At 38.1% G+C, this 288,358-nt stretch overlaps 2 protein-coding genes across 15 annotated transcripts; both read right to left on the minus strand.

The window, feature by feature from the left end:
* Positions 1-21,227: 21,227 nt before the first annotated feature.
* NEK10 (NIMA related kinase 10) lies at positions 21,228-137,334 on the minus strand. 7 transcript variants are annotated; one of them, XM_055806953.1, is made up of 36 exons: positions 137,145-137,334; positions 131,369-131,480; positions 130,982-131,042; positions 129,761-129,891; positions 129,145-129,243; positions 126,312-126,396; positions 125,504-125,545; positions 123,309-123,387; positions 122,894-122,961; positions 120,894-120,973; positions 119,646-119,732; positions 117,937-118,161; positions 117,349-117,488; positions 115,658-115,719; positions 113,449-113,526; positions 110,472-110,536; positions 108,968-109,070; positions 108,733-108,861; positions 108,053-108,190; positions 106,657-106,702; positions 105,905-106,026; positions 105,611-105,713; positions 96,197-96,272; positions 74,720-74,849; positions 74,045-74,115; positions 68,508-68,721; positions 58,191-58,374; positions 58,016-58,102; positions 50,593-50,641; positions 47,984-48,021; positions 42,637-42,737; positions 39,500-39,610; positions 36,877-36,979; positions 35,452-35,504; positions 35,312-35,367; positions 21,228-23,439 (listed from the first exon to the last, which is right to left on the minus strand). In XM_055806953.1, exons 2-36 carry the CDS (start codon positions 131,440-131,442, stop codon positions 23,382-23,384), a joined length of 3,348 nt encoding a protein of 1,115 aa, XP_055662928.1. In that variant the 5' UTR covers positions 131,443-131,480; positions 137,145-137,334; the 3' UTR covers positions 21,228-23,381. The 7 variants fall into 7 exon arrangements, 6 of the variants coding, with proteins under 6 accessions (XP_055662928.1, XP_055662923.1, XP_055662924.1 ...); XM_055806948.1 differs by lacking the exons at positions 47,984-48,021; positions 50,593-50,641 and having other exon boundaries at positions 137,145-137,333; XM_055806949.1 differs by lacking the exons at positions 47,984-48,021; positions 50,593-50,641; positions 119,646-119,732.
* Positions 137,335-137,409: 75 nt separating this feature from the next.
* Positions 137,410-235,027, minus strand: SLC4A7 (solute carrier family 4 member 7). Of its 8 annotated transcripts, none has more exons than XM_055806943.1 (26): positions 234,827-235,017; positions 199,263-199,344; positions 185,240-185,383; positions 182,890-183,025; positions 181,729-181,889; positions 179,407-179,595; positions 170,685-170,800; positions 169,830-169,889; positions 169,079-169,236; positions 167,279-167,366; positions 165,611-165,757; positions 164,231-164,334; positions 162,513-162,687; positions 160,035-160,168; positions 159,234-159,479; positions 155,222-155,327; positions 153,162-153,323; positions 152,151-152,264; positions 151,524-151,685; positions 151,021-151,272; positions 148,778-148,846; positions 148,183-148,356; positions 147,702-147,833; positions 146,854-146,951; positions 144,967-145,074; positions 137,410-141,885 (listed from the first exon to the last, which is right to left on the minus strand). In XM_055806943.1, the coding sequence occupies exons 1-26, from the start codon at positions 234,872-234,874 to the stop codon at positions 141,804-141,806; spliced, it is 3,447 nt and encodes a 1,148-aa protein (XP_055662918.1). In that variant the 5' UTR covers positions 234,875-235,017; the 3' UTR covers positions 137,410-141,803. The 8 variants fall into 8 exon arrangements, with proteins under 8 accessions (XP_055662918.1, XP_027638544.1, XP_027638540.1 ...); XM_027782743.2 differs by lacking the exons at positions 169,830-169,889; positions 234,827-235,017 and adding exons at positions 176,220-176,588; positions 208,671-208,870; XM_027782739.2 differs by lacking the exon at positions 234,827-235,017 and adding an exon at positions 208,671-208,868.
* Between the last annotated feature and the right edge of the window lie 53,331 nt (positions 235,028-288,358).

The following is a 288,358-nucleotide window of genomic DNA, read 5'->3' on the forward strand; positions in this document are numbered from 1 at the left end:
ACTATTGACAGAAGCAGCTTCCAGCTTACCCTGAGCAGCAGTTATATAACAGGGACAGAAACGTTAGTGAAATGCAAATCAAAGCAGGAAGAATATACATTACCAAAACAAGAAATAAAGCAACACAGGGAAAACAATTTTTCTGACAAGATGATTCCCTGTATTCTCTCAAAGAGATGACCAGTCTTTCTCCTCTTTCAAGTATGCGTCAAACCCTTCATATCTTTAAAAAACAGCCACAAGTTTTGAACATAAAAGTGTCTCAGACCCAAAGACTGACTTTCTCAGCCAGCTTGGAAATATTATCTCTTCTGCCTTCCCTGCTTCCACAGCCACAGACCTAACTTTATTCCAAGAACTCCATGCCAGCCCCGCCTTCTTCTGTTTGCATGATATAAACCTGGAACCAGAGGCCACATGCAGCTAAAAATCCAGCCTGGCCGTCTCTGTATTAGAGCTAAAGAAAATTTCAAATACAGTTTTCAAGTCATGCATCTGAACCAACATTCAGTTTGACACTCCTGAAGTATGCAAAAATGATAGATCTAGACCTTCAGTAATGTTGCAGACTTTTACTTAAAAGTATTTTTAATGAAAAATAAATACTAGCTTTTCTAATTTATCCTTCTGCTTCCTGGCACATTTGCTTCACATTTGCAGGCTTTGTTCCACAACGAGGTCTAGATGGACAAAGAAAGCAAGCAAGGTAAGACCTACAGTAAACTGAAATTGGGCAATTCTATACATTCTAGACCAGTGACTGACTTATCTGAGACAGTGACTAAACTCTGACTTTCGTAGATGAGCCCATCAGACTGCTGGGGATCAGATCATACAAAAATCCACCCTCTCATACTTTCTAAAGAGCCCAAAAGAGAGGTGAGAGAAATACTGATTTCTTAGTTTTAGAATTTAAGTGCAGAAGAGAACAAACATTGGGAAACTACCCAACATCTCAAAGGTCCTAGCTGTGCAAATTCGCCCACATGCCTGTACTTACAGTATGTTTCTGCTGGCAGACAAAGGCATTAGGTAAGAAGAGAATGTTGTTTCATGTCTTAAACAAAATTCCGATTTCTTTGAAAGAACATTTTAGGAAAGAAGAATTAAAAGCAGAGTTTGTGCTTCTGATCCATGTCCAGCAGTCTTCTACAACTGAAGTCTGTAACAGGAAAATAGGAGATAGCTGGGTTACACCGGGCACTCTTTCTGTTATGCTGTATGAAATACAGCACACAGAAGACTACACACAGATATAGAAGACCGGTAGGTCTTCTAGGTAACTGCGGGATTTCAGAAATTCTTCCCACCACAAAACAAGCAGTTGACACGTTCCTCTGTCCAGCATGGCTATTTTCCAACCCTTGCAGATTTATTTTTTTTCCCTAGTTTTGCCTCTGTTGTGCACAGATACACAAGCATACACATACTGAAAATCCACACAATAAGTCACTCTTTTTTTCCATTCATATCCTAAACAGACATCCATGAAGGACATTATGTAATCATGTGCATAACATTCTTCCACTTCTTTGGGAAGAAAATATTAAAATATCCTTAACAATCCATTTGATAAGAACAATTAGCTTTAAGAAATGTCAAAGCATGGGTACTGGCTAGTCTTTTCCTCTCTTGGAAGCTGTGCTAAAGCATTAACAAGCTTCTCTTTTTCAGACAAAGAGAGAGCATCTCTTTCTCACTGGCTTAGGTACAAGATTAATGCAAAGCAGTAATCATTCCATACTCATCAAAACTCTTGAATCATTCACATCTCAGAAACAAAGCATAATTTGTCTGCTTTCCTTCAACAAATATCCAGCCTGCAGCTTCAGTCGGGATACTGGTCATGCAAATAACTAGACATTAGTTCTTCAGCTGTCTTTGTTCCATATATTAAACATCCTAGTGCGTCTGATCACTGCCTTAAATGGCATCTCCCTCTCAAAGCCTGGGGAATCTTTTCATCGTTGCCTCCAAAAAAGCAAGATGTAAATATATATATGAAATAAATCAACATATAATACATATAGTATATATATAGTATATAGTATTTTATATCTATGCATATATAAAAATGATATAAAAGCAAAGAAAAAAATCAGACATATTTTCTACACAAACTGTATTCGCATTTTTTCCTTACAAAAATATATACTCAGTTCTCAGGATGAAAAAAAGTATGAAAGCAGGAAAAACTCACTCCTGTCTGAGACTATTCACACATGTTAATATGTTGCTGGAAGTTATTTAGGTACTATGGTGACAGCTGAAGTAACAATACCTGTAGAATTCAAAATAGTAAAAAGAATACATTTGCTGTCAAGAATCTTATTTTTCACTCCTTTGCTATCTTTGTACATACTATTTTTGGTTATTTCTCAAACTGGTGGAATGTCTACAGAAGTTTTTAAACTGATACCCCAGAGAAGCTCCTTTCACCCACAGAAGAACTGCAAAAATTTCCAAGTTCCCATCTCCCCAGTGCTCTACAAACTCTGATCAGCAGCGAATATGACACATCTTTGCAACCACTCTTAGCCCTCTGGAGCTAATTTGAAGGTGGCATGTCTACAATCACAGGCTAATCTATGGACCCTGCAAGTGTTTCAAAACTGAGGTTCAGCATTCCAGTTGTTCCACTACACAGCCCTGGGTGCACCATCCCACCTTATGTCCCAGTTTCCATGCAAGATTTTCATGCCAGTTTCTAAAGATGAATAATGAAGATTTTGTGGAGTAAACTGCAGAATGTATCCACTCCAGATATTGCCGGAGATTCAATTCACAGAAATCACCTAACTAATCTGTAAGCAAAAATTACTTTCAGATTGGGGCTTAAAGATTCTGTATTCCTGTTAATAATGCCTCAATCTATCCTCTTATTACATCTAATTAATATTGAATTATATCAATTTTAAAAGGCTACGTTGCGATTAATTTCACTAGTAGCTATTCACATTTCTAAAATGAAAAATAATTAGCAGTTGCTATAAAAGCTTACTTGTGGGTCTTGACAAGTTGATGCCAAGGACACATGAAATGTTAACCATATTAATGATGTGCTTTATGTTAACAGTAATAATGAAAGAACTGAGAAACAAACGAAACTCAAGCGTTTTGAGTCCTAAGGCAGTACGAAGAGTGCTTCTCACTTTCAGGGTTTTGCTTGTGCAGGCGGAAAAATCCCTTACACCCTGCAGAGCTCCTCAACCCTGCCAGAGACACAGCTATTACAGTACATGGTTGTCACAGCTCATCCGAGCACTCTGATCACTCATGGCCTGCTAGGCTCGACATTTCCCCAATGCATAGGCGACAGATATCTGTCTATGTTACCAGTTTCACAAGCACAGATCTCTTGGCAGCAGCAGAAGTTCAACAACTAGCTCACAACAAAACATTCAGAAGCAACGCATCAGAGGCATTGACAAACGGCAGCAATGTTCTGACAGTGGTCGACAAGGTCACACATGCAAGTGAAGCTTTGCTGTGAGCAAACTGCTCACAAGCCTGTTACAGTCAGGGGCTCGCAGAAGAAAAACCAGGCAAATGAACCATCGACCCTTACTTCTCCTGAAGAAACGTAAATATCTCCAGCTATTGTGGGGGTCAATGCATGTAAAATAGAGATAGGTTCAAGCTTCCAGACTGAGATGCAATCTGGATTACAATTTAGAATCATCCCTTTTTTCCTGCTGAACAAATTGCCTTTTCAGGCTTGTTCAGGAGTGCAGGGCTGGGCTTATCTCTATTGCACAGGCCTCACAATGCAAGAAAACGCTATCTGAAGCACACTGTAAAAAACACAAACCATGTGTCAGAGAAATTTCAACTGACCATGCATTGATTGCCTCCTGGCAAACAAAACTTGCAGGTTCAGAGGTTGTGTTTTCAGGGAGCTGGTTATGAGTGTTTTTACTGTACAGAGGCCTTCTGAAGCAGCACTGCAAGTAAAATTCAATACATGCAACAAGGTACTGATATCCTGAATGTTCTTCCTGGGTGTGCAAAAGACGAGATACTTTCCCCTTCTTTCTTGTACACACAAGTGAAAAACATCCACTCCCCGCCTCGAGCACTGACTCAGTTGTTGCATAAGGCTTATTCGTTCCAATTGCAGTTAAATCTCTTCAACACAGACTTTGGGCTGTTGCCAAGGCTTTAATGGAAGCTTCACTAAAGCAGCCATAAAAAATATGTATTTCATTTGTGCCAAGATGCACCCTGAACCTGAGCATGCCTACCTGGCTTGACTCTGTACCAGCTGACTCTTGGGTGTCAGACCTCAATTGCTACAATCTTCCAGTGCTTTCCCACACTCCCCCAAAGATTTTCTGGTCTTCCCATCTATTTACTTTCTATATGTTTCCATCTTCCTGGTGAACTACGTTCACTTAGTTGGCAACTGACCTAGAAGAGAACAAACGTGTAATCAAGGAATTATTATGGGAGTAATAAATACAATCAAGTTAAGGGATGATACCTCTATTATTGGCTCCCATCCCAAGTTGGGCAGCCAGCAAAATATCCCTGCTGGGTGAAACTCATAGGTGGAAAACACACAGCTACAAGCTTTTCGACCCATGTATATTATGTTAAGATCATACAGGCACAGGCTAAAAGTAAGGCAGCCAATGTGGGAATGCCAGTCAGGGGAAAGGACAATAAAATTCTAACTCCTTGGGCCATGGGAAGGAACCAGAGTGCAGTGAGAAGGAAGGGGGTTGGAAAGAGTTGCTGAAGACAAAAACAGAGCTACTATGAGGCAGTTCAAGGCTTAGATCTCTGTGACAGCATTTTTCTGAAGTGCTTATTGTACCTAGACTAGGACCAGAGAGAGAGGTCCTGTTGAGTTATCTCAAGGCATAGTTCAGAAAACAATAATGGACAGAGTGGGTTTATTATGACTTGGGAAAGCTTGGGATAGATGGAGCCTACAAAGAAATGCCTCTGTATAACACAAGAGAAATGATCTGTTCACTTTGAAAATAAAAACAATAAAGTTTTAAAGTTAAGACTTCAGAAAGTCAACAGGTGTGAAGAACAACATGGCTTAACAGATATTTGAGGGATTAAGTCATTAAACTAGAGATCATATTTTCAAATAAAGTTTAAGATAAGAGTTGACAAAATTCTAACAGGAAATAGTGAATTAGTTTGAAACAAATAAAACTTGTTATGGTAGGTCAGTCAAAACAGGTGCTCAGCTCAAGATCACCCTTTCAAATACTTTGCAAGAACCTAAAAATAAGATGGTGGACTGAAATGCTTGGCTGCATGTGATAATGATATCTCGAAAATTCAGTGAAAGGTATGATCTGTGGTGCATGATAAACCTGAGGGTGAACTAATTATATAGGAATGACATAGTTGGGACATCTTTGAAGGAGTATTTACATGTTAAAGAAAGCTGAGAGTCAAGCAGAACACAAATATTTACAATGTCAGTAAGAAGCACTGAATCCATACAGACTGAATTTTCCATGCCCAAACTGAAAAGGAATAATATTATTGCACATCCAGAGGAGTGGCTGAGAAAAAGAGTGCAAGTACAGAAGACTAATAAGGAAGGGGTTCTATCTCCCTACATACTGGGGTAAACGTCACAATGGAGTATAAGAAACAATTTTACACCATTCAAACTACATTTTCTTGGGACAACTAAATTCCAGAAGAGAAGAAGCAATACTTGACTGTTTCCCGAGTACACTACTGGGTTTGGACCAAAATGATACTGATATAGTGACCTTGATTATTTAAAAAAAGACAACCTAAAAGAAAAAAAAAAGCAAGTCACATCCATGCCAAAACCCAGCACTTAGTCTTGGCATGTCAGAAGTATATAACATGACAGAACTGCAGCAACCTGCTACTGGCTAATAACATCTTTCTCAAAGGCATGAGAAGCAGGGAGCTTCTGGGTCATGGGCTCTGCGGGGCTGATGGATGATGGTGGCTGTAACAGAGCACGCTTGTAGGGGTACAGATGAACAAACTCTGTACTGGTGTTGGTTACAGAGGAGCTTAGTTAGGTTTTTTCACTCACACAGTGATTTGCAGGGACAGTTAGGAGGAGTTGTCTCAAACTGAAGAGCCAGTAGAAGCAGTAGTGAAAAACGTTCAAAACCAGTTATCCCTGAAGAGTTCTAAAGGAATTCAAATACAGAGTAGCTGAGCTATTAACTGGGAGATGTAAACCCGCACTTAAATCAGTGTATTATTTGAAGAATGGAGGACAGGAAATCTGCTGACAATTTCTTGAAGGATTTCCAGGACCAAGACCAATAAATCTAACTTCCTTCCAAGGAATCAGCAAGAACTATAATAGAAACAGATCCCTTCAAATCACATGTAATCTAGTCCTCTGAGGCTTGAGTTGTGGCACTTTGAAGATGTAAAAGGACAGGACCCACATTACTTCATATTCTGCAGTATGAAGTCTTGCATTTTCTAACATAAGCAAACAATTTTATGCTCAGTCAGTGTGGTCTAGATCACCAAAACCAACCAACCAAAAAAATCCACCAAAAAAACAACCTTCTTAGACTTAACTGATGAAGTACAGTAAATAGTAAAACCAACTGACAACCTATGTATTTACATTGATTATGTAATGCCAAGGAACATACATTGATGATATATGATTAGCTTCCTCAGTTTACAATCCCATGCCATGTTTCATGTTGTTGCTTTTTGCTACATTCCCATTTACTCTGGCTTAGTTTGTTCTTCTCCTTCCTCTGACTGATTTTTCTATTCTCATCTATCATTTATCTCAAGCTCCTGTGCTGACAACCTGTTCTCTGGCCTAGGCCATTCCCTGTAACATCTAATGGTTTTCCCATTCTTGCTGCTCAGGTAGTTTTCAGTATGTTTTCTCTACTAAATACAAAGGTTTTCATATATTTTTGCTATACCTTTGATCAACTTCTTGTCTCATCAGTGTTTAAGTGTGTGGAGTACTCCCTGTATTAACCATAGCTCTAGTCGAACCTTGTGACAGCAAGATATTTTCCCATGACTATTCAAAACTGATTTTGTCTGATGAATTCTACCTCTGACCTTATTATTTCATCAATAATCATTTGGCATAAGAGTTCTCAAATATTTAACATGGCACATTGCATTTCATCTTGCTTTTCATATGCCTTTAGTTTCCTGAGCTTTGATCTTCATTCAGATTCCTGGGTTGCAGAGAGCACTGATCATATGTTAAAGCGCTTTTTCTTGAAATGACCACGCAATTTAAAGATGATTTGTACCCAACAGTCCATCAGTTCAACAGGTTCTATAGCTGCACGAGCTGCCTGAGAACTATGTACCAGTTTACTACAAAACAAAACCAGCACTGAACACATTATTTGATGTTAAAAACTATCCTGTGTTAGAATTCATGTACAAAATTGTTAAACAATTTTTACCTTAATGAAAGTTATTTAGGAGTTTCTAGAATCATTATTACAGGTTGTGAGCAACTCAACCATGCCAGAACAAGAAGTGCAAGGCCAACATATTGCTGTAGCTACTGTAATTACAACACAGCTGCTTTACCTAAAGTCACAGACTTACTCGTGCTGAAACGATGCTTGTGAAACTGTGTCAGGCTAGCTGGGAAGAGGCAATCTGCAAAGGACAGGAGACGAGTGCACCAGTTAGATACAACACAGTGTGTATGGTTGACTCACCATGTCATTGCAGCAGATTACAACCCTGAAAGCAAAATCTAGCCTGTAAGGTGAGTGAAATAGGCAAAGATTATTTTAGAAGTTGAAGATTATTGGCCACTAACTTTCTCTTGATTTTTAACTACATACCAGATACTTAGGTCTCTATCTCATACATGACAATCTCTATATGAACATGTAAGAAGAGAGGGCTTTTTTTTTAAGCAACTGTTTAATGTTAAAATCAATTTCAAGTGCTCATTAATATCCAAAATATAACAATTTGGCAGTGAGGTTCCATACTTTTTTCCAGAAAAATCAGTGGCAAAACTGCTATTGAAAGGAAGGCTTTAAATGCGTTAATATTCTCAGACAGTGGGTTCTAATAAAAAAATTGAGGCAAATTTCTCAGCCTAAAGATGACTGAGAAGAACACAGAAATAGATTTCAAGAATATAAAAAGTTTTTGCAAAGAGAAAAATAACAATATTCAACGAGAAAAAGATAACAAATAAGGAATTTAAACTGGACTTTAAAGTGAGAAAGCTCAGCTTAGACAACAAGAATAACTTCCTAATATTAACAGTTGTGAAACAGCGGGCTAGGGCACCCGGAGAGATTTCAAAGTCTTAAAATATGAGCATTTCTCAGTAGCATGACCTCCTCAGGGGTTTTGACAGAGTCCAGCATAATAGCAAATATTGTACAGCAACAGTCTGCAGCATCTTAGTAACCCCCAACAGCAGCAGCCTCAGTCTTCCTAACTTCTGAGTGAGCACAGAGCATAACTGCTGGCTGTCAAGTACATTACCAGCACCATTAGTCAGTGAACTACCAACAGCAGTTGGTAGGACTAGAGCAAGAGAGTGAATACAAATTATCAGTTTTCTAAAATGTTGGGAGAACACCAGCTGCCGAGATCAAGAATGGATCCTTCAGAACTTTATGTTTAAACTCCTTTATTTTGTTCCAGGTTTTCAAGAGTCTGCTTTTTTGTTACCACATTCAAAAACTTACCTGGATAATAATCATGGCCATTTGCCATCACTACTTTCAGAAAATTCTCTTAATTTTAGGAAGCTCTTTACTGGACTCCAACACTCTCAGTCTGATTGCCTCAGAAATGTTCAGTTCTCCTGCATTCCCTGAACTGATGCCTTCCTAAGGTGAAATAAATATTACAAACACCTCCTCCTGCACTTATGATCTATGTGCTTAGATAAAGATTGTCATGTAGTTCCTGCAATTAGCATTTCCTCTTGAGTTTGCTGTCTCTCTGTAACTCCTCCCAGCATTTTTGCAATGCATCTAGAGTTTAAAAGTATGTGGTCATGCAAATGTCCATTCCAGTAATTGCCTATGGGCCTTAAGGCTGAATTGAATTCCATTCATAAAGCAAGCTGTAAGTCATTAATGTTAAGAGCACGACTGCCAAATCTGTGTCATTTCTGAGAACAGAAACAAATGAAACTCCAAATTAGTTTTCTAGCTATGCTCAGCAGCAGTTTTAATATTTTGAGCCATTTAAAACACTTCCTTTAAGAATGTTTCCTTAGTATCTAATTCTTTTTTTCTCTCAGATCACTCTAGTTTAATCAACAGTCACCTAATTTACTGCAAGAATTAGCTTCACATATGGATATTAACATAGATGAACCTGAAAGGGCTACAAAGCCTTAAAGTAATTCAAGGAACATTTTTTTTCTGTAGGGATACTGGTCCTTCCAGCATACTAGAATGGACTACTGGATGATAACTGAAGCCCAGGATTGGAGTCTGAATGTGACTGTGACTGGAGGCAGAAGTGGCCTCAGAAAAACACATCATTCAGGTCTGCTGCTCTGGCCTCTGATTCTCCCAGGTAGCTCCTACTGTAGCAGCTAAAAGCAAATATAATGCTCTTTGTCCACCACCCTGGAGGATGGGAATTCTTTCTTTTTTCATGGTGTCTGAACAGCAGAAAATCCTTCTTTTGTCACCTCCAAATCAAGCATTCAGCTTCCATGTACCACTGACATTTCTGCTCTGGTCTCAGCGTGTGTACAGCATAATGGTGCTTTCTCAGTAAATCAGACAGGCTCCCATTCGGATAAGTTGCCATGATTTCTATGTAAGCTTTAAAAATAGAGTCGATAAATAAATTGAATAGCATGAAACTAGGGTGGGAATCTTAAACAAAGCCCAAAGGTAAAACATAGCAGAACATCTAGAGAAAACACTCTGACACTGAAATAACACTGTGACACTTCCTCTCCTGTCCCCACCTATCAGTGTGCAAGACTACTGTCAGGCAAGTGGTAGTACAATTGGCAACTGGTGATCTAATTGCCCTCATATTAGGGCAAGAAAGTAAAATAAAGTCAGTGTGGAGGTATGCATATTTTGGGCCAAAAGACCCTGGCTGATTCTTTAGTTTAATGTAAACGTATAAAACCGGCTTTAAAATTGTCGTTATCAAACAAGGGGAAAGTTCCTTGGAAATGCTTGAGTCCATCAATATCACCCGACTTGGAAACAGCCCTACCCCTTAGTCCTTAAGGTGAGAAAGAGCTGGTTTGTGAGAAGGCTCTACAGAGCATGTGGCTTTCACAAGAGATCTGAGCAGCCAGTCCGCTTTTGGTGAAAATTATTACAAGCTCACTAAAACAGATAGTGTTAGAGGGCAACAGAAACAAAATATAAAATAGACAGGGGAAACAGAGTAAAAGGCACCTAGGAGCCACTGCAGAAAGGAAGAAAAGATGTTACATGATCACAAGCAGGATTCAAACATATAAACAGTAAATTATAGTCTCTGAATTGCCTGGATAGTAAACTCAGGAAGTTTAGCTGTATGCCAAAAAAACCCAAAGCCTAAAGGCACTTGTGACTTGCAGAGCTAGAAATGAAACAGCTGTTGAGCTTGTGATGATCATCTAGCTAGATGATTAGTCCATAGCTTTTCAATGACCTATGATCTGTTAATGATTAGATATGTCCAGCTTCCATGAAGCAATTGCTTTTGAGTTCAAAGAAATTGCTCCTCACTGATAGATATCGTATCAAAATCTACCATCAGAACTGATGCAAAGCTGCCCTTCTTGGTAGTTGCATCAGACAAACCAAGGACTGAACATAAATAAAATTCTACTTGTGCAAAAGATTAAATGCCCACTGCATCTGCCTGCTCCTTGTCACTTTTTAGGCCTATTGTCCAATGCAGACTGACAACCTTCCATTTCAAGTTTCACCCCTTCTTAGCAGAAACATTTTTAAAAATTCTTTATCAACATGGAATTAGGTCCTGGGTTTGCTGTTTTTCTTAAGTGCTTGGGGAAGATGACAGCATTTCACACAGGGGTCAGAGAAAGATCTGGGAATATTAGATTCCTTCACTTAACAGAAATCTCAAAAAAGACAATCAGAAACCCTGGGAAACCATAAACTGCAAATGATTCTCCCTTCTGATTTTCAGCCGCACTCAAGCTCCAGCTACGAAAAGCACTTTCTTCTTGATGCTACACTGAGTTTAAATCTATTCTTACCTAAGTGACCAGCTGAAGCCAATGTAGTCTCAGCAGGTAGAGATTGAAAACTAGCCAATTCTCTTGGTTTTCTGAGGCCCCACATGGGACAGGAGTCCCTCCATCAGTTCATATAGATAACAGCCTTGGATGCAGAACTCTTTATCAGACCATGTTTTGCAAACATTACCTTCACTTAAGTCGCATTTGTATCTGGTATTCCTGTAGCAATTATCCTTCTGGCTGTACTTTAAAATACTTAATTCAATTAGACAGCTGAAGACATCAGGTTGTATAAATGCATGCTGCAAAAGAAGTGTGCTAGAGGACCTCTGCATCTTTGGATATGGTTTTGGCAGATGTCCTGATTGCAAACACAATCTCTTTAATGTTCAAATTATGTTCTCTTAATGGCGTTTGCCCTCAGTACATTGGCTGTAATTTACAAGATGTAAAGCTACAAATCCGGTTTGTGCCTGCTACTGCAGGTATTATTGCTCTATTAATACCTATTAAGTCTCTGAAATACATTAAAATTCACATTCAACACATTTTTCATGGAATGTTTTGGGCTAATGCATATTAAATAAAAAGTCTAACAGTCAGGAAGCAAATGACACTGTCCAGAATCAAAAAGGAAAAACAAAAATCTAAATGTGTTTAAAAGACATTATTATATTTGCACCTGAGGCACAGGCTAACAAGCTAACAGGAATTTGTAGAAAACCAATACTTAAAAAGACATTGTTGTCAGTATTAGTGAGTAAAATAAAATCCAAAACAATTGGAGGGCAAGCATTTGTATACTTTACATTTCTAGAAGGCATAAATAAAATTTCATGCCTCATTGAGTGCTAAAAAAACATAGTTATGTCCCTAAATTCTGTGAATAAAAACTCTGACATTTTCATGAGTATTGCTGCCAGCAGTTCTTTTGAGTCCATCTGATGGCACTTTGGAACACCTGCAGCTTTCCAGCTAACAGAAAACAAAATAAGCAGCTTTTGAATCACCACCTTATCTACTATAAGTAAAGAAATTAACAAATAAACAACATCCCAAACATTTACAAAGAAGAATTACATGGAAAGATTTTTACTACACAGATCCGAAATTAATAATTGTATAAGGAGCTTGAATGGACAAAGTACAGCCAAATGAGGAGGGAAAGGCGTGTGTGAGAAAGGCAGCACACTGCAGTAGTTGTGAATTTCCAAGAGATGGAAACACAGAGATCAGATTTTACTTGTCTGTTTCATGCATCATGTAAAATACATGGTTTCACTGAATAATAACAAAAGAATACCTGACATGACTTGTGATCTCAAGTTTACATGGAGACTGATCAAATACCATACAATTCATCAAGAAAGGAGTCATGGAGTGCTGCGTACCAATGGATGATACTTTCCAAGCAGCTCGGTTGGAACACGGGAAGCCTGTACTCTGTGTGCATTCCAGCACTCACTGCAGGGAGCACATTTCTACAGGATCACTAGAGCTGAATGTTCCTAAATACCCCTAATGCCATCTCTGAGATTCTAAGAAATATACCAAAAAAAGAAGAAAAACAGTGAAGTCATGAAAGCATTACAAAAGGAAGCAACATAAATACAAAAGCTGTTATTAATACATTGAAATTTTTTTATTCAACACAGAGATACAGCTTGCTTTGTCATACTGCCACTATCAAATAAAGTTGAGTAGGAGAAAAGCATTCATATTGTGGTCATTGCTTTAGCAGGTTATGGGCAATCTTTCCCTCTCAGCTCTCTGAAATGCTACCAGTTCCATGCCCCCTTATTTGTGGGTTATTTTCCGTTTCATGAAAATACATTACCAGCAATAAAAGAACAAATTGTGCCGGAATTCTATATTTTATCTTTTGTAGGTTGGTGCTGGGTTTTTTTTCCTCACAATCCTAACATCATTTGCAGAAAGGTTTTTTAGGATATAACAAGCTAAGGAAAAAAGACAGATTTAATGACTATTGTAAGGCAGTGCTATTTAAATAGCACATTTCATGATTCATATAAATTTTATCTGTTTGTTTCAATGGTGCATTGTACCACTTCCCCTTTACCACAAAGTAACTAAAAAAGAAAGTCATTCCGTGTCTAGTCAGTAACCATCTAGAAAAGACTATCACACAGGAGCAGTTAGAATTCTCACAATCAAAAAAATTGCCATAATATCAGCCTGCAGGGTTGGCTCACATTCATTCCTGACTGTTGTATATAGAACACTTTGTGACTGTAACTGGAAACGCTGACATCCACAGCAGCGATTAAAAACTGAGTTTTGCAGACCAGTTCTAAAACTCTGGGTTTTTCAGATCAGCTATAAGCTCATAGAAGAAGTTCACAGAACCACAGAATAGTTGGGGTTTGAAGGGACTCTGGACTCATCCAGTCCAACAACCCTGATGAAGCAGGACCACCTAGAGCTGTTGACCAGGACTGTGTCTAAAGAGCTTCTGAATAGCTCCAAGCACGGAAAGACCACAATCTCCATCACTCTCACAGTACAAAAAAGTGATTCCTGATTTTTAGAGAGAACCTCCTGTGTTTCAGTTTGTGCCTGTTACCTCTTGTTCTGTCACTGGGCACCACTGAAGAGAACCTGGCTCCATCTTCTCTGCACCCTCCCTTCAGGTATGTACAAACATCGATGAGATCCCCATCATCCTTTGGTACTCCAGACTGCACAGTCCCAGCTCTCTCAGCCATTCCTTGTGGTAGAGACGCTCCTGTCCTTTCATCATCTTCGTGGCAGTTTGTTGGACTCTCTCCAGAATGTTGATGTCTCTCTTGTACTGAGGAGCTCAGAACTGGACACAGTAGTCCAGGTGAGACCTCACCGGCGCTGAGCAGAGAGGAAGGATCACCTTCCTCGACCTGCTGGCAAAACTCATAATGCAGCCCAGGATGCCATTTGCCTCCTTTGCTGCAAGGGCACATTGCTGGCTTATGTGCAACTTGCTGCCCACCAGGACCCCCAGGCCCTTTTCTGCAAACCTGCATCTGCCCACCACCATCCATCACTCTAGTTTTTTGTCCTTTTTTCTTTTTCCAGTTTGCTAGTGGCAGTACTAGGACATCTGTGCAATCAGCTGCATCAACAACAGCTAGGAATGATGGCAAAACACAGCTTTCTATCACTACTACATTTCTGCTTATGGATTTTATTTTTTAAATAAATGATTATCTGTGGCATGAGTAACAGGACTGGAAAGTATGTCAAGCTTATAGAAACTAAATTTTATCTCCTCTTCAGGAACACATAGAAAAGCTTCTTTTTTCAAACAAGCAAAACAGTATAAGAATAATCTTAGGTGCAAGATTGCCATTTTGAGAGAAGAAAGAGGGTGTAATTGCTAAAATACAACTCAAAGAATCGAGTCTTTGAACTTACAGCTTGAAGTGAAATAGGTCCACAACAAATTATCAAGAACTTGCTGTTCTTATCCATAATATGAGATGTTTCACTCAACAAAAACTTCCACCAGAGTTCTGGTCCGTGGGTGAAAGAGCTAGGCTATTGCAGGCCCCTCTGTCTCTTTGTACAGCTTTTTCATCTGCAAGATGAGGATCTTACTATTTACCTTGCTTGGGTGCTAAGAGATTTAGTTCATTAATGTTTGTAAAACACTACAGAGCCTTAGATGGAAAGTTCTACGGGAATGCAAACTACTATTAATTTCTCCCATATTCATCACTCCTAGTCTTCTTCCCTCTTCCCCCATCTACTTCAACCCAGCAACACACAGTAATAATCTTCACCTGCCTCTAAAACCAAATCAAAAAAATTGCAAAAATCTTCCTCAAATATGAAAGAATAATATTAAGACAGTCAACAAATCTGAAGGCTTTTTACAAACATACAAATAAATCAAAATTACAGGATGTTAGTCCCTACCATTAAGGATATTTAAGCCTTAATATTTTACTTGGCAATGAAGCAAACATGTAGGATAATTACTGTCAAGCAATTAACGCATTTTAGTGAAGAGGAAATATATCATTTGCTTTAGAAAACAAAAGCAGTATGTGCTACAGTGATGACTACAGAAATTCAGTCCAAAATCCACCGTGTTTTCTTTTACAGACTATGGTGAAACATGTTTTAGGATACCCTTCAATATTTTTTTTAAGTTTGTTTGAATGCAATGCATTGGGCTTGTCTCTTTGAAGCAGTAAGCAGCGAACACTTGCAACGTGCAGTCTTGATAAATAGGAATGAGACCAGACAGGGGAAACAAGTACACATTCAAAAAAAATGGGTAACCTCTTTTCATTAAACCAAAGATCCAGCTTGTTACCAAGGATGTCTGGCTGAAAAACTAAGGATATCCTCTAGATCTGTCTGAGGTGTACAAAAGAACAGTGCAGCTACAGAGGAATACACAAAATCAAAGAAAAAATCTTGGAAAATAGCCTGAGGAAATTAATCTCTCGCCTACAAATAGGTATGCTATCTTCTCTTCATAGGCTGACAAAACCAAGCCAGGAATACATGAAGCAATTGAAACAGAAGGTGACAGAAGGTTAGGTTAAGAATTGATTTAAAATTAAAGCTTGGATACAAAAATGGTTGGGAATAGTTTGGGTTTATATGGACATTACCTGCTTCCACTACTAATAACTAAGAAAACTCCTTTTAATTGGAAGCTAGACATACTTTCCAGGCATCCTGCAAAGGGGACACAGTCAGCTTCCAAAATGCCTTTATGGTGGCAACTTCAATAAAGTCAGTCTCCCCCCGCACTCATCAGGATAGCCTCATTGTGCTGGGTGTTTGCTCGCTGCTCTAGCTCCATATTGCAGCCGTATTACATGTTTTACTATGTTACACTGGTAAGAAAAAGCTACAAGAATTCCTCCCTTGTAGGAATTCTTCGGTCTCCAGATTCCAGAGCAATGTACCCTGATCTTCTGTGTGTGAGCTCAGTGCCAGATGAACCAATGCAAAGGTCACAAGGCTCAGAAAATGCATGTAGACTAATGGAGTATCATTCTTGGAAATACTTACAGTAAGAATTTAGTGAGCATGGGAAGTCTCATGTCTCAACAAATGAAATTGTAGAGAAGTAGACTGATCAGATATTTAAAATGTTCCACAATATACAGTGATTTCAGCAGAACAATGCTCAGTTATTACTGTTGAGCTTTGCATTTGCTGGACCTTTTCAGCAGTTTTCCCACAATTCTGCTGTCAAGCAGATTCAGTTTTACCTAGTGAAATCCAAATACAAAGTGAGTTTTCCTACTGGTAAAAAAGGTTTGCGCCCACCAATTTCCATTAGCATTTCTCACAGCAGTAACCTCTAACTGAGAACAGGCCTATGAGAAACAAGTTCGTTGTTGATTAACCTGTTCAGGAACACTGTATCTTTCACTGTTCATTACTCCTTCATGGCAGAAACATCTATTTCCATCCATTCTACATTTTTCAATTTAAAAAAAATCGCTATTAGTGCACCATTATTTAATAATAAACTCTAAGGAAAAACTCTGAGAGACAGCAGGCAGGTCACTCAAGGCAAAGCTCTAATTGACTGCCAGGTTTCCTTATTCAGGGAGGGTGTTCAAACTATATGTAAAGGAGCTTGGGAAATGTCTGTCTCAAAGGGAAGATGACAAATAGGTCAACATTAATATAGACCTCACTGAAGACATCTTTAAAAATAGCTGTCTGCAGTTACAGAGTGCTACACCTCCCTCGTTTATTTAATGCCTACTCTCCACAATATAAACCCAATTGCAGAGATGATCCGTTCAGCACAACATAATTTAAGACTAACAGATTGCATTGTAGAACTTTACAAAAGTCTCTGGGGTTTACTGTGCCGCTGCTGGCTCCTACAGGTCTTCAGAGGAGGACCGTTTGTACCAACACTACAAACGAGTGAAAAATTGGTCAGTCCTGCTTCTGCTGGGCACACTGATGCCTCCAGTTTATTTTCATTGGCTGCATTTAGACTACAAACAAATCACGAACAGATACTAGATACATAACCCCTCAGGCATATGCCATGTCATCAGCTGTGGGCCACAGCATCAGACCCACTACACCAACCTGAGATGTTCTGCCAACATTCATCATTTTGTGTAATTCCATTGTATCACAACCTGTCTGAGAAAAGGTAAGGATTGTCATAATCAAGCTAAAGAAAAGTAACCTTTTGATTCCAGATACTCCCAATTAAAACAATTTTTTTTAAAACCCTTCTAAATGAAGTCAATAAACATGACTGTATTTATTGTTTCAATTGTTTCATGTCTGTATTTGTAGAACATATATATATATATATATTACACTGCAGAGGAAACTCAGGAAGGTAGTCTATGGGACAATTCCATCCCTATGTTGCCTGAGGACTTGGTAGAAAAGATGAGAAAACCCTAAGTAGGCTCAGAGTGCATACAGGTATCTGACCTACCACTAGGAGTATCTCATAGTCAACATGATCTTTTCAATAGCTAGAATCAGTAACACTCGAACCATTACCAGAGGGCCGGCACACCTTTCCGGTTGGGGTTGTTCAGCCTGCAGAAGAGAAGGCTCTGGGGACACCTTAGAGCAGCCTTCCAGTGCTTAAAGGGGACTTGAAAGATGTGGACAGACTTTTTAGCGGGGTCTGTTGTGATAGGACAAGGGGTAATGGTTTTAATTAAACTAAAAGAGGAAATTTAGATTAGATATTAGGAAGGAACTCTTTATTGTGAGGGTGATGAGACACTGGAGCAGGTTTCCCAGAGAAGGTGTGGATGCCCCATCCCTGGAAGTGTTCCAGGCCAGGCTGGATGGGGCTTTGAGCAACCTGGTCTAGTGGAAGGGGTCCCTGCCCATGGCAGGGGGGCTGGAACTGGGTGATCTTTAAGGTCCCTTCCAGCTCAAACCATTGTATGATTCTGTTCCTCATGGAGCCCTGCTATCAAGGATCCACTGCACGGTGGAAATGAGCATGTTCTGCTCATTTCACAAAGCCAGCGCTCTCTTCCCATCCATCAGCACTGCACATGTTGCACCAGCTGTGCAGGCAGTGAGCCCCAAGTATTCAGACCACATCTTTAGCAAGGAGACTCGTTTTCTGTCTTGTGCAGTGGCTCTCCTGTTTTCATCTTTTCCTTTTTATCCTACTGTGGCACTGTTTGCTGCTTTGAAAGACACTTATCTGACCACTTCTTCAGCCATGTGATCACAGACTCAGCAACTGCAATTCACCATTTTGGCAAGCTCTGAAACACTCTCTTTTCAAATGTATATTGGTGATCACACATCAGCCAGACCGTAGTGACCACACTTCAGCAACAAGGTTTTCCTTCTTTACAGACACATGGGAAAATTTCCAATGTCTTAATAACTGGTACATTTTTGAGTGCGTTAAGAGCAGCACACAGGCTACAGGAGCAAGATACAGTGCATTTTTAAAGTTCTGAAAGCGGTAGTCATGTAGCTCTGCAATACAGCAGTACTATTGCTAGCAACTGGCCATAAGCTTCGCACTGAATTTGCAAGGCTTCAGGCCTGAGGCTTGTCAGCTGTGCTCTGTCTGAATATGTCTTTGTTTTATTAGGTGTAGCTGCATTTATGATTCTTCTAACTGAGCAGTTGTGTAACTTTAAATTGGTTTACTTTTGTTTATCTTTGTACAACCATAGTTTTATATAGATAGCAGTAAAAAGCCATTACTATGTGTAGAATAAGATACTTACAACTCTGTCATAACAATGTAGTATGAAGAGAGGGAGGCCTGGTCCAATAGCAGAGGCTTTAAGAAGTGGAGACACAGGATGCAGTATAGAGGAGTATAAATATGGGATGAGGTACAAACTTATATGTGACTATAAACAACTCAATCATGATCAGTAACAAAATGTAGACAGGGACAAAACTGGGTTTAGAGGTAGGTAAGAGAACAAAACGCAGTGTTCCATACACATAAAATTCACCACACATCATAAATCCAGACGTAACATGGAGCTGCAGACCAATAATGAAATGGCAAAGCTGTAACAGTGTGTTAGCAAATGTGTGAAAATGATCCCAAGGGGTGTATCCTAGAGTGAGGAAGAGGGAACCATTGACATGAACATCTTACTCCTCTCGGCACAGGACTCTAGCTGCTGGTAATTCTTGTTAACATCCCCACCAGAACAAAACCACTGATCTTGGGACGCAGAGGAGCAGTGAAAGGGTGAGCATAACCCCCTAAAATAGGGAGAATCTAAGTGTTTGTAAAGCATTTTTAACTGCATTATTATTCTTTCTTTTTCTGCAACAGACCTAGAGACTAATAATGATTCTTGAATTAGGCTGCTAAGATTTCAATTATACTAACAAAAATATCATGGAGATATATATTTTTATATATATATACACACACACATACATATATAAAAAGGTGTTCTTGCTCTTTGTAAACAGGATTTTGCATGTAGCAGACTACTGATTCCATTGCTGAAGCTAACTCCCAGCACTATCTATATTTGCTTACATTGGACCACAGAGATGGAGGCAGACAAAAGACAGTAGTGAAGCTATGGTAAGTCTACATTTTGAGCAAAACTGAGTAAATCTAGTTACAGTTTAAGTCAGGGAACATGTCCCGATTGGTGGAAATTACAAACATAGGTCAAAATACAACAGTGGACAATTACTTCAATTATGGAAGCAAAGCCTTAACAGATGTATGTTTTTAGTTTGGTAGGAAATTTAAGGACTCAGATGTAAAATATTTTAAAATTACTAGTTTTCTTGTTATCATTCTCACCATCTCCAGTTCAGAACAGTTGAACACAGGGCATTCATACAAGTCAGCTTCCTGCAAGTCAAGCAACGAAATTCATTAGAAAACCTTTCTTTCCAATTGCTGTTGTCTATCTAACCAAATTGAACAATTAAACTTTCAGCTGAGAAGTTTTTAAATTCAAATGCATGGTGAATTCATACATTCAAAACCAAATATTCTCAAATGGTTCCCTCTTTTCAAATCTCCTGAAATGCACTCATTCAGAATTGCCAGTTCTTCCTAAAAGCTGGAGAGAATTCATACACACTAAAATGGTGTGCATTATTCAGTTCGGGGAAGTCAGTGCTAGAACCATTCTTGGTTTTTAGCCAGAAATGTTGTTGGCCTCTCTTCTTTAATTAGCATAATTCTATAAGTTCATGAACTAGCTGTCAAATGTCTTGATATGAAATACCAATAATCAGGCAGTAATCCTACATGTTACAATGACTGTAAGAAATAGTCTTTAAATATTCTGTGACTGTAAACGGGAATTCCCTTATGGAATAAAACTAATGATTTGATCCACTGTCAACATCTGGTTGTTCAGGGATATGACAGGAGACTGGGAAATTATTCAGACAGAGGAAAATATGTGTAAATCAGGCTAGAGAATATACACACAATGCATTCTCCTGAGAAATTACTTGTAATCAGATGACTGTAGAAAGTAGGTGCAGGTATGAGTAACAGGAGGCAGTACACTACACAATCTTGGGTACTTCACCGCAGACAAGTAAACTGAAGGAAAGGCCTACATCAGTCACAGTTCAGGTTAACTCACAATTAATCAAAAGTTAGCTGTAGCTCAGTCAATGTTTCAAATTTTTTAGTACCACACTTTGCAGAATCTTTTTCAATTTGCTAAATAATAAGTAGAGCTATGCCTGTTTCTCTGATTTTTGCACAAGTTACATTAAAATTACAAGCCTACAAGAAACAAAAAAAATGATACGCACCTTGAAGGACATCAGTTATGCACTGGACTGGAATTCAGGAGATGTAGGTCCCATTCTCAAGTTTGCTGATGATTTCTTGAATGATATTGGGCAACTTGTTTTTGGTTTCTGTGTTTCCCTAAATATGCTTTGTGCCTATTGTCTATACAGAGTTTAACCATATAGAAATTATTCATGGCAGAACTGGCTCTTGTTACCTTTCATACAACGGGAAACACAATGGACACTAATCTCAGTGGAGAGCATCTATGTACTAATGCCATAGTACTTCAATAATGAATCTTCTATGGCAGTTAATTGCTTTACATGTAAAATGGATCAACTCTTTCCTAGATTGACAGTCAGTATGTCAGTTCAGTTGCAGCCAGGCAGGAGGGAAAAAAGAGAAATTCTAGTGAACATTAGGAAAGAAACAGAAGACCACTGATTTCCTGCTTTGATTTGCCTTGGGGGTTGCAGCTGTAAGTGCCACCAATCCACCTCTTATCTCCTAGCTACGGGAGAGAAGTCTCTGGCCACCAGCCAATATTTCACTTTTCACAGTCACAAAAACAAGCGCAAAATTTGCTTCAAAGTTAACAGCACAAAAATACATTAAGAGAAACACAGTAGGAGTAATTAATTATACTCTATTTCTCAACAAAAATGCCATCAAGTATTAACGAACACCACACAAATCCATACAAAATATAAACAATAATTCAAAACACACTTGAAATAAAGTCCAAATTATTTCTAAGGCATTCAATGCAAGTTGTAAGGCATTTCTGCAAAAAGATATTAAAATAAGTTACTTTAAGTGTAGATTGGTTTTACACTATTTTAATGGAAAATGATTATGAGAATTCATATGCAATTTGAGTAGAGCAACCATGTCAAGGTTGAACATAAACTAAGTCTTTTTGGATAAAATATCAATGTAATCAGTTCCATTGGCAGCCATATATAGCATACATTTACTTTATATTCCATCAGATTTAACTGTAATGCATTCCCTTCCTCCATTCTAGCAAAGCAATACTAACACTCTGAACTAGAATAGGAATTTATTTTTAGTGGTAACATTGCAGGAAATGCATCACCTATGATGATTCATGGCAGAAACTGCAGCTACCTGCTGGTGGTACTTTAAGAACCATATGTCTTTACCCTTAACAGACCTTTGCTATCACTACTGTACCATTGTATAGATGCAAAGCTAGCACCTAACGACTTTCTACATTGCATACACATGAAAAGAGGATAGATATTTATTTATTTATTACCCTGCTTATTGAGCCCTTTTTCACTGCTTCACGATTCAGGATGTTGAAGTCACACATTATAGGTGAAACATTACACTTAAATTGTTAGAAAACGAATGCCAGTTAGTTATTTACAGTTACAAACCACTGGGAGAAAGAAAAAAACCAAACCTTTGCCAGCCTATGAAGAGTATACAACATACATCTGTATCAAATTACTTATGAGTGATGTGATGGCCATAATGTTAAAAATTTTCAACAGAGACAGTAAAGCTGTATCGCCAAGTGCATTCTGGTTATTTTCAATAGTTATGATTGCCACAGTATCAAGTGTAGAGAAAAGCCTTTGTAATTAATAAGTATTCCTTACTAAACTGTGGACCAAAAATAGCTTCTCTGCTACTGCAGTAAGACATTTTTATCTATGTTTAATACAGAGTAAATAAATATTGAAATTCTGAAAGTGCTACAGTTATGAGTAGTAGCAAAACATGTATTTAATTTAATGTTAAACAGTAAATGAACGTGTATAGAAAATGTGTATAAAAGTCTGACACATTTTATATACACAGATCTATAAAATTTGTGCTTAAAGATAGACATATACAGACATTTTGAAATAGCAGTAAAACCAGCTGGTTTTAAAATAATCATTTCAGAAGCTATGCCAGTTGCAAATAATCACTACTAAAATTCATACCTACATTAACATTTGCTACTATCCAAACATAAGTATCTAAATATTAAAATCATACTGATAGTGTTTAATCCATTTCTAATTCTGGTAGTGAACCTACATATATTTTCTGTCTGGTCATATTACAAAGATCATTTTCTTCCCATAGAAGACATACATGGACACAAATAAGGTTACAGGCTTTGAATTATCAATCCAGAAAACATGACTAAGCAACAATTCTTTAAAAAGAAATGATAAAAATAGAAGATATGTACTGTTGGGAATGGTGTTTTCCTCCTACTGCATAAACCTGGAAGCATCTTTCCCGATGTTCCTTGTAAAGTGCTCATGCTGTAAACAAAGCTAAAGTTAACAGCATCATCCTGAAATATCACACGAGGTCTCTTGAAGCTGTCCCACATTGGTATTCCACCTGGATGCTATTTAATGAGCAAAGCTTGCCCCTTTGGTAATCAGACAGCCTCGGCTGAAGGCAGATTGACCTCATTAGGAACAATTCTGAAGTGTTTGTTCAGAATTACAAGTTCTCTTCTTTTGCTGGATGGTTCTTTGTTCCCCTCAGACAGTAGAGATACCTGGAGGGTGGGGAAAAATGGTAGTTAGTATGTGTTGGAAGTAAGAATCCTCTGCTATTCAGTCACCAGGTATGGGATCAGTCTTTGTGCTATCATCAGAAAGCTAATGTACGTGCATGATGTAGAAGCCAAGGAACCTCAGAAGTCTGTCAAAAGAGATGTTTTAGTCCAGGGTTTACAAGAGAGTTTGATGCAAAAATCACTGGGTGAAATTCTATCATTTATGCTACACACAGGGAATTAGTTCATCTAATGATCCTCTGACTTAAAATTTATGAACTAGTCTACACTGCACACAAATAGAATTAGAGCAGCGTGATGCAAAGGTCTCCCACAGCTAATCAATGAGGCCTGAATGTAACGTAATATATTTGTGGGCCAGTTTTGACTTATGTTGCTGATGCAACATCTCCAGAGACTTCAGCACTATGGAGAACTAATTGAAAGAAAGTCTTTAACTTCACCTCTTTCTCCTTTTCTAATTCCTCTTTAGCCTGCTGCATAGAAAATTAGCCCAGAAAGTGATGGAGCTGCTTTTGACAGCTTTACATAAGTGATAATTGCCTCATAATCAAGTTGCATTACATTGTTACAATTATTCTATGAAAATATGATGGAAAGACTACTTTTCATAATCAGTGCTGTGAGAAAGTAAAGCAGGTATCTCTTTTTTGTCTCAAAACTCCTCCAGTCTCCATTCCAAGAGTAAGACCTCTTCTGATATTTCCCCTGACTACTTGTATAAAATATGTATAACCCAGGTATCCAAAGCCCTTTCATACATTAGTCTATACAATGATCCCTCAGGAAGCAGAGTGTTATTCTGATTACTGAAGTGCTGAAAGATATGGAAGTATTCCAGTAATAAGGAAAGATATGAAAAAAAAAAGATATGAAAAATTTATAGTTTTGCATACACACTTCAACACATGTAGATAGAAATCCCTAAGCTGAATGATCGTTATTAAAGTTTTAAAGTCAAGTGCAGTGCACAAAAGAAAAAAAAAAAAAAAAAAACAATGGACAGACAGAAGGCTGACAGCAAATTTTAATTCAGCCCCCTATGTGGATAACAAAAACCTTACTGGGGCACTGTATCTGTGCAAAAAATAGAATCATAGGATGGTTTGGGTTGGAAGGGACCTTAAAGATCAGCTAATTCCAATCCCCTGCCATGGGCAGGGACACCTTCCACTAGACCAGGTTGCTCCAAGCCCCATCCAGCCTGGTCTTGAACACTTCCAGGGATGGGGCATCCACAGCTTCTCTGGGCAACCTGTTCCAGTGCCTTACAAACCTCATTAAAAAAAAATCTTCTTCCTTATGTTCAGCCTAAATCTACCCTCTTTAAGTTTAGAGCCATTGCCCCTTGTGCTGCCAGTACAGGCCATGGTAAAAAAAAAAAAAAGAAAAAAGTCTCGATCTTTCTTGTAAGCCCCCTTCAAGTATTGAAAGGCTGCAATACCATCTCCCCAGCGCCTTTTCTTCAGGTTGAACAACCCCAGCTCCCTCAGCCTTTCTTCGTAACAGAGATGTTTCAGGCCTCTGATCACTTTTTGTGGCCCTCCTCCAGACCCCCACTCTAACAGGTCCATGTCTTTCTTGTAGTTTCTGGGACCTCAAAGCTGGATGCAGTACTCCAGCTGTGGTCCCATGAGAGTGGAGCACTGGGGGAGAATCACCTTCCTTGACCTACCAGCCATGCTGCTTCTTTCTGCAGCCCCGGGTACAATTGGCTTTCTAGGCTGCAAGCGCTGGCCTAGACACTGGACATTGTTGGCTCATGCCAATTTTTCATCCACCAGTATCACCTAGTCCTTCTCGGCTGGGCTGCCCTCAATCCCTTCATCTCCCAGTATGTATTGATATTGGCAATTGCCCTGACCCAGGTGCAGGACCTTACACTTGGCCTTGTTGAACTTGCATTGGCCCAGTCCTCAAGCCTGTCAAGGTCCCTCTGGATGGCATCCCTTCCCTCAAGCAAATCAACTGCATCACTCAGCTTGGTGTCAGCTGCATACTTGCTGAGGGTGCACTCAATCCCACTCTCTATGTCACAGATGAAGGTATTAAATAGTGTTATTCCCAGTATGGACCCATGAGTGATACCACTTGTTACTGGTTTCCACTTGGACATTGAGCCATTGACTATAACTCTTTGGATGTGGCCACCCACCCAACTTCTCATTCTAACAGTCTATCCATCAAAACCATCTCTCTCCAATTTAGAGGTAAGAATGTTGTCAGGACTGTATCAAAGGCTTTACAGAAGTCCAGGTAGATGGCATCCATAGTACTTCCTTTGTCCACTGATGCAGTCACTCAATCATAGAAGGCTGCTAGATTAGTCAGGCGTGATTTGTCCTTGGTGAAGCCATGCTGGCTGTAGTCACACAACTGAAATATTTACCTTGATTCATATTAAGAGTATTTCCTATGCCTTTCTTGAATCACAACCTTTGCAATATAGTTAAGAATAGTTAATGTAAAGCTTTGTGTATGTTATTCCTAATTTTTACATCATAAACTCATAAAATCTCAAGGAATTGCATTATGTGATATCACCAACTCAGTTTATTGAAACCATTATCTGCACTGTACAGATGCTGCTATATAAGTTAATAAATAGCTTGTAGCAGATATGAGTAGCTACCCTGTGAAGACCAGCACCAGATGATTATGACATACACATTTTTCTCACAATATAAAAAAGAATAGCGTGCTCTCAAGTGCTCCAGATGTCAAAAGATCCCCTTCTGTCTGAGCTTTTGAGTTTGATTCCCATTCTGTGCGCCTACCCTTCCTACCATCTGCTCTTACCACACACCATTCCCTTCACCTGGTCAGTCCCAGCTACAGGGGGTTCTTCCTTCTCCTCCTACCAGCCTCCTTTCCAGGATTCCTACATTCTGCCTCCTGCTGTCCTTGAGTCTGCATTAGATGTATGTATCTACTGATCGCTTGCTAGCCTCTACCTCATCAGTTGCTATTTATCATTTCTTTGCCCAGGCATTACCTTAAGGTGATCAGACAAACTCACTTTCTGTTCTGATGTCTAGACATGATCTGACAATATTTCAGTGCTCTATTAAAGCTACTGTTAAGCATATACCTACTATGATTTTTAAAAATTATAACTTGGTTACATTGGCGCAAATTGCTAAGAGAAGGGTGAAAGTCATATCTGTGACACAAAAAAAAAAAAAAAAAAGAGTACTTTCTTGGCCAAATTTGAAATCCTTGCTCAACACACAAGTTAATAAAGAAAACATCACTAGAATTTTTTTACTATAGGCAAACAACATAGGGCAAAGCTTCATATTTTCAACACCTTCATCCAGTGCTGTCAAGGCTAAAATCTTTCAGCTCCTTCCATGGCAGTTTTCTAGAGCTACAGGACTCCATGGAAGCATGGAAAACTCAGGTGATCAAGGCGTTTTATAGATAAAAAAGTCCCAGTAAGACAGTTACTCCTTCTTTTTACATAATTCAGACAATTTGTCTTAAGTAAAAGGTTTCAAATTAACTTTCAAAACTGAGGCTGGTACTTTGATGAGGCCTAAGAGTTATCTTTATGGAGTGCCATGTCAGAAACATGAAGATCTGACTTGCCCTTACTGGCAAGCAGAAGTTCTGCTAGTAAAAAGGCAGTCTTCAAGGGATAAGGGACACAACTACATTATCTAGAGGAACACTGTGCCTATTAGTACTATACTGACATCCTAGAATAGCTTTTGTTGTATCTTACACTGCTATATCAAAACAACTACCTATGTAACAACGTGCAATTCCACCTCTAACCTCAGTCATGAAGAATATCTCAAGATAGTTAAAAAGAATTTATCCTCGTATGGCTCTGATTTCTGAACATTGAGGCCAATCTTGCCTTTCATTTCTTCGAAAATTCTCAGATTGTCTTCACTTACTTCAAGAGTTCCCAAAACTCCTTTCAACAGCATCTTGCTGTGACATGGAAAGGTATTACATTCTTCTCAGCTAAACTGCCCTAGCTGGACCAAGCCATTAAAGCCTCAAACAAAAAGAAAAATTCCTCTTTACTTTAACTCAAAGTGTTTAGTTCAGAGCAGTTGTGTAAGATACAGGTCTGCTAGCACAAGAATGACTCCAGACTACAGTGAGCTTTCTGAACCACCTTGAGTAGGAAGGTGCCTTCTTATTTGACAGACTTTATCTATGCTCTGTACAAGAACTCTGCCAAGCAGACACCTCAGACACACAGAAGTCAGTCTCAAAGTAAATCTTTTCCTCAAACTGGTAGAAAGACAAGCTTCAGAATTGCAAGAGCAAACCCATTTTATCTCAGCCAAACAAGTCTGTGACAACAGATGCTTCTACTCAAAGATGGGAAGCTCATATAGAATGTCTGAGAGCTCAGGGCATGTGATCTCTGCAAGGGATCAGAGCCATTTGCCTAGTGTTGAAAACAGTCATTCCCACAGTCCAAATGCTGACAGACAGCTTCGTAAACATGCACTTCTTCTACAAATAGTATGGACTTCAGACACTTCCCCTGTCAGAAGACCACTTCATTTTGTGTATTCATCACTGAACTGTATCAATGACTTGGTACCTACCAGTCAGCCAAAATTCAGGCCAGACGCTCCTTCATTTTTTTCCAACAAGAGGCAAAATGCAGCTTTCCACACATCTCATTGCTAACAAGAATCTTCAGCTGAGTGAGGGGAGAGGTTCTGTGTCAATGACAGTCCTACCACATGATCAGATTATTTTGGTACTTGCACCAGATGGATTCCTGGATTACTTCTTTATTCTGCACAATGCAATGTCATGAATTACAGCCGGGTTCTACCTCTAAGTCTTTTATACCTAGCAGCCCTGATACTAGCCAAATCCAGTGGTCTTGTTGCTGACTAACTGCTAGAGCAATAAACAGTTTCTGCTACAGTCCCTATCATTCTGATTCACGGCAGGGGGAGGGGATGCCTAAAATAGACTGACTTACTAACCAAAGTGGGGAAAGTATTTTGTTGTGGTATTGTAATATCAGAAATATGCTAATCTCTTTTACCGTGTCATTAGATTACTGGCCATCCCAGAACTGACCAGAACTTTCCTGCAGTTCTCTAAAAATCCAGTTATCAGTAAGTTTTTCACACCTGGCCATCTGATTTTAACATGCACAGCTGCTAATACCCATTTAGAATCCAAGGCATACATTTTTCCTAGTTTATAAGTCATTATTTCTCTAAAGCTCCACTGTACTACAAACAGTAAGTCTGGCACACATATCTTCTGAGTACAGCCAATATCGGGGCAGCTGTAACAACTTGGTAAAAATTATGTCTCTAGCAAGCATGAAAAGGTTCAGTGTGACTATCTCCACGTGCAGGGGTGAACCCTATCCATCAAGTGTCTTTTAACCCATCTCTTGGCCAAATGTTTCATTGTCATTGGAACACTCTATACTCATCAATGTGACAAGGATTACTCACTGCCTTACCCTAGGAGTTGGATGAAATTGAAGCTAGGATCAATTGCTACTTCATGTTTTCATGTTGCTTCTCGTTTTTCTGATTTCTGTAGAATCTGTGACTCGGGAAAGGTAGGCCAGGCCAATACTGCCTCGTAGGGGAAGGAGAGCTGACTCAAAAGATGTAGCGAATGCTGGTCTGTGGGAATAGGATGGCATACTTACAGTGCCACACAGACCTTCAGCTGATAGCCGTCATAACTGCAGGTGGGTAGATCAAAGACTCTTGCAGCCATGGATGTTTAGAAGAAAAAAAAAGAAGAAAAAAAAAAAAGGGGGGGGGGGGGTTCAGGGAGGGGAGGCGAAAACACTGCTAAGCTTTGGCAGACTTTTTTACCTCCCTGGGAAGTACAAATCAACAGAAAGTTGGTATGACTCTAATAAGGACTGGTGGCCAAAACAATCTTTTGTATGTGTGAGACATAAGAAGCAAGAATCAACTTGGACAACCATTTGAAAGAAGTAAACAATTAACAGAAAATCCCGGGTAACATTAGTTAGCAGGAAGTGGTGCTTTCTGAATGGAGTAAAAGTAGCAGAGTGTCTTAAATCACCTAGATAACACTAAGTTTAAAAATCCACTTTAGATTCCAGAAGCCTTGGAGCTGTGTACTTTCATCTACTGTCTAGTTTGGTATATTCTAGAACATTCAAAAACATTAACTAAGCTAAATACAAATTTGAATCCATTAGTCATGTAACACAATAAAAGAGGTACATTAATGCTGAAGAATACATAGATAACATGGTCAGAATTTGCAGACTGAAAAAGCTCCGTTAATGCATTTCTATTTTTGAATGATGTACCCATGGACCATAGACCCAATACAAATGAGGGCTCCCTCAAACAGGCAAAATTCAGAATTTTCTGTCATTCTTGAGCTATATTATCCTCCTGTGAATAATACCTTGAGCTATTCTTTGAGTAGTTAAAAATGTATAGCTATCATTAGAGCCAGACTAGACAGTTTTCCTTTTCATGAAATAGCTCTAACTATGTTAGTGGTTGCTTCTCTAATTCTAAAATTTCAATAATGATGGGAAAAATTGCACTGAACAGAGTTACGAAAATTGTAAGTAACAACAAATCAGTATATGCATTTGATTATGAAGCCTGTTTCCTTCTATTCCTACTTGTATGGCAACATTTTTTTTTTTTTCCTACAAAACAAATGTTGAGACAACATTTCTCTCAGACAGACCTGTGGTCACATGAGCTTGTGCTGGTTTTGGCTGGGATAGAGTTAACTTTCTTCATAGTTTGGATTTGTGATGAATACACTGTTGATAACACACTAGTGTTTTAGTTATTGCTGAGAACAATGCTTATACAGCACCAAGGCCTTTTTTGGGGTCTTGCACTCCCCCACCAGCGAGTAGGCTGGAGGCATGCAAGAAGCTGGGAGGGGACACAGCTGGGACAGCTGACCCCAACTGACCAAAGGAATATTCAATACCATACGACATCATGCTCAGCATATAAAGCTGGGGGAAAGAAAGAAGGGTGGCGGGGGAGATGTTCAGAATTATAGCACTTGCCTTCCCAAATAACCATTAGGTGTGATGAAGGTCTGCTTTCCTGGAAGTGGCTAAGCATCTGCCTGCTGATGAGAAGTAGCAAACGTATTCCTCACTTTGCTTTGCTTGCACACACAGATTTTGCTTTACCTATTAAACTGTTTTTTACTCAAGCCATGAGCTTTCTGACCCTTCCAATTCTCTCCCCCATCCCACTACAGGGGAGTGAGCGAGCGGCTGTGTGGCGCTGAGCTGCCTGCTGGGGTTAAACTGTGACAGAGCTACAGTGCTCAGCTGAACACAGCTCCTGTCTCTGACCATTGCCTATTTTTGTTTGTTTTTAATGAATCCTTTTTAATATCAGTGAGTTCTTGCTTGGATTAAGCCTCTTAATGCAATTTATTAAAAATAGATTTCTGCATCAATTTGGGTATTACATGTCTACTTCAATAGGAAAAAAGCATGATGAAACCAGTATTCACTGTCCTATTCATAAACAGGCTCACGAACCAGGAACTTGCCTCTTGTGTAGTATAATATTAAATCAAAAGGAGAAAAAAAGAAAGTGGTACAATGGATGTGAATAGAATAATTTTGAAATATACAGGGGGCTATTTATGCATGTTTACCAAATTTCTGTATATGTAAGTAATACAATTGGAGTGCTGAGTAATTTCAGGAGATTAGTGATAAATGGGTGCAAGTTGATTATTCAAGATAAAACTGAGGGTCATTATCCTCAGCTGGTCATTAATCCCCATGAAATGACTGGTATTGAGATAGTAATTACTATTATAATGAAAATGGGAAAAAAACCCATGACATTTTTCTTATGAAGCTGTCTCAGCCTCTAAAGAATTCATGTTTCTCTCATCACCCAATCAAGCTGCTTGAATCATTTTTAACCCTTTATACAGTTTATTAATCCTACTATAAGTTTCGCGTCATTGACTCACTTAAGCTTTGGTTTCCCATCATATATTCCTGGAATTTTACAGGGCACAGCAAGGGGCAACAGTAATGGGAAAGACAGACAATGCATAGAAATCCCCCAAAACCATAAAATAAATGAAAATATATTTTCAGAATGTTTTCTTTATGAAGTGTGCTCCACAATGAGGTAGAAGACTGCATTATTATGCTATGTGCTATCTAGCTGTTTATTTTGCATTTAATAGTGCTTTTAGCAATAGCACACATGTTCCATGTCATTGCATAGCAGCTGTAAATTCTTTTTTCCAAAACAGAATTTACTTTGCAGCCTTACAACACATGGAACTGATACTGTCAAGTCAACTCGGTCAGAAAGCATGAAGAAATTTGGCCCTAAAATGAAAAAAAAAAAAACCTCTTCAAGAATTTGCAACTTCAAAAATTAAGTTTGTGGTGTTCTGATATGACTTCAGAGGACTTTTGAGCCTTGGAGTTCTTCCCCCAGCCCAACCCCCCCCCCCCCACACACACACACATTTCTATTAGAAAAACTAGAAACTTACTATGGGCAGAAGGGAAAGCAATTCGTTTCCTGCTAGAAACACCATCATTCTGTTTCCACTGTGAAAGACCCACACATGCTGCAGTATTACAACTTCACATCTTAGAAACTGAAAAACTCAAATGAAACTAAAAGCTTTTACAATAAGCTAAGGAAGTTAAAAAATAGGTGTATTGTTGTAATAAATTTGTTGTTAAAGCAAACCAAATACAGATATTTAATTGCTCCTAGTACTTTTTCCGAAAGCTTTTCTGTGAACACTTTTCTAAGCAGGGGATGCCAGGAAAGATACCAGATGTACCGAGTTTCTGCTGGAAAATTTGCAGTTGCTTCTGAAATGTTTCACTGTGTATAAAAGAGATGAAGTAGAGCAAGGCTCAAAATATTCTTAGGCAAGAATGGCTGACAGAAAGTTGCTCTGAGGGCTGCAAAGCAAATTCTGCGTGGTGGAATAAACAAAATAGTGACAGACAATGATAAGCGACTCACAATGCAGTCTGGGAGACTGATTTGTCTTTCTAGCTTGCTTAAGCTGTTTGGAGAATTTCAGGCAAAACCTAATGATGCATGTCTGCTAACCAAATGAATCATTCAATACTGGACAGCTATTGAAACTGGACTGTTTGGCTATTTGAGGAGAGTGTGAGAAGAAATAAAAATTGTTTCAGTTCTGAATGGCATTGTGCACAGCATACTTTAGAAAACATTTGAAACAGAGACATGTTTTTGACAGCCAAGGCCAAAGCATGGTTTGTCAATTTTCTGGGAGAGAAGGAAAAATAGTAAATTACTTGGGAGTAGAACCCTGTCTGGAAAAGAAGTATCATAACAGTGACACAGGAACCAAACATAATTATGTATCACAGCAGGTAATAAGATTCAAAAGCATAGTGAAAAATCAAGTTGCTGGTGACAGGCCAACAACCGGGTTGCAGTATGGCTATTTTGTACCTGGCCAGCTAAAGCCAGGACATGCTCCAGTGACACATGCAGTAGAGTGGGTCAAAGTCTACAACAGCTGTTACGTGCACACATTAACAATTTTCAGCAAGAAGAAAAAAAAAATCAAATCTAAACAACATACATTTAAATTTCTAAGGAGATTCATATCTATAAAGAGATTTCACTCCAGCACTCCAGTTCTTTCAGCCACTCTAAAACCAGTTTTGTCGTTGCTACAAGTCCCAAGAGCAAAGCACAAATCAGCACTGACTGTGGATAACATCAGTGCTGCTGAAGAAGCTTCATGACTCAGGGGAAACACAATGTGACTTCCAATTTCCCTGTGCTCCTGGGAAAATCAAATACATACCACATCCACCAATGTGAAGAAGGATGCTGAGCATCCACTAGCCTTCTCCAGACTTTATGTGTGGAAATGCACTGCTTGCACTTCCCCTGTTTCCTTCTGCAGGATAAACATAGCACAGAGAAGAACACTTTATACTACACTGTCATCCCGTGTGGCTCTGAAGAATATTCCCTTATCTCTCCTTTAAAATAGAATTTAAAAAAATGTAGAAAAATAGCTTCAGAGTCTATAGAACTACTCTAGGGAATTCCAGCACAGCAGAAAAATAAGTAGTCCTGAATAAATCAGGAAAACCAGAATGTTAATTACTTTATTGTTGTTAGTCTCATGTATTTCTGTGACATTCCTATATTACTCATTGAAAGTACTAGCCTATCTGCCTGCAAACCTTAAATATCCTTTACATTACAGCAATTATATTTACAGCAATAGGACACAAGGAAATGGAATGAAACTGCACTAGGGGAAGTTCAGACTGGACATTAGGAAAAGGCTCTTCACTGAGAGAGTGGTCAGTCACTGGAACAGACCCCCCAGGGAAGTGGTCACAGCATCAGGCTTGTCAGAGTTCAAGGGGCATCTGGACAATGCTCTTAGTCACATAGTTTAGTTTTAAGTAGTCCTGTGAGGAGCAGGGAATTGGACTCGATGATCCTCATGGGTCCCTTCAACTTGAGGTATTCTATGACTCTATGATTTCCATTAATAGAGACCTTATTTTTATAGCAGTTTGTGTACTCAAGTCCATATTCAGCACACACCTGCTTCGCTACAGTTAGTTGCAGTAAGATTGCCAGTCTTTTTGTGAGATAAATGCCTATACATTTCTAATAAGCCTTGCTAGAACTTGATGTTGAAAATGAAAGCTTTTTTTCTTTTTCTTATTTTTTTCATAAATTGTGTGGTGATGTACAAAAAATATAAAATCTTGGGAGCTTGTGATTAGGACAAAAATTAAAATACTTAAACCCACTTATAAACAAATTTGTTAGACCTCATGGTTGCACAAGGGATCTATAAACATGATTCAAGTAGACCCCGAAGGCTTAAAGAGTGAATTCTTATTTTACTTTGGGAGTGCTGAATCATGATTTTTCGATACTTACAGCTGGCAGCTGCAAGACATTTGTAAGCTGGAATTCCATTTTAATGAGTAGCCTATAAAAATATTCAGACTAACATTTGAAATGTTTCAAGCTAGAGTCAAGCCATATCAAAAGGTCTGCACAGCTAATAAATAACTGAAAAATACTACTGAGGCACCAGGAACTATAAATTCTGAAAACCTCTTAGTATCTTTATTAGGGGGAGTCAGGGTGGGTGTATGTTTCTTCATTTGGTTTGGAAAACCTAACTGCAGTCTCCTAGGCTTTTAAATGTTGATTAATGCAAAGACAAGGAACAGACTTAGTTGATGGAAGTAGTGAACTTTTTTTGCACTTTAGAATATCTGAGATGATAAATAACAGGCTAGCAGGTAAAAAGAATGAGAAATGTTAAGCTTATATTTTTCATGTATTTTCTTTCTTGTGTTCCTCAAAGGTTTCCTGCAGGAATGATACACTACCTCCAGTACAAGGCATTTGCCTAGTTTCAAAGACCATTAATTTTTTTTTTCATCCCCTGCACTTCTGGGCTAGCAACCATTTATTCTGCTTGTTGTGTAGTACTCAAAATATTTTAATAAATACGTCAGTTTCATCCTTTCAACCCTGTAATGGTAGAGCATTATATTAAAATACACTTCTATTTAACAGAAACTTCTGTTCAGCTGTGGTTTTATATGGGAAAAAAGTGAGGATATTGCTGCCAAACTTGTACCACTCTTATCGTCTGAGTGAATAGATGTGGTCAAAAAAATCTGATTAGATTATATGTCCCACGTACATTTCTTCCAGTCCATGCAACCACGTATTATAATAAACCATGTATTGCACTAAGTTTAAAGTGAAATTGCAATCATATAAACAGGCAGATGATACATTTGGTTTTAGCACATCATAATTAACTTTTTCTTTTTAAATTGAAGACTCACCCGTTAGACAAGAAATTGTAATAACCACTTTCCTCCAGAACGTCTTCAATTAGAGTCTACAAGATACAAGAAATTCATTTCAGCAAATTATCTTTATTAAAAGTAATAAATTAATACATATAGGTATATTTACAGCTTACCTGCAACTGTTCATACGTCATCCCTTCTGCTATGTCAGAAGTGCCAACAATACCTGAAAGTAAAGGCAAGCAATGTTATCCTACTGGATTTTAGGTTTATGCTTATCAGTTTCTTAGTAATTCCACTACATATATAATGACAAGATAGATGCTTGATTATCAGCAGCTTATTCCATTGACCACAATGACCACCTGCAAAGGTGAGGGGGCATCTTATGGCATGCTGTGATGTTATCACATTATGGAAGAGATCTACCTGATGGAAAATATTTTAAATACTTAATGTAACAGAACACAGCAATGCAACTTTCTTATTCTTCGCCACTTTCCACTATAAATTGTAAGGACACACAGCCAGCAGCAATCTGTGAGGACAAACGTATTCTTTGCAGGTGAAGAGATGCAAAAATTGCAGATATTTAGCATACAAAAAAATTGCATTGTTGACTCCAGGATCAAAATAAAGCTCATATTTAAATTATTTGTTAGGGACTCATTTCCTACTCAAATCACACTTGACACCTAGTGTTATTTTTGGTTTTTGCAATAAGCTGTGGAACTGATACGCTAGTTTCAGCAAAAAGGCCAGCAAAACCAAAGTCTCTCACCCTACTTTCTGCCACCACAGTTTTTAATGTAACTATGTCTTCTAGTCCATGGATTGTGACATAGCTTTTCTTGTATTTTGAAGAATGGAAATGGCATAAATGCCAAAATACAGGCTGTACACTTCCCTTAAGTCCATTGCACAGAGGGGCACACGATGAAATAAGTCTCTGAACGAGGAATTTGGTTCCTCACCCTGGATGATGCCAGTGATGGTAGCTTTGATTAAAGATGGAGTTCATTATTTGTCATACTGAGTGTATCACTAGTCCAAAGTATTTATATATTTACATCACATAGATGTGGTATAGCACAGAGCATTTCTCTCCTCAGGTTTGTAGGACTTGATCTAGCCAGGTAATTAAATCATCCCAGTATAACTGTTTCAAATATGACAGAAGAACAACATAGGGTTTAAATAGAGTTTGCTTAAAAAATCACATTGAAGGACAGGTAAATCCTAAATTTGACATTTTCAGTTACAAACACTTCTATTGATTTGCATGGATGAACCCATGTGTTATTTACGTCTCTGATATTTCTTTATAATGCCAAAGTATACTCTCTTAAATTAGCAGAATGTTCCATCAGCAGAAAACTGCTTATCTTACCCAGAATTAAACAAAAAGAAACAAACCAGCAAAAAAAAAACCCTGATAATGAAAATCAGTATAGTCAACATTACTGTCTTTAAAGACAGATTTTAGAGCAGCAATTCCTTCTGCTTTGTTAACATTAGAAATATATATAGACATATATGTAGAAATAACATTATTAGAAATATATATGCCGCTACAGAGTTTTTGTTGCTTTCTTTACCTTTTCTGTCATCCAGAAGCAACATATTTCCACCTGAAGAGAGAAGTGGCCAATCTGCTGTGAAGAAGGTGGGCTCAATCAATTCAGGAGAACCTTGCAGCAGCTGGAGAAGAACAGAAATAAAGGGCAGGGGGTGTGGGGAGCAAAGGACACCTGAAACCTCCATCCTTCCCATATTCCAAAAATTCAGACTTCCGTGAGGCATTTTACCCTTTCCTATGTTTCCCAGAACAATCAGAAGTCAGAGGATATTTCAATACTTTTTAGATTAATGAAAATGTGAACACAATTATGAATGTCCTACCTTCTTCTCTCTAGAAACACTGTCTGAACATTGAAAGCTGTCAATCTGCACTTAGTATAAAGCAATGAGTTCTTTAGATTATCTGAATAAAACATCATAAACTATACATTTGTGTGAAGATAAACAGGGAAGTGTATTCCCTTGAACATAGGACAGAAACAGCTGCTGACTCCGGTTTTCAAAACTGGGGCTTCAAGTGAAATTGTTAGTCCATATTCAAGTGATATAATTCACATTAGAGGGATCTCAGCACTTCTGAAACCTGAAATAAGTTCAGCTACTTGATTATGTGAACAAGGATACTAACATAAAACTTAAAAACACATAGTTTTGGAAGTATCTACTGGTAACAACTCTGACATGAAAATTTCTTTATGGGTAGGAGAGAAATTCCAATTATGCATTCCTGCAGCATGTTAACACTTTTAAAGTCACAGAAACTGAAGAATATCTGTTCTTGGAAGACCTTTACCCCCATCACTGAGCAGTGGAGGAATCTTTCTGCCTGTTATTCTAATTAGCTTTTCTAATTCAGGGTAGTTAAAAACCCATGATTTTTAAACTTCGCAGAAATTGCACAACCTTATATCAACACTTGCTGGAAGAATTGCTGTAGAACATAATTCTTTTCTCTGTTTAGGTATTTCCTATTACCTCCATATGATATCCATGTTTACCCAGCATACTTATGGTGATGATTTTGGTAAAATATGTACCATTTATTCACTGATGCTTATCAATTTTCCATTCTTTATAACTGCACTTTTTGTTGTTGCTTTCTTTTAATAGTTTCTATAACCATTTCCTTCAAGGTAGAAATGCCCAGAATTCCATTCAGCATTTCAAACATCTTCAATTTACTACCATTTACTTTTTAAATACTGTATTTATTCCATCTTCTTTGGGTTTAAATCCAATAGTTTTGAAGCTAACTGAATTTTACAGTTGATAACTTATATAAATTTATAAATAAATATGTTACTTTATTTCTGGGCATTTGAAAATTAGGTTAATTTTATAACAAACACTGCCTTTTTCTTAGCATAGTTTTGGGCATCCTTTTCTGAAAACATCAGCTTAATACACAATTAGCAAATATTTCCTTAGATTTAATGTTATAGCTGAAATACAGGAATTGTTTAATGTAAATGCCAGCTTGATTTATAGGACAGCAAACTGATAAGAAACCAATGGCTCAGAGAGATGCATCTTTAACTATCTTTCAAATCTACTACCACTGTAAACACTAAGTAGCCACCTTCCATAGACCTCAAGCATCTCAGACTATTACAGAAGTACAGGAAGGATTTAGTATTTGGGGTCAGTTCATTCCATAGCAAACAATGGCTTAGAAGATTCCACAATCCGTGCAAGCAGGTGACAATCGAATTAGGTTACACATGAATTTGTATGATAATCATCTTTGATTATGATTCATATATGATAAGAATCATATATCAATGATTCTTAATGATAAGAAATCATCTTTGTCATCAGATTTTAGATACAGTAACATACCTAGTAAGTGCTTTGTCGTCAATTCAAAAATTAAATATCTTAGCTTCACAGTCTCCCACAGTACACAGATGCTGGGGATATAATTTTCAGATCCTCTGCTGACTACAGTTTTCTCAGGAGATTTTGAAGGAACTTTTAGAAATTCTGACATTAGTTGTTAGCTCTTTGTTGGAGACTATCCAGCATGTAATTGGAAAACATGCAGGCATGGTTCTTTAGTCATGTCATTCTTGCAAATCTGCAGTATTTTTAAACTGGTGACACTAAACTGTTGCTGACATACTATGCAACAACATGACAAGGTATGCTATATTCAAGACACTCTGGGACAGTGCTTTCTTAAAATTCATAGTTTCAGTAGGAATACATTCCAAAACATAAATAATATTGGGAAACTAATAACAAATTAAGAAGTACTTACATAAATTAGGAGCTTACATAACATCTATGAGCCTTTGCCACAAAAAAGTTACATTTTCCTTCCTCTTCTGTTTTTGAGCTATGATAACATGAAGTCTGGTTTTGCATATTAGCAGCTAGCAGGTCCTTTCTATTTACAAAAAAAACATTCTAATAATCTGACACCAACTTGACACCAATCTGTAGAAAATGCTTACTTAAGAAGCCTCCATATTTTTGAAGGAAAGAATAGCTAGACAATAGCTAAATTCTATTTTAGCTATATTCTAAATATTTCCTTTTAAGAATGGAATCTTACAGCCATATTTGTGTTATATTACTATAGCTTAGTTCAAATAGAAGAAGAGACAAAGTCGACCACAGGTAATTGGAGTACTAAACCTTTTTCATTTCTGATTTCAGATTACAAGGGTTGCTCTGCTGACCGAAAAGTGACTTCTTGAATCTCTCAATGATTCTCCTTTTCAAGTTGCACTGCAAAGCTGGAGGAAGCTACATGAAACAAAGAAACAGACATTTTCACCACTCAGTTACACTGCCATAAAGATGACCTAATCAACAGTACTGTTACTGAAAAAAGTAGCTACGCTGCAAAAAGAAACAATTGTATTTAACCGCATGGTGACAAACAATGGTACTTGATTTAATGATGTATTATATGCTCCTTAGTTTGCCTGTTCTGTTAGGCTTGGCATATCATATAACTCAGTCCCTCTAGCCTTGAAGGTTAAAGGTCATTATAAGAAGCCTAATACAGGGAATAGTGCATTTGCCTCCCTGATCAAAGTGCCGGTACTTGGGACATTTTTCTACAGATTAAACCCATAGAACATGAGACTAGATTTCATGTCAGCTATCATGAGTCACACCAGCTGAAATTAATAGAACTTCAAGAAGCTTAGACCTTCATACAATATGTGTGTAACAGCTTCAACAGGCTCTTTCAGGGTCCTTATATACATCATCAATACAATTCAGAATGTCTCTTCTGCTAGCAGCTTCCTGTGGGAGGTAATTTACATTTCACTTCCCTAAAAGCAAACCAGATTTTGTATACTTTTTCTCCTGTATTTTTTTGGTTGAAAAAATACATATCTTTCCAGTATATTTACAAAAGAAAAGCACAAATCATACTTTATTGTGTTTTAAATTTTTCAGTAGAGGGTTCAAAGGAAGTCTCTTCCTTTGCTCTTTTAAGATTTTAAAATCATTTTTATGCTTTACCGGTAAATGTAAAACTTCAGCTGTTGGTCACAGCAATGACACCAACCCAGTCTGATGACAATTCTATGGTATGTACTACACTTTTGGATCTCCTATGCTGTTTCTGTACAGTAGCTTATACTCTCAGACAGTGTTGTAAAACTATGATTTTCTACCATTTAGTATACACTTCTAATTGCATCTTTGATGTAAATTCACAGTGCTGCTCCACTGAACTCAGGAAGCTTTTTGACTACTCGAGGAAGGTTTGCCCACTAATGATTCACATTCAAACACTGTCACAGAACACATTACAAAGACTTTTTTCCCACAGGAACAAATTCCTGCTCTTAGACAGCTATATGTCTGGAACAACTATACTGGTCTCACAGGAGTCCTGATTTGCTCTGACAAACCAGGGATCAAGGTTACATCCTAAGCATAAAAGACTTTATCAGACAGCTGCTTGCATGCAGGTTTTTGTTAGATAGATATCACTCCCTTTTCATGCAGACATTTTCATGTCAGATGTTGAATGTTCCTTAGCCTGTAAGTAAGTAAAAAAATGATGCCTTAGGAAAGGCCTGAAAGATATTCTATAGACTACACGTCACTGCAATGGACTCGGTGCAGTTAAAGTACCATGGGCATACTGGGATATTCTGAAGCAAAAGTGGTAAAGAGCAAGTCCACTGCTTGAGAAACTCAGAGTAGCCCTCAGGCCCTAGTGTTCAATTTTAGCTTTTGTTTTAATGAAATTGGATGTTGGATCAGGGTTAAAAAAAAAAAAAAAAAAAAAAAAAGCCCAAGGATTTACATAATGCTTTTTTAAACGCTTTCTCTTACATTGTTTTCCAAAGATTGCTCTGCTTTTGTTCCCATGGAAACTGGATTGGGAACAGCTGGCAGCCAAGAACTAACAGTCAAGAACTCTCCCATGTAAACCTCAGTTTAGAATTGTCAGCTGAAATATGTAACAGAGTTTTAGAAAACAGCTATGTAATACAAAAAATATTCTACCTTAGATTTGTAAGAACTAAACAAGCACAGGAGAAGCCCATAGCACACAGTGAACAAGTACAGGTGTGGATCCTGATTTCTCTGCCTTCCCATTCTGAAACCAACTGACACCAACAGCCATCAAAGCTGTTACTACTGCTTCAGTGGTCAGTTCTGACCAAGTCTTTCAGTTGCTGTTAGTTCTTAGTTATTGGGCATCCACGTGATGATAACTTGCATAAATTATTAGGCCACCTGAGAAAACCTTCAACACAGAGGACAGGTTCACTGTTCATCTTGGACATACTCCTAACACAGAACATAAAGATTGAACTGCCTCATTTCTGCTAGCAGGGGAAGGAGATAATTTCCAATTATTTTAAATAGCAATTATTTACTTTGTCTCTGATAATTTATTTCCTGTATTACCTGTTTGCAGAAGCTTGACAGTTAAAAAAAAAAACAAACATGTAAAGACATGTAAAACACACCCACATCCAGTTATACCATTCTGTTCTAAACAAAACCAAGTAAATTTGGTTCAGCAATCTCAAATCCCCCAAAGGTGATAAGACATCATTTTTCAAATATAAACACTTCATTTTGGAAAATAAAAATATGTTTATTTAATAATAACAAATTTTGCAAGTAACTGAATGGCAGCCATCTTTCTGGAGAATAAGTTTTCTGTCACATTTTTAGTTGAGAGTTCAATGCAGATTTATATGAGCTCCATTTTTGCTTTGGAAGCAGCATGAAATATCTTCAACTCTCTCTCACTATGAAACATTTGAACTTCATTGTAAAATACGTCTTAAGTTTGAAAAAGACCTGACATTTCAAAATATTTAACATATTCAGGATTTGAACTATTGCACTAGAAATCCCAAGAAATTATTACTATTTATTGATAATAAAAAATACTACTTAGACATTATTTAGAAATTATTGCTATAGAGGAAAGCATTTTATGTACTCTCAATGTCAGTGTACCATATTAAGTCACTTGAAATATTCATATTGCTGGCATGACAGAATGCTGTAAAAATAATTTACTGTACAATCCATTTGTCTGAGGTGAGTCAATGAATTTTTTTTCACATGACTCAATTATTGCCATCCTCCACATACTAATATTCAAGGTTAGTCTTTATTTAAATTATATATTTTTAAAGAATCCTGCCATCTGCAAAAATGTCAAGTTCTGTTGTTTTTAAAGAACAGTGACTAAATTAGCAGCACTTTGCAGTACCATCATTTTGACAACAGCAAATAACTAAAGAGTATAGAATGTCAGAAGCAACAGTAATGCATACTTGAGTGATGAATATAATTTTGTGCAGCTGAATAAGAATCTGCTGAACAGGGTCACTGATCTGACGCACCTTCCTTTGTGATACAGCAATTCCTGCTGATGCTGTAGATGACAAAAATAAAACCAAAAGGACAGTTCATTTGTTACCTTAATATATTAACAGCATAGACTGTTTAAAACCTGTAATTGTAATTATTAAGTTTTAATGACTTGTTTTTTCCAACAGTGTTGGGAACAAGAAAAAGATAATCTAAAAACTTAGAAGATCAGACAATGTAATTGATAACAGGTTTCAAAAGAAAATCCTTTCTCTGACTTACTTCTAAGTTATCCTAAGGGAAAAGAAGTATTAAAGTACCTCACTAATTGTAAAAGTTTTCCCACATTCATTCAAAAGGAAATTTAAAGATAAGCTAAACAAAATTTGCTTATTTTAACTGATTTTTTTTTTACATAGACTAACACTCATTATATTTATTTTTTATATATTTTGATGTTATGAAATTAATTTTCATCTTAGGTTAAGAATCACAACAAAATAGCTGATGTGGACCATTTGGAGAACAGATTTATTAAAATATATTGTCGTGTTGCCTTATAGTGATGTGTGGTGCTTTATCACAGCTACTTTTTGTTTCCAACATTTAGCAAGAGCATGTTCTCAGAGAAATCTCAAGAAAATGTGCAAGAAGCTATGTATCTCTTGGGTCTTCTTTACTTTGCATCAGAAAATTAATGGTTTCTGTTCTCTGTCATAAATTCCTCCTCACCAGAGATCACCCTATCTAAAGGATGTATTGATAGAGACTGTGGAAAGGAGCTTTCACTGGCATTCTCCATGATTGAAACTGACACCATCATAAAGTGTGTAAATGGCATTTTTCATTTTTGGAATAAAAGAACATCAATGCTAAACAAATAATAATGCTGTAAAAAAATTCTCTCTCCAAAAAGGAAAGAATACAGACAATTGCTCTGTATTACAGACTGTATATTGCTTTTGCTTGTAAATTCCATAAAAACAGTAGTGTTGACCTGTGAACATAAGGGAAAAGTGGGGGTTTAAAACTTTTAAACACAAAGCTAATTAAATATTGATAGAAAAACACATGAGGTTAAGCAAACTACAAAATGAGTTTGTGCCAACCAGAAAATACTAAAACAGATAACAGTTCCCATGTACTAGCATGTAATGATGAGCTACGCCCATACAGGAGTATATATACACTATATATAATGAAAATTTCACCTCCCTCACCCCTGCCATATTATACGGGATATAAAGTTGGCCTGTCTGAAGAAAAAGAAAACACTAAACAAATTTAGGAATTAAATATTTTATCAATTTTGAAAAGCATTGTGTCTCTTAATGTATCTCCACATTGTTTCTATAAGCATTAACATTTCAAGTAGACTTGTGCACTAGATAGAAGACAAAATGTTCACTGACAAATTACTAAGAGATGATGAAGTTGGAGATTCACAGGAAGAAAATATTGACGCTTTGAGAAAATAATGTTGCTATAAGTTGTTTCTAATATTTTCTTCTAAAACAGATATTCAAAACCCCTTTTTTTTAAAAAAAAAAAACACTATATTTCACCATTTCCTTTAGCTATTACCTAACAACAGGCACAACAGATATGCACACCCAAATCCACAAACAGTGCACACAGTTTTATATTTTAGTGCCCAACTATTTTATTTGGTATCCAAATGTGATCCTTGCTAAAAAGCAACCATCATGCCCGATGAGAACGACACTACATTTTGTAGCACAAACTCTGAAGTAAAGAGCAGAGTCAGTTTGGAATTAAAAGGAAAAACATTACTTTAGAATTAAGAATATTGCAGTACTTCAAACACTTAGGGTTCCTCATACAATTTTTGTTACATTCTTGTTGATTTTATTTAGATAAGTGTGAATTAATTACCATGACAAGGAGCAAGAAAGCTGAGGTTTTCTTATCTTATGAAAATAGTGACTAATTGTAAACCTGTTTCTCTTCCTCTAAAGCAAATCCATGTACATAACATACTTTTCATAGACAAAAGTACTGGAAAGGAAGTCATGCATGAATAGAAGCTGGGCTTTTCTGGCAGCAAAATAAACTTCACACAATAATTTTAACCTGTTCATTTACTTCTATGTGTAAAAATCAGATTTTAAAAAAAATAATCTCAGTGATGTGAAAGTGTTTAGTTCTTGGGATCAAGAATTGAAAACAAAAGCTGAAAGTGGAAGTTTATTTCCCCCACTGAACTACTGTTTGGGACTTAACTACAAACAGCCAATAAATCAGATATGGTCTTGGTAATCCAGAATTTGAAATAGATATACTTGTCCGCTGAGGTACATTTTTTTCTTGTAGTACAAGTAGCTTGGTGATTAAAAGACTGTCCTCTTTTCCTGAAGCAAAACTGCCCTAATTTACCAGCTAGTAATATCAAATATCTATGTGATTTGTTTCCTGCCATACTCAATGAGATACTTGAAAAACACTAGCCAAAGACAGCATGATAAAAAACAAAACCTAATTCACTTTACCTAAATGTTACTCATTACTTAATATTTACAAAGCACAGTAAACTCAGTACTAATTTGTGGACATCATACCTAAAACATTGACCATATTTTGTTGACTAAAAAGCATTATGAACTTAGCTATTGAACTAAAATAAAACACAATAGGTTTTTGGGGTTCCATGGAATAATTTTAATTCTAGCCATAAGAAACAATAAAGAAATAACTGCTGATCAAGCTTTAGGTAATTCAATAGAATTAAAACATAGCAGTAAATGTCATGTATTCTACAAACTTTGCGGATTTACAAAATATAATTCAGATCTTAAACATAACAATTAAACAGAACAGCTTGATTCTGATTTACCTAGTGCTTCTCTATCATGCTTTGCCTGCTGAGGAAGAGTATAGAGCCAAAAGCAGATTCTTGAATTTTTAGTCCTTAGTTATGATTTTTAAACCCTTCATCTAATTTAAGTCATACACACGGTCAGACTCAGAGATTAAATAAAAGTTTATCAGCAGACCACACTATAAAACACTTAAGTGTATCACTAAAGAACATAAGTTAACAAAATTAGCTTTCCAAGTTGAGTATTAGATCTGGAAGCTAAGCAAAGAGCACAGGTCCAAGTACTGAACTTTAGCCAGCAGTCCTGTATCTCTCAAATACAAATATTTCTAAACTACACTTCAGAAGCTAATTTAGATCCACATTCTAAAACTTCCTCATTCAAAAACACCTTGAGGATCATAACATCATATGTACATATTTACATCCACCTAAACTTTTTTTTTTCCCCCCAAAGCGATCTGGTATCAAGAATTAAAATTCTACCAAGAGGGAAGTGTAATCCAAATATCAAAATTAATTAACTCACAACTTAACTTTTATTTTTTTTTTCTTGTTGAATTTCTCTGACGGCTACTTTAACAAAAAGTAGAAGAGACATTCACAAACTGAAGTGCCTAGGGACCAACCAGATCTGGGCTGCACTCTCACAGAAAATGTCATTCTCTATCACAGAGACACAACTTGCTAATAGGATCAGGAAGATAATGACATCAATGCTGTTGTCAGATTTTTTTGTGACAATGCCTTTTGGCAGATGGGTTGAGAGGCAAGTGAAATTCAGTCCAACAGTTTTTCCCTAAGTCTCCTCTAAATAATCTATAAGAGGAAAAGAACTCTGGCATTTTCCCTGAGCCATTTAAGGAAGAATTTAGGTTGGTCTTTCTGCTCAAGTGGAAGCAACACTGCAGTAATCTAAAATATCATACACCACGAGAACAATGTTGATTTTGTCTCATTTTCACCTCTCCAACTGTTTCAACACTGCTATATTCAATCCCAAAACAAATAGTGTGGTCTTGCCATTACAACCTAGGAATCTTCAGGTTTTGCTAGGATGCTGATAAAAACTTTACATCCTTGACATGTTACCTTTCTCACTGCTCCCTGTTCTGTGGTATTTGACCTCTCCTTTGCTGTCAGTGGCTTGTATTATAACACAAAGGCAAAAAATGAGTGCCTTTTCTTTTGTAGGTCTTCTCAGAATATATTTTTTTCTTAATAAAAATATGCTTAAAATAATATCAGCAAACAGAAAGGACTGAGTAGGACATAGCATGGACTCCCCTGTTATTCAGTGTGTAAAGCTTTTTCTCTTTTCTAGTGTGACAGCAACAATATGACTCAGTAGTCTTGGAGGACCAGATGTAATGTCAGCTTGTAGTGTCTATGTGCTTCAAAGACAGCTAGACACCCAATATCCAGCCAGGAACTTTAGGAGTTCCCATAAAATCCACATACTCCAAACCACTCCACAATTACATTTTTTTTTAATACAGAAGTATAGCATTTTGAGGGGGATGAGGGCATGTGTGTGTGAATAGGCTGCTGAGGACTTGATCAAAACTTGTAAGAGTTTTACCCAAAAGGAAAACATTGCTGACAAAAGATACTGGATTTGCTCTAATTACCCACAGGAGTGAAAATATTGACGAAGGCTAAAGTGTTTGTCTGAAGATCACTATAGCTCTGACACATTATGGCTGGATAGTGGGTTTGAACTATTGGTATTAAGTGGACAGCAAATTTTGATTTGTATGCATAAGTAAAATTCCTAATACAATTTTTATATCAAAAAACTGTGAAACAGACATTTGTATAGATAAAACGTACTTTTTTTATGAAGATCAATATTTCAACAGCTCAAAATAATTTTCCTTTGAATATTATTTAATTCAGACAATATGCATTCTGAAATCACAGCAGATTACAGTATGTGAAGCTTCTCCGTAAGAAAGAAAAGTATCTCAAATAGAAAAATGTTTCATCAACGATACATTGGTATGTTCTTTTCATAGGAGAAATTGCCTTCAGCCATTGCATTCAGCAGAAGTTTAGACAGGATAATGACCATTAAAATGAGGTATTACCGATTTACTATTGGAATTTGTATTTTTAAAAAATTCCTTAAGGATATTTCAGATAACATATTTGCACCTGAAATGTAATTATCTTCTTTTATAACATTTAAAAATATAATTACTAGATAATACCAGGATTTTTCATATTGCAAAGAGCTACAGCTGGAAAACTATAAAACTGCCACCCTGTCATGAACGAATCCTCTGTTTTCTTAGTGTGGGTCCTGTGCATGAGTGGAGGCACTCTCAAGAGGATATCAACAGGCAGTAAAGCTGGAGAAATGTAAAAGGACGCACTCTATATGCATAAGGAGAATAAGTTTTACAAACTTGGAAATCATTAGGTTTAAGTGAAGTTAAAGTTTGATTTTGTTGCAAGCTCAATATTACCTGGTCGCAGTCTTGATCCTGGACCTTCAATATAATCTCTATTATTATTAAAAAACAAAACAGGTAGTTTTAATTGCATTTGGCATCAATAACTGTAGAGAAAATATCAGTACCACCTGACTCCTTCTTATGTTTCCTCTAAAGGAAATCTGTCCACAATTGCTAGTTTTTAACTGTGCATTTATAAGGCACATAAAGGCCTTACTCTATGTGTCCAAAATAGCATGACTTCTACTAAATAAAAGTTAGACTTCATTCCTTTCCCTGATCAGTTTTTAGCCTGGAAAGTACAAATACAGTAAACAGGATTTTAATATTTAAAATGCAATAATCCACTAGATTATATATTGGTTTGCATTTGTATATGTTTAAGGACATTTCAATTAACCCATTCTATGGATGGAACACATAAAAAAATTAAGTAATTATTGTCTAGTGCATAAAAAGAGGAGTAATAATGTATACAGTACTAGTAAAGTGGGGGAAAAAAATAATATTACATCACCAGGACAGGGATACCTCAATGTCAGAAATACAGATCCAGATGTTTCAATGCTAGCTTGTGCTCTAAACTCTATAGAAACACTGTCCCAGCCTGCAGATCCCACTAGCTGAGATAAGCAACAGCAAATGGATACAGACAGATGGGGAACTGAAGGAACCAATATGAAGTCCTGATGGCTGGCAGCCTCAACAGCCCTAGCATGGCAAGAACTTGCATAGATTTTTTAGGCAGTGGGGAAAACTACAGCTTCAAGGACTAGTTATAAAGAAAGATAAGGAAACAGTTTTACTAATTTTTATGTGAGGGACAGAGACAAACAAAAAAAAAGCATGCTTGCTTCAACCCTCAAGCTTCAGGAGGCTGCCATTACTGGCTGTAGCAGGAGAAAGCCAGTGAGTGACAAGTGACAGACTGGATGGTGATACGAAAGCAAAAATAAAGTCTTGTGTTTGAAGTGATAGAGAAAGTACAACCAGTAAAGAGACACACAGGGAAGGTGGCAACGTTGAAGGTAGGGCTGTAGAAATGTTCCTTGCAGCAGTGTTCTGAACAGGCATTTGAATGACTAGAATGCATGTACCAAAACAGAAAGGATGTTGCTCGCATAATAGCTTTATGAACCCAAGCAAGAGTTTTAGCAGCATACATTGATATGAAAGTTTATATATTAGAGGTGTCAGACAGAACACTAAAACCTATTCTGAATGCAAGGACTTTGAGAGATATGCAAGTTAAAGTGGATGCTCAGATGTCATTGGTGAGGATGGATGTTATTTCTGAGAATGATCAAAACCTGACTGAATGGATAGGACTTCAGGTACAGGCAAATTATGACATTCCTTTTAGTTATGTAGTACTCAACTGTAGAGCCACATGGCCATGAAAAGATCTTACAGAGATGAGCAAAGATTTAGCATAGACAGAAGGAAATACATCTGGTGTATACAGCTAAATTCATGAATTGAAGCATGATTTTGCAGGTAGATGAGTAAGTAGACATTTGCACATGCAAAGACAAGATGCGGAAGAAAAGACAAGAGAATCAGTTATAAAACCGTGTGTAACATTCACAGTGAATCAAATAGATAAACTAGTATCCTCAACGATCTTTAAGAATAGTTTCAAAAGATAGGGAGAGAATTAGAAAAGCATAGAGTCAGAAGAGTCAGAAAAGCATCATTTGAAGAAGACAAATATATCACCAATGGTAAATAGCAGATCAAGAAAATAAAGGAACTGTAACTTGGAAGAGGTCATTAAACAGCTTAGTTAAGAGTTGTTACAGCAATATTCCTTAAGTGAAAGTTGGATCAAACAGGGTCTGTAGAGAAACAAGGGACAGGAATCAATGCCATTATTATAAATACTTACCTAGTTAACTTAAAGGTAAGAGGATAAAATTGTTCAGGAGGCAGATAAAGCCAAGCGTGATTTTGAGGTTTTTGTCAGATGTGAAAGAAAAGCCGAAATGAAGAAACATAGAACAGAGTCTATGAATAAGAGTGGTGCCAAGGAGATCAGAAAAAATAATGGTTGGTCAAGAATGTGTTTAATGTATTTCTGAATAAATAACAAAAGAAAAAGCAAAGACCTTTAGAAGGAAAATGAGGATGGCCATGCCATATTCTGTTTCGGCTTGTTCCCTTTTTGAAAGAAATGAGGACTCCAGAATTCCAAAAATCTGTATCTACATTTATACAGAAGGTCTAGAAGAGTTCAAAGGGACAAGATATTACTCTACACCATCAAATGCACAAATACTTTTTTCTATGGAAAAAACAGCTGCTTAAACATGCAAACCAGAATTTGGCTAACCAACTAATGTCACTTTAAGCTAATGTAGCAAAAGTCCACTTTTAAAACTACCAGTTTAATGACAGCCCTTAAATTACTTACATAAAGCTTCTGCACGCAAACACCCTTTAACGATACCCTCAAGCAGACTGAGTGTCACAGGCAGAGATAAAATGAAGTTGCAATGATAAGTAAAGAAATGGTTCATGAGGGCAATCGTGCAACTGTTGCACTGTGAAATGACCAACTGGAATTGATCATAACAATGATCAATTATGTAATCTATATTAAAATCATAAACCATACCTACCTATTACAAGGTTGTCTTTCAGAAGGACTAAAACTTTGTTTAATTATACCTGAAACAAATGTATAATTATTCTCTCTGCATTAAAAGAACTACATACATACTTGTTAATATTTTCTATTTTCCAGACATGATGTCAAAATAACTTTTAAAAAGCAGTGTTAAACATACTCCTAACCTCCATTTGACTATGGACTTGCTGTTTGATGTATCAAAGATTTGCTTGCGTCAGAACTAAAATCTCAGCCCTGCATAGTATTTTAATAAATACTTTCAGAATTTCACAGAAAATAAAAACGCATGCTGACTAGATGTCCACAGAGGATGTATCTGGATTTGTATTAAATTACTACAGTTAACTGCTACCACTGTGGCCACAACATTGTGTCTAGTCTGGATAAAAAACTAGAATATTTACCCATTTTCTCAGAGGTCCTTTGATGGGTTGTCTAAACCTTGTTCTAACAGAGTTTTATTGCTGCTATTCTATTAGATAACTATTCAAACTACTGTACATGTAATACCTTACTCCTTAAATAATCCCACTGATTTTGAGACCTTGAGTATGACCAGTTATTGGTCAAACATCCAATTAGCACTAAAACTGAACCCAAACATTTATGCCATTTATTGCATAGTGCCAAAAAACATGAAGAGAGAGGGGTAATGCTTGATGATATTGATTAATGCACTTGGAAAGCATTGTCTTAAAGCAAGTATTTGTCATAAGCACCTGCCTTAAAACATTCCTGTAAATCATTCCCTGATGATAATTTTGACATGAGACCACTCTCTCCTACAAATGGTATTTCATTTTGAATGGGGAACAAGCGTATTTTTAAATCAAAAGATATTTCAGCTAACTGAAGGTCTGATTGGAAAGATTAGGAAATTCTACAACAATTTTCCTGTACAATTAATGCATTTTAATATAACACCCTGCCTTTGTCTACAGGAGATGGGTTTTCCACACTAGTAACATCACAAGCATTACCATAAAACAAGAGCAGTGGAGTGTAATCGCTCAAACAGTAATTAAGAAAAAAATAAAATATTTTATGCCAAACTTACATTAGTTTTCCCATTGTTGGTCCTGTTACAGCAGTTATATTAGTTCTAGAGCAACAGTAGGGGGCTTTCAGAGAGCAAACATATTTCTGAGAGTCTTAAATATTTTGTATTCAAACATATTTTCTGTCACGCTCTGAAATACAGCACCTCTGTTTTTCCTGCTTCTTTGAGACCCTCTAAATTAAAAAAAAATCCTGAAGGAGGCTTGCATCTGTCACACAGAATTCACTTTAAAACCTAAAGAAATGATACATCCTTTGGACAAATCTGTCTCCCTAAACAGAAGGCACACAGACTGAGAAAGAATTAAAGAAAAGGAAACAGGTTTTTATTCCTTGCTAATGCTTTGCTTAAGGAAACAGGTATTAAAACTCTGCAGTAGTTAGGCCAAAAGAATGTTTGGTAGGAGCTGTTGACTTCTGTAATAGCAAATAAACTAGGCTCTTATAGAAGCAAAGATACACTAAGACAGGAAAACAGATAGGAAAATGCAGCGTCCGCTGCCTAGAAAGTAAAGGTGGCCTTTGGAATTGAAAAAAATATGATTGTTCCTATTCAAGGAACAGGTATTTTACCTGCAGCCACAATAATACAAATATAAAAGCAGGAGCTCTGACTGAACCTGAATCATGTTGCTTGCTTGGGGTAAGGACAACCTCATACACTCCATTATAACAAAGACTATAATATATTATGGGAATATATTCGAGAAAATCTGTAACAGAAACTACTCGGCTAGAAAGCTAAGTTTGAAGACAGTGTTTGCTAGAATTTTAAAAACAGCACCCCTTCCAAAGTATTTATATACAAAATTGGATTTGAAATCCTATACATTTTGGCTGTTTCAAATAAACAGTCTCTTTATCAGTAAAGAGCTCATATTCAAATTTGCTTTATCAGTTTGATGACTCACCATATTTGACTTGCTAATCTGACAGCTTATAAGTGTATTTACAAGTGCATGATATTTCACACCAGAGTCTGTCTCACCACTCACTGTATATGGCAGAAATGCAGTATTTTCTAATCCATATGCTAAATTTAGGAAAATACTTATTAATGCTAAAAAAAAAAAACCCTAACCAGAAATCATGATGCAGAAAAATCACTAAACAATGGCCAACACCTTCAGCCCCATTTTTATTGCTTATTATGTTAGAGACTCACTGAGCAGCTACAACTGAGAGGAGTCTCTTTATGTTACACACTATGAAAACATATTGGAATAATTTCTTCAATAACTAAGCAAAAGGAGACTCAGACCATCTAAAAATCATCGTAACAAACATGTTCACATGTGTATACACACACTCATTGAATATTAATTACTTTAGTGATAATCCTTAGTCCTTTGTGTAAGAGTTATGGTAATCATACAAAGCCAAGCAGGGAGTAAGAAACAACACAGATGTGTAGGAAAGAGTTAACTAACCTAAGTCATGATGTGCATAGTGCATTCTGATGTCCAGCCCAAGGTGTTAGCTCAACCATATTTCCTGTGTTAACTCAACCATATTTCCTTTAATCATGGTTACTCCTTTGACATGGATGGGAAGAGCAAGGCAACATGTTTTGTTCAAATGCCTTGCAAGAGGCAATTTCTCAGTTCAAGATTATCTCAAGCAAAATGAAATATAAATCCTCTATCTCATTCCTGGTTTGTGCCCACCCTTATTGGAATGCAGAAGACACACAAAATCCAAAGCTTTTGATTCTTATCAGCCTCCCTATTCCGAATAGTTCTATGAAGATTCCTTGAGGACATTAAATTTTGTAAAAAATTTATATCAAATGAGGCATCAAGAATTTTTCTGATTGCTACTTTGGTCTTAAATAGTTGATGTAATTAAAAGCAATTTCTAAGGCTTTAACTTCATAACATGCATTGACATCAGTGCAAATCATACAAATACATTCTAATATGCAGTTTACTGTTTTTCTCTTGCAGGTACCTAACCACATAATTACAAGAAGAGCACTCATAACATGATACAAGATCAAAAAAAACTGGGAGGACAGTAACTTTTTCTTTGGATTTCACTTTCACTTCACTGATATCTAAAAAAACCCCTCTGAAAATCCTTTCAAGTTTGATCAGACTGATAGGAAAATTGAATTAAGATTTGATATTAGCACAAAACTTCAATACATCTCCTTGAATTAAATGGAAGCAATGGAAGTGGTTTTTTGAATGATTGCTTAATGATCTTTTCAGGAGAAAGGTCAAATTGCCTTTATTCATACAAAATATTCTTAGGAAGCTGCCCTTTAAATCACTGTACACTGAAACGGATGTTCTCAACCATGTTAATTAGCTGTTTTGCAGAGCAAAGAGAATTAAATTTTTTGCTCATTAGCAGTGACCACACGTACAGCAACAGAAGTTGCCATAATCATACTTAAAGCTTAACTCAAGCATCACACAGGAAAACTAGGTCTTGGCAGAACTTGTTCTAGCCGATGTCTTCAACAAAGTCCCATGAACCTGAGGTCTCAAGAGAAATCTGAACCTTAGACAAAGTCAAATGGGAAAAACAAGCCTACAAAACACTGTAAGATCTCAAAAATTCTTCAGAGACAGCCAATTGTGCAAATTAGTTTTCTTGATGCAATAATCGTTGTCAACAAAATCCCCAAGTTTTCCCCTCACAATTTAAAGAATCATATATAGCAGATGTGAGATGATCTTACCCCGAAGAACTTCCAAGCTATCTAAATGTCTTATGTAAAGAAAAAATATCTTCTCAAATCCTCACATCTTCCAAAAAATACAAGTGGTCTAAATTTAAAAAAAGAAAAAAAGAAAAAAAAAAAGGCAGTTCTATGACCACAAAACTTGCAAGATACAAGGTAGCTGCTGCCTTCAATTAAGCCCAAATTTTGAAAGACATTACTAGCTACAGACAGCAAGTGGCATTTAAGTAATCGATATTTATTTCCTGCTGTGTTTGCTGTTATTCTTAGAAACAGTTAAATTTGAACCTAAGTGATGACCTAAACCCAGAGACCAATCATTTGCTACATACAACGTGCAGAGTTCCTACTTTGAGAGTATCCTAGTTCTTGAAATCCTGTTATTCAGCTGGATACTTTTGACTGCTTTGAGCATTACCTGCACAAGGCTCAAGTCCTGCCAACTGTGTAAACAAGTTATTTTTCTAAAAGTTCAAAGAAGGATACAGGAGATCCTTCCAGAGCTACATCACTAGAATATTCTTCTGGCAGGTCTGTGGTCTCTTCATTACATGATAACTCTGCATACTATTGCATTGTAGAACTTTTGGCAAGGAAAGGAGTCCTGAATCAAAGCATCTTTGCTTCTTGGTCACAAGTTAGGTAAGTTCAGAGTTTCTTCCAAATACTGGAAACATATATTAAATTATGAGGTAACAGAAAAACTCCTAAGTAAGATACAGCACAACAACAGGACTGTGCATTGAGCCTTCTGAGTCTCATGGAAAGCTAGTAGCTGAGCAATCCTAAAAGGGACCTATTACATGCTTTTTATTGTGAGGAAGGTCAGAAGGCAAGTACATAAAACCCTAGGGACCAGGGTTTTCTAATAGCACCTTCTACATAGAACTCGTCTTTCAATGTGGTTAGGACATTGTCCTGATTACAGTGTAAACAAACATGATTAAAGGAAACAAAAAAAATATTGTCCAAAAACTGTTCCCAGTCACAGAGTAAACTTTTAAACTCCCTCTCACCCAACTGAAATACTAGCTCTACTGGACTACTATGCATTACGAGATACCACATATTTTCCTGCTATTTGGTATTACCAGCAGAAATCAGGTACAGTAAATCAAAACCAAGTAAAAATCCCTTAAATATGACTAAGCTAAGGTAAAGTTGGGAAGTTCCTTAATTTTAAAATAAGAAAAAATGCAACTAAAATGCTGTTATCATCCCATCACTCTTCATTGCTTTTTGACTCAATAAGTCCCTATGCTCTGTCAATCTTTGTAACTTCCAATTATAAGGACTTCAGGGGAAAAAAATACATCTCTCACTACTGCCTCTATGCTTCTGAAATGTGCAGAATCTTGCTCCTGTAGGATTAATCATTTTAAGTACCATGAACTATCCCAGAATCTACATACCCTCCATTTGGCAATCTTAGGAGTTGTTAAAGGAGCTGGTCCTGTAAAACTACATTGTCTAAACTAAAAACAATAATCCTTTCTTAAAGCATAATTGAAAAGCACAGGTTATGCAAAGTTATTAAAAATATTTTGACAATTGGTGGACTATAAAAAAGCTAACCACTATTACACTGTCTCTCACACACATACCAGCTCCGCATATCACACCTTTTTACAAAATACCACCACAGTTTTAAATTAGGGCAACATTTTTCTACATTTGCAGATCATGTTTTCTCTGAAAGTGATGTGATGGCAGCACGATAAGACAAACCCTTTCAAGACCCTGATCAATATACCTGTAACTGAAACATTTTCAGGTTAGTGGTTTCCAAGTTAGGTAGATGAAAGTTGGCCACATTTTCCCCTGTAATGCTGACATGCCTGACAAAACCATGGCTAATAATTCAAATGCTGTTAGCCACTTAATAGCAAGGAAATATGCTTGGAACATAACCCAACCAATACCCAAGTCTGCTGAATGTATTAATTTTTTTTAAAGCTGTATTTTCTTTTTTCCTGAAAACATGAAAAATTTGCCAGCATTAATTACAACTTATCTACAATGCTAACTTCAATATTAAGTAGAAACTACAGGTGATCTGAAAACATACGACTGCAGAATTATTTTTCTGAAAAAGCAGTCCTGAAGTATCTATATAACAATTAAATATTCTGGGAGGAAAATGGACAATGACTTCTAGAAATGCTGATTCAAGTCACTGGAATTAATAGGAACTGACTGATTCTTTCCACCCAAAGTAAGTCAATGAAATCAATTTAAATATTATAAAAAGTTGATGTTTTGTTAATGTCCAAATCTTAACAAAATAAAATTAACAAGAAGATCTTTATCCATAATGCTTTGGGTGTGGAAAATTATAAACTACACAAAGATTTCAAATGTCTGTGTACAATGCTGAACTAGCCAACAAACAATTACACTTCTGGGAGACACACAACGTGTTATTCTTCAGTATAAACAACAAAATAGAATATTGTCTCCACAGGCTGCTTTTCCTCAAGGGTTTCCTTCCATGCAGCCCCCTCCCACAGTCAGATTAGACTTCCCTGTACCCTGTAACCTCCTCTTTACTCCCTTAGCATAGGGAAGTAACACAGAAAAAGAGTTTTTCTGTAATTATTATTTTTTAAAAAAAACTTTGATAATAAACTCAGAGCTGGCTAGCCACTGGTCCTCCAGCCTTTAGAATGGCAGACTATCTGGTTACCATTACCAAATCATATTAATGGATTTAAAGTAGAATTATCAGATCATTTATTAACGGTTAGATGTTTCAGTTAAAAGCAGTTACATTTCTTCAATACCTGGGCCAAAATTTGAAGGAAATCCGGCTAGCAAATAGGACTACAAACATAAAGTAGTATAATTCCACATTTTTTGAAGGCTGGGACCTTGCAACAATAACATTTGTTAATCTTCAAACAACTACTATCAATCTTTTTCTTCTAGTATAAAATGCTCTTTGATTTTCCCTGACCAGAACTCCATCCTATTTAATAGGTAGATCATGGTAGCTCATAATTTAGCAAGTAGCTCACAGTGGTTACATGTCTTTTTTTTTTTTTCCTCTTTTTTTCAGATTTAGAATATAATCCAAAAACTATTACTTAAGATAACACCCAACACAGCTAGTGCTTTCCTATCTGATTACCATAAATAACTACAGGCAGAAATAACAGTTTTGTCACACAACCCCTTCCTAATTCAAGTCTAGTCATTAAGCATTCCTTCAATTCCATTCAGTCAAATCATGCAGACAGCTAAAGCTTACCTCTTTCAACATTCTTTTTTACACCCTCCAACAGGGCACTCCATTTCTTCATATGCATAGCATTATTATTACTGAGACAAAAGTTTTCATACTCTCTTCCATTTGTTTCTTACCAACACTACTTATCTTATGCTTCAAATATAGAAAAAGCCTTTGTCAAGTTGCCCAATAATATTCCAGTTTTCGTAGCCATTACTGCAAATATGGAGACAAGCTACACAAAGACTACGTGATGCAAAATGTATTATACTGGAATCAGCTGCCACAGGCACAATTATTTTATTTTTCTTTACTTAGGAACCACAACAGACAGTGAACTTGCAATAAACCATGAAATAGCGCAGTATTTTGGAATAGACAACTATTTTTCTGTTAGAAAGTAGCGCACACCTCATCCTTAAGGAATCTTACCAATAGCAGACTCTTTCAAGTGACTTGAACTGGAGCTGCTGGAGTTGTCCAGTATGTCCAGCTCATCATCAAATTCAGAGAACATATCTGCACATAAAAATGAAAGCAAAGTAGCTTTTTACCTACCTCTGACCAGCATAATAATACTCCTGATGCTTCTTTTTCTAATGACTACCTTTCTCAGAGTTGTGTAAAGTGCCATGATCCTCTATAAGGATTTCTTCATATTTTTTTTCCTCATCTCTTCCACATGCAGATTGACAGCTTCCAGATAGAAGGCCAGTATTTTCTGAAAACTCCCTTTTGCAGCTGGCTGCTTCACTGCTGCTGCTATGAAGACTCAATTTCTTGTAATTTTTCTGACAACAAAGAACAAAAAGGTGTTGACTGTCCTTATCCAGCACTCATCAGAAAATCTGCAAACGAAAAAGTGTCACTTGTGTATAGACACACATAAAAATAGTCCAGAACTATGTGAAACCTGGTTCAGTCACTGTTTCTAAATCTAGAGCAAAACTTTTAAAAATCTAATCAAATTATTTCTAGCCTTTACATAAAAGGCATCTTTGTTCTTGATGAAGGTCTTTTCACAACAAGCACCAAAAGTGAAAAAACTAAAACAAATACCAGTTCAGAAAGAAACACTGAACAACACAAAAAAACAAAAGACTGGACAAAGATAGCGGGTTCTCAGATACAAGCAATGGGAGATTTACTCTCTTCCAGCTTAGATAATACACAGCAGACCAGTTCTGGACAACGCAAAACCTGCACAATAGTCAAGATGGTAGCAAAATATGAAGTGAACTTGGTATGGTGTGATGCCAGAGAGACTCCCCAAGGCTGAACAGACCAAATGCTGAATGGCATTAACAAAGAAAATCAAAACATGGAATATAAATCATTTGCCTGTACCATTTCAGTACTGAATCTTGTCTGTAGCATGGGGTTCTTTAATGAGTATAAAATTCTGCCTTTGCTGCTGTCAATGTTTATAGCTTTTCTGGAAAGAAGAGATCCCTGATCCCTGTTGTTGATTCTATTTTAATGCAACATATTTTGAAGGCAGACTAGGGTTTTGATCTCATTATATATTGTTCCAAGTCTTCTCATATTATTTCTGTTGTGAGTGAATAATTTCATGCTTATTTTCACTCTATCTTGTCAGAGCAAAGTGCAATAAAGGAGAACAGGAGATATATAAATACATCCAATTTAACAAATCAGTGTCTTTAATGTTAAAGTAGTATCAGGAGATAATACATTCTTCACTACTTATATTCTTACCAAGCGTGTCCAAGACAATTTGGCCTGTATCTAAGACTGTTCTTCCAATTTTTTTCCCATGAAGTATTTTGATCTTATTGGGACACAGCAGAATGGGTGCACTAGAAACCTTTCCTCCTTCAGAAACCTAGCTGCACCCTGAGCACTGACTATACCACTGCCCGTGCAATGGTCTGCTTCAATCACCTCCCCATTTTTTGTTCCATTTCCAAAACTCTAACTTAACTTGTACAAGATGGTTTTTCAAGCTTTTCTCTTTAGATTTGGCTGGGAAAAGATCATTTTATACTTAAGTATTGGACTGAGCTTATGCCCAAGATGCCACGATAGCAGTGACTTCAGTGTAGCACAGCACGGCAACCACTAGCAATGACTCTCAAGCTCACTTACAGAGAGCAGCCTAGTCATGGCATATATATGCATGCTCACTGTGCCCTTGAAAAGAACCAATTCACCTGTTCCACATAAAAGAAAACAAAGTAAAGAGACAGAAGGGTCAAACCGCATGGAGATTTCAAACTTAAATCTCCTTTCGACATCGCCAGTACTGAGCCTTACACTCAAATGACCAATTGTTAACAATAACTTGTAAATCAGGTGGAGCTAAGGGGGAAGAAGATCAGAAAGTCATGCTGTTAGCAATTGGTGTCAGATCTAACTGCCACATCAAAAAAGGAAACCTGTTTGAAATGCATGAACTGAATTCTGTAGCTCTCATGACAAAAATAGTCATCAGACCTGCTACAGAAACTGTTCAGAGATCAGTGAAACATATCCTAAAGCCTTAAAGCAGTTCTATAAATTGTAAAGCTATAACCTGTCTATAAAATAAAATCTGGTTCATTTACATAATACCTGAACATACAGAACTACAGTATTTCATCACTGATCTGAGAGTAACAAATAAATTTCCTGTGATATATTTTGCCCTACCTAGACAATAGCTAATGATTTTCAAAAGTGAGATAATATACTGTTGTTTCTTTTTTGAGTAGGCCACCTGACTAATTTAGGAGGACAAAAGTATCCCAACTGGAGGAGCCTGGCATGTGAGTTCAATGCTACTTCTGCTCAGCATTGGAGTGGGACAGTAAGGACCTACATAAAGATATAAGGAGATAAAGAACATAATTTTGTGAGAAAAGCATGGAGAAAGTTTTCTCCAACACCTTGAAACAACCATTTCTATGCCTCAGAGTCTTGGAGAGACTTCGTTCAGATAAGCAGAAAGACAGATACTTAGCTTTTTAAGAAACCTGTGAAACAAGGGGATATTCAAAACATCACAAACACTCAAACATGAGTTAGGTTGATACACATTCATTTGAACTGTGCTCATACGTACACACTTGATTTTCGAGTCCAGTATTTTACAAATCTTTCTGGAGGCTTCATCAGTTGATCCATTATATTATTACATTTTCGTAATAAAATACTGCCTCAGTTTCCCCACGATCAGATTGTTTGCCACCTTCGTTGACAGAAAATCTGCCTTTAGTATAAACAAACACATTTCAAAAAGAAATCTAAGGGGAAAAGAGTTCCTGTGCAAAATATATTCAAATCCTGAACCAATTAAATTTTCTTCCAGGATTCATCTTCTTTTGTGACTGAGCAAAAGCGTCTCTAGAAACACTTGAAATCTGTGTCCCAGCCATAAAGAAAAACCTTTGTCTACAAGCTGAGACACTTCATCCACATCTGTATACTTGCACTATTCTCTCTCTTCACTGGTCAGCACTACCACTATAAAATCAGATACACTTCATTTTTGGAGAAGTGAAATTTAAACTGGTCTTTTTGAGCTCCAACAGGAATCTAATCTTTTATAAACAGGAATTAACACTGTCAAAATTAAAAAAAAAAAAAAAAAAAAAGATTTAGCTACTCTTAAAAATAATATTGCTCTTTTGTTTAGCTCCATTTTGCCATATTGCTATCCTGAAGAATCAACTTTTCTGCCTTCAAGAAATATAGAGCTCCTTAGTGGCATTTGCAAACAGTGTTTAATCTTCTTTATTAGAGACAAGTAATTACAGAATTATACTAGTCAATTTAATTTTTATTTCAGAAAAAAAATAGAACTACTTCCACTATAAAATTATTTGTAAAAACTACAAGATAGCAATAAAATGAGTAACAGGTAACATGAAATTGTCAGGAAGAAAAAACATACTAAACCAACATATTTATTTCTGTAACAAAGTAACAGCTTTTGTGCATTAGGAACAAGAAGGAACTGTCATTTATAATTGTTTTAGTAAGGCTTTTGACAATGTTTCTTATGATATCTTACAAGAAAGCTAGGGAAGTGTAACCTAGACAAAAATCACAATCAGTTGGCTGTATAATTGACCATAAAACTTGTTCTCAACTTGGTAACTACTTCGAGTGCTTTTTAAATTGAGACTGGGTAACAAGCATAGTTTTTCAGAATGGCTTCTCACCTTGCTCCAAAGTCATTCAATGTTTTCACTGAATTATAATGATAATCTGCATAATGGGATAGATAGAATGCCTATTAAATGTGCCTAGAGTGTGATACATTCACATCATCTATCATATTACAGCATATACATCATACACAGAGTTGTGTCAATGCAAGTGACGATAGGTGTCAAAGAAAGTTTTGAGAAACTGGAGAAACTTAAAGAACTGATGAAGTTTAAATATGGAGAATGCAAAGTTCTACGAGCAGAGAAAAACAACTGTACAAATGCACAGACTGGGGAAGGACTGGTCAGGTGGCAGCTCTGCAGGAAAAGATATGCGGGTTTTGGTGGCTTAGAAACAGAATATGACTCAATGATACCATGTTGTTAGGAAAAGGTAAACATCATAGTAGGATGTATACAGAAGGCAATCATCCCTAAGAGCACCGTAGCCTTTCTACTTGGTACCAATATGGTTCTTGGCTGGAGTAAATGAGTCCAGTTTTGAACACTATCCTTAAAAACGTAGAGAGGCAGGCAAGGGGAGAAATAAGAAAAATTAGAGGTCTACAAAACATGACTTACAATGTAAGACTGCTGAAATTTGATCATTCAGCCCAAAGGAAAAAATAATACAAAGGGGAGATACAATATATAAGATAAAAGAAATAACTCCTACCTATTTCAGCTGTGGGGAGGACAAAAAGTAAGCAGCACAAGCTGTAGCAAGTAAAATTCAGGTTAAATGTTAAGACCACCTAACAGTAATTAAGTGTCCAACTATTGCATCGATCTGGGATCGTGCAGAGAAATATAAGTGTTCATACGCTATGTACCAGGTTTGCATGTGCTCAGTAAATGCAGCATTCTGGAGATATTTTGGACTTAGTGCTCTCAGAGCACTTATATGACATCTAAGAGTGGGTCTGAAAATTTCAAGTGTCATTTACATCCCGTATGTGCACATGCATTTGTTCATCTAATATCTCCTGGAAACAAGACATATATAACACATCTACTCTGTCAGGCATACAAAGCATGACCAACATCTTCTGAAAGCATCAGACTAACTGCAGATACAGTATATAGCATCATGTATACGTGCTATGGGTATGCTCAGGATTTCCAATTATCTTCTGACAGTGCTTCAGGCATCCTCATGGTTTTCCAGATGTTATCTTCAGATGGAAAAAAACCAAGACTCATGCATACATGCAATTCTGACTGTAAAGACAGTTTTTGCATTTCTGCTGGTTCCAAACTGTTCCCTAATTTGGCATAGTTTGCCTGGGGAGAGACTTTCTATCACTTGACATTTTTATGACTGACTGGTCAAACACAAGGAGTGTCAGGAGTGACAGGTAGCTCTAAGGCTTGGAGGTGGACAAGTAATCTCTGACAACTCTTCCTGCCTTATATTCTCTAATTCTATTAGAGTACTATGATGTGCTAACAAATTGAAGCTGAATTCAATACATTATGGATTTGTCATTAATAGTTTGATCACCCATTTTCACAGGTATTAACTTGGCTGTGACTATTTCCTAATTCAGCAACTCTCAAAAATATTTTACCTGCAAAAGTTTTTGCATATTCTTTTATTCTCCAAGCATAAATAGTATCAATCTAAAAAGGCTAGTTCCTTCTTATCACACTAACATTTCTAACCCCTAAACTGTAATCCCAGTACCTGCTATATAAACACTGAAACAGAATGGCGTCAGAAGAAAATGAATGGAGTGAAGGGCAGAAGAAAGAAATTTGTGGAATGCTCAGCTTTCATGACATTCTGAGTCCTCACTCTTTTCCAAAGCAATGGGAATGGATTACAGCACTGTACAGACAGGCACTATCACCCAATTTTCAATAACATTTTTTAAAACTTTTTTAATAATAATTTTAATAAAAATAGGAATTTAATATTCTAACCTAATGTAAATTGCAATATTAATAACCTGTTGCATTCTAAGTGTTTTAGAACCAAACATACTCTTTGCTTCAACCAATACAAAAGCAATTCCTGCATTCACAGTTGTTTTAAGAAAAAAAAAGTTAGGCATTTATTGGCTGAATTGACCAAAACATATAGCTAAACAGAAAGAAGAAAATAAATTAAAATTAATATTAATCCAATCTTTATGTCTTGTTCTGAGTTAACAAAAAAAAATATATTAATTCCAATTGAATAGCTAATTAAGCAGTACTTTGTAATGCATGTGGTGATGCTCAGAAACTAACTGATTATAGTGAGACAACTGCCAATAGTGCAGAACTGACCTTGGGTATGGGGGAAATGACTCAGTGAAAACACAGTTAAATCATTTTGTGGGGTTTTTGCCTTTCAGATAGCTGTGACCCTGTCCTCATTTCTTCTAAAAACTTGGGTAAATTGATGGTAGCTTTTAATTACAAGAGTTGCTAGTAGCCTGCAGGGTGGTTACAAAAGTAAGGTTTCTTAAACCATAACGTTTAATCCTTCCCTTCTTGGCCACGCATCCCAGCGGATGAAGAAGATTGGGATAAAGAAAATCCATTCTTGTGGATAACGAAGAGTGGCAGCTGTATCATGCTCTGTATTTACAGGTATTCCTACAAAATGCTTCACAGTTATTTACATTAGGGACTTAGTGATAGAAGGGACATATAAAGACATCCCAGTGTTTCTCAAGACTTTAAATACAACATTAATGTTTCCAAACCAATTTAGAAAAGACATAATACAATCTACTTTTAATTATCTACAGGTAGATTATGAAGGTTTATGCCGCAGATGGAAGACAGGAAACTGCATCAGCTATTTCAGGTCTGGCCAGGCTCTTTAGCCCTGTCTGAAAACAGCTATACTGCTTCTTTCACTACTCTTAGCCAATAAATACTTGAACTGCTTCTGCAAGAGAGAGGCAGGCAAGTTTCTTAGCACAGGCTGTAACCAAGCTGCCTGTAAGCAGAATATGAATCAGAATATGTCTCCTAGCAGTAGCATCTTAGTCCACCAGAAGTGTAATACCTTGATACCTGCAGATCCAGGTCTGGGAGGGCCAGTATTGACCTGCAGCTAAAAGTCCTATCAAGATGGTCTCTATGCCATGCTTTTCAGCCTGCTGGGTTAGGAGAAGACTTACCAGTTCAAATGCAAAAACAGGAAGATGCAGAGAGCAACCTTGCTAATAAGCATTCTCATGCATTTGGACATTTAGGACAAAGCACGCAGCTAATGGTGACCTAAATGTACCAGCTGAGACCAAGCTGTGACTTGCTCAGACAGTTCAGACTGTTAATGACTTCTGACACCCTATTAGCCCTGAAAAACAGTGGATGTGGAGCCACTCCATAGAATTGCACTACACTCAGAAGCAAAAGTTGAACCTACTTTTCCATTATCTAAGCATCTTAGTCTCACATTACTCTGCATAATTGGGAACTACATTTGAATACATGGATTTGCATATATGGATTTAAAAATAAAATGTGTATTCTAGGGACATTATTAATACAAAAATTAAAATAAGCTTAAATTCACAAACACATTATTACAAAAACCTGGTGTAGAGAAAGAATGTGACAGAACACGTGCCATATGCACAGATCAGAACTTCAGGATTTGAGAAAAGGAAGTTATTCTGATCAGCCAGGTAGTCTTTCACATCTGCCCATTTTTAATACATTCTCTGAGAGCAGCAGGAGGTGCAAATGGCTCATATTTTCTTATATATTTTTAGCTGACAGACTCTGATTATAAAGCTCACAGTTTTCTCTCCCACATTCAAAATATAGACAGATCTCAATATTCATCATTCTATATTGTTTCAGGTATGGTGATATTTTACATTTAAAAATCTGGCAAGGAGAAAAACATTGTTCTATTTATATTTCAAACAGTATGTGAACATGCTGTCTTATCAAGGGCTTCAAAGCATTATTTCTGAGTTAAAATATATGCAGTAAATGAAACAATGGATGATGCCCACGTAATCAAACTTATGTTTCCTAAGTAATAGAAGTTACTTATTTTCAGCTTTTTGCAAACAGCCAAAATAATATCTAATTTTTTTCAAATCTATATACCTCAAAAAAGTAATCAAATTACTATTTGACTACTCATCTCTTTAAAGGAAAATATTCATTAAATAAACTACTGTTTTGACACTCGGATTTGGCTTGGAACACAAAAAACTCAGCCTTACCACTGGTCTGTTTGGTGACTTTACACAAACTACCTTCTTCCTCTCCACTTTTTCCTACCCAAAGCATGAAAATATAATGTTGACCACCTTGAAATGAAAGGTACTATGTGGGAGATACTTACCACTGTTGTTATTACTTGTTTGGGTCCTCTGTACCCTGTGTTACATCAGCAACCTTAACCTTTCAGAACTGAGCACACTAACTCTTATTAGAGACCTTTCATCTCTACATCTGCTTCTGTTCTTACATCAACAATTTCTATGCAAAACAAGGAAAGACAAAAATTTATGTGGGGAGCTGATAATGATTTTCTTTACTAACATTATTTTAAAGTATGGATTTTATGCTATACTTGCCAGACCAGGCAACTACACTTCTACATCATCTACAGACCTGCCTTTCAATTGCCTACTTATCAGCTTCCATACCGGTCAAACTACTTATAAAACAGATGCCACTCTGGCTCCAAAAAATCTCTGTGCTTAGTTCCATAAACCAGGACAGAAAGTACGTTCTTTATTTCAGAAACGTTCACAATACGACACAACCGGGATGAAAAAGAAGGCCATAAGTATATTTTAGCAGAGAGAAAACAAAGCATAAGATAGCTGGCTTCAACAAAACACTGAACTACGTGGCAGAAACACTGAATTCTCTGACACCATGAAAAAATGACAAATTACTTGGCTGTGGAATTGATGGGGCCTTGACTGAGATGAATTAGGTTGTCCATACCTCACATAGTTTTTATTTCATGAACAGCTGCTTGAAATTCTTCCCAGTACTTTTAGTCAGAATATTTCCTTTTTGTCAAAAGTCACACTTTTCAGGAATAATTATTCTCCTTATTAGAAATCTTCCAACTTCCTAAAATTTTCCTTCATTACCTCAACAAGCCATGTTATTGCTCCTTCTCTTTCTAAGCCTTGTAGCACTCCTCTGAAATTTGAAAGATCCTAGCCTGATTTGTTCTATCTTTTGTACAGCATGGACACACAATTAGGTCTTCCACATATCACTACCGAGCCATACTCCCCTCAGCTTCTGCAGTGTTCTGGATCTTTGTCAGATCCTCCTGTTGTTCTTTTAATATACATAATAAAATATCCATTGGAGTGGAACTAGAATTACAGTATTCCTTCCTTGAGAAGACCAGCCCTTATCCCCCCAAATACAGAGGAATTTTCCTTCTCGTTTGTTATGTAGGTGTATTTTCCAAGTATTTATACAAAACAGAAGTACTCTAACTTCAGTGTAAAACTATTAGTTCTAGCATACCTTACAAATGCCTGAATAGGTCACTTTTCTCTCAAAGATAGGATAACTGCATTGAAATCCCAAATCAAGCAGCTTTCCATCCGTAGTACATTTTTTTGCAAATTTCATCACAGTTATGCACTGTAACTATAGCTTTTAAGAACAACTATAGCAAGATACGAAAAAATAACAACATACAACAAGCTTCCAAATGTGTAGGGTAAGAAAACTCAAAAAACATGAAAAATAATTGCTCTTACTGTTTTAAGTTATAAATCCTATTCTGTATCTTTCCTTCATCTCAGTAGTGTTTACATTTCAAATTACAGCGGTTTGTTAAGGTTTATCTTGAAGGTTTTGGCATCCTTTTTATTGAAAAAAAATTGTATAAAACAGATAATGATCTTGGACTGATAGGTAAAAAAACTACTAAAAAAAATTATAAACAATTTCTACAAGTCATGTTTGGGCAGGAAGGTGATGAAGACAAACATATTTAAAAAAAAAAAAAAATCCCTGAGCGTGGGACCAGGTGTTCCTGAAAATCTTTTTCCTACACAGAGGTTCTCCAGTGCAAACTCCTGAGCCCTGACAAAAAGAATCTAAGAGAGATACAATAGCCGTGCAAATTATAACTGCTTCATAATTACCGTAAAAATAATTTTCACAGAGAGCTTTTACTACACAAAAACATTGTCCTTGTATTTTTTTAAGTAAATTCTCTGAGAGCATATACAAGTTTGGTTCATTATTTAAAATACCAATGTTCTTCATAAAGAGTGCTTAAAATACAGCCTGAAGCAAATGGAAGAATTTTAAGAAGTATTTCTGCAGAACTTTATCAGGCAGCAAGAAAGCATGAGCAAATACTTTAACAGCATCACTGTTCTTTATTTAGCAATCTATAATTAAAAATTATACCTGTGTAGGTTCCATTTTCTAGGTGTCATTGTTTGTGAAGCATACAGAAGATTATCCATTTGTTCCACCCTAGCCAAGTGTATATTCTCCTATTCACAAACGACTCACTAGAGTGCAGTAATAATTAAACATTATCAGATACTATCAAAACTGCAAGCACCTCCATAACAATGCCATTTTCCAACACAGAATGATATTGGCTTTTAAGATACTGTTATTTTTCCTGCATAAGCATGTCCACAAAAAATGAATTAATACCTTGTTAAAAATAAATTAAAGAGCCTGCATGGAAAAATGTCCTAAGAGGATGAGTCTTTTCATCTTTATTTATTTTCTGCTTTGTTGTACCTTATTTTCTTGGAAATGGCAAACAATGATAAGAAAAAATAAAGCCTAATACATATACTTACTTGTGATAAAACGGAAAGCTGATGGTGATAAGTTACTGCATTTCGATTAGCCTCCATGAAGTACCTCTGGGTTCGTCTCCTCTCCCGATCCAGTTTCTTCTCCAACATGAGATGGGAGGTGGATAAAGCATCCAGGTATTTCATCATCACATCAGACAGCAGCGAGCTGACCTCCACTATGTCTGGACGTGCTTCTGCATCAGGAGTCAAGCATCTACAGAAAGACCATTCTCTAATGAAAGCTAATTACTTCTTTCTAAAAAACTGTTTACTACCACTGCATTCCTCTGCTGGTATCTGGTATTTACCAAGTCATGGTGACCAGCCCTCTGCTCAGGCCTGCATGGGACAGTTTGACACTGTGCAGCCTTGGTGTTGCCACACCACAGAGCACAGTCTCTGGCATCAGCCGGAACAATTATCCTCAGCACTGACCCAGACAGAACTGCAGTGGGGGGCTGCTGCCTGACACACTAGGGAGTGCCTGGTGCCTCTTCCTGGGGTTGTAGGAGACATTGGTCTCCGTTGTGGGGACTGTGCTCTGTCATGGTGCTGCACCGCTGGACAAAGCAGCTGTGAAGGCGATGAGTGTACTGTCAGGAGGATTTGCAGGAGAATGACAAGATCTTTGCAGAGATGAGACCCCCAAACAATACAAAGGGGGGAAATCTAGAGATTACCCTCAAAGGAGCAGTGGATGGAGGCTACTAAGAGGAGGTAATCTGGAGACTTGTGACTTCTGCCAGTGGAAGGAAGGTTTTTCCTCTGACTACTGATAAACAATTACAGAACAGATATAGTAGCCTAGGAACCGGTGAGAAAGAACAAGACTAAGAGAGGACACATCAGAGCCAGGTGAATCGGATTCAAGTATTCACATCACAAATAAGAAGCAGCAGATGACAAGTCATTTGAGACTGAGGGAACAAGGCAACCACCTGATTTGGTGATTGTGAACCCTATTGCTTGTGAGGTGCTTGGATTCAGGACATTGTGGAGACACTACCAAGACTCACCTGGCCATTGGGCTATTATGCCTTACTGCTGATTCATACGGGTATGAGTGACTCTACCTGAACACACTGAAAGTGACTACAGAGCACTGGTCAAATGTGAAGGGCAGAGGGCTGAGGTGGTGTTCTCAATTCATCCAGTGCAGGGGAAAGGCTCAAGTCAGGGTGGATGCAACCTGCAGTCCAGCACCTGGCTGCGTGTAGTCAAGAGCTTAGGGGTAAAGATCATAGGAACACACCAACATGGTGACACTGTGGTACACGCCTGCTGCAAACCACTCAAAAACAAATAGGAAGTCAATGAAGCTTTTGTGGGACAGATGGAGGAAGCTTCATGATGGCACACACTCATACTCATGGCACCTATTAACCGCCCTGATATCTGCTGATGGAGTATACAGCTGAGTGCAGCAATCAGGAGATTTCTGGAATCTGTTGATGACAATTCCTTGGTGCAGCTGATTCAGAAGCTAACAAGCAAAGGTGATCTGCCAGACCTGTTCCTCACAAACAAGGATATGAAGGGATGTGAAGATCAAGAGCAGCCTCATCTACAGCAACCATCAAACTGGAGTTCAAAATCCTGAGAGAAGTGAGAAAGACAGATTGGATAGTTACAACACAGGACTTCAGAAGAGCAGAATTCACTCTGTTCAGGGATCTTCCTGGTAGAATCTCATGGAAGGCTGCCCTGGAAGGCAAAGGGAAAGCTTGGGAGAGCCTAACTAATCTTCAGGGACAACTCAAAGCACAAGAACTGCTGCATATAGGAAGCAGGGATGGAGTCAGGAAAGCCAAAGCTCAGCTGGAGCTGAAACCAGCAATGGATGTGGAAGGAAGAAGCAAGACCTTCTGACAACAAAAGAAAGGCTAAGGAAAATGTGGACCCACTATGCAACCTAGTAACAAAGTACATGGAAAAGGCTGGTGCACTCAATGCCTTTTTTGGTTCCGTTTCCACTGGGAAACTTTGGCCTTAGGTGTTTCAGATCTCTGTGCCTACCTGTAGAATCCATGAGAATGAAGCATTACCACACAGCAGAAAAAAATACAATGAAAGCATTTAAGCCAATTGGATATACACAAGCCCATGGGAGCAGATGAGATGAGCCTGAGGGTGCTGATGCAACTGGTCAATGCCACTATCCGTCATGTCTGAAAGGATCAGAGGGAGGTTCCCCAAGACTGGAAAAAGTTGAATATCACATGCATATCCAAGAAGAGCAAGAGGGAGAATCTAGGAAGGCACTAGCCAGTCAGCTTCACCTCAGTCCCTGGGAAAATAATAGAGCAAATTCCCCTGGAAGTAATTTCTAAGCACACAAAGGACAAGAAGGCAACTGGGAACAGCCAGGATGATTTACCAAACAGCAGTCATACCTGGCTAGCCTGATTGTTCTGTAAGAGACTACTGGCTCTGTGGACAAGAGGAGAGCAGTATATGCTGTGAGTAGCGTTATGTTAGCAATCCCTTTGACACAGTGTCTCCCAGTACCCACAGGCCTAAAAGGCAGGAGATAATTGGCTCAACTTCCTGTCTCAAAGAGATGTCATCAGCAGTACAAAGTCTAGCTGGTGGCTGAAAGTAGCACCTTCCAATGACTGATACTGTGCCAGTACTGTTTAATGTCTTTATTAATGACCTAGTTGATTGGATGACATGCATTCTCAAAAGGTTTGTGAACACCAGATTACAGGGATCAGCTGATATGTGGGGTAGGGCTGGTGTTAGGACCTGGGCCACCTACACAGAGATCTGACTGTTATCTACATAATGTGAGGGTACAGAAAAGATGGAACCAGATCCTTCTCAGAGGTGCACAGCGATAGGGCAAGAGGCAATAGACACAAGTTAGAACACAGGAAAGTCTGATTAAATATAAGGATTATTACTATTATTACTATTCCTGCTACTACTACTTTTAATCACAAGGGCAGACTAGCACTAAAGAGGGCCCAGAGAAGTTGTTGGATTTCTGTCTTCAAGACCAGAACTCTGTTAGACAAGACCCTGAGCAGTGAGCAATAAGATGTAATTGTATCTGTTTTGAGCAGATGGACTAGCTGACCTCCAGGGATGCCTTCCAACCTAAATTACTTTACAGTTCTATGGTTCTTCTTTCAGGCACCCTAGGTAGCTCTTTAGTAACAGTAATAATATACTGTCACATCTATTTTTAAGTCCTCAGAATATTTTGTACATAATGTAGGACATAAAAGCTGATAGGGACAGTTCTGCATGTCCCATAAACTGTCTTAAATCTGTTAAGTCCAGTGAACCTGATCATTTACTTTGCCCTGCAGAGTACTATTGACCAGCTGAAGATTAACCCAACGCTCTTCTTTAAAGAAAATGTCACAGAATGGTTTTATTATTTCTAAAACTGCAGCTTTCTAAATAAACATAACTGCATGTAAAGTAGCAGTTTTGAAAATATTTTATATTACTTGAACTTCTTGATTTTAATCTTTTTTGTTTAAATTTGCTCAAATCCTTTTATTTCTCCCATTAATTTTTATAACTTTGTTAATCTGTTTTATTCACAATTATATATTTCCTGTAAACACATGTAAGTTTTTCACCCTTAAGAAATGTTTTTTGCTTTTTAAGTTCTTATTTTAATCCACTGAAATTGGTCAAAATTTCCAAGAACAATGCGAGCTATAAAAGATTTCTGATAAGTCCTAAATCAATTTCCCATGCATCTAGAAATAAACGATTTATGACTAAACAACTCTTTGATGATTAAGATTCTAGATCTTTCTTTTATAGCTTAAGCCATTTTATTAAAATCCATGTATTTTAGTAATAACAATACTGAATAATGATAATACTAATGCAAATTTACAGTTGCAAAATGAAGCTTTTAACGTTTTCTCTAATCATTATCAATAAATATTTTTTGTGTTTATCACATTCATCTTTGAATATGTGTTATACTTCAGTCACTTGGAAATAACTTCTTCAATTCTGTTAATGTTTCCTCATCTATATTATAAGTAAAATCTCATTATTACTGTTTTTCTTTAATGTTCTTTTTTCTTTCTAAGTATCTCACAAAGCATAAGCAAAAACCCAAAAGTAGTATTTCATCTAAGGATTAACCCATAGTAAAAGAATGATTTTTAAAAAAACAATTTATGCTTCCAACTGCTATTAAAATAAGGAGAAATTTTCTTATGTGATAGAAAAACTGGAAAACTTAATATTTTCATGCAAATACCTATTTTAATGATCTAATCAAACCATTTAGCCTCCATAGCAGCCAGTCTCATGATAATATGGGACTTGCAATGAACCTGTTTAATTCAGCCACAAAACCTACACAACCACAAGTAACCCAATAGCTAGCCTTAGAAAAACCCTCAAAAACTTCCTATTACAGTTTCTCATCATTATCAGGAAGGAAAAGGACAAGACAGAGGGCCAGTGACCCAGATAACTTTAACAAAATCACCGAAAAAAATGTGTTTACAATTTTAAGAGAATGTAGTACATATCAACAGTGATCTGATGTGACTGGAAGATATTTTCTGGATGCATTTATTTGAGATTATTATTCTTAAATAGCATGCAATTAATTAATAAAGCCAGTTATTCTAACTACAAATATATGTAAGTATTTAACATACTAAATTCATTTCAGGACCTCTTAAATGTTAATTTTATTAGCTTTTATCCTCTCCATTGTTGTCCTTCATCTTGAAGGTCTTTAAATAACATAAACCTTTTTGTACAATAAAACACAGTATAACGAAGTTACAGTCTTTGTACAGTAAAGTGCTTTTTAGATGGAATTCAACAGCTGAGTGAGAAAGAAAAGGGGGGTTTGTGCTAAGTGGAGTTTTTCTAAAATGGAAAAATCAAGGGAGCTAAATCTCATAGAAGTGCACCAATTTACTCTCTATAATTTGTCTTACACATTATCACCGGGAAGATGTAACCATAGCTAAGAGAAATATGTGATGAGTGAGTGGAACAAATAGAGGCTCATCTTTTCCTCCATTACTGTATTATCTCTGCTATCCTGTTAACATGATTAGAAGGTAGTGGGAAACATATTTCTATCAGTCAAATAAACACATAAAACTATGAATGGGATCACACAGTGATCTACAAATAATATGTTGCAAAAGGGTTACTTCCTTGACCATAAACTGCACTTGAAAATTACTCAAAATGCTGTATTTTCATGAGGGGGAAAATTTACGTGTAGGCAATTAACTACAGCACTGCTATTCTTAAACTTCAGTACTGATTATAAAGCCTATAATGGCTTGGACAAATGTGCTGAGTATAGTGGCATAAGTTTTCCAGTTGCATGTATACAACTATATTGCATATATGATTAGCAGGGTAAAGAGATACCTCTGTTTTATTTTAAATCAGAACATACTTAATATTCAGGGACAAATACTGGCAGTTGCTAAAGTCAGCAAACTGTCAGATTACTACTGCTGGAAACATACAAAAACCCCCATCTTTTCAGCAGCTTGTCGAAATAAAACCAGATGAGTGATTACCTCTTAATAGTAAATGATACTTTTTCAGAGTACAGTCCTTCTGGCACAGGTTCATACGCAGCCCCTACTATCTGCAAAATAAATAATCTACAGTTAGCTGAAGAAAAATATTCCATTATTCATTTGAAGATCCCCTAGGATAAGTATTGTTCCTTGAAACAACCTGATGGGTATTACATCATCAGTTTTTAAGTTGCAAAACAACTTAGAACACATCTTCTAATGCAGAATATCACTTCTAATCAGGGATCTACATTAACGTACATAATCACTGTAGATCAAAGGGCTACAATACCTGGGTAAGGGAAACATTAAAAAACCCAACATCCAAACAATTATTTAGTTTTATTTATGATCACATCCTAAGGTGTAATACGCTATGCTATAAAAAAATCCAATATTATAGTACACCAAGAAATTTTGTATATCTAAAGGTCCTAACAACAAATAAAATGATAAAAATGTATTAGTCTGAGAGGTAATAATATATTAACACTTAGAAGCAATTTTTGTAATTACAGTGGCAAGGCAGCAATCCATACAACGATAAATGTGCTTATTCACACATCAGACCAGAGAGCACATTATGTTTCTATAACCTTAAAGAGAAATTCTCATGGATCTAGTGAACACATGCAGAAATAATTGGTAGGTTGATTTGGCAAATTCAGATACCTTAGCTGCCAAGGAGAGCATATTGGTGCTGTAAAACGGTGGGTTCAGAGTTGCCATCTGATAAAGGATGCATCCTGCAGCCCAGACATCAGCCTTCTCTCCATACGGCTCACTCTTTACAACTTCAGGGCTAAGTAAAAAGCAATGCAACCCACAAGTGTTTAATTAATCCACCTAGAAGTAGGCTTGCTTTTTTTTTTGTTAAACCACCCAATATTTAGTTAGTCACTACAACGTATTTTCAGAGCACACACAATTACATTCAAAAGGTTGCAATTACTTCCTTTACCACACAAATTCTTAAGTGGAAATACAATTAATAGCTTTTCCACTTCTACCACAGTTCTTCTCACAACACTGGAGGTTTATTTGTTCTTGTCCTTTCCACTAATTTCATGTTGTAATGTCTTTGGACTTAATGGATACAAATTAACTACAGCGTTCAGAACTTGTTTACAATAATGGCATTTCAATAAAATCAACTAGAGAACAGATTATTTTATCACACCCTCTAGTAACTCAGATACCAGAAAGAATTTAATAAGATTCCTATATTTAGAATGCTAATTGGTATGATTTTGCTATTAATGTGAGTAATCAAACTTTACTTATTGTATCATTTTCATCCTCTGAAAACTACTGTAATACATTCCCTATGAAGATGCCACATGGATACTCAACAGCCAGCCAATGACAATAAAAAAAAAAAAAAATCCATTGTAAAGATCCATTTAAAGCAAATGGAAGAAGGCAGTAATTTCAGTTTTGACTCAGCACAAAGCAGACTCCACTTCCTTCTGTTAATTTCCTCAGCACTTTTCATAAACCGGGATGATAATAATTTACTTTAATAGGGATATTCTGATGCTGGAGTTCAAGTCTTAGCAGTAAGTAAAGGTCATATCACATAATGTGGTTTTTTTTCACTTAGCATCTTCTCTCTGTAATTATTCAGAGATATAAAAAATACTTGACTCATCCATAAAATCAACTTGAAAACCCACCTGTTTTCCTTTCAGCTTAGAATTTGGAACCACTGTATGAACTTCATGATTATACTACAGATACCTTTGGTAAAATACCTTATTTTGGAACTGAGAGGCGCTGTATAAATTCAATTAATGATATAGTCTGGGTAAAGTATAGTGATAGAAAGTGTGCTGCTGATATGCACAAAGTGCAGAAAACAGATTTTTAAAATAAATGGGATGAGGTCCCTTAGACAAATTATTATGCTGAAGAGAAATTAAGTGATCTTAACAGAACAGAAAGTTAGAACAGATGTCACTGTGGGGAAGTGAGAGACACAGACAGGTCACACATTTCTGGTAAAATTAATCAAGCAAGATACAGATTCCTAGGTGAAAACTAATGAGCAATTTTCCTTGAGTTTTGCTGCTGCCAGTACATGCAACCATAGAGGGGAATACAGGATGTTGAATATCATGTTAGAACAAAACACTATTTCTGTAATTAGACTGCCTTTATTACTCACTGTGACACTAACTCATCAGTGGACTTCGTGGAAATTTCATTATTATGTATTAAATGTGTCTGTTAGAGCAAACACCAGTATTACAAATTACCATATAGATGGTGAGCTCAATAAGGCAAAGCCCCTGTCTTAGTATAAGTTCTAAGCATGCTCCTATTCAGAAAAACGAATCTGACTTGAATTTTACAATCTTTCATTCCAGTGATAAATTTCATGCATAAAGAGACATAAAGTTTTACAATATTATTTTGAAATAACTAAAGAATATTCAAATCCCATACTAAGATTATGCAAGCCAAAATCTGTATAAGTATGCAAAAAGTTGCATAGCAGTCACAGAAAGAATTAGCTGAATACAATCAGGAGAAAAGCAGAAACAACCATGATCTGGCCTGCAGAATCTTGTATTCATGAATAGCAGGGAAGAACCTAACTTGATGTCCAGAGCAAACAGCAGCCCATTAGGCTGATGAATAGGAAAAAATTATTTGTTACTACTATGATTTGGGAATCACAGGAAGAATACAGTGCTGACAGGATTGTAGTTTTAGCATGGTTTCACACAAATGCATAATAGCTGGAAGTTGATGAAAGACTTCATGTTCTAAACACATACCTAATCCTTTAGTCAGAAGTGTCCAATATTTAGATCATTAGGATGCACAATACCTTCAATACTGTCTCATGCTTAAGAAGTACTGCAAACTACTGAAGTTATACTTATCTAAGATGACCATGAAAGTTTTATATAAAATCCTATACTTATTCGATGCTATGCTTGCATGGCTAATTAATTCTGTAATTTAGATTTTAAAATAGAATTTTCAAATATTATTTATTTACTTTTCAGAGATGTAGTAAAATCCCTCACCATGTTCTACAGGCTTGCCTCACCATCTGCTAGTTAGAAATGTGGGTGGGGTACAGTACTTGTTGACTAGCAAAACAGTTCTGCAGCCGAGTTGCATCTTTTGGATCCACACTGTTGAGGGATGCCAAGCAGAGAAAGTACCCAGTTCTGCTCCTGTACACTGGCACCCACAAACAGGAGGGTGGTGGGAGTACATATGGTTTGTCTAAGTGAGTTGACAACTGTGTATAAACTGTCACTGTCTGGTCAAGACCAGAAAGAATTACTAGAACCAGACTCTGCATTTTATTCCATAAAACCCCTATAAAATAAGTCTTAGCCACAAACACTGAAAATAAATTTTAAAACGTAGCATTGGTATCACCTTTTTCTGGTATATTCGTAAAGGCAGGATTCTTCGTTTCTTAGATTAAGAGATCTCAATTGACTAAAATAGGACGGTGGCACTAATTGAATTTTTAGCAAACAGATGTCCACATCATAAAATGCATTCAGTGTCAAAATAAAATACATAAAGGGAGAAACTCTAAGAGCTGATAAATTGCATTTCCATTGCTCCAAGGGCTGATCATACTGCAGCGAAGCAGCAGTACTGATGCTATACTCTACGATATCCAGAGTCTTCGATATTAAAAGAGGCAGCAGATACTTATACAATTAGTCATTTAATTCTTGCAGCTAACATATTCAAGATAATCACCACAGTATTCCTCTAGGTCTACAAATCACTGCTTATTTCCAAATTACATATTCAAGCTGAAAAAGCTTACTTCAGCAGCATTATGTTTACTATAGGAAAGTCCTTCACTAAACAAACATCCATAGCAAAAGCAAGGCTAAATTCTTCTAAATGGAAGACACATAAATGTATCCACAGAATAATATTCCAAATTCTCAGCATCCTCAAACAGTCAGTTTTATAAGTATTTCTCAGAAAGGTCACTCTTGCTCAACATATCAGTGTTGCCTTTATATTTAATAAGTCTTCCATGCCAACAGCCTTAACATGAGTCTTGAATTTAAGCCATTGCTTAATCCCAAGAGTTATCTGGGTTTTTTTCCTTCTGAACTACTTCTACAAAATTAATCAGGTATTTTAAATAAAGATAGCTTTCCATGCTATCCCACATGTTTAATTAGGAATTTAAAAAGAGAAAAAAAGAAAAAAAATCAGATTTTGTCAATATCTGTGCTACTTGTAAAACACTGAACACATTTCACCAAATCATCTCTACATGGTCTTGGAGATATTTTTGCAATCAAGCGTTCATTTATAATTTTGCTCATTTATGTTATTTTGTCATGTCACTTATGAATACTTTTTACAGAAATTTACTGTCTCAGTCTGAATCTGCTAGCACATACTTATATGAAAGATTACTATCCTCACTGGATTAGCTCATGTTCACAATAGTTATTAGCGGCTAGAAGTTCCAAAATGAAGGAAGAAGTCCTGAATTTGGAGGGGGAGGAAGGGAGGAGCTGAAAGAAAGCCATTTTTCAAAACAGCGTTAATTTTCTAGATCTTCTAAAGCTTCTAAGAAGTATTGTCAATACTATCAGGCTGAATTTACATGGGATTTCCCAAGCTGCACAGAACTTCGGTAAATCACTCGTGAGTTGTCTTAGTACAGTGTTATCTGGTTTATCCACATGCTTCTGACAGGTCTAAGAACAAGGTTGTATATGTCACCTTACAGTATGAGGAGTATTGTCAAATGAGACATGAATTCAACTAGACAGTTATGTATTAATTAAAATAAGAGTGATTCTTCAAGACTAACTCCCAGAAGAGGTGATGGTTATAAACAAATAGTAAAATAATAAGAAGCATAAACTACTGCAGAAGATTTTAACTATAACAGAGTTATTGCTTTTAGTCTTTATCATTCCTCCAACTAATTATTTAAAGTTTGATGGAGATTCCTGCAGTTGGTGGTGGTTATACAAACACTCACGCCTAGAAACCATACCTAGTTCAGGACGCAACCCAAGCTGGAAATATTTGTAGGCTAGCAAAGTATCTAATATGCTTATCCCACTCTTTCTTCCCTTCGATATTGATTTCTTGCCACTGTTGGAGACAGGACAGTAGGAAAGTTTGCTATATACTGATAAACTTTTTTTATTATTATTTTTTGTGCCAAATACTAAAAGACTCTGTGCAGCTTCTATTAGCTTCAGGCATCTTTGTGAAGATACCTATAAAATAATACTTGCTGGCAATGGATAGCCTTTTTAGTTGCTGGCAGAACTTACACACACCAGAGGATGGGATTTACATCATCTCTCCACTGATGCCACTATATAGATACCACTGTATATACATTTATGTCAAACTATTCTCTTAAGAGAAGGTTGCTGGCTCATCAAAAGACTTTAACCTTTTGATATGTTCAGGATTATGCTGAAAGACTTCTGCTATATAAGGAACAAAATGTCTAAACTCCCAAATTACCAAACCCTGCTTTAGTGTTTAGCTCTGTGTTAAACAAATCTCTGCACAAAGTTTAGGTCAAGCTGACTCTCATGTCATCAGAACTGATGAATGAAAGGACTTCTAATCAAGGGAACCAACCTTGGGAAACAAAGAGCAGATAATTATATGAACACCATTATCTAAATTATGCAGAAAAAAGCCTCCAAATGAGAAAGTTCTGGCCGCAAGAGGAGGCAAGCTGATAAGGTGTTGCAACCCACAGAAAATTGGTTGAAAGTAGGACAAAGGTAATTGTGGCAGTGGGAGATTGTGACCTCTGACGCAAATAGCACCCACCACCACCTTCCTGATAGAGGGCAAACCCATGCTTGGGGGGTATGCATACTTAATAAAAACTTCAGTAGTGCTATCTGAGGGTGCACACTTGTTTGCATTAGAAGTGAGAAAGTTGTAACCAATCCTGTACGTGAATGAAAATGTATATGTAATACACTACGAATGTGCAAGTATTCTGCTGTATACAATGTGTACCCTCGAGTAACTTGGTGAGCACACTCGGAGGAAACATTCCCCCATGCTCCCAGTGCTGTAATAAAGAATGCCTACCTTCTAAAACTTCAAATCGAGTCTTAGAGGGTTTTTCTCTGTGACCGATTTTATGGTATCATTTTCCAGCAACCCAAGTGGGACACTGCTATTGAGCATCAGTGGATCTGTGGGATCGCAGGAATTCCAGCCAGCACAGAGGGATTCTCAGGGTAAGACCTCCAATCCCCAGACTGAAGGCTCCAAAGCAAAGTTCCCCTGGAAAGATGTAAGGCATTCTTCCTGGTCTGGGATACCTGCCCAGAAGTCAAGGTCAAAGTTGTGCTGGGTTGGGTTATTGAGGGCTCTCCTGAAAACAATCTGTTTGGTAAAATTTCTGCTTGACATACTAGAGTAGATATGTATATTTCTGTCTGGTATAGCGTACTCTGAACATCTGAATATATTTATATACATGTATATTGTTACAAAATTTTAAGCATGCTAAAAGAAAATTGGCATTAGTCAGTCTAAAGCAGGTATTTTAAAGAAAACAAATAGGGGGTGATTCTGGGGAAAATGTAACTAAAAGCATCCTAATTAAATACTGTAATCAGTGGTGGCCATTGTATAAACTGGATGACAGGGGGAAATGGCCAATGAACGGCACTTTGAATTATGTTACAGTTGATGTTGTTTTTAAGACAAGAAAAGAAATGGGATGAAGTTTTACATGCTGATATGTTTTTCACTTTAAAGAACCATTCTGAATGGCAAAAAGAGTGTGATATTAATTTACCTCCCAGTGATTCTTCAGGTCTTGGCTTTGGAAAAGGATAAGAACAGGCCTTTGAAAAGGTGCTGCTCTGCTTGTAGTATAGGACAGAGATGTTTAAAATTATGTGAACAAAAGGAGGAGGAGGATATTGAATCAGTGACTGCTCCTGAGAGACATTTGAGACCTAGAGACAATGGGCCTGGGGAAGCAGGGGAAGCAGTAATGGGTAATCATCAGGAGAGCGGACTAGGACTGGGAGCAGAAGTTTTTAGCCCAACAGCAGGTTGATGCAGGCCAAACAAGGGGAAGTTGTACATGCTCCCCTCCACCAGGTTGTGGGAAATGAAGGACGCATTACAGCGAGGGTCCTGTTTTCAATAACAGACTTGAATAATTGGAAAGCAACCACTGGAAATTACAGGGATAATCCCAAGAAGGTCGGTAGTGCTTTTGAAATTATGGTTAAAACACAGGATCCAGACTGGAAAGATACAGAGGCAATAATGCAGGTTTTGTCTGACAGTACTGAGGAGGAGATGACTTGTCAAGCAGCTAGAATACATGTGGAAGCTCAGGTTAACGCATGAACTTTACGAGGAACTGTGGAGCATCATTTCCCCTCCGTTGATCTGAACTGGGACACGAATATTAACAGACCCAAGCAACTTTTGACTCAGTATCAGGAATGGATTTTGTTAGGAATTAGAAATGCTATGCCTTAAAGCAATAAACATGTCTAAATCGTATGAGGTTAGGCAAGACAGAAAAGAGTCCTCCACAGATTTCCCGAACAGAATGAAGGAGGCAGCCTGCAAATATACAAATATTGATCCTTAATCAGAAGAGGGGCAAAATCAATTAGCTCCTCTATTTGTGGGGCAGTCCTCAGATTATATTAAAATAAAATTACAAAAATTACAAGGAAATGATGCTCGAGATTGGGGAAAGTTGTTGGATGTTCCTGGGATTGCAGATAGAAATAGAGATAGTCAAAAGGAAAGAGTAAATAGTACATTGGTGGTGGTATTAGAGGAAAATACTAGGATCAGGGGAAGAGGCCAAGGATGGGGCGGACCCCTCAAGAGGGGGTCCCTGGCCCAGGCCTTGGTTAGGCAATAATCAATGTGCATACTGCAAAAGGGATCGACACCGCAAACCAGTGTCCACTTAAGAACCAGACCTCCTCTGCACCCTTATCTGTTCCCGATAAGCAAGGAGTGAGGGCAGACCAGAGGAGCCTCTCCATGCAGAACCTCTGCTTAAGGAGCAGCTGGGAAAAGAATTGCCACAATTCACTATAAAAATGAGACTGCTGTTCTCTGACCAGGGATTTATCCAGCAGTGTCTTGAAAACCTTCAGAAGTAAAGACTGCACAGCCTCTCTGGGCAGCCTGTTCTACATTTGACTGTTACAGTGGCGAAAAAAAAAATTGCCTTATTTCAAGTTAGAATCTCTCTTGTTTCAATTACTGTCTATATTCTCAGAAAAGGGCCAAGACCACCAATTTCAGTTCAAAGAATGAGAAAATCAAGGATACGCTTCTGTTTGGACACCATTTCTAGGTTTCTATGAACCAGGTTGCCTCTTTTCCTTTTACTAAACTACTGCAGGGTAATCTGTGAGTGTTTGGAGACCAGTATGAAAAAACACAGATCTACTCTATCATCAGTCCTCTGAATCACAGAAAAAAGGAAGAAAAAAGATAAGGCCGGGGGGAGAAGAAGCTGCTCACCATCAGCGTCATCCCAAAGGAGTGAAAAAGAAAAACAGGAAAGCAGTTGCTCCTTGTCACAATTTTTCTCTGCATAGTTTGCTGTAAGCTACAGATACACATTCGGTATTATAGCTTTATAATTACCACTAAAGGCAAAGGAAGAAGAAACAGGAGCCACAAAACTGACAGTTTGAATAAAGATATTCTGTGAACATTGCTGAAAGCTATTTGCATTTCTCAACTACAAGAAGAATTCAACATGAGCCTTTTGGGGATATTCTGTCTATCCCTTGAGTGATGAAGCTGGAAGAGGATTTTCAATCACTAGTTAAAAAATTTGCCTTCACAGTTTTCCATTTTGAAGTGTATTGCCAAGTAATTCTAAAATAATTTATTACATTGTCTTTTAACTTGTATACATTTTTCTCATTACAAATTATGTTAAATATTTTTGTAAAATATTATATATATAATTTCTTCTTCACAAAAGACACCTTTTTAGGCATCCTAAACCTCTGCTGATGCCTACAGAAAAATTCATCATCTCCACCATTTTTTAAAATGTATGGGAGTAGAGAAGAAATTTACTACCTTCAGTTTGCAGTTTTACAGTGTAATAAATCCTCTTGCCACCAGGTGGGGAACGTAATTTTAAAATGGGTGAAGTCAGCTAAGAGGGGTAACTTTCACATGTATAATTGCTCTCTCAGCAGTGTAATCTCAACAGTTTCATTTTCTAGTTCAAGCATTGCCTGTCTCTGCCCAGAAAAATCCCTCTCATATAATTTAGTCTATAGCGAGGCAAAACCAATATGAGATCAGTGACAGGCCACTAATAATTGTGGGATACAGCAAACTACATGATAATACCTCCCTTCGGTTTTTATTAAAATTTAAAAAAAAAAATGCTGGTTTGATGTGGAAGGACACCTTTCACTGCAAACAGTAAGGTTGTGTAGTCTGTCTCTATCTGATCTGAAATATTAATGCACACTGAGAAATGTGTACAAACAAGATCCCAGTAATAGACCGCTGTAGCTCTCAGCTACATTGTACATTGCTGTTGATTATCAATTTAGAGAAATCACTGACTTTCTGCTTTCTTTCAGCACATATGCAGTGTGTCTCTGGCTAAAACAGAAGCAGATGTTTTATACTCCACCTTTCGGGGTTTTTATTTTACAGTTTTGAAAATAAAGATATAGGCATTCAGTTAGCATTCAACAACTGATCTGTACTTCTTTGAATTTACAAACCTTTAAGTTTTTATGTGTGATAGCATTATACATTATTGCTTAGAGACAGCAAATGTATTAACTTTGAAAAATAATTTATGGCCTCTAGCAGTGTAATAAGTGTTCTAGAACACAAGAAAAACTGCCAGCAACTCACTTCTAATTCACCCATGTCACATATTAATACAAAACAAATGACATTTTTTTTAGTTTACTCTATTGTTCTGTACTCCTATTGCTTTGTTAAACAAAACCAAACAAACTAGTATCTTCTTCATACTTAAATCATTAAATATCCAAGGCAGAAGCATGTTCAGAGCACAAAGTCCTCTTCCCAAATCTATATGTGCAAGGAGTCACTCATACCTACTTTTTTCCCCAGCAAAACTTAGAGCACATATGAAACTGTGAAGACTAAAACAGCCTCACATGTGGTAAAGTGTTTAGGCTGTATATTTGAAAAATATTGTAAGTCAAGATGTTGTTTTGCTCCTGCTCCTCCCAGTCACTCTTTACCACTGTCTGCTCTGCTATGCCAGCACAAGTAACTCTACAGCTGCATTATGCATCAAACTAAAGATCTGATAACGCCTGAAAAATAACCTAAATAATTTTTCAGCCAGGTCAGTTCTCTAATCTAGCTCATCATCGTATGTTTAAGTAAATGCTTGTGCTGTCCCGGGAGTGGTATGGCTGTTTGGGGAGGGTTTTTTCACAGTTGGGTATTTTTTCCTTCAATCATTTGGAGTTTATATCACACTCCTAAAACCAACTGGTACTGGCAGAAATTTGGGAGGCTTTTTCTAGGGAAGAGAGATACCAAATGCAACTGCTAAGAGGCCAGCTTTAGAAATATAAAAGCAGCTTCCACTGAAACACAACTTTCAGTTTTACTCTTAGTTCACAACGCTCAACTAAAACTTTTTTTTTTACCTTTGCTAAGTGAAAAAAAAATTAGTCACTCAAAATATAACTAAACCAGGAAAATGTGTAACAAACTTCAGCACATTTCAGTTCCTCTTTTTGAGCATAAAGCCTATATAAAAAGCTGCTGAAAACAGCAGAAGAATTTTATTGTGAGGACTTTTGCGTTCATACTCAGAAGCAGAAGACCAGCGAGGTACATTCAAGTACTACATGTTCTCCCATCTTTAAACTGCACTTTTTCTGTAAGAGTGTATATCTCTGGCATCATATATTTATGTGACAGACTTTTCTCTTTTTTTGTGGCATTTTCACTGCTTTTACATGTATGAATCTTTAGTGCTAGTGAAAACAAGTTCGTTCTGAATGTCATGGAGCAGTAGCAAAAAAGCATGTCATTGCATAAGAGTCTAGCTTTACACCTGAGGGATGCATTTCACAGATGTTCACCACATATGCTGCCCAAGAGACATCCATATCTAAATGTTCTCATCTTCAATACACTGAAAACAATGTCCTCCAAAAATTCCCAGATATGGCAATTGCCTACTTGCTGGGGCACCACTGGGCAATTTCAGTGTCTTCTGCTTAAGTATCAGTGGCAGCAAGCAGAACAGAAAAGCTGCCAAGAATTCTTGTAATGTAAGAGGGTCATATGTACTTGAAAGCATGGAAGAAATCAATACAACTTTGTTCAAAAATAGTTATGCTAGAAACAGTGTTCCTAGCTGGATAAACCAATATATGCTTGATTTGACATTGTGGAACAATGAATTACATGGTGAAACAAAAGTATGACAGTACCTGCCTTATGCTATATAAACTGAACTAACTTCTCTACAAGTATGAACATTCTCACTGATTTTTACATATGTATGCGGTCCATGTCTATGCATGCCCATATATATATGTGCATACATATATACACACTACTACTCAAAGATACATTTTGGGTCTCTAGAATTTTCCAGCCAGATCAGTACTCTGAACATTTCATTTCAGAAATTCAGCAGTTTTGGAGCACTTACAGTGTACAGTACTATTAACTTATGTTGGCAACAAAAACTGGGAGAACGTTCAACATAATGCAAGGGCCAAGGTTATCAATATTTAAGTATCTTTTAGAAGCAGACCACAAGTATTGGAGTTTCATGGCCTTCTGTCTGCATTTATCCCAAACTGAAGGTTTTCTATAAATTTTTTTAGAAGTATCTATTTGCAATGTTTTTTCCCCTCATCAGATACAATGTGTAGGCATATTAGAAAAATATCCCATAAAGATCCAATTTAGTTTGAATTTGGCCTTCTTGTCTATCTGCTCTATCTGTTGATCTGGAAAAAACTTGCTGGGAGTCAGTGTGTAAAACTACTACATGTTTCTAGGCCTCCACATTTTTAAAAACTTGTTTCCAGGACAATTTTAAAAGCCTTGCAGGCTCTATTAGAAAGGTGATGTTTCTAGCAAGCTGCTTCTTCCTTCAGTTTCTTATTATTACTGAAGAATGTAATGAAGTGTCATTTCACACTGTAATGAAAATAAACTCAAAATGTGCATATCCATTTCAACCTTCTTATGCTTCTGAATTTTCAAGATTATCGTATGCATCTCTGAGTAAATTATAAGGACAAATCAAAGTATCATTAATATGTAGTTTAGTGCTCCATACATACAGAGCCCCTGGGAGGCTTAAAACAGAAAAACACATCAAAGTTCTCATTTACACCTATTATTCCTTCAGACACATCAAGGAACAAAGTCTAAAACAACAGGAGGAAGTGTAAGCCAGATTCTGAAATTTACAAAGTAAGAATTCCCTTCAATGTGATTTTTTATTTATACTATTAAAGGCAAGCATCACTGCATGGTCTACACATCTGATGTTCTTATTCATAGAAAAATATCTAGCAGATTGTCAAGTTGTCAGTTTTAAACAGAAATGCTGTAGATAAATTGTATCTGTAAGTTGTGGCAAAGTGCTATCCACATACGTAAAAGCTGCAACACTCATAACACTCACATTCTAAAAGGCACTCATAACATGCATCTGACAGATACTTCTAAGAATTGATTCCTTCCAAACAGGAATGTTTTCAAGTGAATTATAACGGCAATTTCTTATGAAATGCTTTGAAGAATTGCCTTAAGTCTGTAACTGTACAAATAGCTCAAGAAAACAAAAAGCTTTCTTCCTTTTATCTATGGAACAGAAATCTGAACACTTAAAAAATGGTAGAGATTTTGCTTATTGAGCTATTTGCCTTTCAGAGTGAACTTCATTCAGTGTCTTTGTCCAAGTATTCAAGCTTATCAATAAACTGCATGAATAATTAAAATTGAAAGGGAGACATGGAAAAATAAGTGTCTGCAAGAAGATGACCACAAGCAGTAGCAAATCCAATTCTACAACAACTTTAAAATAAACCTAAATCTTCAATAATTGATTTCATATAAGGTGTTAATTTCACTTAATTTTTTATGTTAGATTTATGCTAACATAGTGCTCCAGATCCCTCTGTAGCAAACGGAGAGAGACAGGCACATCAAGTGGTTGATTCATTTCATCCTAAAATAGCTGTTTAAGACAGACAGGATGAAATTCATTATTGAAGTGCCTATTTTTTTCCATGGTTTTCAACAACCATCTAGCTGCTTGACTTGAATAAGATGCCTAGTTTTTGAAGGACTACATATAAGCAAGTTGAATCCCAGCCACACAAAGACTTGTTTCTGACAGTAACTTGTTTTCCACAGTTAGGTATGAATTAGATGACTTCACAAGTATTTGGATTTTCTGGAATCTACTATACAACATAATTAACTAACTACTTTTCTGTCTAGCAATCACATTCAGTATGGATTAAATGGTTAAAAAAAACCCCAAAACCCTACACACAACAAAAAGAAAGCAGGCAGCTGCAGATTTTACCTGAATAAGATGGTGGTTTCATTGTCTTATTTTACACAGAATTTAAAATTCCCAAATCTAAATAAAGTCTGTTGATCCAGACGCCTGCAAAAGCCCTCATGAAAGTCAGTAGATGAAATATGCACACAGGGTCTCTGTAGATGAAATATGCACACAGGGTTGTAACATAATAATCTAGGCAAAACTTCTTACATACTTTAATATTAAACAAAGAATTCATTGCTTGATGGCTCACAAACACCAGCTGAAAAAATAAGGCTACATGGGAAACTAAGCAAAGACTAAAGAGAAAGAAGAGGTTCAAGATAGCACCTCATTCTGACCAGCTCACTCATTAACCACAATAATGGGCACCCTTGAGAAACAGACCAGAAGCAAAATACAAGTAACGTAAACTGAACAGTCACACGATCCTGTGATGAGAATAACATTTATTTTCACAGTTTTCTTCCCTAAATTGTCTTTAAAATAACTTTTAGGAATAAAATAAAGCCTTTAACAACTCTTCCTGAGATAGCAAGTACAAAGTGAATACCGTACATGTTAATTTGTAAAGAGTAATCAACAAAATCTGCCAACAAATTACATTTACAACACATTGCTGAATCTCCCAATTTAATAATTGGGCACTTTGATCTCTATAAAATACATAGTCTACTACTGCAGTTGGGATCATATAGGCAATTCACCGCTTCATCCCTGAATAACACTGTACTACCTCTTCAGTCATAAAATCACTGACCTTTGCTTGTGCAGCCCAAATTGTGGAGAGCCTAGACATTAAACAGTAACCCAGGAGAAAAGCTTGCTTCAGCTGAATAAACAGCAAATATAGATGTATACGTTTGTCTGAAATCATGGGGTATTTAAACGCAACATCCTTATGACATTCCTGTTAACAATGGCCATCCATAACCAAGAAGTCTGAGAACTCTAGCTGCGAAGATGTCAGTTGCCAATGTGAGTAACGTAATTAAAGACAGTTTGACTCCAAATTATTAAACCCACAAAAGCTATTCAAGTATCAGCAAATATTTTTTTTTCCTCTCCCCTCTTTCATTCAAAACAGAATCTTCCCTCACGCCTAGTTAAACAAGACCCTGATAAGTCTAGGGACGCACCTCAAGCAGAAAATATGGTCACTTAGGGTAAGAGAGGAAATGGAAGGAAAGACTACAGGCTGTTCTACATGCAGATGATTCAAACATTTAGAAGGCATTAATGCCCCTTTTTAGTATTTCTTAACCAGATGTCTACCCTATTACTGATTCAAATTATTTTCTTTATTTCAATTGTTCTAGAAGAGTATTAAAAACATCCAGCCTCCTACTTGTTTGTCAGTTCTTGACATGGCTGCTCTTTCAGTCAGATGCCTAGCATACCTCATGCTGCCTTCAGTAATTCTTAGGCCACTGGTGGCCTGCCATTCTTTGAAGTAGACAGTGAAACTACTACTGCAAAAAACAGGAAAGAGAAAAAAAAAAAAAAAAAAAAAAAAAAGGAGAACAGACCCATAAATCCAGTATTAACATTTCTCTGATGAGAGATGACCACTTAGTGCTCTGGTGCTTACTCTAACAATGTCTTGGTATAGTCCAAGAACTCTATTCTGTTACAGCGGCATGTGCTTTCTCTTACTCTTTCTCTTAATACTTTTAAGCGATTAAAGTTATCATAACAACAGAAATCATCATTCTGTGCAAAAATCAGCTGTGAAAAAAGATCCAAGAAATAACATAAAAGAGATGGAACAAACTGAGGAAAAACTAAGGCAGTCTGAACAATCCTTCACAGAGCTTTCATATCTGGCTACTATGAAAAAGCAAGCAGCTGAACAAAAGCCACACCAGAAACCAAAGGCCAAGACCCAAGTGAAAACAGGAAATAGCTTTAACTGACCACCAAAGACATGGTAAAACAGCAAACACACTATTAAGTAAACATTAAAGACAGCAAGATGACATATAATGTCAGTAGAAATTGAAACAGCACACCATATACTGAGCACCAAAGCAAAGCAGGACAAGTAATAGCAAAGATTTAGAAATAGTAAGGATCTGCCAAGATACCAATACAGTTGACATCTAAGATAGAAGAGAATGGGAAAAAAACAGAAGCAAACCTACCAAAAGTATTCTAAATTCTGCAGTTTAGATGTCATAGTAACATAATTTATCTAAATGTACCTCATTTGATATTACTTAAAAGAAAAGTTAAAAAATAATAATTACAGCAAACAAATACCAATAACATTGGACTAAAAGATATTTACAAGCTTATAAATCAGTTTGATGAAATAACTAATCTTATTCTAATAAAGTGCTCATTCATTATTATTATCTCTTCCAAAGGGATTATAACGTAACATTTAATATATATTAAAGTAATTGTTATACAAGTTTTACAGAAAGGATTCTTTCCCAAAAGTACTTTGTTGATTTATAACCTGCTATGTTGGTAAAATAGTGCTTTTTTTTTTTTTTTTTTTAAGATAGCAGTTTAAATTCATCATGGAGTCTATAAAATTATTACATACTATCTTTTTTTTCCCCCCAAGCATTAAAACAACCCTTTAGAAGCTAGACTGGCATCACTCACTTGTTAGAAAACAACAGAAACTAACCTCTGTGTTTTCACACTGCCTTTCATCAAGAAAACCTCTGCTATAACTTTAAGCTACTTCTAAGCCTTTGTGAGTGAAAGAACTCTTCTTAGGATAGAAAAAAACATCTGTATGAATTAGTCCATGTCACTTCCAAAGTGGCCTGCTTTCTTTTAATCCAAGATTTTTTTGCATTCTCTCCTGTCTAATACTACATTATGTCTTACGGTGAGGACTTTTTTTGTAAAAAGTGGTGGGGACTATTATTTCCATTGAAACATTTTTCCAGAAATAAATACAGATATCTTCATGTCTTCTTACTTTGTTTCACATCATTTCCAGCCGTACTCCCACATATAACACTATGTAATACTGGATGTGGTATTAAGTACATTTCAAATGTGAAGTGACAGTTATCTAGACAAACTTGTTACTTTATTTAACTTTATATAGTTTGTATTATTTGGCCATCTTTTTATAAGGCAATCCCTGTCAGCTACTTAGAATGTTCTTCCTTGAAGTTTACCCAGCTTATCTTTTTAGTCATGGTATGCCCATAATGAAACATAATGTTCTATGCAGAGTTGCACTGTGGTATAGAGACAGTATCACCTGCCTATCCTCAGCTATACTGTCCCTGTGGATTCGACCTCCAATTGCACAGGACTTTTTGCTGACACACATCACCATAAACCTATGCCTAAACTACAGCCACGCTATCACAATTAAATTTCATTGCTATGTTTCATTCCCAGAGTGAATACTTGTATTAATCACCTTTCAGAAGGTTCTCTGATAAAATGCGGTATTAATATACTGAAAGGATTATTTAACTTCTGTTACCTTTCTATTTAAACCAACGAATCCTCTCCAGGAGTCAGCTGTTCCACAAATGTCAAAACTAGTGCAAAACTAGTTTTTCACTAGTTTTCTACCTTCCCTCATTGCGCAGTACCTGAAGTTTCCTGTGCGCTTGGTTATCTAAACACAACAAACTACTGTCACATGACAACATGTACTGCAGCTTATTTGGAAGGTGAACTTAAAAAACTTCTCTTGCCAAAAAATTAAATTGTGTCTCTGCTTGCTATCCATCACCAAATTTTCACAAACATTAGAAGAATCTAAATACTCAGACTTGGTTGAAATTGGTGAAATGGTTCAGAGGCTATTTTTGGAGGAAGAAAAAACTGCTAGGAAAACTAGTTATCAGTTTGATCATATAGCATCATAAAGCAGGCTAAAAATTAAGTACATATGAAAGTACACACTCCCTCATCTTAAATTATCCTTCCCAACACAAAAATGCTTTAAGTGAAAATATTATCATGTCACCAGAATAAGCAATGAGAAAAAACAGCTACTGCAGATCTCTGCATGAAATTATATCACAATATTGATTTATGCAGTGCTGTCACAAGATACAGTTATAAATAGAAGCAGTGACCAGTACTAGAAAAAAAATGTGGTTAATGTAACACAGTATGCAGACTGATCGTGTAGTCCATGAACAGAAACTAAGATCAAGGAATCATTTTCTCCTCCACAGCAGAGGTGAGGTACACAAGTAAAATAGTACCCCTAATTACCGCTGAAATGAGTTTCCTCAAAATGCCACAAAAAGGAAACACCCCAACTTTAGCACAAAAAGTCAAATCTTACATAATGTTGTTGGAAAACTGATACAAAGAATATTTTAAAACAATTATGTTTCAGAAAGATCAAGTTAGTTTGCCAGCTAACGGGTAACATTCTCACTTACTTCTTAATGATACCTGATGGGCTGCTCTTCTTCAGTTTCCCAACAGCTTTTCAAGATCAACCAAGATCTCAAGGAATTATGATGGGATTCTCTATTCCATAGCAATCTCAAAATTTACTTCATTTCCCAGAGCTTTTGGGGTGGGTGTGTGTGTGGGAGGGGGGGTGCGCGCGCGCGTGTGTGTGTGTGTGTGTGTCATAACCATGACTTGGCTAGTTTTGCTTATATCTCTTGCTCTGTTGTCAATACATCCCCTCCATAAGTTAAAATCCATTTTGTGAAACAAAGAAATGGTAGATATACATGAAAGGAAACATCATTCTCTATAACCATGTACAATTTGCTGTGTCTCTTGTGGGGTGGCCTTCAAATAAAAGCTCTGTCACCACTAACTTGGAGCAGATTGTTTCTGGTGACTTATGAGTTGGAAAAAGACTTCAGAATTCATTACCAGTTCCTTAAAGCAGTCTTTTCCTGAATTTTTAATGTATTAAGTGTAAACACATCCATTTAATATATTTGGTATTCTAAACATAACACATTGCTGGATTTTTTAATTCAAGAATATAACCAAATAAAAGGAATTTAATTAGTATGATAGTAGAGTAAAACCTAGTATGAAGTAGAATTAAAAACCATCACAATCACAAAGCACAATTATATAAGCCCCACTCTAAACATAAAACATTGTCTGCTTTTATTTTATGATGACACAGTTTTTTAAAAATTGCACTAGTAAATTGATTCAGTCAATCTCAAATACAAATATATTTGGTATACACAGTGATAAATTTTTATCTGAAGCACTCTGCATAATGCTGCATAGCCTGATTTAAAACAATAAGCATCAGATGCTACTTTTGATGTTTATTATTTTGTTTCGGTACTATATCGTCTGCTCCAAGAAGGGTGGGTCGCATCTCAAACTACCCAGAACTATTACTCTGTCAATTCCGAAGAAAGCAATTTCTGCCACTCTGAAATGACACTGATGTCTCTCAGCTCTTTCTCTTCCTCCTTTCCGTTTTGGTTTTTTTTTTGTGCAGGAACTAATATTGCTGCTTTTGGTAGATAGGCATTCCAAATGTTTTGATTATTTTATCCCCCTTCAAATCTACTTAAATTATACAAAACAAACAAAATCTAGTCCAAGCACTAAGTCTACACGCTCTGACTTCTGTTTCATGACTTGTGTTAAAATAGTCAGTTCACCTCATTCTTTGTGAACAGGTTTCCATATCAAAAAGCCCAGTCACACACAGTACTAGCCAAGTACCTCGAAGGTGGCATCCAGTGCTCTCAGCTGTTTGCAAAGCCTTTTTAACATTCTTAAATTATTATGACATTGGAAAGATTGTAATGCTTTAGCCTATAATTTTAAATATTACTCAAGCATACATCACAACTGTATCCTTGTTCTTTTTTCTGACTACAGACAGGCAAGGATCATGGCTTCCATGATTTTGCCTGTGGAGCAGAACTGACGAGTCATGTCCCAAAAGACCACTTACTGAGAGACTGCAACACGTAAGTAACATTTTATCCTCACACCTACATACAAATAACTGGACAAAGAGGTAGAGAAAGAACTGCCAAAGTCCTAGCTCTGATGTGAACTTCTATGTACAAAGACAGGGTATGAAATAATCATAAATGTGGTATAAGCAAACATTTTTTTTTAAAAAAAAAAAGGTATTTAAATCTACAGAACACTACTTTTAAATAAAAAATTCCTAGAAAATGTGAAAAGACTCAAAGACATCAGTGACAGAATCTAACCGGGGGGGGGGTGGGGGGGTGAAGGTCAACATAGATAGGATAAGAAAATTACAACTCAGTGACTGAGGGCCACTGGGGCATGGTTTGGAACCTGACATTTCTAAAGACTGATCTAACTTGCAGGCACTTTACCCGTAACTGTTGTTTAAAAGAGCACAGTAACTTCCCATCAGCAGGTTCTCTGCCTAGTTATAACTGAACAAAACAAATTACTTCAGAGAAGCTGAAAAAGAAGGCACATAACTAGTTCATAACTAGTTACACCTAACTCTTACTCACTTAACTACCCAAACCATCACTCACAGATTGTGCTATGCTTCAGGACTATTTGGAGAACCAATTAAGGCAGCCTTGCAATTACTTTACCTTTTTCCTCTAAGAAGCAGCACAAGCATTCGTCTTCAAGGTATGGGACTTGAATATTTAACACATTACAAGGACTCACTCTTGAAGCCATTTTAGGATTTAGCGATTTCTAGGGATTAAGTGTCAATCGTCATTCTGGTACTAGGAAATCACAAGTAACAATTTCAAAACTAGCAACATGAATTATATTTAACTGCCAAATGCCTGAGTTCTTGACTCTCCCTCTTAATTCAGAAGAGCCACCAGTAACTCCCCGAACAGCTTAGAACCTTTAATTACTTATTACAAGCACACAAACTGAGTATTCCCACAGGTATATGGCCATCACATGTGGTCACCAGAGCAGAAAAGAAGATTGAAGAAGACTGACATCAAAGATGCCTGTAAACTTCTGAGAAATATACTGTCAGTGTCCCAACCAGTGCAGTGGTCTTAGAAGAAATTTAGGATGAAACAACTTCCAGTTTTACTTAGGATATATGTTCTGTCAGGTTTTTCTCCTTTTTGGTGGGTATTTTGTAAATTAAAAGTTCTGATGAAAACAGAAAACACTATTAGTGTACACACTGTATGCTATGCAGCATATTTGCTTTGTTTGTGTGTCATTCATTGTAGTTCTCTTTTTCTATTCCCTATGCCAAATAAACTTCACTTTATTTACAGGAACTAGATTTGGCAATTTATAGTAGTGGGAACAAGAGCACCAGAAATCCCTAAAAGAAGAAAACCAACTTCTGACCTTAGAAAGCTGGACACAATAGAAGCAACAGAGTGATTCTGAAGAGAGGGAACAGCAACTGTATGTAAGAAGGTGTTGCAAAGAAGCTGGAACAAGCCCATGATGGAATAAGGAATATTTGGATCTGCAAGGCTACAGCTGAACATCTTGTAAACATATTTCCTTAATAAAGCAGTAGTTAGGGTAGGCAAAGTTTAACCAATAATTTTGCAAATGAAGAGAGAGATCCAGAACAGTGGCACAGATTAACAATTCCTTAATTGATTTCTGATGTTAGCATTTCAATCAACAGAAATTCTCATCTTAAGTGGCAGGTGCAGAAGGCATCAACTGCTACTAGATGAATACTGTGCTTGTGCTTCCCACAATTGAGATTTTTACCCAGATTACATTTGCTCCCTTTTGTTCCCAATACACTAACCTAAATTAACAGGCATGTTTGTTATTTATACATCGTGCAACACAAAAATCAATACTCTGTCCTGCCCACAATTACTTTTGTTTGAGAGAATCTGACACGCATATAATACTCTCGGTTACATACACGGTTTACATATTGAGGGTAACCTTTTGGAGAGGAAATGCTTTCTATTCCATGCTCTTAAGAAAACAAATCACAAGTCAGTAGTAATCTAGGAACTTGGCTATATTGGTACTGCAATTTAATACAATATGGCTCCTCACTTTGGCTTCCTCACAAATGAGATGCCATAGGAAACTGCAGCTCATTCAGCAGACTGAATAATATATTGTCTAAGGCAAAATTTTAGAGCAGTTATCTATGTGTTTATTAAGCTTAAATTGCCAACAATATGGGTCATGCTTTTCCATGACTGAAAATTTCAAACATCAGAAAATACCTTTTCAGTTCAATTACTAAAACCAAATGCCTACTTATCAAAACAAATCCACTAGCACCAATTTAAAATATTTTTCAGAAGGTAAGTTGTCCGCACTTACCACGTAACTGCACATTGAAGCCACAATTACATCAAAAGCCATTAAAATTTATTTATGTTGTTAACATATATCTTTTTAAAACTTGAAAACACATTTCTTTATCTATAAGTATATAAGTAGATGAATAAATTACTACACAACCACAATTACTTCATTTTACACCAACTTAACCCACAGGAACCACCATATGCAAGAATAGGCAACAGCAAAATAGGCAGGCAACCAACTACTGCAGAGTAGCAGTGGGTCGGTAACTTGCACTTTGTTCCTTACTCCATTGTAACTTGCCTGTCTACTCCAAAAAAGTAACCATGAAGATGGAACTCGCTGGACTGAATGTCATATGCAGGAGTACTTACCATGAGTACAGAATGGTTCCCACTACTGATGCAAGTTTGCTGTTTTCTTGCTTTTGCTTTGCAAGTCCAAAGTCAGCTACAATAAAAAAAAAAAAAAAAGATTCACATGTCAGCAACCACCCTCTTTGCATGACAATCAGTGCTAGATCACAACAGCTGAAATGTTAGGTGACAGTGGAAGGGAAATTTGGGTTGGTTTTTTTTTTAATTGTTTACATTTTACAGTACTGGACCATACAATCTTCCTATTTCCACATTAATCAACAACTTATGCTTAAATCAAGCCTATCAGCTTTAAAAATATTATAAACACACCTCTGATACTTTCAATCCAATTCATAACCAGTTTCAGGCTTCAATTAATATATTCCACTAAACTGCATGACAACTGTAAGTATCTAATAAACAGTGATCTAATGCCCAAATTAATGGAAAAAATAATGTAATGAAGTTAGTAATTATTTCACTTCCCTTTAAATTATGATAGCTGGAAAGGGCTGACTTTCTCAGAAATTTAATTTCCAAGGAGTACAGGGGGGTCTAATCTCTGAATAGTTCATGTTCAAAGATTGCATTTGGTAAGAAATAACAGTGAATCTTAGCCTTACCTTGGGACAAAAGCTGTAAATTTAGATGACCATGCTGTTATGTTAATATGAGTGCCTTTTGTGTAATTAGCAGGTAGTTTTTTTACAAAATTGTCACACAGTCTTTAGAGATTATATTTTTAATCTAAGTTCCATGCAAACAGTTCCAAGTTCATTTTTTTTTCAGTTCAGTACTCTACTGCTGCCTCAACACAACAATGCAGCTAAGATACATTGCACTTTATTAAATCCAAGCACAGAGAGCAAGAGAAAATTACCGTACTTGTTAAAGTCTGTTGATAAATTTTTTATTGTAATACTACTTCAGAAGTGGGAGGATTTTATGGTAAATAATATTCTTTAAAATATTTTAAGGCTTCTGTTCTACTTGGACAGAGCCCATAACATTCCTATTCCAATTGTTTTTACAGTGAGATAGTTCATAAAAATTTTAGTTATCATTTTTCTACTCATCAAAAAAAGCCACAGACCAGAAGAAATACAGGTAAGAAAAATTAGTTTCTGCTGGCTCTTGTTCAGTGTGAGACTTGAATGTCTGAAAAGGAATAGTTCTCTTATTCAGAAGGCCTTTGATAAGAAAGCCAAACCTAGGTACGCAGGCCACAGATCATTTTTCTTTGAACAAAATGTTCAAAGAAGGACTAGCTCTGTAGTGCTTGGAAAGTGTAAGTAGAAAGAATGCTAAATTAACAGGATCACTGAGAAGCCTCCCTTTTGCCCTTGAGTTAAGACAGTCCTCAGACAGTTCACTCCAGGGAATATTAATCCCAAAAGAACCAGAGATTTTTGCAGTGTCGACAGTTCCCTGAATTAATTGGGGTGAATCATTCTAAATTCCCTCCTTTGGAATCCTTCACATAATATTCAATGAAGAAAGAGTATTAAGACATTACATCAATCAATAAATTCAGTTCTTGGTGGTTGAAAGATTTAGGAAAGGGAAGAGGAGAGCTGGACATCTCAGTTCTAAAAGTAGTCTATTTTAATATAACATTAGTGATTATCTGGAAAAAAGGAATCAAGGGGAAAATTCAGCCAGATGGAGTAAATATATTATTTGCCTTTTAGACCCAGGTCCTCAGAAATGGAGGGAAAAAACCTGTTTGATGGTCAATAACTTTTTCCAGATTCGGCTAAACTACCTTGACACCAGTCAGAGCTCCTAAATACAGCTGGTGCTGCCAAAGCCAAGGAATGTAAAGCACAGGACAATCAGCTTTACATTAAACGTAAATGTTTTTTCTTAACTTTTTCAGGCCCATAATACAGAATTGAATGAAAATAAACTGGCAAATATTGAACTGCATCGAATTAGTGAAATTGCTTCTTTTAATTTATTTAGGCATCTGTCTGAAGCTTATAAATCAGTCTACAACTTTTAATACTCCAGGATCCTTTATTTGCTATTTGATGCCAAAAATTGCTACAATAACTAACAAACAAACGAAGTAATTTCTGAGAACTGAGAGAGGCCTGCCTCCTATACCGTTAAATGAAAATATGACCAAATATAAAGATGACCCCTATTAACTGCTATGCACTGTTTCAGTTGTGAACTGAGACTTGATTAACGGGGACCCATTGTGACAATTCATATTTGGCAATTTCCTGAAACAGCTTCACACCATAGCAGTATGTCTTTTAGAAGCTGGAATGGAATTGTGAGAGAAAGATAACTCAATACTTGATCAGCTTTTTACGAATTTTACCCAAGTGTCAGCTTTTAGCACAGAGACGCACATAAATCTTTGACCTGATCTAGTGACTTTTATGTTATGATCTCATTGGTCACTTCTGAAATCAAAAATCCTGCTTACTAAAGAAAATATCCTTCCTGAACCATCTCAATTTAATTCATCCGGTGGTACACCAAGCATTAAGACATATCTCTTAAGTACAGGAATGGGCCCTTCCTCAGAAGCTAGACCTAACGTATTCACACACATCTGTGAATGCAGATGCATCTGATCACAAATCTCACCAAGTTCAGAATGAAATACGTAACTTAGCTTCCAAATATTTTCCTACAGTTCCATTCTCACTTTCACAAAAAAGCAACCTACCAATTAACAAAAGTGTTGTGTGCACTTGCTGAAAGGAATTTTATCAATGCTGACAGGTATCATGACAAATATCACTAGAATAAAGGTGGCCAGAGAAAAATAGAAAAGAAAAGCCCTTAGAGAATCATACTCAGAAGGCCACTGAAAGCTTTGTAAACCAACAAATTAGATGAACCAAAAGAAAGGCTGGTAAGAGCTAAGGCAAAGAGAGAGCACAAAACAGGAGGAAGGGAAAGGGCAGGCAGGCCAGCCAGCCAACAACATCAGGATGCAGAAGTGTATGCTGCATCAGTCCAACCAAAGGGGAAACTATAAACCCACCTTAGTGATTCAGAGCAAGACTCTAAGAGAAAGATGGGCTAGTAATCAAGCCAGTCCTGCCCCTCTCTTGCACTCTCTGGAAACCAGCTTATTTGGCACTTACATCTTGATGAGTTTAGCTCACCCTTTTTCTAGGCTAGTTTCATGCTGCTTTAATCTAGTCACAGACCTGATACTGCAGTCCTGAAATCATTGAATCGTCTACCACACCGTCTTGCAATGCAGAAATAAAATTGGCATTAGAGAGGCAACTCCTTCATCTCAAAAAAGTTACAAACCCCCTTATTTCAACTGTTAGATTGTCCCAACTTCCTGAAAAGTAAAAACTACTCCTTTTGGACCAAAAATAAAACAAACAATGGTTATTTCGTAGTACAGCTGAAGAAAACCAAAAATGCTAGTGGATGACACATCTCCATGAGGAAGCAGTCTTGGAGCTTTAATGGCACCAGTGGAAAGATCCACCTACCTGCCCAAAGGTTTTCTGTTGCTGAAAAATAATGGTTGTTTTCACCTGAACATGTAATTTTGGAAAAATGATACTTTTTCCAGTTTTAAGCATCACTAATTTTTTCAGGTTCATGTGAATTGCATGCATATCACCACTACAACTTTTTGTACCATCCTAATACATGAGAGTTTGTAAACTGAGGGGAAGGGTAGGTACACCAACCTAGCAAACAAGTCTTCTAAAATAAAATTTCCATGGTAATAGTTTTTGGTGCTTTGTCTACTGTGCAACCTCAACTGATGTAATTTCTTTGCAGCTAATTTCTCTAAAGGTTGGAAGCTTGGCAAACTTCATTGAAGATGAAGATTTTTTTAAAGTCTGTTCAAAGACAATAAAAAACTATCAAACTTTCACCATTAGATGGAACTTTATAAACTATGACAAGACACACAATTTCACCAACAATTCATTACCAATAGTCATATCTCTCCATGGTGTTATCATACTTGACCAGACTTTGTACTATGATTGTAAACATTAAGCTTCAGGAATCTAGAAATTTTTTTTTTTTTTTAATTCATTAAAAAATAGTCAAACAAAAGACAGTCCTCAAATAGGAAGAAAATTAACACAGAATGATACAGTCATAATCATTTAGATTGTAAAACACCCTTCTTCACTTGTTTACATTGTGTTTAGGGTAGCAGAGTAAGTGATAATGAAGTAAGATTGTTTCAGAAAGCATTAACATGATGGGGCAGAGGGCATAAAAAGAAGAAAGAACTATGAAAAAATGAGTAGGCTGACTTGACTAGTATCTTAACCTCCTACAGAATGATCTCTCCACTTTTGTAATAGCCGAATTATAAAAACTTTCTAAATGTTAGAAGTCTCTTTAAATGAGCATTTTAGGTATCTGCAATGTTTTTTTCTCCTTTTATTGACAGAATCTGGTTTTTCATTTGCCATCTTATTTCCCAAAGATTTCATCTAGTAGACTGATCTTCTACAGTAACAAGAAGAAAATTTCCCAAATACTGCATCTTAACAACACTGATCTCATATTTGCATACTTGTTGCCTTAATTTTTATTTGAACCCTATTTGAAAATGCCATTAATTTTTCCTAAAATCAAATATGCACACAAAGACCAAGAGCAAAGCAAAACACACAGATGAATGGAGTATCAAATTCACCACACAAGTGAACTTCAGAGCTGCTCAGGTCAGATTTTCACTGTGTCCCCATTGAACAGCTTCTTCTACCCCGAAAGACTCAGGATGAGACAAATTAAATTTGTTTCTCTTCAGCATGTTTGAAACTGTAATCAAGAAAGTTCGTCAGCAACTTACTAAGTTACAGTGATCTGGAAGATAAAAATAGAACTTTAATTTTATTTTCCATAAATTCATATCCTAAAATCAAGATCATTTGAAATGTAATCAATGGTAGTACATACTTACTCTACTCTTTTTCACCAATAGAATAGGAATAGAATTAATTTTTATAATTCCTGAATGCATCTTCTAGCTATTCTATCATTCTCCTTTCTGTGTGCTAATATCAATGCTTTGTAAACTCAGTCTACCACCTGTCAGTTTTGTAAAGCTTGTAACTTCTCCGCTAAGAACATTAGCGTTGATCCACATCTAGAACTAAGATTTGTAAAGAGAGATGCAATTACTAATCCACCAATAGCATCCAGAATGTTCCATTTACAGTGTAAACATAAACGAGTCGAAAATTCTGCTCAGCCAGTTATTATGGAAACTTTGAAAATTAAGTACTACAAGCATGTCCTTGAATCTTAGTATGAAGAGTAGCAATTCTGATAATGAAGACTGGTTAAATGAGCCATATAATCCGCAAAAAAATTTAGCACTGATTCAAGTGACTCCGAAAAGTAGTGACTAGTTATACCTGCTTTACACCTCATGGCCCCTGCTTCTCTGGGCATGGCACAGAATCACAAGTATTCTGAATTACAAAATTAACAGGTAGCTTTCTTCCAGCATCCAAACTATTTAAACTTTTCAAGTCTCATTCACCTCACTGTTCTGACACTTCATGGCTGCCTGCTGTGGTTAGAAGTACATCAGACAGATGAGTTGTCTCAAAACTAGTATTCTGCTGCTATGTAATCCTACGTTTCAGCTCCATACAGATCGTTTCTGCTGCTATTGTATCATGTGTATTAAACATTAAACAGAGTATGCCACCCAAAAGAGAATATGGAATCCTTCACAATTCTTGATAGCAGACCTGAAATCACCTGTCAAAGTGATTCCACACAGACTTCTGACCATGAAGATATAAAGCCTTCTGCACCTAGATGACACTGAGGAAAAGCAATGATCTACAGAGTCCTACGTTTTGTCCTACAAACAGATGCAGCTATAGAGCTCTCGACAGAAATATGCTGCACTAGAAACAAAATACAGCTGCAGTAAAATACAGTTGCAATAAAAGCAGATACGCATTTTCAATTCAGAAAACCGTAACTTCTCAATGTCTTATATAAAAAGGGTGTGAAGATTAAACCAAGAGACACTGATAATATTGGTTCAATGAATCTCTAAAATGCTATACAAAACAACTGTCATTCAGGCTGTGCCTAAAATTCTACTTTTTTTTTTTGGTGTGTGTCAGAAATACTAAATTCAGAAATACATTCAACCTGACCAGAGATGTACAGTTTCAGTAACATTTTTCTATCAATTTAGAATGAGATTTTTATGAAATTGCAGCTTAGCATGATTTAATATTTACATTTTTGTAGCATTTGTAGCTCAACCAATTATGATTAAATGCTGTACCAACATTAAGAGATGGTAGTCATGGCCCCTTTCCCATCAAATTTGTGTCATAGATGAAACAGTACAAATAAGTAAGGTGGGCAGTTCTGGAGACTATATAACAACAGCAAGCTTAAAGTCCTCTCAGAAACAGAGATCTTATACTGCCACTAGCCTGGCTAGGATCAAATTGTAAATGTATATTTCCATTTGCAACAACACATGACTTAAAAGAGCCTGAAAAAGACTGGGATAATTCAGATTTAATTGGCATGTGTAAAAGATGTCATGGGAAATACAAAGGAAGTCATACAACCTTCACATTAGAATGAAGCACCTGCTGGGCTTAGGACTTTCATATCTTGCATAAGTTTAAAAATAAAACAACACACAAAGATCTGGATAAGGATAGTGTCTAATCACACCTGATATTTAAGAAAAAAAAATACAGTGTGACTATACAGTTTCAAAAATCCTTCTATTATTACCTCAGGTATTCTTTTTTCAGTAAAACCTATAAAGATGATATTCAGAGACCACCTCAAGAAAAGGCCCTTCATAGCTCAACCTTACATTGTGCCAGACTGGTTGCAGAGTCCTCTGCCTGTATGAATTCTAGTTTTCAGCCACCTTTCACCATAGGTCCCTGCCTAGCCAGTTCTGCTGGAATTGTGCTACAAGGGCCACCTGTAGAACATTTCTCTACAAATTCAGGACAAGCAAGCATAATTCTTTAGCAGGTTTACTTTTTCTGTAATGACAGCAAGGAGGGAATGTCTCCCACACTATGCACTCCTTTCATTTTCAATCAACGTAGAAACTGTATGAGAGGTCTTCATGGGATTTGAAATGTGAGTGGCTCAGTTCTCACATACATGGTGAGAAACGTATGCCTGTGGGTCCCAGAACTTTCTTAAAGCAGTTCATTGTTGGGGCTGCTGCATAGCCATACACAGTACAGAATGAAAGCCTTAGCCTATAGAAACACTTTTGAGTGCTTCATTGAGCAACAATGTATCAGTCACTTTATTCTTTTTCTTTTTTTAATCAAAATTACCATGACGGCCTGGAACTAAGGCACCTCTCTAAAGACAACATATTTGGTGAACATTAGTTACAGGAGGAGGAGTTACGTTAGAGGAATAAACTGCCTTTGTTATATTGTCATCCAGCAGATTCTCATAACAAGATATTAACAGAAGTCACTGTTTCCAGAAGGACTGGCTAAGGAAAAGAAAAAAGAACAGATGTACAAGATATACAAGGTTCTTTTATGAAGCAAAACAATTTGAACCACCAGAGGCCATAACTTAATTACATAGTCACACAACACTGCTTTACAGGTAGTCCACAGCAATATTACTCTAGTTAGATCAAGACACATTTTGGACAGTTTTGAGATTTGAAAGACTCCAGAAAGCTGGACTCTCTCTCTTTAGGATGACTGTGCAGCTTGTAGATCTTAGAGCAGACCTCCTCATTTTATAAAAGCTGACAGATTAAATTCATTGTAGAGGCAGATTTAAGTTTTCTCAATATTTGAGCATACCCTTCCACCTTCACCCAACTTTTTGTATTAACTTTCATCTAGAACCACTTGAAATTCTCAAATGAATAGTATACTTATCCACAAATACTGTGAGATATAACTATCAAGAGCACAAATGCTCCCGTCTTTGGCATACATAGACTGTATGAGTTAGGTGTAATACCACTGCAAGCACCAATACAGTACATATTTACTATCATCAGAAAGAAAGTAAATTATTCTTAATTTCATTAAGGTTGTAAAAGAACAAGGTGCAGTAAAATTCAGAAGTAATAGATAAAAGGACTTCAGCTCCCTCCAAAAATGCTATGTATACTGGTAATAAAGTATTAAACGAAGTGTTTGCTTAAATATTGCAACAGTTTTGAACGAATCCCTGTAGAAATGGTCAAAATAAGTTTCAGTTCTTCCAATTTACCTCAGCTCTTATAAATCTTTGACAGAAATATAAACGCTTTTCAAGGGCAATTTTGACCTTACATTTAAAAGTACATTTACACCGTATCTAGATTGGACTAGAGATAAAGCAAAGGTATTAAATCAAGACAAGAGTGCCCCTCAGTGGCAGGATGTTGATACAAAATACAATTTTATGATATTTTAAAATAATATTCTGAATATTTTTTTCATCACTCAGGGACAAATGCTCTATTAAATCACCCTTTTTCAAAACTGTATCATTACTAAGAATCAGGGGGGTTAGCACATACAATTTAATAATGAATAAATGTAAGTATGCACATCATCAGGCATAAATATTTACTATAAAACAACAGTTACTGAATATATTTGCCTATTATAGCTGAGTTTTGTGGTTGGGTGCATCCATACATCTGTACTTCCCTGTTATTTTAAAGAAGAGAGACTGATTTTGCTTGAAGACTTCTTATAACAATTCTGCAGTATTCAAATTGTTTATCTAGTTCTATGTCATGAGCAGTAAGAAAGCTCGCAGTAGTTCTTTGAGAGTTTTAGAATCTACAGTATCTGAATTGCTTGTAAGGCTTGCTGTACATACTGGGTTGTGATAATTCACTCAAAGAGTAAAACTTCTTACTGTTCACACATACATGTCTTTCAAAGCCTGTCTTGAAACCTGCCTAAGCACCTTCCTCCACACTGTGAAGATTACAGAAGCATACATCAAGAATATTCAGTACTACAGGCTTAGACAAATTGCACCTCACAGCAGCTGATCACTGGGAACAACTGATGGATACTAAACAATTGTATGGGAGAACTGGAATAGAACAGATGGCTGTTATACCTTATGTTCATTAGCACTTGTTATCTAATCTGGTTCTCTCTATATTATTGCCAATTTAAAGAAAAACAGGCCTTGAAGAATAACTAATTTAATTTTTCTAGGGCTAAACCATCTCCTCCATGTTATCTGACATACATAGCTTCAAAAAATATAGTCATGGATGATGACACCTGGTGGCAATGATCACAAAACTTGCATTAGCAATTATTTTACACAAAAGCATAATAATGCCGTAATTTACTAGCTTATAAGTATGGTGACCAATGTCCAGGAATCTGAAACCTTCTGAGAGTTTCAGTAAAGAATTTCTACTCACATACATCATGGGAAATTCTCTTCAAGTAAAGTAGTTCTACTTACTAATTGTAACTTTGTCTTTATCCCCCAGCATGACATTGTTGGGAGTGAGATCTCGGTGAACAATCCTTTTCTCTTTATGCAAATAACGAAGAGCTAGGCAAAGCTTAAAAACAAACAAAAAGAGCTTTACAAAGATTCTTAATTACAACCTAAATAAAAGCACATAAAATTAAATTAATATCTGATATTAGTGCCTGATATAATAAGCATTACTTTGTCATTTATTAGCCTGACAAACATAAATGCTGCTACATGCAGGAAAGTTCTGGAAACAAAAAGAATGGAGGCCCTTACCTGGATAAATATTCGCCATATTCTCTCTTCTGTAAACTGTTGCTGCTTTTCTTTCAAAGAGTGGAAGTGTTCTCCCAGTGGCACTCCCTCTATGAGCTCCATGACTATGTACAATCTATCATCTGCATAAAAGAAAATGAATGAACAGAAGATTACATTTATACAGAAGGCATTTGAAAATAGAGTATTTGAGATTAAAATATATTTTAAAAGCTGTTAATTTTTTTACTTCTTAAAAATGTGTTTGTACAGACAAATACATTTTAATCAGTTCTACTCCTTGTTATTCCATTTTTTCCTCAATTTATATCACAGCAGCTATAAGGAATTCACTGCCTGATAATCATTCAGCAGGCTGGTGTATGTAGCTAACTCTTTATAAAAAAGAAAATTAAGACAATATGGCTGAGCAATCTATATCATGCATTCTACTAGTCACTGTAGTTTTTCTCCGTTTAGCATTCCAGTTATAAATTTTGGATCTTTAATTCTATAGGATGAGAATGATGCTGTCTACATGTTTATATTACATCTAGTTTTACTACTAGATGAACGAAGATAAGCATTATTTCTCACCATTTCTTCAATTTTGAAGTAACACAAGCCTGTCTGAACTGTAGCAGTCCTTGAAGAAAATCTTAACCATTTATTGCTCAAATTTGACACACTGCTTCCAAGCTGTAAGTGGTTTTATTGTACATTTCTATTTCTGCATTATGTAAAATGTGGTAATTCTCTGTGTTTATACTTACTTTCCAAGAAGGTTCTATGATATCGTACAACATTTGGATGATAAAGCTACAATGAGGAAAGAAATGTAGATGTTTAGAATAATTAAACTGATGGCACAGCATTTATAATGTTTAGCTGCACACTGAAAGGAAGGATTCCACAAGAATTCCACAAACTTATGAAGTGCAGTGCAGTACACCTTCACTGCTACAGCAAACACAGAGAAATGTTGCACATTACTAGAGCAACCAGGAGGAATATACAATGTGATTCCTATCCCCTCTCCCTTTAATAACTGAAAGAGAGTAAATGAAGTTTGAAGGGCTTTCTCAGCCTAAGAACACTACTGATCAGTCAGGTTTTTAATTTTCAGTTACAAAAAAGGTTTTCTTCTCACTGTATTTTAAACCCAAGTATGCATTAAATGACACAAAGACTCCTCAGTTTTCTATTAAAATCTTAATTTACAGAATCCCTGAAAAAAAGTTCAAATACTGCCAACACAGAAAGAATCTTTAGTAACAAGCATTCGCACTGCTGCTAACACTACAGTAAGAACAGTTTCAATATTGGCAACATTCAGGTAAAAGGGGTCAATATTGTACAGATCAGAGAAAAATAATAACAGCAGCTGGAAGCCCTGCTACCTAGAATCATAGAATCATTTAGGCTGGAAAAGACCTTTAAGATCATCGAGCCCAAGCATAAACCTGCCACTGCCAAGTCCTACTATAACATGTCCCTAAGTGTCACATCTGCACATCTTTCAAACACCTCCAGTTATGGTGACTCAATCACTCCCCTGGGCAGCCTCTTCCAGGGCTTGACAACCCTGTCAGTGAAGAAATGTTTCCTACTACCAGATCTAAACCTACCCTGGCACAACTTGAAGCTGATTCCTCTCATCCTATCACTCGTTATCTGGGAAAAGAGACTTGACACCCACCTCACCTACAGCCTCCTTTCGGGTAGTTGTAGAGCACAATAAGGTCTCCCCTCAGCCTCCTTTTCTCCAGGCTAAACAATCCCAGTTCCCTCAGCCAATCCTCACAAGACGTGTTCTCTAGACCCTTCACCAGCTTCGTTGCTGTTCTTTGGACATGCTCCAGAACCTCAGTGTCTTTCTTGTAGTGAGAGGCCCACAACCGAACGCAGTATTTGAGATGCAGCCTCACCAGTGCTGAGTACAGGGGGACAATTTCTTCCCTTGTCCTGCTGGCCACACTATTTCTGATACTAGCCAGGGTGCTGTTGGCCTTCTTGGCCACTTGGGCACACTGCTGGCTCGTGTTCAGAGGGCTGCTGACCAGTGCCCCCAGGCCCTTTTCTGCAAGGTAGATTTCCACATGAGAACTCACAGTTAATAATGCTAACAGCAGAACGCGCACACATGAAACTGGAGTCCATGAGACACACCTGCTCTTTGATGATGGTTAATTCAGAGACAATATTCTTTACACTGCTGTCTCTGTCTTTTTTGTCCTTTCCAAATGCTGGATTGTGTAAATTGACTTCTTTCATTGCCAGGAGATTTTGTCCATTATGCTTTCTAACCTATGAAAAAGACAAAACACTTTATATAGGATGGGGATAGAAAGGATATTATTATGGCTACCAGATTAGTAATCAGAGTCCAAACCTGTCTTGCAGAAGTTACAATAATAGCTTTTTCTGTGTATGATGTGATAAAAAACTGGAGCCCCACAATACACCTTAGCAGTACACTGCTGAACTTGCCAGTCTTTGAAGTAACATTATCTGTGCCCAGTGTTGATTTTCAGATAAAGCATACTTGATTTCTGGTTTTACACAGATTCATTAACATTTGCAATAGACAGAAATGATGTTTGTGGAAAAGAATTCAAATAAAGTAAAAGTAGGAAACCTGAGGGATACACTGTTCTATCTGATAAACACAAGAGGGGACAAACAAAGTCACAGCAAATACTAACAACAAGCCCAGATCCATAAAGGCCTTTTCACACCTGCATTCCCCTACTGAAAGTCAAAGAACAGTAGTGCCTACAAGAGGTATTAGACATCCTTCATGAATCTTCCCCTCAAACCTGTAAAATAATACCAAAAGTGAAGTTTACCTTATATACGCTTCCAAAAGCTCCACTGCCAAGGTGCTCTAAAATTGCGTAATTGCCTATATGTTTTGTAGGTGCCTTATTCTGATTCATGCTTTCAATACTTTCAGCAATTTGTTTCAATTCATCCTCCTGGTTATAAATTAAATGCCAAATAAATAAACATATTTCATGCCTTTCTTATGCTAAGAATTTGAAAACAATACAGCTTCTCAAAGCTATGAAGATTTTCACTTACCTTTAATAAATTTAGCTTTGACACCAGCTTTTCATAAGCACTGATATCACGCACATAATGTCCAATATCAATGAAGATTTCAAATAAATCAGTAGGGAAAAGTCTACAAAGGTTTAAGTTTTGGTATATTTTAGAAACAGTGCACACAATAGCTACTAATCCACAGCAGAGACTTTTCAATATTTATTACTACAACTTACTTTAGAACCTTCCAAATAATACACTGATTCTTTACAATCTATTCAGATATTAACCTTCTAACATTACATACATAAGAGTTAAAAAACATTTGAAAAGTCAGACTTCAGCTTCCATTAGTTGGGTATTAATGCCATATAAATGCCAGTTCTCCAAACATGTATAAGCCTCTTTAAAGTCAACACCTCCTGAGTTTCCAGATTTTCCTATATTTTTCTTATAATACTTTATATTGTGCCTGTTATCACTTTATCTGAGCTCCTTCTCATAACGCATTAAGTGATAGGGTTAGTATTTGTCTGCATTTAAAGAATCATGACACAGGTCTTAGAATTTTTGACCACAAAGTCTAGTCTAAAGATAAAAAGGACTGAGAAAAGCAAAAGCTAACACACAGTAGGCAATATTTGATTAGTGACATGCCTAATTGAAGCTTTGTTTCTTTTTAAAGTTCTGGCAGAAGTAGAAATACAGAAAATTAAGGCATCTAGAAAAATACGAAAGGCAGCACATTAGTTCAGATTTAGCACTTACTTTAAAAACTTGACACCAACCATGAACATTCATTACAGACTAGGGCCCTTTTAGTACAAAATCCACTTTTTAAAAGTAAAATAGCACTAAAGTTATATTTAGAATTCTAGTAATTTGATACAGAATAAAATCATACAGAAACAGTACTGACAGGCAGACCTCCTAGGCAGCACGATTACTATCCTAATCCCACAAATCAAACTGCTAGGTTTCACACCTTTATAGCTAACCTGGTGAAACTGTCACCTTACTAGAAAAAAAATCGATAATTGATGAAAGACATTATCTCCTTATTGATTCAAACCTTTCAGCAACACTCCTAAGTAAACCAGCTTGATGCAAAGTCATTCCCATGTGAAGGAGTGGAGGGCTCAGAGAAAAAATTTACTGCTCCCAGTTACTTGCTACTATCCGGGGCTGTAACTTGCATCTGCTAATCCTCAGGATAAAAGTATGGTTTATCTCCAACAGTATTAAATTTGTCCCTAACAATTTAAAACATTGATTCATGGGGGAGGAAGAAGCCCCTACAGAACTAGTTTCTCTGGTATGCATACAACAGAAGTCCCCACACTGAATGTCTAAATCTTGTAGGCTGCCACTGATGCAATGCAGGAATGGCTATCTGTAGCTGTGGGAGAGGACAGAAATTGCTCATTACTATTTCTTCTTGTTGAAAATAAATGACATTTAAACACATGACTTTCTGATTGGAGTGACAACTTCTGCAAGCTGTCCCAAAGGCGTTTCACAAAACATTTTGTTAACATACCTTTTAAAGATATGGCGATTTCTTTCCATACTGAAGAGAAATCTCAGGGCTCTGAAAGCATAGCACTACAGCAGGAAAAAAACCTTAATGAGACATTTATTTATACACAAATGGAAAAGCCACTGATAAACATCAAGTATTCCTCTTGACTTTACACATTGGTCAACTTTGTACTTAAATGACTAGACAGATTATGTTATTAACCTGATAATGAAGACAGTAAAAACATGTTAATTTCCTTTTGTATTTTAAAAGTTGACAGGGCCATCTGAGGGGGAAAAAAAAGTAAGAAAAAAAAGGTGCGTGACTATAGCTATAGCACACTGAGGAACATCTGAGTTTTAATCTCCTCTTTTTTTTTTTTTTTTTTTTTTTTTTTTTTTTTTTGGCAGATAGCTTAAGGCTTGAGACCTGTTCTCTTCTCCAATGGTGAAAAAGGTAAATGTAATCAGTGGTTTTGTAATGATGCCATATTTTGCAACTTCTTGTAAAAAATGTCATGCGAAACACCGTAAGTTCTAACAGAAGACCAAAAAAAAAATGAAAAAGAGAGAACGGTCAACATTATTTTTTTTTAATGCTAGGTTCATTATATTTACAGAGATCTTTATGTACCTCAGTTTCTATCTTTATGTACCTCAATTTCTATCTGATCTCTACTGAAGAAAGCTTATTTTTACAACAGCTACTCTCAGGTAGCAGGCATGTATGCTTTTATGCAGCTCATATTTAATTCTGTTTATCAAGAGCCAACAATATGGCACATATACGGCTGACAAAAGATGACTGTATAAAGTAAGCCAAGGGGAAATAAGGCACTGATATCTGAAACAATGCAAATAGTAAATGCTTTTTACATAATTAATAATTACTTTATTGCATCAATGACTAAACCACTACTACAGTCCAGTATGGTACTTCCTACTTAGACAACAACAAAGGTGTTTTAGTGATAACTGCATGTTATCCCCATGTTACAAAAAAAAAAAATTTATTTCAATATAAAGAAAATTAATTAAATTAAGGAAATAAAGGCCAAATGCTACTTTTGAGAGAAGCAGAATACTTGAAATTTTAGTGAAAAGGAACATATGTTAATGCTAAGAAGTGGTCTCTTTTACAATGTTTCTTTTTAGTCCAAAGTAAACTCTCCATCACAGAAGGATGGTGTGTTACCTTGTCTAACATTCCACTGAGAATCAGTTACAACTTAGCTGTATAAAATAACCCAGATGAGCTGAGCCATAGCTGCTACCTTGAAAGTTTTTCATTTTACAGACTATACATATATTTTGCTGTAGAAAGTCCATCAATGAAGAGACATGACAATAAATTAGTAATGAGATAATAGATATTTTAAATTGAAATAATACTTGTCTTTCTGACATTAGCGTTGTGAGATTAATATTTAACATTTGTGATATGCTTCAGTTAAGGCATGACGATTTTTATGTATGGTACGTATGCAGAATAAATGATTGATATCACTGCCACCCTTGAAGTAATGGTGTAAGATCACTAAGGTAGTATGGTAGAATGAAGGTGAAAATTTATTTATTGAAAACACAGTCAATGAAGCAGTAAAGAAATCAGATCAGCATTGCAGGAATTCTAAGAAAAATGCCTATGAAATTCAAAAAGGGTATTCCAGTGGCTGCAACTGTATTGCATAGCAGTAACAATGATAAAAGCAATACAGATAGCAGTGTGAGAATCTGAACAAGGGTTCATAAAAAATATGCTTCTTATTGTTTGCCTCAAACAGATTTAGTTTTCATATGTGATCATTAAGTCCATTATTAATTCATATGGCTTCGTGTTTAACCCAACTACAGTTGCCTAGTATCTCCTGTGAGTTATTTCCAATGCATTCTGCTGGAATCTAAAATCTTGGTGGGCATAAATTAAGCTTCTTGCAGTTGTATGAGGCAACTGTACTGAGCATATGCTCCAGGTTTATCAGGCTCCATGTTAGTTTCATATACTTCCAGGAAGATTTTTATTTCTCTCATCCTTAAGCTGATTTTAACTGAAGCACACTTTAAAACCTTGCTGCTGAAAAAAGGTACCTAATGCACTGAATCTGCACTCCAACCTTAATCTAGAAGAACTGCAATGAGAAAGATGATATTACAATAAATTATTTCTTGTTTTATGGAAATGCCTTCTCTCACTATCCAGGCATGTCTACCTGATTTGATAATCGAATAGCTATGTAGCCATTTTAGTGCAGGGTTATACCAGAACAAAGACCAGGTGAGGGGCAGGATCCTGACTGCATTCACCTGTGCTAAGGACCTCCTCACACTTGCCCACATAAGTAACCTGCGCAGCAGCAGCAGGTTCATCCCTGAACCCCAAAGCACTACTCTCCTACAGCTTAGAGACGTCAACACTATTTCATAGATTCTAGAGAACAGCTACCAGATAATTGCTCTGATAACTTTTAGCCTAAGTTGACTGAAACCAGTATATTTATGGGGGTATTAACATGCAAAACCAAGAGTCATTCTACGCTTATTAGCTCTACATTTATCCTACATTTAGATTTGCTCTACTTCATGTGATGTTTTCCTGTATTTTAACAGCCACAGTAAGATGCTCCAGAAAAAAGCAGATATTAGTACAGTCTCAAATCTATAGTGAATTTCAATGAAGACCAAGGCACTAAAAAGAAGATGTGATGCTGGGCAGCCTGAAAAAGTGGAGGAAAGATTATCACAAGAAAAATATTCACTTTCCTTTACACTGTATGAGGTGCCAGAAACAAAGTAGACCAGAACAGAATACCAGAAATAGAGTCATTATTTAACTTTTAGTTCCTGAGCCGTTTGTTATTCCTCATTTTGTTCTGGTGGGGTTTTTTCCCCCTTATAAGTAATATTTTTTTACTGCATTTTCAAATAAACTTCAAAATCAAAAAAAAATCTTAAGACTGTTTGGGCTTTCTATGCACAACGATAATAAAGGGACTTACCTGTAATAAATTAGCTTTTTCATCATTCCTTTCACTGTTTGGTAAAATCAGCTTGGCTATTGTATATATTCCATTTGCCTGGAAACAGAGAAAGATTAGCACTCCTTTGCACAGAAACCACAAATAAAATCCATTGTTCAGATAAATCAGAAGCTAATACCAACTGACAAGTTCTTAACATCCTACTGCACACCTAAATTATAAGCTCAAATGACTTAAATGTACATATGAATTAAATCATTGTTATATTTAAACTGATACCACAAAGAGCTTGCAAACAGATACTAAAGCAATGCTTCAATCTCTAAAGGTGAAATGGCAGCAACAGATCCCCTGTCACCATGTGGCTATTATAAATTGTCAGGAATCAAAAATCCAATCGCAATAAATATAAACTAGAGCAACACCAGAAGTGATAGCCTGAGAAGTATATCTGTGCCATCAGCAGTATTTTGTGAAAATCATACTGTGTTTCAGTTTCCATTTTTATGTAACCTAATGTATCCATCATATTGGTTTGATAGATGGACTCTGGTAGATTTAGTTCCACTACTGCTCCCAGTTACTTGACATGCTTCCTGTTGGAGACTACTCTCCAGCAGAGTTGCAGGGAGTATGTGCCAGTTCTGCAGAGGCTCTGCTGCAGTTCCTGACATGTTTTCTTAAACTGTTCATGAAGGTAGGGTTGAGATAAAGTCTTAGTCATAAACACATTCTGGCCTGCTAGCAGACTGGCTGCAGACTGCTACTGTTGAGACAAGGACACAGGATGGACAGGTAGAGGGCAGCTACAGCAGAATCAAATGGTTCTCAGCTGCCTGAACCAAGACTTTTACCACTGAATGAGATAAACCTTTAGAGGTCACTTAGATTGACTTTCTCAGCACATAACTGAAAGAGCTGCAAATCTTCTTCTGTCTGTTTTAAACCTGATTTCCTTCATCTTGTTCACCAAGCAAATCTCAAAACTGTATCAGCACAGAGGAAGTAGGATTTAAAATGAAAGAGGCTGTTGTAGGGCAAAACTCCAGCTGAAATGAACATGCTTAAAGCTGTGTCCTGATCTGAAAGGGGAACATTAGCTGGTGTTTTAACAAAGGGAGAGGTCATGGTCCTTTAACAGGATGAGTGGGGGAAGAAGTCTGAAACACCTTTTCCCAGCCTACACATCATCCCATCAATTTTTAAGCAACTTACTGATAACCACAGTTATCATGCACTGCTAAAGTACTGCAGTACATTAGAACCATCCTATCATTTCCCAGGTCCTCCAAAAGTTACACTGTTTTCAAAATATATCTAATTTAAATATGCGGTATTTTATTTTGATGAAACCAGACTCAGCCTAAAATGTCTGCAGTTACATTGTTTGGATAAAAAGTTGTCTAAATCAGCATTGCTTATTGACCATTTTAGTGCTTAAGATGCATAAAAAGTAACTTCTTCTAGACTTACTTCCATTCCTTTCCTCTTAACCAATAGTTTTGAAACACACACAATTCTTTCCCAGTAAAATTTAACACTCTCTGTTCTCTCAGTCCCTCTAGAAATACCTCTGATTGGGCTTTAAGCTAACTTGAAGGCTTTGATGACTGACTTAAAATTCAAAGTATAAGAGCTGGCTACAGCTTTTAGCTGGTATTAATATCCTAAACATTTGTGTAGCTAACTGTGTCTGGAATTTTAAGAATGGTTTTCAGAAACATTGATTCTAGCTGATTTAAATATTACATTTAAAAATGCATTTTAGAAACACAATCCTGGGGATGGGATGCCAGGAAGTTATCTTAGAAATAACGAACTCTGAGGAAAAGAGAAAATTGTTTGTGAAACAACAGCATGCCAGTATTAAGGTGTACAGTTTGTTTTAATAAACTTCATGAAATTCAGGTTCTGTATTTCTAAGTTAATTTCATGATTACTCTTATTTACTATCCTATTTTGAATATGGCAAGAGATGCCAACCAAAATGAAGCTTGTCTGAATAAAGCAGTTTACACTCCCAGACAACTACATATGTATGCTGATATTTTTGTGTCAATGTCTCTGTGTGTAAATGTATAAAGAAACAAACATGCTGAAATAATAGAAACACATATTTTCCAATCTCTTTCAAATGCATTTTGTTTTTTTAATTAAATGATGGTGACAAACAGGAACAATAAAGTAAAATTATAACGCCTTATGTAACTAAATAAAGTCTTCCTACCTGTACAACTTGGTAAGCATTAGTCTCATTGAGCACCAGTTCAGTAATTGCAGCACAACAAGCTAGAATCAAAATTCAGATGCAAACATTTAGGGTCAGATCCATAAATATATTCAGATAGCGTGGTGGGTTAACCTTAGCTAAGGGCCATCCAGCTGCTCATTCACTTCCCCTCCCTAACAGGACAGAGGGAGAAAATAGGATGGAAAAACTCATAGGTCAGGACAGGGAGATTGCTCACCAACAGACTTGACTTTGGAAAAATTAATCTAATTTATTGCCAATTTAAATAAATTTGATAACAAAAATCCAAAGGGAAACAATTAAAACACACCTTCTCCCCACCTCAACCATTTTTTCACCCCAGACTCATCTTCACTCATTCCCTCCCAACTCCTCTGCCTGGATCTGGTAGATGAGGGTTACAGTCAGTACATAAGAGTTCCACTCCGCTGCTCCTTTCCCCTCACACTTTTCCCCTGCTCCGGTGTGGGTCCTCTACACATGCTGCAGCATGAATACCTGCTCCACTGAGGTGTCTCTCACAGGCTGCAAGGGAATCTCTGCTCTGGTGCCTAAAGCACATTCTCCCTCTCCTTCTTCTCTGACCTTGCTGTTTGCACTGCTGTTTCTTACCCTGTGTTGTGGGGCTTTTTTCCCCTCTCCTCTGTTCAACTCAGCAGTTTTGCCTTTTTTTAACTGTGTTTTCACAGATGCACCACTGACTTTGCTGATGGGCATAGCTTTGGCCAGCACTGGATCTCTGTTGTGGAGCCAGCTGGAACCAGCTGTGTGCAGCACTGAGCAATCCCTTACACAGAGGCCACCCCTGCAGGCCCCCTGCTAAAAAACCACTGCCACCTACACCCGATACAGAAGGCTAGAAATACAAACAAGTATTCAGTCAGAACTAAAAAAGACCTCTGTAAGTTCTTTGCTTACTCTTTTGCAGGAGTCCTTAGGGAGGGCAGAAGTAACACAGAAATAAGCTCCATGCTGGCAATGCTTTTGGTACTGCAATTGATTTCACATTACCAGCTCTTCAGAGGTAACATTCATGATGAAGTATTCAAGAACACATATGTATTATGATACAGCTTTCAGGAAGATACTGTAAAGGGTCATGTAATCCTAGTAAGGATATTTTGCATTGTCCTTCTATAGTCACTGGAAAAAAAGACATGATCCTCCAGAAGGAGGATCAGAATGGATAGTCGATGTGTTACTGAGAAATCTCTAAAAGGGATTCTCTCCATAACTACTGAGGAATCCTTACCTGACTGGTAGTCTTTAAAATAGCACTTTGAAAGAGTTCCATCATAATCAATTCATGATTGATCTACCATAGTAAATTTGAATAGAGGGGAAAATATGATCAAAGAAAAATAATCTCAGGCTAAAAGCAAAATTTAAAAAAAATACATGTATGTTTGAGAAATTTTTACACGTGGAAGAAATATGTATGATTCCCATGTACTTAATACTTTTTCCTTTGCTTCTTTCTGAAAAAAAGTGTGCTTTTTGAAAATATGTGCTGGTATTGCACATTTAGAAATAAACACAGTTGATTCGGTATTCCTACTCCCTAAAGCAGGTATAAAAATTCACAACTTCAGTCTGGAAATATTTTGAATCCTTTTAACGCAAGTGTAAGTAAACACATAACAGAGGATTAGGTCTTATTAACCTACCTGCTTGAAGTGAAAAAGTGTTTTCTTGCATCTCATCAGGACTCAAACCATCTGACAAATGAAGACAATGGATTCTCCCTGCTGCATTTGCACTAGATAAACTTCCAACTGAAGACCGATCAGAAACAAGAATTCTTTCCCTGGGGGCAGGGGGGAGTTGGAATTGCAGTGTAAAAAAATAGTTTAACATATCTTTGTTAACCATTTCTGAAATTTTGAAAAAGCAAACAAGCCTTTAAACAGAAAATTCCTTTCCTGTGTTCATCAATTATATTCACAATTCTAGCTCACTGAATATGTGTCTGATTAACAGGGAAACTAAGCAGACAGTAATGACGTATTTATTCATTATTTAGTTTATACACTGAAAAAATGAAAACCACCTTAAGATAAAAAATGAAATATGCATTGCTGGAAAAAAAAATACTTATTCATTATGTTCTAAATAGCCTTTCAATTTCTGCAGACATCACGTACAGCTGAACAAAACCAAAGATGCTATTTAATAAAACAGGGCTTGGTCAAATACATTTTAAAATATGAAACAGTCTCATATAATTGCCACAATCTTGAGGACCAAAAACCTACCCTTGTAATATATGAAGGAGCTGCTTGATTCCACCCCAAATCCGGATTTCCACACTAGTGTCAGGATCTTCACAAACCTGTACCAGAATCCAAACTATACTCCATAGAAGTTTGATATGATCAGAATGGAGCAAACTGAGCAAGACTGGAACTCCTTCATACATTTTTACTTGCTCTTTAACTTGTGACTCCGCACAGAGGAGACGTAGCAACTCTGCTGTGACCCTAAAAAAAAAATTCAGCAAGAAATTTTAATAATAACTCCATCATTACTTTCTATTGTCAGTCAGCAAAGGGGAAAAAACACAGCAAACATTTAAGAACAAGCAGAGATGTCCTATAAAAAAAAGAAGTTAAAGGAAATTGCTTAAAGTCACTGTAAACTGGTTAAAGTCATCATTTAAAAAAAGGAAAAAAAAAAAAAGGAAAAGAAGGAGGAGATGCACATTCTTACAAGGGATGAAATTATAACTACATTGAGTTTCACTGCCAGTATAGGCAGCCAAGCATTCGCAGCCAGGATGGAGGTGGCCATAGGGACTGCAGTCATCTGTGGTACCACTTTCTTTTTAATGGCATTAGTACTACAAGTAGCACTGACTGCACGAACTGGTAAATCCCATCTGTGGAATTAGAGTAATTCCACAAATAATAGTGATTCTTCTCTAGTATTGTTTGAATATTATGTTTAAAATTAGTTTGGATATATCATTTAAAAGGTTTATACAAGATATTCAATAACTTCACCCCAATTAAGGTGGACTTTCCATAGAAAATACAACTAGGGATTTCCATTTCTACTTGAAGAAAAAAAGCTGCACATGTTTCATGAAACATATGAATTCAGACTCATACCTGAATTTAATACTATTCTTAACTAGCACTGATCTTCATCAGCTTCCTGTCTACATTCAAATTCCAGTTTTTATAACAAACTTTGGTTTACAGATAATCAAAATAATTTTAAATCCAGAAACTAAACACAAATTTTTAGTATATTCAATTTCTTTATCTTTAGTTATACATAAAATAATTTACATGTGTGAAATAATTAAACATGACATTTTTAAAAAAATCTCTTCAGTATTTAAAATGCAATAGGAAAAATGACATAATATCAAATTTAAGAATCTTTTGGTTTCTTACTGAAATGCAGATATACGATGCTTATGTAGGAGTTTTAGCTGAGATGAAAGGACATTTAAAGAACTGAAGGAACCTTTACGATTTTCTTATTGAAGGGATGTGGGGTCTGACCCAGCCTCTGGCATAAACTACAACAGTTGTATATCTTGCAGTTTTTTACTGGTTTATTTTGGGCATCCCAGGAACCACCACAGTTCAGTGTGCTCTCCATCTAACCACTCAAGTCTGCCAGGAACAAAGAGGAGATGCACCAAGAAAAGCAATTGCTATCACTTTCATACGATCCAATTGCAATGTTACCGTAACAGATACCACTGTTACGTAACATTGCAATTTATTTGCATTGCACTATAGGCCATCAGTGAAGGTAGAAGAATAGCTTACAACAAAACTAGTAGAAAAGATTTTGCTCTGTCAGTATCTGACTGAAAATACATAGGTGTCAGAACTTTACTTCAAGTATATAAAGTGGTACATTATCTATTTCCTCTAAATAAAACACATCCCTAAATGAAAAAGTCAAAATATATTTTAACACAATAGATCTACAAGCAAAGTCTCACCTTTTAGAAAGCAAATCGTATTCATGTAATATCACCAGCAAGTTCTCAACAATGGTGAGTTCACTTATCTTCTCCCTACATTCTGGACTACAAATTGATTATTCCTGGCATTTATATCAAGTTAAATTATATGAAAAAACCACATTGCTCTTTAGCCTCCCTCCTTACACATTTGACCAATTATTTTCTTCTCAAATCTTAAGTAATAATATCATGTTGTGCACACAAATATTTAAAGCCACAAAAATATGCTGGGTCAAGAGTGACAGTGCAACAATTTCCAATTTTCCCATTACAAAAAAAAAGTAAACATGAATACATAAAAGTAAATACACAAATGTATTTAATTTGTTTCTTACTAGAAATTAAGCAAATTAGGTACATTTTTAGAATCAACCACAATTTCCATATTTGTAACATACTCCACTTTCTTGCCCAGTCCAAATGTAAGACACTTAATTCTGTGAAAAAAGTTAAATGGAAGTTGAAAATATACGTATAACATCATTTAAATTAATACTGATATTAAAAAAAAAAAACCAAACTGAAATAGAATGAAAGAAATTTGGGAAAAGTGAAAATTCAGAAAAATCTTAGTAAATAAATCTCTACTGATCTCAAGGAATCATATCTATTCTCTTCAGTTTTGTAATTTTCCTTATAATTTTTCATTTAATTGTTATACAAGTCTGGAAGTCAGCAACAATAATGTAGAAGCAGTAGCTTTTCTTCTATAAAACTATCAAGGATGAAAAATATTGTCTTTTCCTTTTTTTCCCCCTCCACACCAGGGAAAAAATCTTGTTTTTATTTAAAACTGTCATTAGCGAAGAGAAGATACATATGAATGGATTTGAGTGTATGCATTCACTATTTACTACACTGAACGATATTCTTACTGGTTATTGTGAGGCACTGTCACATTAAGCTCAGCACAAAAGGCTTTTATATGCAGGAAGCCAGTAAGAATTCCAGAAGCCTGAACTGCACAGGGATTGCAAAGAGACGTTCTATGACTCTAGTCCTGCAAAGTTCTTCACATGAGCAAGAACTCTGCTGCAAGGACTAAAGTTTCTACTTAGTTTCTACTGCTTCAACATAAAATTAAGCACACTTCATAGACTTCCACAGAACAAGGCCTCATTTTGAAAAAAAGAAGGCTTCCTCATAAATGGCAGTTTTAATATTGTGTCAAGAGGTGACATTAAAACACTTATTGTGAACTACAGCACATTAAGTCGAACTTACCTCTCTGCTAGGCTAGTCAGAGCAAGGAGGGCACCCAAAAGCACATTGCTGTCTCTGGCAGATAACAAATTTACTAAGGTCTGGAAAATTAAACAAAAAACAAGATAAATAAATATAAATTATATGATTTTCTTTTACAACTCAAACATACATAGAGTTATTTATTGAAAAGTCAAAATTAAGATACCAAACCCTTACACTAAGTCTTAGGTACATCTAAAGTACACATAAATATACACTTAAAGTCTTAGACTACACCCAGTCTTAGGACAAGCAAGGATGTTTCTTCTCAAACTGCAACTGGCATCTCTCCTGACTGCTAAAGCATCTGGTCCAACAATATATCACTGTAAAAATCTGTTCCATGTAAAATGCTTCAGAACTCTAAGTCAAGGCTTACTAAAGCAAAAAGTTAATTTTCAGCTTATATTTAAACAACACGGTATGTAACTCTAAGGCCCTGCATATATTCTGTCAGTGAATCATAGAACCGTTTAGGTTGGAAAAGACCTTTAGAGTCCAGCCATTAACCCAGCAACTGATGTAAATTTCCTATATGTCTAGATTCTCTAAAATAATGTTGTCTGATACTATCCAATATAATTGCCACTGTTTTACTACAGCACAACAGAACCACAAAGCACTACCTATACTGGTCATGATCTCTACTGTTTCTCAGTTTGGCCGCAAATCAGCGATGGTTTAGATCCTTATACTGACAGTAATGTATAGCAAGGATGTCTCGGTTGTCACTGTCTAAGTTGATACTGTTTTGTTTAGACACAGAATACTTTATAAGTGAAAAATCATAGCAGAAATTTATTTTTAAAAAACAAATATATATTTATATTAACAAATTATATGAAACAGTTCATATCATAGTAACATGTAGCTCAGGACAGTGTACACATGAGTAATAATTTTTATATGAATTAATTTATTCCAAACATGTAAGACCTATTTATCTCAAACAACCAATAACCATGCAGCAGGCCAATTAACTTACATGCAAGAAATAATTTTTATGATACTACTAATACATCGGTAAAACACTGTGGCAGTGTGCTCCCCCCCCCCCAGACTTGTTCTTTATTTCCATAACATGCTGAAGTGAATACCACCAGTGGCAGTCCTAACCGATGCAGATGCATCTGAGTCTGATCGTCACGGCTGTATCCAACTCAAAGTGGATTTGGGGGAGACAGATAACAACATGCTAGCCAAGGTCTAATTTGAACAATGCATCCACCTAACAGTGCTAGTCAAGGTCTGACTCAAGCCAAGTTTGAAAGAAGCTAATTTCTGTAGTCGGTATGCAAATATGACGAGTCAATTATCTTACTCCATAAATAGCGGACAGCCCAGAGCCCATTGAACTCTCCTGCACGGCGGTAGGCTGCATGCCAGGATGTCCCCTTGAGTAGAGACACCTCTCAAGGTTGCTACTCAAGACTGAGAGATTCCTTGCCGCAACAGATTCTTGGTAAGTGATTAACAGCATGATAAACTTTGAAATCTTAGCTAAGTGGTATAAAGGATTGATTGTGCACATAGAATCCTTTAGATACAAACCATTGTCCAAGTTTGAGAATAAGTCTGGACCTAGCCATGCCTGAAGTCCCCTCTGAGGAGTTTAGAACTCAAGGGGGTCCTTTCTGAACCTCATGACTCAATGGGAGGGTCTCTGACAGTTTTGCCTAACCCTGTCCTCTGTCCTCAAATGTGCCTTACCATCGAATCTTGTTAAACCACTGTCACATTCACTATCAAACTCTGTTAAATTGCTGTTTTATACCAACGAACACATTGCTGCTCTTCTCTTAGGAGTGGTGCGTCACTCCACCCACAAAAAACACAGAACTGAGATTGTCTTAGATGATCTTATTTTACAAGCTTGACAAGGTAAGGAATTTACTCCCACCTAGATGAAATCTGAAAAGCAGAAGTCATTTAGTTAAGTAGCTAATTGGTTATAATTAGCAATTTTATAAAGCACTTACTTTATGTGCTCCACTTGCTGTAACCCATTCTCTTTGATCTTTAATACCAGCAAGCTTTTGGAAAATGTCTATGGAACAAAGGAAGTCACACAAATTGAAGCTTTATCACTTAATATTTTTCATTTTACTATAATAAAGCAAAACACTGGATAAGTTCTTTCAGCCATGACTAGCTCATTTCAATACTCTGATTTCAAGTGCATAGAGGTATTAATTTCTTAAAGAAATATTACTTATGTACAAAACCAAGATGTACTTTTCCACAGCAATTTCAGTATTTACCTGTGTGATAATGCCTGCAAGGAATCTAGCAATATCTTACTTATTGACCATCTGAAGTATTTTAAACATTTCAAGCCCCACATAAAAAAATTTAAGTGCCCTTATAATTTATGTTATTAGCTCTAACACTTACATGTCATGTTGACCAACTTGTCCACATTATAGTGCTCTTCTCCATAATCAAGATAGCCGTTTGCTACTGTTTCCATATGCTACAAGTTGGGGGGGGGGGGGGGGGGGGGGGGAATAAAGGACACCGTTAAAAAAAAGTTTTTAATTCATAAACCTAGAGTGTTATGCACAGAAACAGCCTGCAGGTGGCGCGTCTGCTTCACGAAAAAGGTAAGCCTGCAACATCCCGCATACATCTGCTATAAAACTTGTCAGGGAACAGAACTTGGAAGTGTAAGAATTCAAAAAGTAAGTGTAAAATTCCACAAGAAGATGATCAGCTGAAGACTATCAAATACAACGACCCTACTTCCAGGGCCAAAACTCCCTTCTTTGCAAGCTGCTAGAGACTGATAAGACTTTCCTGGGAAATGACCACAAAACATGTTTTCTACTGTCAAACTTTTCCCTCCGTATCCATCCGCTATAGGCCACCATTTGGAAGAGCCAGATGGATCTTCAGTCCACACAGCTGACAGGCTCAGAGTCTACAAAACCTACACAACTCCAGGGGGGATTTTGGCTTAGGGTTTTGTTTGGGGTTTTTTTGGACATAGCCAACTGCTGGGAAATGCTGGTTAACCTTTTTAAATAAACCTGCTAACCTCCTGGTCAAACATATTTTTCCAGGAAATGAGAATTATCACAAGGATGTAATGTTTCTTAGTACACACGAATCATTATATGATTCTTGGCATTACTTATATATATGTTTTAACATATGGTGGCATTTTGAAATTTCCAGAACACTGTTCAGGGAAACTATAGCAGTTTCAAGCAGATGATACAGGAAGTCCAGAACTACAGGAGCAATGCATAATTTAGAAAGAAAAGTCACATGAGGAGGATACTACTATGCAAAGTAATACTGGTAATAACAATTTTATTAGCGTTTTCTACTAAAACACCCTAAAACACTTTAAAATGAGAACTGGTTTTTATCTGAAACTGCCCCAAAAAATGAAAAATATGTTTTTAATGATGTATAAAATGATCTAATGGAGGACTTTAGACTTGTGATTTGGCAAGAAGATTTGGATGCACAATTAATCTTGGAATTACCACCACCTCCGAATTTCTGAGGGATTTTTGAAAACCTCAGCTATAACTTTTTTCAAACTGCATCTCAGAGTGCTGGAAACGCATTTAACACTTATTTTATGTTGCTTCAAAGGACACAAAATATTAAGTTCCCCAGAAGTTCAGAAATCATAAAAATTGCATCTCATGACTTTTAAAACTCTCTATGCTAGCAACACACGCGTAGTAAAAATGATTATCAATTATACAAATTGGATTCCTGCCACTGAGGACTTCACTTGCAGATGTTGCCAGCATCTCAGCAGCCCATTGCACTTTGCAAGCTCCACAAAAAAGTTGGCTAACATGAGACACGAAAACACCAAGCAGTTCCTGTGGGAACTATATCGATTAGAAACTAATAATCTTTAACTCCTGCAACTTTAGGGACATTTCAAACGGGTGACTGTCTGACCAAAGCGCTCATAGCACACTATTGGTTTTTTGAAATACAGGTGGTCCATAAATATTAACAAATTATGACTGCATTCTAGAAAGGTACGTTTGTTATAAAAAAAATGGGTTTTTTTCTAGAAAGAAAACTTGCAACAATTTCAAAGATATTCAAGATATGTCATATCTCACTGATAACTTGGCACTGATAAACAAGTATTAAAAACCCAGGACTAAAGCAGCATTAACACAGAGCAATAACACAGCAGTCAGTTATCAATAATGTTTTATAATGCAAAAGTACTGTAGTCCCCACATATAAACCTGTTCAACATTTTATCACTATTGCTTTCACCTTTAAAAAGTCAAGGTGACTTTACTCATCTTCCTCCAAAGTCTACAGTTACTTTTGACTGAACCAATTGTGCTGACTTTTCTCCCACTTCAGAAAGCATTTGTTAAGCTTCCTAAAACTCCTGAGTTAATGCCACTAGATTATAAGGACAGTTGCTTTGCACACTAGTGAAAAAAAACCACACCAACTGCTTATGTGGAAACAGGAACAGTCTCGCTTCTTTCCATAAACCAATAATATATGTATAGTGCTTTTTACAGTGTATTTCATTCTAATCATAATTAACTGACATACAACATAATGGACAAAGCTACTGTGAGGAACTCTACCTGAGCTAGGTTTTCAACCCCACCCAAGCTGTGGAGCATTTCCTAAAAGAAAATTTAAAAAAAATGAGTCAAAATACAGAAAACATTAGAATGAGAGAACACTAGAATATAAACGCTTGGTTTGTCATGCATGTTGAGAAACCTTAACTCCAGCGGTTGAAGTCAATGGATTCTGGAGATGCTTAGCACCTTCAGAGTTCAGAATTACTTATAATAAGTAAACCAACAAAAACACAGAAGTGAAATATTAGAGGTTTTAAAACTGGAAAAATGGTATAAACTTTGGTACACAGAAAAGAAATACACAAAACCAAGTATCTTACCAGATGCCTGAGGCTTAGTGCTATGAATAACAACTATACAAGCAGAATAAAATTAAAAGCTAGCTGTTTCTAGTTCAGAGCATTGGGCTGCTAGGAGGAATAGGCAGCTTTCAGTTTTCTTCACTTATTACATTATGGGGATTTTACATATCTATAGGGTAAAGTCAAGTACGGAGTCTAAGGCTCAAAGCAAAGCCATCTGTTACAGAGCTTTAAAAGTTCTTCATTAAGATTAGCAGCAGATGCTACATAGGAAATAGCAGAAAAAGAGCAAGTTGTGCAGTAACAGTGCAAAGTCACTCTTGGAATCTGGTTCTTTGCAAATCACATCTTCACATACAGAAATATAGGTCCATACATACATATATTAAGTATGCATCCATAAGAACGCTCATTTTTATACACATGCACTAATATATCTCATAAGCATGATGCTTATATGCATTCTTTCATCCAAGCAATAAACAGTATTTTGACATACTGACCTGATAGCATGGATCCCTTATTAATAATCTCAGGCAGATTAACACTCTGAGAAAATGGATGGAAGAAGCTTGATTAACCCACTCCCTGTAAAAGAAATATGCAAATCATAAATCAAATACAGAAAAAAAAAAGTGTTAAAACACTTGGATTCAGTAATCAATCGACTAGAGGATTAGTGACCTACAACAGCTGTACAGCATACTATACTATAGAACTTCTAACACCATTTATATTCAAACACAGTAACAGTTTTAAATTAATTTATTTAATTATATGAATATTGCCAGTCATCACTTAGTATGACCAAATTGATCCAGGAAAATACATGCTATCTCTAAGCATAAACTGATCATGCTTTGATATAAACTTATTTTAAATGTTTCGATCAAGGCCCAAAGGGGCAAAATCACTCAGAAACCACATATCAAACTTCAGGGCACAAAATACACTTACATAAAAATACGGGTGCTACAGAAGTAAAAATAACTAAACCTAAAAGAAATTTTTGAATTACCATACTCTATTTTGGCTTTTAAAAACTGTAATACTGTTAGTCCTTGGAATAATTTGTTATTTAGTTTAAATGTTGTTGATATTGGATTATACTTCCAAACAGAACTGCCTCTTAGGTATTTCTCCCCACAATTCCCCAGCACAAGGCTTGGTAGAAAACACAACTCAGATTTGCACAAAGCATTCAGGGACAGTAATCCAGCATAAAATACCAGTAATGGAATCACTATTTCCTTTGTCTGTTGAAGGTGTATATACACACACCCATTTTCCTATTTAAATTAAATCTAAAATTGGACATTTTTATTGTGGTTTTGTTGTTATTTAACTGAGAGGACAGAATCTGCAATATCTGGGCAAGTTTCCAAGGAATGGAAGTAGTCCATGGGACGTGGCAGTTCTCTTCCCTTTTTATCATTTGCAGTTGGGAAAGACGCCAGTAGCTAAAAGTGTTTTGATAAAAATAAGTGTTTTACAAATAGATACTAACAAAATCTCAGCCCTTCTGTGCCAATATTCTGCCCAAAGTAATACTGTTTTTCATTATGATTCCATAATTGGCCACTTCAGAGTGGCACAACACTTTCATGGAAAGAAAACAGCAACCATATACCTGTATGCAAAATCTGTAGGTCAGATTTTACGGTAGTCTGAAGATCATTACCACAGTAGTTCAACAATGTTATTCTTTCAAAAAGCTTTGATTCTTGACAGAAGTTAGTTTCTTTAATGGAGCAATGTATTTGTAACATTTCCAAGCTGGAACAGTAATTCTCTGAGGCTGGTTAACATCTGAGAGCCTATTCTACTTTAGTTACATTTACAATACACATTACTAGATACCCTAGTGTATATCTAGCATATGCCAGCAGGATTTTTACTGCCTGCCTGGCTATACTCCTTATCCAAACTACTTAAGCTAAGCTGACCACAGCTTTCTTGTCAACGGAACTACATCCAGTCAGGACTTCTGCTGACACAGTGACACCAGTAAATGAGTGTGATTTTCTTCTTGCATCCCAATCAACATAGTTATGCCAGCAGAAGTTTGTAATGCAAATATAGGTGACAGTTTCTAAGCCCCTGACACAATGGCCGTAGTTCCAAAGAGAGGACATCATCGCAGTCATAGTGAAATATTTACAAAGGGCAACTAAATCACATTTGTAACTGTATTTACCTTATGGGATTTACGTACCTACTAAAATATGCTTTTTTCATTAACCTTACCTGGGTGCTATAATTTTTCATAGAAGAGGATAGTTTTGCTATATTGTCATCAACAATGACAACAAGTACCAAAGAAAACAAAACCCACAATATAATCTAGGTACACCACAATGTATGAATAGAACTTGGGAAGACACAATGTTAACTATTCTTAGATTTTTGGCAAATGAAGCTGAGCCACTGACATCCCACTGGTGGGTACTGAAAAGATAAAAGTTCATCTGCAAAAAAGAGGTACCAGATTTAGAAATCGCTTAAATGATCTGTCTTGAATTCACTGTTATTTAATCCAAGATGAGATCCCTAGTTCCCTAATTAGTTCTGAAAAAGGGTCTAAGCAAACCCTTAAAAATGTGAATTTTTTTAAGTTCTTCTGTAAATTCTAGCAGTTACACATTAATACCTTTAAATGATCTGGAATTCTTTCTTTAAGCTTCTGTACCACTTAAGATTTTTATAGAAAACGTACTTGGGCTTTAAAAAGGAAAAATACAACACGCTGCAGTGATATATAGTAAAAGAAATTCTGAAAAAGTGTTATTTTTTTCAGAAAATATTTCTCTGACTCCCCTGTTTTTTTAAGGTCTTGGACTTCTCCCTTGCTCAAATAAGAAAGGGTTTTCCCTTTCTAATCCTGTTATACACATAAATACAAATACATATGAACAGTAGCATAAATTCCTCTGAATGTTATGAAAGTCACTGACATTTCTATACAAAAGTGACAGTCCATAAAACACAAATAAAATCAGTAAAATAAAAATGAGATTAGAAAAGTGAACCATAGATTACAGATACGGACAAATGATCAAGGACACATAGCAGCTATTAGAATTTTGGTCATCCAGTTTTCATCACATACCCAGTCTTTCCTTCTTCCATCCCACTAACCTGAGCATTCAGTCTTCAAAGCCAATACAGAAGTGATTGTTTGAAATTGAGATTATGCAGAGATGTGAAACTACTGGTTTCCACACAGAGGTCTATTGTTGAAATAATATGAAATACTATCCATGCATCCTAGTTCTTCGCTTAAGGCAAGAAAGAGTGACCCTCCTTCTTGGATATGAATATGTTCAACATACTGACCTGCAGGTAAGTCTCTTCTTAACTAAAGCTGTAAAGATCTCTTGAAACAGCTTATGTTTGGGATGTTTGCTAAAATTTCTCTCATTCTTGTAGGTCACACTAATGAGGGGGGAAGAAGAAAAATGTTGAATTGCTGATTATCTTGCCACAAGATAATTTTGCCAAACTTAAATTGCCAAAACTTAACATTAGCAAGAAAAATTAAGAAATGTCATATTAGCAATTACTATGGAATAACACAATTCAGATTTCCAGACATTTATCAGTATGGAAGAACAATCTGTCTCATATATAATTTGAGACTACTATAATGGTCTAATATAAGCTTTCCAAATAAAGAAAACATTACTTTATTTAAATTTACTATATTAATTCTCAAGAATGCACTCCGCAGAGTGGGAGCCTGCATGTGAAACTTACAAAAGCAGGAACATTCACAGATTTAGAAAGTTAATAATATATAATTCATATCTCAGATAGTGCATTAACACAAAAGCACACGTAACAGATATAAGCACAAACATAAATGCCTTCAACACCTCAGCATGTTTTAGATATATAAAGACGTTCAGAGATACAACACAGTGTCATCATACTAGCTTCTTTCTTTTTTTACCTAAAGTTTTCAAGCTCAGCAGCTTCTACTGATTCTTGCCATTGACCATGAGCATTTTGTTCACTGCTTTTGACATTTTGCCAAGCTCTTGTCACACTGGTTTGACCACTTCCAAAATGTATAGCTGGAAGCTGCATAGGAAGGGGATAGTATTAATAAGGCAAGCACTGCATTTTACGTTATCAAGCAAGAGTACCTTTTCTCAAGTTCTGACTTGAACTTTGGACCTATAACTTGCCATTATAAAATACACACACCCCACATAAAACAAAACTGATGCAAAGCACAGCTGGAAGACAAGTACATGGAGATGTATAAAATGTGAAGAACAGCACCTTTTTAAAATTTGTGATAGTAAAGCTCAATAGAATCTGCAACACTCATTATCTATGCTCCTTACCTCTCCTACTTCTAAAATTAGAGACTTCATATTCTTTTTAGGTTGTAGAACTCAGATGTTTCATCTTTCTGCTCAGAAGCAATTCCATGCCTCTATCCCAGAAGGGAGTGCATAACTCCTACCTCACATGCATGAATCCCTAAGTCATTCTGTCATACCTTTTTACAGAACAGAAAGGGAGAAAATCTTCTGGCATTCCAAAGACTCACACCCATCATCATGTGTTGGTTTTCTTTGCTTTAAATGGCAAATACAAGATTCACTAAGTGAGTTGAGGTGAAGATTTTACCGTGTCCTGTAACTTTAATTTAATGCATTGATATGTATGCCTTGAAAGTTTTTAGCTGAACTGTTATTCTCCAAACACAAATTGTTATGGTTAAAACACTGATCATCTTTTATATTCTTTACCACTCTTCATCATGTTGTAACTAATACATCTCTAAGCCTACCTTCTCGTGACATTGTGGAAGGGCATGAAAGAAAAACAAATCTGTTAGGCTACTTGACTATATGCAACAATAGCTGGATGCTCAAGATATAAAACAAACAAATTTTTTTCCTGTTAAAATAAAAATTACAGCAGAGTAGTATGGAAAGTTGGTCTGTTTCATTCTTTCACCCTTTCTAAATGGGATTTGTCCCACAAGGGTGGCAGATTGCCAGGAGAAAAAAATAAAAAGATATCCACTACACAAGATTTTGCTAACATTTAATCATAATAGAACACAATATCCTAAGCATCTGCCACAAACCATACTCACTATTACTTACAATTATACAATTCTACAGTGTGTTAAATAACAGTTGTTGAAAAATACCTGTCGGTTCCTTGACTGAACATTTAAGAGAGACTGAAGTCTTTTAAGATCAGAATAATCCCTAGGATAAAACACAATAGCATAAATGTGTGTGTTAATAGTTACATAAAAGTACTTCTACAAGATTAAAAAAGGTCAACAAGAAACAATGCCACTGACAGAAAATAAAGTTTTCTAGTGTTGCCTAATGTCCCCATTTTGCATACAGAAGAATTTATAGCTTCCCCAGAATGCTTTAAATCAACAAAGGTGTAAATAAACTTTGTGACCAGAGTAACAGTTGTCATGTTTATATTGCATTTCAAATTAAAGCACTCCACTTTGGCAGTCAGTGCAAATTCCACATGGGTCCTGCTGAAGTTCAAAGAAAGATGTCAGATACTATACCTCATAGACATCCCATGAGGTTTTTTGTCTGTTGCTTTTTCTGTGCTCTTCAATTTTTTGTCCTGATCAGGCATTGCGTATCACTATTATCACATAGCTAAAAACTCATTTCCTTAAAAATAAAGTAGATAGAGTTAAATCATTGCAGCAAAAGCAACACATGTTTACTTACAGAACCAACTGATAGAACTGTTAGGAAAAAAAAGAGCAGCTTTACCATTTTCTCAACATGAACCCTTGGGCATTATATGAGGATATCCTTCAGAATTCCAGATATTAACAAGAAAGTAATTAACCTAACATACAGAAACCTTGATTTCCCAAGACATGAGTAGGTAACATTGGCACTTGCTATCACACATATTTTTTTTATTAGGATATTTCTTCTTCTTGCTTCTTATAACCATTATTTCTCACTGTGGATTGGCTATTTATGTTACAGCAGTGCAGAAGCTGACATCAAGATTGTATCCTACAATCTGTTGTCTAGACAACAGAGAATATAATAGTTTTATCATCTACATAAACAAGACAGATGAAGGGTTAGAAAAAGGATGTATCTGACAAATAAATGAGACGTATACATCATTCAGTCTATCAAAGAATCACAGTAATCTTCAGTAGTTTGGAATGTGGGTCTTCTGAATTTCCTTATATAAGGAATATATATATATATTATATATATATATATATATATATATATATTATATATATATATATATATATATAAGGCCGAATGCCTTATATCAATAGTGCCCAGCTTTTCAGGCAGTAGGACACACAGCTTATTTCCACAGATGAGCAGAGCTGTACGGCCCAGCCTCATCAGGGCCATTACCACGTATTAGATCCACTGCAGACAAATATCCAGCCTGTAGGTCTGACTTCCCACAAAAGCCCACAGCTTGTTGCTTGCATAGTATACAACATTTGTTCACTGAAAAATCTTACAAAGCCCTGGAAAGAGACAGAAATACATAGAAAAAGGATAGCCAAGAGAAATCTCTTGCTGCCACAAAAGCAATTACATTGATGCAGATCTTGCTGAGTGAAAAAAAGGATAGTCAGGAACAGGCTGGGGCTGAAGAATTATCCCCGAGAACTGCATACACCTGCAGCATATTGGTAGAGCACCTCTGCTTTAAAAAATGAGGATATAATACCACTGTCTGATCCTTTTTGCCCATTTTACTATTTACTAAATATGGACCATTAATAGGATTTTCCATATGAAATATGATAACCCCTTTTTTCTGTGCAGTGTAGAATTTCTCTGCTACTGATTTTTATTCCTCTTCCTTGTAAAGGAAAAGAAGAAAAACTGGCAGGAAACAAAAGCATTGTGAACTACCAGAAGCTGCTGCTTCCCAACTGAAAAGCAGTTGTTTTCCCAAATACGCATTCTCCAACCAGACACAGAACTACCCAAAATGCAGCTGTTAACAGGATGAACTCCTGCACTGTATTAACTCACTCTGGTACGCGGCCTGTAAGCCCAGTTCATCTATTCCTATTCTTTGGAACATGTCTCTATCTTACCACCAGTCCCGCCCCAGAGAGTGACTGATCTGGATCCCCAAAAAATTCCTCCTCTCTTCTCCATGCATCCACTCAACAGGGTTATTAAAAAACACCTCAGAACACTTCTGTTTACCTGTTATTACCAGGGAATTAATATAAACAGGATCTGTTCTACCAGTCAGCAGGCAAAATTCCCGAATTTAGAATAAACCAAATTAAGTTAGTTCAACTGAACTTTAACTTCAAAAGCAGTAAAAGTTAAGAGAAGCTATGTGCATTGCTAAACATCTTTAAGAATCCTCATGATCAAGAATTTCCATGTAGCTTTAGTGATATTTGTATTCATATCTTCTCCCCAGTATCCCAATCCATTTGGCAGATTACTGAGGTATGACACAACGCAATCACTACCTCACATTTGCACAGTAAGAAAAACTGTGAAACTTACAAATTATCAACCTGCTCACAAGTACGTGTTTACAAAGAACAGATATCAACTGCCTACAGAATCACCAAACAAACGACACACACAACAACTGGTCCATGAGCAAATACCATTAAATTTTAAAATTTTCAGCATCCCATTTAAAAAAAGTAATCCTTCAGTTAAACCTCTAAAACCATAAACAGGAGGGTTCCTAGTATGGCTAGGATTTCATCTGAAATTATTAGGTCTTTGGGATTATTTACAAAATCTTACAATTGTAGACCAACTTTGCTTTCTGGCTGCCAGTCCAATGCTTTTGCTGTTTGTGGTACCTTAGTAAAGATGAAACAGAGTAACAGGTGACTAACATTTTAACAGTTCATTACCATTACAGATCCAAATGTCCCTGTACAAAACTGAACCTGACAAACATCAACCCAAATTCCCTTCACAGCCGTCTGAGAATGGAGGGATGGAGGGATGTAGCTCACCCAAGGATGCAGCCCCAAAGAAATTCTTTACTGTGAGGGTGGTGGAGCACTGGAACAGGTTGCCCAGGGAAGCTGTGGATGCCCCATCCCTGGAAGTGTTCCAGGCCAGGCTGGATGGGGCTTTGAGCAACCTGGTCTGGTGGAAGGGGTCCCTGCCCATGGCAGGGGGGTTGGAACTGGGTGATCTTTAAGGTCTCTTCCAAAACACAAACCGGTTCTGTGACTCGCCCTGAGGTTACCTCCCGGTTCCCTAGAGGCCACTAAACCAGCACAAGTCAGCAAGCACTTCAACAGAAAGAGGCCAGCCCAGCCCACAAATTGACCCGTGCACAACCTCTTTGGTCTGTCAGCACAGCATCACCACAGACACACAGCTCACTGGATTGGGAAACCTGATACAGGTTACAAATAATCTCCCCTGCTTTAACCCTGATTACCTTATAGCTTGTCCCCAAGTACTTCTGCTGTACAAGGGCAGGGACAATATGCAGAAAGGTGCATTTATCCATGCAGCTTAAAGTGTTGTGCACTTCAGCTTTACTACACAGATAAACCGATTAATTAAGAGCCAGCTGCCAGTGAAAATGGCAAATCCTTCCCTTCCCAACCTAAGCCGCTCCCCTCCACTTCTCAGCTGATCTGACCCAAACCCGAGCCAGTTTAGAGAGTTAAAAAGGCAGAAAACAGTTTGTCTCCCTTCGTATATTTAGTTTTCAACCAGTTTAGCTCACTGTTACAGTGTCCTGATGATTATCTCTGCTGACAAGGCAGGGGGCCGGAATGCCCAGCTGTAAACAGAGGGAGAAGAGCAGAAAACCCTTTCATCAGTAGCCAGTCGTTAAATCAGGTAGGTGTGTTAGCACCACAGCCCAAGTGAGGGGTAGACAAAAGGAAAACACCCCCTGCTTTCCTTATATAGCCTGAGAGAAGCCTGACATGAAATATTTTCTTACCTATTCTCACAGTTATTTGACTTTCTTGAAATCACTGAGTAAGTTCCCGCCTCTGTGTTTCTTCTTTACTCATGCCAGCAGAAATTTCCATGGAGCCAGGCTATTAACTGTCCTCATAACTATCCCCCAGCTATTAAGCCAGCCATGAGTAATGTATAAGAAACAAACCAAACACCACTCACATTTCACTTAGGCTGTGCCAGGAGAAGATTGAGATCAGACAACTCTTTAAAAGAACAGAAACACATTCAAAGGAAAATATCTTTACAGCATAGAGGCTTATACAATTCCATTTAAGAAAAAGAAATAAGAGCAATAGTAACCAATTAATTTTAACTGGGGATAATTAAATTTAATTAGTTAATTACGTAGGAAGAGAGGTGCATTCTGATAGTGCTGTTGAGCAGAATAAGACAAGAAATGCTCCAAGAACCCTGTCAGAAATTAAGGAATTCACATGATGAGAAACGGAAGAAAAAGGAATTGCCACCCCAGACTTGATCTGTGGCCCAGGCTATGTCTCAGATAACACAAGCACACAAAACTTCAGGTGGAAACAAACTCCAAAATAAAAACACAAAGACATGTTGGAGAAGAAATCTACCTCCACAAACTACAGTGTATTGGTTAGAAATTCTCTTAAACAAAAGTATGTCTTACATTCTTTACAATCTTTATTAGCAATTACTACTGGACACGGGTCACTTGTAAGCCTGATTTACCCTTGAACTCCTTTCTTAATCCAGTGGCTGAGTTCCACTATCTAATTATACACAGAATGTTAACTGGCTTAAGGTGGATAAAAAAGCAGCAGATATGCTATATCTTGGCTTTAATAAGAATTCTGATGCTGGTGATAGATAGGAATGTATCTAATACCAGCATCACAATTCTCATTAAGCCAGGTATGGGGTCAGATGAAAATTCACTCCTTAAAAGAGAAATTATCAATATATTATTGTCAAAATAGATACGCATTTCAAATACAGTCAAAATGATGGCAAAGGAAGCATCAAAGATGATGAGAAGTTCCCAAAAGGTACTTTTCCTTCTCCAGTCTGATGAAACCAAAGGAACCCTGGACTCCTTCCCCTCTTGTTCTCAGAGAGCACGGCAGTCACAAGGATGGATGGGTCATCACCGGTAACAGCCCGTGTCTAAGAAATTGTACCGATGAATGCCTACAATGTTTGAAAAATATTTCTCACACATTTTATTGACTGAATCAATATGAAAATCTACATGCTTTCTATACAGAAAAAAATCCACATGCATGTATTTTTCTCAATTTTTACTTTGTTTAATAACTTCTTTAAAGGTTCTGTAAAGATAAACTGGGATCCAATATAAGGTTCCTGTTTTCCTAACAAATCAAAATACTCAGTCCACTGCTGGTTTGGGGTTGTTTTTTATTTGTTTGTTTTTACTCACTACTCCAGTTCTAGTGGAGCCATAAATGGCCAGGCCTATTCTCAGATTCCTGAATCCATGCAACACGAGTCGCTGGGCTATTTTCCAGATCCTAACTTTTATCTGTAAGAGTCTGCCTAAAAAAAAAAAAAAAATAAAAAAAAAAATTCTGAGGAGTAGTGAGCAGCTCTGTATCATCTCAAGAATAATACGTAGCTCCATGAAATTCACCCTCTCTGCCCTTGCTACCAGGCAGGCCTTTTTAGGGAATTGTAGTGCTGGACTTGGAACCTCTGGGAGCCGTGATTGCTTCATGCCTTCTGAATGCCTGGAGCTGGTATAGGTGCGGGGCTGGGGAAGATGTCATTAGGAGGCATGGGGGGTGATGGGGACAAAGTAACCCTTGTTTTAGCGTCATGGCTTCTGGTTTGTCAGGTGAGATCGTGGCCGAGGCGCCGTGGGGCTGGCAGGCAGCACGCCGCCCCAGCCGGGCTTCGCTTCATAAGCACACATACTCCTTGGAGCTTTCACATCATATTCATGACCACGCACAGACCTGCCTCAGCACTTGGTTATTTTTTTCAAGTTTTATACCAAGATGCACGTTTACATACATCCCTAAACAGTAAACGCTCTCTTTAGACTTTTTCAGCGTCAGCTTGGAGGGAAAGGTTTCAAAGTGCCTTAATTACACCACGGCTGGAGTACGCGATCCTCCAGTAACTCCGTGACAGAACCGTGACGCGACCAGAAGGCAGCAGCCTAATTCGGTTCCCTCCTTCGTCCCCTCCCCACGGCCGCCCTCGATCCCGCCGCAGCGGGTGAACCAGCCGCCGTGGGGGGCAGCGAGCCCTTCCCAGGGCTGGGCGCGGGGGAGCGCAGCGGGCTGGGCCGGGCTGGGCTGGCGGCGCTCCCGCCCCACCGCCCCCTCAGAGAGCTGCGCCCACCGGGCCCCACGCGTGCCGCCTACTCACGCCGCGGCGCGAGCTCTCCTCCGCTCCCGCGTCCGCCTCCGGCGATGCTCCGCTCCGCTCCGCCGGGAACGGAACCCCTTCCCCGCGGCCAATCGCGTCCCACCTTTTTCAAAGGAGCCGTGCTCGCCAGCCAATGGCAAGCCGCCGTGCTCCGCACTGCCTCAGCAGCCTAGCGACCGCCGCCGCCGGGGACCGTTGCCATGGGCACGGGGACGCCGGCGCCGAGCCCGCCCCCACCGCGGCATAAAACCAGAAAAAGCCTTAGCATAGTTCAGTAGATTTTTTTATTGCTTTTACCAACTTTCTGAAACGTTACAAAAGATAATTTTATTCTAGCAGTAATTAAAACAACAAAGGCTGGATCTTTCACGTTATAGACAAGTCTGAGGGTTGTGTGTTTTCTGTATAAACTGAATATTGATTCTACATTTGGAATAATGTTTCACTGGCTTTGGATTTTGTTATAAAGTAAGAAAAACATCATTGTAATTAGAAAAGCAGTCATAAAAAATTCGAACCGTAGAGCATGTAATCACATTTCAAATAATCAGTATTAAAATCAAAACTGCAGTTCAGCTACAGACACTGAACCCTGGAAGACACCTTTGCACAGGAGTATCAGCAACAATAGAAAGAAAATGATTATAAATTATGTGTCTTGCCAATAAAATCGTTTAGAAAAGTACTGACTTTCAAATTAATTTTTCCAAATAAATGTTAACAGATACTACATTCAATATGAAAGTGTCTTCAGATTAACTTCAATGCCAACTACGAAGTCTTGTAAGTTTTCAATAAAAACGTTACAAAATAAAAGACTTAAAATTACTAAGCAATTTGCTTTATTCATAGCACTACTTTTATGCTGACTCAAAGCTGTGCACCTCTAGTCTTAAAATCTGCCATAAAATAAATTACTGTTGGTACAAACAAAGTACTTCACACATTTGTACTGTACTCAATAATTAATTTGACCTAGATGAGTAATTAAAACATTACTAATTATATAAAGCAACAAGAAAACCAAGATCATTGCGGTGCTCATCTAACAGACTACATTTGTGAACTGAAAATCATGAACCGTTTCTTTTATGATTTACAGAACGTATGTAACAAGACAACCCTTTAAACCCGCGCAGGTGCTGCAACATCCCACCCATGTTACAAATAAATTTTACAGCCTGTCGAACCTGCCTTTGCAAAGGGCACAAATTAGGGAAGCTATCATGTAAAGACAGAGATGTAGGTGAAGCAAATGGTAACTTACGTGAGAACTTTCATTAAATGTAGAAAATAAATGGCCAAGACATTTGGTTGAAAATCCCCTACCAGGGCACCGAATTCTACCCCAACAGGTTTTATGATGACAAACTTGGCAATTTGGAACATTTCACTGAACAATCACATGAGATATTACATTATAGCTGCAAGATTAATCTAGGAAGGATTTATTACTTGGGCATGTGTAAACAGAATTAAAAGTGTGTCATTGCAATACATATGAAAATACTAAGAATGAGTTTTGTAGAATATAATTTAAACACGAAACTGCATTAAGTGAAATATTTTAGATGATAATTTAAATGGAGTGGTCAAAATTAAGACCTACACTTTATGTAAACATTCATATTTATAAATAAATTAGAAAAAGAAAAAAAAGGGGGGCAGGGAAGAAGAATAAAAAAAAACAAAGGAGAAAAAAAATAAATGAGGGGACTTCCTGAGGTGGCTCTGCAGCCAGATACACAGTAGCACTAAGCTCCATTCCGGGAAACTAAGGCATCTAAAAAGTGCAGGGCCGTTTATTTTCCTCTAACTGTTGGAATGGAAATACATTGGCGTAGTTTTTACAGGGTTTAAGCCCTACGAAAAAAAAAATGAGTGCACAGCAATTATCACTGCTCTTTTGCATCCATTAAGGCAAATCGTGTATCTACATACAGTAAACTACATCCTTAGCCGTTTTACTTTAATACTCTGTGTGATTTTTAAAGCAGAGAAGGTGTAAAATGAGCAGCAGATCACTTAACTATAGATTATCAATGGGCTTTTATGTACTTAATACCAGACCTTCACCTATTCATATGGGGAAAAAGTGCAAGCCTAACATGCTACTGACCACGAACACTGGAACTAAAGGTCACTGTAAACTGCTTTGCAAGTCATGGTATTTATGGCATCAATTAGAATACCTACACAATTACAATTGAATAAATACTGTGATTAGATTTGTGGGGCTTCGGTTTTGTTTCCTTTCAGCTTTACTAGAAAAAATATCCACTTCCTGTAGTATCAACCAGAAGGTAACCCTTCCAAAGCAGAAGCCAGATACAAGGTGTGCAGCACTAGGGAACCCTGATTTCAAGCATTAAAGGGTTTAAAATCTAAGAGGCATAAAGTAATTTGGGGGGGTTTTGGAAACTGTGGCAGGACTGTGAACATAAGCATAAAATACTACTGGGAAGACTAGTACAGAAGTAGTGTGTTGCGGATAACACTATGTAAACTGCCCAAAATATCTTCCCTCTGATTCAGCAAGAGCTATTTAGTAGTCAACAACTGACCTGCAGATGCATACTTACTCGTGGTTTTTTTTTGGGGTTTTTTTTTTTTTTTTTTCCTTTAAGTAATGCAGAAAGCTTTGGGAAAACATCTGCTATCATTTCATTTTATCTCAGTTTGACTGGAGGGAAAACACAGGTATTTTCTGAAAGAGCACGTTCTCAAGCTAAGGCACAAGCTACACTATTACCCAAGAATAAAGGAACATCTCCGCAGGTCACTACACAGTACTGGTCACACTGACAATGCAGACCTCACCAACTGTGCCACTGACCCGAGCCTTTTTATGACAGCTTGGATACCATTATTTGTATTGCTATACACTATGCTTTACTTTCTTTAAATTGACTTTTCAGAATTCAGCCAAATGAGAAAGGGGCAGAAAAAACCAAAAGCCACGTTATTTAATTACATTACATTTAAAGGGAACAGTAACAGTCTAGGTAATTTGAATGCTATTTTAAAATGTTTCTAATTTATTACCACTGATTGCTTTGTTTTTGTAATACACAATTACCTTCTCACCAAGTGACACTTGGCTGAAGAGCACCAAAATTCCACCTTAAGGGGTATTTTCAGATGAACTCTGCCCTCCTCCAGAATCAGCTCCTTTTGCAGTCCCAACTCTGCTAAAAGCAGAATTAGGCAAAGAGCATCTTCTAATTTTAAATGAGAAGATTCTAATTAAAGCCATTTTAGTATATCCAGAAAGGGCTAGTGGCAATTCAGAACGTAAAGAGACCATTTCAGAAATTAAAGCCAAAAACCAAGGCATAAGGCAAAAAGACATTAATAATGGAAATTGCGCTGGTAAGTGATCAAGTGATCAAGATTTTAATTTATAGATAAAATTCTCATTATTTCAAATATTATAATGCTAAACACGAGAAGTTGAAAATGTAACTACAATAAATGCACTGACTTTACTTTAATAAATGAATATTTACTTTTTTAATCATCTTAAATGATAAAAATTTATGCTAATCAAAATAAATAAAATGTTTAAAAATAAGTTGGTGTGCTATCATATATGCCCTTTACAATGGAGAGGATCAGAACTGTACACACAAATACCACAAGCAATTTGTAATCCATAAAATAATACTGATCATAAACCTATTACAGAAATAAACTACAGCTAATTTAATCAAATACGCAGTACATCTAAAAAATAATTAAGCAAGGAATACAGTTGATGAGGGCATGAAATACTCTGAAGTTTCAGTCTTAGAGCTGAGTAAATCAGACTCTGCAAGTCAATAGAAAAGTGTAAGTAAAAAACAGGAACAGAAAGAATTCCAGAGTACTAGTGTGGCAAGTGTGTTTCACTTCCTAGAGACCGGCTGTCTGTAAATCCAATGCATATTGTGTAAACATGAAAGTGTCCAGAATGGCAAATACTGATTTGGGACTATAACTACAACTACTGCACTCATATTGCTACTGAACAATAATGAAAAATCAAGAGTGAATTTGGGGAAAAAAAAAAAAAATATAAAAAGGTAGCAGAACCAGGTATTCGTATGTATTTTAAGGATGAACTCACCACCTGACTTATGGCTCTAGGCCACTTCTTTAAAATAGGAGAGACAGAATCCAGGAAACACTAGCATGTAGTGGAGACATAAAACACAGTAGTTCTTGTCAACAGCACATCGATATTTGTTCTATGAAATCACAAAAAAGTATACCCTGCAAAAACAAGCAGTAATTGCCTGCATGGAAAACAAACTTCTGTAGCGCACATTATAAACAGAGGTATTGTAAAATTTTAAGCAATGTGGACCAGTAATCATCAGCAAAAGCTGATTGAACTTTTATGCACATATTGATTATTGAAAATATGTATTCATTGCAAACTTCCTATTTAAAAATGAAAATAAATTTTAGAATAAAATAAATAGCTGAAGTGTGATTACCACTCATCTTATCTGTAGGAAAATCTCTCATTATGCAAGCATATCTACAGTGCCCTAAACAACGGCAGAATTAAATACATGTCGCTCCTTAAACTGGAAATCACACTTCCATGGTATAATATCCTACAGTGATATATATATACACACACAAATAAACATAACTGCCCTTGGTTCAGTTCTATAAAGATGTTTCAGCATCCACGTATTTCACAACAGGTGACTCTTCCACATTTATTTTCACACTTTCTGGTTTTTCAGGGCTGTTTGAAAGCAAAGAGGAACATATAAGGTTTGATTCACTTTAGTAAAGGTTAACTAAAAGATTTCATACTTCACAGTACGTAATACTAATAAACAGTATTCACAGGAATGGTTCATGCTTAAGGGAGAAAACACCAATACCTCATCTATAAACACCACCTTCCAGTCCCACTGCTTTTATTGATTCTATTGATTTTAAATTGTTCTGCAAAACATCATTTGGAAGAAAAAAGAAAACATAACAAAACCAAAAACCACAAAATGTCTCGTTAAAAATACTCAAAATTACATAATAAACAATATTACTAATACTGCTTAACTATTGGGCAGGGAAACAATTTTGTTCACAATACAAGACTGCGAAAATATTTCAGTCTTTTCATAACGGGAACCACACCTGTAACAACAGTAGAGGACAATCAGATATCTGTGTGTAAGTGTCCATTCAACCTAAAGACAATGAATGGGCTGGCTGCACCTGAACAGCTGACACTCTCAGGGACAAACACTGAACAGTGGCTTATCCAAGGACAGAAAGGAATGTCCCAAGATTACAGGGCACTTGTACGTGTAAGAGGGAGGATTCCCTAGGCATGAATTTTAGAAGAGAGAACACATCTGTGGAAGTTGCTCTTTAAAGGAAAAAAAAAAAACGTATTAGAAATTCATGAAAATATCTGGAATTCCTTAGAAAAATGAAAGTCTGTCTGGACTCCACAGAGTCTGTAAAATATGATAGATGGAGGAGGAACAAAGAAAAAGCAGTCTGGATCAGTTCAGAAAGGATTAAAAAAAAATCTAAAAAGTAATTTTTTTAAAAAAGGCAAGAATTTTAGGAAATAATGCCAACCCACACAACCATGTTGTCTGGAATTCCAGAAGACATTACTTGCTTCAGTCTGCACCCTATTTGAAACCTACTATCAGATGAAGACTGTTACACAGAAAAACTTAACAGAACTGACATGAAAAATTTACTGAGAATCACTTTTGACTGAGTAGTGGCGACATCTCTAGATGTCTCCAGCACCTACTATACAAGAAAGGGTAACACATACCTCAAAACAGCTACTAATTGAGCTCAGGCTCAAGGAAGTCCTGCCTTCTAACAATTTCCAGATGCATGCAGTATCAGATTGCCTCTTGAAAGAGCTAGTTTCTGACACCAGTGTTTTTTATTTTCAATTTGCAGTTTTAGCAAGTTCCCTTCCAAGACGCAATTTTTACCATACCAATCTCAAGCAGGGCAGGTTATGGAATCAAAGGGAAATGTCTTATAGCAAAATACAGAAGACAGGTAGTACCCAGTATTCCATCTAAGTAGATCAAAAAACACTGCAAACAGATCAGAAGCATCATTTGCTAGTGCTGCATATAATTCTATACTAACTAAACCTACCCAGGAAACAGGAAAGTGCAAGATGGGAGTTGTACTAGCTACCCAAAAACCAGATCTAGTGATTTTAATTCTTCTGGAAAAAGAAACAGAGCTCTGTACCTTTTCAAGCCTTACACACCCAATGACTATCAGATAGTATAGTAGAAACATCCACGAATTCTGTAACAGGTTTTTGAGAACTTAGCATGAAAGAGCACGATTAAAATACGAGGGTATACTAACACACATATTCTGTTATCTAATGCCTCTATTATCTATCTCCCTGAGAATCTACTGTATACTAAACATTTTTAAAAACTTGAGTACATCTAAAACATGTATTTGAACATTTTAAACTCTTGTAACAATACAGGCTGAAAATTCACTGAAAACTGTGCCTATGAGTGCACTAATGAGTCTCTTCAGCCTTTCCTATTACAATACCTTCATGTTCTCCTCTTGTCTCCTTCATCACCCTTGGCTGACCTACTGTCTGGGTGAAACAAAGCCCATGCCTAGCTTGGAGCAATGCACATGCTGACTAAACAGATGGTACACAAGTGCTCCGTGGCCAGTAACTACTGCTGTTTCCATGATGCAAGCTCAACAGTACTCAGCAGCTTGCACAATTACATATGAACACTCCCTTCACTGCCAACTCTTCCACCAAGATGTATTTTATACAAAACCTGGCAATTTCGTATCTCCAGAACCTGTCTTTGACAGATTTGGCTGAAAGGGATCAACCAAGTGAAGATGCATGGGCAGGCAGCAGGATTGCATAAACTCAGTTTTCCCGAATCAACCACACTCGGTCTCCCCTCTCTCCTACAAAAAAACTACTAAGCAATTGTGATGGAACAGTCCACAGGTACCAGTTCCTATAAATTACAAGCCTTTCAGGAAGTTGGGGATACTCCATGTAAATATTCCAAATTTGGTTTGTTCCCCTTCACAGATGACAGACAGGGAAGAAACTAGGACAGAACAGCAGAATGACTCCCTCCACAGAGTTCCTTGGTTGATGGGAAGCTCACTGAGCATGAGGCTCCCAGCCATCAGAGAAGATACGTGTCAGCTTACAGGAAAAGCTCACAGCACTGAGGACTCCTAATCTGTCTCGTACTTCACTTCAAGTATATTTCATATCCAGTAAAGGTAGCATTTGAGTCAGGTTTAATTTTTAAAGATTAAAAATGAGCCAGGGATAAACAAACCAACCAACCCACCCACCCACAAAAAGAGGGTGCAGGTCCTAAGGGAGCATAAAGCAACAATGAAAGTGTTGGACTCGCCTCTTATTCCCACTGGCATTTGTTATGTTCAGGATCAAACAATTCCCATGCTCATATACACTCTAGTAAAACTTTTTAGAAACCCTAAGCCCATCAGAATAGCATATAATAGCTAATATATTAGCACATATTGCTAATAATGCAAATAAGCAAATAAAGAGTAACTTTAAAATTGTAATAATACATTTAATAAAATAATTGGAATTCATTATAGAAATTGTTTAACTTCAGAGTAAAAAGCAAAAATTAAGTTCAAATTCAAGTTCCTTAGAAGTGAAAAGTCAAAGCAGATTTACAAACCACGTATGCTCATTTTTTCAATATACATTTCAAGAAATAAAAGTACAGTATTAGCTGCTAAACACAAAACCATAGTTAGAAAACACGTGAGTAATTATTATAACTACCTCAGGTTAGCTCTGGTTACTTTGGCATTCTCAGTACTCATGGCAAGAGCCTTCCACTGTGCAGTTTTGGCCATTTCGTCTGATATGTTTACAATTGAGGGATCAATGCTAAAGAACAAACATACTTTCTGGTTAGTATTCAACAGCTTGCAACAGCATTATACTTACTGTCACTCATCATTTACATCAGTTGTGCCTTCTTTCAATATTTACGCAGCCACAAGTTCAGTTCATCTCTTACAAATGTAATTCAACAAAAAGTTGAAAATTTAAGTCACTAGCGCTGCCTTAATCACATAGCATCATAAACCAGTTTTTCACACAGATACCACCAAGACATAGAGAATATTTGAGAGCTATGCCATTTCTAATTACCTGTAATCTCATAAAATTATTTTGCATGCTCAGAAATAATGAACTTAATCACACTGTCCTGCTAAGGCTTTCATTAATCAGAATTATTTTAAGTTGCTTCCAGGAAATACTCATGGGCAAAAGAGCAGATATTAATAAAATTCTGAAACTGGTAAATCAGTTGATATTTAAACCTAGTAAAAACCTAGAAGTCCCAATTATCTAGACAGATTTCAAGTTATTTTTTTTTCCTGCAGAGTCTTACTAGACGTTTTTCAAGACTTTTTTTTTTTTTGCCACCACCTCCCCAAGACCTGCAAAAGAGACAGTCACCCTCACAGATTATAAGCTTTTAAAAGCTATTTCCCCTTTGCTCTCCCCATGTTTATACGTATAGCAGATTTAGGTGTTGTCTGCAGACACACTTTCTGTTCTGTTCCATACTTAAGCTTCATAATGTACTGCAGGTTATCTGTAAGAGTTCTTCACATTTCATAGACTCTTTCAAAGCCGTTTTTCCTCAGCAATCTCCACAAGATGCAAGACAGTGAAATAAAAACCACACACACACACAATGAAATCATAACTCTACTGTGAAAGCAAATATTAATTCAAATGTGTTTTTTAAAAAAGCTTTAGCATTTTGCACTTTCATTTAAATTGCTAAAGCCTGATTAAGCCTGCTCTTGGAGCAGGCGAGCAGTTAGCAGGAATATATGTCTAATCCAAAATCTGCCTGTTCCCAACTCTGATCAGGGTAAACCAAGTACTACTCTAGATCCATAGCAAAGCAAATTTTTGACCTAGGAACTCTTAGTATTAGAGGGGCAAAAAAAAAGCTAGCAAGCTATTTATCTGTAACATTTTTATTGGTGTGTTGAATAGTTGTACAATACCTGACAACTAAACTGAATGCATCCCCAGTAAGGAAGATGCATACTGAGAAAAAACGCCTTTCCATCAATGAAATTCCAGCACTTCCTTTTGCGGAAGGGAACTGGTTATTCTGTCCTCACATCTACTTTCAGAAAATGACGTTTTAAAGTAAAAATGGCTGCCCATAAAAAAAAATTTTTTATCACAGAAATTATAGATTTTAGCCCTCACTTAAACCAAAGAACTGCACACTTAAGACTTTTTCTGAAAAATCCAAGCGGCTGGTAAACACAGGGCTCAACTGATGCTATTAGTTGCTCAATACTCAGCATTTCATGCATGGTAACACACAAGTATTCCATGAAAACTGACCAAGGAAGCTTCTTCACCTTGAGTACAGCTGGTCGAAATTGAGTCATCTGATCTGTTCAAGATGGTCATGTAAATTTATAATTAAGATGCAGTTTTAAAGAACAACGCAACACAAAAATGCTACTAAAGCACTGCAAGATATACCTTCATACTTTCTAATCATGGCCGAGTTACAAGCTTGGGAGAAAAAAAAAATTTAATTCAACTCATACGCTATCAGCTTAACTCAAAGCAAACTGCAGCATGTGATAAAAGAACTCCTCAGAGACCAACACTTTATTATACCTGTATTTTAGGGTTTTTACAGGAAAATCCAAATTTGCTTCTCCATATGCAAGGTGTACACTTTCACTGTCCCCTGTCTGAAGCATTCTCTCTGCTTCCTGTAAATTCCAAGTAAAAAGTTTGTAAGACTATTCATGCAGTAGAAATAAAAGAAGCATCTCATGCTGACAATTTCCACAGGGGGAAGGGGCATTTCCCTGTAGGCACTGGAGTTGAATGCAGGACATAATAGTTTAAGAACTTTTTTCTTTAGAAGCGTTTTATCCAGGTAGGGAGGACAGGGGAGTAGAGAAGGAGGGTGTGACAAGTTTTGCAAGGAATTCAGCCAGATGGTGTACAGTTAGGTAAGGCTTTTATGGAGGAGTTATATGAGCATGGTAAAGTGATGGACTTGGCAGTCCTGGGTTAACAGTTGGACTTGACGATCTTAAAGGTCTTCCCAACCTAAACGATCTTATGATTCTAAGCTGTATTACTATATTATCAGCAATTAGCAGTATGTTTTAATTACAGCACTGCAAACACAAACAAGCAAAATGTCCCTGATACAATGAACAGTTTTGTGATAAATTTAAGCAGGGTGAAGATCCCCACTTCACTGCTTTTCTCTCCCTCTCCCTTTTCTCTCCTAACCTGGTGAAAGACAAAGAAAACAGCATTTTGTGATAAAACCTGCTTCTTTCCACTTTGCTTGCTGATTTTAATCACAAAGAGTCATCATAGTTCCTAACAGCATCACTGCAACAGTGACTTTTCCTTATCTTAATTGCCATAATAGTCTCTCTAAGTATCATTGAGTATTCTTTAGCAATTTATGACATGCTTAGTTTGATTGTTTTCACACTTACTGCTTTCTCTTTTTTCTTTTTGTCATCTTCTTTCTTCTTTTTGCTTTCTGGCATAAGATCATCAAGCCAGCTAAGCTCTCTTTTGGTGAAACATAAATCCATGAGCTTGCGAATGAACACCAACGCTAGAACCTTAAGGGAACCATAAATGGAATCATTTATATTAAGCTACTTAAATGAACAAAAATGCACACATGCTTTCAGTACATTCAGAATCTTTAACTGAAGCCCTTTTTTGTAGTACTAGTTTTATCTTACCACGAAGTTAAATAATTTCCACTTTCAATAGCTATTCACAACTGAATTGCTTATTTTCAGGAAATGAAAAGTCCTTTTGTGTTTCAAAAGTGAACATGTACTATGGGTTCTTTTGTTTCTTCCCCACACCCTTCTTTCTTAAGGCAGCAAATACATTCTGAAGAGGTTCTGGATGATGCACATACTCTTGGACAATTATTAGTTTGTAAAGCAGAACACTTACCATCATAGGGAAAACAACAGCAGCTGCAGAGGCTTTAATCACCCACAACAGAACTAGACAAGTGAGCTGAACAACTGTAAAGATATGGACCTTCCAGAGCGGCACGTAACGTAGATAAATCAGGTCAGGTTGATGTTTGGCAGGCATTCCAAACAATTTTATACGGTCAAAAAACTGCATTGAAAAATAAAATCATCCTTCAGTTAGTTATTTTCTTTCCCTCCAGAAGGCAACAAACATTTTTAGTGGACTCCAGAAACAATATAAACCCAAATAAAGTATTAATGAAGGACACTGAACATGCAGTGTTGGGAGCATTTTCTTTTGTTGGGTCATCCCAGCCCCCCCAGTCCCCCATTACTACTACAAAATTTCACAATATTTCAGGTAATTCGTTGCTCAGCTATACTACTGAAAGAACAAATGCGAAGTGAAAAGTGAAGGTACAGCACAGTCTGAACATGACACTCAGGAAATTATCGTAAATACTATTCAGTCAATATGGGCTAACGTTATTGTTGCTCTCAAAGTGTTATAACTTCCTTTTCATTTAGTGTAAAACAGAAGCGAACTGCTCATTAAAATCAGACTTTACCTGAATGCCTTTTAATGAAGATACTCCCATGTAAAGAAAGACACCATACAAAACTGGCATTGGAATAAACTGGAGAGGAAAAAACCATCCACAGTTAGTTGTAGAATCGGCGTGGCTAACAGCAGTCCATATTGGCAAAAGACATGGACCCAGGTTTTCTTTGCATTATATTTTACTGAAGTGAAATCTGTGAAAGCTGCGGTTCTTTTATTTATAAAGAAAATACACACATCACTGAGCAGCAAAAAAATCTAGAGCTAACAAGGCCATCATCAGGATTTAAAAAGTAGTTCCACCTCTGACCGCCTATTAATTCAATTTTCTAGGTTGCAACCATGATTACTATTAATGCTAAGTATGCTGCTTTATGTTGCTATCTGACAGGAACTGTATTGAGACTATTAGCTTCATGAAATTGCCAAACGAAGTTTTGCTTTTGATCACTATCTTGCATTTCTGGAGCAGATTAAATAAAACACTGAGCTATTAAAATATCCTGATTTTTCAGAGCTAAATTTTGCTGTAATAAGATCAATTTAAACCTTACCAAGATAATGAAGCTGTCCACTGATTTCAGTGGCATTTGCATGAAACCTCTGCAGCCTACACAAAGCAAGCAAAGTCTTCTTTGCTCCTGAATTCATGACACTTCTGAGTAAAGGACAGCCAAGATACTATTTGAAATCTTAATAAAACCAGCTACCATCAAGCCTGAACAAAAGCCTTTACTGAAACTTAAATAGTGTGGATTAAAACTACACCTTAGGGATTTGTTACTGCATAGACAGATACATACATGCGCGCGTGTGTGTGTATATAAAAGCTAATGTCTTCACTGTAAGCTCTAATTTGACATGCTAATAACTTCATTTATGTTAACTTTTACTGCATTAACTCAGTATAAAACCATACATGAAACAAAGCCACAGCAACCTACAGATGCAAGGCTTTGTTCTCCTTCTTTCTTTTGAACAGTAAGGGCCATTCACATTGAAAAGGAAAAACATTTCATAAAGAGCAAAACAGTAGTAACACCATTCCCATTACCCTTGGTTTCAGAAAAAAAGTATTAGTTTCTAAGAAACAGCCGTTAAAACATGGGCTAAACCTCTAGCTTCAGCAATTGGCACCTTTATCGTTCGCTTTTTAGCAACAATAAATTTCAGTATTTCTGCTTTTGATCCTGATCATTTGTATTATACAGCTGAGCTCTTGGCAGCTTTTCAACCAGGGATTGTCAAATCTGAATAGTCATTCTTAATAACTGCCATTACCTTACTCTTTTCAGACCTTTACATTTTTTAACATTTACAAGTGATCAACTATTAAGAATTTATAATACGTACCTCTAATTACTAAACTACAGCTGTGTGTTCATAGGTTTGTTTCTTCCCATTATCTAAACTTAAACAGCCATTAGAAGCCACCTTTTTGTGAAATTACTTGTGATCTGTCTTTGCACAGACTTTTACAAAGTTCTTTAAAGGTATTCAAAATTATGCAATTTACGCAATGTCTGCTATTTCTGCAACAAAAAGACAGTTTTTTAATTTCTCCTTTTAACTACTGGATCTGAAACAGCAAAGGAGGAGTTGAATGAATTTTACTCAAATCTGAGCAAAAAGCCAACCGAATGATTGTTTTTTTTTCTGGAAGTCTTCGAAAGGGCACTATGGACATAAATTAAGAAACAGTGTAAACTGAGGCCACAATACGGCCCGCAAAATCTCTATTACACAGTGATGATGCATAAGATAATCTTGATGCTTCAAAGATCGAAGCAAGTTTAAAAAGCTGAAGATAACGAAAAGTGAACAATGTAATTTCTGATGATCACTTTTTCTGTTTATTCTGCTATATTATAATACTTCCACTCAACTTGATGTGTTTATTTATCACACTCCTTTTCTCTCTCTATTTATGACTCACATAAAAATACATAATTATGTTAGGGAACACAGACTCAAGAAACTAAAAAACAGCTGGCAAGAAAAATCAAGGAACATGGACAAAGGTTGTTTTCTTCACTACTCACTACATTGGCTAGTTTGCTCAGATTTCATTTACTTGTATCTCCCCCCATCATTTCTATACAACTAACACCTCTTAAAGAATTTGAGAATGAGTCCAGGCATATTTTACTTAACAGAATTAAACTTCCTCACATTATGAAATGCTAAATCACAGTATCAAAATCAAAGCACAAAGAAAATACAAATATTTTGGAAAAAACTGTCTTTCACCTTTAACACAGAGGTCATGAACACTGACAGCCCCATCAGGACAAAAATCATCAATCCTGTCACTCGCTGCTCCCGGATTCCCAAAAACTTTGGTTGCTCTCCTGGTGCTGAGCATTCAGATTCAACTTTCAGGCTGTTAACATGACTTATAGACAGGACAGTTGCAGCAACAAACCACGGTAAGCCCATGATAGAACATATCCCCAACATAACACCAACCATGAGCAGATCAAGATGATAACCACAGCCTTTCTGTAAAATTAAACAAACAATTTGATAAACTTTATTTTTATATGATACCATATTTATAACTTAGCTGGTAAATAACAGAAAACTACAGAAGTTAGATACTTTGAAAGTGTCCACAAAATTGTATTTGTTCTTTATTAGTTAATACACACATTTATTTAGTAGCTGTTGCAGTATTTCACAGACTCGCAGAATGAATCTGGTTTAAAAACTTGACTTTCACAAAACTTGAGTTTTGTGAAAATGACTTTTACCTTCAGCTTATGTTCCTTCCTGTTTATAATAACCGCTGTTATTTGCTGATCCATGAAAATGAGAATGGTACAGAGTAAAGCAGGAACAGCAGCTATCAAGAGTGTCCACCAAGGATTACTTCCAAGAGGATCTATGAACCATCCTCGGTCTTTTCGAGTGGGCTGAAAAAACAAATTATCAACGATATAAATTAAATTACTAAAATATAAAGCATATTTTATTGCTACAAATTGCAACAAATAGATCAAGTCTCTTATATATGTGTTTAGATTTTTTTCTAATGGCTTTGACCAAAAGCCGGATTTAGCTCTTAAATGTGAACATGACATTTATATGGAAAAAATTAAAACAAATCCATTCCATTCCTTCATTTTTGCACATCTGCACAAAAGAATGCTTCCTTTTCAGTGATATTGTAATATAATGCATAGTCTCTTCTGTCAGACGAGACATACATACAGAACAGAAGACAGAGTACTTCAACTACATTGTAAGTAAAAAAAATAAATTTCTGTTTCTATACAATTCCACTGTTCTACTGTCTATGAAACTGCAAGCGTTTAAAACATTTTGGGGTCGTTTAAGTTTTACTTTTTTATCTTTTTTTTAAAGGTTTTATTTCTTACTTCAAATTTCTCTGGAACATGAAGCTTAGGAGAAGGTACTCCTACAAGGTAGTCAATCACAACCATGATTACTATAGTCAGAAATACTGCAAAATCACTGATGGTAGAACGAACCTACAAAGAAAAGACTTGTGTTAACTCTTGCTTCGTCTATTTGTATTGTATTACACTACAGAACATTATATAGTTTTTAAAATAAAAAGGGAAAATGTAAGCTGCCTGCCCACATAGCATGAAGTTGCAGAAGGTAAGTATTCTGTACAACGGTTCATCTGATTATCTCATTTAAATGTGATCTACTGCAAGAAGCAAATTACTTAAAATAACTCCTTCGTAAGTTTCCTGTCCCCTCAACCCTACTAGGAGGCTGGGCCATAACAGCTAGTCTTTTTGTAGCTTAATTCAAAAATATCAGTGAACTGTTCTGAAATCAATACCCATACATTTGATGTTTTAATAGATAAGAGCAGGATAATTTGCAATCTATTCAGGTTATCAGATGACTTTAACAAACATTAGGAACACACCGTAGGATGAGCTGAGGTTTGTATTTTGGCTAGGAGAAGCTGTATAAGTCAGCCCAAGGATATTAGCCTCTATTAGAAATAGTAATCCCCTGAGAAACCTCTCAGAACCCTTCATACATCAGCAGTCCGGGGAAAGCAATCAATTGTTCTGTATGGCTAGGTGAGGAAAGCAGTAGCAGTATTATCTCTCCAAATGATACCCGACAATAACTATTAATATGGGGAGACAGACTGCTTAGGTCTTCTAATGTTTGGAATATCTTGTAACTACAGGAAGGTAGAGTAAGCACTGAAATTTCTGCAAACACTTTTTTTCCTCTACTGCCTTCATTTTTTGAATTTTTAGCTGATTTTCTATTTTCATTTCTTTTTCTGCCTTAAAAGAAATCCCTCAATACAAAGTTCTGAAGCAAAATAGAAAATTCAACTGTTAAGTTATACTAATGTATTTATCACAAGATAAAAATAGTCTAAACAGAATTACCTTAGTGGGGAAATAGCGTTTGGTCTTGAATTGCTTAAGGAAAGAGGAGAGGAAAAATGTTGTAAAGAATAATATGACAGACCAGAAGAGAACATCTGGAATGTATGGTCCATGACGGCCACAAGCTGATCCACGAAACACACCATGAAATTCTAAACATTCCTGCAAAGAGAAGAACTCCTTAAATTTCTACGTTTTATTCATTGAGTACATTCAACCTAACCTGCAGCTCCACAACATAAAACATATTTGAGAACTTTCACAATCCCAAAAAGGGGATTCTCCTTCCTTCATCACCACCTCATCTTGAAATGCAAAAAAATCCGCATTGTCTGTTCCAGAAGAGCCACAGTAGCCATCACTGATGATTTTGGGATGACAAAATGCTGGGAGATGCGCAAGAATAAAAACTTCTTTACATTCACCTCATTTCTATTCTATTTCTCAAAGCATCACAAGATTGAATGTATAAATAAAGACTGAGGACTAAGCGCAGGAAATGCAGACTATCCAAAACCAACTTTCAAGCTAATGAACATAAACAGGCATCTCCTCAGTTTCTCCCACCTCTTTATTCTTGACTTTGTTTTGCCTCGATACAGATAAGAAACAAAGACTCTTACAAAATGAGATTAACCCAACTGTTAAGAAAAGAAATAGTTTCTAGTAAAGCAGAAAAAGCATCGCAAATAATGGATTTGAATAAAAAAAGAAAACAAAGTCAGATGATCCCTATCCAAAAGGCTCACTGAAATGCAAAGTGAAGAATTAAAGTAGACACATGGAGTACAAGGAAACAAGAAGTCAATAAATCAAATAGTTGGAAGCAGCATTGCCGCAACCTAGTCTTTAAACAGGTTAATTTATTGAAAAATTTAACTTATGACAAAAATTCACCCCATTAACAATCTACTTTGATTATAAGCCCCACCACATCCTGGATCAGTTCTGTCTCTCTGTGAAGACTGAAGATGCTTAAGGGAATGAAAAGGTATATAAAATAAAAAATAAATATAGAATAAATATAAAAACTAAGTTCAAGAGAAACTGCCATCCTAAGTGATTACGGCAGACCAGGAGCCATCGGTGGTACATAGCAAACACTACAGCTAAAACTCAAGTAAAGCACTGAGGTTTTCCATAGCACTTTTGCTGTGCAAAATACCTACTTTGATTGTGAACATCTAAGGCCCAGACACAAGGAGAACCCCTACACAGGTAACTACTGCCATTTTAGATTGCCTCAGATGGCCAAAGTAGGCACACTCAGCTAGCAAACGCAACACAAAATCTATAGTAGATCCAAATCATTCAAGATGTAGGTGGAAACCAGATGCCAGGGTATGCAAAGTGGCCATGGACAGATGTGTTCAGGCAACTGATTCCCACCCAGGGAACTGTTAAGCAAAAATGTTTCTTCCTAAAAACCTTCAGTATCACTTCCACATAGTAACTTTCCTCCTCTTCATCTACCCAAAAAATTAGATATTGGTATAAAATATCAAGTTCAGAAGGTAATGCTTTCAAGCCTACTCCTTCAAATAGCTCTTCCCCTTTTCTTTTAATGTTCAATTTTCCAAATAGTTTTTTTCTTCCCATCGGTATTTAGATAATTTATTTGATTCTGTTATAGTTTTATACCAATGTCTAACAAACAGATTAACACGTTTGCTACCACATTTTAACTGCAGATTCCACCTTCACGTTATCTTAAAATTATTTGTTCACCCTTTCCAGGAGACTGAAGGAAGCAATCTCCTGTTTATCCAGCTCATCATATTCATCTGCACTTCAGAAAGAAGGCTGTGCTGCTTACCAGGATGAAAGTGGCTACCTCAAGTAAACATTTATGATATTAGCATTTACACTGCCACGGACTCATTCATTCAAACCACTACAATGACTGTTTAAAGCATTATGGGAAGAATAAAAGAGTTCAGAATACAGTTCAAATCAAGACAGAAACTAGATGAGAAATATTATATCAAGACTGGTGCTCTGTGGGCATTTATTTTTCATACATACATACACATGCACATATACAGCTTTTAGATACTCACAGAAACTGTAAGGTTACTCCATGCTATATTTTCCATAGACTTATTCATACTCCTCCACACCTTCAAAGTTTCATTGCTGGGTCTCTCAGGTTCAGAACACACACATCTGAAGGGAAGAAAAAAATAATGTACATGCTTTTAAACCATATGTGTCAAAATTTCAGTAGTTTCAAAAAACCTGAAGAATTTAAACCAGAGTTTATCCCCACCTTCTACAAAAGCAGCAGAGAACACGGCTCCTCCCCTAAATGACATGAACTAGGATTATTGGGAGGTGGGTAGGAATGAAGAATGAAAGAGGCAGCTGCTCAGGAGGTTTAACAGACTGAACAAGAAAAACAGACTATGTATTTTAAACAGTTAGAAGCAGGCCAGATATTGACTTAACTATTTGAATGATCTGCCAGTTTTCAAATAGATAATGTATGACACCACTTTCCAGCAACCCAGTGTATAACACAAAATATACTAACATACATTGTGTTATCCTCAAGATTTCTACATAATTTGACTAACTTGGAACAAAGTTTTCTATGACTGTGTACAAATTAAGGTTTTCGGATTTCTATACAGCATAGCATCCCACAATGAGTCAAACTTCAATTAGTCCTATTGTACACCAACATAAGAGAAAACAGAGAGATTGAAACCATTTCATTTTAAGAAATTGTTATATATGACTGTTCCAGCAGTTCCTTTTCAAACCAGACATGCCAATGGCCTCTAGAAGTTTAAGTCTTTTCTGAAATTTGGTAGTTAGCCATTTATCTTGCATTTGACATGCCCTCTGACCACACCATGGCCAAAACTGGTCACACTGAAGTAGGACACCATTTTTGAGCATGTAGTTAGTGGGCTAACTGAAGATATAAATGCATAAACTGCTCAGATTTAGAGCAACTGCATGCATGCATTTTTAATACAAGTAAAAGTGTCCCTCCCTACTGCAGTGGTTTGCAGACTTGGACTGCAGAACCCTTTCTATCAGACAGGTTGACAGAAGTACAGATCAGTAAAAAAAAGTAACATTTAATATTGATTTAATGTGATGATTTTAAATAAGGCTATTCAAGTACACCAAACCATAAGCTTAACATGTAAACATTTATGTAGAAGAGAAACATACAATAAGCAAGAAAAGTCTCCTTTTTTTATGAGATTCATCAAAATACTGAAAAACAACCATGGAACGGCATACTTGCACTCTGATAGTATGACAGTAAAGAAGGAAAAAGCACTAAACGTGCGTGGGCAAAAAGAACCTATGTTTGCAAAGCATAATGTTTAAGGAACCTTAAAAAAATTATACGTATGTCCACCTTCTTTTGGTAACTGAACCATGAAGTAACAGCAAAAGGAAATAGGAGAAGACTGGAAAGCAGCAATTCCTACAAGGTAGTTCCAAACTGAGTAACTCAAGAACCATCAGAAGAGAAAGGAATTGCAACAGTAAGTATAAGATGAAAAGAAAGCATGTTTAGTTGTTTGTCAAGGCAGTAACACAAACAAGCATGCCAGAAGAAAGACTGATGGACAAATTTCTCAACAAATGCAATTAAGATAAGGAACGCCAGCAAGTAACTAAGTGGAAATCCAGGAAGAGAAAGAAAAAACAGAAAATGTAAGAGTATTAGAGACCGCCTTCTGGCTCACTTTGCTGAAGATACTTGTTTTGCACCCTTCTTCCCCATTGGGGGTACAGAAGGGGGAAAAAAGCAAGCGTAAAAGGCTGGATCTCCTACAGCTTTGTGGTAGGAAAAAAAAAAAAAAAGGACAAACCAAAGTTGAACTCTGTGGCATGTCCTGAAAGAAAAGCCACACGTTCCTCTCCCCCACTCTCGTATGAGGCCTGCCTCTGCTAGCATAGCAAAACACAATCGGGTGGCAAGAGTCAGCAGACCTACAGATTTGCAGAACAGTTTCTGCCAGACTACTGAATTGAACACACTCACACAGGAGGCCAGTGAGGCCCCAGAGCCTCTGCAACAGAAGGATGAGCAGCCAGAAGAAAGGGAGAAATTAGGAAGTGAGCATACTCCCACGGCCCACTCCTGGCACCATGGCCTGGTCTTAACTGCTGGTAAGGCAGGAAAGTGAGTGTGAATGTCATGTGTGACTGGAATACAAGCAGCTGTCCAAGAAGGTGTTTGCCCAAAACTAATCCCATTGAACAGGAAAATTACGACCATCAGCTGGATTAAATAGTAACACAGGAACTACAAAAAGGCTTTTGGAAAGGAAAAAAAGAAAGAAAAAACAGAGAACCAAAAGGGAATTCTCCTGAAAGGAAGTACCAAAGCAGCATGAATGTTTGTAAAAGCAAGGAGAGATCTTAGAAGTGGAAACACAACAGCCAAAACTTGGTTTGACACTGCCAGAAGTCACCCTGCGATCAGTGATCCGTGCCCTGGCCAGGCAGAGCAGCCGCCCAGCGGAAGGTGGGCAGCCTGCCCTTTGAGAACTGCCTGCAGGGCGCAACAAGGAGGAACTGCTGGTAGATGTGACCTCCCAGGGGGCTGCCTCACTAGCAGAGAACCACACAGGTACAAATAAAGCTAGAGGACACACATTTCCAGCAGGAAGGGACCCACTAGCAGAGAAACCCATGCTCCTTAAGCATGGTGTGTGACTAACCCACGTGTCTGGGGCTGGAGGGTAAATATTGGTGGGGGTGCAATAAGAACTTCTGGGGATTAGTAACAGGAGACAGTTTAAAAACGTGTAGGTTCTTACTAGTATTCCTTAAGTATCTCACTTGAGTTTATCTGCTGTATCATTGATCCGGAACATATGGATTGCTGATTGACAGCTAACTGCATGTTGTTGATGAATCACAGAACAGCTTTGCTTTTGATTGGTTTAAACTATGCAAAATGAGCAGTTTCAGTAACAGTCAGCAGGACTTCCTCCTTCTGACAGGTGTGAGCTGTAACCCAATTCATCATGTTTAGTGGAACTATACCATAAGCTTGTAAATTTCACACTGAGCAGCAAAAGATAAAGCAGCATTTAAGTGTATCACCATAAACTAAAAAATATGAGTATCAAGACATGGTATAAGTAGTACTCAATGCTCATTTTACTGTATAAGTGAACTCTTAATGCAGAAGTGGTACAGGTGCACACTAAAAGTTAGCGTACTGGGTTTGCATGGTAAGGTTTTGGTAGCTGGGGGGCTACAGGGGTGGTTTCTGTGAGACGATGCCAGAAGCTTTTCCCACACTCAACAGAGCAAATGCCACTCAGCTCCAAGATGCACCCACCACTGGCCAAGGCTGAGCCCATCAGCAACAGCGGCAGCACCTCTAGGATAACACATTTAACAAGGGAAGTAAGTTACTGCATGACAGCAGCCAGGAGAGAGGAGTGAGAATACATGAGGGCAACAACTCTGCAGACACCCAGGTCAGTGCAGAAGGAGGACAGGAGGTGCCCCAGGTGCCAGGGCAGAGACCTGTTTTGTACTGACAGTTTTACTGCTAGTTACTGTGATTAACAGAATGGCTGTATTGTATTTTGTATTACTTTTCTCTCTCAAAAATAGTTTGGTTTTTTTAAGAAGTCAGGTATTCCCCATAACAACAGTAGAAAGCAACACTGTTTGAAGATGTTAACTCCCTATTTACATCATGTAAAAGTTGCAGAAGCTCTCCAAGTCTCAGCTACCTGGAAATAATCCTCACCCAGGTGGAGTAAACTATCATGATTTCTAGAGGTGGCAAGGCAAAACTCCAGTTCTGACCTTTGATCTCCAGGTTGACCTCGAGTAAAGCTCCAATTAAAGCAGGCATTGTCACAGCCCCTCATCCCTTCCAACCACCGACAGCTAACAGAAAATTCAATTCTACAGCATCCTGAATAGAATTTTTCTGAGGTTTCTCATGCCCGTACCACCCCCAGCATTCCTGCTACCCTCCCCAGGACAGGCACACACCACAGCTTAGTAGACTGTATGTCTCTATACTGTATTTCCCCTGTGTATTTTACTGACAGATAGAAACTTGGTACTTACGAATATAAAGTCAGTTTATCCAAATCATTGTGCATATTGAAGGCATAAACTTCTCCCAAATGAAAAAGCTTTTCCAATGCCTCATAAATAAATATGATGCATATAAGCGCTGCAAAAGCTTCCTCAGTAAATCGAGTGATGTAACACACAAGACTGCTGGCATCTGTGGCTACAAGCACTATGCATAAAAACGCAGTCCACAGACCAATGCTAGTTCGCAGGGAGAGGTAGGAAAGACCATAATCCCTGTGTGAAGAAAGAAACAGAAGTATTAACTGAGCTAAAAGTCACCTGTATTATATTCTATTTGAAAACAGATACCAAAGCCAAGCTCTATAGGTATTCACCACTTCTCTCATCCTTGATGTTGTTAGTTTTGAAGGAAGCAGAAACTTTTCTGTCTCATCTTCCACCAAAGCAAAGCAACACTATAAGGTGCCTCTAGGATTAAGGGTGTAACTACCTAGCTTGGGAAGCATCACAGGGATGACCTTTCAAGAACTACCTAGATGCTTTTCTCTTAGAGGGCAGATCAATCCCTGTTTACCACTGCAGAACCAAAGCCAACATCTTCAGTCAGAACATAACTTTTATTTAAGTCCTAGCCACTTTTTATTACTGATTTTCTCGTTAAGGCTCACTAGTGCCTCACAGCTTTGCCAAACCACACCCATCTCTCAGTCTCTTGCCGCTATATTTACATCTTCATAGACACACACTTTTAACACACAATTCAATTACAGCTACTCTAACAGGCTAGAAAGTTAGAAAGTGCATCAAGCTAATACAAACATCACTTACCTGCAAAATTTAAATAGTATTTTTTCAAATACTAGAACTGGTCCGGTGCTCCCCAGAATAGTAAGAGGTTGCCCAGCAAAGAGAGAATAGGCAATCCCAGTTAATGAGGCTCCAAAGAGAGACTCTATTGCACTCTGTTTGGGGGAAAAGAAACTGCTGTAACTAAGCTGCCTTTCAGGTCAGCGTTTAGCATCACATCTACATAAATACAGTTTTAAGATGCATTAACTTAGAAACAAGACAATGTAAAAACAATGCAATTAATATAGATGTTTGCAACAAGAATAACTTAACACAGTTTTGCAATAACAATACCATGGACAAAAAATTTTGATAACTTCACTCCTGAGAAACATAAAGCCATCCAAGACCATGAGAACAAGTTAGTAGTCCTGCTAGCTATGGAGGAAAAACATACCAACAATTACTACAAATTAAATATATATAAAAAAAAAGGTTACTCAACATGTAGCTTAGAGAAAGAATTATCTGTCTCTGTAAAGAAAAAAAAAAATATATATATCTTGCAACATACCTGTACCAAAACATGATACGGTGTGCTGTATCAAACCTGCATCAGTCAACCAAGTATTACAAAAGAAAAAACTGACAGGTGGAGGTGCAGGGGAAATTACATGACACCAAAAATAGATGAGCAGTAAACTAATGTCCCACCTGGTAATGCATTTCTTTTCCAGTTCTCGAATTAAATGTTTTACTGTAATATTTTCTGCTTTAAAAAAGTTGCAATGCACCTCAGAAGAGAGGGGCAAGACGTTTTAAATACTAAAATGATATTAAAGTTACATGAAAATAGTTAACTATCCCATTTACAACTATGAGAAGTCACGGATTACAGATTAAAAAATTCCCCCAGGAAGCCTTAAATGTTTGTTATTTTGCAATTATGCGAGCCTAAGAAAACAGTATTTATGCAAACTTAAAGCTCCAATTCAGGAAAGCATCTAAAATGGGACAAAATGGTTTGCTGAACTGGGGCTATTAAAAATGAAAACATGAGTCCTTTGTTCATTACATCAGGAAAAAAAAAAATATATATAATCCCAGTCCCTTGTTCTATTACCTTTGAATTAGTGCTTTTGGTTAGTCAATGCATTAACCTTGGGGCTCTCAATCAGGGTGGCAGGGACAGAAGTACTGCGGAGGTGATGACCTCTGGGAATGTGAGGAAAGGTTTCAAAACACAAACTGTGTACCTTACAATGTCAGCTACTGTGCTTGAACAAGTGTGTGCAGTAACTAAATTTTATATTCAATGATGCACACCAAGTATCTGAAGGCAGGAACAAACCCGCAAACAATTCCAGATAGCTAAAAGAAAGAAGGTGTTTAAGAATCAAGCTTTAAAAAGAGCATATTTTCATTACACACGATGTGCATTCAAAAATTATACCAACATTTTGCTAACCATTCCTACATTTCAGCACACAGAAAAGACAGCAAATACAGAAAAAAAATTATCAGCTTGAAGTGCTATATCAATAAACAAAAATCTGACTCAACAGCGTTACTTGAAAGAGATAAAGTAGTGAACTAAATTTTAATACAGTACAAGCTTAAAAACTTGATCAAAGTATCAAGAAGATATTTATAGCATCATAAGCTTTACCAAAATCTTTGAATTTGTAAAGGATATGTCTATATCTAAATATATCCTTCCCCCCCCCCCCAGGACAGAGCCTTGTTTCTTCATTATAGATTTAAAAACAGAAAATACACTTCAAACTAGTTTACTTACAAGCCAATTGACACAAACACCAAGTTATTAACATTGCTGATGTACAGTATTCCTTCCTTGCTCCAAAAACCAAAGTGCAATGATGTTTTGGTTTGAAAGGTGCTAGTGTTATCTCCTGCCCAACTTAACACTACCAAAATTTTGTACATATATGGTTTATATTCAAGTCTTTTACAATGAAGAGTATTTTCTGCTCCTAAACCTTAACCAGTTTTAATGTTAACAACATACATTAGTGAAAGCATATACATATCCCATCCATTACTGGCCCAATATGCAACTGACCACTACCATACACCGCAGGCATTATCATCCTTGTAGGCCTACTACTCAAGGCCAGTACACGTTCTTGGCTATCCACCTTGAGCCTCTGACTTTGCCTAAAGTAGGCCTAGTGGGATGGTGCACCTTTACTGCTATTCATCATTTTCAAGTAGCCAAAAAGAAGGTAATGCAAGCCTTTTCTCAATTCATGAAGCCATTCATCCAATAAGGCAGGATAAACATTTTTTACCTCCACTGTGCATCTTCTCCTGTTCACATGGGTTCCCCACATTTTCCACAGCAATTACCTTTTGGGGAAGATCTGCTTTGGGGCAGGCTAATCAAGTGCTGTGGGTAAATTCTTCAAATACAAGTATAAATAAATGAGACAAATGCACACAGTGACTTGCCTCTGAAGGTCTAAAAGCCTGGCCACTACCATTCTTTGTACTCACTATTCTGCCTTGTGTAGCTTCTCCCAGGAGCCCTCCAAAAGTGATTACAGGAGACATACAGGCACAGTATAGGAAAAGAATCGAGGCCAGGCACTGCAGGCTTAATGCATCCTTGAAGTCACTCAAGAAAAAAGGTGCTTTCCTTTTGATGTCAAGTATCAAACCACCAAAAAGCCTAAATAGGTGAGATGAAACTCGTCAAACTGTACACTAAAGGATTCTAGCTAGTTCAAAACTATGGGCTACACATGACTGCCAGTGCCTATTGCCAGCACAAATTAGCTATTTCATAATCCAGATTAAAGCATAACAGTTTAAAATCTAAATGAGAATCTTATTTATTCCAATTCAGTAGTATTCCAAATATAATCAAACAGGTTATCTACATTTTTAAAAGCTGGCTAGGTGTTTTTGTATATGGGCTAGATACTGAAAAAATATCTTTGCAAACAATTCCACCTAAATTATGTTTTAAGTCAAATCTGTCTTGTAATATTCAAAACAAGGAACAGGAAAAATATGCTAAAACCTCAACCAAAACTGCTGCATTGATACATATCAGTATCACTATTCCAGTAAGTAGTTTAGGTTTTTTATTTTAATTCTCTACATACATACAGTTAGGTCCACAAATAAATTTAGGTCTATCATTTTTAACATTGTTTTCATCTGGAGTATAAAGATGTTCTACAAATGGAAGTACAAAACCAAATATATATGTCAGTTAAATTGAATAATTTATTAGGAAGAAATTAAAAGGCTTTTGGCAGTTTCCCAAAAATTTCAAGACTCCAAAATACTAGGTATAATTTCCACCTACAAATAAAAAAATTATGTTGAGTTATTAAAAAAAATTCATTCCCAAGAAAAGCAATAGTCTCATCTAGGGATAATTCTGTGGGCAGAAATGAACTTCTCTGCGCCACATACTGCCTGAAAAAAAGGCAAAAAGTAAGCAAACCAAAGCCAAAATGGTAAAAATCAATACGAATGTTGTAAAGTCCTTCTTGCAAGGATATGAGAAAGATGCATTTCATTTGGAACTTTATTATTTTGGGCACAACAACACTGTAAATCTTTTCCAGAATCTTTCAGCTGATTTAATCTCTACTCTCACATGAGGTATTACGGTTTAATCTTAACCAGGTATTTCCAGTGTTGGGGTCTTTATTTGGTAAGTATTTCATAATTAACAGAGAACAACAATGCAACTCAACTGAAAAGAATTCCTTCAATTTGATTTTAGATCTAAAAGAAACCTAACCAAAATAAAACCTAACCAATTCTGAAGTATTTTTTGCCACTTTATATTCCTTGTTGTTCCATGTCATACATGTTTAATAAAACAGATTTGCATTAACATAAATTTTTAGTACCTAGCCCAATACTGAAAATTGTATACTCCTGCTATAATTACGTTAATTGCATGCTCTTGAAAGTTATAAATTAAAACCCAATTCTTAAAAGTCAGTTAGTTAAATTAGGCAGCATCTTATATGAAATCCTTCGCAAATGTGTTGTGAAACATTGCCACAGGCTTGAAAATACTTTAAGCAGATTGGCATTTATAGGCAAGAATCCAACACTTGAAAAGGAAAAAGGATGCGCTCTGACACTTATACCATGGTATTTTATGTTCAAATGTCATCATTAAAAACTGTGAAGATTTAACACATTTATTTCTTTACAGTAGCTAGAATTTAGGGAAGTGAACACACCTTCCAGTTCTCTCAAGTTCAGGTCCAGCATGATGGCCTTCTTCTTTGAGAGTGTCTCCTGTAGGAGTAGATCCATTTGGAAATTTAGGTACCTTCCTTTTCTCCTAAAGAAAGGAAGGAAAAGAAGAAAAAAGAAGAAAAAAACCCATACTTTAAGACTGCATTTACACTAAAACCTGTAATTCAAAGACAGCGTGCAGACACTCCATGCCTTCCAAACATTCTTCATTGTCCCAGCTTATCAGCAGTCCTCCATTTGCTATATTCATCTTTCGAGTACAGATGGCGAGAACTGTACAATACTCCCCAAAAGACCCTACTAGTACCTTGCACAACAGTACTGATCTTCCCTCTTTCTGTAAGAAAGACGTCCATGAGACATGGGGAAGCAAAGCCTACCTTTTCAAGACACAGCAGAGGCTCAACCATGATGCCTAGAAATCTTCAGATTTTTTTTCCTCAATCATTTCCAGGGCAGAAGAGCCTCTAGTTTCTAAAAGAAACTGACCTCGCTTTATGACAGGCAGAGAATTTAGATGAAGTATAAATGAGAAGTCATTCCCCTACTGAGCAAGCTGCTCACCAGCTCCTTATAAATCTCTCAGCTGAGCTTGCCTCCCAAAACCCCCGAAGCCCTGCTTATTTTGGAAACAAGTGGTAGTCTCCGGCCATTAATGAATAAACCACACTGCTGTCACTCTTCCCGCTCCCTCAAACCACCGCTGGGTTCAACACCAATGTCACCCTTCTGAGGCTCTCCCCCACTTTTGACCCCGGCAGCAGGAACTCCCCTCAGCTGTAAAGCAGGAGGAAGGAAAGAAATCGATGTCCCTCTAAGGTCCAGCTCCCCAGCTCTCATTCGAAGCTTGTATCACAACTGAGCAATATGATCCATTTTTATCTACTTCATAAACATTCCGTGAACATTATCTGTTAGCCAATATACATTAAAACATTTCAATCGACACTGTATGCAAATAGAAGTTTTACATAAAAGAATTACAGTATTCTTGCTGATCACTGTTAGATTAAAAATGAAATTTATAATATGATCTCAGGTAGAATTTCAGACCAGTTCTCCTAGATCCCACATGAACTCACTTCAGTGTTACAAAAGGAAATAATAGTAAATACACTTACAAACATTGCAGAAGTTTGATTAACACTTCTTTTAACACTTAAATGGACAATCCACTTTTTCTTCCAAATCAATGTCACTGCCTTCCTCAAGTACACAATACACAATTTACTCGCATTGGGAAATGGCACTTGCAAAATAAAAATCACAGAAGCTTTCTATTGGACTTTTTTTCTCCCTTTTTTTTCTCCCCCCCCCCCCCCCCCCCCCTTTTTTTTTTTTTCCCCTTTTTCGCCTTTTACCTGGGAAGGAACACTTTTTGGTGGCTCAATTCGTATAGATGGATCCCATTCTCCTGGAGGCAGGACTGTCACTTGGTCTAGAAATTCATCAATTCCTGACAACAAATCATTTCTGTCTTTTGCTTTATAGGCAACGTCATGGAAAACCTGCAAAATAGTACCAACATTCATGGGGGGGTTTTTGTTGTTGTTTTGTGTTTTTTTTTTTTGAAAGAGGAACTGATCACAAGGAAAGTTTCATTATTTTTAAAAAAGCATGGAAAATTTTTTTAAGGTCCTCAAAATTTAGGCTTTTACTTTACTTGCATACTTTTGCTTTAAAAACTATCTGTATGCACATCCCTATGGAACATAAAATAAGTAAGTTGTATCTTCAAACCCAAAAGGAATACTGAGTTCATTTCTAAATTTAGTTAAAAAGGTGATCTTCAATAGTCAGTAAATCAAGTTCACGTACTACTGCCCGAGTAACCCTGTCCCACAGCCACTGTGCCACCATGCTGTGCTGTATCAGGAAAAAAGGACCTCCAAACTAAAACACAAGTTTTTATAAAAATTTGTATACCTCAAGCTTAATTAAAAGATTTCTTAAAAAGCACACGAAAGCAATCCTCCGACTACTCAAAAAACCTCTATGCTGTTTTACAGACTACCACAACACAAACTCTGATTTGACAAACTCGTACTATTTGAGGGAAACAACAAAACAATTCCTGAATCCCAAAATGCTTTTTATACACACAGAGAAAGAAATGCTAGTGTTGCTATAAAAAAAACCTTTGCAGAAGATTATCCTGAACATTTGAAGCCTGAACTGTTTGTCTCCAAAGACATGACTGTTAAGTCTTCTAATTGTAAATTACATCTTTTAAGTCTATTTAGGTCTTTTTAGACCACTGACTAATTTATATTTTTCTATTTCAATGATCCACAGTATTGCTAAAAATCAGCCCACCTAAAAAATTAGAAGCTGCCACTAAAGCTTTTAATACTCAGTTCTCACACTGAACAAATACTGTATTCACCAACTGGTTGCCCAACTGTAAAATGACCATTCATCTGGTTCACATTTCCAAACTTTAAATTGTTCTACAGTAAACAAAAATTAAAATTTCCGTTAGATAACCCTAATAATTATCAGCAGTTCAGCAGGTGGCGCTCAATGCGAAGTCAGAAATAAAACATCCTATTTAAAACCATCCACCAGCGCTCTAAGCACATGACTTCAAATGCCTAGTAAAATTCTAATTTTAATGACTTGACCTCGCCTTGATTTAAAAAAAATCTCTGATGACTCAATCGCAGACATTCTTAAACCTTCTGTCCTGAACACTGGCAGTTTCCTTTGTCCTCTTCGACATAACAGTGATTCATACCAGACACAGCTCTATTCAATAGTTCTATTTCCCAATTCCACACAAAAATGAAATGTATACACCAAAGCTGAAGTGTTTTTTCAGAAATACATTTAAGATTTCTTCAAGGAAAACAAGGGGAAAAGTTAATTTACCATTATCTAGTTCACTAACACAAGAAATAATGAGGTTTACAGTTCTTCATTTAACCAGTTTGGAGCTTTTTAGTTTAACTTGTCACTCCAGAATATATTTACTGAAAACAGTCGGTAAAAACATTATTCTAGACTACTAACTAAAAAACATCACTCACATCATCTGTCATAAGTGTTGCTATAGACCTTCCAATTTCATGGTACTGTGGAGCTTTTCCTGCTGGTCCCAGCAACAAAAACAAAAACCTGTGGAAAAAGCAACTGAGATGAACACAGCTGACTCATTTCAATATACTCAGAGGGTCCTTTCAAACTAACGTTTAAAGAAAATTTAGTAGTGAAGTAAAAATATCCTCTTCACCATTTCAGATCTTAAAGATTGCTGCAAGGCTAAGAAAAGACTTGCCTCAAAGTCATTACTGGAAGGAACTTGAATCCTGAACCAACATGACTTTGAAATCTTCTTAATTAAGCCTAATGTTTCAACCTTCTAAAGCCTTAAATGTAGTAGAAATCCACAGGCTAGAGCAGAATGAGTACTTCCTCCAGATTATGAGTTTCTGACATTCTGGCAAAGACCCCTCAGTGAGGGGTGACTGGGTACTTCACACAGCGGGTGCAGAGATATACTTCGAGCTACTGGCCATACTCATATCCTCGAAAGGAAGGGAACCTGTAGCTTGAACATCTATGAAGGTAAAAGTGACATTTTGGGCATCTGGGGGTGGGTCACAGCACACATTAACAGACAGTCTCCATTTCCAATCACAGTAAACAGGTATCACACTTTTTTTAAAAAAATACCAAACTTAAACAGGACTAGTACCTCTTAAGTTGAAATGATACAAACCTCAGTAATTCTTTTCATTACTTTCTTCCCATACTCCATGAAAATGAAGCTCCTAAGTACAACACATTTGAAAAAGGTATGGGGTTTCTTTCACCTCACAGTACAGAAAGCTCAATGTTATTTTTCCAAGTTGACTACCCTAACTGAAACTTAGATTGCATCTTCAGAATCAAGTATGCTATTCCAAATCTGCAACTCTACAACCATTCTGAAAAATTTAGGACAGGACAGTTTTAGCTACATTAACACAATAATCTGTATGCAGAAATTTTGGAATTTCCCAAGAAACATTATGAGCACTAATATCAACTACCCTCTGAAAATTCTCACATTTATAAGAACACTGCCAAGATTATTTTTGCCTTTCATTAGAGTGTATAAACTGAAAATTACAAAGATAAACAAGTACTATGGTAATTTTAAAGCACTAAAAAGCCAAAACCACCAAAAAACATAAATGCACAGATTTATGTCAAACACCACAGAACAGCCCAATACATCAACATGCACAGAAAACAAAGTGGCCTCCATGATGTCTGATGAAATGACCTGCTATCTTCATCACGGGACCTGCATTTTGACATTTCGATTATCTGTGGTAGGTATACCCACAGTATGCTGGTGAGGCCCATGATTCTGTGGGGGTGAGGATGGGTGCACCAGGCTGGATGGCATGGAAAAGCTAAGTTTTTCCACCACCTACAGAGTATTTGTGTGTACCAAGAGCAAAGCTTCAGAATAGACAGACTTTCAGACTTGGTGGATGGACTCTTCCCCACCATCACCTTGTGTTGCACCTAAAGAAACTGTATCAGTCTTCATATCCTTCTTTAAAATGGCAACACAAGCTTGAAAGACTCCAGGTCAGCTATCAGTTTCAACTTCTGCGCTTGTTTAAGACAGCATCATTACATGTATTTATAGCATTCAGCGAATTTATGTCTGATCTCATTCCTTTGAGTTTTACAGTAAATAACTGGCATTATGTTAAACAAAAGTCTGCATTTCTTCAGCTTAATAGAGTATGTATAAAAACTTACAACTATTTCAGATTGTAAATATTATCTTACTGTATAAGTAAAGCCAGACTTTCCAGGCATTTATTTACCGTGTAGGAACCGGAACCTCTGTGAGACCTGAGAGAAGCACAGCAGGGGAGAGCCTCACAAAAGCAATAATAGGTCTTTCTAAAAAATCTACTTCTCCCACTAACACATTTGATGCTTCTGCTCCTGAAGGAATTTTCCTCATGAAGTTCATATCAACCTATTCATACAAAGATGAAACAAGTGTTTATTCCCTTACATTTGTTAGCAGATATTCTATAACATAATTACAAACTTATCAGTATTTACTAGACATTTATGCTACAAAGAAAAATAAAAAAGCAAATTAAATATCCCACAGTACACAGAAGACAAACATATGTAGAAAATGTCAGCCAGCCAGCCAACTAATAATAAATTATTTTCTAGGAGTTAGAATTACTACCACCTACTGTATTCTAGAAGACTCCAAACTGCATAACCACCTTTCTAATATTACTTATCATGACAAACATTCTGTGAAAGGACGTAACAACAACTACACACTATTAACTAAGGAGAGTTCATGTAATTACACATGGTTTCCAGAATGCAGTTAGTTATTTCAGTGGCACATTTCAAGTATGTCCTAATTTTGAAAAATAATTTGTATGTTTATGTCTTCTTCCATAAGGAATATGATAGCTGCAAATCTTAACATTCATTTCTGTACATAATTACCGAAAGGCATTAGAAAATGGTACAGCACATGAACTCTGTGTTCACATATACACACACACAAGCACCAGTTACATTGCTATCTACATAACTTACAGATGGCCTCTTGAGTCCCACACCAAGTGTGCCACAACTACAGTGCCAGGAGGCTGACTCCTGCCCAACAGGAGACAAGGCAGGTGTACAGAAGGACAGGCCAAGCAAAAACGTAAAAACTGTGACAGAGGAGCAGGAATATATGGCACCTGCCATGATTAGATGAGAACTACAGTGTAAGTCAGCTTTCCTTAAACACAATTATTTCACTTGGCAAACCAATTTTCTTACAGTGTTTCACAGTATAGATGACACTACAGACTGAGTTTTATAGTAAAAGCCATAATGGAACTTGCCCAGCAAATTTAACTTATGAAAGAAATACACAGGATTCACAGTATTACACAAGATTTCCTTTAAGTGGTATTACATGCTCCCAATGATTAAGAGGTACAATAACTCTTGTACAGCAGATTCATAAAACATATAATACAAATCCCCTTTAAAAGCCCTCTATACAAAAATACCCAAAAAGTCAGTCCTAGAAAAACTGTTACAACACCATCTACAAAATATCTTTCGTAAGAGTCTTTATAGCAGATCTGAAAATACCTCCCTCTGCATGAGAAAGTACAGCTGCTGCACTCTTGAAGTTACCAAAATACTGAAGAGATTATCAAACAAAACAAAGTTGAGTCCCACTGGGAAAAGTTTCAAAATGTATGACACACTTAGCCTACGCCACATTCTGACACTCATACATACAAGTTACGTCTTAGTACGTATGTCTTATGAACACTTGTACACATGTGCATGTATGTGTCTCAGTTGTAACTAAAAGGGAAGTTACAACGAGGGCATTTTTTGTTACATACTTATTTTGTGCTAAGCATTAAGGTATTTAACGTTATTTACCTTACTAAAATCAACTGTGCTGTTTTCTCTGCTTCCTCCTGTCCCAGTACCTTTAACGTCTCCACTTTTCCCAGTGTCTAAATTTCCAGGTGCTGACTGTGGAGAAGCTAACAGCCCTAAATTAAAACAAAAGAGGTAAGTTCAAAATGATGTATGAAGTGAACCAAGTATGCGACACTACCAAAACTCAATGTGGCAGCTTGCTTAAAGCAAATGTGCAAGTTATTCAGTGCCCCACATTAGTATCATAAATGCAACATTAACAAGTCATTGTGTTGTCAAAATAAAGACATAATTTTAAAAAAAATTAAGTATTGCCCAAATGATGGCCATTTGCAGAACAGTCACCAGAAAACAAAAGCTACTTTAATCACAGAAAAAATAACAACTGTTGACATTAATCATAACTGCTCTAGTAGTTAGTAGACACCATCTTCACTACATTTAGAAGTCCTCAAACACAAAAAGCAAACATCTCTGCAACCTAGACTGCTGTGTAGCAGTTATTTGAGTTGTAAAAAGCCTCAGCAAGCCTCAGGCTACAACTACAGGGAATGATACCCCGGTAGTCAACTAACCTGTACAAGTAAATAGTGTACTAATAGTGTACTACATGAAGGATAAACAGCTTGCAAGCCATAATTTCAATCAACAAACCAAAGCTCCAACTGCTGATCTGACCAGATGTTACTACATTAAATGGTCTAACACACTAGCTGAAGAGGCACATACAATTGTTTAAGTTAAATGTACAGGTGCCCTCTAACACCTGCACCAAGGCAAGACCGTTTTATGTAGCTTGCTACACTACTATTAACAGAGGTTCAGTGAAGGGCCCAAAAGGCAAGTAACCCAGGTGTTCATACACAGTGAATTCCACATTGCACCACAGTTATCCCTACCCAACTACCAAAAGCTGGTCTAGGCATGCATAACCAAGCCCAAATCCCATCTTTTGTATTACAGAGCTTTTACTTGTTCAGTATAACATGTGCTAGAAGTGCATTTGGCCTTGCTTGTCTACACTAGACCTTTCAGATGTGGTGATAAAACATGCTTTAACATGCTTTCAAAACCACATCTATACAAAGACTAAAGTCTAAACACTGTATTAGATGCAGAAACTTTGTATTTAGGTCAAGTGTCACTAGTCAAGATAAAACTGAAGTCCTCATTGGCTACCTTTTCGCTATTGCTCTGTCATAACTACTGTTGCACAACTACTTGCATCCCTCCATGTTTATAATTTAGCAATTTGACACTTTTAACCATTTCAAATGACAACTGAACTAACTTTACTTGATCTCCAAATTTCTTTCCAAAAAACTCTTTCAAAAGAGCCATCATATTAATGGAAAACATGCAGGTCCAAGCCTTTACCACTGATTTTCATTCTAAGCAGTTCACAGGGATGTAAGTGGTGCTGGTAGTTTTTCCTGAAGCAAAACTCAAATGAAGTTAATCAACTGTAATTTCCTTTGTGAATCCTAACATGCACAAGTAATTAGCTAACACTATAAATACTACACTCATCTAGAGAGGGGAGGGGGGGGAAATCATTCTACCCTTTCACTCCAAGATGTATGCATTATTCACAAGAATAACAGCAATCCAATCAAACGCCTGTGAAATCAGCTGTTCAAAGTACTTAACTGCGTAAGAGTTAATATTAAGATGTGTTTGTAGGACTGGAAATAGAAAGGAAATATTAAACAGTTGTTGCAGAAGAAGAGCATAATATTTAAGTTTATACATACAGATTTTTCACTCCCCCCCCCCCCCACGTAGCAATAGAAGTAACTGAAGATGTATGACTGATGAAAGATGACTAATAATGTATCATTTTTCAATTTTCACAAATGCCTTGTGAGCAAGAGCAAGCACAGACTAGAAATAAAAGTGGAGAGATAATCAAGGAGGAGGATACAGAATAAGGATTCCACGCATTAGCATAAACTAATTTATTATTTCAGTACTAAAGTGATACTGGTTCATCCAAAAGGCTTGCCTTCAAAATTTCTACAGCCAGTCACACTTACGGTTCACAAGTTTTGGCACTGATACAGGAACATTTGCCTGATCCTAAACCACATGTAAATAGTTTTCCTTTCTGTTGGTCTTAACAGTCAGCCAGACTGCTGGTGCTCACATGAGAATACTGCTTACAGGTTTTCAGACTTGAGCAAGCATTTCCATATGATACTGCATTTCATTATGCATATCATTCAATCTGATATTTGCAGGGCAACTCAGAATTTAAAAAATCATCATCTCTAATAGCATAACACCATTACTCAAATTTCACACCAATAAAAGAACAAATTTCCTTCTCTTTTCCAGTTCAGTAGCTACAGACTGAGAGGCGACTGCTTAGTAATTTTTCCAGACTGTGAGACTGAGAAATTCATCTAGCCGTACCAAGATACTAAGGTGATCGTCACAAATACACAGTACTCTTACTGATGTTAGTTAGGGCAAATATACCACCTGCCCCGCCTTCAAAAGACAGCAGTGGATCGAGTCTTGAGTAAATTTGGATTAAAACCTCATAAAATCACTCAAAGTACTTAAAACTACACCTTCACTAAAGATCATGTGCATTTTCTTTGTAGCTGCACTTAGTTTAATGTCGTCATCACAAAAATCTAATGAACATTGTCTTCTGGAAGAAGAAAGCAAGAATACAGATATTTGCCTCATCTCTGTTTCAGTAAAAAAAAGAAAGGTTGGGGAAGTAAGAGAGGTTCAACACCTAAGCACAACTATTCCAATATAATTATGTTTATATAGGCTGCAATGCAAAATTTTTAAATATGAAGTCACACCATTTTGTATCTGAGGAAATAAAAACCTGTTTTAAAAAATAAATTCCAATGCAGCCTTAGTGTGAAAAAAGTAATTAAAATTACTTCTAGAAGGCAAATATGCAAACCTTTCTGAATTCCTATTTTCAGTAAGTAATTATCCTAAGAGCAAAACTGTTCTAAATGTTATTTTACTCAATTTTAAAGTACGTTTATGGGCGAACCAAAAGACCCCTTAAAACAGGCTGCTTTGCTGTTATTCGGAGACATTAGGAAATCTTAATGATGCTGGTGAATTAACAGTGTTCATCTTGATCTGTGACACATCTCTCTTCCTAGCTCTGCCTATGGAATTCATTATTCAACAGTTTCAAAGATGGAAAAACAAAAGCTGTTCTTCAACTGGTGACAAAAGAAAAAAAAGATGTTAAACAGAACCATTTGCTTGGTTGACTTACTGTGAACTGATGACTGGCTGATAAAAATTAAGTGGTAGACTGAAAGCGTGTCCCTCTTCCCTCCTTTTACAGTAAAATTCACATTAAGTTCAGTAACCTAACATTTATAAAGACTGAAAACTAAAGTCTGAATAACAGAAAGCCAAGGATAGATGAATGCTAAACAGAAGAAAGCCACCTACTAGAAAATTAACACATTTCTTAATGCTCATAGGAAACAAACCCAACTCAAAGTCATACTGACGTGGAAGAAGTATTCAGATTGCAATGTTCTGAATTACTAGAGAGGCAATACAGACCATAACCTATAGTGGAATGGACCCAGAAGACTATTTATTTTTTTTTTTTAAACTTAATACAAGGAAGATTACTTCCTCTTCAGGGCTCCCTTCTGAGTCTGTCTTCCAAGACAGAGATCAGCCCAGTTCAGCCCTGAAGTCACAGTCTGAGAATGTCTTCAAAGGCATCTCTAAGGAAAATGCGTCTTCCTGTGGTCAGATGATTTCTTGAATTAAAAAAGGTGGAAAAAAACCCAGAAAACAAAAATGTCTTCCATCATTATTGGTGTTCATCTTTCTCTGGAAAGACTTATTTATGAATTAACTGGGAAACCGTCCCTTTCAGATTTGACCTTTATGAGAAACATTCCCTCGAGGCACAAAGGCAATCTGAACTTGACTTGGAGGAGATTCTGGTGGAAAAAGTTTTATTACTGATAATAATAGCATCAAGTATTTGATCTTCATTTGTTTGCCTTCTCTTGGGTTCTAAAGATCTTGGGTCTGGCACGCTGTCATTTCTGCCAGATGAGAAGAAAAATGAGAACTGGAAAACCAATTATAGCCATTATTTTACTTCTGGGTTTTAATTACCTTTGAAAGATCACCCATGACAGAGAACAATCTTCAAGGGAATTCTCTTAACTTCCCATATGGAAGTTGGAGAAAGAGATTTCTGCTTTTCTGAGATTAAGTATGGCAGGGGCCTGTGCTCCAGCTCAAGATGCCAGCCTACAGCACAGTACGTTCTTTCCTTTTCAGTGACTTGGCTGCAAGATGTGAAAAGGCAGATAACCACAGCCTTTTCTCTGTCAGCATAGTTTCACTGCTATATGTAAAAACATGCCCTTACTTATTAAACAAGTGAGGAAGGAAACCAAGAAAAGCCCCCCTGCCAAAAGAATTGAGCACAATCAGTTTCCCCAACCCCCCATCCCATGCACATAAGGAGAAAGGAGAGAAACCTACAGTCTAGTTTTGGCAAGGTACAAGAAAAAAATAATGAAAAAAAAGACAGGAGGAGCCTGAAGGTTAAAAAGAAAGGTGATCTGCTTGAAAATATCATCTATCTAGAAGAATACTGAAGTCTCTAAATAAGTGGTAATTTTGCAAACGTAAAGCAAGTGTAACAGTATGCATGCAGAATGCATGAGTTAAGAAACATTTACTAAAAACAATTAAAGAAACTGTCAGAACTTTCCAACCTTTCTTTCAACTTATCTATACAACTACATGCATTTTTACATGTGAAGAACAATAGCTTTGCAAGACAACAAATTCATAAATTGCTGAGCTCTGACCTATAAACTCTTAACTATCTTATGCTATTTTACATATCAAACACACAAAACAGTAACCAAGTGCCTGATGCTGAAGCAGTGCACTAATGGAAAGCTATCTGGAAACGGCTGTCGGGGAACTGAACCTGCCAGCTCCACCAAACCACCACTGATTTTAATGGCCCTAGTTTTTAAAAGCACAGCAGCAAAAGTGAAACTGCTTAAAGACTCCACGATAAAACTACGCTGTGAACACCACTGATGACTGCATCCTTTCTAATTCTTTTCATATTCATCGCTAATACTTCACCACATCTTCAGCTGTAGCCATCTCAGAATATCAACCACTGGTTTAAAATAATTCAACTGACAAAAACAACAAATCAAAACCTGACACAGACTGCAGGTGAGTGAAAGTAAAAGGCCACCATTTTTGACATTTTGCTTATGTATTGTATTTTAACACTATATTCCTTTTTAATTACACAAATCAAGGTTAATTAAAGAATTTTTTTGCTGGCTTTAGTTAAAAGCTAAAAAGTTAAAAATGCTGAACAAGAAAACAGTCACAACTGAGAATAAAACAAAACATGCAGGCAGAGGTAACAGTTATCATAATTCCCTTGTGCCCAAGTTATGTGCCAAAAACATTGCAATGCAAGTGATCCGGATGCAGTGTGCATCACACATGGACAGCTTAAATTTCAATAGTTGCCTGGTGTTTTGTCAATATTTTCCTCTGTCTTCTTTTCCTGGCTTTCCTGCACTTCTAAGTCCTCCTCAGGTGGGTGGATTATTACTGAAGGAATAGCATCACTGGCAGGTGACACCAGCAATTCCTTGCCCTGAAGTGGACTTGGCTGGGCACTTGTGGTTGGCGGGTGGCTGCAGGTAGGACTGGAGGGTGGTGTGTTTTGTGGGGTAGTTACGGGGGTTGTACACCTTGAGGCTGCCGGGGTTCCAGCTCTTGAAGAAGGAAGAAGGTAATTGAGAAGAACTGACAAACGGTTTTCTCCTCTCAGGGAAATATTTGAGGCAGAGAGACCTGTTCGCAAAGAGTGGCGGGAGGCTGAAAGGCCTTCCCCTGAGATAAAACAAATTAAAACACCATGAGGCTTACAACAGGGATATACTAAAAAAAAAAAACCACAGACACAAGTAAGTATTAACAATCTACATAGTAAATTGCAAGCTTTACAGGCCAAGGTGTCATACTCATGCAAGTAATATAAAAGATAAGAGCAAATCTTATTCCAGATATTAGAGAAGTCAGAATTTCTGATGAGTACTAATTAGAGCACCAAAGATATGTGGGAGAAGATATTATCTTCAAGTCAGTAAGATTTGTTAATAGGGGCGAAAAAAAAAGTTTCTTGAAACTGACTCTTAAATTTTCGTAGAATTTCTTATTCCTAATTACACAGCAGCTACCTTTAATGCCATCCAAAAAATACATTAATAGCAGCACACAAAACATTATAGGACTTCAGTTAACTGCAACCTTTATATAGAATTATCGATTTTTTAAATTAAAATATTCCAAAATGAACATGAGCAAACATACCTAGTCGTGTTAAATGCAACTGTCTTCCATTAAGTCTTACTAAAACAAGAAGTTTCCTAGCCAGCTGTAGTCTCTGTATTTTTAAGATAGTCACTTCTCCATTTCTTCTTGCTGTGACTTACCAAATATGTTCATCTGCCCAAAATTAAACACGTCTCGCCAAAATGCATTGTTACATTTTTTTCCCTATCCAGTTTCCGTATCTCACTAACTTTATCTAAAGAGAACATAAGTCTTGCCACAGTTCGCACAAATTTAAGTTTGTAATAGATTTCAGTTCTTCCTTAAGCAGGCAGAGAGACTGTCTGTCCTCATATCAGTACCTCCTTTATAAGGTTTAGCAATAACATTCCTCCCTTTTACCACACTTTTCCTGGGATGGCAGTCTCCTTGACAAGAGCATTGATTACTTCTCCTACAATCCCTGAAATCAAAAATGTGCTGTTTTCACATACCATGCCACCAAGCAGGGGAACAGCAAACTGGACACATTCAGTTTCACATTTATGCCAGGCACTACAGAGACCAATACATTGAACAATCCTACAAAAACTTACACAAGAAAGGAGGCGCAGAAAGTATGCCTAGGTAAAGGTCGCATGCATTTTCCGCCCATGTCATCATCCAGCCCCGTCCTGCCCACCCATGTCGCTCCCCTGTCCTGTCCTGCCCCACTCCCCGTCCCTGTCGTCGTCCCCCCAAAATGGAAGAGTGGATCCTACAGATACAAGCTTGATTTAAATTAAGAATTAAAGATCAGCTATTAAAACAGCAGTGCAGTAAGGAGGACCAACAGAGCAAACTGGATGATTTTTGTCTACATTAATCACTACAGTAATAACTGGACTTCTGTCAGTGTATCTGAAGAATCAGGAACATGAGATGTCCCAACACACAAAGGTATAAAACGGAGCCTAAAAAGTATTATGCACATATGCATATTTGGTTTACTGGTTTATTAGAGGGCGATCATTGGATTATAAAGAAAAAGTAAATCAGTATATGCTGGCAAAGAATTCACCATGTTATATTGGCTTCTTTTTTCAGCATATATCCCATATTCTGCTGTAGGAATAATGCCAAGAATAAAATGCACTGGAAAGTATAAGTGATACATGAAAAGCAAGTGACAAGCAAGAGACCTCAAATACAAAAATTCTCAGTATTGCCACTGGGGATACAGGTGTTCAAGGATGGGTAAAACCAAGTTTGTATGTGAAATATTCACGTTGGCTGAATGAAACAGGAAGGTCAGAAGTTATACAAGAAGTTATGCTCTTATATAAATTAGTTGTACTTTCATTGTAGAAAAAATAATTCTGAAACTGTCAGAGAAATATTTAGGTGTGCATCATATATTCACTAGCTAACAAAAAGTATCAACAAGCTTAGATATTTGCTGGGGCATACTCCAAAGTCTGTTTCAAACTGAGAGCTCCCAACAAGCACTTCATTACGTGGAACATGTTTTAAGCAATAATGCATCTTTCAAGGCAGGAAAGGAACTTCACTTCAAGGAGCGATTCCTGAAATCGGTACTAAGTTTTTACTAGACTAAATAATTTCAGTTTAATTTGTATGTGTCTTAGTTAATGTAAGGTAAAAGAATATATGAAGAACAGCTATGGAAATAAGAGGCTCTAAGGCAAGTAAGAATAAAAGCATGCTGCTCTGCAGCATATATTGCTATTTGGACCTCGATATCTAAAGTAAATGTATTGATATTCCAGAATATTTTCAATAAATCATGTGGTACAGCCTACAAAAGCACTGTAAATACCCTTCTTGGGTTTAGTTGTGGGTTTTTTCCCCCATTACATCCTCCTCTACAAAACAAGGTAAAAATAAAGCGTCCTAGTTAAAAATAATTTCTTCACTATTCGCATACTGAACTTTTTCTAGTCATATTAGCATAATATTGGATTAAAACACAGTAATTGTCAGCATCACTGAACTCACGACAAGTAAATCTCTAGTATAAAGACTGAATCAGCAAGTAGGATCCATCTGACAAACATATAAAGCTATGCCCAGTGCTGAGATTCCTCAAACATTACGCATTTTATTCAAGCATATCCTAAGAAACATTTCTACATTTCTACACTTCAAAACAATAACGCATGCTATGTATTACAGGCAGGAGTAGAATGTTTGAGTAAATTAAAAAATATACAGAAACATCATCCACAGCTACACATAGCACACACCGTTATCATTAGTTCTTTGCTTATCAAGAAGGAAACACTTATCTGCTCACATCAGCTGAATTTTCCTTCATCTCCCAGTGAGAACATTATTTAACAGGTTAGAACAAACTGGATGCTACAACTTATCTCACCATTTCGTTCAAGCAAGTGAGGGTCAGAATGTTTCTTGCCTATATCTGCAAAAGACCGAACCAGGGGAATCCGATTGCTGAACTTTTTCTCATTCTGATGATGGTGCCTTTTTAGAAGAGCCTCTCTCACATTCTCTCTTATGGATTCATCCAGCTGTCCAGAGGCAATCATGTTGTCCAAAACCATATCTACACAGTAACAACGACAAAAAAAGAAGACTATAAATACAGCTGTCAGTCTTCCTTTCACCACACTCAAGCACTGTAGTTGCACCAAATAATGATTAAAAAAACAACTTTTTTAAAAAAAAAAGTCTTTTCTTTAGCAAAGTCATCTTCAAGAATCCACAGGAAATATTCAAAGATCTCACTAAACACACAAATGTGAGAATAAGCAAAGCACAACATGCAGATCCAAGGGACAATATTTATTAGTAGCATCATTTTAAGAAATAAGTTACTTAGTATTTTATGATTTGTGGTCATTTACTTCAACTTTCAGTGGTGACTCCCTTCCAAAAAAAAGTATATACGTATTCAACAACTCCCCACTAGAAGTGAACACACAAACAAATGGAGAACAGACTTATGACAGTCTTAACCTGGTGTTCCCTATTTTGAAAGTATACAGAATGAGATTAATTCCCTAACTCCTCTGTCATCACCTTAAGAGGCCCTAAATTCCTAAGGCTCTCTACCCAACTTCAAGAAATTCGTGTGCTTTATAAGAGGAAGCATGAAACAAAAGCTACTTATGTCCTAATGAGCCGTCAAACAACATGAAGTTTCGAAAGGACATCCCATTCGTGTGCTCACATCAGGAAAGAAAGCCTTCATGTCTGCAAAAATACCTGCTGTGATTTCTTAGCTGCCTTTTTTATTATTATTATTAAAAAACAAACTTGGTTTTTGTTTGTTGCACAACTCAACATGAACCTATTTGACAATTTTTTTATTATAGTTTGCCAGTCTTAGCTGAAGTCTTGAGAACCCAACTGTATTGGTAAACTACAATTACATAGAACTTCTCACAGTGAAAAAGGTTATGGCTCAGAATACCTTATAAACAAAACCGTATGCAGCAAAGTCTTTGTCAGTACAATGCACCTTCCTTCTATTACTGGCAATACAGCCTTTTGTTATAGCTTCTCAAAAGGAAACCTACCACCCTCTCCCTCCTCTGTTTTGCGTAAGAACCAAGAACACCTGCTAGGTATTCCTGGCTCATGGAAATAAGACAGTACATTTGTATGCCAAGGTGTGTTACCATACATGCTTCGTAATGGCACCTACAATTAACTTGAAACAAAGTCATGCAATCTCTTAAGACATCGTAGTTCCAACTAAAATACCTGCTACTAAAAAAGTTTAAACAGAATTAAGCAATGCCTGTTTTTCTTATGTACTAGGATTATTGCTAATTATTAAAAATAAATTATAAACCAAAACATTACTTTTACAAACCATGTATTGAACACTCTTGCTCAGTAAGTCAGGAAAACAGGAAAGGAATACCAATTTCCCGAGTGAATTTTGCAGATTTCAAATCAAAACAAGAAAAAGATTTCAAGCACTGCCAAAGTTTTTAATGCCAAAACACCTTGTCTTTCACATACATGTTGGTCAGCCCTAAGCCTAGCATGATTCCTGAGAAGGCATTCCACTGTGTGGTACCTGTAGCAAGAGATACCAGAAAATTATGTAAAACTAGTTCAAAGGCATTCAGGCTAAGCAGATTATATATATAGATAGATATATACAGGTATATGTATCTATATATGAAAAAGTCTTCAAAGCTGGTTTTATAGTATCCAAAATGACCATGTGATTAGTGAGGACACTCAACATAGGTCAAACAACATGTACAAAACTTATTTCTGCTCACCTCTTATAAAGGTGAAAAAAATATCAGATGTGCAACAATCAACTGCACTAATGGCATCAAGTTAACATCAGGCAAGTTATGATTAATAATTATGGTACTAAAGTGCACAAATAAGTCCTAAAATGTTCTGGCAGATATTTACATTTCATCTGTAGAAACAAAGACAAAGAACACATTCGGGGATTAGAACATAAAGGTAAATTCTGGGCCTCATCCTAAAATATGTAATAAAGGAGGTCCTACTCATCCAGTTGTAGCTCCTTGGGAGTGAAGTATGCAGGATCAGCTCTTTACAACCAGATGAAGAAAACTGCAGTAAACATGCACATACCTGTTTCTTCAATACATATTTTCAAGAACATAAAAAGACACCATCAAAAACATCAAGTTATAGATTAAAATTTAGGAGTATTTAAAAAATAAAGTTTTGCTGCAACCTGCTATCTCATCTAGTGTGTTTGCTCTCATGTCCAACATGACCGTCCCATTAAGAATACAGCTTCGCAGTTCAAAGAGACTGTGCAGAGACAGAGTTGCTACATAAGGCTTGCTCCACCGATCACCACCATCTTCAACATCTTCTTCAAATTTCAGCCACCTGAAATGTATGCACATATTTGTATTTCTCCTGGAAGACCAACAACATGGCAAGCAATCCCATTCTTCCCTGTGGCTTCTGTATGACATGAAACTGGAAACCCCATCAGCTCATACCAGCTTTCATTTTCTCACACAACCCAACCATTGACAGTCACAACATTTTTGTCAGGCCTGTTAACCACACTCACTTGTTTTAGTTTTCACCCATTTTCTTTCTTTTGGTTTGAACAATGCCTGTCTACTCACAAGTTCTTGTGAACAAGTGTGGGATTGTGCCTTTTTATGCGATTTGCATATCTCTATCTCATCAGTATGTCAGGATTTGAAAACTGTCTGAAACATACCACATACCATGTTCAAGTCTCATAGGGTGCTAAGTCAGACACAAGAGCTAGGTAATACTAGTATGTGTAACTACAAGTTGATCTTGATTCTGACTTACAGGCATTATGTAAATTGAACTTCTGCAAAAGCTAGCATGCAATAAGGTAATTAGAAGTACTGAATGCAGAAGAATTTAGTACAACACCTATGCAGAAGGAAGCAACTTAACCAACATGAGCCAAAAATAATCATGGCATCCTGTAACGTTCATGCATGCAATTTGCAAAATACTAATGGAATACTACCTGAGAAGAACATATGTAAATATCCAATGTTCTTCATGACAATTAATATATCAGCAATAATACAGCAAAGTGATTTCTGAGATTGCAGATACTGTGCTCCAGGGCTGAACACTTGTACATATAACTAAGCACCTTTTACAACATTTGGCATGACCAGTCAACACAGCATCAGTAAGACTGAGGGTCTCTTGAGAACCATATCGATTCTTCCAGAGCTGGACAGCCAGAACAAACATTTTGATTTTCTGAGCATGAATTGAGTGAACAACTCCTCCAGTTCAGGAAAATTCTAACCTAGACCTGGTTTGCAGTTCTTCTGAAATAAAACCACTAGAAGATAAGAGCTTGAACAGTCTACTTTTAGCATACCTAGCAGTTTCTTTCCATTCATATTCTTCTCCATCCCTGAAGCACAGCTCATCCATTTCAGTGAAGAGATCATGGGGAATGTGTTCATCATCATCTTCAGTACCCAAGATAAATTGCACTCGTTGGGATGGTGTGTCTTGAAGAAAAGCAGAAATTGAACAATTAAAAGAATTCATACTTCTGTTATGCAAGAAGCACCACATAACAGTTAAACCTCCTGCTTTCAGTTAGAAAAATGCAGCACAATGTCTTCAAGAGAAGAGGAACAAAAGAAACATGGACGTTTCTTTAGAAGGAGCCTCCCTTTTAAAATTTTTCTTTGCTTCTGAAAACAAAACACCTAGAAATTTTAAGTTTACAAAATGCAAAAGTAACATTAGTTCTTCTATATGTTAACAACATGAAAATAAACATCAACAGCAAAATTATTAAAAAAAGTAAAAACTAATATACCAGAGAGCTAGAAACCTTGTTTTCGCTCTGAAAACAAAATGATACCATCATGACACAGACACTAATTAAAAGGAGGGGGGCAGGGGGGAAACAAACAAAAACCCACAGGTTGTCAGAAACAAGCAGCCTGACATATGTTGGTTGCCCTAGTAACAGTTCAAGATGCTAAATAGCCGAGTTGTCTTGCCTTCCCCCTCCGCCACACACAGCGGGTACCCAGGCACTCATATTATTAGAGCAGCAGATTTTTCAGTGGCCTGGTGCTACTTACATAGGAGGGAAAACACTATTAACTTTCTCATTGCACGGTTGGAGCACTGTACATAAATAAGCATCAGAAAGTAGAAACTACACACCTGAAATGTTGAGGAAATATTTTAACTTCTCAGAGCATAATGCCTAGTGGAACAGGCTCAGTAATAACTCATAACAAAATTTAACTATCTTTACTGATTAAATATTAAGTAGTGGACTCCACTGCTATTAGCAAAGCTTAAAAAAACCACACCAATAAAAACACATGGGTTTAGAGGTATTTTTAACACTATACACAGATCTTGTTTCAACTCAAGGGAGAGCTTTCAGATTACAAGGGTTCAGTAACAGCAATCACGTTAACTCAAGGAAGATTAGAGATGGAAAATCCAGGGTAAAACTCAATTTTTAAAATTTTACTTTGCTCACTGAAACATCACTCTCACAGCTGCTAAACCTGAACATACAACTGCATGCTTCCACTGCACAAGGAAGATCACCTTTAAGTTTAGGCATAATATCTGAATTACTAATAAACTTCCTTCAGACCTGAATTTTGCACTTTTTTTTTTTTGCCAATTATTGTTCTGGCATACATCGTAATCCAATAACATAATTCTGAAATGAGATCCTGAATACAAAAAGCATTTATTATCAGTTAAGATCTACAGCAGCTTATCTCTTTTCCAAAACCAGCATATCATAAGAATCCTGCCATACCCTGCATATTCGGGATAGAGAAGTAACCAGAAGACAGAACTGATTTTCTACCTATTTAACATTACTTGCTGCTTCAGAACCTGTACGGTAAGACACTACATCCATAAGACCAAATGATAATCATTTGTATTTGGGAGGGCAAGTTTTGAAAATGGATGAAACTAAGAACTGTAGGAGAATGGTGAAAGGAGACTTGTCAAAGCATTCCAATTTGAAAACACTTCCCTCCCCCCCCCCCCCCAGGAAACTGGCCAGTGAACAGCATAGTGCCCATGCCTGAAGTGGAACATCGCACCGTAACTTTCCCGTTCATTACCGTCTAGAAGTATATTAGAGGTCTCAAAGAAAAACTGCTAAGAGTACTGCCAAATAATTTCATTTCAAAGAATGGTAAGACAAAGTTGTCGTCATCTCTTGATGACAAAGGGCAGGCCAGGGGAGTGCTGCCTGATCCAAAACTAAAACTTAGAAGGCAGTACAATTCCTTTAGTAACAGACAGCAAGAAGGCTGAAGTAAATATTTTAATAAGTCAGTGATCAAATTACCATGGCAAATGCTGCTTCACAGCTACATTCATACTTTCAAGAATCCTGAGTGACAGAGAAAGCATAATACAAGGCTACACAATCTGGAAAAAGGTGTCTAATTTAAATAAGAGATTTTTATGCTACAGGCGAGTATTACGAAGCTCTATTCTAACCTATTCAGTGCAGGCTGCTGAACACTCACGCAGACAGCTGGATGAGGTCCAACAACTTATGATTTAGATAAAACACGACCACAAAATCCTCACCCGATTGTACACAGAAAGACATTATTTACACTGAGAGTAAAAGAACAGCAGAAAAACCATTTAAGCACAGAGTGACTACTACAAGTTTATTTTCAAGACAAACAGAACTAGCACAACAGATTTCTTACCATATGACGGAGACTCTCGGCCATCCTCTCTGTCAGTTTCTTTTTCTTTTTTTCTTCTGTGATGCCTGTGCCCACGATGTCTGTGTCGCCGACGGCCTTGCTTTCCAAAAGGGACGTGAACTCCAATATACACCGCTCTGTGGCCTTTTTAAGAAAGTTAAAAAGGAAACAATTTTTAAAAAATTACCTCCTGCCCAAATCTAGTGTCGGTGTCAAAAAGGCAGAGTTCGACAAAAACACACAAAAGCACTCTGCAAAACTACCTTTAGTGAACAAATACCACATTTCTTTTCTGTCCTTCCCTGATGTCAAGGAACTAGCGCTACACTCATTTCCCTGTTAAATTGGGCCATGTTCTCACTCATTTTATGAACTCTGTTGTGAAACAAGTGACATAGAAACACAAGCTTGACCTGCAACACTGGAAGAAGCTACTTGATAAACACCAACACAAGGCAGAGAAATCACACGATGCTCCTCTTTTTTGAAGGGAATCGTATCAGGATAGCTGTTAAAATGGCAAGATGTAATCTCATAGTTCAGTTCAGAAATTAACCATCAGTTATCAAGCCTGCAAGGAGCCTTCTCTGCTCAAATGAACTGCCAATATTTCTTCAAGTAGCATGTAACACATCTAGGCAAACACAATACTCCACTACACCATTAACATAAGCTTCAGTTTAGGAGCATAAAAGGGACTTGTTTTTGGAAACATGCCAAAATGTCAAATAACTTAAAGAGAAGGTTGGGATTTTTTTCCTATTCTAGAATTTTTAAATAAATTCAGGTAGCGCATCCTCAAATTAATATATACTCCACTCCTCTAAAATATGTACGTCAAACATTATTTTTTTTCTTTGTCCTTTCACATTACGGCAATACTAGCATCAACAACTTGGCAAAAGAAATCCATCAACAGACTGTCACGAACACATTACTACCATGTCTCCTGTAATGGAGACAGCATGTACAATAATATTTTCAATTTCTTTTTCAACAGAGTCAGGAAGAAACACCTTAACTATAAGCCTGGAGGTTAACACTAAATACTCTTCTACCGTATGAAACGGTTATTACAGAAGACTGACATTAACAAAAGGAAAAGGAAGTGGTTTTCCAGCTCTGAGAGATGCAAATTTACAGAAGACAAACAAGCCCTAGGACTTGTGACTGTACACATACATGCATGTATATGAGTGTACAGCATGTGCACACACACACACTCAACATTACAGACATAAAAAAATTCTGGTGATTACAGAGTTTTAAAGAAAATGTGGTAGAATGTCAAATTTGAAGAATTTGTAAGCCCAAAACTTTCATAAAGCAGTACTTTTTACAGTGCTACATAAGCAAAAAGACCAAGCGAAAATCAGTGATAATGCATTAATAAGTTCAACATTTAATGAATTTGGTCACGATTCCTTTCCAAGTTACAAGACCTGATTCTTGACATACTAGTTTTAATTAGAATCAACTATGACCAGATCTGAAATTTAGTATATTAAAAGCTATTTGCTTCCATGTAAGAGTGGAAAACAGATTAATTTGTTGAAGCATTCGTCAGTCCCATTTATAGAGAAAGATGCGCTTTTTTGTGAGCTTCTTCCAACAAGAACACACTCAGCCCTTGCCAGGCAGCCTGGCCTCCACAACTACTATGCACTATGAAATTCCCAGAGAAATTAATGCAAATGTGGCACCTAAACATAAAATAATGCATTTGATATATGAGTAGGTGGCCCCTAACATTATTGATACCTTTGTAATACAAGTGTCTTACGTATAGGGGAAGCAAAAGTACTCGGTTGAAAAATAGTTGCATTACTCACCAAACCCCACTCAAAGCTGCCTAGTGCAACCAACTGACCCACCACTCACTGTCATCATCCCTGTTAGGATTTTTTGTATTATTTTATATATTCAATTAGCAAGTATTAAACTATACTTATATATAAACAGTTCTATTTGTTGTCAGCGATTGGTTTTATGAAGGAACTATTTTTTCCTCAAAGAAACTCAAACATATTTCTAGCAGAAGTGCATTTTGTTTAATATCAGTAAGACTGTTTTAAGCACGTGCTTTAATCATTGCACAAAAAAAACTTGCAGGTGATTACTTTCTAGAAAATTTCAGGAATCTGAAATTGCTCAAGATTTTACTTCCTGAAAAATAAGGATGACTTCCACATTTTGATCTCTTACTTTTCCCATAAATGAAGACAAAAAAAGCCACATTGTTTTCTATACCAAAGAACAAACCAAAATCCCATACAATTTTTTTCAAGAGCCTCAATCTTAAAACAATTCATCCTGCTATTGCAAAAATTAGCATTTGTAACAGTGTGGTTTCTATAGCCAAAGACCACATTGCTGCATGGTGGAACAAGGAAACAAGAAGTCCACCTCCTTTTACAAAACTGCAGTCTGAAAATTTTTCAGTAGAAAAGTTTGGAGGAGAGCAGGTATGTTGCAGAGGGGCAGCTAAAAGCTAGGGAAAACCTAGCTGAAGTAAGCAACAAACAGAAGGTGTTTTTAAACACCCTGTAACCACAGCAAATCACTTTTCCTACCCAAAATGCACTGAACTCTCAGCTATCGCTACATCCAGGTGCCTCAGATGTTTCAAGGCACACCAAGCAGACACTCGCTGCTCAACTGAGTCCTCCACCTGGGCAGCCAGCCCACAACCTACATTTAGCATTACTTTCTACTCCAGAAGGAAACTTTAAAGTGCCTTCTCACTACCCCAGCAGATTGGGCTATCACAAAGCCGTGGGAACAGGCAGCAGTGGGTTATCCTGCCCTTCAGCCCACGCTGCCCAGAAGTGGCTGCTGTGTGAAAGGAGACTTCCTCACATGGGGGCGAATGTGAAACAAGAACACCTTCCCCCAGTCACTCCTCTGTATGCCAAGAGATCAGACTGCTACACCTGCAGCTCTATTTTTGGGCAAATGCGAAACACTTAAGAGCAAGATGATTTTCCGTGATTATTAAGTAACATGTGTTGCAATCCAATGTCATTCTATCAGATTAATTTCAAGAAAAAAACCTTGATGTTGAAAAACAGCCTCAATAATTTTTGTTTTCCCAGAGCAAACATGGGGGTGGCAGTACAACAAACTAACCAAGGAAAGTTCAGCTATTGCAAACACCACCTTATGAGTGCACCAGCCTGTTCCTTGAAAAAGGAGAGGGGTTTTTTGTTTGTTTGGTGGGGGGTTTTTTTGGTATCACAGACATTCATAAACAAAGGCATCTCCTCTACTACCTAGGAAATCCAAAACTACTATTGTTGTGTACACTGTCATGATTACCCAAAAGCATGTTGCAGGTATATTGAACTCCAAAAGGCAGGGCAAAACTGCATAACAACAGCTGGACAAGCTTAACTTTAGTTCTAACTCCACAAAGCAGAGCACTTGGAAGTCCTCTAAATACAAGGACAGCTGTATTGAGTAGGTCTGTGCTCCCTTAAGTTTAACTACTCTTGTCTGAATAATGAATGGTTGCAGATAAAGATTTACTTACAAACACAAAAAGGAAAAAAATGAAACAAAAGCACAGGGGTATTTTTTCTTTATTCCCAATGAACAGGTCAAAACAACTTGCAGTTGCTTCACCTTGGCCAAAAACAAAGCCAGAAAGGCAAGGAGTATAATAGCAATGGAGAAAAAGTTAACTCTAAAAAGGCTGGAATTAATATTATTAGCATCAGTATCATTTTGAAAGTGACCACAACCTTTCACTTGAATATTGTTTTTAAAAGATTGAAAGGTACAATTATGTGACCTTCAAAGCTGTATCCAAACAAACATCTGTACCACACTTGAGCAAAGCTTGTTACAGAATTACTTTAAACCAATGATCAATAGAATTAGTAGACTGCTGGACCCTAAATTTAGTAACACAAAGCTCAAGAGATAATTGTTCATTTTAATCTAACATGACTTTATCCAAGCTTAGCTGTTCAAATCCATCAAGAGTATTTATCACACAAGGTCCTTATCAGTACAAAACAAATTTAAATATCAGGAGCTTGCTACATGTCTCCATCACATGGTTGGTCTTATTTGAAAAGCCAGTTTATATCAAGTCCTATAAAACCGACAATATAGAAAATGCTCTTTTTAAGTTCCCTGATTTCTACCCAAAGCTCCTACACGACGACTTCTAAAGTCTGAAAGAGATCAAAAACATGTATACAAAAATGCTCTCATGTGGCAACCCTGTTAAGTCCAATTCCACACAGAACTTTTTTTTTCTACTCATCATTTTGTTACTTAGATGTCTTTCAAGATTCATACAAAGAAGGACATTCTTCCCCGTGTTAACAAGAGAAAGCAAAGAAAGCCATGTTAATATCTATGAATTCTCAAATCCTGTTGCTTTGAAATCTGAACTGCAGAGATCATACATTAATTACAGTTCTAAAGGACATCTGGAGGTGGACTATCTGGTCCAATCTTGCTCAAAGGATAGCCAACTTCAAAGCTGAAGCCATCTTTCTGATCAGGTTGGTCAGGATGTCACCCAGCCAAGCTCTGAGTATCTGTAAGGACAGATAATCTACAGCTCTCCAGGCAACCTACTCCAACATATAATATGCTGCATGAAAAAGATTTCCGAATATCCAATCAGCACTTCCAATACTGCATCTTGCATGTGGTCCCCCCTCGCCCTTTCACTATGCACCCAACAAACGTCTGACTCCACCTTCTTGGCAAGTTCCCCCAACATTCTACTGAAGGCACAGACTCCATGACAATTACTACTTTTCCAAAAATCTTCACATAATCATCTGAGGACACATCACTTTTTACACACATACATTTTATTTATACACTAAAGCCTTTATTTAATCAAATAATGTCATAATCAATCTTGTCCCAGCATGGAAAAAATGGAGGATCTACAGGAGAGATTCTAATCTGTTCCTTCAGACCATAAAATCTGAAAAGCAGCAGCTGCTTGATGTCTTTAACTCACATCACCAAAAACACACTACCCTAATAGGAAGCATTTGAAATCTATCTTTATCTGATGCCTTGACATTAGTTCCCCTTACATCACAGGAAGTACTTACATGCACAAAAATAAGCTCAATGCAATTTATTAGTACACCTTATAACTCTTCTGCCACAGCCCTGCTCCAAAGGTAGAAGCACACAAATGGGAAAAATAATCTTAGGTGGATGGAAGAAGTGAAGAGTGAGAACAAGAAGTGTCTTTTCACGCCCAAAAAAAACTTACAGCCCAAAGGTCTTCTCCAAATATTCTCTGTTCTGGTGAAGCTTAGGGAACAAGTAGAATTCCTAGTTTACACACACATCCCCCATTTGTGTAAAGTTGATTTATTTATAATAAAAATTCTGAAAATTCGCTCAAGTCAGTAGTACACTGAAAATACTGCTACTATGTCAATTCTTTGATGTTCTGATTACAAGTAATGCCACATTTCTGAAGTATGCAAATAAACGTACAATTTAGTATTGATAGCGAAGTCCTCAGTGTGAGACAGAAACTAAGTATTTCAAAATAAACTGCATTATTTTAGCTTTTTTTATAAACTTCTGTCATATGAAACATTCCCAAGAAAGCGTCAAAATATTTTCTAAAGAATTAATGAAGTAAAATTGAATATAAAGTATTTTAATATAATCTTGGCCTCCCATGCATGACCAGACCATAAAAAAACCCTATTACCACCAAGGATTTTTTTTTCTGTGCTTTGTCAAAATAATTATTTGACAAAAATTACCTCTTGCTTTCAGAATAAAGCATTTGAAATAAGATTTTCTAACCAAATCTGTACAAAGGAGTAAAGAAAATTCATTCACAGGACAGTTACATGCCATAGCTGGAGCCCAAAGAGTCTCCACAGTACAGCATATTTTAGAATCTGTTAAAACTCCTGCACTGCAGTCTGAAATCTCCTGTTGCTCCTGGTAATTAAGCATATCTGAGAATATGCTCTTTATACTAAAATACTTGGACAGATAAAATTGAGAAGCGTAATCCAAAGATCTAGTATGTAGAGCATATGGTAAAGCAGCTCAGTAGGAGTGTTTCCTCACTACACAATGAAAGCATCATATTTTGTTGACTGGTAGAAGCAGTAAATGCCAGATTTCTCATTACACACAAGTGATTTTTTTTCTGGTTTAAAGCCAAATAGGACTTGGTAGTGGCGGTCAAAAAAAAAAATGCACTGAATACTCCCATCTGACAATCGACAACATTCAAGAAGGCGTTATCAGTAATGACATTAGACGTGCAGGTAGTGACACTGATAGGAAAAGCTCAGTGCCAGCTGCCAGAGCTGCACAGGGATCCTGGCACAGCAGGTCCACCCCAGGTCTCTGTGGCCCACCGCCAGCATCCACCGCCCTTGGCAGGCAGAGGAGCCAGCACCGGTACCTGCGGGAGCGGTGGCTGGCTCCTGCCCTTGCACTGCACAGCCGAGTCAGACCAACTCGCTCGAGGTTCTTGGTCCCACCCGCCTCCGCAGCAGAGCTCAGAAAAAGACACACACATACCTACGGTAGTTTCACAGTTGTTTCTGTTGGAGGGGAGAAAACCTAGAAACACGCAAATCAACCAAAAGTCCCATTATGATCAAAGACTGGCCCTTCACCCATTATAAAGAAAGTGATGCTCTCAGCCCTTAGTGGATGCCATACCCTGTAAGGACACAAGGCCTCCGCATTCGTAACACTGCCCTTGTGAAGTATTTCAAAAGAAACATTTGCAAAGATTTTCCCACTTCATCCATGGGCCACAAAAACATTCTCATTACACGTTTGACTACACTGCTTTCAGGTGCAACTGCTGCACACAGCCTTAAAGGGATCAGCTTGCCCCCAAACGCGTCTATTTCCTGATATTTTAAGATATGAAGAATATTACAGAGAGAATCTTGCCTCCTGTAGGAGTTACCCTTTCTAAGCAAAAAGCTCAAACTTTCTTTATAAAATCACAAATAAAAAAAGTCTCATACTTTAAAAGCTTTAATGGCTGTGAAACATTAGCTTTCAGTGAACTGCAAATGGAGAAGTCATCCACTCAGACTTCCAACATCCATCAAGTCACAGGTTTAGCCAATTTTGGAACAACTGATTTTAAAGGGATTAAAAATAGTAAGATAAATATTATGAAAAGCCGTCAAGAAACAACAGGCTGCAGAATCAAGTACAGTCTCCTATTTCTTCTGCCTAATCAAAAATTTTAAAATTTGAGCAATCTGAGGCCAGCAAGTTCACTGAAAGTTTTATGTTTCAATTGATGCTGTTTGGCAAAACTTTCATTTTATGGCTGCGCTACTTGAATAACAATTTTACGTATGTTTGAGATTACAAACTGCAGCTAGTTACCTTTCTGTAACGTTTCTGATGCAGCCAGAACAGAAACATTACATAATGTTCTGAGATAAAAGAGGTGTAAAAAATTTAAAAACTGTTAGGATGCAGTTTGTGTCAAACTTATTAAAAAGCATTGCTTCCATCTTAGTCTATTTTACAATAAATATTTATTTTACATGTTTACATAAAAGGCATTTGTTTTGAATGGCATCCATTTTAAAAACAACTCTGTTTTAAGAAGTGCTAAAATTAGCATGGACATTTCCAAAAATGAATTTTAAACAAGTATAAGCAAAGTTATTGTCTGCTGCAGATGTTCTCATGAACTGATTCAAGTTTAAACGCTGATGCACACCGAAAAAAACATTGCTACATGATAGTCAATGTGATAGAACAATTTTGTCTGTTTTGAAGGTGACTATTAGATAATCTAGCCCTACTTGTTAGAAACTGCAACAACTCAAGGGTATTCATATACACCACTGTCTTCTACCTCCACAGAAAAAGTACCATATTGAAAAACCTTACACTTTGCTGCACTACATTCCTCAAAGATTATTTTCACGTAAGCTTCAGTATTTATATAAAGATCTTCTACTTTAAACTGGCTACATAAGAAAGGAAGCATAGCTAAAATTAATTTTATTTTTCCCTACACATTTATCCCAGTTCCTGTGAAGGAATCACTGAAATTACTGAAGTCTAAAACTCCCATAAAGCAACACTTAGTCATAATACAGATCTAAGTTATTACAAAAGCTGTCTTCTCTGAGAATGTTTTCCTTAAAGTAGAATAGAGTATCATACAGATTTATACATCATACATACACCACATTTTTTAAACAAAAATAAAATCAAAATAGTAATACTGTTTTTATTCTAATTAATTACTTACGATGTATGTAAAAATGCTGACTTAGTTTCAATATGAATACTACCACTCAGTCCCAACTGAGTCAGGAAGATTGTAAAAGTTGGGTAACATCATCTTTAGCAAGACGAAACATCCTGTCAGCAGCTATTCGTAAACGGAAGGGTTGATGGGTGCTCAGATGGGTTCCTTAGCTGGTGAGACCATTCAACAAATAAAAAATTAACAACTGTCTCAAGGACACTCATTAGGAAGATGTATTGTAGAGTAATGAGTCATTTCCCTCAAAGGTGAGGACAACAGTGATATCAAAACTGCTAAAAAAAATTTTTTTTTCATTTATACAATTGTTATCTAGCTAAAGAATATGAATTTTGGGGTGGACTAGTCTATGCTTCTTTTTACACTCAGCTCTGGTTAGGTCACCATCAAGAAATCTCATAATGTAAAAAAAAAGAAAGTCAGTCTCTTGTCTCAACTTAGTACTAAGCTCCACTTGCCAGGAGCTTACAGTATGTCTTTCCAGAAATTTGCATGTAACTTAACATGCAAGTAAAAATTTCAGAATTTATAGTAACATGCATACTTAATATATTTGTATACTCAGTATACTTCATAGACTTACTATATTTGTATAGCAGTTTTTAATATTGTAATACTGTGTTTGGAAGAATCAGAAACAACTCCCAAAAATAATGTAGAAATCAGCAATACCCCCCTGCCTCCAAAAGCAACAACACATCAACACTGAAAATCGTGTCTAGTCTCTTCAGGTGCCCTATTGAGTTTTACATCTACACAACCAGGTTGCCAACTTTCCCTCTCAAAAGGCAGTCTAAAACAGTTTTGATAGTGTTTGTTAAGGATTTACCTTCGTGATGGACACCACAAATAATAAAATAAGCCGAGGGCAATTATTCTTTCTACATAGGAATCTGAATATTGCATAAATGAACAGAACAAGGGGTCTTGAGGAACTTGCATGCGGACTCTAATACAGGATTCCCATAGTAACAGACATTGTAACTAAATTTTCAAGATGTGTGACAAAGGTGTAGCAATACAGCCTAATTCCAAAATTCACTTCATCAAGATTGCGTAAAAAAAAAAAAAACATCTTACTAGGAAAACACCTCAGTTTTTGTGACTTCGAGAAGCACTGATGACAGCTAACATTTATTTCTAAATTATAAGGACAAAATATCCTGCACTAACAAAAGTGGTGCAAGTGAACATTTTCTTGATGTTGCATATGATTCAGAGTACGTTTCATATACCTGACCAGCTGCACTGTGTCTGAAGAGACATGGTTTTGCTTCCTCTCAGTTCAACTCAAACTAAGGAGCAGGAACAATCTTTCCAGTTCAGGGGTATCACTACAGGATGGATGAAAGTTGCTCTGCAAGAATCATTAATGAGCATCCTAAATTATTTTTTGTTTCAGCCGCAGTTACATATCCCATTTTTCTACTTTTTGACCACATAAAAAGATAGAGCTTAGCATGATAAACAGCATCCAAAATTATTTTCTGTTAAACACATTTTTTTTTCTAGACCATTAAGGGGTCTCTTCAAGGTTCAAGCATGCATGCTGTAGCTTCAGAAGGGCAAGAAACTTGTTCCGTACTGCCTAAATTAGCACAGCCATTCACAGAACATGAAAATGTAAATACTAAGCACAATCTTAAAATGCCAGCAACTATGAAGTCCTGTTCCATTACCTGTATTTACCTGCTCCTGTACAATTTTTTTATTTTACAGAACTATTCATGGGTTTTGATCAGCTGCAATTTGGATGCATCTAAAAAGGCAGAATAATAGTAAACCTGTCACCTGAAAAAAACCTTAGCAGGACATTCTACTACAAGTTCCCATATAAGTTCTCTTAGTTTCCCAAATCCCTTTCGTAATACTGAAACAATTTCTAACTACTCATAACACGATAAACTGCAAAACACTCGTACAGCAAGTGTTCTACTTTGATATAGAATATTCACTTCTAGAGGTGGAAAAACTGCACAACTGTTTAATGACCTGTCCTTATCAACTAAGATTAACTGAAAAGCACAGCTGTTTTCTTAAAGGGAAAATAAGGCTCTAAACCATCAAGGTAGCAGAGATAATAGGGTCACTTGAAATGTAAACACTACTTACACCTGGCCACATGACAGTGTGAGAGTACAGTAACTATTAAATCTTGAAAGCTGCTTCTTGGATTTAAGCCACGGAAAACTTGTCTACTGAGACACACACTCTTGACCTCAGATTGTTTCTGGAACAAGACTTCTGTTATGTGTAAACTCCTTATCTCTGCTACACCTGCAACTGCTAAGAGTAACAGAATAGATCCTTTTTCCCTTAAGCTGTACCTAGTAAATGTATCCCCGAATCAAGGTGAAAATTAACTACACATTTAAAAAGGTAGGTCCTGGTAATATCAAGCCAAACATACAAACTCAGGTTTAAGAAAGCTTTCCTTTAACATGGTTCTTAGCAGAAATCACCTTTTACAAGACAGCATGAAATACCTCTGCCACTACCATTCCTGCCTTACTTCCACCTCCTGCCTTACTTTGTTACTACTCTTACTCATTGCAGCTCAGAGAGTCTGACATCAAGTTAAGAACATCGGGTACTCTTAAACAGGTTATTTTAAGGTGTTATTCCCCGTTCTAGCTCTTCTGTAAACTGGCATTTGTTATTTCAAAGCAAGGTCTTACAGCTTCAGTAAGAAAGCAGCACCTTTATTTAGTACACACACTGTCTGCCCACAATTGCAGTTTACCATCTCTACCCATTTCTCATTTACAGGAATAGAGTTACGAAACAAGTAGCCTGTGCCTAACCTTTCTAACCTAAACACTGTCACTCCAGATACATACCACACTTTCCCTGCCACCACAAATAGAATGCAGAGCTTGGGAAGCCCTAACTCTTAAGAACTGTTTTCCACTTCAGCATCTCACCCTGTTTTCATTAATATTTCATCACAACATTTCCAGAAAATGGAAGTATGCAATACTGACGATACCAACAAAACTTTGCTTTAGTATTAGTAACAAAATCATGCCTTCTACAGCATCAAATCCATCAACTTTGGTTTGTACAGGCTTTAAAGCAGTTAAGTGTCACCTGTCCATGCTGGTTTTTAAAGGTTTGGTGTTTCACATCATAACTGAACTGCATTAACTGCTTGCTGCCTCTCCTCAAAAATGAGTCAACACATACTTCTGGAAAAGTTCCAAGTTCCTAGAACTCTTTTCCAAGTCACCACAAAAACAAGCTGGAAGACTGGACTGAAACAGTTTTCAGGTCTTAAAACACTTAAAATACCCAATGCTTAACTATAGGTCTTCCTAAGCCACAAGAAAACATTCGTAAGTCAGTAATGAAAAATAATACTATCCAGAGGTTTTTTACTGCTTGCAGCCAACAATTCCATTTCTCCCCTTGCATGACTTTAATACCAGAATTAAAAACAAAACCCCAAAATCCCACATACCTACTTTAATCATAGCAGCCTAAAAATAATGCTCTCAAACAGAGCTGTAAGTTCAAATAAACTTATCCTCTAAGACATTCCATATCTAAAGGATCTCTTCTGTGAATCTCAGATTAGATAACTGTGAGTCATACACAACTGTACTTACATACCTTTCTCTTCTGTACAGGAAAGTAAAAACTTCTCTTCCTTTCTTTGGACCAGTTTCCACTGATAAAAGTTAAAAATACATGCCATCCCTCCCTTTCCCCATTCTATCATTTGAGGGAGGGAAAGCACCAATTGTCTTACATATATGTAAGATACTACAAAATATATGTAATCATCAAAAATAATTCCTACTTGAATATGAAAACCTGTGCCTGTATGAAGCTTCAGAAATGTGATAATCATACTGGAATACATCTTTCATGTCAGATACTTCTTAGTTATTTAACCTCTGTATAGCCAGCCCTCTTTCACACTGAGACACTTAACACTGGATCACTCCAAAGCGTGTGAAAGGCAGCCAAAGGAGAAGTAAGGTGCATGGCTAAGAGCAAGGTGAGGACAGTGAGATCTCCTCCTTCCAACAGCTGTTATTTGACTCAATTGCTCATGAAACTAAAAGTCTGTTTCACCTTCATTTAGTCCTCTGGCCACGGGTAAGGCTGGGATATCTTCCACCATCAGCAATGCAAGTGCTTGAATTGCCTCAAGCGGCCTGAACCCCCTCCCAGCATCTTGTGTAAGCAGTGGTGGACTGGCTGAAGCACTCTGAAAAACGTGCTATGAAAGAGACTGGGGAAGTGAAATTGCTGCATGTTCCCATGTCATTCTTCTCATGTCATTCTCCGTGGTTGAGGCATTACAGCTGTTCACAACCCCAGCTGCACTGCACACCACTCCAGCTGAATGCCTGCTTCCCCTTAACCCCCTGCCTCCCTGCAAAACACACACATGCATTTTCTGGGTCATCTCTCAGAGGAAAGCAAGAGAAGAAAATGGAAGAGGAGATAGCTTAAATCTGCACTGAAGATTTAACTGCAGAAACAGACACGACTAGTTTCACCACAGCTCAACCTTATCTAAACTGGGCTGTTGCAGCCTCCACTGCTGCACCTCTCAGCCTCATATTCACACTTCCCTTCCCCGGTCAGCACTGGCACACATCCATCTGCATGGCAAACTGGTTTGGGGCGCTCAGCCGCTGAGAATTTTTTTTATTATTTTCCTTTGGCAGGACTGTTACATTTTCTGCTGGTTAACATACCTAACCATGCTTATGGTACAGTCAGACCAACTGTCAGTACAAGATGGAAAATAGTAACAGACTGAAAGGAACAGAGCAAGAGTATGACTACAACAGCAACAAACAACTTTAACCACTTTAATCTGTCTCGTTAGGCCACAGTATAAGAAAATGTGACAACAACCTAAAAATCAACATTTCTCAGCTAGAAACTGCTGCTATAATGGCTCTCTGATGTTCTGAACCAGTAACACTCAGTACTGTCAGGAAACATTGCTTGGTGAATCTATGGATATTTTTCTAGCATTTTGCAAATGTTAATTAAGCTTCAGAGCATTCTATGTGAAAGGTGAATAAATAGGATTTTAACACTGAATCTCCCTAGCTTTTCCCTCTGGCTTTGCTAAATAGCATCCAAGAATCTTCATCCTTATCTACTTCGTTTTTTGAGTCACGAAGAAATTGTTTCTTCGATGAAGTATCCAATTTTGCATTTTGCTACATGAAAATGCCATTTTTCTTGCTAAATGCAGGATCCTGAAACAAATAATGAAGACTAACAGAATTCCATAATGCTTAACTGACTGCAGAATGTACAGTTTACCATGGAACGAGAACCACTGTTACCTGTTCAGACTCTCAGTATTTAAAATGCATGGACGCACTCACAAGGATAATGAACTTTCCCGCGTTTTGATTCTGTAGAACTTTACATCACATGTGCTTGGAAATTTCTTACTGACAGCAATCAGTTTGTAAAACATACAATCTCAGAAGCAAGCTTTCCTTGGAAATCTTCATAATTTTTATTTTTTGAGGGTTTTTAATTTTTTTTTTTTTTCTGTAACAGATTTGAGTAACAGTGGGTATTAGCATGCAGAGAGACAAAAAACTGGGCAGGTCATCTGCTGTTCACTGGGCTTATTCCTAGAATTTCATGATGGTCATGAAATTCTGATTCCTTTTAGTGATACTGGTTGCATTCGAAAGAAAATGGATCTTTTATCCCAAGGCAAAAAAATGCATGTTAAGCAACAGAAAACCACCACAAACTTACTCTCTAGTTCTTCTTTCTCAAAGTTTGTATTGATAGTAGAGCTGATTTTGCCCATATCCACAACAGCTTCTTCATCATGACCCTGAAGAAACAAGATGCCAGTTAATTAAAACTAAATAAACTGATTTTTTCTAAATTCCTAAATATATTCTACAGTTATGAAGTTGTTTCTCAAAGTTTTCTAAAACACCACACTTACACCTCTTAGAAACTGAGAAAGAAAATGTCACTGAAAATCTACCCACGCAATTCTTAAGAAAACGTTACCCTGTATTGAAGGAAAACCAGAGTAAACAGATAAGCTAAATAACATGCAATTTCCTTTTGTGATGTTTTTAATTTCATCATATCAAAGATCAGGACATATTTCAGCAGTGCAATATTCTTTTTGTTTTACATTCAATAGCAATTGATGAACTTCAATAAAATAACTGGCAAATATTAAAAAAGTTACATGAGGTAACACTCAGGTTCTCAAACCCATTTGCTCAGTGGACAAACCCTGTGTGACAATTTCCAGCGCAGGTAAGCAGCTTTTGTGAACCAAACGTTACACAAAAGGAGTGGCAAAAGAGTTAAGTTACACAGCTTGGGGGTCCCTCCTAGACTAACAGTCAAAATAATGGTTTCACTCAGCTTTCAACAGGCAGCTTGTTAACCTCATCCCTATCTAATTAACATTAGGAAACAGCAGTTGCAAGACTATCTTTTCAGATCCCATTACTACTGAAACCATGCCACTCATAACACAAAAGCATGGTATTTGAAATAGATGCAGGCTCAAGATTGAGGCTTATCTTTGAATGTGTCCCCTAATCACATTTGTCACATCACTAAAGCAGACCTTTAAACACTGCCTTTTGCTCCATCTTGACTAAAATAAACCTTAAAATAACTGTGCAGTAGGAAACTCGGAATCTCATCTCAGACTTCACACCGAACCAACATTAAAGTTGCCTTTCTCCAAGTGTTTGCTTTCCTTAAAATACAGTCCACTTATAACAGCTCACAAATGACGGCCTCCTGGCAGAACTCTTCTCCAAAAGAACTGCTGCCTACCATAGGAGTAAGGCTTTGCTTTACATCTAACTATGTATCATGGCAAGCTAATGGCTGAATACTGTCCCTGCTCTTTCTGCTCCCTTGGGCACACACTTTTTTCCTTGTCAGATCTATCAATCGTGAAGTCAAATACAAAGAGCTGAAGCAGTGCATTTTATGTTTTTAACAACTTAGCCTTCCACTGGATCAGTTCACTAACATGACTTTTCTCGTGGCTGTACGACAGCCAGATATACCACAAATACCTGTTTGATCAACGTAAATGCACCAGTGGGCTGCTGCCAGAAGTGAACACCGTGGGATCTGTGATAATGGTTTCATAAAGAGAAAACAGAAGCCTGAACCAGGAATCTTATAGAGACTGGATACCCTAACAGTGTTGACATTCACCTAAACTTTGATCTTAGAATTAATCAATAGTGCAATGCTTCTATATATAGAACAGATTTGTCATCTCATGGAGAAGCAACAAGGATGAAAAACAACAAACCTGTGTAACAGCTACAAGCTAAAACACTGTTGGCAACCCCTACCAAATAAAAAAATTTTTTTGGAACACATAGCTCCTTAGCCTTAATAAAAGATCTCTCATAGTATATTGTGTGCTTGTACACACACACACACACAAAAAAAAAAGTCCAGATCTTTGTTAACTATTGAGGGAAGTAGATTAAAGAATATGAAGATGGCAAACGGCACATATAGGAAAAAAGGGCTTTTTTCAGATTAGGTTTAAAAAAAGTTAACAGTTAGTTATAAAAAATAAAAAGCAGCTGGCGCTGTGTAAATAAATAAGCAAGATACAAAAAAAGACTGGCACATAGTTTTCAGAGGTTTATGCTGCTAAGTAATGATCGATTCTGAGCTGTGTCCCCAAGAATGGAGTTTTCAAGGCAGGCTTACACAGTAACATAACTTTGTTGCCACTACTGCATTACAAAAGCAGAGTTTTGCAGGCATGGTAGAAAAACCACAATTCCTGCACACTCCAGACAGCCACAATTTAAAAATTCAGGTGGTTAAACTGCAGTTGTGCCTGATGGCAGATCTGTGAAAATGTTACAAGGACCTATTAAAAAAGAAGAATCAAGAAATGTAGACAGCATCGTGGTAATAAGATGGGACACACACACACCCCCCACAACGGGACAGGGGGAAATAGTACATTCCTGTCTCCTACACACCAAAATGAAATTATAGAGCTGTCTAGAAGATGCCTTCATCGTGTAATCGACCTCTGTCATCTCACTGATAACCGTTCTGGAGGCAGGGGGGGAAATAACAGTTGCAAAGTGAGTCTTGGCTCTTACCTTTCGTGAAGATAGATCTTCCAACACAACTTGGGGGAAAAAAAAACATTGAACATGCATCAACCCAGTATCAAAAAGAGGCCTCTAAGCAGCAGCATTAAAAAGCTTTTAAGTTAACAATCTTTTGAGGCACCAAGTAAGTACAGCAAAACATTTAACTGCATTGGTAAGGCTGTAACACTAGCAAGGCCTCAAGCATACCTACCTTCCAATTCATCTCAGGGACACAATCAAAATGATAGGACTGTAGTGCACTCCAGCTCACAGAAACAGACACACACACAAATCCTTCATGTCACTAGAAAACTCAAAATAGACGGAAACAGAAAATCCTCTAAATTATCCCGAGTGTCTTATAATATGAAAGAGAAAAAACCCTAATACTAGGAAGAGTGCTATCAAAACCTCTTCCACAATAAGCTTCATTGTTACAGCCACAGACTGCTCAAGTGCCCTGCACCTAACTCTCCCTGCCCCCTAAAGTTCTTCTAGGACACTTGGAAGCTTCCCAGACAACACAGGTTTTGAACAACAAGGGAAGACGTTTTTCTCCAGATTATACAAACTACTGCGTACTGGTAGAAAATTACATACACACTGTGGAAAATACACATGTGAGAAAAGATTTTTATCTCCCAATAACATTTTGAACTTGCTGTATGCCTCATACTGTGTTATTAATATTTATCACCCTTTGCTGTAGCAACAGAGACACTTTGCCAACCTTATACATACAGAAGCAGCTTTCAAAACCACATCATGTGAAAGTAACATGTTTTTTGAGATTAGATTACAGAGAGGCATGCATGCCCTTGCAAACCATTCTATCCCTATCTCAAACTACTCGACATATGCAAAGACTCTTCCAAGAATAAACCATTAGCAACCACAAATATCATACATGAAGAAAGCATATCCTTTACAGCCTTTGTTTAGAAAAAACACAAAGCATCAGTCTAACATAACCCTTTGTGATGCCAACAGCAAATCCCACGATGAAATAATTTTGCCTTAAGTCAGGCAATATTCAAATACACTACAAAACTAATTCCAAGTTACAACCTTTACCTTGCTAAAAATAAAGTCTGTAGGGCATACATTTCCAGTAAATACAGAAAATCTACCATGTCAGTTTAAAGGCACAAAAGTGAGAGCAAACTGTTCTAGTTGCTGAATCAAACACATTCCCATTCTCACTATCTCTTCCACTTTCTGAACTTTTTACTTAAAGAGAGGTGGGTTGTTTAAGACTCATCAACTTCCCTCTCGTAGGCACAGAGAAAGACTTCATCTTAGAGCAAGCATTCCTCTGCAATCTACTACTCATTTAATGTGAAACTACACACAATAATCCCACAGATGCCCAAAACACAGCTGATAAAGCCGAGCCAAAGTAAAATTCAAGACTAACTTGGAATGTATGTAACTTTTCTTTTCAGTCAAGAGACAGAACAACTGGGGGGGGGGAACACCAGAAGCAACGAAAGTACCCTAGGAAGAGATTAAGCATTCACCTTTTCACAAGGATATAGTCATTTATAAACACAGAACAAGTCCAAAGTACATCAAGGAAGGGAAGAAAGAAAAAAAAAAATCCTAGTACACTGAATTAAAATACACTAAGTACACTTTTTTTAACACCAAATCTGTGAATACTCACAAGCATACTGTAGGAACAGCCTTCCAGTAAAACTCATATTTAGCCAAAGGTGCCTGCATGTACTACAACATATCTTCCTGGCCTTCCAACTTTCCCCAGCATGAAAATGAAACCCCTTTTCAACTGCTGCAGACCAGACAAGACTTCCAAATACTCTTTGCTCTAGCAGAATCCCAGTAGGATTCCTCTTGCCACCTCCGATTTTCAAATATCTTTTCTCAGTCCAGGAGAAAAGAGTAATTCCCCTTTTATTGCAGACAAGTATCCAGAAATTGCTTACACTATATTTACCTTCTCAAACATTTGTCTTCATTTAGTACAGTACACTTCTTCTATCTAAAATTTTAAAGCTGCATGAAAAGTTGAACTTCTAAAGTCAATCCTAAATTGCACAAATCACTAAGGAAAGTGTTCAAGTTTGCAAGAATTTGTTGTCGACCTCCAGCAGCACGTGTTAGTTACCATCTAGTGGACTGGCACAAATATGACGCACAGAATATTAAATTTAAAGGATACTTTCCACTGTCATCTGTACAAGCTTTTCTCACCATGCAACTCATCTAACCTTATGCAGTCACATACACATGACAGGCTTCAGATGGGCACACTGCCTAGGTGCATTACTGAGCCACCACTTCCAAGAGATACAACTTGCTAGCAACACATTTTTGAGGTCCTTGGAATGTAGCTCGTTCTGGTAACAGACAGTGATCATACAAATGGCTGACAAAGTTAACCTTAAACCTTGAAATCTAGAAGTAATACAGTAATTGCGTTAAAAAGAATTTGAGCTCAACATCTAAAACCATTACTCAGCTAAGACAATGTTCACATGCTCCATTTACATCCCCTCTGTCCAAAGTTCTTCCCAACAGAGCTGGGGAACTACCTGCAGCACCATAAGAGATAGCACTAGTGTTCATGGGAATAAGTAGGGCACAGGAAAGGACACAACCCAAAAAAAAAGAGAAGTTAAAAAAAATTACATTATCACTTTCATGCTACAAAGAACCTTCATTGCCGCATTTGTTCAAGCAGATGCAAATGCAAACCACCATCACTCCCCCAAAAACTAAACAAACTACTAACCAACCCCGAACACCAGGGGCTGTGGGGGGTAGAGAGGGTCATATCTATTTTTTTTTACCTTATTCATCTGTCCCTGGCCAAAAGTTTGAAACTTCTAATTTTGACACTATTCTACTACATCTGCCTACACCATGCCAGTGAACCTGCTTATCGCTTTATGACTGTAATTACATCCCATCCTTTCTGGCTTGAACAGAAGGCAAATACTACCTGTTCCTTCCCACAAGAACCCATGGGTACATCTCTGCCTTTGTGGAGTTACCAGATCTGGCAGATGGGATTTAGCTCTTAGGCTGGAATGTGGCACCAACAAGCCATTCCTCTCTAAACACAAGCACACACTGCTTACAGACCCAACTGGTAAACCCCGGCAGCATGCTACCGTAGGCTTACATACTGAGCATAGGAGAATTTTTGCACAGTGCAAAAGAAAGACTCTTCAGTCTTTCATCATCAGTACGTAGGAGCAGTTAAGCTGGATCAAACCATCCATCCCACCCAGCGTGCTGCCTTCAAGAGCATGGAACAGTAGAGGCCTTTAGCAACTTCCCAATTAACTTACAAATCAGTACAAACAGAAGTCAAAATGGTGGCTTGACCTAGGCCTTGGAAGCATAGTCCAAGCAGGACTTTTGTTCTGTCACCAGCCCTCACTTTGTTGGATCTGCATTCAGAAGACAGATATGATAACCATCAAGGTTTCAGTTTTTTAAAAAATGAAATTAAATAAAGAAAAATTACCAGTATTGCTCTGCTAAAAGAAATTTAAACCTTCATTTTGACCACAAATTTCAAAGATAACAAAAGAGGAACTACAAAACCTAATTTTGCAACTGTTTTCCAGATACATGTATGTACATATATGAAACATTTAAAAACTGGCCTTTTTTAAAGACAGATATACACACAAACTCCTTTGTCACACAGCTACTGAAATATACTGTTCAGAATAATTAAGAACCAGGAGGGTAATTCATGATTCATTTTCACAGCACTTCCCAAGTGGTCTGTTTCAGAAGCATTTCTGTTCTAAGCACACATAATACTCCATGTAGTCATGAAATAAAATACATCTCTGATTTACAGAATGCACATGCAGCCTCTTTTCTATCCACTGAATCTCCCAGAACTGCAAGCTAATAAGTGCTAACTTTTTTTTTTTTTTTTTTTGGGGGGTGGGGCGCGGCGCACGCGTAGCTCAGGTAAGACCAGTGTTCTCTCCTAATTTTGTAGGACTACAAGTTACCGGTGACAACAACCCTGCAAGAGGTAAAGAAACCAGAATATTAGTATATTCGTTAATGCCATCTGTGACTACTGTATGCAGAGTTCAATGACAATCATTCTACCCCTGGCAAGCATCAGCAACAGGTCTATGCTACGGCTCTCCCGCTGCTACCTAGAGAGCACCAAGCAGCCTTAGTTAAGAGTGAGTAAATTAGGAAGGGCTTTTCAACATGGTTCACCTGCAGCAACAAGTAACAGCATCACTTGGTAAGTTCTAAATATATTGGTTTACTTCTCTGTCAGATAGAGTCTGATTTTAAACCAGAGGTAAGATGAGCCAACGGTGGGCAGGAGTGCAGACATCTCCGGTTGCTGCCTCCATGAAGGACAGCCAGGATATGAAAAAAAAAAAAAAAAAAAAAAAAATCACAAGTCCTTTCTAAACAGTAGTAAGTGAAGGTATTATTCAGCCTACTAAACAGTCTTTAGGTGAACTGCACAAGCGGCCCTATAAAGGCATTTGAAATTTGTTCTTTGGGCACAGTATCGGTCTACACAGCAATACTGTATCTACAGGAGTTGCCAAAGGGATGAAACATTACCACCAGTGCTAAATCAAGCACACAAACCTAACAGCCAAGGGAAAGTGCACTAAATATAAATGGGCTCCATCTCATTTTGTCAGCATACAATTTTTAGCTGGCCTTGCCCTCTAAATATACACGGATGAGAGTAAAATTAATAATAATTCACAAACAGCACACTTGCCAGATTTAAAACAGGAAGCACACCGTATTGACGGGTTTCCCCTTGGTTGTATTTGCTACGGTCTCACTTGCACAGAACAGCTGCTTTCCAGTTTTAGGAGGTTTTTTCCCCCCCTACTATCACAGCGGTGGGTATTGCTCAAACACCACAGGAAAGACTCCAGTACAGCTCAAGGATTTTAGCGTCGCAGCCACCCCCCACCTCCCCACCCTTTACTTGTGAATTTTAGCTGTGGTTATACAATTACTATTTTACACAACTATTTCGCATGTAAATGAAGATCCCTCCTAATCAAAGCAATACTCGGAGCCTCACAGGAAGGTCTGAGGCTTAGATTTCAGTAAGACCATAGCTATAACAAAAGGGGTTAGGAATACTTAAGAGAAGCTTTTCTGGCCTACTAATCCTCTAATTAACTGCTCAGCTTACCCTACTAAATAGGTCTGGCCAGTCTGCTTCTAGAAGACTTACAAAAAAACACAGCAGCAATACAAACCTTGTTTACACAAGCACATCCAACAGACAACAACAGACTTCAGTAAGACTCTCCAGAAGTTGCATTTTACTTTTACATTTCCAGAACTGTATGAGGGAGGACAGTAGACATGTATGTGCACTACTAAAATAAGAGCATAAAAACAAAACCACACCATGACCACACAAACAAAAAAACCCAAACAGCACTTTTGGGAAAAAGCAGTTCTAAATATTTTAATGTTTTGCTTCCTCAACAGCTGAACACCTAATGTTTATAAATAATTTTATTTCAGTGGTTCTAGCAGACATTACTCTGGCCACTGCCACGCTGAGGGCCACAACATGCAAGACAAGCCATGTCCCTGACAAATCAGACACTAGTCTTTGGACAGTAGACACAAAATTAAATTGAGAGAAAGTCAGGAAAAAAGGAAGCATAAACACTGACAAGTGACTGGTCACAGCAGTGACTGGTCGTCAACTACAGCACACCACAGCAATTTATAAAATTAAAAAAAAAATTTTTAGAACACACACAAAGGATCGCTTGATTAATATTAAGGCATAACTAAAATGCAAGCGAATACTCCACCAAAATTAGAAGCCTGTTTGAATTCAACCTGAGTGTTCTGCAGGCCAGAAAATTTAGCACCATGCATAAAGATAGCAAAATAATGTCACCAATCCAACACAAGATACCAAGTAGCATATCTCATATTATAGTAGTCATTTTACAAAGTTGCATTTTATCACTGCCTCATAGCACTAAATTTCATTCACAAAATTAATAGCTCCATTCACTTCAATTTCTAAAGTCACAGCTAGGAAAAGTGGAAGTAGTAGAATCTTTATAACTAAGTCACCTCAAATCTTTGCCTAGTCTTCTAGGCATATGCATGCCTGAGAGTTCTGCATGCAGAGCTGATGGTAACACCACAATAAAAATCAAAAACCAGTAGTACAGAGACACTAACAAACAAGACCACTGCAATCAGAGGCATTTTAACATGTCTAAATGAAACTCTTACTTCTTATGCTTACACAAGGAAATAGAAAGTTTAGCGGTCATCTTATAAAATTTATATAAAACAATTCAGGGGTCTTTAAAGCTTTACAGCTTAGGAAAATTCCATCCCATAGATTTTAGTTTGCAGGGAACCCTAAAGCAGTAATCCTGTTATACAGTGTGTTGCCGTTAAACAGCAGTGACAAAGACTACTCATACAGGAGCTAAGCAATAGCTTGTAACACCAATACAAGTGAGCTCACTGCTTCATTGTAGAAATCCCCACAAATGGAGATTTGTGGCTATGCCACTGAAGCCTGAAGAAAATACTTACTCCAAGCACATTTTACTTCAGTTACACCACTCATCAAGTTCACTTTTTTTTTGTCAAAAGGAACAATCAGTAATTACTCAAAGTCATAGCTGATAACCTTCAAATCAAGAAAAACTGACTCTAAATTATGCAAAATAAGCAAAACAACAATAAATACCCCAACAACAACCACAAAAACCCCACTCCAACCACTCTCAAAATATGGTAGTATACTCTCATGATTGTAAAAGCACATTTTCTTTCCGAATCAAGCATGTTACTATGATTAAGCAATTCTAACGACCCAGAAAATATCTTCCCCAGTACAGAATTCTCTACTTCAAGTATTATTTCTATCAGCAGATCATTCAAAAATTTCTCCCACAACTAGCAAATCTACGGTAGCACACCAATCTGAGACACAGTCGCTAAAATATCACTTGCATCAAAGCATGTTTGAACGATTATTAAGTTGATGCAGCTGCTATTTACATACAGGTTGCATTTTCTTCCCTGGACGAGCTTCTTCCATGCTGATGTGCAGGAGCGGAGAGTGCCCTTGTACCAGACCCTGTAATGAACCTCCCCAGAGATCAGAGGCTGCGCAGACATGACCGCTTTAGCTGGCTGTGCCGGACACAGCCGTACTCCGGGAAGGCCAATCGCTCCCTCGCAAGCTTCTGTCTCCCCGGCCACTGATTACAGCTACTACAGGGTCGCACAAAAGCGGAATGGGCAAGACAGCATGCCTTTAATTCCAGCTCAGAGAATACCAAAAAAGGAACTGAAACAGAGTTCCAGACCTAACATTTTCTGCACCAACAGCAGCTAAGAACAGCTCCAAGGCTGTATTTTTGCTCTGATCCAAGACTTTGTTAGCACTGCAAAATGAAAGCACATTTGTACCTTGGGCCCCAGAACAGAACAACCCAGAAGTCAAACATCTGCTATGTGTGTTTACAGCTGTATTATCAACTTTTCACTCAATACTCATTCCAAAGCACATGGGTTTGTTTGTTTTGTTTTTTTTTACATAAGCCATATAATCTTGTTCGGCAAAATAAACTACGGCTAATTTATTTGGGGTAAAAAAAAAATCCTTGTTTATTTCTTTTTCCCCACTGAAGAGGTAAAAAAGCCATGCTGTTAGCAGCAATCAATTCCATGTATCCTTCCAAAGTAAGATGGCTTTCTGTTTCAGGTAAGAGTAGTTACACTTTTCCTTGCTTAAGCCAACCTTAGAAAAACATAACTTCCACGCCAGCAGATCAAATTCAGAGTCTCATTTCACTCTGTTCCTCTTCACCACCGACATACCTTCCTTTCCTTGTCCCATCAGGTAACATGTAGGAAAACTGCTTCTTTAAGGCACTACCCATAACTTAACCTTCATGACATGACACTGCCTTCCTTGTTCTTTTTTTCTTCTTCCATTCCTACTTCTCGGATGAGGAGAACTCTAGTAATGAAGCTGGACTGGTGCCATCCCAACCAATGAACAACTTGAACAAAACAAAACAAGTAACACACTGTTCATAAACCTGGGGCAAATACCACCAGCCAAAGCAGCGTACTGTGCAACTGGGAAGATGGTATTCACCACCTAGCAGTTCAGAAATCTGAAGACCACGTTCAGTTCCACTCACTGCCTTTCTCATTCCAGAAAATTCTCTAACCATAGACTAATAAAAGTATTCTCAGACAGTGCTGAGAGGAGTGTTTAAAACTAGCTTGTTTCCACTCTGTATAGATGGTTACTGTAACACTTGTGAATCTTCACGTCCAAGGTACTGGAAGGCCTTGCTGTTGTTGTATGTAAATGACCATAAACTAAATGATTCACACAGGAAGAACAAACAAACAAAAATATCAGATACCCTAACTCTGTGCTCTCAGCTGAGCATCCTAAACCAAACCTATTTTTCTTCTAGTACAGAGCACAGATTCATACAGCTCTTCAGCTACTCAGACGAATACTGAAACAGCTATGCCAAACTGCGTTCTGGTGGCTCTCCCACACTTTAATGCAGTTTTCCTTAGAATAAGTCTATACTCTAAGTTCTTCAATTTCTAAAAGTACAAAACCTGGTTTGTTCAGGGTGGTTTGACTTTTTTTTTTAAAAAAAGGTTTTGGAAAGAATACTTGATTTGGAAACTTAAAAAAACCACCAAGACTCTGAAGCAGTTTATTGGAATATCTTTCTCCTTCTGCTCTGTAGTCAACCAGTTTCTAGTTCATAGTCACTTAATCTTGGAACAACAACAAAAAAAAAAAAAAACACACCCACACTCAGAAGCTTTATCCATTTAAAAACGAAGAAAATAGAAAGCAAAGAACACGCACATGTAAAGCCAAGCTGAAAAACTCAACATTCTAAAATGTAAACAAGGTCGCTTTTTTCAAACAGATGAAAATTTGTTTCTTTTAAGTCTCATACCAACATACTTCATGGATAGATGTCTGATCTTACCCAAGAATAAACACAAGGGAAAAGCTTCACATTAGATGGAGAACACACCAACTTCAAACTGCAACTGTCTCAACATGCTTAACTACAGAGGTATTCTGAAAAAAACTGTAGACAAATATACACAACATTATCATATCCTTGAATGTGTTCGGTGACAACACTGTGAGAACTCAGAGCAAAACTGTGAGTGCTCGGTGCAAAACTATTTGCACTGCACCAATATTTCAACCATATGCTTGATACTGCAGAAGGTTATGAACAGTATGAAGCCTTTTTTTTAAAAAAAAAAAAGAAACATACTTAGCTATCATGAAACATACACTTTTTTTCATCAATCATTCACTTTTCACTTTTATACCACTTCAAGTTTCACATATTTAAGCTTTTCACCAGCTATAAAAGCACTTTTTTGGAAAGACAGGTCAAAAAAAAAAAAAAAGTATCTATTCTCCAGACAGAAAACAGTTCATTTGAGCTCTTAGCACTCTGCAAAACTTTCAGTCTTTTCACAAGCAATATATAGTCCACGATTTCTTGTATGCAGTACAGGCTTCCATTAAAAATTCCCTGCAAATCAACTAATTTGGACTAATTCCCAAAACATTTGTTAACTATGGGGTGGAATGCAGAAATGTTTACAACAGATTAGAAAAAGTAATTTTCACGGCACTTGTTGTGAGCCAGTTTCTGGATCAATCTGTAAAAATAGCCCCTATCACACCTTACAGCAACACTCGCATTAACACACCAGCAAGCTGCGTGTATTAGTAGAACCACAAGCTCTTCTCTCCTTCCTCCAAATTTCGCTCTTAAAATGACAGAGCAATAGTGACCACAGTCTATTGTGGAGTGGCAGTAAACTGCTTTACTGCGGAGGTCTGCCGAGTCTCTAGCAAGCAGAACTGTGCTTAAACTGCCATTCTGAGATGGCAGGACATGAGCACATACTTGTTTGAGGTAGCTGCAGTGAGCAGGACTATGCTCTCAGCAGGACTCACAACATGAGCTCCAGCCCAGCGCTATCAGACCTAGCCAGATAGGAGCACGAGGAAACTTGAGTGCTCCCTCGCCTGCAAAAAGGCCATACCGACATACCCACACATCTAGCTGTGTAAACTGGTACATCTGGTATGAGGTATCTATATTGAAGTATTTAAAAACCTATTTCAGGCAGTGAGGGAATAGAGCATTAACAGTTGCATCCATAATCCAAACTCAACCCTTCCTTATATGGACAAATCGATCAAAATGACCATGATAATCTTTTCTAACATTGCAGATCAAAAAAACAACCCAGTTCTCTGCCACCTTTCTTCATGTATCTGAAAGGATAGCCTCTATCACACTCAAAGCACCTCCCTTTAGAAAAGAATATAAAAGCAAGAAATACTAGGAGACAATATTAAATGAGTATTTTGGACTGGGGGGTGGGGGTGGCCTGGGTCATAAGGGAGTCAGGAGAGGGGGCAAGGTGCTAGGGGATTATGGTGATGCACGAGCAAGCTGCACGACAGTGTCTCATGTTAGCATGTTAGTATCTGACTACTGCAAATGGTTTTGTTCAGCTTCTCACTAAACAGGAACCTACTAACTCATTAAACAAAAACAGCTTCCTACAAGTTTTCTATTACACATAAATTAAATAGAAGCTACTTTTCTAAGGAGACATTATTCCCTTAGCAAGGGAACATGGAAACCTTCATAGGCAGTGGATCATCATTTCATGAATTAAAACGACCCACCGAAACCAAGAGTTTGACTGCCTACAAGTATTTTTCAGACTACAGTTTCCACGTGACAGCTAGTTCCCAAGAAGTACATTTGCATAGCATGCTTCAGCGTGCCTCAGTTTGTATCAGCACGTACACATGGAACCAAGTTTCTAAAAAAGGATGGGGAGGGTGGGGGGACTGGGGGGTGGAGGAAAAAAAGGATAGATGTATTTTGTGCAGATACTCTCTAGTGTACTGCCCCAGTAGTGGACTCTTGGGTTTCTCAGTGCATTGCTGCACAGCTGTCACAAGCCGCCAGGACACAGAGAGCAAGCATGAGGCAGATGGCTAGTTTGAGCCCTCCTGACTTTATGAATTTCGGTAGTATCCTCTCTAGAGAATAAGTACGCAGCTCTCACAATGATGTGTAGTTTTGTAACGTGAATCAACAGCGAGATAACTGTGTACTCTGTTGTACAGACTACTTCATTATCAGCCTGCAGTCCTGGTCTGGATACACTGATGAAACAGAAAAACAAAAGATGTATGTAAAGTATTAGAGCACTTATTTCCAGACTCAAAGACATCCCTCAGTAGAGGACAGATGGCAGAAATTCACCATGTTCAAACACAACACTACCAAGAATTCCACTTCAAACATGTATGAGCATGTGGTCACCATGCAAATGGCACTGACACAGCTGGGAGGGGTTGGGTGATGTGATGTGCTGGGTGGTTTTGTTGCGGGGGGGGGGGGGGGCCCACAGCTTTGGGGTTTTTTTGGCAAAAGAATGAGGATGCTTTCTAAATTCATAGCTTCTCACTTCACAAATAGAACATGTCCCTCATCGCTTGCCTTTACCTAAACTCATCTCCAGGCACATTGGCAGCATTTTTGAGATATATTCTGATTTTTCCTTGTTGTAAAGAAGTCTTAGATCGTTATGCAAGTTCACAAGGACTATAAACCTGGGCTGTTTCAACACTACAGCCACCTAACCAAGGCCGTATCTTTAAATGCTCTACTATCACTTGTAGAAATAGTAAACACTCATCTCCTAGAATCATAGATGGCATAGAAATGAACAGCTGATGAGTCCAGGTACAAAGCAGCACAATAAGGGGAAGATAAAACTGTGTTTTGTACTGACATTATTTGAAGTACAGGCACATGAAAGCCCTTCCCTGACAGCAGATCCTGGGGAGAAAGAGGGGACTCAAATTACCCAGTTAGGACAGACTCTCCACACACAAGCAAATCAAGCTATACCCACACTGAACAGTTCCTTGACAAGAACACCAACATTAATAAATAAAATTATTCCTTCAATGAATGCTGTAATTTTTGAGTGATTATTCACATACACATCTTTCTCTTCATAGAAAAGTGAAAGATCACGAATCTCACCGATTCACAATAATTCAAGGCTTAACTGTTCACCTTCAGCTTTCCCTGTCTCAAATTCTACTCTATTCATATAATTGCACTCCAGTAAAATCAAATATCTGTGTAATAATTTACTGACAACGTATTTACAGTAATCAAAAATTACTAGCTACAAATCAAACTGAGCAAACTAACAAGAAGGTAACGCAACACTTGCAGTAGCAGGACTGACAGTAGGAGGTATCAGCACTCCACCAGCCCACAACATTTCTTCTTAAGAACAAGGCAGGCAGCATGGAAGGAAGACTCCAGGACCACTCATGACCACTAGTACAGTCTGAACAAGGGCTGAATTTCATCATTTATTTTTAACTTTCCAAGTGGTGCAACATACAGGATTCAGATGGTGTTGTCTGCCGATTTTTTTAATACAAAATGCATTCCACAAATCACATCTCCCAAGTTAGCCTGAGATCTGATGCTTTCCTGATCACATAGTAAACATGTAACTCAAGTTAACAACCATTTCAGAAAACTAACCTTGACAACTTCTGTTTTGGTTCTCTGGGTGTTAATTTTGAGGTTTTTGTTCGTTTTTTGGCCAGCCTCACAAGTGGAACCAGCTTATAGGAAAGCAGACAGGACAAAGGGGGAATGACACACACCCCTCAGAGACCACAAACTAATTAGTCCAGCTCAGCCTTAGCATGAGGCCTATCTTAAGACATGTACTTTCTTGCCGAAATTTCTTCCATTTTCCTCCTGCAATTCTAAAGCACATTAAGATATTTAAGAGTATCTTATAAAGGTTTTTTTCAGACTTTTAAAGGAAGAAGTTGCTAGACAAAAAACTGCCAGAACTTTAAACTTCAAGAAGCCAGCCCAAGATCCTTCAGAAGGATCACTTAAGGGACATTTAAGAAGGGATCAACTTCTCTTTCTTTATTTGCCTTTTCTAACATAATTTAAAGCTATACAGCTGAGCTCCCTTTGTTTGGTTAAAGAGAGAAAGCAGCAGATTTTCTGATGTACTAAGAAACACAGCGTTTTTGCTGTGTCTGACTAGGAGGTTCTGGGAGAAGTCTGTTAAAAAGCTGCCGATTCTGACAGACCATACTCATACATGCCAACATACATGGCACGTATTTTACAGGACAGTTCAATTGACAAAATGCAAGGGGAAACTGACACAGAGATCCAAAAATCAGCCAAAAAAGAAAACCTACCTTTTTTGCAGCTACTGTATCCTTTGTCTCAAGAACAACTACTGAAAGATTTATCTTTTAGAACTTTATTACAGCTTTTCCTTTTGTGAATAACAACGTAAAAGACTATCTGTAACATACTACTCCTAAGAAAGATGCACGCATTTCTATTCTGTAGAAGAAAAACCAATGCTGTAGGACTCTTACTGTAAACTTATGACTTGAAGGGCTATTTAGTAAAAGAAAGTTGAATGCATCCAACACAGGGCAGGCAAATTACTCTTGATTTGTTAAACAAACACTTCAAATTCTCTACTTTAAAGAGCACCAACGTTTGAGTTTGCACGGGAGTTCTAACCAGCCAACAACTACTAGAAAGGGAGCTCTCTGAAAAGGTTACCCAAACAATATAGAGGCATTTTTAATGATTTTGGAATAAGCACCAGAAGTTATCCGTATTCCTAATACAGTGCAGTTAGACCACAGTTCCACACAGCTTGATTTGCACACTGCCACGCAGCAGCACAAATACAAGCTGAAGAGAAGACTGATTTCAAGTGAAATTAGAGCATGCACAAGGAATTCAGATAGGCTTTTGGCTTTCACATTGACTTCTGGAAGACAGACAATTATCTAGCACTACGTAAAAGTCTACCCATAAAAATTCTACTGCCAGGATTTTCTTGCAAGGCAAATGTGAACTTGGAGAGTAAGGTTATATCAGATTCATGCTCCTTAAGATGCAACCATGGCAACTGTGACCAGCCCTAGGAACTCTAAAGCTGGCTTCAATATATCAAGTCATGCCCCTACATATAAACTCTCCTCCAGCATTCTCTGCCTGAACTTGACAGAGATTCAACAGCTTTAAGATGTCTTTAGGAACATAATTGATCCCATTAAGAGACACAATACCAAGTCAAATACACAGTAAACCAAACACATAAAATACATCATCCAGACTGGAGACCTAAGCAAAAGATCTTCCAGCAATATAAATCAAATATGCTATACCCCAAGGCTACAAGAACTTTATCTTAAGATTTGTAATTCTGCATTTCACAGCTACTACAGAATTTTTAAATGCTAAAAAAATGTAAGACTATCTAAACAATGCCAACTGCATCTGGCAGCCAAACGAATTTTCTACAAATATCAGATAAGGGAAAACAGAGAAAGAAGGAAAAAGAAAAAAAAACCCTGCATGATGATTGTACTGATGTAGAAGGCAAGTCTCCAGAATGTCTTTCTGATACTATCAAATCTGTAGAGAAGACATTTACACAGAATCCAACACTTGCTTCTACTGTAACATATAAAACAGAAGCAACTACAGCTTACAGCCCTGGGGATGTGTTACTATATCAAACAAATTTCTGCAATCAGATATCCTAATTACATAAACATTTCAAGTTGTATTAATGCTTAACTGTTTTTTTCCAAGAGGGAAATCAGCCAAAATTGATTTTCTGGGAGGAAAAACATCTTCACTAGGCAGCTTTTAGCAACCAAACCAAGCTTTCATCATTCCATGATTCCAAAACACTGTTTTCCACCTCAAACTGATACAGGAGAGAATCTGAAAAATAAGGGATATCTGGAAAACAACAGTTAAGAGCAGTAATACTGAAACCTTCCCACCTACAGCCAAAAGAGATGTGTAAAGAAACATTCAAATAGGAAAAATTTGTATATACTTGTCTTTTAGGCAACTTCCCATGTTTCCAATGATTAAGTTTTCATTTGCCTAGACCATATGCGTATCCATTCCTTTTTTCCAGCGTTATTTCGCTGAAGTCAAGGCACACACAAATAAATTAACCTATCCACCAAATTATTTGCTATTATTCTCACATTTCTTCACAGGACTGACTTTACGGGGGGGGGGGGGGGGGGGGGGGAGGAACTGCCTGTGAACCAGGCTGGAAAAGTGTCACCGAACAGCATGCTGTACAAATCAAATCTCCTATGTAAAGAAGTAAGTGCATCAAACTGGCTTATAGTGCACCCTAACCTTAATCAGGTGAGATCATATCTGAATGGTGGTAAGGCACTCTTTCAGTAGACAATGGTACCCTTTTATTGAAGTCTGAATAAAGTCTGATATTTGGGGCAACATGATGTCAGGCTTTTACTTATCTTAACAACAATTTCAGAGCTTTTGACCAAGATGTAATTAACTTAAATAGAAGCAAGAGTTTTTTACATGATTTTAATAACCTTTTACAGACTTCCTCAAAAACTGAGGTTTCCAGTTTAACAGTCTTTAAAATCTGTATCAGTTTTCATTGTTGATTATCAAAAGAAGCGTTACTTTAAAAAAAGTATATAAAGCAAAATCATTCAAGTCTAATGAGACAAATGGATATTTTGAAGTATTAATAATCAGGTCAACTGTCTACTAAAAGCTGTTCATGTTGTCTGAGGTCGCTGTGCATTGACAGAGGTTGAAAGAATGGGTAAGGCACCATTTTCTCACTGGGACAGAACGACTGTGCCAGAAGGAAGCTCTTCCGTTGAAAAGGCTGAACTGTAGTTCAGTTCAGAATCACAACATTCACACCAGACACTAGGTGGAATCTGAGAGCAGTCCACTTCAAAAACCAGTTGCATATGCTGTCGCCAATATTAACTCCAAATTTTCACTCACAGCCATGTTATTTAGATATATGAAGGAAGATTACTTCATTCAGACCACTGAGGTCGTAACGTTTAAATACTTGAAATTTAGCCATACAGACCATGTAATTGGGAAAAACCATGAAAATCTGATAACCTCAGAAGGAAAGCTATTATATAGGAGTACAAAGCACAATCGCCATGCTCTCCACTTTTATGGTCCTTCCAGACTTTTTAATTGAAGAAAATTATCAAGCTGCATACTCAAATACCAATCTGTTAAAGTTGCCTTTCAATTGCTTTTACTTTAACAGACTGCAATGCATATTTACACTTACTGTTTAGGAAACGAAATAATGAAAGCCTGTATAGAAGTTTATTCTATGTATTTGAAGCTTGTTTCTATTTTTGACTAATTTCATCACGTAACTGGATTTTTGGTAACACATAATGGTTATTAGCAACTTACATTCATAAACCTACTTGCTTTCCTAGGCAGTATCATCACAAACACATTGCACAACAGAGGAACTATACCACAGTTCAGACTTTGGGAACCACTGTGTCAGCAGGCTTCACTTCTACTCTGGGTCTTAATTTGAATTTGCAAGATAACCCCACATTTCTAAAAGCTCTAAAAGAGTTAGAGTAGCATTAGGAGACAAACATGCATGCAGGTTTGAAAGACATTATTAGCAGCATTCACAGCCTAACCGTTTATAAGAAGGATGGAGGAAGGGGGTGGTAGAAGAGAGTTCACCAATGGTTTCCTGAAACTCACCCCTTCTTTAAATAATAATTTTCTTATTTTAATAGCTCTGTGTACTTATTGACACTTTAAAGCAATGCTATATTCCATAGCTAAGTTTTCTTAAAAAAAAAAACCCACACAACTTTCAGACAACTATTATTTATTTTCTAGGTACTGCAAACTAACTTGTCTTTTTTACTAGTGTTATCGATGTAACTGTGAAATAATACATATTAATAGAAAGCACAAACATTTACAGCTGGACTCGATTTTAAAGGTCTTTTCCAACTTAAATGATTCTATTGTTTCCACCAATTATAATGAAGGCACTTCAGTGCTTACTCTGCTGAAGTGGAACATCTTTAACATTCTAGATTAATTTGAAGCATCAACTCAAATACAATTATTCAAACACTATCCTCTTCAAGATTTGATGAGCAAAAAGCAATAAAGACACAAGAAAAAAAAAAAACTCTGCTTAAGTTGCTTTTATTGTAAATTTATGAAACTACAGAGGAAAATTCTATCTATTCTAAATGAGGAAGCCACTGAAGGAACTAGCATTCGTAACAGGATAATGCTGACACATGGCCTTGGAAGCCATGAACATGAAACTCTCCCACACTATACTTCTTCACAAACAGATCATGAGCAGACCTTGAATTGCAGGTGCGCTCTATTACAGTCACAGAGACTCAAAACAAACAAACAAAAAAAGCAGTATTTAAAACCAGAAGCCTCCCTCAGCTGCAAGGAAAGACAGATTGCCCCGTGCTCAGTCCTAGCCTTCTCTGCTGTGCTGCAGCTGTATGCTGGGTGGCACTGCCTATGCTGAGAAGACAACTTGGTTGTTGCTCAAGTGGGCTCTTAGAAAACCCCGACAGGACCACATCCAAGCATTCAAAGTAAGTAATTCTGGCTGTTTCACAGCATCTAGTCTCTGAGTAACTTTGGTATCAACCATTACTCCCATTGATACTTCTGTCAAACTACTTGCTGGAAGTGAGTTTAACACATTAACTTACACAATCAGCTGAGGACACCTGAAGACCAGCTTTCTCATCTACAAAGAGTTCCATTATCAACCCCACCAAGAGCTTTGTACCTTTAACACTACGTGAGCAGCTCATTCAGAATTCTTTTTGTTTCACTTCAAAGAGACAGTTTTAGAGTTGGGATCTTCTATGACTTGGATTGATACAGGATTATTGACCTATCAGAATATAAAGCATGTAACCTCTTTTGAAATGTCTGTCCACATTGGTGATGAGAAAAAAAAAGGAAAGAAAAAAAAAAAGGACATCAATGCTGATGACTGTCTCAAAGCACGATCACTGTGTATACCAAAGGAAAAACAGGATTACTTTCATAAATTCTTCAGTTCCTGGTGCTTTTAACAGAGCTGCTTTCTTGGGACCTAAGGGCTTTAGCAGCACTTTCTTCAGTAATACAAATCATAAGGCAGGGAGAACCAAACTTCAAAAAAATTACAGCCACATCCAGGACATCATTTACCATTCAGTTTTCATTACTACCTGCCTAGAATTAATACACCAAAAAGCTGCTGTAGGTCTCTGTCTAGTTATTGAAAAGAAGCCATGCTTTAAAATTACATTCACCAAAAGGAAGCAGGAACACACTTCACTTCAAGCTTAGCAATTTGTGCCAAAGTTGAAAGACACTTACAGTAACAGGAAAGGTGACAGTATACTACTCACAGGAATTCAGTGTTTAGTTATATATGATATACAAAGCAGTATATGAAACACAGAAGTATTGTAGTGTTGCAAATGCTCTCTTTCTCACTTTAACAGAGGGACAGTTTTCTACAGCCACCAAGGTAAACTTCCACCCAGTGCTGCAGCGTGTGGAGAAAACACACCAACTTTTCAGAGTCACAAAACTGGGGTTTTTTATAGGAAACATCCCATGGGAATCCTTCCACATCACAGACTATAGACTCACTGCTCATACAGAACAGGGCATTCTGTGACAATCCAGTTCCTTTGAGGCTACCTGTAAGCAGATGAGGTTAAGGATAAAAGTCAGGCAAAACTCCTTCTAACAAAAAAAACCACTGGATACTTTATGATAAAGTTGAAAACCAGAATAAAAGGGGAAAGGGGAAAACAGCAGTCTTGTCAAGACATACCCAAAATTCACCTCTGTTGCTTGCACATTAATTTCCCATGGAGTTCTGAGAATTAACCTTGGCCACAGAGCCTATAGAAGGACACCATCAAGCTCCTCTTCGCCCCGTACCACTCTTCCTAACAAGCCACTTTCTTGGTCATTACCTTATCTTAATGATTCCTATGTAAGCAATACTAAGTTGAAAGCAGCTCCCAGATAATTCTCTTCCATCCCATACCTTACTAACACTAGTGGACGTGAAACATGTTTATCAATGATCTGTTGCACAACACAAAATTATTTTGATATACAGCTCTATAAGAGACCAGTTCTCAAAACTAAGATCATGTCCCTTCCTTACTTTTCTATAACAACAGGTATCTTCTTCCCGTCAAATTTAGTACATCTTAAACACATACACATGAACAATCCATTCACCAATAAAGAGCCATTCAGATCCCACTAAGTAGTACGGCACATTGTATCCATTCACGGCATTTGGATTTACCTTTTTTTTTACTAACCCTCAGGGCAGGAAGGGAAATTTTCTTCTGTCTTTATCCAAGATCTGTTTTATACCATGAGGCAACTGAAGCAAGAACCTGGTTCTCCATATAACATGGCCATCATATATTAAACTGTTTAGTCTTGGTGATGTATTACCACAAACTTTAAACTGATCCTCTGAGCTTGACAAGAAACAGCAGTGATGCAAGTCACAACACAGAAGCCAACATGCTATCTTGGAGGTATGTACTCTTTACTCTGAAGTAGAAACTCATGCATGTTGTACACTTGCATTTCCAGAAATGCATACATACAAGCATGCATATAAACACAGATATCCTTCCTGTCACTTCCACAAGAACTTGGCTTCATTGCCTTGACCAGCCACAGCCTCCTTGGGCTCGTAACAGCTTCCACAGCACCATTCTCAGCCCTGACACCCATACTGCCATTGTCTGGGCTTCTCCCCAGCTCTTGCCACCTCTGCAGCCTCTAAAACAAACTTAAGCCTCTGGAGGTACTGCCACCATTCTCTAGAAGCTGTTTCTGAAAGCAGTTACATATTTTCCTGGTTCCCTGGTGCCTTCGCTGCCGCCAAGTTCACCTCGGGGCTATGACTCCTAGTACCTGGAAGTGGACACTTGTGACTTTACTCAAAATACACACCAGTGGTAATTTCAACTCAAAGCATTCTGCAGCAACCTCTTATGGCAACAGACTACAGACTACAGCTTTAGCTGCTTGAAACTCAAGTTGCTTGACCAGTGGTCATCAAGCCCTACAGATTTCTTCCAAGGATAGCCGAAGAAAAATAAGCCTTTTGTCAAGAAGCTGAAGTTAATTGTTTGTGAATTCATTAATCCACAATTTAGCTTTTGAAGTGTAGACCTACTCCTCCGCCCCTTCCCCAAAGAAACACGGCTACAGAGCCGATATATATGGAGTGGCAGGTAACTGCACACCCGTTGTACACACTGAAGCATATCATCCAGAAAAATACAGGTCTCTGGTTTGAGACCTACTGTTTTAACATGCAAATTCTCACCTTTACATTGCCTTCAGGATCCGGAAGTTTATCACTGTCAGACACTAGCCTGGGCTACCATAAATGCAAACACAGTAAATATCCAGTCATGCAACAAACCACTGAACATGACAGAGAGAAATTAGTCACTTTATTTAACAAAGCAGCATATTCCAAGTTATTTGCTTTATTAGGATTAGCTAAAATCCCATATAATTGAATGGGTTACAGTACTTCAGCCCCATCACTGATGAGAAAAGCACACTGAACTTTCTCGTTTGCCTGTTTTTCCAAAAGGTTCTGTCCATTCAAAGCACGAAACGTAAGTAGCTGGTATATTCTTTGGCCTTGAGCGTATCAAATTTCTTCAGTTCCCTATTTATATTTTGCCCTTCATTTCCACTTTTTTATAGCAAAGACAACTGACTCACGCCCAAGAATTACAAGCCTCAGACTAACACTGTTTGTCTTCACTCAACAGAACATGACCATCTTCTTCCTTAACCATAAGCCAACAGGCTACCTATGAAGCACACTTGCACTGTACAGAAGTTATAAACAGTTGTAATTTATGTCTATAAATGGACCATAATTTAAGTACATTTAATCATGTCAAACCATGTTTTGGCAAAGTTTATTAATAATGTCAAACAAAAGCACCTGGTGAACAGCTGTTCCATTAAAAAAAAATTAAGATATTATCCTACCCCTAATTAATTTGTTCTCATTCTTGGGGATCAGGCATTTAATCTTTTTCAGGTCCCCTGTTCCGAATACTTGAATCTATAGTTTTACTGTGAATGAACGTTTATTTTCAAAATACTGACTTTAAGGAAAAATACTCTCAACTTCTCAATAAACTAACCTTTCTCAGCTGAAGCTCTACCTAGAGCATCTGGGCATAAAACAAGACCCAAGCATATTTATACTTACCATACACAGAATCACATACAGTTACCTATTTCAGTAAAAGTAAGCAAAGTACAAAACAAAATATACTGAAAACAAGCTCTGGTTACAAAAACACTGCAAGCATTTTATACAGCATCAGCAGAATCAAGGCAGGTAATGGGTGGCAACACTAATGCCAAAACCAGGACACCCACCACCACCACAAAAAAAAAAAAAAAAAAAAAAAACACACAAAAAAAAACAAACAAAAAAAAACCCACACACAAAACACACAGCACCAAAAACTGGTTGATGTTCTTCCTTTTTTAATTGGCATACATAGGCAGTTTTAAAAATTCCAGAATTTCCACAAAAATCAGTCAGAAAATGTTTAATGAACTTGCCTGTATTTAGAATCTAAAATTAAAACTTGTCAATAACTGGTTCGATACCCTTAATTTATAACCTGAAACATATGTCTCCAACCTATCATTACCTAACTATCTGCAATTCAACCAAATATTAACTACAAGAGTATCTGGCTCCTTTATTTCCTTTTTGATATCTCTCAATGGCAGGCAAGCACAGCAATGCTAATAAAAAATTCAAGCTAAAAAAGGAAAGGATCTCTGCTACTCCTAAGTTTTATCACTTCCTTAAATGAGTCATAATAATAATAATAGTAGTAATAATCAGATGCTATCTGTTTGTTTTTATATAAACAGTTTTAAAATACATGGCTGGTAGGGTGTAGTCATTTGACAAACAAAATGAATTTACCACCAACAGTAACACCAACTGTGGCTATTCACCAAGAAGCATCTCATTTCCTTTTTCATACACAAAGCCTGTCTGGAAATACGCTCGACATGTAAAAGAAATGCATGAGCTTACATAATAGTGTATCTCCACAACAGTACTGTACAAGCCAAAGGAAAAAAAAAATGCAAAAAATCACTAGCCTAAAACAAGCGGTTGTTTAAACATGATCTTCCCAATAGCTTTTCTCTCAAATAGAAAGAAGCAATAAATCCAGCAGTAGTCTAAATAATCCTACCTTATTGTTTAGAATGCTTATTAAAGAGCTTGCAGTCAGTCCTTTGACTTCAACAAATTAAATCAGAGAACCCAGAGAAGGATTCCTTCTTTTAAGTGTTCTTTCTGGGGAGCAACTGGAAAAGAAGATACTCCAGTTTTAGCTAGCACTAGTATGCACCGGTAGCATCATTCAGTTCAAATCCCTCTATAAAAGAGACAGAGGTGAAGAAAGTAATTCCTAGCACACAGACCAAAGCTGCAGTGTTTTCACCTGCAACAAATTATGTTCACAGATACCACAGAGAAAATTTAGTCTTTTCAATTGAAGCATCTCCAGTATGGCAGAACTGTCCCCTCTTTACATAACAGCATTTAATAAATACCTCATTAAGTATTTCAAGGTAAGGGAAAGAGATGTCTATTACTACAGGGCACATGACCTGGCAAAACATGAACATGAAAATCTGTTGTTTGGTCCCTCCAAGCTGAGAAGCCAAGAAGTTACACAACATCATCAGCCAACACAATGGCACCCACCAACTAAAACCATTAATGATTATTATTAATTAATAGCTGCCTTACACAAATAGCAGTCACTACAAGCAAGCTTACAATAATGGAGTTGTTTAACATAATATTGACATGATGTGTCTATCAGAAGCCAATTGCAAGCAGAACAAAACATTCACGTAAGCACATGTGCTTTAAATCTATATGGTGAACAGAACTAAATGGTAAAGTTTAATAGTTGAACATGAACATGGGCACAACTCCTCCCAGGGCTCAGCCATGCGAGCCAGCCAACAGATGTGACAGCAGTTTACAGGACAAAGCTACAAAGAGCCCTGAAACACCATCCAAGGTTGTGCGACATGTTACAGGGTGAAGTCTCCACCACCAGCTGCACCAACTGTCCCTCGTCACACATCAGATCCCAGCTCCAAGAACTGCACAGGGAAGATGTCACCATCCAGGTGCTGGGCTGCAGGGAGCATCTGCTGCTCCTCCCTGGTGCTGTTGATAGAGTAGTATGCTATCTCTGAGGTGCGAGTGGCCAGGTGAGAGAGCTGCAAGAGGGGATGAACACACTGCACAAGAAGGGAGATAAGGATGAGGTCCTAGAAGGTCTGCTGCTCGCCGAGTAACATTTTGGAAAGGCCGAGGCCCATCTAGCCCTCAAACTGTTGCACTTTCCTGCTTATCTGTATGAGCACCAGTGACACTTCCAAAAAGCTATCACTGAGCAAATCAAAAGTGGCTACTGAGCACCGAGGGCAAGGGTGAAGAGGCCCAGGTGGCGTTTCTCAGTCTCTCCAGTGAGAATCAAAAGGCTCAGGGCAGAGCGTCAATACGTGGTTATTGGCAGTGCTTTTACCGCTATGACCACAGGAAGCTCTTTCAGGAACAAGGGTCCGTCGGACAAAGCGTTGCAGGAGTATCTTTGCCACAAAGTGCATTAAGCTTGTGAATAAGACTTTAAACTGGGCACAGTGGAGAAAGGCTGTCACACTTCAGAGAAGCAAAGTCACAGGGAACACATGGCAAAAGGCTCTTGCGCTTCCCTTGTGAAAGAGGCACACCTGGGGCACCCTGTCCCACGTGCTTCCACACTGGCACACACGGCATGGGAAGTAACAGGAGGACTTGGTCCGTGCACCATTGCAGAGCTATAACCTCCAGGAATTAGTGACAGCGGGGTGGCTCACAGCTGGAGTACTGCAACGGATGGATACAAGCACTTGAGAAAAGCCAGAATGTAAAGTCGGGGAACATGGGGTTCAATCTATGCAAAGGGCTGGCTACAACAAACACTCCTTGGCTCTGAACAAGTGACAAGACAGTCAAAGACCTTATTTGTAAGGATCAGAGAACAGTCCAACATGGGTGATGCTATGCTAGGTGCCTGCTACAGACCTCCTTTTGAAGGAGGGGAAGTAGAAGATGCCTTCATTCAAAAGCTGGTGGAAGTGTCACAATTGCAGGTACACACTGGGGTATGCTGGAAGTGTGTGGCCAAGCACAAGCACTCCAGGGTATTTCTTGAGTGTGTTAAAAATCATTCTTGGTGCAAGTGATCAATGACTAGTGAAGATGGTCTGCTGGACCCGTTGCTCACAAACATGGCAGTACCAGAAACGTGGAAGTCAAGAGCAGCCTTGCCCTAAGCAACCATGAAATTGTGGAGCTTAAGGTCCTGAGAAAGGCGAGAAAGACAAACAGTACAGTGTACAGTGCAAGACCCAGTGCATACAGTTACAATATGACAAGTCAGGAAAGCAGATTCCAGCTTGTTCAGGGATCTTCTTGGTAGAATCTCACGGAAGACTACCATGAAGGGTGACTGGAAAGCCTGTGAGACCTGCCTGATCTTCAACGATAGACTCCTGAAAGCACAAGCAGGACGATTCCTGCATGCTGGAATTCAAGCAGGCCTGACAATGGACCAGCATGAAAAAAAAAAAAAAAGGGAACCTGTAACTGAGCTCAAATGCAAAACATGGAAGGTGAAAGCAGGACTGGAGGAATACACAGACATTATCTAATCACACAGGGGTGGAGTTAGATAAGCCAAAGCTCTGATAGAGTTGAAACTAACAATGGATGTGGAGGGCAGAATGAAGGGAAGAAATCACATTTTTATTTTTTTCCTCCAAAACAAATTATACAACAGGAACAGAAAGTAGATCTGCATACAACAAGGTGTTACACACTAACATCTGCTATATATCCTTTTCTTACAGATCTAATGAATCGGGGCTTCTAAACGTGAACTTGACATCTGATCAGTTAGTAATAAATATGATTTACTATCTTATTCATAACCCTGACTAAAAGGAAGAAAACACACATGCTTCCACTTAGCATGACTTTTGAGATTCAGAACACAACAGCCTGAATCTCTTAATATGGCAACAGATTGCTTCCATGAGAAGCAATCACATTCCAGAGATGTACACCAAATGAGATTTTATTACAACACCTCTATGAACACAGGTTTGCTCAAACCTCCTCTTGTTCTTTGGTGAAACAGACAAACAAGACAGCCTGATTAGAGATTCTCTAGCCTTCTGGTTACACACTGCTACTGAAACAGTCATGGTTTTCAGGAGTGACATTCGTCGCTGAAGCAAATTCTTAGCTTTTTCTAGCAAGGAATAATTGGTTGGAAAGAAAAAGGTTGATTATCCTTGCCATAAGCTAGGTATTCACAATCACTTAGCTGTCTTTTTCTTCATCCCAGAATAGATCCCAGTCAAGACACAGCCAGCATATATTTAGTAGACATTAGTCATGGAAAAACTAGAGGAATAGTCAGCGCAACAATGGGGGCTGGGGAGCAGAATTTTGACTTTACATTTTAGGGAAGTGTAGTTTTTCAAGACATGCTGTTCACATACACACTCAATACACACATGCCCCCATACTGAAAAGACAACTGAAAAAAGTCAAGTTTTCACGAGTCCTCAGTTCCCCCCAGCTAACAGCAGCCCTCAGCTAACAGACCGTGGGTAGTACAGCTGTACCGTAGAAGGAACAGTGGCAGAGGCCAGAGCAGAAGGTCAATCAGCAGAATTCCAACATACATCAGTGGGGGGGGGGGTGGGCGGGGGATGCTGCTCTGTAACTAATTCCCCCTTCATCTCTGCAGCCTCTGCCCACATGCCTCATTCACAGGAAGCTCCCGTTTGTTTGAAAGCAGACTCCTGAAATTCTGTTAAACTGACACACCACTTTGACAACAGGTGCCCAGTCAGGAAACTTCTACTGAAGACTCTCTCTCAGTTAAAAAAACTTCCAAGTCTGTTTTTAATTTTAAAAATATTTTGATATTTCAGGATACTGTCTCAGCCATACTGCCAACAAGACAAGTCTAGATGCCTTCCAGCACAGCTACGTCTCATGAAAAGTATCAGCATTCATTCTGTAACATTTGTAGAAAATTTAAACTTCCAATGAGATTGCGTAAATAGACAAAAAAAAAAAAAAAAAATCAACAAAAACCAAGTCACAAAAATCTCAAAATCTCTCACAGCAGGTATCTGGGGAAGAAGATGACACACCTGTATCTCACAAAATACCATAGATTAAGAGAGTTCAAAATGAAGATGTGAATACGGTTCTACTCTTCAAGTTAATACTGTGTTCACCAAAAACAGTCTTCAGTGACGAAGACCTGAAAGAGTGGGGGAAAGGGAAGGTCTATCAGGTACATTACTAAGTACAAATACAGGGTAAAGAGTCAAACTCTTAAGAAACACCATAAATATACCTTTTAGAAAAGCACATGCTGAAGGAGTATACAAGATGATACAACAAGTACAGCACTGCGAATACTTCTACTAAAATGGGACTTGCTAAAATTAATAAGCCTGGGGTGTTTCAAGGTTATGAAGCACTCCAGCATTGCTGAAAAGACAACTTGTGCCAGTACACCCGAATAGGACAACCATTCCATTACATAGCTTTGAGTCAATTTAGTTTAAAGCACTAGAGAGCGGGTGGGAAATCTCAGTTTGTGCTAAAAGCCTTTCCAGGGTGGAAGTCACAAGAGCATCCACACTGTCGGATACAACACTGCAGATCAATATTCCGAAACGTTACTTCAGGCAATACAAGATGCACATGGCTACTCACATGACACTGGACAATTTACAGAAATAACTGTAATTCCCATACAGCACAAACATTCACTCTTTTTTGCACATTTATGAAAATGGAATAACCTTGCTGCTGTACAATCCTGGCACTGTTATTGGAAGAATAAAACATTTAGTCTTCTCTGTAGACAAAGTAATGATAGATAACTATGAGCCATACTCTAAAGACAAAATGACCGACAAGACACTTCAGAAACAAAGTTTGGAAAACCTCAGGTAAATAGGCATAACGATATGTAACTAAAACGGCTCCATCTACTGGTTAAAATACACTTTTCTTTTGTCATGCCATGCCCGCTCTACTGCTGCAAATTTAGCTCCCAGTGAAACGAGGAACTCGAGGGTGCCAAGCACAAACACAGACAATCCCTTCTAATAACCACTGACATATGCTGGCAAGGTAAATAATGCATGCTTGCATAATTGATGTATATTCTCAGTAACACAAAAAAAAAGCTTCTAAGGTGTCAGGACTGACTTTTTAAATTCAAACATTGCACTTTTTTAAAAGTAATGTAATATTTTCACCTACTGCTTGTTGTGCAAATGTAAATTTACTAATACTTATTTAATAACATTGTAAGATCATCTGTAGAAGAATCACTAGTCTCTTTTTTGCATTCAGACATACTGACCTAGAGGGTTAAGAAGAAGTTTGTGGTGCTCTTCTCCATCTGCTTATTTACCTCATTTGAATCCCACTATTCATATCACTATTTCAAAACATTAGCTAGATAGCTATCTTAATTTTAGCAAAAAATTTGAAATGTCCCTAAACTTTATTATTCCAGAATACACTATACCAAAAGCATGACAGTATTCTTTGGAGACCTCTATCTAAGTTTTTGTATATTCAAGCTATACTCTGTATTTTATCAATCACTAGTTATAGAGCAGTTCTAGTTACTAGGTACTACTTCAGGGCCACTAAAGATCTCATGTAACAGATATCCTCGTGTAAAGGATATCAATATTCAAAAGCCAACAACAATCACGGTGACACGTCAAGTCACCTATAGAAACATATCAATCCCGTGGAAACAGGCAACAACTACTCAACTTAGTACACCCTACAGCTTATTTCGGACAGCAAACAGAACTACTGCCATGAAGCCTGAAGAAAGTTCCTAGGTGATACACCAAGTTTTTGACAGCCACGGTAACTTTTTTTAAGAACTCAAAAAGACTGCCAGCACAGACACTTACTTTAACCCAGAGGTGGTCAGAGACATCACTTACAGCCCACTGCGCGCACAGGTCAAGTTGCACCCTGCTCAAACAGCACAATACAGAAAAGCAGCTTGTCTCTTAAAAGTCATAGATCCAAGACTACAAGTTTGTCAAGCTAGTGAAATTTTCTCTTATCAGAGGTATTTAGCTAGGGCACTGCCACACCAGTCAGTAGAACTGTACTGCTTTAACTTGTGGAGAGCACGTGTTCAGCCAGATGCCACAAACTTGTGGGGGAGGAAAGTTTCCTGCACAGTCCTCAATTATGCAGTACAAACATACCCTCAGTTACCCCTGTCCAGCCACGAAGGGACAACACCAGTTCAAATACCAAGTTAACATGAAAAATATTTATATATACCAGCATAATATTCTCATGATATTCTTCAGAGACCTGTCATTTGACTTACCATCACAATAGTGACATGTCAAATAAGAAAGCCAATATTCACACAAAAGAATGCTTTCCACTATTTAATTTCTACACCAGTAAGTCATCAAAGATAGTGGAAAGATGTGAATTACGTAGTCAATTCTGTAAAACTTTTGTTTTACCGTACTGATGCTACTTATATTCTTACATACAAAGTACCAGCAAGGTAAATCAAGACTTAGAACATATTTTAATAGGAATTGTTTCAATAATCACCTAAGAGAAGTACTACATAGCTAGGCAAAGTTACCAAGCTACCCTGAAACGCATTAACTGGGCCAAAGCTTAGTTTGGCAACCATGTATTCCAGTCTAGCTGCCCCCAAATACCTGGCTCACCCTTGCAATCCATTCATGGAAATGAAGTTATATTTAAGATTTTTCTTGCAGAGAAAAAGCACTTTGTATTTTTTATTATTAAACTGTTGAAGTTATAACTGCCACCGGATTCTAACAGTTAGGATACTTCTCACCAATTTCTGCATTTTTTTTTATTTCAAGTGGCTCTGATATCTGTTACCCTATACTCCTATAAGCCTTCACGGTTTTTTTTATGAAGTACCAGACACTGTTGCATTAAAAAGATGCATCAATATAAAGGAATGGACAGACCCCACTGAGGCAATGATAGTGTTGGTGAAGTGGGCTGAACCTGAAAAAGTCTTCAAATGAAGCCTGAAGTGAAAGCCCAAAGCTGTCACCGAAACACAACCACTGTTGAACAGGGAAGTCTAAACCCCACCTGATAATGTGCATGCACAGCCGTTAAAAAATAGAAGAGGTAGCGAACCACATAGCCACTTCAGAAAAAGCACAGGGACACTAATGCCCTCTTCAGTTAGATATGGCAGACCACATTACTTCGATGCTTTGATTAGGAAAACCAAAAGGAAAAGCCTGGAAATATGCCCTTCTCCAACAAGAGCCACTTTCATTTCTATCATCACCTACAGCAGATTAGCAATAAAAACAGATTTGTTTCATTGAAAGAAAGACTATACAAAGAAACAAACTCATTATTCAGCCATACTGCATGGTCTATGAACTTGTGAACATTTTATGATATACATGAAGTAGTATCAAATACTAAAGAAAAGTTTCCATATACTTTTTTTTTTTTTAAGATAAAGTGTTTTGAAAAATCTTACCTGCAAAATACCTAGAGACAAAACTACAATATACATTGTTTTAAATGCTACTTACAGGTATTGCGAAGAAACCCACTGAACTATCCGGTAATGAACACCATACTGATAAAAGTTTGAACAAAGATCACTGGCACACAGTATTAAGCATTTTAATACCACCACTGTAACTGTCAAACTCAGCACTGTGTAGAAAGCAATATACTAACACGCTCCACTCCTATTTAAACAAACCAAAAAAAAAGAATGACCCTAACTAAGTAGCTGTTGAAGGAAGAACAAAAACAAGACAAGCATTCAACAGCTGCTTACACTCACAACTTCCAGCTATTTTCAACTCAGACTTCCTCAAGCTGTTGCTCATCCATTTACTCATCTCAATGCATCCGTCTTCCTCTGCTTGCCCAACCTCCCCTTAAATCCACAACAGCTTCTTGCGTGCACATCATATAGCAAGTGTAACTGTGAATTCCTTACACTGAGTGAAGAACCAGCTCCTTTTGTTTGCCCTGAACCTAGCACCTAACTGATTTGACTGTGTGCCTCCTCTTCCATCTTCACCTGCTCTCTTCACATAAGCTTTATAGAGCCTTACGATATCATTGTCCCATCATCTCTAACAGGCTGGCAAGTCCTGGCCTGTTCAATCATTTCTCATCTAAGAACTAATACGTATCTGGTTGCCCTTCAGTGAACCAGCAAACCATTTCCAATAATAATGCATCTTGTCTAAGATGAGGGGCAGAACAGCTTATAGTACACACGGCATTAAAGAACCAGGGATTTACACAGTGATTTTTTTTCCTATTGTATTCTCTACTCGTCCCAGATGTTCCGATCATTGGTGGCTCTCTAGTTGTAACCACAGAATCACAGAATACCAGGTTGGAAGGGACCTCAAGGATCATCTGGTCCAATCTTTCTGGACAAAAGCACAGTCTAGACAAGATGGCCCAGCACCCTGTCCAGCCAATCTTCAGAATAACCACAGCAGGCATTTTGTGTCACCTCCCCCTTCTGACTTACACATACACACTGCCACCAAGCAGACTCCTCAAAATACCAATATCCTAAAGACTCGATGATTCTCCTCTTTTAGACCAGACCTAAAATACAAAACAAGGTTAAAGGGTGTATTTTATACTTTAGATGAAAGATATCCAGGGGGGCCCTGACTGACAAAGATGCTCCTCCACACAAAAAGCACCAGAGCTTACTTATTACACTGATTTACCGACACTGGAGGAAGGAAGAAAAGGAAGTGTTTGGGAGTTCTTTGATTATGTTTCTGTATTTAAGACCTCAGCACTTAACTTCTCAGACTTGATTCACACTTTCTACAAAGCCCTTTCATCTTAAAGAGACATTTATTTCTGAAAAAATTATGCACATGTAAGCAGTTTCAGCAAGCTCTGCCAGCAGGAAGGTGGCCTGTACTACCAGAAGCACAGGATTAGAAAAATCAAGTTGAGCTGTATTGTCAAAAATGCTTGTATTTTGGACTAACTTTGGATTCGTTTTCATGTATATAAAATTATCTCTCTTGCATACAAATACCACAGCAAATCCAACACTGCTATACTAGGTAACTGCCCAAAGATCAGCATGTCCTCTCTTTTAAGCCCTTTGCTTCATGTGTCCTCCTTAGAAATTCCTTTTTTCTAGTTCCTACCCATCCTCTGCGCTCTCTCTAACAATTCCAGTTTTGTCTCAGTTGCAGTTACCTCCTGAATACACTTCAGCGCCAAGGTCAGGCTCCTGACCAGGCATCACTGTTGTGAGGAAACCAACTTGGACCACTCCACCGAGCACCACTTCACCACACCTACATCAGGAACGACTGTGCAGTGGTACAGTAGCTTATGCCTCTGTCCCAAAAGCCTCTAGTTAATTTCTGGTACTACAGAACCTAAACAACTCCTGCCAAGCCCAAGCCCAAGCCCAACAAATGTGCTCAGGACAGGCCGACTTTCACGAAACCCACACTCCTTTTCTCATTTGGATTCACCTGAGGGTAGCCATTAGCATCTTCCACTTCAACCTCATGCTTTTGCAACTTGCTTCATACAGCGTGGCATCTCTTTAATAGATGGGAGTTTTCTCCTGCCAGCTAAGAGATAGCTTTTACAGAGAAGCAAGGTAGTTTTAATACAAATTAAATATATTGAACAGTCTGCCCTTACCAAAATTTATCCTGGAACAAACTAACATGAATTGGGAGATGTCTTTTTGGGGTCGAGTCAAGAAGGTGGAGAAGCGATCTCTAACAGATCTATGAAACATTTAAAGGTGAGCACATACATTAATTTCTGAAGCCAACATACAAAGACTGTAATAATCTGAGGAATTTGCAAAGTTCACGGACCTCTGAACCACTAAGTTGCCAACGCTCCCGTTATAACAAAGGAAAGACACACTAAACGCACTGATGTCACAGGAAACGAGTGCTTCATTACTATTGCCAATTTTATCAAATGTGACTCAAGCCTCTCCTTGGAGGGTAGCAGAAAGATGATGAAAACTCACGTGTTTTCAGCGTTATTTCTCCGCCCGCCACAGCGTTCTTTGTGTCACAAACCAGACATCCCTCCTCTCCGGGCACGGAAAACAAGTTGCCGTGCGACACCTTTTCAGTAAGGGCCTTGGAGGAGAACATCGCAGCGAGGGCTCAGAGCCTCATTAACAAAATCCAGACCTTGAGTCATCCGAAGGGAGGGGAAATTACAACTGTGGAGCCACATGTATTCCTCAGTAGCACAGGAAGTCAGGCAGCACATGCCTGCCGCACCGTGCCGCCGGCCGGGAAGGGAACGAGCCCACGCTCCCCGGTTCTGTCCGCCCGCCGCCAGAAACACCGCCCGCCCTCCCGCCCCGAAAGACGAGCAGCCCCCAGGGGCCCCGCACCCGCCACCTGCCCCGGCGCCGCGGGCAGCTCGCCGCCGGCCATGTGTGCGCACTTCGCCCTCGCCCAGGAACTCGTCAGCGAGCGGGGCCGGGGACAGGCAGAAAGGCGAGGCCAGGGGCGGCCGCGCCGCCCACCGCCGGCGGCACCAGCCCCGCGGGGATCCTCACAAAGGAAGGGGGGGGACGGGGCAGCCGCCCAGCGCGCACCGCCACGGCGCCCGGGGCCGCCTGCGGAACAAAGGCTCCCGCCGCGCCGGTGTTGGGGGGGGGTGGGCGCACGAGGCCGGCACGCGGGCACACCTGCGCCCTCCCGCCCCGCGGTGAGGGGGGGACCGGGAGCCCGCGGCGCGCAGCTACCTGCGGCGCTGCTTCCGCGTCCCGCCGCCGCCGAAGGGAGGGGAGCGGAGCCGGAGGAGGGCCCCCGCCGCGACCCCTTCCCCGGACAAAAGCGAGGCGGGACGGCCCCGCGCACGACGCGGGCGGCGCTGTCCCGCAGCGGCCCTTTGTGCGCCCCACACACACCCCGCACCCCACCCCCGCGTTACCGTGGTGAGCAACGGTCTCATCTGCTCGCCCGCCCGCTCCTCTTCCATCGCGGCTCCCGCCGATACGGCCCGGGCGCAAGACCGGAACGAGCGGCGAGCGGGGGCCGGGGCTGCGCGGCTGGCTGCCTAGCGGAGGCGGGCGGCGCTGGTGCCCTCGGGACGGGGCGGCCGCGACTGCTCCGCCGCGCCGGGGGCCGAGCCCAGACCGCCTCGGCGCGCCCGCTCCCCCCGCCCCACGCGCGACCGGCAGCGCCGCCAGCCAATGGGAGGGGCGCGGCGCCCGCCCGGCCCCGCCCCGCCCGGCGCTGCCCCCCGGGGGCCGGCGCGGCGCTGCGGCGCGGGCGGGGGCGGGGGGCGGCGGGCGGCGCGGTCACACGCGGTGGCGCGTGGCGGGCCTGGGACCGGCAGCAGCGCGGGGGCTGCGCGGGGGCTGCGCGCTCCCGGCGCCGGCGGACGCGGCGCGGCGGCGCTGCCGGTGACGGCGGGTGCCGGGCGCTGGCCGCGCGCGGCGCCCCTTGGCACTTGCTGGTGCCGTCTGCCAAGCTTCTACCGCGCAAGCCGAAATTTTCCATGCCAGGTGCATGCCCCGGGCTGATTTTTTTTGGAAAAAAGTAACCAAAATAATACAGCCATTTCCAAAAATAATATTATTTGCCCTTGTATAAATATTCCAACAATCCTTTACTCAGAAGGCGGGGGGGGGGGGGGGGCGGGGCGCGTGTCAAGGTTGTGCGTTTGCTGCCTGGGTAAAGCTTCACTCCAGTCAAAAGCTTTTAGGAAGGAACAGCTGCTCACGCTGGCCTGGTAGAGATAACTTCCAGCTCGCCTGCCCCTGCAGAGATTACACCCTCCTTGGGCACATTCAACTCTCAAACGCCTTGCACTGATGGGACAGAACAGAACGTGCGCGGCCTGAACCACCCCTTCGTGCCTCCTATGCTTGATAGCACCGTACATCAACCGCCCTGCGGCTTCTGACCGTGCCCGGGGCTGGGGGGGAGCCGCAGGCTGCGGCCCCTTTTTCCACCCTGAAACCCTGCCTGGCCGGACTGGAAGGCAGCCTTTATTTGCCCAGCACTTCTGCACCAAGTTGCCAGTGAAGCTCTTAACACCCTAAATGCGACCAGCTGACGGCAGAGATGCCACGCAGCTCCACAGCATGTGCGGTGCAGCCCACCCCCTGCACCACTTTCGGGATGCTTTGGGCTTCACGCATGTTTGTTGTGTACAGCACGTGAACCCTGAACGGCTCGGAAGTGCTCGGAAAGAAAACACCAGTGACTTCACTGCAGGCCCAGGCCCAGCTTGTCTTCTGAAAGTGACAAAGTCCAGACAGGTCACTTGGAGAGAGGCACAGAGATTTGAGGATCAGGCTGGGATCCCGGGAGATGCAGTGTAAAAGGAAAGGCGGGCTGACTGGCGCAGATGCAACACGGGCAAGGCAGATCAAGGCAAGGGGGTCAGAACTGGACTGGGTCTCGAACAAGCCCTCTCAAATGGAGATGAGAACGCTGCTGGTCTTATCAGTAGGGTTAGGAGCAGCAAGTGAAAGGCATGCATGCATCAGCAAACACCCGCCAGCCTAAGAACACTATAAAAGGACCGCGGACAAAAACAAAAATGTAGAGGCTCACCAGGCCTCTCCTGCTGCCTACCAGGAGGAGGCTTAGCGCAGCTTGAGGGCCCGGCTTGCTTTGGAGGCTGGCGGCAGGATAGCAAAAGGCTCTGAACCTTTGCCTGAGCATGGGCAAGAAGAGCTGGTTGGTGACCAGTAGTCCCCTCCGTGCTTTTCAGGAAAGGCACGGCAGAGGCAGATCAGTCCACAGATGAAAATAGCTCGCTGCTTCTCTGAACAGAAGCAGATATCCTGGGAGGAACAGCAGGTGCTGGATGGCCCTGGGCACAGATGCAATCCTGGCCATAAGGCCAGAACTCCTGACCTATACAGCTCGGAGGAAGCTTTCATACGAATGACTTAGCATGGGTCTGCACCAGGTCACTATAACCGGTACTTTGAGGAACATACCATTAGTGTAAGCTACACCTGCCTAGTTGTACTGAGGAGATAAGAAAGGCAAGCTGTGTGGAACGGATTGAACAGGGAGCAATCTTAACACACTCTTCAATCAAAGATTGTGACCTGGATCAGGTCTCAGCTGAGTTTGACCACATAATAAACAGAAATAAAGCACTGTGCACAACCACAACAAAAAGAATAACCTTGATATAAAGTGTCTTGATACACGTGCAGTATAACTGTGACCTATTCTGTCCTTTCCTCTTCCAGGAACAGTACTGGCAGAGTTTCAATTCAGATAAGCCATTGAAAATGATCTTGCACTAGACAGCAAGGGTATAATGGGGATGGATTGTAACTTTAGGTCCCATGTAAGTAGTGCTAAAAAGGTGTCTTGAAAGGCAGATCACAGAGGTCCTGCTTTGATACTGGGGTGAATACAACCCATCTTCATGAGCACAGAACTTCTCCATTCTGTGGGGACTCAGCCCAGAGAATGGTAGTACCTAAAGTAAGGACTTCCTGTAATGTGCAGTAAACTACAGTATTTGGTAGGGTTCCTCAGGGAACAGCAGGCAGAGTGTTTCTAAAAACTCAGCCAGAGTGAGAAGACCGTTTAGTCCATCAAAAAGGAGCCTACTGACATGAATACCAGTTAGGTTTTGGCATTAAAGGATGTTCCTTTTCTACTGTCCTCTAGATCTCTGAAGAGAGCTTCTGAAGAGGGATCTCCGACGAGATGCTCTAGCACTTTTTTTCCCTGGCATCAGAGAATACCCAATAGACAAACCAAGGTGCAGCAGGGCCCAGCATTCATTCATCATACTTCCTTTGGCATGCTATACTGAAAACAATATCTCCAGGTGAACACCCAGTCATTTGCTGAGCTGAAAAACTTGTTTGCTCACTGCATTCCATCTGGTCACTGTATGTATAACTATAGCAGAAAAGACCAACCTAGCTTCCCCATGCCATGTTGCCTAGTGAAAAGAAAGTGATGGCAAGATCAAGTTGACCAGAACTTCATAATGTTCAAAACCTACCTTTTCCAAAAGCCATTATTGAAACAAGCCAACTTTGTGCATATGAGTGTAAGTGCAACTGTCACAGACACAGCAGATGACTTACGAAAGGAGGTGGGATAGGGCTTGTGTGGCACTGAAGAAGCGGATCATCAGTATTTTTAATAAGTTAATGTATCTCTTGGTCCACCAAGAGCAACCTCATGGTGCTTTTCCTCCACTCCCTTTCCTCCCTTTCCTCCCCCACCCCACCCCCCCTACCCCCCCTTCTTGGACATGGATGGAAAAGGCAGAAATTTTTGGATAAAACAGATCTCTGATCAGGAAATTGCCTGTTTCCTTAAGGCAGAGCCATCAGTGACAGCTTTACACTTCACTCTCCTGCTGTTTAATTTCTTGCCAGCAATCAGGCACTTACAGGGGTCAAAGGAAGGAAGTTAGAGGCTGATAAGAGCACCTTCCATCCAGCCTGACACCAGCATCTGATCCACCCCAGTCGTCAGCTGCTCTTGCAAGTATGACCTCTGGCGAGAAGTCACCACAGACCTCATGAACAGGATAAAAAGACTGTGTTTGATGGAATAACTGCAACAGCCATTACCTCTATCAAAGTAGGTTCTTTCTCAAGGTTTTTGACTGTTAATATTGGCTGTTCTTACAGGATGACACTATATAATTAATGAAAATATTGGCAATTTTAATGGTGGGGAGTACCTGGTGCAGGCAATCACATGAGATTATTTTGGCAGCAGTAGTGTCCCTAAGAAGAGCCCTAAGAATGGTGAAGGAAGAAAATGCTGGGAGTCAGTATTCCATAGTCCTTGTTGCCTTTTCTCCCCAGAGAAAGCAAAAATCATTTCCATGGCTATGACAGAGTCTCGGACTGAGGAAACACCTAGGGAAAGAGAAAAGGAAGAGAGGAGATGAGGGGGAAAGAAGATAAGGGACTTGCACTTCTTTCTCATTAAAGCATCTGACGCTGGCAGAAGCAAACAGAAATTCAAGAAATTAAATTACTGTGTGAGGAGGAGAGGGATACAGTATGCAAACAACTGGTTTCTACAACTGCACTAGGGTGGTAAAGAGCAAAGTAATAGTCAACAAAAGTTAAACAAAAGGGATAAGGGCAAAGAGACACCAATACTAGTGCAAACAATCACAGGTACAGAAGGAAACAGCCAACAGAAGCACCTGGGTAGGTGAGAAGACTGGCTTTAGGCAAAGAAGTGGAGTAAGCCTGGGGAGAAAGATGCTGACCGACCTCTTGGGGATCAGAAGGGGATCAGAAGGGTATCAGATGTTAAGGGGTGGGGGGGTGGGGAGAACGGGTGAGGAAAGAAACACATAAAATAGAGCTGCAACAAGAGAAAGAGGTGTTCTTACCTAATGCTCTTAAAGACAAAGGAAAGGATCTAGGGAGGGAAGAGTTCTCTGCTAGGAAGCAGAGTAGAGCAGAAAAACTGAGGAGTCTCAGGACCCCTGCCAATATATTTCCTACCTCACAATTTAAAAAATGAAACTTTCTCCTAGGTGGAACACTAAACTGTGCTTTATAGGTACCTGTTTGCCAGGTTCAGACTGCAAAAAAGCCAAGGACAAACAAAGCCAGAAGATGTTCCATTTTGAAGATGAGTTTCATACAATACTTAACACTTAAAAAAATTACACGTTGCAGGTGTCCAAAATCATATACTGAAGATTAGTTGAATCTCTTGACATTGTTTAGCTAACCATCTGCAAAAGGACAAATACCCCTTCCCATACTTGTAAAAGCTGTTATAAAAGTCATTGGTTATGAAACACACAGACATATAAGCTGGATACTAGTAAAAAGCACTAAAAATGTATTTTTTTTACTAAACAGTGAAAAGAAATATAATAATTTCACCCCCAGAACAGTAAATAATCAAGTAATACATAGATCCTAAGTCTGAACAACTAAGATAAAACATCGAGAAGTTGTTCATAAAGTAAATGCTGTCATATTTTGTATGCCAGATGCAGTAAGAATGGTCTTGTAAAAAAAACCAACAAAATGAAGCAGCTGTGTAGATGAAGACCATCTCATAAGGCGCATGAACAACAGGGTCAAATCAAAACTAATAGCAACCTGCATTTTGGCAGATCCTAAACTAAGATTTACAAGTGTTGATTGCTCATCTCCACACAGTTTGTGGGTGTAATATTAAATGCAAAATTCAGACTAAATAATTATTGCCTATTAATATGGTCAAAGATCAAAGTTATTCTTGTTTCTTCCCAGAAGATTTATTGTTCTATGTGGTTTTAAAATGCTTGTGAAGAAATAACCACAGGCCTAAGGAGTTCATAATCTAAAGCTAAGAAAAAAAGCAGACTAGAGAACAAGTGCAGCATGTTTGAGGTATACCAAAATTACCAAATGCCAAAGTAGAAGCATAATCAATACCTCTCCTAAAACCACTCTGTTGTGATTGCCCTCAAAAGAGATTTTGGTGTAAACAAAACAGTGATGTCACCATCCTTACAGTCACTATCTTGAATGAGTACAGGTTCAGATGAGTAAAGTAGATTTGAAAGGTATATAGCAAGTCAAGACAGGTTACTTAGGAAATAAAATTACTTCCACTTCATTTTCTCTCCTCAATTCTCCTGTCTTCTAGAAGAGCAATTGGGTTTATGTTTCTTTTTTCTTCCACATAAAGACAAGGAAAAAAACACATTTTAAAACAGATATGTGTTTCAGCTGTCACATAGTTCAAAAAGAAGTTTTAGTCTAAAGAAATTTCAGTTTTTCTTTAAAAACAGAAAAGAAAAATCTACTGCTGTAATCATTTTCTAATATGTCACCATAACGAAATCGGTACAGGCCTCTGACAGAAAGAAAAGATTTAGTAGCTTCAGTATGTGGAGCCTGGCCATTTTAGAAGACATAGTCAGATAGTATGAAAGCTCTCTACAAACTGCCAAATGTCTTGACTGTGTGTCTATCTATTGCTGTTTATCTCTCTTTAATACCCATGTTACTCATACACAGTACCCACCTTGTCCAAGTACAGTAACACAAATAAGGAATTTGGCAATCAACAGTAGCAGTAGCAGACTGCAAAGAAAATTTTCAGTTGAATTTCTGTACAAGTGAAAATATATTCAGCTGGTTTTTAACACAAATTTATATTTCTTCTACCATCCAGCTTGTGTGCAATATCTAAAATGCAAGAAATTTCATCCCTCTATATAGAAAAGCAGTGAAACCCATCCTCAGACTTAATCATATGTTTAAAGCTCACTGGATCAGGGCACCAACTTAGCAACACCATGGCTGGCTTACTACAAGAAGAGGCCTTCCTGGCATCCCATCTTCACATTGTTTAGCTCTACGGTAGCCAGGACATTTAGTTTTTCCCTACGACAAAGAAAGGAGCAGGTTTTTGACTTAAAGGACAACATTAGCACAACTTAGGCTGGAAGAAGTTTCTAAACACGAGAGCAATGAAGGTCTAGGGAACTGTTTTAAGACAGGTCTAGGGCAACCTTGAGAAAGCAAAAACCTACTTAGCTTGAGACAGACCTTGAAGCAGTCATTAAGGATTTTAGCATGTAAATGCCTGCAGTAAGAGAGGAGGCTTCCAAGAAAACCTTCCAAGAGGTTCTTTCCAATGCTGTGGTCTCACACACATTTCACAGCTGCACTTGTTATCTATAGGCTCTCAGGGAATATCTTAACCTCACCCATGCCGGCCTTCACATCAACAATTAGCACCCATTTTTATACCACTACTTAGCCCGAAGTCCTGAATTTGACTTTTAACCCATTCCTCAGTCAAGAAAGAATATTAAAGGTTAGTCAACTTCTGTAAAAAATTTTCACATGCACAGAAAGAAGACAGCAAATAAAGACCAAAGACATTCAATTATCCTGGGTTCCAGGTAGCTGAGGTAAATTGTGCAATATGGGACACCAAATCTCTTTTCCCATAAGGCTCTTTAGATGATCATATTCTTCCCACACAATTTCTCTTCCATCACCCCAGGGAGTTTAATCATAGCCGTTGTGATGAAAAGCCAACTTCTAAATGAGTTTGGACACCCTCTGGACTCAGTTCCAAAACACCCAATTAACTGCATGCCAATTATCTACACACAAAATGCCTTCAGAGCTGGCTTTTCTATTTCGCAATGGCATACCACAAGGTCTTCACCCGTGATCTGGTGACTGTACCTTTAAAAACAGTTGTAACATAACCTGCATTAACATAATTTTCCTTTCCTCCAATAATCAGTTTGAAAATAAAAGGGGGGGTGTGTTTGTGTGTGTGTGTTACCTTTTTATCAGTAGAACCGTTCTTTACTCAGTACGCTATCAGTAGCTTAATTTTTGTTTACAAAACTATGTAACTGAGCTAAAAAAATAATAACAATAATAGACACTCTATTTATGCAGTTGCTACCTTTCCAAATGAAGTATCTTTACTATGTACTAAGTTTTCAATTCATTGTTTTGGTCTTTGCTTTCTGACCGACATGGTCAAAAAGCACATCTAACTTCAGACACTTTTCTTCTATATTTGAGAAGTTCCAGTTCTTGAGAAGTAAGGTACTTAGGGACAGAAAACAGCAACATACCAAAGTCATAGTCCTTTAATATTTAAAGAAATCATTATACTTAATCAAATTAAAATAAAATACTATTTAATTACAGGTTGCAACTTAAACGTTTTACTGAATATTACCAAATTCATTCAACATTGCCTCTTCCATCTCTTATGCTCAAGCATATCCCTATATATTTCTGTTTTCTCCCCAAGAGTTAGGAAACCTTTAATTTAAAAAGGGAATTAAGCAATAAGATTGGAGTTGGCAAGAATATGCCAACAAGACAGGGAGGCAACTCTTCCACTCCTGGCTTCCTAAGAGAGAACAGATTTGAATGTTGTTTCTAACACAGCATGGACAGGATAGTGAAAAATGTGTTTGCTGATGAAGGATGTGACTGATGCAAATGAGGTTACTAGGTGCAGCTTTGTGATATTTTAGGGGAGGAAGTGGGTGGCCTACTTTGCTTCCTCCCTCACTTAAAGAGAAATACTTACTGCATGGATCATCATCTCCACTATCTCTGGGTTTCTAGCACTGATAGAGGAGCATGGATATAAGGAACATTTATTTACAAGTCAAATTCATGTCCCACATTTTGTTATGCTGTAATTAACTTTAAGATGACAGTGCTGCTAATAAGCTGTATGTATGTATTCCCTAATGCAAATCAGATTAGGAATTACTGATGTTATAACCTCGTCATGAGGGGACTGTTGTCAAAGGCCCTTGTGTAAATGTGACATCTAGAAAGTTCAAATCTCCTACCTGACACTTCTAAACGAATAAATAACATAACAATGTACCACATTAAGATTCTCAACTGAAATGAAGAAGAATCTATGGCAAATTTGGCTGCATTGTTCAGGGGATAAAGCGATTACAACACAAATCCAGAGATTACTATGTCTCTGAATACTTTTCTTAACAAAGACAGCTCCTCACAAATAACCAATAGATAACACAAAACAAAGCAACACTTTCCAGGTCCTTGTAATCTGATCTATTCATGTATCATTTTCCTAATGAAGAAGCATTCATCAGGTTGCTCTAAGAGGCGGGATGTCTGCAAAAGAGTCTAGAAAAATCAGATCACAGCTGAGTGTTTTCCTGAGCCACTGTCAAAGTGCACTCTTGTTCTTGTCGTTCAGGTCTCTTCCACACATGTACTTTTCTGTTCTAATGACTTGCTCTATTTCCAGTCTGGAAATCTCCATGGCACAAATCCCACCCATTAGGCAATTTTGGGCAAAGAAGCCATGAGGGTTAGAGCAAGAAGAAAGCAGCCAGAAATGAGAATGGCCAGCTAAGGAAGGCAAGGTACAGCATGATCTGTCTCAATTCCTAAATTGCCTGTACTCCAGTCTAGAGGACTTACTGAGTGAGCTGGCAGTGTGCTTCGAAGCGATGGCCCTAGGCCATCACAGTGAAAATGGAAACTGCTACCTGCACTTTCTGTGCTATGCAATGTAAGTTCTTATAATATTTATGAAAGTACTGAATTGTAAGTAAATGCTATCCAGGACAATTGTTCTGTCAACAAATGGAACACATGTTTCTGCAGCACTCTGGTAACTGAGCAGGAGTCAGATTACATCCCATCAGCCAGCTGGGAAGCTAAGTTTTCCCTTGTGATTGTGAACCACCAAGTTGTTTTTGGCAAGATACAAATAGCAATGTCCCTGACAGATGTCTAGGCACTGCATTGCCAATTATGGAGAAGTTGCATTTAAGGGTTTCAGATCTGAATTATGGACCTCACCTTAATTCAGCAGCTATTGCAAAACAATTTGCCTGTCAAGTTACAAGCCAATGTGAGGGGAAAAATTACAGAAGTTCAGCAAAAGTTTGCTGATGTACTTGCATTTGCCTTGCAAAGGATTAAAATGCCTATAGCCTGACCACATGGATTTTCAGTTTTAGTAAAATGTCAGTATTTTATCTCAAAAGTGTCTGTGTATTTTTTTTTTCTGATTGATTGGTATTAGGGGGGGATGAGGTGAGAAGGCAAGTTGAAGTCTACCCGTACGAAAACGTAGACAGAAAAGATAGTTTCTTGGGTTTTCTTCCTCTGAATTTGCAAAATTAATTTTTTAGCCTGTCTCCCCATCTTCAAAAAATCATCTGGCTGTGCTGACACATTCAGCTTCCATGCTGGTGCCTTCAAAATTCCTTTGTACTATGAGTTTCTTTTTCTTGTTTTTTTCTTATTGTACAGAGTTGTTCTGCACAGCTCTACAAGTACATGGGATAGACCACACTATCTTTGTGCTGCTAAAATGTTCTTTATACTCTTACAATGCTACTTCTTTACCATGCTCTATTTTAAAGGTGCAACATAGTTAGACAGTCTCAAAATCCTGTCCCATAACAGAAAAGATCGATTTCTTGAAAGATAAAACTTTTATCTTTGTGACCATGAAGCTCACCTACCACAGCAGAAAGCTGCATACATGACATTCACTCAGGAATTCATCCAAAGTGACTTTAGTAGAATCAGATATTAGATCATTTATGAAATGCATTGGAATTGCTATTTGTTGAATGCTATTTACCGACGATTTTTCTGGCAACTTGCAATCTGCAAATGTGGTTCAGTATGTTAGATTTCCTCTTAAAAACTTAAAGTAGAATCAATATCTAAAGAAATTAAGTTTAAATGTATAATAAGGAAAGAGAAAATACGTGGAAACAGAATAAGGAAGTAGATTATTTGGGAAAGTGATTTACAAGACACAAAAAATTACTTACACCTTTTAAACCAGGCTACCTAACCTGAAATGCTTTACGTCTGTAACCAGATGTCTGTATTAGTGACTAGACTGTCACATTTGCCAAATGGGTTACCCTAAAATTTAAGAAAATCTACTTTCTTTACTTAGTGTACATGTAAAAATTTAAATTTCAAATAGTCAGACATGGAAAAAAATTAAGAACATAGGCATAAATCTTGAACCTAAGTAGCGACTCCCATTTCAAGTCATCTCCCAGTTACAAAACTCTTGCTTAGTTTGGTGACTGTGGCATCCAGTCTAAAGTACAAACAAAGCAAAAATCAATGCGCCACTCCCTCAGACATGGTATCATGCAGGGGACACACCTCGTTCAGGCTCATTGTTCAGGTTACCTGTAAAAAGAAATGTGAACTGCTGTATTGGATCAAATTATAGCTCTTCATGTTCCATATTCCATTTCTGACACTGGCCCACAGCAGAGGCTTAGCGAAAAGAAAAAAAAAAAAGAACAATTTAGAACAATTTTAGTATGACCTTTCCCCTGGTACATCCTCCCAGTTCTCAGCAGCCAGCATAGGGATCTCTTAGTCTGAAAGCTGTCTCCAGACCACCATGTTCAAGAGCTGACAACAGACAAATCGGCCACGACTTTCTCCAGCATACATTTGAATTAATTTATATTTTTGCTGAGAAAACAGCTGCCTTTTGTGTTTAAACTGCCTTTTAACTGAAGAAGAGTTCCCATTTAACTTACAAGAAAAAGCCAACATCCATTTCTTGCTAATTTTCCCCACGTCACATGTGGTTTTGTAAACACCTGTAATTTTATGTCTCTGAGGAGGGGGCTATCTTTTCCTGAGGACAGGGGTGATCAGTGAGACACTATGGTCCCTCCTTTGCATAAAACCCAGGTTGTACCACTGAACCTTTGTCCCCATCTCTAGCTCTGCTGTACTTTGAAGCACAGCTGTGTACAGTATTGAAACTGCAGGTTTCTAATACTAACATAACAGTATCTTCTTTTTATTTGCTATTCCTGCCCTAATAATTTCTGACATTCTGCTGCTTCGTTTGCCCACCACTGAACATTGAGCTCATCTTTCACAGGCCTGGCATTCCTCAGGGGTTGGTTTTGGGACCAACACTATTCAACATCTTTTTCAGCAACATGGATAGTGGGATTTGAGTGCATCCTCATCAAGTATGCAGGTGACACCAAGCTGAGTGATGCAGTTGATTCGCTTGAGGAAGGAGATTCCATCCAGAGGGGCCTTGACAGGCCGGAGAGGTGGGCCTGTGCAAATCTCATGATGTTCAACAAGGCCAAGTGCAAGGTCCTGCATGTGTATCGGGGCAATCCCAAGCACAAATACAGACTGGGTGGAGAATGCATTGAGAGCATCCTTGAGGAGAAAGACTTGGGGGTGTCGGTTGATGAGGAGCTCAACATGACCTGGCAATGTGTTTGCAGCCCAGAAAGCCAACTGTGCCCTGGGCTGCATCAAAAGAAGCATAGCCAGCAGGTCATGACCAGGACCAGACTACTCTGCTCTTGCGAGACCCCACCTGGAGCACTTTGTTCAGCTCTGGGGCCCCCAGCATAAGAAGAGCATGGACCTGTTCGAGCAAGTCCAGGGAAGGGCCACAAAGATGATCAGAGGGCTGGAGCACCTCTCCTGTGAAGACAGGCTGAGACAGTTGGAGTTGTTCAGCCTGGAGAAGCGAAGACTCTGGGGACAAGTTACAGCAGCCTTCCAGTACCAAAAGGGGGCCTACGAGGAAGCTGAGAGGGACTTTTTACAAGGTCATGTAGTGACAGGACAAGGGGCAATGGCTTTAAACTGAAAGAGGGTAGACTTAGATTAGGAAGAAATTCTTTACTGTGAGGGTAGTGAGGCACTGGAACAGGTTTCCCAGAGAAGCTGTGGATGCCCCATCCCTGGAAGTGTTCCAGGCCAGGCTGGATGGGGCTTTGAGCAACCTGGTCTGGTGGAAGGTGTCCCTGCCCATGGCAGGGGGGTTGGAACTGGGTGATCTTTAAGGTCCCTTCCAACCCAAACCATTCCATGATTCTATGATTATCCAAAGTTACATCAGTATTATATCCCTAGTAGTAATATTAATTAAAACCAGTGGCTCTGAGACGCATCAGCAGACTCTCTAGTACTTTGTGAAGAGCTGCACCGAATTTCTGTTCACCTCTAGTTTTGATACAAATTCTAAGATTCATTCTTCTTAAAAAAAATAAAAAATTTTCACTATCCTGGTTTAAGAATTTTAACCATGGATGTAAGAGGATTTTTGAAACAAATGTTACCACCACCTCTAGGACAATGGAATTTCCTATGGCACCAAAGGAATAATGTTGCCACAACTACAAAGTATCATAAAACAACAGCAGCATTACCTAAAAAAAAGTTCTAAGCTAAGCTGATTTTTAGGACGTTGACTTTAAACATTTCTACCAGTGACCTAAATGCATGTTTGCACTTGTAATTAACATATACCCACTTTGAAGATCCCATTTACAGCACAACTCTCCTGCAGCCTGTTTCTGTTTTATATGAGCTCAGAAATTATTTTTTTTCCTTCCATATTTATAGTTCTAATACTCCAATGCTATTTGAATATAAAGACCCTAACTAAATATGTCTAACAGAAAAAAAAATCTTGACCTGGATGTCGAAGGGGTAGAAAAAGCCAAATACGGTCTCTGCTGTTTCATTCTTCACTGGACAAGATACACTCCGAGCAAAAAGTCTTCCTTACTGAAGATTTGCAGCTTGTGTAAACCATTTCGGCTACCCTGGCTTGACTGCATCCAGGTCAAGCAGTCCATGTACAGCCTAAGCAATACCAGTATGTAATCTCAAAAGTGTGCAGGAAGAGACAGAGGAGAAAAAGCTGGCCAGACATAAGGCCATTCTGAACTGAGAACCAAGTTAGCACATTAGCATGGCACTCTGCTGGAGCTAATCACCCTGGTGAGAAATAGTCCATATAGACATACCCTCAGACAGTTGCTGACATTTTATGACTCTCCTTTGCCTTTTATGGGAGCTGCCATTTATAGCCAAGAAATGCTTCTTATTTTATGCCTTCCCGATTTCTGGATCTAAACCAGTACTAGAAGTTTGTTTAACAAACCCATATGAGACTTCCCAGTTTAAAACTGCCACCACCCTGCTGAACTTTGAAGGCAACAGGCATGGTCAATGGTTTGGCATTCCACCTTATCTCCCCATCAGCATTTGTTTTAAGCTTTTATTTCTATTATTCTATCAAAGTAAAAAGATAGAGACAACTCCTTTTATCTTCAGCTGTGTGGTGTGGTTTGGAGTGCTTTTGGTGATTTCATTTATAATCAGTTCTGCTTAAGCTGTGAGTAGAAAATCCATTTACACCAGAAGATACAGAAATCTGGTTTACAATCAGTTCTGACTTAATAGTACCAATGGTTGTAGCATACTTTTCGTTCCTGAATTGCAAGGTACAGTAAGAACATAGTCTTGCAATCATTATACACACTTACTTTTTGCTCTATGTAATATAAAATTATTATGGTAGCTGCTGACAAACACATTCCAGAAATCCAGCATACCAAAATTGTCTGTAAAACCAAAGTTGCTAGGATTTTATTTCTCAAAGAAAATATACGTAATAATGACAACATTAGGGCCCCTCGTTTGGCCTCTAGTCTCAGATCCTCCAAGATATTTAAGCATTACTGTTGTATTGCATTTCAGTAAGAAATCTGCTCTCCACCTTCTTCTCCATTACAGTTTCATTTGAAAGAAAAACAAAACACTACTGAAAATAGTTGTTCATTCAACATTCACATCAGTTCAGCAAAGCTCTGCACAAATCTTCCAATACAGAATATGACTTGCTTTGTTTAAGCTTCTAAACGAGGTTCTATAGAAACTTACTAGAATTTATATCACTCACCCAAAACCCTGTATAAACTCTAAGCTCTGCAAAGTGCAATACAAACCAAAGACAGGAGATTGTAGAGGGAAATAAAATGCCACACATAAGCTTCATCATTTGCCAAGAAAACTGTAGATAAAAATAAAGCTTGGAGGTTAACCCTAACGTTTGGCTGCAGGAAAGCTTACTTTGCTGAGGCCTAGAGTTTAGAATAACTCCCCAAAGAACACCGGCACTAGCAGGAACTGACTGCAAGGACTTACATTATTTAGAAAACAATTCCTTCTAGAGTCAGAATTATTAGCTTTCAAGAACACATCTGGCTTTCCCTCCTCTCAGTTCTTAGTTAAAATAAAATTCTTTTGCCAATAGTATTTTTGGAGAAGACCCAGAGTGGATAAAAATGGTTGCATTAAAAGAGGACAGCTTTGTGACAGGGATGATAAATTCCATTATGTCTCAGAGCTGGAGCAACAGTAATCAGACATTGCTGGCTACTACACATGCCCTCTGGCTACAGAGGGAAAGGGTTTTCCCTTCTGAGAAGCTACACCCAAAATACCTCAAGTGTTTTATTATATCACTGCCCCCTCAAGATGTCTAGGCCAGAGACAAATTACAATCCTAGTGCTTATTGCTACTACCAAGTTTTGAGTTTTGCACATTGTTCTGTACAAGGTAGTATGTCCCACAATTTATTTCTGAAACACTCTGTTCAGACCTAGTCCCTGAGAGTAAGATTATATTAGCTGTTTGCAGAGCTCATGGCAGTAAGGAAAAACCAGCTCATAACTAGTGAGACTCCTTCCCTTGTACTTGCTATTTCTCACTCAGTGGCAGAAGGTGGACATGTGGTCCCATAGCTGTTCAATTTATTCTGGATCCGGGCTGCTGCAGTCCTGCTCTCTGCACACTACCATTTACTTCTCTTGTGCTAGCACCACTGCTTCTGCAGTTGTGAGAAGAAGGTGAGCAAGCTGAAAACCAATCCTAAAAAAGGGATGAATTTTTGGCTGGCTCAGCCCTCAAAGGAGAGAGGACCATGGCAGCTTCCAGTAGTTCAGCTACAGTTGCTGCAATACTGGACCTTTATTCTCGTCTCCAGTTTCCCCATCACATCAGACTCTTCTGTCTTCTCCATTAGATTTTCAAACCAGAGCCTTGTGCTTTCCTCTTGCAGCTTCTCACAGTTAGCAGAAGCTCTCCGTAAGCATCTCCCGAGCTATCTTATTCTTCCCCTTCCAGTCCCCACGCACTTAACACGGGTGAAATTGCTGACCCACAGTGACAACTTCCTATAAACACAGATGAAAAATATCCCTCCCGTTTACTTACCCTGCCCATTTGCAAGACTCATTTATGTGACTGTATACTTTGAGGTACTGGCTATGTCTGTGCTAGATACTGTATAAATACAGAATAAAAAATGCAACTGGAGACCCAAGGCAATAAAAATTACATATTCTAGATCCAATAGAACATCCATTCCCAGACTATGTGATGTGTAGCTGTAGCAATACTTCCCGTGGTGATACCTGTTGCTATTGCCATTGCTGCAACTGAGGTAAGGAGCACTGGTGCTACTGCTGGGGTGGACATTACTGAATAAACTAGCTATTATGCATGCTCGCTGTGCCTGCACTTCCATAGTCTAGTCTGAAGGAGGGAAACATATAGATTATTGTGGAGCTCAGCAGAGAGAAATAGGGTTGTGTGATGAAAAGCCGCTCCAGCTGCAGGTGTCTTCAGGAGCAGCACAGTGACCCCAAGCCAGCAGACCTCACTATAAAAGGGGGGAGGGATTGTGCTTTTCCTATCATACCGTCTAATCATCACAGAGAGTCTCTTCCACTCTGTCTTCAGAGACGCATTCTAACCTTGAGCCCAATTTCAGCCCTGTTCCAGCAAAGTCAGTCCACACCTTTTGACTTTGGTGAAAGAGCCCTGTGTATCACCTGCATGCTGCTGACACAAGATGCCTCACTGCCTCTCATGCTATTTCAAACTTAGAGATTCCTCAAGAATACCAAGCTTGCAGAATGAAAAGGAGGTGACTCAGCACTACCAGCGTGTTTCTTTCAGGCAATAAGGTACAGACAAATCAAAAGCTGTTCCTTCTATCCTTCCTACAGTCCTCAAGCAAGATGCATACTATAAATCTTTGGCAGCCCAAATTACTTTTGTTAACAGGCCCAAACAAGATTCCTGGTAACTGAGTCTAGACAGTGTTACTAAAATAAGACAGCAGAAACTAAGCACTTTTTGGACATACTTGGACACTAGATTGCCAGCACAGATGCTGCATGATGGTCCTGATAACAATCCTCCAGCAATTACCCCACAGTGTGTTTGTTCTTCAGGTAGTATCAACTTCAGTTGCTAGAACTCCACTACCCAGGAACCCAGACACCAGAGCCACCACTCTTTTCTGCCAAGCCCATTTCCTAGCCCAACTTGTCACGCAAAATCTCCTGCTCAGAACTGTATTGCTGCCTGGGAACGGACTTTTGGATCCCTAAGGGCTGTGGGCTTGTACTGCCTCTTAGATCCCACTGCAGGACACATTTACAAGGCTGCTGCAGCATGAAAAGCAAAAGGAGGCTGTGCTGAGAAACTCACTAGGCAAAGGTACAGCAAGAGCCTGACTGAGAAGTGAGGAGAACACAGTCCAGAATGCTCTCCTCCAGAATAGAAAGGTCCTTAGCAAACTTGGCAACGATGCCACTTCAGTGTTGTCACTTGTGTTCCTAAGACCCAGGAGGGGAACTGTTGGCAGTGCTCACCAAGAATGGATTTGAGGGATTTTCCCTGATAGCAAATATACATTGAGGAGGGGATACAGACTTCACGTACAAAAGGAATAACTTCATCCTTGGTCAGGTTAAGCCTAGACTGAAGGAGACACAATAAGAGCAAGGTAAGATAGTTCAAGTGACTTTGTAGCAGATGCTTTTCTTGCTCAGGAAGTCTTCAGCCTACATTCCCCCTCCTTTTCAAGGTGTGAGAGATATACAGTAGCTAGAGAATAAATAACTTTTTAAGACCAACTTCTTCCAGAGGCATGTTGCAACAAAGCAGACTGAAGGAAAGGGCCAAGAAGTTGCACTGAGAAGCACACCAGGAGGCTAGTAGAGCACTGAAAGTGATCCTGACACTGGAAAGTAGTGTGTGACAACCCGCTGGCCCATGTGCAATATGTAGTTATGTGCATGCCCACTGCACCCAAGTAAACGGTTTAAACTCACAACTTTCACCTCACAACTGTGGCAAGCAGAGACCACACATGCGGCCAGTTCCCACAGTGCAGCTGACAGGCACTTGCTAACACACCTTTGCAAGTGCCCACATGCAAATATGTTTCTCAGTCAATGAATTTGGACAGGGTACTCACTGGGTGGCATTAAATGATCTTGCAGAATGCAGACTTGGAAAACCAATGACTGCTCAGTCCATGGGTAACTTGGTGCTCATGGGACCACTTCGCTTGCCTTGTTATCCGTTTGTACTGTATCTAAACCAAACTGACTGATACAGAGGAAGTCAATATCTGGGAAGTTTTCTCTGTTTTTTAAATACATTTATTTTAAGACAAATTAATATTTAAGTTTTGATATGTTTTGAAATGTATTAAATTTCTTCTGATTTGTTATACTCAAGGTTTTTTTTCTTTTTAAATCAAGATACCATCAAATAAAGCAAAATGTCACAGGTCAGGTTAGCATCTTACCACCATATTTACATAGACTTTGACAAATATTTGAGCTAGTGCACAAACAGCAGCATAGTACAATCTTATCTGACATAGTTTAAGCTATCGTTTCATGCCTCACCCAGTTTTAAAGTACTGAGTGTGTTCTTGCAACTACAAAGGGTGTTTAAGTATTACCAATAAATAGCCTGATATTCTGACCCTTCCACTTATTGCTACATTTCCCCATACATCTGCAAAATACAGTAAGATAATGTACAACAAGAATATAAAATCTAGACCTATTGGAGGCCTGTCAAGCTACCAAACTCAGCATCCTGTGCCTGGTTAGATAGTTAATGAAATCCATCTTTGTTCTTATCCAATGTATGGGTCAAGGAAGGCTGTGAGGCCAAAGCCTTTGCAGTCGTTACTCACACCGTAATGGTATCAGTTTAAGCGTATGGGTCTGAGGAAGAAGCCCCTGCTTGCAGCTTTTTTAAAGGATCTGCACTTCTAAAGATGTGCTTCTGTGATCCTTTGTTGCTAAGGAAAAAGTCCCTAGAAAGCCATCCCACATCAGTGAAGTGCTCTCTTCACTGGGCTCTGAGGTGAAGTCACATGCAGCCAAGGAAGACAGGACTGGGTTCTGCTGCCCACCAGGAAAAACATTATTTCAGAAAGCCCTCTTACTTCTGGCACAAAATCTAGAATAATCACCTTCAATGGAAGATCATACTTCGCACCTGGGTAATGTCCCATATTCATATTCATAGAATGTATTTGTAGGATATTCATAGAAAAAGCAATGACTCACTAATTAAGAGCATTCCAGGATTTCAAGCTTCCAGAGTATGATTACAAATCAATTTTTCTTGCATCAGAGAAAATCAGAGAAGGCTCTTTCAAGCCTTAAGTTCTGCTGCTACCCCTGATCATTCCTAATAGACACCTGTACTACTTCCCAGCAGCATGTACTCATTTGACACACAGTCCCAAAAGCACTAGTCCACCCCCTTAACTGTCCCTCTAATAAAGGCCATCCTAAGAGACATACAACTGCACTATTTCCATTTTAATGGAAAGGTAGCAAGGTGACAAATTTGAGAAGCAATGACAGATTATTTTAAAATGCTAATAAATTTATGGAATAAAAAAAGTGTTATTACAATGAAAAACATGAAAAATTGACCTTGAGCGCAGCATGTGTAGGACATGGAGCACTGCAAAAAGGTCCTACAGAAGAGTACTTTGGACATTGGTAGGATGCTCTTCACAGTGCCTTGTGTATTTTGTATTTGTCTCACAAAAACGACATGGCACGAAGACTCTGAGCAGAAACATTACAGCCAAGCAACCAAAGGTCATTAACCACTCCAGTTTTTAGTGTCAAGTCTGGCTCCAGTCAAGTTGACCAAGACTGGTGACAGGCACAAAGAAATGGAACAGTTGGTATGAGTTCGACTATCTGGAATTAGCCTAAGCACCATAGCCTCACTCTTTGCTTCTGCCAGCAGAGGCTGATTTCCATTCACTGTTCTGTGTTGTACCGAAGCACATGGCTTCATGCTGGCAGCCTGAGCTTGTGTCACAAACTACTGCTGCCAGGTTGAAACCAGCATTCTGTTTATTGACTACGGTGCATAAAATGTTTGCATCTTAAGTTATTGGAACAGCTTTGTAGAAACAGAAGTAACTTAATAACTCCTTATCAAAACTTCAGTCCAGGTTTTATCTTTCTGCTGTTCTTGAGAAGGATATTATTTGTGAAAAATGAATCTGACCAATCACGAACTTTTTATTTATTTCTACACCCATGAAAGCATTTACACTAGATTTCTTTTCCTGTAAGTAGTCAGTCAAGTTTAACTATTTTCCAACTTAGCCAGTAGGTAAGTTTGTACCTGGATATGCCTCCTATCTCATGGTTAAATGTCAGTATCATTGTCTTTAATATAATGTATGATTTATATGGCATCTTCACACACTAATTGCTATACATATTGGATATGCTAAGTATACATTTTGGTTCTCATAAGTGCAGGCAACTACAACACTTTTTATGAGCTTAACACTCTTGAAGAACCAGTATTAGACACACATTGTACTATTTTAATGAAGGAGTAAGAAAAACAAATAGCAGGCTCAGACTTCCAGCATTAGCTTTTTTCTAGAAACATACATTTGACAATGTGGTGATGCTGTTTTCAGCTGAAGGATAGGTGACTGAAGACTCACTACAATAATAAATGAATAATATCTATTAGAGAAAGGGAGAGAGGTTGCAAGGGAGAAAAGAGACTGATGGCTTTCCATAAAATGTTTCGATCCTAAAAGCTAAAATGTTAGCTTTGATTTCCTTTAGCTTTGTAGTTAGCTGTTGCCTAAGGAAAACTCTCCGATTGAACACATCACATCTAATGTTAGATAAAGTAAATCTAATGCTTTGCATGGAACACTGCTAGTTTACCAAAAAGCTGCATCAAATCCCTAACTAGTTCAAAGGATGTATGTGCAAGTTATTATTTCCCTAGAGATAGGGCAATCCAAATAAAATATTGTTTCTGCTCCTTGGACCAGAAAGAGAAAAGGCTAGTTTTGCAGTAACAGGGCCTCTTAACATCAGGCCTATTTTGGCTTGAAAGAGTGTCAGCTTTGTGCCTTAATTGAGGACTGTATAAAGATCACAAGATATCACCCAGATACCAATGAAGAATTTTTTTTTATTTAGCTACAAGTGATTTTCCTATATCTCTAAGTTTCCTAAGTTCCACTAAGAGGAAATGGGAGCTTTTCAGTGTTGCTGTAGAAAATTCCATTCATGAGAATTAGATTGACAGCCTCTGTATCTCACACCGTCCAAAAAGAATGTCCCATACACATATTAGCTCATTTACTGTTATGAATTGTAACTGCTTACAGCAGCACAAACAGCTCTGGGGACCATTTGATGTAAATTCTGCTGTCGCTTGATTCAGTGCAGCTCCAGTGACTTCAATGCAGATATTTCAGATTTATATAAGCACAAATAAGCTAAATCAGGACTGGGAACTATGCTCAGCAAAATTTTCTCCCCATTAGTCCTACTTGCAGAAGGAATTATTTGGTCTTTCCCTCTAAACATATTTGATAAGCCTTAAAAGAAACCTTCCTCCCTCCAACACACACAGAGGTACTGCCACAATATTTTTACATCCCACTTAAAGTGCCTTCTTGCCTTTAAGCAAGAAAAAAGTTGTATTTCTGTATTAAAATCCTGGTACAGAGTGTCATTGTTGGCATAAACAGAGCTGCCTCAGGTTGGCATAACTTAAGCAGAATCCCTCTGCAGACAGCTGCATTCAGAGCAGACACTGCAGAGTTATCATGCTTTCACCATGTCACGTATTTATGATCCCACAGGAAAATAAAACTAAATAATAATAATAATAAAAAAAGAGCTGAGTCCAGCGATACTTTTAAAATAAGTGAGAGCAGGTAAAAACATGCTCTGCTTAGAGCTGTGCCAAGAACAGCTCATTCAAATACATGCAGCAAACTCATTCACTCATATTCCAGCCTCCCAATGAACTTTCACCTGCATGCCTACCAGCCGTGCAGAACAGCTCAGAAAATTCATTATCAGTACTTGTCAATACTACTTTACCCCTATATCTTTTAAAGGTGTGTAATTCCTAATCTGAGGAATTTGGGCAGCTGTGTATCTTTGAGAATCCAAACCTAAGCTTCACTGAATATCAGGTGATTCAACCTGAGTCATTAAACACATATTTGAAAAACATACCCTGTCAAGAACACATCCTTACCAAGTACCAATACCAGATTTGGATTATTCACTTTGCCCTCTGCAGTCCACATCCAAAAATCTCCTGTAGCAAACAATTAAACTACTTACACTTTCAAAAAGCTGGCACTTCTAAACAGGTTGAAGGTGGTAATTCATAACACAAGTGGCTCCTTACTGGAGAGCAGGTGAGGTGGTGGAAAATGTCTGAGGCTTCACTACATGAACGCAACTTGCTGCATGCGCAGCTGAGGCATTGGCAGCACTTCCCCACTACCTGTTGTAGCATATAGTAGGAAGCCAGTTTAATAGTGCCACTGCCAATTCTCAGGTACACTTCAGGAGTCCCAGGAGACAATGCTACACAGAAAGGCCAGTAAATGGCCTTTATGCACTGAACTGCACCACTGTTTATTCACATCTATGAACCCTGAGGAGGAAATATTTTGCCCATTACGATCTTTCATCTCTGAAAGGGTTGTCAAACACTGGAACAGGGAAGTGGTTGAGTCACCATCCCTAGAGGCATTAAAAGACGTGTAGATGTGGCACTTAGGGACATGGCGGACTTGGCAGTGTTAGGTTTACAGTTGGACTTGATCTTAGGGGTCTGTTCCAACCTAAATGTTTCTATGATTCTATCTTATGTCTGCTTCTAATGAAATTACAAAGTAGGAGAGATGAGAAGAGTTATTGGACTTCTTATTATAGCTGGTCAACGCAGCATCTTGCATACTGAGTGCTGTATATCAGCTGCTATTCATTTAATTTTAACCCTTTATTCCTTTTGAAGGAATTAAAATCAATTTGAAAGCTTTATGAATTAGCCTAACATACAAGATACCACATGAAGAAGACAATCTTCCTCTACAAAGTCCCAAATGCTGATTTCAGAAAATACTCTAAATCAAGCAAATCATCACTACTCACCAGAAAACATCTTCTTCAGTTTTATGATGTACATGTCAGTGTTCATAACATTTGGATCTAAAATGTAAAAAAATAAGAAATCTGCCATACATAGGTTACATATTTTGCATTGTCCATTACCTACAGAGATCAGCATGTATGTTTCTTTCTCTGTGGTTGATCCACACCTCTGTCTGCTGGAGCCAAACACAGAGAGCATACAGTATCGTCCTACAGATTTCACAAACAAAAGGACTCAAGTTGTGAGCTCAGGCCTCAGAAAACAAGTTCAGACATCAGGCAGCTCAACCGGCTATGTTCCTGCCTGAAAGAGATTCTTTAGTGGAGGAGGAAGACTCTATGTGAACAGAACCTGGGTACCAAAACAGTTAGTGCTGAAGAATATGGGCAGCACCTTTAACAACACTCACGTGTGTAAGGTTAGCTGGTTCCAGTTCATCCTATTAGTTCCTTCCTTACAGTAGCTTCACAGTGCCCCAACAAATTTCAGCAGGAGTCCTAAAAATATGCTTATCTGGGGAAACTGCAATTAAGACTTGTTTGTTTGTTTGTTTGGGGTTTTTGTGCCCACCCCCACCCCAGGTTTCAAAGAGATTCTTAGAGGACACCTATTTCCTCATCCACAAAGACATGGCTTGTGATATTTATCCCTGAGACTCAAGACAATCAGACAAGTCTTAACACACTTAATTGGAGATTCCCTACACCTATGGACCTTGCTCAGAGACACAGCATGCTACTGCATTTCAGCAAGCCCTTGCTGTTTTAATTGCCCGAAAGGGCAATTTTTGTTTTGTTTTGTTGAGCCCCATTTAGAGGAAATCATAGAATACAGATCCAGAAGGAAGCTCATCTAAAGTCTCTCTCTTCTGCCCTAAGACAGGACCAGCAGTACCTATATGATTCTTGACACAGTGTTTGTGCAGTTTTATCCCTTGTTGCAGAATCATTCTGAGTGCAAACTTAACTATTAAATGAGGCCTTGCCAGCATCCACTCTAAACATTACTCACTGCAATTCAAGTACTATGCACAGATAACATGCAGAATCATTCATTCCTTTCCATTTTGCAGCTATCTTGTCTATATTTGATGACTTTTAAAATATTTCTTCTGATTTCTCTTTCTTAAACTAAGGATTGACATCTTTTCAGTCTTAACTTGTAGATCTTAACTGTTACCTCAAATTACCTACCAGCAGGAGGATGGCACAGCATTGGATTGATTGCCATACCAACAACTTTCTTGTGTGGCTGAAGAACTCTGTCTTTTGAAAATGTACTTAATTGTCATGGATTTCAAAAGTCATTATGATTATACCATATATAAACAGGCATTTTGTCTCTTCACTGGTAAATTTATTAATTTTGTTTACCACTGAAATGTATTATTTCACTGTGCTATGAAAATAAATAATTTGCAAATACAAAGAACTTCTTTTAAATTCTGCAGCTCACCTGACTACAACAACCACCTAGGTACTATAAGTTTTTTCTGTAATACACGAGAAGAATATGCTGTCCTAACCAGCTATGCTTTTACCTGCTGACAATGGCCATAGTCAAAGTAGTTCAACTAGTAGCAAAATTAAGAAATAGAAAATTATTTCTCCTCCCTTTTCACAAACACATTCTTCAATTTTTTCAGCATCTGGTGTTAATCAATGTTTTAATTAGATAGTTCACCCATATGCTTTCTCCATACCAACAACTGATAAACCACCGCAGTTAGAAAGGAAAACTACATCTGTTCAGGAAGTGTGCACAGACAAGAAAATTACTCTGGTCATTAATTAACTTTATGACTCCAGTCAATAAGTGATTTCTGACTTTTTAATAGTAAATATGAAGGTGTACTGTTTTGCAAATTACTGAGTATCTGTGATGCTTAGACTTTGGTATCCTGCAGTAAAAGGTGCTGTGTGGAATACTTCAGACGTCCATCATTTAAAATGACCACTACAATGCATCCTGCATGAGCAATTAATAATGGAATAAATCAGAACAAATTACACACTGACAGCGTAAAGCAATGCTGGAACAAAGCAAGTATAAAAAGCCACCCACAAAGCTCTTTGTTTAGCAGACAGATGAATTGGTTTCATCATCCTTGGTAACAAGATCATGCACTGTAATTAACTGTTACAGAGCTAGTACTGTAAATAATCCAAGTTAGCTGAAATGAGGGGGTGATGTCTAAGTATCTTTTGTTGAAGGGTGAAGCTTTCCAAGCCCTCTTCACAAGAACTGATCACAGAGAACAGGCTAAATGTTCTTGTTTAGTGGGTTAGATACAGACATTTTAATTAAGCTGTAACTAAAACTCTTGAAAGACAAAGACACTACTTTTTGTATTTCATCTTGATCAAGAGAAAAAAAAAAAAAAGAATAAATAAGGCTTCATATAACTAAGCAGATTCTGTAACTAAGAAAAATGTCCAAAAATAAGTGGTCTTGAGTTGGAGACCTGATCCTTCAAAACCTTGTCTCTCAACGGTTCTCACTCAGGTAAGAATATTCATAGAGAAGAGCTGTAGCACTGAGCTTTATGCTTTCCCTTATGGAAAGCAGGGGATGGAACATGAAAAATTCCATACAGAATTGTATACACTGTCATGTGTTGCCCCCTTTTATATTTGTCTCTTCCTATCTCCACTCAGACTGAGTGACAGCCAGTACATTTCAACAAAAATGTATTAAAATGTCAGCATAGCCAGCGCTTCACTTCTTTCAAAATACCTAAGCTGGTCAGAGCTAACCCTTGTATCATATGAGACACATGTGGGAGCCAGTCTGTTACTTGTGAACTGGCCCCAGCATCTCAAGCCCATAACAGGCATTATGGTGCAGCCGCCTTCTCTGTTGATCCTTATATCCAGGCTACACTGAAGTCTCCATCTTTTTTCCAAAGCAAATCAACTCTCTAAGACACTGTTGCGTTCAGAGACATCAGTGTTTACATACTACAGATGCTGTAATCTTCCTTTCTGTAGTCTTCGGGACTGTAGGTTTGCTCCACTGTCAGAATAACCTTGGCAAAACACTTTCTTCATGACATCCCCTACCTTTGAATTCTTCCACTATCACTTCTGTTCTATTCAGTACTCTTTGCTTGTTCTGGTTTCTAAGCTCTGCCACAATTTCTTGGCCTCTTTATTAGTTCAGCATATTATTTATTGACTTACTCAGCAACATCAGCACTATAGGCCACTGTTTAGCTGACACTTTCAATCATTTGGGATTAGACAGAATAAAACCAACAAAGCCGACATAATTCGAGCAAGGAAAGAAAAAGAACAGACTAGAGGTTTGACTTCAGCCAGGTGAAGTTTGCCCCAGAATATTCTTAGGAACTGCCTGAAGCTATTTCAGAGCCATTAGCAATTATCTTTGAGAACTTGTGGCGGAAGGATGAGGCTTTTGATAAACAGCAAAGGGTGAATACAGTGCTTATCTTTAAAAATACAGAGAAAGGAGGATCCTAGAAATGACAGAGCACTTAGTCTAACACTTCAGTTCTTGGAAAGACACCAGAACAAATCAGTCAACTCCTATGTAAGCACCCCAAAGATAAGGACACATCAGCAGGGGTTTGCCGGTAACAAGTCACTTCAGTCCAAGTTCGTTTTCCTTTAAGGCAAGCAGCAAACCTAAACCCCAGTGGAGATGTAAGCAATTGTTGCTTTGTTAAGGCTTTGACGCTGTACCATGTAATAGTCTCACAGGTAAGCCACGACAACATCATAAGACAGATTCAAAACAACATGGAAAAAATGTATTCAAAATGATAAGTTATTAATGAGGAATTTTTCAACTGGAAATTATACCAACCTGTGCTATGCAGAACACTGCTCTAAGGCCCCCGCTAGTCAATATATCTGCATTTGTGATTTGGAAGCTGGTAGAGACTACATCTGCAAACTGGAGGAGCTGTGAGCACTCTGGAAAGAATTGGAAGACCAGTGAGTAACTGCTCTGGGTCCCTTCCAGCCCTGTTTTCTATGACTGTATTTTTCTTCATATCTAACCCTTCTGCAAAGTACAAGCTTTAACCCCCTGATCTGACACTTCCTAAAGCTTCCCCTTATACATGTTGTGCTTTCATTAAATTCCTTTTGGCCAAATCCAGACAATAATGTGCTTGAGAGGACACTCTCAAGTGTGTCACAACTTGCTGTTTGACTGCAAGTTCCTTTGGAAGGGGGCTGCTTTTCACTATATTTGCACATCCCATACCTTTGCTGTGGTTTCTAGCAGTTTACGTGTTACAAATCAGTGAAAAGAAAAGAAAAGAAAAGAAAAGAAAAGAAAAGAAAAGAAAAGAAAAGAAAAGAAAAGAAAAGAAAAGAAAAGAAAAGAAAAGAAAAGAAAAGAAAAGAAAAGAAAAGAAAAGAAAAGAAAAGAAAAGAAAAGAAAAGAAAAGAAAAGAAAAGAAAAGAAAAAGAAAAGGGAAGAAAAGGGAAGAAAAGGGAAGAAAAGGGAAGAAAGGGGAAGAAAGGGGAAGAAAGGGGAAGAAAGGGGAAGAAAGGGGAAGAAAGGGGAAGAGAAGGGAAGAGAAGGGAAGAGAAGGGAAGAGAAGGGAAGAGAAGAGAAGAGAAAAGAGAAAAGGAGAAAAAATCCAACACAAAAGAGGCAGGCCTCTTCTTTGTCAAAAGTCATTACTTTCATTTTCAGCATTAAAGTATTCTGAATGTTTTAGTACAGGACAGCATGCTGGACAAAAATGGAATTTAAATTTATATTCGCTTTTAAGTTGCTTTCTTTTCATGCAATACCTAAGGCAAGAATATTCAGCATTGGTATGTACTAATAGCACACGTACTGAGGGCTGACACGTGGAAAATGAGGCAAAGTCTGTATAAAATGAAATCATTCCATACAAGGACACCAGGGCCTAAGGGATGGAATTACCAGCCCTAAATGGTGCAGCAGCCAGCTTCTGCAGTGTCTGATCCTGCAAACGTTGAACACACATGCTCAGCTTGACTATGAATAACCCTATTGAGTTCAATGGAATTATTTACAGTAGTGAAGTACGTGCATAAGCACTCACAGATTTGGGGTTTAGCACAAGGCATAAGAAAAAGGAGGATGAAACCAGACATTTCCTGTGCTACGGAGAAGTTTCAGTCCAGCAGATCTCCTCAGACCCATTTGCCCATGCCTGGAACTTTCCCTTCTGTAAACACCCACTGTGAAGTCTCCCTGGCAAGCAGATGAGGTGGAGCTCCCCTGTCTCAGACGCACTGCTGTTCCTACCCTAGCACCCACACAACCTCCTCCATAGCGCTTCTGCGTCTAAGGTGGCAATAAAAAGCACCCTCAGATTTGGCACCTATGGCCTTTTCACTCAGTTCAGAGAAACTGAATCACATGCTGTATTTTCATTGACAGGGAAAACATACTAGCCAAGAATAAAATCACACAGGCTTTTACAGACTGTCCTCACCCTCACCACACTGGTATTTTCCAAACTCTCAGCCAAACAAATACATATGTCCGCAGCCTTTGAAGGACCAGCCCCCATACTGTGATGCCTCCCCTCTTCACTCTCTCTGTAAAAAGTCATTCAGATTTGATTTTGGTTTTCGTAATGGTTTTTAATGGTTTTTTTAGAGCATAAAGCAATTCACTGGATCCTAAAAGGTACCTAAGCCACACCACACACACAAAAAAAAATTATCTGTGGAGGATTTAAAATAAGCCTGAATTCTGTGTGCTGTAATGTTTTATGATTCAATCACTGCAACAGACAAGGGGTGATGCCCCAGTCAAAGCATAGTATTGACACATAAGAGACGTGGCCTTTATCACTGACTGTTACAAATACGCTCTGTAATTCTGAGCACATTATTCAAATTATTTGGCTGAATCTCCATCAGTGATTCACAATATCAATATCCAAGCAGAGCCTTCAAGCCTGATAACTAGAGACCTTACACTTTGCATTCTAGAAACCTAGCAGAGTTCCTTTTAAATACCTTATATGCTGCCTACCCCATAACAGACATTTTCAAAGTGGAGGAAAATAAAAAAATCAGTTCAGAAATCATAGGGTTCAAGCTGTAAACTTGGGCTGAAATTCAAACCCTAAGGCTTAATTAATTAATGAAAACAACTGACAGGAAAGTGTTCTGGACACCATGTGTTCTTTCTTACATTTTCCTCTCTGGAGTTTGCTTGCTCCAAAAAACACATTTACATCCTAGCCCCTGTAGGATCAACCTAAAGGCTTTGTAGTTATAGAATGACTGGAACTGAAATGGCCTGACCAGGAAAGTGCTATACAGCAGAATACCTTTGACTTTGGCATGGGAAAATAATACCAACAACCACTTCTAGGTTAATACTTCTGCATTATATAACAGAAGTGGCATGTACAGCTGTCACAGTAGTCATCTACTACACCAGTTCCTCTAAAGTGGAGGCACAGCAGAGTACAAAGCATGAGCCAAAAAGCTGTTATCCAGGTTCACTACCCACCCTGCACAGTAAGGCAGCAGGACACAGCAGGCAGGGCTGAGATGATGGCAGCAGTGCCTCAGGTACACCACTGCCGCCACCTCCTCCTTTGAAAGTAGCAGGGCACCGATGCAGAACTGACTGCAAGGCAGCAGCACGACAGAGGAGGAATGATCTAAGATCACATATGGTGTGATTACAATTAGTCCTGCCTGGCATAGCCATACTCTGTACAGACGTCAGTGGCAGAAGTTCAGTTTTGCATCTAGAGCTGTTTTGCTGAGGTGGGCTAGAATAAGCTGTGCAAGCTGAAACAGATTTGCTGTCACAAACTGTGGCCACAACAGGCAACTGGTCTGAACCTTAATGGCACAGCACACGGGGTAGCACCCCCTCCAGAGAGACAGAACCTGTGTGCAGACAAGCTATTGTTAGGTTATGTGGTTCTCATTTCCTCCTGCTTTTTCCACCTAAAGAAATTCAGAGGTGTTAGACAGCATAGACCTAGGGAATTATTTTCACCAGTGATTTTGCCAGTGGTAACTCCTGATGCCTTCAAAGTGTTTTTTTGATTTTTACTCTGATGAAAATAATGCTAGAAGGTCCTTACTGTTTCTATGTCATTTCAAAGTTGTCTGAAAAAGAAACGTATTTTTGAGAATGGATGATCAGTAAATATTCATCAGGATTATTCTGAACTAGAAAGTGGGTTTAATTCTCATCACCCTTCTTTATTAAAAAAAAAAGATAGTAAGAAGAGTCTTTATGTGAACAAAAATGTACACATCCTTATTATATCCTGTCAGTGGACTGTTTGGTAAGATTACACTGTCATATGACAACAAACCCATTTGTATCACAGGTTTCTCTTGAACAGAGAACATGTTCCAGCAATCTGGACTTCTATTTCATGGGTGGAAACTTATCAGAGAGAAGATACTGATGGGCCTGTTTAAGCAAGTGGACAGACAGAAGACATGGAATAATACTGAGGTGCGCAGCTAATGGAATTTGGTCTTTTCATAAGAATAGAGATAAGGATATAAAAGCAGTTCCTTTGCTTTCACTCCACAGATCCCACCAGTTGGCCTCAGGCAAGTGGAAGCAGCCACATCCATGCCCTATCCAACAGCAGAGAAGTGGGTTACATCCTGCCATTCTTGGTACAGCTGCACTGAGCTGAATTTATCTAAAAACTGTTGTCGGAGAACTTGCCTGAACGCAAGTAGAGGTGGTCATAGACCACAGGTTCACTGAAATGAACTGCTTCCAGCATGACACATACTTGGTTTCTGGCTGTGGGCTTCCTTTCTGTCAGTGTCAAGGGCCCAGCTCAGAAAGGGGACTTGTTTCAGCTGCTGAGATCAATATAACCCCTCAGCACAGGAGGGATGAGAAAGTAGAGGTTACCCAACACAATAGTTTATAATGGCCGTGGTTTTACCCTAGAAATGACACTGGCTGCTTTGCTAAGCAGAGGCAGCTCCAGGGCTTTGATAGGTGTGAAGCACCCTTGAGCCAGCAACTTTGAACTGGATACCAAACACAAAGCAGCAGGGACTGCTTTGCCAAGAAAGCTTAGGGTAACATACAGGAATCCCAGAATGACCACGCAAGGCAGTCTGAAGTCCTGGAGCTGTTGAAAAGTCTCTCTAGTCCATCACTGCCAAGCAGAGGTGCCACATAAGCAAGAATCTGAGTTAACCTTGCAACAAAGACAACTCATCTACATTTCCTGCTATTTAGTATTTGTACAGAATATACGTGTGATTTCTTCACTGCAATGTCACCTGCTAGTTCTATGGTTTCAGCCACAGTAGTTTCATACAGCTGAACTGTTTTTCCTGGCCACAAAAGGTTTGCCTTGCCCAGATAGCAGTACCTTCAAATGTTTATCTTGAGCTCTTAGAGTGTCTGGCCCAAGGAAACAGAAATCAAAAAGGGCAAAGAATGAAAAAAACAAGCAGAGGGGACTGAAAAAGGAAACCAGAAAACAAAGATCTAAAGAACAGAAAAGTGAGCTAACATCAAAGATACCAGAAGAATAATTCCAGCTGCAAGAACAGGAAGGTGTGGTGTATAATTCTTAGTTACTTTTGTATACAATAATAGAAGGGAACCAGAGAAATTGAGTACAAGGCGTTATTAGTGCTTGTGTGTAACAGTATACCTGAAACTACCAGTGAGGAGTTTCAACTTCACCTGGCCCAGCTGTTACCTGAAGAATCATCTTCATCTATCCCCTCAAGCTCCCTTTGATAGCACCCAGCAGACTGGCATTTTGGCATCTCCCACATCCTTTGACAGCATGTTCATGACTCCACAATGTGTGTGGAAAGGAAAGTCAAGCTCACTTTTCAAACACACTAAAATGCCAGGAAACATTAACCCTGGGGCATTTACATGCTTATTTAAGAAAGCAAGGACTGGGCATTACTCTGCTAAAATCTATTTGTCACGGGTCTAAGCCAACACGATTTCTTTGAAATTGGGACAGGTGCGTGACATGGTCAGTTATTGCAGCTCAGCAAACAGCTGGCAACTAGTTAAATGGCAGGAAAGCAGCCACTCTGTATCAAGAGGTCCCAGTGGAACTCAAGGTGATGGACCCCACAGGCTTCCAGCTGCCTCACAGGATCAGGAGCACCAAGTATTACACCTGGTTTAAAGGACTAAACACATTTAAAGGCCTGCTCAATGCCAGGCTTCAATACGAAATATTTCAGCCTGTAATTCCACTGCCACAGAGGAGCTGGGCTGTTGCAGCACTCTCCAAACTCTCAAGCTGCAACAAGGTCTTTTACCATCTCATACCAACATACTCTTCATGCCAGTCCCTCTGCTGCCTTCTCCTTGTCTCTCCTCTCCCAGAGCACAAGTTCATTTGTTCTACTTCTTTCCCCTCCCTTCCTTGGCTGCTCCCTCTTCATTGGCTGCCCAACCTCTTAACAGAAGCAGCCACACCTGCACTTCATCTACATCAGCCAACTCCCCCGACCCTGAAACCAGCCCACAGCTGTATATTATCAATGTTAATTAACCCAGCTTCATCCCTCTACACTGGGCTAGTTCTAGGCTTTCACTTCTTACTGCCTTGTTTCCCAGACCTGAGTTAGACAGGATCTTGGCTCCCTTGTTAGAGTTGATTTTAGGGAAAAGATGAATGGTACAAATTGATACAAGTATGTAAAAGGTTAGTTGGTTTAAAAAAATAAATAGGTAAAGTGGCAACTTCCATTACCTGATAACTAAAGAACCAAGAAAATGTTGAAGCAAACTGAGAGATGTTAAATTCAGAGCTGATAAGAAAGTTGTTATATAGAATGTAAGATTTCAGCCAACCCCAACAGCCAGACAGTGTCACCGAAGCTATAAATTAGGCAAGACATGTTCAGGTTCACATGTTTATAAAGCAGAGTTATAGTAATCACTTTTTCAAAGGGGAAGGACATCTAACTACATGCTCCCAGGCTTAGTATTTAGAGATCACATTGCAACAAGGAGGCTTCTTTGAGGAACAGATTATCTCACACATACTAATTAAAGGCACGCTGTGCCTTCCCCTACAGCACCCCTACTGACCACTGCTGGAGAAGAGGAATTGTCATGCTGAAGCAGACCTGAAAATGCATCAACTCCCATGATAAGTCACATGTCAAGGTGCCATAAGGCCTGTGGCTGGGCAGGGAAGGGCTGTGGGAAGCTGGAGACCAACTCTGCTGCAGCGTCACCGCAGCAGGGACTCACAGCCCTAGGCTGGGCTGAAATGGGGTCCTGGGCCATGGGCAGGGTGGAGGGAGTGCCTCCCTTGGGGAGGCTGTGCATGGCCTTTAGCGTCCTCAACGCCCTGACAACTTCTGGAAAAAAAAAATGCTTCCCAGTTGCTAAACTATTTTTCTAAAACCAACTCAAATGCAGCCTCTCAAATTACTCCCAAAAATAAATATTCAGCAACTTTTATTAATAATATCAGCATCTGCTCTGAAGGATGGAAGCGTTGGAGTGGGAAGAGCAGGCAGACCTAAATTCTGCTGCTGGTCCTGCTAATAACCTGCAGAGAGTAGGTCAGTTGCCCACAGTTTTACCATTTTACAATGAGAGGCAATGAAACAGTCCACAGCTTTAAGAAACAGGCATTACACATGGCCAAAAGAAATGGGATAATGTTGCATCAAGCCATTTTGGAAACATTAAAACCTGAGGTTGAGAGGGTTGTTTTGTCTGTTAATATCTGCTATATATTAGGGCTATTTTCTAGCTCATTTGTATCCAGGCTCCATTAGTTACCAAGGGTCCAGACAATACAATCCTGGGAAAGAGAGGACTATCTCCTCAGTCCTTTATAATCTGTTAAGATTATGTAGAATAGTTTAGCTGTATCTAGATGCCATTGTTAAGGCAAATACAACACATATCTAAAACTGGATCTGTGCAAGCAGTACCCCTAACAAAGAATGATTAAAGGTGAAAATACAGGCAAGGTTGTCAAAGTACATGATAGATTGTTTTGTTTTGTTTTAAATGAGGTAACTCCGCAATTTAGCACAATTATGTCCTTCCACATGCTGAATGCTGTTATCTTAGGACTTGAGCTGTAAACAAAGAAAATCTCTGTTCTGCTGATTTCAGAGTTGTTTTTTTCAGATACGTTATTTATAGATTATCGTAAGTTTTACACGGGTCACAAGAAAAGATGTCATCACTGTTCCAAGAATCTAATAAACAAACACACCTAAACACCAAACACAATAAAAGCAGAAAAAAAAATTCTTGAAGCATTTCTGGCATCTGTAGCTGATGAGATAATTGTAGGCAGTTTTTCTGAATAAACCCCTAAAACTTTGAAATAATTTTCAAGGGAATTTTAAAAAAAGACAGAAATGCCACTTTAGCATGAGAACTAGCAGTGTTCTTCACAGATATATAGAATAAGGAAAAAGAGGTTTGATACGAGATGAAAAATGGAAAAGGTCTATTCCAGTTTCACTGATGTTAGTAAGACTCCACAGGCCAAATATGACCAAAGGCAGCAGTTAGCAAAAAGGCCTGTAAAAAGTAAGCAGTGGATAAAGGATACAAAGGATAAGGGCAGACCAGGCTGGAAATACAACTATGTCAGGATAAGCTTGAACTTCACAAATAAAGTAGTGAACTGACTGTCACAGCCAAAAAGATGATCATTCACTTAACTTTACAGCTGTCCTTTTAATAAAATCATGGGCGATGTAAAAGGTATTGACTGTTATTCCCTTAGAAAAGTCTAAATTCCAGTTGTCCCAAGTACCTTCACCTCTTATTGACCTAGAGTTTTATAATCAATACTAGAAGCAGTAATCCCCTTTGGAACTGTGCTATCATGATATTAAGAGGTTGGCTTGCATGGGTATTTGGTCATTGTCTGCCAGGGAGGCAGGGACAGAGTCAGAAAGCAATTAAATCTGTCTGGCTGTGCTGACATTTTGCTCAGTGTTCACCAAGTCCTTTAATTTCTGTAAGTGTACATTAGTTTGAGCTGCTGAGAGGGAAGGGAGCGGACAAGATCAGGCCCTAGAGCCTCTTTTGTATCAAGCTGGAATTTTTGTTTAAAATTAAGCTTGATCAGTTCCCTAACATGAGTAAAAGTCCTGTGTAAGAGACCATGTCACTCTCCACTCGAATGGCCAGAAGCCATCGTTTCCACAAGAAACAAAAGAAACTAAAAGCTTTAAATCCTATCCCATTGTAGGAACACAATTGAAGTCTCTTGCCAACATGAGGACAGAGTATACATAGTCACTGCATAGGACTGACAGTCTGTGTGGGAATTACTGAAGTCTAGCTGCAAGATTTCCATATACAGACATTTCCTGCCACGAGAATGTTACAGTACTAAGTCAGCATCCAAAGTAATCTAAAGAACAAAAGCAAAGCCTCTAAAATAGCAAGGAGGAAAAAAATTACACACAAAGAACACTTCATACATTCAATACAGACATTTAAAGTAGAAGATATCAAGGTCATATCCTGCAGCCTTTATTTAGGCACATCAATAGGCGGGGGTTGTTAAAGTAAAGCCTGAGGCAGTATCTGACCTTTTTCTTTTTTTTTTTTTTCCTTTGGATAAGAAGGTTATGAGACACTACCCAAGAGCAGAACTATAGAACATACCAAACTCAAACACATATTTGCAACTGAATAGTGTCTATGTTTCAAAGTATGGTCCCAAAGAAGCTCTGAGTAGCAAAGACAAAAGATACTTGGGACTACCATCTTTTATTATAAAATTAAACTAGTCTTGCTTTAAACAAAGCAAATGGGTTTTAATTAATCAGTGATTACATCAGTCATGTTTGAAGTGAACACAGCAACTCCCGTGGAGGTTTGACATCCTCCCAACCTGTCAAATTAATTTTGTGGCAAAAAGTGAACTAATACAGGTAACACGCACTGAAGCAACCCTGCCCACCCATCTCCCAAGAAATCTTGCTTAGGATAGAGAGAGAAGAGAGGTGTAGTCTGTGACTGTATCCATTCAATACCCAACTCATACCTCTGACCTGGAATTCTGTTGCTCAACACATGGAGAAATACAAGATTTCCCAGGAAGTGTCATGATGGAGAACAACTCTTTCTTCCACAAACAGTGTATTTTAAATAACACCCTTGTGTCCCCATATACACAGGTGTCTGAGAGGAAAGCAGCCACCATCCGTATCAACTCCCCTTCCACGTTTCCTCAGCTCAAGCCCACTATAAAGAAAGACAAGAACTATTAGGTCTGCAGTGTTTTTCCACTGTTCTCTCACTTCCCTTTTCCCTTTTGCAATGACTAATGACATTCACCTACAATAAAAAAACACAAAACAAAACAAAATAATAAACTATAATAAAGCCTTTGCTTTTCTGTGTGCCCAGGTGGTACATCTGTGCAAGGAAGCAGACTGCTGGAGTTTCACAAAACTAGCTCTGACATTACTATACAGCACTAATATTATAAAGCTTAGTAGCTGTTCCATACACTCTGTGCAGCTCACTGCTACCATTATTGATCGTTACTTTGTAATACTAACTACAGTGCTATCAGAACAGCTCTTAAAGTTCATATAACTGGCACATGAAAACATTCGTGTGCCGTTGCAAATGGTATACGCTGACATCTGTTTTGCCTGAGAGCTTATTTACTTGGATAAATGAATAAACTCTCGCTTCTTTCAGTGTATGCTTAGAAAAACTTAGTTTTTACAGAAGTTTCTGCACCAAGTTTGCAGCTTCTTCTAGAAGAAAGCAGCACTGGAAAAAATACTAAAACAACCATGGCATACAGGAGGGAAATAGAAACCCCTCCATTTATGTGTGCTGGGCTGGGCGTAGTGTCCCCGTTTAAGAAGGGCACAGCTACTTCATGCAGAGTATGAGATTTACGCACGTGTAACATCTCCCTCTACTGGCTAACGCCCTGGGAATACTTACATTCCCTAGCAGGAAGGTTTTCTCCGGACTGAGAATCGTGAGACGAGGTCACCTCCCATTCTCTTGTGTTCACACACATTTGTAATCTCCCTCTGTAACCCTAAAGCAGACATAGTCTGTGTGATGGAGCAGGTGATGATGAGCTGGGCACGATTCACCTAAAACTATTCCTTGATGCTAAAGTCCTCAGTGAAATCCTCTGAAGACAAGGTGACGCTGAGCAAGTGCAATGGGCTGTTCTGGGGAGCCCAGGATTAAAGGGGACAGTTGCTTTGCAGAACCTTCTATCTTGGACTCCAGAGCAGCATCTGATTTAGCAATACCCTCATTAAGTGATTTTGAAAACTAAGATCCTAATGGTGAACCTGAAGTCTTTTCAGTAAAACCAGAGTCCAGTGGTTAAATATGAGTGTTTTACCAAATCTGCTCTTTACTCTCTGAAGACCACTAAAGCCATAACTCAGTGTCATTGTGGACTCTCCACACTAACAGCATTTTTGTATCTGATCCGATTTGTATTCTTTGTAAATGCTCAATAACTGATGGAATTGATGAAAAATGATCTTGATAGGTTTGGAGAATGAGAAAACTAGCCTATGAATACACTCCAGATGGCAAGGCGGAGCTGGGCTACTTCTGTCAGGACAATTTCACTACACATAGCACCTACACACATATTCAGTTTCCAGCACTGCATGCCATGCTGTCTCATACCCTGGACAATTAATGGTCCTTACAGAGCCTTTAAGCTAAACTAGGAGGGTACAATTCCCATATATCCCAACACTAAACAGCATTAAGCTGAGATAAAGACATTCTAAAATTAACCTGCTCTTTTGTAAGCTGCTATCAGAGTTGGCCATATGGATCTCCTGTGGACAAGAAAAACAGAAAAGGTGATCCATTCCATTAAAAATGGAGAATCCACTTCACACCAACCCTTCTGAAATGCTGCCTTCACTGCAGATTCAGAGGTCCTTGATCTATAGGCTACAGACACTAATATTTTTCCTGCTACAAGATTGTCAAGTTCAATAAATAACTTAAATGCTGTTTTCTATCATAAATCACACAATTGTAAATAAGGTAAATAACTTAAAAAATTAGAAGTTATTCATAGCAAAAGAATTATATCCTTTTCATTGTTCTCTATCTTTTAAAAGCCTTTTAAATTCACCATTCTTTCCCTTTTATTTCCCTTCTTCCTTTGTTTCATAAGCTTTTTCCGAATTTCCCTTCACTGCATCCTGTGTGCAGAATTCATCACAGGAAAACAAACATAATATCTCACTCCCATATTCCCTGGAGGCAATTAACTGAAATTACCAGTTCTTGGGAAATTGGCATAGGAAAAAAGCAGGAGAAATTACTATAGCCAAGTTGTCACGGAAACTGTTAGCACTCTGCTAGCTCAGGAAAATGGGCTATTTGAAACACTTTCTTCTAAGTACCCAAGCAAGCTATACGGTCTTTTATGGGGATAGGAGGTACACAAAGCCTGAAAGCATTATGGCCTTTGAAAGGCTTAGTAACTCCTAGCTGTTGTGGGAGAGCTCACTGCAGAATGGACTCTTGCTACTTTTCAGCACAGACATAAGATTCTATGTATAGGACTTGGCTAACTCTCCCTTTATGGAAGTCTTTAGGAAGCTTTGCATTGTATAGCCCATTCTATAGAACTCCTAAAGCCAAAAGATAAGAGTGACATTTTCTAAGGAAATTATCCAATTCTAAATGGGCTTTTTTAAAACTATTTGTGCCCAACCCTGTTACATTTCCTTTGTTACTCAAGGGACAGCAGTTATCACAGCCAGCAGTAGACAGACATTTCTGACAGAACTTAATTACTTTTAGTCCTGCATAAGTACATGGAAGAACAGCACTTTGCCAATTGCAAACACCCAGGCAGCTTCTGAAAGTTCAAGCTAAGTCACAGAGCAAACACTCAGCAGGAGGCTATGACTATCAGTGCAATACTCTGCTCTCTGGTAGAAACTTCCGACTCACCTTCTAACTAGGGAAGACTTCAGACTGTAAAGTGACCTGAACTTAGGGTACACAGGGAACATGCCGCTGGGATATAAGCATTGCTCCAACAGCCCTCCCTACACAGATGCACTCATACCCAGATGATGTCTGTTTTACTCTGCCACTTGCCACAGATGCATACACTTGCAATGTATGGCTGGAAGAGAAGAAAATGGCAGCTAGAGTGCATTTCTGTGGTATAACTGCACTTGCAGTAGTATTTTTGTGAGCAGAGTAATGCAGATAAAAAGAGAAAAAGCAACACATCTATGTCAGCCACTCTGAAGTGTCAACCTTGCTGTGAATAGCTGACTAGTGACAGCAAGTACATGACCTGTGGGCCAGGGTAGGCTGTGGGACAAAAATCCTAGACTTTAGCCCTGACCCAGAACTGCAATGGGTATGTAACAAATAAATAAACAGATCTTTCTATATTATATGAGGAGATGCCTCAGTCACCTGATGGTTAAAGGTGTGGGGCTCTCACAAAACATGCCAAACTTCTTGTCCCACAGTAGCAGTTTTCATGTTATTATTGCATCCACATGGATCAGACTCTCAACAAGAGACCCCTGATCAAAAATACATGAGGCAGTGTAGTTATTCTAACCTTAATCCTTGCAAGAGGCCTGGGCAAGGCTTGAGTTTTCAATGGGAAAAACAGCAGAGTAAAGAGGGAGAGGAGAAAAAGAAGAGGGAAGAAAAAGAAGAGCTAAAAACTTGCTGACAACAATAGCAGATTAACATCAGAGACAAAATTAAGATTTTGGGGGCTGTCCCAAGTTTTTTCTTCCCATTCCCCCTCTCTCAGAAATAAGGCCAAGGCATATACATAGTTATTTGGTTACAAACTTAGAAACCTGCTGCAGAAAAAGTTTTGTGAGCTGATTTTACCTTCTGTTCTGCAGGTTATAGGAACCTCCCTGCATAGATTACTCATAGAGTATTAAAGTATTCCTCCTTCTCCAGTTACTCAGCTTGCCTGCTTGAACTACAGACCTACCAGCCCTAGAGATTCACCCAACTTGTACCTACTTATCTTCTCCAAAGGTGCTTGCCATCCCTGGCTCCCTTTCACCTTAGAGCGTGAGGATGTGCACGCACATATACAAGGTGTGTTAAGAGGTTAAAAGGGTGAATTTGTGCTGGGAGCACCATGTAGATGATTGGAGTCTCAGCTTGGCATGAGAAGAAAGGCCAAGACATGCCAGAATTTGCAGAGACATATTCCTCAAGTTGCTTGAACTGTACTTGGCTCTGACTCCTAGCAAAGACCACAGGACTCAAGGTCACCAGGTTCATACAGACAGTTGTTAAGCACCTGAGCACACACACAGCTAATTCAGTCCACTTCTGAGGCCCTGTCATCAAGGGCACTTTGCCATATGCATTCCTCCCTGTACAGGCCTTCTCCCTGACACCCCTGACAAGAAGCAGCCATTACACTCAAATCATTCATTTCACTGGCCATAAACCTCCAGAGCAGGGTAGCCTAGCCTGCAGTTTTGCTGTCCTCTGCTGTGAGGAAAAAAGTTAATTGTTCTCCAGGTTACCAAGCACACATTGGAAATCTACTGTGGCTAAAGAGGCATGGGAAAAAGAATGAAACCAAGGCCTGTAGCCCCAAGGGCAAGAAGAGATTGCACAGCACTGTCTGGACAGCGTGCCCGCAACACTTGACTTTTCCCAGTGGTGCCTACACTCTCTTTCCTTCTAAATGAACCTGCTTAAACCACTCAGGCCAAGTGTTGAAAGAAGAGCCTGGCAGACACCTGCTGCAAAGTCCCAGTTGCTTCTATAAAAATTGCCTTGGTGCAAACAACAATCAGGAAGGATACTCTTGCAGAAGCTGGGACTCAGATTCAGTTCAATTCACAGCTCAGCAATCAATTTCCGTAGTGAGACCAAATAAGGTACTCTCTTTGTCTCAACAACCAACGCGTAACAGGGAAACAGTGCAGCCTTTCTCCCAAAGGCACTTTTTACTGGTCTGCAGAGCTAGGCTCTAAGGTTACACGTACACTGTGTTGTGTATGAATGACTGAAATATCTGAACTAGCTCAGAGATTAACTTAAGAGAGTGGAAGACAGTCACATTAACAGTAGCTTGGGTCAGTTAGCCCTGATGAGAAGCAGGATCTGTCCTGTAGGACGCCAGCTGGGGATCTTTTTCTTTCTACCACTAACCTCAAGACCCTTGAGAGAAGTAAGAAGCTGGCAAATGTCCCCGGCACAGGGTCGTAAGGCAAAGATAATGCTGGTGCTCCTCAAATGTCTTGGGGAATGATCCCTCTGGCAAAACATAACTCCATTTCTCTCACTGAGAACTCAGCAGCTCTGTTCTAAGACTTCTCTAGAGAAAGAGGACAATGTTGCCATGTGGAATTGAGGAGAGGGTAAGAAGAGGAGTGTGGCCTCCTTGGAGAACAGAGGCTGTACAAGTCACACAGGTCATGGTTGAGAAGAGAAACATGGCGGGTGGGACAGGGGAAGGAGGAGTACAGTATTAGAGAAGAAGCATAATATAACAGCCAAACATGTTAGTATTTGTATAAATAATCTTTAATATAACACATACTTTGAATTGCAAAACCCCTACAGCATCGCAAATCTTGACGCTTGATAGCATCAGGCCAGGTATACACACTAATGTCCAATACATTTAGGCATCTTGTTTCCATTAGCTTTAACACGAGTTATGCATCTAGCTCGGATTCGGTAACTTTCTACCTCTGTGCATGTCCCATGAGCCTGTACAGACAAGGCCATTGGCTGGGACAGTGTTTCGGTCCAACAGAGGATGCAAGGTATAGGGGTGAAAGACACAGCATCATTCTGTATCTGGGAGCTGCTAGCTCCAAACTCATGCTGTGCCTTAAATGTACCGTAGCTTTCAAAATTGGTTTTATTTTCTCTGCAGGCCCATTCCCTAATGCTATCACCCACTGCATGTTCCAGCCTGCAGTTAAGCACCACCCTATTCATGGGAAGTAATTTTGCAAGAAATTGAGGTGATTTCAGCATATTTCAAGGTATTAAAATCAGTTTAGTAAGTATCAAACTCTGAAGTAAAGTAGACAATAGGCATTAATCACCCAAGTAAACCCATCAGTCAATTGCACAGTGTTCATGGTTGTTCCTGTACTTACAGCATCAATGAAGTCAGAATGAAACATCAGCTTTCTCTGACTTGCTATAGCAAATACAGCTTTAGTGGAATAAAAAATTTCACCCCCTGTGATCGCTTCCTTTATTTTTGCTAATTACTTTGGTATGGAGATATAAAAAATATTTTTATGCCACAATTAAAAGGTAATGGCTTATCTGGCCTGCAGAGACATAATTACTACAAGTATATTTGTAATGCAAATAATGATTCTGGACAGCATGCTTCCATGAGCAAAAGGCAAAATGAGCAAGCAGACTGGTGGCTGTCACCTGACTGCTAGTCTTCAAAAACAGTGATCTCTCTAGAAAGATCAACAGTGCTGCCTAAAAGCTATAGGTATGTGTCTCAGGCATCACCTAACATTTTGTCTTTCCTCATATTATCAGAGGAAGTTGTATATTTTTAGAGGGTATGGTTTGGGTTTTTTCGTATTTTTGTTAATTTTAGAGTAAGCAAAGAGCATTATAAAAAGTATCACTAAATAAACATTTGCACTCTATGAAGTCAAATTCCAGACAATTGATCACCACTAAGGAAATAGTTGTTCAATAGGTATACATATTTAATGCATAGGACATCTAGATTGATAAAAAAGTGAAACAAATTCCAATGTGAATGTATATGTTTGTAATTAATTTACATATATAATTGGATTTATCAATCCAATTCCATGCTATTGCAGGCAATCTCCTTAGATAGTTTCCTAACATCGCAAAGAAAGTTCCCATACCTAGAAAATAAATCCAGGTTCTTAAAATTCCTTGTTCAAACTATCCCCATTCTTGAAATACAAGAGGGGAAGAGGAACAATTTGCAAAAGTGAAGACCAAAGGAAAAAAAAGTACTGTTTTTCCTTTTGGAGTTATGAGAGGGAGGAAAAAAAGGCAAAATATGGAAAATAGTCTAATCTTTGTGAAGAAAGTGTTCTGGGATTTTAAAATTCTACTTAAAATCAAAATGTAAAGGATGGAGGGATTCAGAGAAGTCTAGACAGGTATTTCTCTCAAGCCACACTTAATGATTGTTTGCATTTCTCTTAGTCACAATGTCCAGAAAGATTTTACCTTAAAAAGACCACAGTAACCATCTTAAGAACCGACTGTCTCTGCTACAGAGATCTGCTGCTCAGTTACCACCGGTATCACGTGTACTTACCTCAGCACATGCCCATTCAGGAGACAAATGCAGTCATTCCTGCTCCAAATGGTCAAAGATAAGAACAGCACAAAAGCAAACTCTCATGTAATACCTTTGCCCTTGCCAAGTGGCTGCAAGTTTGAGGTGCTTCCAGACCTCCCTCCTCCTGTGAAGTGAAATCAGAGCTGTGGAGACAAGATACACATCATGTAGGCAGCTGTCTAGCAAACACACACAAGCCCATTTCTTCACAGCACTCCCATACTGCACACAGGCAGCCTGTTGCAAAGCCCCCAGGCAAAGTTCTGCCAAACATCTACCTGGGGGCTGTGTCCTTCAGGGCATTATAACACAGAAATTTGGTAGCAGCAGTTTACATTGCTTCCCATATGTTTGGTCCTTGCCTGCTCCTACCTGATCATACCTTTATGTCACACCCTTTAGGACAATTGCACCAGGGCCACACAGTGAACCACACCAGGACCTGACCCAAGTTACACCTCAGTATTTTCAGCCAGGTTATTTTTCAGACAGATCAGTCTTCTGATCCTACCCATGACCCCGTCCCACATGTAGCTATAGCAGCACAGATTGCAGGGGCATGTGGGGAGGGTGGAAAAAGGAACCAGCACAGGAAGACAGACTGAAACCAGGAGCTACTTAGGCCATCCCCATTGCCAAAGTAACTTGGTAAGTAAGTAGTTTAAAAACCATTCTCAAAGATTTAATACATCTGACTTCCTGAACTCTCAGCATACTCCCTCTCCTCCATCAACCTCTGCTACCAAGAAATCCATAAGCCTAAGCTTATTAAGCCCTATTTTGAAGATTTTTCTCTCACTTGCAGCAATGGGTAAGTAACCACCCTCATATTGTGTCTCTCCAGCACACAGAGCCATCCCAGTATAGCTATGCCAGGCAGCAGTAAATATTGTTAACTGGTTGGGGTGACTAATTCATGTTTGAAATAATACGTCTTGCCAGATTATTTTGGTACGTCACTTTTGTCTTAAGCAAGAACTCAGAAACTGATGAGAACACACAGAGAAATGGACAACAAGCCAAAAAGTGGACAAAAAATGAAAAAGAAAATGGACAAACAATAAATACGTTTGAGCCTCAAATTAAAATGGGTTTGTTTCCAGGTCTTGTCTAGCTTTAATCCTGGACGATGTGTTTGCCTGAACCAATCTGTCCATTGTTAGTGAACAACCGGCAGTCAGCAAACACTTCAATAGTCTTCTTCTGAGTTATTTTGTACATCCCAGCTTCTCCACTATTCGCAATGATTTGTTTTTCTTTCTAGTTTGAAGAATGTGATGACAGTCAGTGCAAGAAAGATGTGTAACAGTTAACATTGTGCAAGCACTGAAATGATGAGAAAACTGTTGTGAGTGAACATGGTCGTTTCTCAAAAATTTGCTTATCCAGTTGTTACACTCTACACACTTGTGTAGACTACTGGAATTACAGAATACTAAATCTGCAAAATGTTCAAATAACTCTACTGACAAAATAAAAATGAAGCTGAATACCTCAGGATCAGATGGACAGTCTTTTATAAAGAGCACATTCCCTAGAGAGGAACTGGAAGACCTAAACTCTCACATACAGCTTTGTAAACCATTAAGGAGACAGAAAATTGCCTGTTCACAATTAAGTCAACAGCAAAAATTTACTGGCATGAGAATCAGCATCAACATAAAATGAAAGCAGATCTGAAACACGTGTCCAGGCCCTAACAAGATACCTTGACGGAATGGTTCACTCGTAACTGCTTCACTAGCAGTACTACCCTCCTGAAAAATAAAGACATTTTATAAAATAATGTACTTGCAAAAAGGGAAAGCAGAAATTCTGCCTCCTAAGAGCTCTTTTTTCTTCCCACCTGCTTTCAGCAGATTTTTTTCCCTCTTCTTTTTTCTGTCTCATTTCAAAGCCAAACTCCTAGCAGCCGCTTATTGAAGACTTCAGTGGTGATTCTGGGTGGCTGATGGCAGCTTCTTTCTTTGAACATAATCGACCAAGAAACATTTATCCACAGTTTCCAACACAGCAGATGAGTAATTCAAAAGGTATTGAGAATCAATTCTGGTTGCAGTATTGCTCTCTTCTGCTATATTTAGAGGATGCAACAAAGAGCTAACTTAAGAGATCCCAACAAAGCTATACCACCAGAAGGATCTCCTTTGCAAGGGGGAAGGATGCAATTAACAGCTGTCACATACAAAAGTTAATTACATATTATTCTTTTGCAATGCAGATTCCTGAATCCATTTCAATAGTTTATCAAGATAAAACAAGGTAAACAAAACAAGATCAAACCCAAACAACTCCCCCCATAATTTATTCAAATGTTTAAACATTTTTTAAAAGATAACTTAGTTTGCTGCTTACTGACGTGCAGATGGTATATAAATAACCACACACACAAGCTTTGCTCACTTTAAGGCTTGGATGTAAAACTGAGAGAAGAATCCAGAAGAAACACCAAACTGTAACTTGCCACAGGTAAACTACACTCTTCTTGAAAGTCACAGTGTATTCACCATACCAATGATAAGACCAGACAGTATTCATAGTGAATCTCTGTCATACATGAAAATGCACAGCCTATATAAAGTTTATATTCCAGAGATCTGGATTCAGTTCTGATGCATTGTTGAAAGCTGTTGACCTAGCTCACATTTTCAAACCCTTGATGGAACTGCTGGCTTTGTGAGCTGTTACTTATTTAATCAACACCAGAGACCTAATACCATTTGCAGATACATCAACAAGAACATTCTTTTATTCTGGCATGCCTTCTGTTAGGTCTCAGAGAATAGGTTTCCATTCTTCCAGGCCTAGGAATAAAAGTTCCATTACCCAAAATCATTAATCAGCTTTGTAATGCCGTTCCACATGACCCTCATCACTTCATGTAACAAGCAACCTGCTGAGCTGTCCTCTGTAAAGAACAAGTCTCAATAGCCTATTCGTCTAATCCATCAAACAGAAAAGTAGTTGTGTTGGTCAAATTCATGCAAACGGCATGCTGGGGTAACTAACTGAACCCTGGGATCCACAACACCTTAAAACTCTTACCTTCTAGCACACAACAGGCAATATTGCAGTAACCAGACAAACAGGCAGCTGGCAACTGCATTTAAACAGATTAGGCCTGATTATCTTTAGGCCAATGTTTTAACAAGAAGAGTACAAGCAAGAATAATTTTTAAATTATAGCCCTTATGCTGCTTATGATCCAGGTTCTCAAGAGCATTTACAGTAATCTCCTTCAGGATAGGCAGCATAGGGTTTATTTTACACTAGCCTACAGCATCTGAAAATATGGAGTCAGGTAGGATATAGAAGTAGAAATAAGATAGATTGAGTGACTTCAGGTAAGTCTCTGGTGAGCATTTATTCACGTTGCAAAACTGCTGCTGAGAGAAGATTGACTCTAGCTTTTGATGTAACCATAATAGAGAGAGACTACTCTGATCTGAGCTTTAATTATACATTAATAGCATCTGAGATTCTCTGATGGAACTAATCCTTTCACACCTTGACTCATATATTTTTCCTTAACCAAGAGGAGACATTTAATAGATTAGACTATTAAATATTACTCTGGTCCAGACCTGCATCATAAATCCCTGAGACAACATTTTCAATTAAGACAGCCTGAAATGACTTGTTTTTCAATGTCCATGATGTGATACATCTATTTGGTTTAACTTATTATTCTGGTCATGGAGCTTGTTAAAATTAGGTGCCATATCAGAATCTAAATTATACATTAGAACAAACCCTGAAATTATATAGCCTTGCCTCTTTCCCAGACCTCTTGACCTCATTTTCCTAAATCCAGCAATACCAAGGATTTCTCTAGGTTATTGATCTGTTAATATTTGCAGACATTTTTTATTAGCAGCATGAAACTACTGAAAAATCTGTCAGGAGAAAAGTAGAGACTACCACAGATGGGGAGGTAGTGGCAAGAACTGGAAATAAGAACTAGAAATGAACCGATCTGAGTTTTGGGACTGACAAAAAAAAATTCACCCCTTCAGTATTCATTCTGAAGGAATTCAGATCACTTTGTATTTGAGGAGGAGTATTAATTTCCTCTTTCTCCATGTCAACACTGCAGGTCTTTCCCTAGAAACTTGCAATTATAGTAAGAATGAATAGAATGGCAGCGGATTTTATTTTACTGTATATCACTCTACAGTAATACACATATACATTTGTTTTAATGACTTCAAAAATTCAGTAACATCTATGGAGAGCTGGCCATCTAACACCCACTATCAGGGAAAACAATTCCATGTTTTGTTCTTCTAAAAACTTCCATTAATGTTGCTTTTCTCTGTTAATTTAACATGCATTTGTCCACTCTTCCAGATCCTTCATACACAGCAATATGTAACAACACGGCTTAGCCCCAGACTCCGAGGCACTGCATCAGGAACCGCATCAGGAACCGTTAAGTGTTTTGAACATGATCTCATGCTGCTTTTTTCTTGTTGCTTAACCAGTTCCTCATCTCACGCTTGCTCTCCCACGTTAAATGAAAAAAAAAACCAACCTCTTGTGAGGAGCTTTGTCACAGGCTTTTTGAAACATGATCTCTAAATAAAAAGCTGCTGCAAAGATGTAGACTACACTAAAACTAAACAGAAAAGGAATCAGAAGACCAACTGCCTGGGCATGACTCATTGTCTGCCACACATGTAAGCTATGCCTTGAGAAAGACATAAAGACAGAGATCAAGAAGTCTTTGATAAAATGGGGGCTCTAATTAATGATTGGTACCAGGCGAAAAATAGCTTCACCACTCCAAAAAGGAATTGTTCATGCAAATCAGATGCTGGCTCCCAGCAGACCCTCCTTGTCTAAGTCATTAAGACTCTCCCTCCTACCATGGTTAGTCATGATTAGTATTAATATTATTCATTATTACTCATAGTTTACTCTTTGAATAACCTCATTAATTTCAGTGAGACATTTACAGTAGGAGGTAGTAGATAATCTATGCATTTATATATGTATACAGTCTAATTAAAGGCTATCAAATGAGAAGACTGAATTTCCCTTGCTGACTAAGCTGATCCTTAAAACTCTGGACCCAGAACTGAAAGCATTTGTGGCTGCTGCTGAAGACATGCTAAGTCAAGCTTTCAAAAGTACCTGTGGCAGAATTGGTCTTCACAGTGACTTTCATGAGGATACTGCAAAGTTATACCAGGCTTTCACTTCCAGGCTCTACTGTATAAAAGAAGCTTGGAAAGAGACAGCTGCCTGCCCCTCAGTACTCTCAAACAGCATGCTAGTATTAAAGTTAGCAAGTAGATTCAGAAGAAAGCACACACATCTTGGTACCTCACAGACCCCTCTTCCATTTATTTCTGCTCTTTTGTGGGTCCCACTGATGTTTAGAGCATTTCTCCTCTGCAGGTCTTCTTCCAAAGCTAGAGAGAAGAGCGAGCCAGTTAAGCATTCATTATCAGATCAAACTGTACTTTATCCCCCTCTGTAGGCATCCTGTAATAAGATCATTTGGGGGAGAAGGGCAGACTTAAAGTAAAGGGCTGATGGGAGCACCTCAAATCATCCAGGTCATAAATAACTTGAGTGTTGTTGCTTTTTATTTTTTTAAAAAGAAGAGTTAATTTTCTCAGTGATCTCAGTACATTTCAAAACTTCATGTATTACAACATTAATTATATATTTAAAGAGGAAAATTCTTGTGATAACTTTCTGCAGAAATAAATTGGGACAGCAGTGCTACAGGCAGCAGAGACTGGAGGGGTAATGCTGTCGGAAAACATCAGAATGAGTCAGAAAAGCATGACTGATGTCTGCTCCGTGATCGTTTCCATCAAATGTTTAAAGAAATTCCTGTTACAGGTGAGAACTACAACTTCTTACTGTGTCCCGATGCTTTCCTCTCTCTCCCCTCCTCCAAGCAAAGATTACTAGCACAGCTACAAAGTCATCACCCGTCCTGTTTTCCCACCACTACCCACCTCATCCCTACAAAAGCCGGCTGGATCAGGCAATGCCTGTGAAGCCAGACTCCTAATCCCATCAGGGGAGGGTGATAGCAATCTGAAAGCAGCAAGGCAGGACACTTTCTAAATACTACCACCCACAGGAAAGATTGTACTCAGCTGCTTACAGACTATGCAAGCCTCTCAGCTCTCCTGGTCTGGACAAAGAGCCGGAAAATAAGGATAGGATCAGACCATGCTGTTTAGTGGCTAGCCCTTTGAGAAGCAGATCCTGTCTTCCCCCCAGCTCTGTGGAGTACACCTTGAATGTTAGCCCTGTACTAGTGAATTTGCTCAGTCTCATGCACTGTACACATTTGTTCACATGAGTGGCTCCCTCTTCACATTTGTCAGAAGTCAAGGTTAAACTTCACGTTCAAGACAGAGCCACAGGCTGGCTTGACAGCTGAGGTGAGCTTACTGGATCACAGGGCCAAAAAGGCTGGGCTCTTTTGCCACCAGATCCCACCTACGGAGTTCCCATGTTCAACAAAGTTCTGTAGATGCACCTGATCAACACAGGCCCCTCTTCTACCCACGCAATCCCCTGCACAGGAAACCTTCCACCATCACACGCCTGGCTGCAGCACATGTTTCAGAATGAATCAGCAGGCGGCACATGGGGTGATACAATGCTGCCTTCTTCCTCAAGCTGTAAACATGAACCGTTCCCTGCAGCTGGGGACAATTTTAGTCACCACAAGCTCTTGAGAAATAACAGCCTATGCACTTCCCTCAGAACTGGTGGTGTATTTTGCTCTGATACAGACACATACTGAAGCCAGGGAAGGAAATACTTATCTCCTCTACGGTGGAGCCAGACTACAGGCAGGCACCATCTTACCCAAAACAATGAATAAAGCAATCCTACTATTGACTAAGCTTTCAAATACTTCCTTTCTATCAGATAGGCTTCTCCTTAACATACAGGGAGGAGTGGAGTTCTTCATAGACTTGTAAATATTATCAGAGGTACATTAAACATATTGATTGCTAAGGTGTGTTTCAAGACAGGGGCCAATGACAACATGAATTGCAGTTGCATGCAAACCCTCCACCTCTCTCTTCCAAGAGCTCGGTCATAATCTCATAGAGATTGACATACTTTAGATCAAAAAAAAAAAAAAAAAAAATGGCTCCAGGGCATTTGCAAATAACTAGCATAAGAACTGGAGTCTATTAGAACCAGGAACTGCCACACCTGTGACACTCAGGCCTTCATTATTATTATTGTTAAGAATGCTGTAGACTCAGTCATCTCATTCCAGCCATCTCAGTCAGAAAATTCTGGATTCATCTATTTCTCTATTTGAGAAATAGAAGGAACAATTATTTACCTCTCACATAAGAAGGTAGTGAAGAAATACTATTTGTTCAAGTCATAACTCATTGCGCAAGTACCAAGGAGTATTAGAACTTACAGCTTTTTCAAAAAAAGACTCATCATATAGTGTCTTCTACAAATACAGTTGCAGCAATTCTCATGGACATAATGAAATGACCTGTTACGATCTTTTAAGAAATGTGTTTCATCAGCGGTCCAACAAACAAATACTTTTTCTGGGGGAAAAAAAACCCAAAACACCGAACCCACTTTAAAACCATCTCAGTTTTGGTCATGAGAAATGCTGGGTCAATCTGATTCCCAGTTACTGGTAAGCAAATGGCAAAGCTTCCATTTACTTCAATGAGAGAACAATAAGTCCTTGAGGCAATGTATTTTAAGTTATTGATATTCACAGGAATTTCCCTGTGAGCACAAATGTCATACAGTAACCACTGGGCAAGAATAAGATTGTGACATTATTACTAGTGCAGAATAATGGTTCATGATCTTTGCACTGTGCCCTATAGTGCAAATGTCACCACATTTATTAAAGATATTTCTTTTCCTTTGCGTTTGAGGGTATGGATCACAGCAGGAAATATTTTTATTTTTACAGTGACCTTTGCAAAGCTTGCACAGCTAGATTATGTTGTGGTAATGGGACAACCCAAAGGTCATGAAACATTATTCTGCCCTAGTAACTATTAGAAATGTGATGGGAGCTAGAAGAGGTATCTGTCCGCAGGGCCAGTTTTTCTAGTCTTCCACCTCTGGAGATCTGGGCTCAATATTGGCCACACCAGTTATACGCTGGAGGCTGAGTCCTCATTAACATTTCACCAGTTAACTGAAAGCTATGCTTCCTGACTTGAAGAAGTTCACTCTCTCTTTAGATACTACTGAATCATCCAGACAGAAAACTTAATAATGTCTGGACTGGGGGGAGTGAGAGCTGATTTCCAAATGCAAAAGAAAATGCTGCCATCCCCTTAAGAAAATGTGAAACTACAAAACCAGCTTGAAGGTGAGGAAAAGGCACTATCCTGGAAAAACTTCAAATGAAAGCTTCTAGCACAGCAGTGCACAGTTTGTTGGCAGTAGACTATACCTGTGATATTTCACAGTGATTGTAAAAACATTAGATTATGAGTACAGTACTATTGTGTTAGTCCATACTTTTCAAAATCACAAAATCTAAAACAGAGTGCATGAAAAGCAACGCAAAATTTTTTTAAGAGCATTAGTGTGCATTTGTATAGCAGATAGCAAAGTGAACAGCAACAGTAATGGGTATAAATGCCTGCAAAATACGTGTATTTTCATTACAGTGTCATTTAGGGGCACAGGATGTAAAGTGACAATTGAAAAAAAAGGAAAATCCGAGGCTCAAAACTGTATGGAAGACAAATCAAGCAGTGATAAAACTCTAAGGAAGCAGAAGCAAAAGCTGGCGTATCCACCGATGAGTTCAAACCGTCCTGTTGATTTATGCATAAGCAACGTGAGGTGAAGTAGTTGCAGCAGAAAGAGCAGGATTCCTTGGCATGACACATGAATTAGAAAAGCATTCGCCTCCTTTGCTTCAGAACGTCCCGTTCTGGCACTGCCACAACATGTCACTTTAAAACCAAAATGGCATTGAGAAGAATTACACAAACATGGGCATGTGGTTAACCCTGCTAGGGCTTGTTACCATGATGTAACCACCTGGGTTTTTTCCTCAGTGTTTTGAACACCAGGATTATAAAATTTTTACCATTTTTAGCCTCCAGGCCTTAATTATATTTGCATTTTTCTGGTACAACAGTATTTTATGCTACCTAACTTAAAAGAGAACATTACCTTTTCATGGCTCTGCAACAGTAAGTGCATCACTTGGTTGTATTCACATGAAGCCGATGCTTAAAACATGGTAGATATTCCAGTATGATAGAAGCAGGGAAGAAATGCACTGGAAGAAATGAACCAATGGCATTTTCCTGATGGAAATGTGTTTGGGGGTAGATCTTTAGAAAGCTTCAAAGTTACCAGTAGGATTCTATCTAGGTTTTTTATTTTTGTTTTGTTTTTTTTTTAAAAAAAAATCTGATGTAATTTTCAAGGAAAATTGCCGCAGAATAAACCTTTTGTTTCTGGCTAGAACTGAATGAGCGGTGATCACATTGGATTCTCAAAAAACATGAGCAAATAGATTTCGTGACACAAACCTGCCCTCTGCTGGAAGTACAAGAAAATGGTAACTACAAAGGAACCCCAATATAATTTCAAAGGGATACCTTTGATATTTTTTGTACACAAACAGCGCTTCTTCACACTGTATGTTTTCTCTCTTTGAATGACAATGAACTAATTTTCAAGCTCTGAATAATCCATTTTATTCAGTGCTACAGAACAATGTCCATATATCTGATCTGCCAACAGAACATTACCGATCCTGCACAGCCCTAAGTCTATGCAAGAAGGCAAATGCTGGTACAGTCAAGAGTCTGCAGGAAGCACTGACCTGATAAAAATATGTCTTCATTTCCTCATGAAATTTCCCACTAGCTGCACATGTGCATAACACCTCTGGGAATATTAATCTTCCTCTAATATTTTCACCCTCCATAGACTGTGAAAGTCACATGTACTGTTGCTGTCTTGTCCCACTTCTGCCTATTCTCAATTATTGTTTGCCTTAAACCAAAAAACAACAAAAAACACCTCCACATGTTCCTGTATTCACATACACAAAGATCAATGCATATTAAATAGGCCCTTAAAGTCCTTCAGCCTGATATGAAACCATCGTTTTTCATCTAAATAGAATAACCTTATTAAAACTGAGTCTCCTTGCAAACAAAGGTCTACCGAGTCCAAATAAACGTGACCAGCGTTTGTTCCCTTGACTTCCTGAAATCAAGCAAAGCTGCAGATGTTGAGCATCTTGTAAATATACGGTTTGTAGGTACCATTCACTTATTGTAAGAGAAAACCCCTGCTTCTTCCAGCAGCCACCCACCCTCAGCTTAGAGCTAACTTATGGCTCACTGTTCAGTCCTCTAGTTTATTACCTTTGGGTATTGGAGCTTGTCCAACCTGGGCTTGTTGCTAATAGAAGCTACCAATGTCACGGACTCGAAAAACATTTGTGCTAGGAGATGAACTGACAAGAGATGGCCCACTTACATTATAGCAGCTGCTTTTCTGGTGGACTTTATGCCACTAAATTGTTGTACCCCAATGCTCGGGCACAAACAA

This window comes from Falco peregrinus, chromosome 5 (genome assembly GCF_023634155.1).
Source record: "Falco peregrinus isolate bFalPer1 chromosome 5, bFalPer1.pri, whole genome shotgun sequence".
Taxonomy (NCBI): Eukaryota; Metazoa; Chordata; class Aves; order Falconiformes; family Falconidae; genus Falco; species Falco peregrinus.

Coding starts and splice junctions, on each gene's coding strand:
- NEK10 (XM_055806953.1), bottom strand. CDS start 131,442: ATGCCTGATCAGGACAAAAAATTGAAGAGCACAGAAAAAGCAACAGAC. Junction 129,244..129,760: donor GCTGAGCTTGAAAACTTTAG/GTAAAAAAAGAA, acceptor CCCCCTCATTAG/TGTGACCTACAAGAATGAGA. Junction 74,850..96,196: donor GGAACCATTCTGTACTCATG/GTAAGTACTCCT, acceptor CTTTTTACTTAG/CCCTGAAGTTGTAAAGAGTG.
- SLC4A7 (XM_027782743.2), bottom strand. CDS start 208,706: ATGGAAGAAGCTCGTCCAGGGAAGAAAATGCAACCT. Junction 176,589..179,406: donor TCACTTGCTTGAACGAAATG/GTGAGATAAGTT, acceptor GTTTTATCTCAG/GGGAAGGCCTTTCAGCCTCC. Junction 145,075..146,853: donor GTAAAAACCCTAAAATACAG/GTATAATAAAGT, acceptor TTTGTTCTTTAG/CATTGATCCCTCAATTGTAA.